Source organism: Homo sapiens, chromosome 13, assembly GCF_000001405.40.
Source record: "Homo sapiens chromosome 13, GRCh38.p14 Primary Assembly".
Lineage (NCBI taxonomy): Eukaryota > Metazoa > Chordata > Mammalia > Primates > Hominidae > Homo > Homo sapiens.
Window position 1 is genome coordinate 42,768,498 of NC_000013.11, and position 251,129 is coordinate 43,019,626.

Here is a 251,129-nt window from a genome sequence, read left to right on the forward strand (position 1 = left end):
TGATGAGAAGAAGGCCAAGGGAATCACAGATACCAGCCCCCAAATCAATGAACCAATACCATCAACCATTTTCCTTCATTTCTTATAAAGTGACAAGAACACATTTTTATTTGTTTAAGCTGCAATTTGTTAGGCACCTGCAGTTGAATGTATTCTCAGTAATACATGTCAATATAGAAACCTAGAACTAACTAAACTCTAAGAATTTTCTGTTTTTATGACATAAGCTAACATATTTGACAATTCCCAGAATTATTTCTGGTTTGTAAGCAGATGTTGTGTGTTATGTTTTTATTTGTGACATCGTTGGCTTATTCAGTCAGCATTGCCTGCTAATTCAGCAGATGCCCAAGTGTTTAGGATGTCCCTCCACAAAACCATATTCCCCATAGCTTCATTTGCTTCAAAGAATCTTCCATTACTTTTAGGTGCACCATCTCCCCATATCACAATATTCCATGTGTAATGGAGGTTTCATCTTGAATCTTTTTAGTCTGACCATCTTCCATGGACTTTCATGGTCCTCTCTGTCTCCTTAATACATCTGGGCCCAAAAAAATCATAAAAGTGATATTCCTACACAAGTGGTAAGAAGAGCTGAAACAAGCACCTTTCCACTGACTCCTCATTTTAGCGCTAAACTCATGCCACAAAGGGCACAGATGCTGCAGCATGGAGCAAGATTGCCGGAGTATAAGTCCCAAATCTCCTCCTTCCCAACTGCTTAGATATGGGCTGTGCCTTAGCTGGGGCTGCTGGAAAAAAATGCCACAGACTGGGTGGCTTAAGAGACATTTATTTTCCACCATTATGAAGGCTGGGAAGTTTAAGACCAAAATGCCAGCAGATTCAGTTCCTGGTGAGGGCTCTCTTCTTGGCTTGCAGATGGCTGCCTCCTCACTGTGTCCTCACATGGTAGAGAGAGAAACGGCTCTGGTCTCTCTCCGTCTTCTTATATGGACACTAATTCTATCATGGGAGCTCCACACTCATAAGCTCCTCTAAACCCAATCACCTCCCAAAGACCCACCACTGAATACCATCATGTGGGGGGCTAGGGCTTCAACATACGAATTTGGGGAACGCAAACATTCAGTCCATAACAGATGGGTTATTTAACCTTCATTTACCTCCATTTGCTCATAGGAAAGAATGGCAATATTAACAGTATATACCTCATAGTATTGTTGAGAGGCTTAAATGAGTGTGTGTGTATATATATGTATATACATATACATATATATATATATATATACATAGCCTAGAATGGTATGTAGTAAGGAACAGTTATATAAGAATTGACCAATTTTCTTATTTTCAGGAAAGGGCAGGATGGCCTGGTGGGGGTGCTGGTGAGATGGGTGAGTGAGTAATATACGGCTTTCAGAATAAAAGGATTATAGAGTCGGTGACCCAGTGTAATGCTTAAACACCCGGTACAGTGTCCTCATCAAGTGAGCCTATTTTTCTTAAGACTTCTGGCAATATGAAGCTCATTCTTTCCTAAGTCTGTTCATTCCATTAGAAATTTGTATCCCTGTAGCTCCTACTTATTGATCCTAAGTTTTATTTTTTAGGAATATATAGAGTAAATCTATTCTCTCTTAAATCTATTCTCCCTTTGAATATTTTTTGTGACATAACAGTCCATCCCTAGCCCCTTCTGCCACAGGTGTTTTCCAGGGTTGATAGGTCTAACATAAATGCCAGCACATCCTATAGCATGGCACCTTTATTTTGTCTATACATCCCACTTTCCCTGTGTCCTTCATGTGGGCACTGCACTGCAGCACAAGGCACATCAGGGCCATCCCAGCCTCTCCCTTGTTTTAGAAACTATATTTCTGTTGATGAAGCCTGTGAATCCCTCTAGCAGCCACATTAAGTCATTCTGCATTCACTTCCTTTGTGCCTGAACAGCCCCTAAAACCTACATTCCCTTTCTGTATTCATCCAACTAGCAATGAAACTCTGATGCAGATTCTTGTTTTTATTGTTATTATATTTCATCCTATTAAATGCAGCCCATCACTTTAACCTGTCAAGGTCTTTTTGTATCCCGATCCTGTCACCCACAGTGTTTTCCATCCAATTTAGATCTCTGTCATCTGAAAATTCAATAGGCTTGCCTACTGTGTTTTCATTCAAGTCCTTGATAAAATGATGGAATAGATCAGGGCATGCCACCAAAAACCTATCCAAATTGTCACTGATCCATTAGTCATTACCCCTTTGTATAAAATTTTAACAAGTTTCAAACTGCACTTATCTGTACATGAGGATTTCACAAGGCAATTTGTCAAATGCTGAAACACCAGATCTACATCTAAAAGTCTCAGAACCCTATCCTTATTAACAACAGTAACAACAAAAGGAAATGACACTGTGTGAAAGCATAGTTTTTAGTATTAATCTTTATTTTTATTATTATTATACTTTAAGTTATGGGATACAAGTGCAGAACGTGTAGGTTTGTTACATAGGTATACATGTGCCATGGTGGTTTGCTGCACCCATCAACCCGTCATCTACATTAAGTATTTCTCCTAATGCTATTCCTCCCCTTGCCCTCTACCCCCTGAAAGGCCCCGGTGTGTGATGTTCCCCTCCCTGTGCCCATATGTTCTCATTGTTCAACTCCCACTTATCAGTGAGAATGTGTGGTGTTTGGTTTCCTGTTCCCGTGTTTGTTGAGAATGATGGTTTCCAGCTTCATCCATGTCCCTGCAAAGGACATGAACTCATTCTTTCTAATGGCTGTGTAGTATTCCATATGTGCCACATTTACTTTATCCAATCTAACATTGATGGGCATTTGAGTTGGTTCCAAGTCTTTGCTATTGTGAATAGTGCTGCAATAAACATACATGAGCATGTGTTTTTATAGTAGAATGATATATAGTCTTTTGGGTATATACCCAGTAATGGGATTGCTGGGTCAAATGGTATTTCTAGTTCTAGATCCTTGAGGAATTGCCACACTGTCTTCCGCAATGGTTGAACTAATTTACACTCCCACCAACAGTATAAAAGCATTCCTGTTTCTCCACATCCTCTCCAGAATCTGTTGTTTCCTGACTTTAATAATTGCCATCTAACTGGTATGAGATGGTATCTCATTGTGGTTTTGATTTGCATTTCTCTAATGACCAGTGATGATGAGCTTTTTTTCATATGTTTGTTGGCCGCATAAATGCCTTCTTTTGAAAAGTGTCTGTTCATATCCTTCACCCACTGTTTGATGGGGTTGTTTGCTTTTTCTTGTAAATTTGTTTAAGTCTCTTGTAGATTCTTGATATTAGCCGTTTGTCAGATGGATACATTGGTTGTTTGCTTTTTCTTGTAAATTTATTTAAGTCCCTTGTAGATTCTTGATATTAGCCATTTGTCAGATGGATACATTGCAAAAATTTTCTCCCATTCTGTAGGTTGCCTGTTCACTCTGATGATAGTTTCTTTTGCTGTGCAAAAGCTCTTTAGTTTACTTAGATCCCATTTGTCAACTTTGGCTTTTGTTGGAATTGCTTTTGGTGTTTTAGTCATGAAGTCTTTGTCAGTGCCTATGTCCTGAATGGTATTTCCTAGGTTTTCTTGTAGGGTTTTTATGGTTTTAGGTCTTATGTTTAAATCTTTAATCCATCTTGAGTTAATTTTTGTAAGGAAGGGGTCCAATTTCAGTTTTCTGCATATGGCTAGCCAGTTTTCCCAACACCATTGATTAAATAGGGAATCCTTTCCCCATTGCTTGTTTTTGTCAGGTTTGTCAAATATCAGGTAGTTGCAGATGTGTGGTGTTATCTGAGGCCATCATTCTGTTCCATTGGTCTGTATATCTGTTTTAGTACCAGTACCATGCTGTTTTGCTTACTGTAGCCTCATAGTATAGTTTGAAGTCACATAGCATGATGCCTACAGCTTTGTTCTTTTTGCTTAGGATTGTCTTGGCTATATGGGTTCTTTTTTGGTTCCATATGAAATTTAAAGTAGTTTTTTCTAATTCTGTGAAGAAAGTCAATGGTGGCTTGATGGGGATAGCACTGAATCTATAAATTATTTTGGACAGTATGGCCATTTTCATGATATTGATTCTTCCTATCCATGAGTATGGAATGTTTTTCCATTTGTTTGTGTCCTCTCTTATTTCCTTGAGCAGTGGTTTGTAGTTCTCCTTGAAGAGGTCCTTCACATCCCTTGTAAGTTGGATTCCCAGGTATTTTATTCTCTTTGTAGCAATTGTGAATGGGAGTTTTCTCATGATTTGGCTCTCTGTTTATCTATTATTGGTGTATAGGAATGCTTGTGATTTTTGCACATTGATTTTGTATCCTGAGACTTTGGCTGAAGTTGCTTATCAGCTTAAGGAGTTTTTGGGCTGAGATGATGGGGTTTTTTAAATATACAATCATATCATCTGCAAACAGAGATAATTTGACTTCCTCTCTTCCTATTTGAATACCTTTATTTCTTTCCCTTGCTTGATTGCCCTGGCTAGAACTTCCAATACTATGTTGGATAGGAGTGATGAGAGAGGGCATCCTGGTCTTGTGCTGGTTTTCAAAGGGAACGCTTCCAGCTTTTGCTTATTCAGTAAGATATTGGCTGGGGGTTTGCCATAAATGGCTTTTATTATTTTGAGATACGTTCCATCGATACCTAGTTTATTGAGAGTTTTTAGCATGAAGGAGTGTTGAATTTTATCAAAGGCCTTTTCTGTATCTATTGAGATAATCATGTGGTTTTTGTCATTGGTTCTGTTTATGTGATGGATTACATTTATTGATTTGCATATGTTGAACCAGCCTTGCTTCCCAGGGATGAAGCCAACTTGATCGTGGTGGATAAGCTTTTTGATGTGCTGCTGGATTTGGTTTGCCAGTATTTTATTGAGGATTTTCGCATCAATGTTCATCAGGGATATAGGCCTGAAATTTTCTTTTTTTGTTGTGTCTCTGCCTGGTTTTGGTATCAAGATGATGCTGGCCTTATAAAATGAGTTAGGGAGGGTTTCCTATTTTTCTATTCTTTGGAATAGTTTCAGAAGGAATCGTACCAGCTCCTCTTTGTACCTCTGGTAGAATTCGGCTGTGAATCTGCCTGGTCCTGGGCTTTTTTTGAACCTTTTTTGAACTTGTTATTGGTGATTCAGGGATTCTACTCCTTCCTGGTTTAGTCTTAGGATGGTGTATGTGACCAGGAATTTATCCATTTCTTCTAGATTTTCTCGTTTATTTGCATAGAAGTGTTTATAGTATTATCTGATGGTAGTTTGTATTTCTGTGGGATCAGTGGTCATATCCCCTTTATCATTTTTTATTGTGTCTATTTGATTCTTCTCTCCTTTCTTCTCTATTAGTCTGGCTAGTGGTCTATCTATTTTGTTAATCTTTTCAAAAAACCACCTCCTGGATTCATTGATTTTTTTGAAGGGTTTTTCGTGTCTCTCTTTCCTTCAGTTCTGCTCTGATCTTAATTATCTTTTGTCTTCTGCTAGCTTTTGAATTTGTTTGCTCTTGCTCCTCTAGTTCTTTTAATTATGATGTTAGGGTGTCCATTTTAGATCTTTTCCACTTTCTCCTGTGGGCATTTAGTGCTATAAATGTCCCTCTAAACACTACTTTAGCTGTGTCCCAGAGATTCTGGTACATTGTGTCTTTGTTCTCATTTTGGTTTCAAATAACTTATTTATTTCTGCCTTAACCCAGTAGTCTTTCAGGAGCAGGTTGTTCAGTTTCCATGTAGTTGTGCGGTTTTGTTCTTAATTCTGAGTTCTAATTTGTTTGCACTGTGGTCTGAGAGATGGTTTCTTATGATTTCCCTTCTTTTGCATTTGCTGAGGAGTGTTTTACTTCCAATTATGTGGTTGATTTTAAAATAAGTGCTATGTGGTGCTGAGAAGAATGTAGATTCTGTTGATTTGGGGTGGAGAGTTCTGTAGATGTCTATTAGATCCACTTGGTGCAGAGCTGAGTTCAAGTCCTGAATATCCGTGTTAATTTTCTGTCTCGTTGATCTGTCTAATATTGACAGTGGGGTGTTAAAATCTCCCACCATTATTGTGTGGGAGTCTAAGTCTATTTGTAGGTCTCTAAGAACTTGCTTTATCAATCTGGGTGCTCCTGTATTGGGTGCATATATATTTAGGATAGTTAGTTCTTCTTGTTCCATTAATCCCTTTACCATTATGTAGTGCCCTTCTTTGTCTTTTTTGATCTTTATTGGTTTAAAGTCTGTTTTATCAGAGACTAGGATTGCAACCCCTGCTTTTTTTTTTTTTTTTTTTTGCTTTCAATTTGCTTGGTAAATCTTCCTCCATCCCTTTATTTTGAGCCAATAAGTGTCTTTGCATGTGAGATGGGTCTCCTGAATACAGCACACTGATGGGTATTGACTCTTTATCCAATTTGCCAGTCTATGCCTTTTAATTGGGTCACTTAGCCCATTTACATTTAAGGTTACTATTGCTATGTGTGAACTTGATCCTGTCATTATGATGCTAGATGGTTATTTTTCCCATTAGTTGATGCAGTTTCTTCATAGTGTCAATGACCTTTACATTTTGGTTTGTTTTTGCAGTGGCTGGTACTGGTTTTTCCTTTCCATATTTGGTGCTTCCTTCAGGAGCTCTTGTAAGGCAGGCCTGGTGATGACAAAAGTCCCTCAGCATTTGCTTGTCTGTAAAGGATTTTATTTCTCCTTCACTTACGAAGCTTAGTTTGGCTGGATATGAAATTCTGGGTTGAAAATTCTTTTATTTAAGAATATTGAATTTTGGCCCCCACTCTCTTCTGGCTTGTAGGATTTCTGCAGAGAGATCCACTGTTTGTCTGATGGGCTTCCCTTTGTGGGTAATCAGACCTTTCTCTCTGAATGCCCTTAACATTTTTTCCTTCATTTCAACCTTGGTGAATCTGATGATTATGTGTCTTGGGGTTGCTCCTCTCAAGGAGTATCTTTGTGATGTTCTCTGTATTTCCTGAATTTGAATGCTGGCTTGTCTTGCTAGGTTGGGGAAGTTCTCCTGGATAATACCCTGAAGTGCATTTTCCACCTTGGTTCTATTCTCCCCATCACTTTCAGGTACACCAATCAAACATAGGTTCGGTCTTTTCACATAGTCCCATATTTCTTGGAGGCTTTGTTCGTTCCTTTTCATTCTTTTTTCTCTAATCTTGTCTTCACCCTTTACTTCATTAAGTTGATCTCCAATCTCTGATATCCTTTCTTCTGCTTGATCTATTCAGCTATTGATACTTGTGTACGCTTCACAAGGTTCTCATGCTGTGTTTTTCAGCTCCATCAGGTCATTTATGTTCTTCTCTAAACTGGTTATTCTAGTTAGCAATTCCTGTAACCTTTTTTCAAGGTTCTTAGCTTCCATGCACTGGGTTAGAACATGCTCCTTTAGTTCGAAGGAGTTTGTTATTACCCCCCCTTCTGAAGCCTACTTTTGTCAATTTGTCACACTCATTCTCCATCCAGTTTTGTTCCCTTGATGGCGAGGAGTTGTGATCCTTTGGAGGAGAAGAGGTATTCTGGTTTTTGGAATTTTCAGCCTTTTTGCGCTAGTTTTTCCTCATCTTCATGGATTTATCTACCTTTGATCTTTGCTGTTGGTGACCTACGGATGGAGTTTTTGCGTGGTCGTCCTTTTTGTTGATGTTGATGCTATTGCTTTCTGATTGTTAGTTTTCCTTCTAACAGTCAGGGCCCTCTCCTGCAGGTCTGCTGGAGTTTGCTGGGGATCCACTCCAGACCCTGTTTACCTAGGTATCACCAGTGAAGCCTGCAGAACAGCAAAGATTGCTGCCTGTTCCTTCCTCTGGAAGCTTCATCCCAGAGGGGCACCCTCCAGATGCCAGCTAGAGCTCTCCTGTATGAGGTGTCTGTTGACCCCTGCTGGGAAGTGTCTTCCGGTCAGGAGGCACAGGGGTCAGGGACCCACTTGAGGATGCAGTCCGTCCCTTAGCAGAGCTGGAGCACTGTGCTGGGAGATCCACTGCTCTCTTCAGAGCCAGCAGGCAGGAACATTTAAGTCTGCTGAAGCTGTGCTCACAGCTGCCCCTTCTCCCAGGTGCTCTGTCCCAGGGAGATGGGAGTTTTATCTATAAGCCTCTGACTGGGGCTGCTGCTTTTCCTTCAGAGATACCCTGCCCAGAGAGGAGGAATCTAGAGAGGCAGTCTGGCTACAGCAGCTTTGTGGCGCTGCAGTTTGCTCTGCGCAGTCCGAACTTCCAGGCAGCTTTGTTTACACTGTGAGTGGAAAACCGCCTACTCAAGCCTCAGTAATGGTGGATGCCCCTCCCCCCACCAAGCTCGAGCTTCCGAGGTCAACTTCAGACTGCTGTGCTGGCAGCAAGAATTTCAAGCCATGGATCTTAGCTTGCTGGCCTCCATGGGGGTGGTAACCACTGAGCAAGACCACTTGGCTCCCTAGCTTTAGCCCCCTTTCCAGGGGAGTAAATGGTTCTGTCTCGCTGGCGTTCCAGGCACCACTGGGATATGAAAAGAAACTCCTGCAGCTAGCTTTGTTTCTGCCCAAATGCCCCCCAGTTTTGTGTTTGAAACCAGGGCCCTAGTGGTGTAAGCACCTGAGGGAATCTCCTGGTCTGAGGGTTGCAAAGACCATGGGAAAAGTGTAGTATCAGAGCTGGATAGCGCAGTCCCTCATGGCACGGTTTCTCATGGCTTCCCTTGGCTAGGGGAAGGAGTTCCCTGACCCCTCACACTTCCTGGGTGAGGTGACGCCCCACCCTTCTTCTGCTCACCGTTTGTGGGCTGCACCCACTGTCTAACCAGTCCCAATGAGATGAACCAGGTACCTCAGTTGGAAATGCAGAAATCACCCCTCTTCTGCATTGGTCTGGCTGGGAGCTGTAGATTGGAGCTGTTCCTATTCAGCCATCTTACCCGGGAATCAGTATTGATCTTTTAAATATTTACAAAGTTGCATTGATAATCCATTGTGGAGTGCTGCATGGTATATATTATCCAATTCACTTTTTAAAAAAATCAGAATACACTTGGAGAATGTTTTTATAGCCAGGGACCTAAAAAGACACTTCGATATTCACTATGAATTTGAATATGACTGGGTATATTCAAGGGATGACTGGACTGGCTCACTGGATGCCTATTTGCATGAAGACTTTCCAGGAGTTTTATTAGAAGGTCCATGACTCGGCATAGTAAGACTAATACCCTGCTCCAGAATTATGACCATACGTCTTTGTGAAACTGAAACCTCCCCTGATTCAGCCAAGCAGTATTCCAGGTGGGAACGGAACATACCCAAGGACAGAAAGAATTGTGATGCATGAATTTCGTCTGTAGGTAATGACTGAATAAAAGGGATAATGTTCTATTATAGCACAGTGTGGGCTGCTTGAATTCCCTTTTCATTCCAGAGATCAAGGGAAGAAATCATAGATTTCAGAAAATCATGGATTTGAGTACTGACTCTCCTACTTAACAGTTGTGCTTATTAGGATCTGTTTTAGAGAACCATTGCTAGTCCCTAATTAAAAATCTTTTTTGGTAAATTATGATCTTTAAAAATAACCTGACCTCGAGTCTAGAATTCTCTGTGAGTTCCCAGTGGACTTACTCTAGTTTCTTTTGATATCTTTTTTTTTTTAATTATACTTTAAGTTTTAGGGTACATGTGCACATTGTGCAGGTTAGTTACATATGTATACATGTGCCATGCTGGTGCGCTGCACCCACTAACTCGTCATCTAGCATTAGGTATATCTCCCAATGCTATCCCTCCCCCCTCCCCCCACCCCACCACATTCCCCAGAGTGTGATATTCCCCTTCCTGTGTCCATGTGATCTCATTGTTCAATTCCCACCTATGAGTGAGAATATAAAGCAATGGCAACAAAAGACAAAATTGACAAATGGGATCTAATTAAACTAAAGAGCTTCTGCACAGCAAAAGAAACTACCATCAGAGTGAACAGGCAACCTACAAAATGGGAGAAAATTTTCGCAACCTACTCATCTGACAAAGGGCTAATATCCAGAATCTACGATGAACTCAAACAAATTTACAAGAAAAAAACAAACAACCCCATCAAAAAGTGGGCGAAGGACATGAACAGACACTTCTCAAAAGAAGACATTTATGCAGCCAAAAAACACATGAAAAAATGCTCATCATCACTGGCCATCAGAGAAATGCAAATCTTTTGATATCTTATCTCTTTCTTCTATAGATTTTATTTGAGATTATAGGGTTGAAACTAAATCTCTGGATATTCCCTTCTCAAGTCCACTTTAGACTTTTTTCCCGAATTGTTTGAAATCTGTTTTTCCAAAGTCTTAGCACGTATCTGACCACATCCAGTTTTTCTTTTGCCGATAATCACTGCTTCTAAGTGTCCCAAGTAGTTTTCACTCACTAAAAGTGGTTCTTATAATCCAAACTAAGACTGACTCTAAATATCCCTATTTTTGTGACCAGTGGCTCCTATAGGTTTGGTGTATATGACAGCTTTTGTTTTGGAATCTCAGAAAAGTAGGGGTTTTCTATGAAGAGGTCAAAGAAAAAACAAGATAATTAGGAATAACTAACTCCTCTTCCCCCACCAAAAAATTTGAGCTCAAGGGACTACATAGCTCAATGGGAAATGAAATTCAACCAAGACTCTAGAAGACTAAGTAGAGTCCAGGGGATAAACAGCAGTAGAGTGGGGAGAGGGACACTGCCTTCTCTTCCTTAAGGAGCATGGAGGTCCTCTGAGGGCTTGGATAGTCAAGCAGCATGTCTGTGCCTGGCAGAGACAACCTCACAGACATCTCTGCAGCTAAGAGGATCCTGGCAAAAGGATGTGAGCAGAGCATTTCCTTCCGGGTTCATAGTTTTTCGGGAAAGTGTGTACCTCCATGATGTACAGTGGCACTCTCCCTCTAGCAGGTGGGTTTCTTTGAATTAGAGTTTAACTTCATCTTGGATTCCAATCAGGAGTCCCTCTTCCTCACTTGGTATCACTCATGAGGTCACATTTACCCTGATATTCCATGAAAACACTTTATCACCCACCTTCTAAACAGCCAATGTCTTAAGCAGTGAGTCTCATTGCTGTACCAATATTTTAACTGTGAAATAGTACAACTTTTCTACTAATAGTTGACATTGTATTCCCTATAGTAATTAGATTATGGGTGTTTCTTTCCCATTTTTTTTGTAATCAGTTTAAATCCTTTTTGAAATGTTAAACTAGTCTTTGGGAAAACATTTTTTGTCCCAAACTTAGGATATGCATTACTCCCTCATTCTTATATTTTAAAATATGTCTACAAATTTAGATCTCATTCTTTGATACCATCTACATAGCTAGTTTTATCTTATTTCCTCTTTTCTTATAAATTGACAACTTTCAGTGATGTTAGGTAAACATTGACTGTATGTCTAAGTCCTTCATCCTCCTGCCTGACTTCATAGGTCCCAAAGGTACCTCTTAGATTTGTGTTTGTGTTAGAGAGTGTCCACCATCTGTCGGCCTCATGTTGATTCTTCTATACCCTTCTGTTTATCAGAGTAGTAGGAAGACTGCAAAATACATTTCCCAAAATCCCTTGCTAGCTGGCATCCAATGGAGGGCAGGACATGAATGAAGGCTGGAGGGAAGAAGCCATTTTTTAAAAATACTTTCTGCTTGCACCTGTGGCAGTGCCAGCAGCAGCAGCCACATGGACAGCAACAGTGGTGACAGCAACAGCAAGATTAGCAGTTTGGGCAAGAACATAGAAGCAAGGGTGCCTGGTGAGCACAGGTTCCTGAGGCGCTGCTCAGGCAGCAGTTCTCCAAAGGAAGCAGCCTCTATGGCACAGTGTCCATGGGCTGTGGGTAAAATCATTTTCCCTATTGTCCTCCAGCTCTATGTGCAATCACAGTTTAGTGCAATTGCCAGTCCTTGGATAACCTAACCCTTCTTGTTTTACTCCTCTAACCCATTTCTATATTTTCATAACAGATTCCTTACATTAAATGCCCTCTGTCAAACACAGATCTGTTACTGTTCTCCTGATTGAGTAGCGTCCAAGGCAAGCTGGTAGGAATTTCAGCATGTGTGTGCAACATCAGCAGATGCAGTGCACCCAGAATGAATTTCATCATATCCTGGAAAAACGTTTGAGGAAGACTCGATTGACAATGTCAACTCTGCACACCACTGTTCTTTATCTCTTGGTAAAGAATCATCAACCTCTCAGATCCAGTGAAAGATTTTATGTTATTTACTGGCATTTAAAGACACTTGTTTGTGCTGTGCTTATTTCCCAGGAGGTCTGCATTCAAATTACTGGGGAAAAAATGCAAGACTTTTGCATCTGTTGAGCCCTTTCTTCTTTAAGGCATATGATTCATCACTCTCATCTCCCTGCTTTTTTCTTCCCCTTAGTCTCCTAAGAATTTTGAATGTATTTTCTTTTGATATTTCTTCTTCCCTTTTCTTTAGGAACTCTTCATCTTTGCAGATAAGCTGGCATTCAGAAGGAGGACACTTGAGAAAGAAAGGAAGCCAGTAGAATAATGCTATCACAGAAGAAAGGATGAGGTCAGTGTGGGCTCTAGTCTTACGCCACAGGTTAATTATCATCATATGTAGCCTCTAATTAAGATAAAATATGGAGAATATCTTATTCCCCCACAAAATGAAAGGGAACTTAGCTTAAACTATGGAATAATTTCATAGGTTACCACAGGCAAATTCATGCCCATACCTCTATATTCAGGAACTCTTCCTTCATCATCCTGAGCAATGAGGAAGGGGACTACTGACTCCAAATTTTGGAAATATTTATGTCATGGCCCATTGCCCTGATGGATTTGTTGACCTTTAATATTTAGAATCTCTGCCTCTATGCATGTTACCCCCGATATCTGCATGTAACACAGATATGGTAGATTTAGAAGATGACACTTGATTAGACACAAAATGTGGAAGAAAAAATATCAAACTGTGTAGCTGAATGTTACCCAGAAGTGAAGAAAGGCATGCAGCCAGATTTCCCCAGCTCTTTGTTTCATCACATGATGTTGCTTGGATATCAGCTTATCAACAGACTTCCACCACCACCACCAGCATATAAACAGAGTCCGCGTAAGAAAACTACACTGAATAGGAATGGCAGCTTTTAAAAGTGGGGGAACTACAGTATAGGGTAAGTTCTTTTTAGGCAAATCTGTCTTTTTGTTTCAGATATATTATTTTGTAGATGTTTCTCTCCCTGAATTCCATGAGTATTTTAATCAAATTTTATCAGGTATAGGCCACTTGAATAGGTAAGATAAATTTATTCAGCAGTAGCCCCAGAAAAGCACACATGAATTGTTGCCATAAGAAAGAGCATCAGTCATTTCTTTATGCTATTTGAGGAGAGAAGAAATCTTTCCAGCTTGAAGCATATTTATTCTCTGTTCTACAGATCTGGAAAATGGGAGGAGGGATATTGAAATGATTTGAGTACAGGATAGAGCGTAGGTGTCAATCACAGAGAATATTACAGGAGTATATCTTGGTTGGTATGGTTTCTGGAGTGCACATTAAAGGAAAGCAGTACTGACTAAAATATTTACAGTTTAATTTAGACATTTATATAGCAGAAACAGTACACACAGAGATGTTGACTAATGTTTTCCTAATAAATTTCTCTTCTGGAAGAATGGAACCTTCGATGTGTGAACTCAAATCAGTCTCCACATGTATTACAATACTCCTTAAGCATGTGTATGTTTATGAACCTATGAGTGTGCATGTGTTTGTGTGCATGAACATGCGTGAAGGTCGGGTAGAGAGAGAAGAAACTGGCATAAAGTGAGAGCATTCTATATTCACGATTTCAGTGAATCAAACACCCAGTGAGGTAGGCATTGTAACTGCTGTCTTAAGGATGAGAGGGCTGAGGCTTACAGAAGGAAAGAAACTCAAGTCTTTCTAGTTCTAAAGGCCATACAGCCTCTATTACAGTTTATTTTCTTCAGTTAATATACGTGCAGGTATTAATAATAATCTACGTTTAGCAGATTGTTACTATGTTTGATTTGCTGTGGTCTTACTTTCTATCATTCAGTAATTCACACTGCTAACAAAGACAAAGGAGTAAGCAGAGGGGAAAATACTCTGGGTTTGCACTTTGTGATTTGGCAACCTATTCCAATATGTCTATTCTTGCTGGATTGTTAAATTCATATTATTATACACACTTCAGACTCTAAACCCTAAATCACCAGGAAAGGAGACTTAATCATAGCAAATGTGACTCTATTATTCTGTATCTTTCTCAGGCAAGTGGAAACATGACAAGTTTAATAGTTTTATAGTACAATGCTATAAAATTGCACATCTAAATTGCAAGAAGTGGAGAATGACGTAAAGGCATACTACACTGCCACTAAAAATCATATTTTTAAGGAATATTTAATGATCTGAGAAAGTGCACAAAATGTATAAATTATGATCTCCCTTTTCTAAAATTACACACAATGTACACAGAAAAAAAAAATAAATAAATAAAAGGAAAGTGAAGCTCAGCATGGTGCCTCATACCTGTAATCCCAGCACTTTGGGAGCCTGAGGTGCAGGATAACTTGAGCCCAGGAGTTTGAGACCAGCCCAGGGAACATAGGGAGATCTTATCTCTACTAACAATTTAAAAAATAATTGGGTGTGGGGTGTGTACCTGTAGTCCCAGCTACTCAGGAGGCTGAGGTGGGAGGATGGCTTGAGCCCAGGAGTTCAAGACTGCGGTGAGCTATAGTCGCACCACTGTGCTCCAGCCTGGATGATAGAGTGAGACTCTGTCTCAAAAAAACATATAAATAAATAAACAAATAAAAGGAAATCAACCAAATGCTAACAATAATTATGGATAGTTAGATGCAAGTTGAGTATGCCTTATCCAAAATGCTTGGGACCAGAAGTGTTTTGAATTCCAGATTTTTTTTTTTTGATTCTGGAAAATTTACATTATCTTTGCCAGTTGAGCCTCCCAAATTCAAAAATCCAAAATCCAATATGCTCCAATGAACATATCCTTTAAGCATCTTGTGGGCACTAAAAAAGTTTTGGATTTGGAGCTTTTCAGATTTTGGGCTTTTAGATTTGGGATGCTCAACTTGTATGAGTAATCTTATTTTCTTCTTCAATTTTTAAATTTTTCCAAATCTTCCAAAACAATATATATTACTTTTAGAATCAGATATGAAAATCAATATTATTTAAAATTATCAAAAAATTACTACTATAAAAATAGTATGCTCTACAACACACCTGTTCCAAACAGTTAGAAAGACAAGGGCTCTGAATTATTCCTTAACTTCACAAATAATTAATAATTATTTTTATATATAAAGGGTGAGAATAGGAAAATGTGTGGAATTAAGTAGTCTGGTGATGTCCAATTACTTGGAAATGTGAGCAAATGTTCTTATCCCTTAGAACAAATTACATTTTTAAAAATTCATTTACTTGCTTACTTATTTACTTAAGTACATCCCCAAAATTGGTTGAGCTAAAAGAAATTTTATGCTATGCTTTGTTGTTTCTTGGAGGTATAGGATAAACGATGGGACAAAACTGGAAAAGACAACAAAAGCTTTGGAATGTTCCACAACTTCCTTTTATTCGAGTTCCTCCCTCCATCTATGACACTTCCTTACTAAAGGTATGGCTTTTTTTTTTTTTTTTTTTTCACAGATAGAGTGACCTGTCTGTCTCTCCTTCAAGGTTTGAGGACTTTTTCTGCTGTCTTTGTTTACCTAGCATTAAGAAGAATATTGGCCGCATAATAAGCCCTTGCTGCATGTTGAAGGCCATTCATGAGTGAACGAATGAGCACTTGGGTAACCTCCTACACTCGTCCCATTTCAGGAGCTCTGGTAGACGGTCACCTCTTCGTGGCTGACCCACTGTCAGTGATGGGAAACTCACTAATTGGCCACACTATGGCTCCCTGTTGGAGAGCTGTTAGTTCCTTTTGGTCAAAGTTAGTTAAAGCCATTCTCATAAATACGCTGTAAAAATTTCAGTTCTCGGCCGGGCGCGGTGGCTCACTCCTGTAATCCCAGCACTTTGGGAGGCCGAGGCGGGTGGATCACGAGGTCAGGAGATCGAGACCATCCTGGCTAACATGGTGAAACCCCGTCTCTACTAAAAATACAAAAAAAAAAAAAAAAAAAAAAATTAGCCGGGCGTCGTGGCGGGTGTCTGTAGTCCTAGCTACTCAGGAGGCTGAGGCAGGAGAATGGCGTGAACTCGGGAGGCAGAGGTTGCAGTGAGCCGAGATCGCGCCACTGCACTCCAGGCTGGGTGACTGAGCAAGACTCCGTCTCAAAAAATAAATAAATAAATAAATTAAAAATAAAAAAAAAATTTTCAGTTCTCTCCCAAACCCTCAAGGAAGGATCAACAACAAGGTAAAAATATTAGTAATGTTACCTGTTACTTCTCATTTAGGAAGTTTAGGGTTTTACTAAGGAAAAGAGGTAGGCATTTTCTGCTTTGTAAAATAAAATCATCACTTTTAAGATTTTTATCTTCTATGGAAACTCCCATTGTACTTTGGAGTCCTGCTCTTGAAATTGGCTTACAATTTTCATATTATCTTGTTCTCAATCATTTTAAAAGGCAAAATTAGTTATTCAGGAGTGGAATTCATTCTCTTCAAATATGTTATCCTTTAAAACATCCACTTCAGAAACTAAAGCTGAAATAATGTCTCAAATTATGAAGTACTTGGCTTTGCTACTTTCACTCTAGATATATTTTCGATACTAAGTTTAAGGCCAAAAAAACCAAAAACAAAACAAAACACTAACTCACAGATTTCAGGCCCACACAAAATGTCTAACAGGTAAAAGTCACCTTACTCTACCTTTACATATAATTATCTTAAGTTTAGTTTTTATTGCATAGTTATCAACCCATTTTGAAAATTCTGTTATCGTTTTGAATTTTTTGGCCTAGGGTGAACTTACTTTATCTTAATTTTTCTAAAATGTTGATGCCACTATTGTTTCCCTATCTGTAAAGTGAACACAATAAATTGCTCATCTCATAGGACTGTTGAAACTTAAGAGATTATGCATACAAAATACATGCAAATGCAAAATGTTGAGCACCGTATATAATGAACACTTAAGATATATTAGGTATGCAATAGTAATTGAAATCCTGACACTTCTTGTTTCTTTCTACCTTTAAGAAAGTAGCCTTCTAAATGGTCTCTCTACCAATGGTCTCTTTCTTCAAGCCCATTCTCCACTGCATGGCCATTTTTTTTTAAATGCAAATCTGGTCAGTTAAGAGTATGGTGTTTCAGGTTGGATCATTTGCTGGAAAGGCGTGGGAAGCTGTCCTGTGCATTACAGGATGCTAAGCACATCCCAGGCCTCTACTCACTGAATGCCAGGAGCACCCCCTCCTCCTCCCACCAATTAGGACAATAAAAAAATTTTGCAGGCATTGCCAAATGTCCCCTGGGGTCAAAATCATCCCTGTTGAGAGCCACTGCCTTAAATAAAGACCTTTGGTGGCTCCTCATAGAATATTTAATCCTTAAACTCAACATAGTTAAAAGGTTTCCATCATCTTCCCCTAACAGTCTTTTCACAATCAGACTCTCTTCCCTTTGAACTAAAAAGAAAAAATGTTAGAATTTCTAGCAGGTTTCCAGATGTTGTGTATGCCGTTTGAGAACCAGTATTCTAGTCCCTTAAGGAAACTCCTCATCTAAGACTCAGATAAGATGATCATCTCATTTAGAAAACCTTCCCTGACTGCTTGTTTACATTGTTTGTTTTCATGGCACCTTTTTACTAATGATATAATGAACCCTTACCACATTACTCATCCATCTATCTCCCTTGCTTACTGAGAACTTACAGTGGAAAATTTTCTACCAGTCCAGAGGCCTGGCATACTTCAGCTCTGTGTAGCTTATTACAACCTACTTTCCTCAATAAGGATCAAAGAAATTATAAGATCCTGGAAATCCTTAGATGTCCCTCAGTTCAAGACAATTACCTAGAATTTTTTACTCACATATTTTCATCATCATACAGATTAGCAGAAGACTGTTTAAGCAAATGAAGAGAGGAAACTCCCCAGTTGTTATTTTCCAATTGTTGCACATTAAAAAAAAAAAACATATGGTTAGCAAGAAAAGCCTCTTATTTCCATAAAAGTTTGCTTTGAGTATCACAATTTGAATGCTGTGGAACTCCACACACTCATCAAAATCACCTGTTCTGTTCCAACAGGCCCTCAACCAAGGGCAACAGCGCTACTTTTACAGCATTATGAGGATTTACAACTCCAGGCCCCAGTGGGAGGCCCTGCAGACCCGCTACATTCACAGCCTTCAGCACCAACAGCTGCTTGGTAAGTTTAACTACGTGATCCAAACTAAGCACCTAAGGAATCAACTCGTGCTGTAGCCAGAAGTCGTTTCCAGATAAATAATTCAAGCACAATGGCATCTACTGGCGTGCTATTTTATCAACATAGCTGGTTAGCCAAGTTTCAAAGTGCTTATTCTTGACAATGGAAAGCAAGGTTTTATGGGTAAATTAATAGGGTTTAAAGAAATTCGAGTATGGATTGTGATAAAATGTTAACTCTCTGAGATTTGTGAGAACTTAATCAAGTAAATCAATGGGTCTGGGCTTAGAAAACCAGGCGAGGCTCAAAGCACAGCTCAGCTCCTTGCTGTGTGCAAACTCAGAGGCTTGGTTTATTCACAACAATAATAGTTACATTTATTGCTCACTGACCACGTTCCAGACATTGTGCTAAGAGCTTTACATACAATATCTCATTTTCTCTCCACTTTATGGCTGTAGAAAATGGAAGCTCAGGCAGGTTATGTAACTTGATTAAGATCACACACAGGTAATAAATGTCTGTTAGGACTTCAAGCCAGAGCTGTCACCTCCAAAGATTATACATTTTCAGCCCCATCCTCTGCTGTCTCTCCTCTTCTTTCAACCTCTTTAGATTTTACAAAGCACAAATGAAATAATGGTTGTGAAAGACCTTCACAAATTATAAGCATCAACTTACCGAAAGGCTAATTGTTGTAAAGTCCCTTTTCTTGCAGGAAATGCTTTCAGTTGCTGGCTGCCCTTCATCATACCGTTCTCCTAACTCCACTAGAGTGCTTTTTAAACAAAAATCTACTCACTTGGCTTTAGCACATCTACTTTATGCTGTTGTTTTTATATTTACACAAAAGGAAGGCATGGTTTTTGCAATTGATTTAATAAAAACAATAACAATAGTTACCTTTTATTGAGGACTTCCTGTGTGTCAGGTGCTCTTCTAAGAACTTTGCAGGTATTGTATTTAACACTCAAACACCTGTATGTGGCAGGTGTCTTTATGACCTACAGTTTACAGAAGAGAAAACTAAAACATGAACAAGTTAAATAGCTTGACCAGGGTCATGCAAGTATTTAATAGTAAACAGAGAAGCCGAGATTCAGTCTGGTCTCCATGATTGTCTGAAGTGTCACTAGAAGCATCATCTAGTAGCTTTGTTTTTAGAGCAAAAATTGCATAGAAGCCAATGAATCCAGAAACAGAAGTATTCAATGCTTAGTGCACATAAAATCCACCAGGTACCTTATTAAAATGCAGATTTCCAAGATTAACCCTCTGAGTTTCTGATTCAGAAGGTCTTTAGAGTCATAAATCTGCATTTTTAATAAGGATTTTGAAAAAGCATGTGGCCTCAGCCCAATGATTCACCAGTTGGTGGTCTGCAGACTACACGTTGAGAAACACTGAGAGAGATCAAATATATCTTTCTGGTTTGAAGAAAGTTTTGATATCGAAGATATCATGGCTCAAGTCCCTTTCCAAATAATCTGACATGTTAATCAACGACCAAGTGTTTATTAACTTATTGAATGAGAAATACAAAAGAAGAAAAATATATTTCCAATCTTCAAAGATCATATAATCTGGGCATGCTTACCACAAGAGTAGAATAAATTTTGTACACATAAGTAAATATTTGCAGTTTTGTTTTCTTATTTGCCTTGTAAAATTGTTGATTTTGAAGTTTCTCTCATTTCTTTCCCCTAGGCTATATTACTCAACGGGAAGCCTTGTCTTATGCTCTTGTACTTAGAGATTCAACCAAGAGAGCCTCAGCCAAGGTAGCTCCTCAAAGAACCATTCCCCGGAAAACTTCAGCCATGACAAGAAGATGTCCATCAGTACTACCTGTATCTGTGGTTCTACCTAGGGCCCAAAGTAAAAGGCGCCAAGTGCTCAGGAACTGAGACTTGGCAGCATTTTCAGAAACAGGAAGTTTGCCCATGTATCCCTGGTATCTAGTGGGTGCTTTGTGCATATTTGTTGAATGACAGTGAATAATTTCTAATATAAACCCCAGACCTAAAAATAATCTCTGATTCATATAAATTTTGCCAGCAAGACCAAGAGGTTTAAGAGCAATGGAGCCGAGAGTAAGCAAGCCTTTCCACATAACATCCGTAGAGTAAAAGGACTTTTAAAGCTTTCAAAGTAAAAGTTTACTTTGGATTAGAACCTCCTAGAGAAGTCCCCAAAACAGTGAAAGGGGACAAGTGACCAGAAAGGGCCAGGTCCTCTGTCACTGGGTGACCATTTCTAGCAAACTATCATGTATACATTTTGAAAATATACAAAACAACACAGGATTAACACTGATCATAGAGGGCTTACAAAATCATATCATCCCAGCAACAATTGGCCTGTGCATTTCCTTCCTCTCCTCTTCCCCATCAGGCAATGGCATTTAATTTAGCCCCAAAGCTCTTCTAGTTCTCACCTGGCTTGATCACTTTGTGTCATCTTGAAACATGCACTTATCAGTCTACCACAGCTGAATTGATTTTATGGAGCTGTAACTGGCCTTGACATGGGTAAGAGAATTCATGCACACATCTTTCCCTGGCAGCTGAAGAAACACTCTTAAAAGAATATGAAATAACCCCGAAGACTTTATTTCATGTCCAACCTTTCTGTGGCCTCAAATGTTTTAAGCAAAGCACATAAAACTATACTAAGCAGTGAGTCAGTTCATCATACAAAGGCATAGTATTGCATTAGTTATATTTAATGGTTATTTTCATCACCAGAGATTTTGTGTGTGTGTGTGTGTGTGTGTGTGTGTGTGTTAAAAATCAGTCACCAGTGCTCATGTAAAGTCAAAACAAAAAAATGCTTCTTCCTCATCATTGTAAAATACGTCACCCCATTCAAATCAGCTGATGCCTATGAAAGGAATTGGTTGAGGTGGAATATAAATTTTATTGACAAGGGATGTGCTAACATTGATCTGAAAGGAATATGCTGCATTATTATCAGAAAAAAAATCATTATCTTCTCTTTGCAATCATGAACATATAAGATATAAAAATTGTCATGAGATTCTGAACACTAGTATTGAGGTCCAGCACTACTTCCAAGCTCCTATCTGACTTTTCTTTGGGAGGAATGGGAAGTGTGGTTGGCCCACTAGTCTGATAAGAAGTCTTGGTGAAGCTAATACTGACCTTGCTGGGGTCATTCACTTAATCATAAAGAAGCTTCTTGACCTCTGCAAATTCTGGCCCTGACATGTATTCTAAATACCTTTACAGTTCTAAGTGAGAAATTGTTACATAGGCTTAGAAGAAGAAAAGACTCCAGTGGGACTGGGATGAGCTGCGTGGTAGCCCTCATAAAGCAGAGAGGTTGGTGGGAGACCTAACTTGGCCTATACTAGCCTTCCCATTGTTTTCACAATGGGCCTTTTATCCCCTCTGAACTGCTTGCCTGCACTTTTATCTTAGACTTTTTTTTTTGATGAGCATAGGTATTTGCTGTGTAAGCCTTATCTAGTGATGCAGAATATCAAGGAGGCCACTTACAATTCTAAGCTGCATCCCTGTATCAAAAATCTCAGAAGCACCTTGCATCTGATAGAGGCTTGTAAGAGCAGATTGACAGGTGAATGTCACAGGTCCATAAGAAGGACAAATAGATCTAAGTTGGGCAAAAGATTCTATTTGTTGGTTCTCCCTTCTAAGATGATAATATGCCCCTGCACTTGAGACCTTACTTGAAACTTAAAGAAATGTGATTGGTTATGGTGCTGGGAGAAAGGGGTGCACCTGGGAGGACACTGAGAAAGATAAACAAAGGGGAAGGAAGAGAGGACAACCTGTAACTTTTAGAAAAGGCTACTACTTTTAACTGTTGGAGAAAATGCTATTGCTTGCACTCACAATGTCAATATACATTATCAGAACTTAAGTCCTGGAGATCAGAGACTGTTTCACCTGAAATTGCTAGCACCTAGAATGGCCCCCGGTTGCGGTAGGCAATCAATAATACTCTTTGAATAATAATGAGGTTTTCAAAGATTCTGCAAGTCAGACTGGCCTCTGGCTTTGTGATATTATTCTAGAGTCCCAGTAACCCACAATTGTTGATGAGGAGTAGCAGTAGAATATCAAGGACAGGTGATGAGACAACAAGTCTATCCCGCAAAGGGCAGGGAATAGAGGGTACACTGGAAAGAATTTGAAAACAATAATAAAGCTGACTACAAGTTGGTCTATTTTTTATTACCACCATGAGCCAGCAATTCTAAATAATATCAGTGATAAAGTATTCATCCCCCAAAATATTTTATTGAACTAGGTTCTAAACAATTTCTGAGGTTACTGTTGAGTTTTAAATAATACATATATGTAAGCTTCAAAGTAGCACATTTGTACTGTTTTTCTTCAATAATCATTTTACTCCACATGGAAACTAATTCAGGGAATATCCTGCTATATAGTTGGCTCTCAGTACATATGGTGTCAGCTCATGTGTCTCCAGCCCCTGTAGTACTATATATTATTGCATTTAAATGATGGATTTGAAATAAACAATGATTATACCATGATTGTAAAGACAAGAAACAGAACCTGAAATACTTCAATTTTTGATTCTATGTGGCAGTTTAGAGTTTTTTAAAACAATTTTTATGTATAATTTATATGCAATAAATGCCCTCAAAGTTCAATGAATTTTTCTTCATTTCAATTACTATATTTTAATTTCAAGAAGATCTATGTAATTTTATTATAAATCTTTTTTGTAATCAGCTTTATAGTCTATTTTTGCTTGTATATGTATTCCCTCTTTTTTAAAAATAATATAGAATCAGGGGGTACAAATGCAGGTGTGTTACATGGGTATATTTCATAATGCTGGGGTTTGGGCTTCTATAGAACCCATCACCCAAATAGTAAACATAGTACCCAATAGGTCATTTTTTGACCCTTGCCCCCATCCCTCTCTCCTCTCTGTTGGAGTCATCAGTGTCTATTATTTCCATTTTTATGTCCAAATGTACCCTTTGTTTACTTTTCACTTATAAGTGAGAATATGTGGTTGTCTGTTTCTGCATTAATTGATTTTGGATAATGGCCTCCGGCTGCATTCATGTTGCTGCAAAGTACATGTTTTATTCCTTTTTATGGCTGCGTAGCATTCCATGGTGTGCGTGTGTGTGTGTGTGTGTGTGTGTGTGTGTGTGTGTAAGTATTACATTTTTAAAATCCAGTCCACTGTTGATGGACACTTAGGTTGATACTGTGACTTTGCTATGATGAATAGTGCTATCATAAACATATGAATGCAGATGTCTTTTTGAGAAAATAATTTCTTTTTCTTTGGGTAGATGCCCAGCAGTAGCATTGCTAGATGAACTAGTAGTTCTATTTTTATTTCTTTGAGAAATCTCCATACTGTTTTCCATAGAGGTTAAAAGTTCAATGAATTTTGACAAATGCATACAGTCACATAACCACCACCACAATCGACATAGACCGTTTTCACTAGCCCAGATGTCCCCCTATCCTTTTGCAGTCAATCTCCTCCCCTAAAGTCTGGCCCATGGAAATCACTGAGCTGCTCTCTATCACTCTAGTTTTGCCTTTTCTAGAATTTCGCATAACTGGAGTCAGAGTATATAGTGTTTTACACCTGGTTTCTCTCACTAGCATGATGCTATCGAGGGTCCTCATGTTGCATTTGTCAGCAATTTGTTCCTTTTCTTTGCCGAGTTGCATTCCATTGTACGAATACACCACAATTTGCTTATCCAGTCACTGGTTGATGAGCATTTGGAGTTTTTCTAACTTTGGACTATTAGGCATAAAACTTCTATAAATTTTAAATGTGGGCGTTTGCATGAACATAAGTTTTTATTTCTCCTGGATAGTTTCCTAGGAGCACAATTACTAAGTCACATGGCAGATTTAGGCTTAATTTCATAAGACACTACCATAGTGCTTTCCAAAGTGGCTGCATCATTTTGTATTCCCACTAGCAATGAATAAGAGCCCTAATTGCACCACATTCTTACAATGTCCAACATTTTAATTTTTGTGTTCTAGTGACTGTGGCTGCTGGGTAGAGGAGAATTTGTATATGTGGAAAATACAAGCATTGTGACTACTAGTTACAGTCACCATCTTACTGGTAACTGTGACAAATTTCAGGAAAGAGGATCATGATAGATATGGGGGTGATGATAGTGATAATCTTGGAGATTTAATAGAAGAAATTTCAAAGTTTAGCAGTGAATGCTGATAACTCTCCGGTTTACTTTTGGGAGGAAAGACAGGGATTAGAGGAAGTGAGGAAAAGGAAAAAGTAACCCCTGCAGGAAGGATCATCCTGGAAAAAACTGTGGCGTGGATTCAGTGTGTACTCATTAACTTCTTACCTTTCCTTGTTTGTATTGTTCTTCAGGTTCAGAAATCAACACCCTATCACCACTACCAAAATCTTTAGGCACTGTATTAGTTATTGATTGCTGCATAATAAATTACTCCAAAATTTCATGTCTTAAAACAACAATATTTACTACCTCAGAGATTCTGTAGTCAGGCATCTAAGCATGGCTTAGCTGAGGCTGCTGGCTCAGGGTCCTATGCAATGCTGAAATCAAAGTGTCTACTGAGGCTGTGATCTCATCTGAAGATTCAACCAGGGAAGGCTCCACTTCCAAGCTCACTCAGGTAACTGTTGGCAGAATTCAGTTCCCTGGGGCCTGGTGGACTCAGGGCCTCAGTTCCTTACTGGCTGTTGGCTGGAGGCTGCTCTCATAGGCCCTGCCACATAGGCCACTCAACAGGGCATCTCACCAGTGCAACTTGCTTCATCAGAATTGGAAAACCACACAGAGAGTGCGTGTAAGGTGGAAGTCACGATCTTTTATAACTTAACCTATCACCTTCACTAAGTTCGATTCAATAGAAACAAGTCACAAGGTCCAGTCCCACACAAAGGTACATGGTCAAAGGTATGAATACAGAAGGTGGGCTCTTTGGGAGCCATTTCAGAAGCATCTACCAAAGCCAGGACTAGGGTGAAGTGAGTGACATGCCAGGGGTGCAAAATTGAAGGTAACACTTTTTCTAGCACAGCCCTGAGAGTGAATCCCATCAGATACCTCATTCACCTTACCCTAGTCCTGACCCTGTTGCCTACCACATGCCCCTAACACACCTATTCTGATTTCTGCCTACCCAATTAGTGCTCCCTGCAGAGACACTAACCTGAGCCTGTCTTCTCAGGCAACTGTTCCATGGTGCTCATTTTCTTTCCTCCATGACCCTCTCCTGAATCTTAGTTGTTTTTTATTCCAATTTTCCAGTATGCTGTTGGGGAAAAATGATATGAAATAAGTCTCAAATATTTAATAATTAATACCTAGGATTATTACATAATCTATATATTTAGAGCAGTATTTATTAGAATACAATCCACATACCCAACTCACTGAGGATACTTAATGAAAATGCAAATTCCATTCCTGTGTCCCATTCTAGACCCAGTGAATCAGGATCAGAGTCTTAGAGATAGTATCCCAGGTGACTTAAGTTTGCTAAAACATAATGGCCTTTTGCATTTATGGAGTGACTTCATTAGTCATATGCCTTAACCCTAAAAAAATAAATTTCTATTTGGAAAATTTGGCAAAAATTTAGGGGCAAGAGCTGTGTGATTAGAGTCTTTTTTTGGGTAGCGGAAATATCTCCTTGATAACCCTCAATATCTCATGTAGATAAACTACTTATTATTCTTACTTAAAAGCTGGTTGAACTGATGATATCTTTTAAAGCAATATCTGAACCTACTAAAATGGTTTCTTTTTCCTTGGTATTACTAAATATGCATTACAGTGTTACCAAATGAATCCTTGGCTTTTCCTAGCAGCCTGTGTTTTGTGATGAAGGCCACAGGAATGTGTTCAAGAGTTCCTGTACCTTTTCAATTAAAATGAGTTGCTAATTGCATCGGTGCTTGTAGAGGAAACCATTATATCAGCCTCATTGACTCTGCTTTCCCCCACTAAATTACAGTCAGTTGCCTGAAATGTAATCAATCCCTGTGTTGAAAATCAATCCTGTGTCTGCCTCTAGAGAATTGTCACTCATTTTTCTCCGTATTAGAGCTATCACACCACACCAGTTACACAATGGATTCAGCCAAGTCAGAAGTAGAAGAAATCCCTGTCGCTATTGAAAACCACAGATTAGGTGCAGGGTCACAGGCAATTACCCAACTGCAATGGAATCAAACACTCAGATGTTATGTGGTGTGAGTTCCTTAGCATCCTCCTGGCTCATAGATCATGGGAGACCTGAGGGCAACCAAGTACCTGATTATAAATGGAGAGTCCTAAAGAAAGAAATTTCCTACTTTAAGAATAACGCAATGGGCTGGGCGAGGTGGCTTACACCTGTAATCCCAAAACTTTGTGAAGCTGAGGTGGGAGGATCACCTGAGGTCAGGAGTTTGAGATCAGCCTGGCCAACATGGTGAAACCCCATCTCTACTAAAAATGCAAAAATTAGCCAGGCGTGGTGACTCACACCTGTAGTCCCAGCAACTTGGGAGGCTGAGGCATGAGAATCGCTTGAACCCGGGAGATGGAGGTTGTACTGAGCTGAGATCATGATTATGCCACTGCACTCCAGACTGGGCAACAGAGTGAGACTCCATCTCAAAATAATAGTAATAATAAATAATAATAATAATGTAATGCAGGATATTTGGATATCTGATTTTCCAGAAGGACAATCAAAATGACTTGACAAGGTATCATTGAAAGTCGGTGATATTTCAGAAGTCTGGCTTTCTTTAAGAAAAAAATCACATTCTTGTAAATATATAACTTATTTAAATTTAGTAAGGTAATATGTGTTGCATTGTGCATTTACGTAAGAAAGTAAAGATCAGAAGGCAAAGCTCTATGTTTCAGGAGGTGTCTTTGAAACACAAAATTTAAGGTCAGGCAGGGAGGGAGGGGCTGGGGCTGGTTGGGGGCTGGGAGGCATGCTGCGGGTTCAGATGGTGTGTAAAAGGTGTAGAGCAGGTGTTGAATGTGGCTTCATTTTCTAACTGAAGGACTAGAGAGCTGAAAATGCAGTCAGAGAATTAAGGTCAAAAGAATATGTGTATAATCCATGCAAGTTAAACAGCTTTTAATTCATGGAAGAGAGAGTCAGGCTTCAAGGTTTAAGCCATCAGATTCTTTTCCACAAAAAGAAGAGAATATGCAGAAAAAGAAAGTCATTTTAGAATTTAGCATAATTCTTCAGAGAATTTACATAATTAAAAGAAGTAAAAATACAAGTTTAATTTTTTTCAAAATTATAAGTTTTTGATTAAGTATCTCGTGGCGAAATGGGGTATATTATGTGGTTCTTATGTGGTTTGGTCATTTTATATGTTCACATATTTGCAAAACCTGAGAGACAGCAGGAATAATGTTCATTAACTATGATGTTTACAAGCAATTAACTTTTGCTGAAGTACAGAGAACACATATACGCAAGTAGTGGGAAACAAGTCTAGGAAGAAATTATGGCTTAGTCATGGAGAAACTGCACTAACTTTAGTTGGAAGAAAATAGGGAGTCACTGGAGTTGTTTTTAGTAGGAGGTTGGCCTGAGAACATGTTATGAGGACTGATTTCCAATACTGGGCAGGATAAGTCAGATTTAAAAAAAAAAGAAATCAGGGAAACATTTCGGGGGTGTACCCCAACATTCCAGGAGCTGAAATGAGGAGGACTGAACTTGGAAATGAAATACAGGGAAAACAAACAAAAGGCCTGGTGCCAGAAGAACCCAACTCGAGTGGGTGGAATATCCTAACATATTCTGAGGCCAAACTCCTACTAAAAGAGACCAAGGGGATCACAGGAGACCAGAGTAAAAAGCACAGGGAAAACGGCCCTCAGAAGAAAAGCTGATGTCGGGGACAGTGAAACATCATCTGGTTTGGGACAAGCTGAGTTGAAGTTCCCTGCATTTCACAGGCACTCACATGGGTGCCACAACACAGGAGAGAGGTCAGCCCTGGAAGCGGTGTTGAGGTGAATGGAGGGGAGCAAACCAGGGAAGGAGAGCAGACAAAAGAGAACAGAACTAGGGAGAGGACCTGGGTACAGGCAGGGTTGCAGCATGGAGCCCAAGAGGAGCCAGAGTGAATATTTAGAAAAGTAGGAGGAGAGTTAGCCTCACAGAGGTCAAGGGAAGAGGAAAATCAAAGAAGAAAGGGTTAATGCTTGCATGCGGAAAGTAGGATAGAGTAAGTTAAGCCATCACGGGTAGGAGCCTGGTTGGTGAGCTTAGGAGAGCAGCTCTATTCAGGTTTGAGGGCAGCCTCTGGACTGCGAAGGGTGAGGATTAAGGGGTAGGAAAGTGCAGGCGCAGCACAATGAATGTCCAAGATGTTTGCTCAGCATCCATTCATGGTTCTGATTCTTTCATTCTACCTAGGCTTCCTAGAAATTCCTCTCTCAAGCCCATTTTCTCCATTCACTCATACAGAGTATTTCCCTTCCACCACAATGGAAGGCATTTTCACAAGCTGATACCAGCTGAATGTGTTAATGGAGTCTCATGATGAAATTCTATCAGGCAGAGCATATTGTTATTGCAATATATTTTATTACTCTATTAGTACATGTTATAAAATATGTACTTATGAACAATTACTGCTACAATTTGATATAGCCAATCCATTGATGTAGGAATTTGGAGCAACAGTCATTTTTAGTAAAGAAATTGAGCTGAGTAAAGGTGAAATTCAAGATTCTATAGCATGTATGAAATGAAATGATCCATTTTAAAGACTGGATATAACTATGCTACCACAGATACACTTTCATTTAAGACAAACCATTTCATTTAGAACAGTTAAGAATACATTAAAGCTAGGGAATTAAACTCAGATAAAAATCTCTTAACAAACTACCAACTGTTTCATCCACAAAGAACAGCAAAGCCTTTTTAAAAAAGAAAAAAACCCACTCCACTTCTTTTTTGATTAATTGTTTAAAACTCATGCTAATTTCAGTAAAAGTAAGGATGATTATAGTCAGCACTTAGAAAATGAGAAAATGAATGATTTAAGATGCAGACTGTATTAAAAAAAAATCTGATCTCTGTAGAAATTATCAGTGCCAACAAAGATCTATGGGGTGAAAAAGACATTTAAAGTTGGTGCAGAACAGATATAGGGAATTTTTATATGAAGAAAAAGATAAATCAATTAAAGCAGGAACCGTGCTGTTTATTGTGATAAATCATATTAATATAACTCTTCTGAACAAGATATTCAACTGAAGAGAGGAGACATACAAATAAATCAGGATTTTAATTCACTGCTTTTGCTTTTGGATGCCAGAAGACAATGCCACACATTTATAGCTATGTCTACACAACCGCAAACAAATGCTTTGCCAGGAAGCACGATGTGCGGCACTGTTTATGAGCACGCCCACAGCAGGTCCCAAAGAATAACACATTTCCAAAGAGGGGGAAAGCGTGGAGATCAGAGCTTTGCTCAGAATGACCTTCTAATGATTCTCAATAACGGCAAAAGGATTCAGTTTCATAAAATCAGTCAAGCCAGTTTTATATTTTTTTTCTTCTAGCTCATTCACCAGACATTTATTGAGTGCTGATGAGCAGGCAGGTCCTACGGAAGGCATTGCAAATTTTGTGTGGAGTGAAATGCCTCTGCTTAGATTGTCATTGCTGTTTACCTTATAACCTTGTGGCCCAGACTACCTACCACGGGCTGACTGATTGCAAGCTGACCTTTTCCACCAATGCTGGGAAGCTGTGGCTGTAGACGATAGGATCTGCTCCTGTGTGAGTATTGATGAAGTGGTTTTCTTGAGACCTTCTACGTTTGCAGGACTCGGTCTGGTGGGAGAGAAAAATGAAGTCCTAACAAGCTGCAGGGGACCCTACCTACAAATCCTTCTTCTGCCCTAACATAGGTCATTGTGGTTGTATCGATGTGAAGGTTGTTTGTTTTGTTTTGTTTTGTTTTTAAATCAGAACTAAGTATCTGGCTGGGTGCAGTGGCTCATGCCTGTAATCCCAGCACTTTAGGAGGCCAAGGCTGGCGGATCATTTGAGCCCAGGAGTTCAATATCAGCCTGGCCAACATAGCGAAACCCCATCTCTACTAAAAATACAAAAATTATCTGGGTGTGATGGTGCACACCTGTAATCCCAGATACTCGGGAGGCGGAGGTGGGAGGATCACTTGAACCTGAGAGGCAGAGGTTGCAGTGGGCTGAGACCGTGCCACTCCACTCCAGCCTGGGCAACAGAGCGAGACCATCTCAAAAACAAAAGAAAAAAGAAAAAAAAAAAAGAAAGAACTAAGTATCATATGATCTTACAAATGTAACCTGATCAGAAGTAAAAGTTCTACCTTTTCTCCTCATGCTTGTTCTTAGTTAGGGTACTTAGTGCAATAGTTAAGAAAATAATATGAAATCTGATTATCTAGGCTGAATTCTAAATGCAGTATTTAATAGCTGTGTGATTGCATGTAAGTGATTCCACTGCTGTGCCTCAGTTTCTCATCTGTAAAATGGGGATAATTATAGTTTCTACTTTGTATAGCTTTGGGAGGATTAGCACCCAATACCTGATATTCTGCACATTCATTAATGCTAGCTAACTAGTTAATCTTAGTTTTAAAAGTGTAAAAATTGTGATAACAGAATAACTAATACTCAGTATGTTCAGTGTTTTACCATTTTGCATGGCACTTTTTTATGTATCACGTATGATCAAAAGGTAAGGCCTGGATAAAGAAAATGAGGTACATATACATCATGGAATACTATACGGCCATTAAAAATAATTAAATCATGTCTTTTGCAGCAACATGAATGCAGCTGGAGGCCATTATCCTAAGCAAATTAACACAGGTACAGAAAACTAAATACTGCATGTTCTCATTTATAAATGGGAGCTAAACATTGGGTACACATGGACATAAAGATGGGAACAACAGACACTGAGGATTCCTAGAGGGGGGATGGATGGAGAGTAGGAGAGGGGACAAGGGTTGAAAAGCTAACTATTGCATACTATACTCACTATTTGGGTGACGGGATCCATTGTACTCTAAACCATCACACAATATGCCCATGTAGCAAACCTGCACATGTACCCCTTGAATCTGAAATAAAAGTTAAAATTATATATTTTTTAAAAGATAAGTGTGGTCAAATGACTTCATAGAAGATAGTTTTCCAGAAAAGGTTTGTAATGGCTGACAGTAAGTAAACCTCCTCATCTCCTCTTTCCAACCCTTTTTTATTGTGGAAATCGCATTACCAAAGAGCAACAAGACTGATTGAAGAAGTGAGGGGCAGGGGAGCTCCACACTGGAAAGCACTCAGATGTCCATACATAATAAAATGAATAAGTAATTGGGATTTATTCAAACAGTGAAATTTAACACAGCAATGAAAATGAATGCATCGTAGCACACAACACCATGGATGAATTCTAAAAACATAAGATTGAATAAAAGAAATCAGACACAAAAGATACATATTCAATGATTCCATTTACAGAAAGTTCAAAAAGTCAATATTTAGGCGTGCATAGTGATGATCATAAAAGTGAGTCGTGATTCCTGTGGCATGGAGGAACTGATGATGGGAAGAGACATGTGGGTGTGGTGGGGGATATTTCTGGAATTCTGCCAAAATCATATTTCTTGGTCTGTATGATAGCTACCTGAGTATTTGCACGTAACAATTTTTAATGCTGTGTATTTACACTTTGATCATTTTCTTTTCATGTATTGTAGGTTACAAAAAGTCTTTAATTCCAGATGTAAGTTTATAATTTTTAAAATGAGAATAAACAGTTTATGAGGAAAGGTATCAGAAACCTAAGCTAAAAGCAAGTGGAGTAAATCTCTTTGTTATATCCATATGCCCCATTTTTCCACATATCTCTCCGTGTGTCTTCACCAACTCAATTCCCAACATCTTCCAATCATAAAAGGTTGAAGGATAATTATAAATAAATGCAGATTACTGCAACAAGCACTAAGGATATTCTCACAGTGCACATGAGGGATCTGATTCTGCTTAGATGGGAACAACAAAACCTGGATAATCAAGATGATGAAACATATTGTTGAGAGATGCTCTTTTTTGAGGAGAAAAGTGATGAACATATGTTCTAATTTAGATAATCTGCTCCTTGTCTATTTCAGACTCTAAGTTTACTCAGCTAACCTTTTTACAGAAATAGGAAAAAGTGCTGGATAATAATGATTCAGTACAAGTCCATTCTCATGTTCCAGTTAATGGCTCATAGCAACAGCTATTCTACTGATCCATTTGTAACATTTTAAACAAGAAAAGTTTTTCTGGCCTAAAACTAGTGACTTTGAAACTATCTGCCCTGTAATGTTGACCTTCTTCAGAGAAACAATTTAAATGTATAAATATAAAGAAATATAGTTAAGTAAAATCCATAAGATGAGAGAAGAAAACCGTCCTCTTTAAGACAACAGTCTGTAAGGCTATATTGTTTTCTTGATATTGCTATGCTGGGAACCAGAAGGTCATATGGATCCCACCTGGTTCTGTTCTCTATCACAACACCCTTGAAGGGTTATTGACCTAGGCATTTTATGAAGAAGATGAATGAATTGAGAATGACTGAACCCATATAAAAGTGGTCTGGTACAACTTTGCTTTAGTTTGACCTTTTTGAGAGCCAAAGATAAAGTCCAATGAAACATTTTATTTTCTATGAGGATATTGTTGGGGTATTTCCTCATCACATCACGTTGGAAAGTCTCAGTACCTAGACCAAGTGGCTTCCCCTAAATAACTGATGTTTGTCCTACAGATACAGTGATTCAAGCGACTGCCTCATTTTTTGCATTGGTTATAAGGAATTGTAGCACAAAATTTGAAGTCTATTATAAACATGGGCAGACTTTGGTTTGATTTTATATCTTATATCCATATTTTGATTTTCCCTGGACTTCTGTATTTGCTCATTTTGATCATGTAAGTTGCATTTTCCAGAATGTAATGGAGTGTAAGTAATTGCATTTCCCCACCCCAAAATGAAGCCTCTTAGTTGATTAGGTCTGTAGTTCTAGTCTCCCAAGCAACTGACAACTGCATGATAGACTCCACCTAGATTTTCCATAAGCATATCAAATACATATGAAATTCCCAAAACCTAGTCCTTCTGTGTCCTCTACTCTGTCTTGATAAGTGCCACCATGCACTTGGTTACTCAAGTCAGTATTCTGGGTGTCATTCTTGATTTTTCTTCTCCCTATACAATTTGCAAGAGTTTATATCACCTTAAACTCCCAAAAATCTCTTGAATCAATTTTTTAAATTTACTTCCTGATAGGGTTTGTCTCTGTGTCCCCACCCAAGTCTCATGTTGAATTGTAATTCTCAATGTTGGGGGAGGGACTTGATGGGAGGTGATTACATCATGGTGGTGGTTTCCCCCTTGCTGTTCTCATGATAGTGAGTGAATTCTCACAAGACTGGGTTGTTTGAAAGTGTGTAGCACTTCCCCCTTCACTCTCTCTCTCCTGCTGCCATGTGAAGACATGTCTGCTTCCCCTTTGCCCTTCCACCATGATTGTGAGTTTCCTAAGGCCTCCCCAGCCATGCCTCCTGTACAGCCTGTAGAACTGTGAGTCAATTAAACATATTTTGTTTATAAAGTTCTTTATAATTTCTTTATAAATTACCCAGTCTCAGGTAGCTTTTTATAGCAGTGTGAGAATGGACTAACGTACCAGCCTGTCGCTGGCCACTAGTTTCAGCCACCTGCCCTCTTTCTCCTAAACACATGCTAACCCTCACTGGCATCCCTGCTCTAGTCTTCCACCCCTTCCATCCATGGCACACACTCCTTCAGGAGGCATCACTCTAACACTCAGATGTGAAACCATTACTGCCTGATTGAATGTTTTCTCAATAATCCTCATTATCTATAAGAAAAAGCAAAATTCTTTAGAATGATCCTAAATGACCTTTATAGTCTGAACTCCTAGGCCTTCTCCTCTGCTCCTTGAACACTTGTGGTGCTAGAAACATGCCAAACTCTTTCATTTTCACACACATGCCATTTCTTCCCCTTAAATTTCTTTCCTCCTTGGAAAGGGCTACTTCCATTTGTCTTCAGGTCCCTGCATACCTTACCTCTGAGAAGCGTTCCCTGACATTCAGGCAAGCTTTGGCATACCTTCCCTCATGTTCCTACAGATTCTGGCCCATATGTCTATTGTAGAAATTACCAGGGTGCTTTGAAATTACTTCCTCGTATATCTCCTTTCTAGACAATACCTCCCTGTTTTCAGGTACTATGTCTCACTTTTGTATCTCAGGGCCTAGCATAGAATGCATCCTCAGTTAAATAAATTGATAAGTAAGTAGTAGATGGCAGGTTTATATTAGATGGGGCCAGATACTAGATTCAGAAGCAATAGACTAAAGCAGGGGGCAGCAAACTAAGGCCCACAGGTCAAACCTGAACCACTGCCTGTTTTCATAAATAACACTTTCTTGGAAAATAACCATGCCTATTTGCTTACATATTGTTAGGGCTGCCTCTGTAATTCAATGGCAGAGTTGAATATATTTGACAGAGATTGCATGGCTCACAAACGCTGAAATATTTATTATTTGTCCCTTCACAGAAAATGTTGGCTCACCCCTGAACTGAAGACATACTTATGAGCTAGAGTCATGAACCCCAGAGTGTGTCCTGCTATATTACAATGTCAATTACACTAAATATACAGATTTACTCTATAAGATTTCCTTTTCTACTGCCTTGCTCCCCTGTAAAACCAACACACACACCTCTGCAATCTGAAACCATATTAGCTTTCAAACTCCCTGCAGCCAACTCAAGCTTATTGAGATTTAGGCTCTTTTGTTTATCTAACTATAAGTGCAGAGACTGCTAATTGTTCCTCTGTTTAGTCTTCCCTGATTTATTTTAGTAATGTACTCCCCTGAGTTTTGCGTGGCACTGAACTGCCCACCTAGAGAATATCCTGCCCTGCCTCTCTTGCAAGTAGGTTTCACCATCTGAGGATGTTCAGGCAAACGGAATGTCAACAGAGTGATGTGTGCAATTCAGAGTTTCTGCCCTTAAAAGAAGACTTGCTCTACTTCCTCTCTCCTCCCTCTTTGGGTTGGAATATGAATGTGGAGGGGATGACCAACCCTGATCATATAGACAAGGACAATGCCTTCAAGAGCAACAAGATAGAGGAAACCTGGGCTCCTTTTTCATCTCACAGAGCACTCTTAACCTCCTGGACTACCCTCAAACCAGACGTTTTTGTAAGAGAAATAAAGCTTTCATCTCTTTTATACTACTATTATTTCAATAATTGTCACAATGGCCAAACCAATATCCTAACTTTTCACTTAACTTCTCTCTCCACGTCCTGTTTTTCCGTTAATACTTAGATGTCCTCTCCCTCTATCTGACCTCAGCAGAGCTCTACTTTTTATCTTAGCCACTCTCAAGTTAGAAAGCTATGCAGAAGTTTCACTTTCAACCACTCTTTCTAAACTCTAAGTCTTTCCCTGAAATCTCACCCTTTCTTAAAGCCCTCATCTTTCCAGTCCCTCCCCTTTTCTTTCTACCTCTATATTCTTCTGTTCCAAAAATAATAAGGAAAGAAAAGGAAATTTCCAGCCCTTCTGATGCAGTCCTTATTCATACTTTTCTGCTTTTCTTTCCTCATTGCCCCCATGAGGAACTGAGCAGGCAAGGACACAATCCTTCTTAGAGGATGTAAGAAGGGGAAAAGCAAAGTCAGAAAAGTCTTACTTCTCTTTAATGGTAAAGTGAAGATGGCTGTAAATACTAACAGCTATAAATTTTTGGAAGTGTGACCATGGCAGACGTTAAGAATTTGAAATGTGATGAACCTAATATAAAAATGCCATTAGATCGCTATGAAGGCCACTGAGTATTAGGTAAGTGGTGTTTTAGGGAAGGTATGCAGAAAGCAGGAGATAGATTGAATTGGATGGTTTTGGCTGGAAGCCAGGAGGCTGTTTAGGAGGTAAGTAAGTCCTGTTCTAGGATGATGCAGTGGAAATAGAAAATAGGAAAACATGCCCACTAGATATTTAAAAGAATCAAAGAGAATGTTGATGGCAGATTGGTGGATAGGGAAGCTCCATAGTTGTCATCCTTTCTAACAAGAATATTTTCCTCAATATTTGGTCATGTAAGTCCTTTGGTACTGTAGAGGGTGTAAGGAACTTAAAGGAGGGAATAAAATAAGTGAATATATTTCCAGAGCACTGCACAGTAAAATATATGCAAATGAAATCACAAGTATGCAAATGAGTAAACCTGGATGAAATGCCACTTCTTACGTAAAACGGTTAACATGCTTTCCAAAGGGCACGTCAGGTACATGCTGGTGAATCTAATTCTGTTCTAGCATTAATAGCTTCAGGTTTGGGACGTCAATGAACAATTTAAGTTTAGCCTGCTTTTAATTTCTCTGCACAATCCCCTCTAAGTTCTGCATGACATCCAGCCTTCAATGATTATTAAATAAATCTAATGAAATTGAACTAACTAGCATTATGCAAATTATCCCTAATCTTTTGCCTCTCTGGAAGCATTGTTCATGATCCTCAGTGGAGTTAAGGTTGGAATCCTCACAATGAAAACCAAAAAAAATTTGTTTTTACTCCACTTCTGGAAAGCAAAAGTTCTGCTTGCAAACAAAAGCAATGTGGTTGGTGGATAGGGTGATAGTTCTACATCCGAAGACCTGGGATCAAGTCTGGTGCTACCCAACTGCCAGCCACATATAATCCAAATATCACCATGTCCATGTGATAGCTAATTTCAGATGTCAATTTGACTGGATTAAGGAATACCAAGAGAACTGGTAAAGCATTATTTTGGGGTGTGTCTATGAGGCTGTTTCCAGAGGCAATTAGTGTGTGAGCCTGAGTGGACTAAGTGGGGAAAGATCTGCCTTCAATGTAGTCAGGCTGAGGGCCCAGAGAGAATTACAAAGGAGAGAAAAGGATTTCCCTTCGCTTTCTCCTGCAACTGGGACATGTACACTCTTCTCTTCCTGACATCAAGACTTCAAGCTCTTTGGCCTTAGGAATCCAGGACTTACACAGTTGTCCACCTCCCCACCTTTGCCTTCTCAGCTTTTCAGGTCTGTGAACTCAGCCTGAGAATTACACCACCAGCCTCCACAGTTCTGAGGATTTTGAACATGGACTGACCATGCTACCAGCATCCCAGAGTCTCCAGCTTGCAGATGGCTTGCCGTGGGACTTCTCAGCCTCCATAATTATGTGAGCCAATTCCCCTAATAAACCCCCTCTCATATCTCTCTATATATATCCTATTGGTTCTGTCTGTTTGTAGAACGCTAACTAATACACCCATGTACCCAGGGCTTCTGAAAAGCCAAAACACTGCAAACATTTCCACTCCTATCTCAATGTTTTAAGAAATTTCAAAGTCTTCATACATTCATAATACAAAATTAAACTTTACAACCCTTTTCAGATATCTCTTTCATGGTTTAGAGTTTGTCAGGGAGGAGTCAAAGTCCCTTCTCTGTCCCACTCACTTCCTCCCACACATTCTTACCTACAGGCAGCTTGCCTTTTCCTCCGCTAGTAACTCTCTCTTGCAGACACAGCCCCTTCATGGCTATTCTGGAATCTGCCCATTACCTCAACTCTGCACACCAGCTGCAGTGAGGAGGGAGTCTCTTAATCTTTCCACATTGATCATCTTTGAATCTCCAATCTTCTCCTGAGTCTTCATTTCAGTATCTATGAATTGGGGATGCTACCTGCCTAGTCTACTCCATAAGATTGTTCTGAAGGCTCCACGTCACATTAGATGTAAAAGTACTTTAAAATATGTTAAATTATTGTAAGTGGCAAGTCATCATTATTTTTAGATCAGGTGTTTTTTTTTTTTTCACTCTCCATGAACTTCTCTCAGGGAGGAAAAAAATGTTGTAAGTTCTCCCATTGTGGAGCGTTTGTGGGTGAAAAGAGAGCTCTGCCTGATCTCTGTGTCTCCCTCAAGCAACATCCCTCCCTTTCTTTCCCTTCTGAGCCAAGCTTTTGGGAAGCATTGTTAGCACTCATTAGCTCTCTTTCCTAACCATCAATTCATGCCCCACTGCTCCACTGCATTTCCGGTGCTTCTGCTAAGGACATCACTATCTAGCAACGAAACCAAACTGTTGTGCCCACCCCCCTTCCTTCCTTTGATTCCATCTCTCAGAGAGGGTCTCCTCTTACCTCTCCATCATATTCTCTTTCCCAGTGTCCTCTTCACTCAGTCCCTTTAAATGTTTGCATGACACTGGGGCATTCCTAATGACTGCACTAGGTACCAGCTCATCTTGAGCACCTACCATGCATCAGACACTTCACCTTTCCCATCTCACCCTCACAACAATCATGTAAGATTTGTATCTCCTCCTCATCTTACAGATGAAGACACAGAGGCTCCAGGAGAACATGAGTGCTGGCCAAGACCACACACCCCATAAACCACGAAGCTAGAATCCACATCCTGGGCCTCACTCTCCAGAGCCCGGCTGCCTCCCTCCTCTCTTCAGGCTTCCTGAGTTTGTAGCTTGGTTTTGTTATTTATTTGCTGAGCTCAAATCCTGGCTTACTTAACCTCTCTAACTGCCCATTTCCTCAACTGGAAAATGGGGCTAATGATAACACAGACCTTTTAAGTTGTTGTGAGGATCATTAGATAATGTTTATAAACTACTCAGCAGAATGGCTAGTGCAGAGTAAGCCTCAATCAATGTTATTACTACTTTTTATTATGTTCGGTACCGTTGTCTTTTCTCTACACACTCGCTCTTTGGTCAGGCTCACCTACACACACAGCTCCCAGCAGCACCTACATGTGAGAAATCCCCACCCTTTATGGCCAGCCCAGACTTCTCTACTGAGTGCTAGGTCCATATGCCCTGTCACTGGCTAGATTTCCTCCCCTTTGATATCCCATGCACACCTCAAATGTGACAAACTCACGGCAGATCTCACCCGCATCCTCCTGTAAATCTACCTCTTCTCTGACTGCCCTACGCTGGTGACTGGCAGGTCCCCCTGAGTCATAAACTTGGGCTTTGTCCTTGACTCCCATGTCTCCCCGGTTTCACTGTTCCAGCAACATTTGATCAGTTACTTAATCCTTCCTCTTAAACATCTCTCTGAGTCATCCAGCCTCTCCTGGATATTGCCTTTGTCACTGCTGAGTCTGTCTTGATTTAAATTTTTGATATTTTAATAATAAAATTTTTTTGATATTTTGTTCATCATGTATTTTGTGCACACATATTTATTTCTAAAAATATTGCATTAAAATATTATTTATTATTAATAACTTGGGGTTTTAGCACTTCCTTAAATTTTACATCAGAGATAAGCACCTCACTTGCCTTACCTTATTCTTGGTCCTGCGGACAATTTTTCTCCCACTGCAGTCTCCTATAGTATCCTGCCAGTATTGTATTTCCAAAACGTAAGTAGCTCAAGACACACCCTTGTTTCAATGCATTCAGTGTCTCCCGAGCTTTGCGATTCCACACCACCTCCACCCCTCCCCCTGGACCCTCTGATCCAGCAATAGGAATCCATGTCTTTTTCTTAAGGTGGCCCCACTTTTACATCTCTGTGCCTTTGGAAACAACAATAGCCTTTGGATAGTGATTTTTTGACTATCCTTTAGTTATCTGGGATGGTTGGAAACTGGTTATCCTTGCAAATAGCTCAATGCTTAGGCTTTTACTGATAAAATCTAAATTTCAACTATACTGTATCAAAATCCATCTAAAACTTATGACACATCTCTGTGGTCTTCCATATATAACACATTCATGACTTTAAATGCTCTTTATGACTCAGCCTCATGCTAAGCCTCAGTTATGGTGCTTTTCTATAATCCCGTGATGCCAACCTCAGGAGCCATTGAGATTTGTAAGCTGGTGCTATAATCTAAATGTTTGTGTCCTTCCCAAAATTCATACGTTGAAATCCTCAACTCCCAAGCGATGGTATTAGGAGGTGGGGCTTTGGGGGAGGTGATAAGATCATGAACCTTCATGAGTGGGATTATTGTCCTAATAAAAGAGGCCCAATGGAGCTCATTCACCCCCTTTCACTATGTGAGGACACAGCTAGAAGGCGCCATCAGTGAACCAGGTCTTCAACAGATGCTGAATGTGCTAGCAGCTTCATCTTAACCTTCCCAGCCCCCAGAACTGTGAGCAATACATTTCTGTTTTAAAAGCTACCCAGTTTTTGGTGTTTTGTTACAGCAGCCTGAACTGGCTAAGACAGTCAGCTTGCCCCTAAACTCAATGTTCACATACAATTCATTCTTTTTCTTGTTTGGTTGTATTCTTCCAGAGTATCTTCTTGTTCCTTCTGATCTCTGCTCCCTGCTGTCACTGGTTCTGCTTTTTATTCTTCATCCCCAATTGCTTGGTCTCATTCCATTTTCTTTTTCCACATAACTCCAGCCTTAACCTTGGTCTTTGTCACTGTCTCCGCTGTCTGTGCCATCCCAGTACTTCTCTTTGTGGGTGCTGACAGGGCTTAATAATAAAGCTAGCCAGGTGCGGTGGCTCATGCCTGTAATCCCAGCACTTTCAGAAGCTGACGCGGGTGGATCACTTGAGGTCAGGAGTTCGAGACCAGCCTGGTCAACATGGTGAAACCCCGTCTCTACTAAAAATTCAAAAATTAGCCAGGCGTGGTTACGCACACCTGTAATCCCAGCTACTCAGGAGGTTGAAACATGAGAATCACTTGAACTCGGGAGGCAGAGGTTGCAGTGAGCAGAGATCATGCCACTGCACTTATGCCTGGGTGACAGAGCAAGACTGTCTTGCTCTGCCTAAAAAATAAAATAAAAAACAAAAAGTATAACCTTAGCCAGCCTATGACTGTGCTGTCTTTTGCTCTGCTAACTGATTCACCCATTTTATTATTCAGTCGCTGTATTCTTGTCTCCTTTCTTCTCCTTTTACTTTTGGATGTGCCATTGTTCTGATTAGTTGAGAGGTGCCGAACAGATAACTAATTATGGCAGTGTGAGCCACAGGATAATTCTCAAGTGATCTCTGCTGTAGCATGTCCCCACATAGGGCATAGTGGGCAAGGTTAAGAAGGAATTCTAACCTTGAATACCTGAGGACCTGACTCCGTTCTCATTCTCTATCCCTGTGCTCATCAGAAAATGCCAATCCTAAGCTATTTGGGTGGGGTTGGTTGGAGAGACATGGAAAAGTACCCTGGGCAGCTGAAGTGCCTGTTAAATCTTACCCACATTTGAACAAATTCACTCTAAGTTGATTTGGTTCTCCTTTAAAATGAGAGAAAGCAAGGACTTAGACTGCCAATTGCCCCCTGAAATTATCTTTGGCTGCATTAAAGAGCTTCACAGAATGACAGTTACTTTTTATTATCAAGAGCTTACTTGTAATTATAAAGTATAGAGAATATACATATATGCCAATGAATGAAGCATGGGAACACTAATAAATTTAAAAATTCAACAGGCTCCTCAAACAACTGGGCCCAAGACAGAAACTGCTCAGAGCAAGATTTTCAAATAGATCTTTTTCTAGTGACTGAGATATTTAAGAAAAATTGGCATAAAGTAGAACCCGGAATCTTCTGTTCACTTATTTTTCTGGCTATTACATCATCCCTGAAAATAAACAAATAAATAAAGCAGGGGTCAGAGAAGGTATAGTACTTTTTGGATGCTGACTATGGATAAGGCTTTTTGCTTGTTTCCACAGCACTTCCTATCCCTGCTTTCTGTATCCTTGGAAAGAAATGTGGAATAATGAAAATAGCAAAAGGCTTGGCAGCCAGGCAGGCCCAGGTGTGATCTCAGTCCCACCATTCATTCTCTGGGTGGCCTTGGGCAGGTCACTCTAACTCTGTGAGCCAAAGGGTCACTAAAGCACCCTTCCTGGAATTCCTTTGAGGAGTCAGTGAGGGAGCACACAGTGAGTGGGGCTTCCCTTCATATCCCCTGCTCTGGGCCAGGGACCAGGACCTGGTGTCAGGGTCTTTACCCAGCACTGTACCAACACTTGCTCTCCAAAATGGGACTAGGGTGAAATTTCTTCACAGTATGAAAATAATGGCCCAGGGAACGAAGCAAATGCCAAGAGCTGAGCCTTAGGGAATGACTAGTAGGCCCAGATTCTTGGGGTGACTTCCTTCGAAGACTTCATTTGTTAACACCTTCCTTCCCTTCTTGTTAGTTTCAGTGGGAAGTAGGATTGGGGTGATTTGGAGAAGCAGTGGGGAATTTAGTTAGGGGAGACTCCTGGGTACCTGTGGGGACATAAAAAGGGATTGGTGTGGGATGGCAGGTAGAGGCCACAAGAGGAGGGCGTGAATGCTACATGAAGGAGTTTGTTGTTGTTTGGTGGAAGAGGAGGAGGTATGCATGTGAGGAGGGGTGGCCATGAGCCTGGAGCTGTCCTGCAGGGCAGCTTCTTTCACTCTGCTGCGTATGTGGTGGAGAGCTCTGACCCACCCTGCTCTTGAGTGTTTCTGAATGCTAGGAGCGGGGACAAACCTGCAAGGCTGATTGGATGTTGAGGAACAAGTATGTAAAGAGAAGTGTATACATAAAAACCAAAAATCCCTGGGGCTTTGAATCCTTCTAGAGCTCCTGGCCACCTTCTTCAGGACAGCAACTGACAGTGTTGTGAAGTGCTTGGCTTTGTCCTTCTCGCAGGCCATCTGGGCTAAGTAGTGAGATCCACGTGGCCAGGAAGGAAGGCATGCATCTCCCCAGGCCTGTGGCTCTCCTTGTATTGACCTTGCTGCTTCCTGGGCTAAGCAGCTGCAGTGAGGGTGTGTTGCCCTGAAGCAGTTACGTCATTCATTAATCCAAATTCTGAAAGACAAATGAGCATATGGTGCTAAAATACTTTTTTTTTAAAAGCCACAGTTTCATTGTCTTAGTCAAAGCAAGATTATTACGTGATTATTTTCAATTCAATATATTTGTTTTGGAGACAGTTTCTTGCTCTGTCACCCAGGCTGGAGTGCAGAGGCACTATCATAGCTCACTGCAGCCTTCAACTCCTAGGCTCAAGTGATCCTCCTGCCTCAGCCTCCTGAGTAGCTGGGACTACAGGCACCTGCCACCATACCCAGCTAACTGTTTTTCCAGTGTTTTTAGAGACAGGGTCTCACTATGTTGTCCAGACTGGTCTCGAACTCCTGGCCTCAAATGATCCTCCCACCTCAGCCCTAAATTCATTTTTTTAAATTAGCAATTTCAAGTATAACAAATTTGGAATAAAGGTTTGTTTTCTATTAATAAAAATGAATAGTGACAAAACCCCCAATATTCTAGATTGTGAGACTTCCCTCTTGTTGTAGTTGGACCACATTTAAGGACTAAATTGGAAGGAAGGAGCAAGAGGAGTCTGTGACAAACCTGTGGTTAAGCTCTCTTTGAAGAAATCGCACAGTATGGCTCCGTGCTCTGAACATGCTCTGTGTCTGCCCTTTTTCAAAGGCGAGACAGCCACCTCGAGGCCAGTCAGACCATGAATAATGGTCTAAGCCCTTGCCACCAGGATGGAGAGGTCTGAGCAGTACAGTGAAGAGGCTTCATCAGCAAGGGCTGATTCAACGGCACCTCTCTCTGGATTCAATGGCATTCTTTCTGGAGGTTAGCCCATTTCTTTAAGTCAGCTCCATCCAAGTTTGATTATCCTTCTTTGAATCTCTTCCAACAATTTGACATCCTTGAGGTTGAATAGCTGAAAACTGCACATAGCGCAGCACTCCACACAAAACACCTTTAGAAATTTCTAGTTGAGAAGAACTTGGGCAAAGTCAAATCTCCCCACTTGATTTTGTTTATGTTCCTCTCTTGGGATTTGTCTTGGGCATGTTACTGTACAAATAACTGCTATCATCATCATCATCAACACCAGTTTTAAGAATTATAATAGCAATAAAATTGACTTACCATTTTTGAGACTGGAGTTTTGTTACCTGATATGGTTTGACCCTGTGTCCCCACCCAAATCACATGTCAAATTGTAATCCCAGTGTTGGAGGAGGGGTCTGGTGGGAGGTGACTGGATCATGGGGGCGGACTTCCCCCTTGCTGTTCTCATGATAGTGAGTGAGTTCTCATGAGATCTGGCTTTTTGAAATGTGTAGCACCTCCTCCTGCTCTCTATTCCTCCTGCTCCTGCCATGTGAGACATGCTGGCTTCCCCTTTGCCTTCCGCCATGATTGTAAATTTCTCGAGGCTTCCCAAGCCATGCCTCCTGTACAGCCTGTGGAACTGTGAGTCAATCAAACCTCTTTTCTTTATAAATTACCCAGTCTTGGGTAGTTCTTTACAGCAGCATGAGAACAGACTAATACATTACCTAAAACAAATTTTGGAAACAAATCAGGTCATTAAAAAGTGCAAGCACGGCCAGCCATACTAAGCCACCTGTTCACTGTGTTGCTGGGGTTTTTTTTTTTTTTTCAATTTATTTTTTTGAGCCAGCATTCTTTTGTGAATATCAATTTCTACTGGGCAATCAGGCCATGTGGTCTCTCCTCTGGACTGGCCCCTACAGCCTTCCACACTCTGTGACACTCAGTGGCCACAGGCCCCTGGAAAATTGGATGTGTGACTGAGTCTTTAAGAGGTGGAGTGACTTACTTTAATTCAGTAAGTCAATATGTTTTAAACTCAGATTGTTTGTTCCACAATAGGAAAAAGCTGTGAAATTTCTTGTCTCAGCTCTGTCTACCACTACTTTGGAGGGGCTACAGGTATCAGTGAGATAAACCAAAGTCAGATATTCAAACTGGGGCATAAAATGTTCTGCATGAGTGTCAAGAATGGTTCTTTGGGTGTGGCGAAGGGTTCACACCTACATTTAATTTTCGAAATGTGTTTCTTAAAAATATGCCAAAAAGATACCTAGAAAAACACATATCACTGATTGAAATATGTAATGCATTTAAATATACATACATATGTATATACACACACACATATATGTTTTCATAATCACACTAATATCTGCCCTGCTACACTGATGGTCAAATATTTTGGGAGAGAACATCTGGCAGCCTACCTCTAGTCATCTTTTCCTCTATAAAACTCTTCCAATACCCTGTTCTAGCTATGCTTAACCTTCCAAGCTTATCAAACAAGTCAGGTTCTCTCTCCACTCCACACATTGCTCAAATTGCTTCCACTGCCTCAGATATCCTGCTCTGCCCCCATTCTTAACCTGGCTACCTACTCTTAGAGTTTCAGTGATCTCTTCCAGGAAGCCTTCAAACATGCACACACAAATACTTGACTAGCATCTCATGCACAGATACTTGCATACTTGACTGGTACCTCATGCTTACTTCTATCAGATGATAGCGTTGGCTACCCCGTATAGGACGATCTGTTTACTTATCTGTCCCCCGCCACACCAGACATAGGCCATCAGGTCCACCAGGACTGGTGTCTTTATTGTTGCATGTTTCCATTCTTCACACAGCACCTGGAAAATAGGTAAATAAATATTAAGTGAGTGAATGAATGAATGAATGAATGGGATGAAGGAATGAATTCTTGCTACTGACTGGTGCATAGTTGCTACGCACATCCACCTCCAATTCAGCTCCCTGCTGGAGTCTGAAATTGAAGGCTGGTGGAGAGAGGATTTGGTCTTCCTAGGCAAAATGCAGTTACCTGACTTAACCATTCACACTCCATGTGGATGGGATAAAAACACCTAAGTGAGTTTTTCTTGTCCTGGTGATTTTTGTAGCAGTTTGTGGCTCATTTTTATCAAGTCTAGATACAATTTTCTTTCATGTGCTATGAAGTCTTGGTTCCTGTAACACAAACCTCTTTAATCATTAGTCTTTCTGGTAGAATTTGATAGGGGCCATATAAAATGCTTCTCTTCATCTGCTAAGAGCCATTTATGGACACTTACTATGAGCAATATACATTGCAAAAGACCAGAAAACTCACCCTCTGCTTATGATTCAGCACTGTAACATGATAGCCTGGAAACTAGTCTGATAGTTTAATCAGTGCTATGTGATCCTTATTTGTGGTTGGCTGCCTCATCAATTTTCATTTGGGAATTGAAATGGACTCTGAGGCAGATATGGCATTAATTATGGGGGAAATTGGTTGCAATATGCCTTGAGGTAAAACCCTTCTGATGGGAATCTAAGATTGAAAGAAAGCCAAATTATAAAAGGATGATTTACTGAAAAAGGCAAATGTATGCATTACCATCACTGCTTAGCAGAGAAAAAGTTGCTGATAAACCAGAAAGATTGTGGCATGACTGAAAAGTGAGGAAAATCTCTAGGTCTAGCTCTCTCAAAAAAAAGATTTATTCTTATGCTGAATGCATTATATTTCCCCAGATACATACAACATTTTCCAAAAGTGTGCTTCAATTAATAGGCAAGCAAGCATTAATACTAGTTGGCAGGGTCCCAATTTTCTTCTAGATTGAAATATATTTACTAAGAACTGAATAGGGAGCATCTAGGGACACCAAAGTTAAAATTCATTTTACCAGTTGTAGTATCTGCTGTTGTATCAATTTTCTTGTTAAAATACCACATTTTTTTTACCTGAAGATTTCAAAAACCTTCTTAGTTAATACCCTATTTTTCCTATCACTGAATCTTGATGAGGTAAAATACAGAGGAAAAGTCATCATAGAAATGTCTATTCCCAATTTAATATGAGAAAACTGAGACATAGGAAGCTTAAGTTAGTGCATTGTTTAAAAGCAACGTATTTTTCTTAATTGGATACAAAACAGAGTGAGTTATCAAGGAAAGTACCAACTGGGAGTTAACACCCCTTCCCACGTCTCACCCAGAAAAAGGTCAGCACTGTATTTTTATAAGTTGCGATGTGTTTACCCATACCCAAGCAGAAAGTAAGGAGCTTTTGTGTTGCAGGAAGAGAGTAGCACAATACAGTGGTTAGCAACTGGGTCTGGAGCCAAGACATCTGCACCCAAATCCTGTCTCTGCTACTTACTAGCTGGGTGACTTTACCCTTGGTCTCTGTGCCTCAGTTTTCTCATCTGTATAACTGAGATAGAATAAAAGTACTGGCTGTGATCTTGAAAAGTAAGACAGATCCCTTCGTAAAGGGAGGAGTTGCAGGGACTGTTCAAAGTAGATAAAGCAGGCGCTCCTGGACCCCAGGGAAAGTTAAGAGTCCTAAGACCAAGAGTAGGGATGGGATTTTGCAGGTTTCCACCAGTAGGAGAGACCAAGTGGTACCCAGATGGGAGACTACAGGGTGCCTGAACCTGGGACTCTGGTTAGGAACCCGGGGGCCTAGAATTCCAGGGGTAGGTTTGTAGTTGATGGAGCTGATGGCCCTGGTGGGTCGTGTCTGAGTTTGTCTGCAGCCCAACCAAAGCCAGAGGAACAAGCCTTGACCACACACTTGGAGCTAAAGGTATTTTCATTGTGTATTCCCATTCTTTATACTGCCCCTGGAAAATTCATAAATAAATGTTGAGTGAGTGCAGCCACTGTGAACCAAATATCTGGCATTTTCTCCATTATTGTGTTTTTAAGCAACCTCCCCCACCCCCAAATCTAGAAATCTTGAGAAGACAGAAAAGCACAGGAATGACAGAGGATGAATGTCCCACCAACCAAATATGTGGACAGTCAGGAAGATTAAATTTGATTGAGAACAAAAAGGGAAATGTGCTTTTATCTCACTCTACTGTTGTGGACTAAAATCAATACCTGCTGAATCAGTTATGAACATATTGGTAACAAAACCCCTACTGGTGACAGAAAATATGGCAGTTTATTCAATCATGACAGAAAAATCTAGAAGTAGACTCTCCAGACTGTCAGTGATACCATCAAGGTCTTCTTTCTGCTCTGCCATCCTTTGCGTGTAGCTTTTGTCTGCTTTGTTACAAGATGGCAGCCGGTCCCCTAAACCATTTGTCCAGGGAGGAAGAAGGAACAGTGGGCAGGGAGGAAGGGGTGGTATTGAAATCAGGAAAGCAATCACTTCCCAGAAGCTGTCACTTTATATTTCACTGGCCAGGACTGTGCCACATGCTCATCTTTCTGATGTGTGATGATGAAGCTATAATTTTCAGCTGGGCACATGGCCATGCTGAACTAAATTAGTTTCTATTAATGAGATTGAGAGGAAATGGACAGACAGAAGGAGAGCAGCTAATAGTGTCTGCCACACACATTTTTCCCAACATCTGAAATCTACCTTTATCTATGTAAGAAAACGTATATCATGTTTAAAGCAAACCACATAGATTTTTTAAAAATGACAATTTGATTTAAAAATAGAGGGGGCAATTCTACTTAAATAAAGAGTTTACAACACAGGCTCCTGTAATCCCAGCTACTCGGGAGGCTGAGGCAGGAGAATTGCTTGAACCCAGGAAATGGAGCTGGCATTAAACCAAGATCGTGCCACTGCATTCCAGACTGGGCGACAAGAGAGAGACTTCATTTCAAAAAAAAAAAAAATCATTTGATTTATATAATGTTTTTAATAATGCAAAACCATCTTTAATCTCAAGGAGGCCTAGAGGTAATCTAAGCCAACTCTTTCATGGCACAGTTGAGAGACTGAGACCTATAGAAATGTCATGTAATTTTCTCAAGTTTCTACAGTTAAGTAGTGGCAGGAAAGAAATTAAAAGTCTTGCAATAATGGATGGCAAATTTTCAAGAATATCTTTACATTTTAGACTTTGAGTCTGAAAAATAGGTAAATAATAGTAGTTTTCATGCTGCTGATAAAGACATACCCAAGACTGGGAAGAAAAAGAGGTTTGATGGATTCATGGATCCACATGGCTGGGCAGGACTCACAATCATGGTGGAAGGCAAGGAAGAGCAAGTCCCATCTTACATGGATGGCAGCAGGCAAAGAGAAGAGAGAGCTTGTGCAGGGGAAACTCCCATTTTTAAAACTGTCAGATCTCATGAGACTTATTCACTATCACAAGAACAGCACGGGAAAGACCCAGTCCCATGATTCAATTACCTCCCACTGGGTCACTCCCACAACATGTGGGAATTCAAGATGAGATTTGGGTGAGGACACAGCCAAACCATATAATTCCACCCCTGTCCCCTCCAAATCTCATGTCCTCACATTTCAAAACCAATCATGCCTTCCCAACAGTCTCCCAAAGTCTTAACTCATGTCAGCATTAACTTAAGAGTCGACAGTCCAATGTCTCACTCAAGACAAGGCAAGTCCCTTCCACCTATGAGCCTGTAGAACCAAAAGCAACTTAGTTACTTCCTAGATACAATGAGGGTACAGGTATTGGTTAAATACAGATATTCCAACTGGGAGAAATTGGCCCAAACAAAGGGGCTACAGGCCCCATGCAAACCTGAAATCCAGCTGGTCACTCAAATCTTAATTCTCCAAAATGATCTCCTTTGAGTCTGTGTCTCATTTCCAGGTCACACTGATGCAAGAGATGGGTTCCCATGGTCTTGGGTAGCTCCGCCCCTGTGGTTTTGCAGGGTACAGCCTCTCTCCCAGCTGCTTTCACAGGCTGGCGTTGATAGTCTGTGGCTTTTCCAGTCACATGGTGCAAGCTGTCAGTGGATCTACCATTCTGGGGTCTGGAAGATAGTGGCCCTCTGCTCACAGTGCCCACTCCACTAGGCAGTGCGCCAGCAGGGACTCTGTGTGGGAGCTCTGACCCCAGATTTCCCTTCTGCACTGCTCTAGCAGAGGGTCTCCATGAGATCCCTGCCCCTGCTGCAAACTTTTGCCTGGACATCCAGGCATTTCCATACATCCTTTGAAATCTAGGCAGAGGTTTCCAAACTCTAATTCCTGACTTCTGTGGACTGGCAGGCTTAATACCATGTGGAAGCTGCCAAGGCTTGCACCCTCTGAAGCCACAACCCACGTTCTACATTCGCCCCTTTCAGCCATGGCTGAAGCAGCTGGGATGCAGGGCACCAAGTCCCTAGGCTGCACACAGCATGGGGACCCTGGACCCAGCCAACAAAACCACTTTTTCCTCCTAGGCCTCTGGGCCTGTGATGGGAGGGGCTGCTGTGAAGAACTCTGACATGCCCTGAGGACATTTTCCCCATTGTCTTGAGGATTAACATTCGACTTCTCATTACTTATGCAAATTTCTGCAACCAGCTTGAATTTCTTCTCAGAAAAATGGGATTTTGTTTTCTATCACATTGTCAGGCTGCAAATTTTCCAAACTTTTATGCTCTGCTTCCCTTATAAACCTGAATGCCTTTAACAGCACCCAAGTCACCTTTTGAATGCTTTACTGCTTAGAAATTTCTTCCACCAGATTCCCTAAATCATCTCTCTCAAGTTCAAAGTTCCACAAGTCTCTAGAGCAGGGGCAAAATGCCACCAGTCTCTTTGCTAAAACATAATGAGAGTCACCTTTGCTCCAGTTTCCAACAAGTTCCTCATTTCCATCTGAAACCACCTCAGTCTGGACTTTATTGTCCATATCACTATCAGCATTTTGAGCAAAGCCATTCAACAAGCCTCTAGGAAGTTCCAAACTTTTCCACATATTCCTGTCTTCTTCTGAACCCTCCAAACTGTTCCAATCTCTGCCTGTTACCCAGTTCCAAAGTTGCTTCCACATTTTCAGGTATCTTTCCAGCAGCACCCCCCTCTACTGGTACCAATTTACTGTATTAGTCCATTTTCATGCTGCTGATAAAGACATACCTGAGACTGGGAAGAAAAAGAGGTTTAATGGACTTACAGTTCCACATGACTGGGGAGGCCTTCCCACAATCATAGTGGAAGGCAAGAAGAAGCAAGTCACGTCTTCCTGGATGGCAGTAGGCAAAGAGAGAGAGCTTGTGCAGGAAAACTCCCATTTTTAAAACTGTCAGATCTCATGAGACTTATTCACTATCACAAGAACAGCACAGGAAAGACCCAGTCCCATGATTCAATTACCTCCCACTGGGTTCCTCCCACAACATGTGAGAACTGTGGGAGTTACAATTCAAGATGAGATTTGGGTGGAGACATGGAGAGTCTTTAAATGATTAGTTAAATATAATACTAAATGTGATTTATTTTTAACAACTTTGTAAGGATTATTTCAAAAATAAGTACATAAATAGATAATTCTTTATCAGAACATTTGTACATGATTTTCATCTGAAAGTATGAGAGTAATAAAAAGGGAAGACTCTTACAATGGTAAAATACTAACACTGCTACTTACTAACTACATAATCCATAGGCAAGTTACTCACTCTCTAAGGCTCAATTTTTTCAATTATAAAGACGGATGAAACTTTGCTATAAGATTTTTGAGGGGGCTAAATTAAGCAGTGTATAGATAGCATACAGCACAGTGCCTGCTATTTAATATGTTTCTAATAAGTGGTTGTAGATGTTGTTGTTATCCTCATGGTGTCATCATCATCATTATCATATTCTTGGGGAAAAACTCAGCCCAGTGTTCTTCATATTTCACTACGAGATAAAAAGCTGGAATTGTAAGAGTAGATTCAGAAAGAAAAAGAAGATTCTGAGAAGGGATTTCAGAACAACTTCCTCTCTGGAGTAAAGAACAGTTAGGAAAGAATAACTGGCAGCCTAAAGGTGCCTCTGTAGCTGAGTATACTCCCAGGAAGTCTAGGCAGAGAACCAACATTAAACTCTGCTCCTCTCGGGGCCTGGTGAGAGCTATGGAATGACCCAGAGAATCCAGAAATTCCTTCTTCTTTATACCAGGGGCTGAGTTTGAGATGTTACGGCTCCCAGAGGTGCCTTAACTGATGGAAGCCTGTGACTCGTCTGGGGGAAGGCCATCATCACCCATTTGCCCATAGATACCCTTCCAATCCCAGTGGAACCAAAAGGAAACTTACAGGTGGGTCACATGGCTCTCAATCTTTATGACTGTGATCAAAAGAGACCTGCAAGTAAAGAGGCTGCATCTCCAAGCTTCAACAGAGAGCTGTTAGTTTTACCCAGTTTGTTTATTCATGGCTCACAAGAGTAGCAACTGCTGTGCCTTCTACTACTTATCTACTAGTAGTAAATAGTTGGATCCCAAGAGGATCCCAAGCCCTCTAAAAAAGAAGCTCACAACCTGGCTTACCTGTTGAGGCAGTAATAATTAAAAACAAATATATATATATACATATATTTAGGCAAAGAAAAAAAAATGCATGTAAGGGACCCAGCAGCCAGATAGAAACAGACAAAGGAGACTAGAAATATTAGCTGGTTGCTAATATTGATGGAGAACTGGTAGAAAATAAAGAAAATATTTTAATTAAAAAGTAATAAGAACTTCTCTTTTTGATAATGGCAGGTGGGCCATTAGAGCCGATCTTCCCACTGAAGCAGGAAACATATAATAAATATACACTTGAAATATTCAGAAAACGAATAAAACAATGAGGAATTAAAGAGCAAGATCTAGAGAAAACAGAAAAGCCTGCTACGTGAGCCACACATTTAGGGCAGCTTTCTCTCTAGGGGTGTCTGCTATCATTTAAATATGCAACTGAGAAGATGAGCAGAGTTCTGAGAACCTTGTGGAATAAACAGACAAATGCTGCAGTTCAAGGATTACCAAAGAAGGAGAAACTTGTATACTTACAAAAGAAATACACCCTAGGAGTAAGGATGACCTATGAGTAAACTGAACCTCACAGGGACTGAAGCCCAGCGTTGAGTCATCTTATTTCCTGAAATTAAATCAAGGTGGTCTGGGATGGCTAAAGCCTCTGGTCTCCTGCCAGAGACCAGAAATTATTTCTATATTTTTATAAGTAAAAACTAGCACTCAATAAAAAAAATCAGGCACACACAAAGACAAGATAATATGAAAAAGGGGGAAATAATGCAGAATAGAAACAGATCACTAGAAAACAATGTAACACAGCTGACAAATATTTCTAGTTACATTTTATAAGTTCAAGGAGATAAAAGATGAGAATTTCAGCAGAGAACTGAAATCTGAAAGAAAGAGAATTCTAGATTTGAAAAAATTAACAAATGAAATTAACTCAATTTATAGGATTAACAGAAGATTAAATGCAAATTAAGAAAGAATTCATGACTTGAAAGATAAGAAAGAATAAAGATTCCAAGTTAATTTTATTCCAAGTTAAATTTACTCTGAATGGTCTTACGTAAGTAAACAGACTTCCTTGGGTTTTGAAAATATGAGGAAACAAGCCACATGAACAAGAGTAAACAAAAATAATAATAAAAAGCTCTATCAGACCACAGTTATTTTATATCACAGAATAATTAAATGAAGAATATAAAATAATGTGTTTAAAATATTTAAGGAAATAAAAAGTAATTAAAACCATGAGCTGGTAATTAACATAGTATCATGGAAGAGAAAGATTTGAAAACTAGTCAAATATAACTCTTCCCCCTATGTACAAAAATCATCATCATTAACATGTAAAAAGCCAATAGAAACCTTAAATTGTAGATAGGACTCAGCTGATTAGAGGTAAGTAGGGTACTTAAGGATAGAACTGAAGAAATTTTGTAGAAGGTACACAGTGAGAAAAAGAGATAAAAGCAGGAAAGAGCAAGGAAGATCAGAGACATGGAGGATAAATTAAAAAATATATATATACACAAAAGACCTAAGTGGAGTTCCAGAAGAAGCAAAAAGAAGTTCAAAGAGGCCATAGTTGAAGAAATAATGGATGAGAAATTTCTAGAATTAATGAAGGATATGAATTCTTGGATTCAGAAAATATAACTAATCCCATACAGGACAGAGAAAAAGAAATCTACAATTAAACTCATCAGAGTAAAACTACAGAATATCAAAGACAAAGGGAACATTTTAAAAAGGAAATAAAGGGAAAAAAAAGACAAATCACCTACACAGGAGCAATAAACTGGCAGCTGATTTCTCAACAGTGAGAATGGAAACCAGAAGAAAATAAATCATTTCTAGATACCCTCAAAAATTAAGACAGAGAGAGAGAAAATTTATCACCAAAAGTCCCTCAGTAAAAGAAATTCTGGAGTTTATGCTTGGTTAGAAAAAAAAATGATCCTAGAGGAAAGGTCTGCCATACAAAAGAAACGTTGGCAAAACATTGGTAAGTGATGACTGAATCTAAATCATTAACTGTGTAAAATAATGAGAAAATGGCTAACATGAGGGATCAAAAATTGAAATTAAAGATTAAACAACAATGGCATGAAGTAGAGAAAAATCAGCTTGTCTATCTCTAATTATTCCTTATCATTATTTCACTGGGATTGCACTAAATGTAGGGGTTTATCTTGGCAAGTATTTAACTTCTTTTCTGTTGTTGTTAATTTTATTTTATTTTAAGTTCTGGGATACATGTGCAGGACATGCAGGTTTGTTACATAGGTAAATGTGTGCCATGGTGGTTTGCTGCACCTATCAACCCATCACCTAGGTATGATTAATTTCTTTGTAATATAGCATCTCTTTCTCTCCCATACCTTTTCCTTTGTTCAAGTCATTATTTTTATGTACTTCAGGGGTCTTATAAAGTTTTATTTTATAGACATTGCACATTTCTTCTTGAGTTTATTCTAGGAAATTTATCTTGTTATTGCTATTATAAATGGGGTCTTCCATAATATCATCCAATTGGTTGTTGACCATATATATAAAAGCTAATTACGTCTTTATATTAATTTGGTAGCAATCATATTTCTGAATTATCTTATTGTTTATAGTAGTTTTTCAACTGATCTTTAGTTTTCCAAGTTTAAAAATTACATCATATGTAAAAAAAAGATAATTTTACCTCCTCTTTTCCAATGTATACTTCTCTTGCCTGTTTGTATCAGCTAGTACCTCGGTCTAAACAATGTTAAATAATAGTGGTGCTAGTGAATATTCTCTTATTTCTGATCATAATGGAAATGTTTTTAGAATTTGTCCACTAAGTATGATGCTATTTTGCAGACTGAGATGGGCATTTTTTTATCACACTAACGAAGGATCTATGTATTTCTATTTAATTGAATTTTAAAATAAAGAGTGGATGTCAAACTTTTTGAAATGCCTTTTTAGTGTCTAGAGAAATGATCATTGTACATTCCCAATGCACATCTACTAATATGATGAAATACGTTATATTGTGTTTCCCTATACCAAACTAGACATGCACCACTCAAATACATTTCACGTGGCCATGTGTCTTATCTTCTAAGGTGCTGCTGAATTTTGTTTAATTTTTTAAATTTGGGATAATTGCTTCACTATTCACAATCAAAATGAAAACTTGTAGCTTTATTTTTGTGCAACCTTTTTCAGTATTTAATGACAACGTTATGTTCACATCATTTAAAAAAATCTTTGGAAGAATTTATTTTTCTAGGGGCTGTAAAAGTTGAAATTTCATGGGAATTATCTACAGTGCCAGATAACACCTTTTTCACTGAAGGAAGAAATTTCCTATTCCTGACTTTTTTTTTTTTTTTTTTTTTTTTTTTTTTGTCCTCCAGGCCAAATCTGGAGGAGGCAGACAGCAAAGTGGGATGGAGTAAAGAGGGTGTAAGAAAAAGATAAAGCAGCAAGTGGAAATACAGATGTTGGTAATGCCTTCTGTCCTCATCTTTGGCTCCTCAGCCTGAAGCAGTTCTGAGCTGGGGGAGGGTAGAACCTTAAACTTTAAGTGAAGTTCAGAATTTGTATTATTAAACTGTCTGCCTCTTCAAATTGCTGAAGACTATCCTTGTGACTTGAAGTGTTCGAAGACTTTTTATAATCTAGAAGTTACTGGAAAATCTATTGGACTTAAACAAGCACATCGAGTAGGTTTGAAAGGACTTCAGGAGGAAACATAAAGTTATTTTATGATTGCACCCTGTTGAGTTCATCTCTTGCTATGTGACAGTTACACCTGCCTAGGACACTATAAGCAATAATGAATAAAACAGCCCAGCTTGTTTAAAGGAGTACAAAATGAAGGGGAAAAGTCTTGACTTCCTTACAATCATCATCGAACAGAGCTCTTTCCTCCATTTCCATTTAAATTGTAAACCCTATCTAGAGGAGACTCGCTTATTTCAGAAAGATTTCCCCAATAGTATATCATCTCTCTCAAAAGAGGGAATCATCCTGTCTCCCAGGAGTCAGATGGCCGATTAAGAGTACGTATTGGTCAAAGTGGTGCCACCACATCAGCCAGGATTGAAGACATCCCTCCAGAGTGGTTAATATAAAAGCAAAATGACTTTACTCCTAGTATTGCTGTCTGATATTTATAATTCAGCTACACCTTCCGAGGAGCTACCAGAACCACAAAGCAATACTTCTCTGACCACTGCAATTACTAAGGAGGAGACATTTGATAATTCGGTATCTACAAATATTAAGGAAAGTCAGCTTTGCAGTCGTATATCCTAAGCTTGTTAAAGAGTATGCTAACCAAATCATCTGCAAGAGTTGGCATGGCCGTTGGGGGAAATTTGTTCATTCTTTCTTTTTTGCAGTTTTTAAAAGGTTTTCAGATTCACTCATTCATTCATTCCCTTTCATGCTTATTCCTCATTCCCATTCCCCTTTTCTCCCTCAATAAGCAACAATTTACTTGGGATGTATTCATTCATTTTTATGTGTTCTAGCAAAGCGTGCGCTATTTTGAGTGGCTATATTTTAAATTTCCTTAAATGATATTGTACTATAGAGTTCATTCCACTAATTTTAAATTTTTGCTTCTTTCACCAAACACTGAATGTGTTGTCATCCAGTCTGTTGCCTTGAATGGCTGGATGGTAATCCATGGTGTGCCTCCATCACTGCCAGTAATAAACAACCAGATTCCCTCCAACTTCTCATCAAAGCCCTGTGATGAAAATCTTCCTATAGCCCTTTATGAGCCTGTGGGATAAGTTCTTTGGGATATACACCAAAAAAGAGGAAATGCTGAGTCGTAAGGTCCATATGCCTAGGTCAAGATCTATGATCTGACTGAGCAGCACCACATTGTGCTCCAGACCAGCTGCACCTGCCACCCTCCCACAGGCAGTCGACTGGCATTGCCACTGTCCATATGCCATGCATGTTATACAGCTCTCCAGCTTTTGTCTGATGTAAAAAGTGATAACTGGTTGTTATTTTAATCTGCACTTTTAAAATTATGAATATGTTTAAGCATCTTTTTATAAACCCAATAGCCTTTTAGGTAAAAAGCCAGTTCAAATCCTTGGCCCATTTTTCTATTAGAGTTAATGCCCTTTTCCTTGTTGGTTTATACAGTTCCTTATAAATTCTGAATATTAATCTCTTATTGCTTTAGACATTGCCAGAACTTTTTTCAAACCCTCATTTGTCTATCTCCTTCACTGAACTGAAAACCTTAATTTTTATGTAACAAATTCATCATTCTTTGTTTGACAATTTTGTTTTTCTTCTTTGGATTAAGAAATCCTTCAGTGCCTCCATATTATAAATATATTTTACAATGTAGTTTTATTTTTTAACTTTAGGATTATAATTCAACTGGAACATATCCTTTGCATGTCGTATTTGGTAGCAATCCAATTTACAAAATCAATATCTTTCCCATATAGAAATAGTAACCAATCAGAAAGTGTAATGAAAAATATTATATACATAATAGCAGAGACACAGTAAAATACTCAGAAATGAAAATATGAACATATAAAACCTATATGAAAAAAGATAAAATTTTGTTAAAGTATATTAAAAAAACTCTTGAATAAATTAAGAGATATACAACGTTCACCAATGAGACAATTCAATATAACAATGATATCTATTCTTCCCATGTTAATTTCTATATTCAATCCAATTCCAACCAAAATGCCAAGATAGTATTACAAATTGAATTTAATATGGTTGCTTGAATGTTTATTTGAGGGAGAAATATGTGAAAAGGTAGCTGAGAAAGTTTTGAAAAGTGTTTGCTACATTAGGTATTAAATATACTATAAAAAGTACAGCAATAAAATAAGTGTCATAGTGACATAATTGACCAACAGGAAAAAAAACCACACACATTTCAGAAACAGACCCATATATATATGTACTAGAATTAATGATTAAGGTGGATCTAAAACTGTATAATTTCTATCTTACTTAAAAGATGAAATTAAGGCAATTGGCTATATATTTATAAAACTTAAAGTTTTATTTTCTTCTTACATATATAAAACTAAATCTCAGATAGACGGATGAGCTACACCAAAAAGAAAACTATTTTTAAAAGTGCTAGAAAGTACATTTTAAAACATAATATTAGGGTGTAGAAGGTCGCCACACCACCCAAATGCCATATAGGAATAAATGGACAGATTTTACTAAATTAAGAAATTATAAACTTCTATCTAGTAAAAGGAACCACAAAGCTAGATATAGGAAGAAAAAGAGCTATAAGATTAAAATATGAAGTAAAAAAATTAAATGTCCAATTTATAAAAGCTTCTTCTCTTTTCTATGTCAATGAAATAAACAACCCAAGGAAAAAAATACACAGGATATGAATTCTCAGAAGAAATAAAGTTGGCCACTAAACATGCAGAAAATTTTCAATCTTTATTATTTAGGGAAATTTAAATTAAAACATTAATAAAATATCATTTTTCTTTAATCGGATTAGGAATACTATTTGTTAATTCCTCAATGTTGTGGGGAAACAAGCATCCCAAAATTTTTTGGTAGGGATATAAATTGATACTTTGTTTTTGTTGTTATTTCCACTGACCATACATCTAACTTTCTGTCTCAGTGTAATCTCCCATGGTGTATAATCAAACTGGTAGGTGCACTTGTCTTCTATAATGAAGTGTAGGGGCCAGATCATAGCCTTAACTAACAGTATTCTCCTCCCTAGATTTCAAATTTTAGGCAAGCATATCTTAGATAAAAGATGTTGTTATGGACTAAATTGTGTCCCCTCCCCACCCCAACCCAGTTTATATGTTGAAGTTCTAAACCCCAATTCTCAGAATGTAACTATATCAGAGATAGGGCCTTTAAAGAAGTAATTAAGTTAAAATGAGATCATGAGGTTGGGCCCTAATCCAATATGACTGTGTCTTCATAAGAAGAGGAGATTAGGCCACAGACATGAAGACACAGGGAGAAGACCACCAAGGAAAGAGGCTCAGAAGAAACCAACCCTGCCACACCTTGATCTTGGACTTCTAGTCTCAAGAACTGTGAGAAAGTTAATTTGTGTTGTTTAAGTCACCCAGCATGTGGTACTATTGCATGGTAGTGCTAACAAACTAATACAAAAATGTTGAACTTCATTTGTTACAGAGGCTGGTAAGTTCTGTTAAGGGCCAGACAGTAAATAGTTTCAGCTTTGGCGGCACAGAATCTCTGTTGCAATAATTCAGCTCTGCCATTGAAGTGTACAAGCAGTCATAAACAACATGTAGATGAATAGGAGAGTCTTGTTCCAATAAAACTTTATTTATGGAAATAGGTGGAGGGCCAGATTTGATCAAGGAACTGTACTTTGCTGTTCCTTGATGTACAGTGGCATCGTGCAATTTCCTTCGGGGAAATTGTACATTTAATGGTACAAGTCAAGGCCACATGCAGCTCCACATCTACTGCCAGTATCAGCAATGGCTACAGTAGTATCATAATCAAACCATCCCTGCCGCCCAGCCTTTACAGCACCGTTGGTTTTTACTGATTTTTGAAGCTTGTCTCCAATCAATACTGACTCCTACATTTTCTTAGTGGGAGAGAATTTTTTGGAAAATTATTTGTTTAATGTAGCCTGGGCTTTTGTTGCTTCCAACTGAGAGTACAGATTGATACAGAGGGCAATTTATGAGCAACTGACAAACTTAAAAAGAAAAAAAAAAGCCCTTTTATCCTTCAATAGAAAAGCAGAAAAGTATCCAAAGAGATTACTTCATGTATGCACAATTAACACGTACAGGAATATTCATTACAGCCATTTTGTAATGTCGGCATAGCCCAGGATTTATTTCTTGGCCCTTATCTTTTCTTTGTCTACATTTATTCTCTAGGTCTTTTTATTTGGGGACAGAGCCTTAAATATCACCTATATGCTAACAATCTCCACATTTACAATCCAGCCTGGACTTCGCCTATGAATTCCAGAATTCTATAGGCAACTCTCCACTCAATAGCTCCCTATGGATTGCTAATAGGTTTTCAAACATAACATGCTCTATTTCTCCAGTAAAGGACAATGAGGTCAGCCTTGATTCCTTTAATCTCACACTCTATATCTGATCTTGTTGGCTCTACTGTTTAAAAGTTTCCAGAATTAGAACACTTCAACTGCTGTCACTGCCATCCAAGCCACAATATTCTCTCATCTGGATTATGGCAACAGCCTCCCAACAGATCTTTCTGTTTCTGCCCTTGTTTCCTCCAGTCTGTACTCAACAGCTTGATGCCATGAGATTGTGTCCCTTCTTTTCTCAAAACCCCTCAATATCCTTCCATCTAACCCAGAGTTAAAGCCAAAATAGGTACCAGAAGACCCAAGAGATCTACATGCTCTGACGCCCTACACCTCTTTAACATTATCTTCTACCACTATCCCCCCTGCTCAGGCCATTCCAACCACATTGGCCTCCTTGCTGCTCCACAAAGCCTTTGCACCTCCCATGCCCTCTGCCTTGAATACTCTTCCTCCAGATATTCACAAGGCTGGTGCTCTTGTTCCTTCAGGTCTTTTATCAAGTGTTACTTCTCAAAAAGGCCTTACCTGAACACTCTGTCTGAAATTCCTACACTCTGCCCACAATAGTTCCTATCTCTCTTCACTGCTATATTTCTTTCCTCATTATCTATATAATACACTTTGCCTATTCATCTTGTCTGCCTTCTCCAGGAGACTGTACAAGGGCAGGAAATTTTATCTAGCTTTTGTTTTTTGTTTTTTTTTTTTTTTGCTGTGAATCCCCTGTACCCAGACCAGTATATAGGAGATAGTGAGCACTCAAAAAGTAGTTTCTCTGTAAATAAATGCATGAATTAAAGAAATGAAAGCATTATAAGAGTCTATTAATGGTGATGACTTAAATAAATTATGGTAGATTCACAGGAGGGCAATATAGAATAAGGACTCTAGAATCAAATTGCCTGGAATAAAATTCTGTCTCTGACACATGCTATCTCTGTGACCCTGGTAAACATATACAACACCGTAATGCCTCAGTTTCCCCTTCTGTAAAATAGATAATGAAAGTACCCATCCCTTAGGATTGGTGTAATATTAATGAGATTATCATATCAAATGCTTAGCACAGTGTCTGACACTCAGCAAATACTTAAATAATGTTGACTATTACCACTATTACTATTACAATGGAATACTATATGTCTGTTAAAAGTATGAGGTTGTTTTAGACATATACACATGAAAAAATCATAGATGTTATCAAAAAATGAATCCAAAACAAATAGGTATAATATGTTCTCACTTCCATGTAAAAAAATCCCTCTGTGTGTATGCATGTGTAGATTAAAATGGACAGAAGAAAACAGACTTCTATCAATGGTTACCTGTAATGAAAATTATGTGGATGGCAACGAAGGGGACTTTAACTTTCTGTGCTCTATATTTCCTCACCATTTGAACTGCTTGATTGATTTATTTTCAGTGAGCCCCAATTCATTCCCTTTTTGCATGTAAAAACTTTTAAAAATGGGGTGAAAGTTTCCTCCTACATCTGCTGCTCAGAGGATGATCTAGACCCATGAGGTATGATTTTTAAAGGTGCTACAGAAGGTCTCTGACTGGACTTACTTATCAAAGTATATTAATCTTTTAAAATCCATTCCCTTACTGATATATATTTAAGGGTCCTTTTGTAATTTATATTTTCCCAAGTATAAAATCTGATTTGAGAGTAAAAAGTTTGCTTTTTCAAACTACACTCCCCTTCTCCCTCCCATTCAAGAGTCTGAAACACTCTCTTAAAAGCTATGCCTCCTTTTTTCTCTTCCTAAAAAGTAACCTAGAAACTTAAATAGATTCTAATGTCTCATTACCAACTTAATGTCAGAAATTCCTGACCAATGAGAGCCAAATAATATCTTCATTCGGTAGCAGTTCTGTTGTGCCTATCCCTTTTCTATTGATAATGAATACTCTTTCCATTTCTAGATTTCACAACTTGAGTCTTTTTTAACTTTTCTCCCCCATCATCTATCACATCCAATTTGTATTTAATAATCAGAAACTCAACAAACATTTACTGAGGACTTATGTACCAGGCACAAAACTAGGGGTTAAGAGACACAGTAAATCAGGTATGGTCTTTGCCTTCTAGGTACTTAGAGTCTAGTGGGGAAATAGACATGCAAGCAAACAACATACTCTAAAGCACCACAAAAACACAGAAGAATAGCCACTTTTCCCAAATAACATCTCTTGCACCTGTTCCTTCTGCTACCTCTCTTGTCTAAACCTCTCACTTACAATCTGTTCTCTCACTCATCTCTCCATGTTTAACAGTTTCCCATCCTAATGTACACTATATGATATGGTTTGGCTGTGTCCCCACCCAAATTTCACTTTGAATTGTAATAATCCCCACATGTCAAGGGCAGGGCCAGGTGGAGATAATTAAATCATGGGGCCAGTTTCCCCCATACTGTTCTCATGGTAGTGAATAAGTCTCACGAGATCTGATGGTCTTATAAATGAGAATTCCCCTGCACAAGCTCTCTTTCCTGCCACCATGTAAGACATGACTTTCCTCCTCTTTTGCCTTCAGCCATGATTGTGAGGCCTCCCTAGCCATGTGTAACTGTGAGTCAATTAAACCTCTTTCCTTTATAAATTACCCAGTCTCAGGTATATCTTTATTAGCAGCGTGAGAACAGACTAATACACTATACAAAGCAGCCATGTGAATCTTCCCTAATCAGGAGTTTCCATAATTTAGTCCAATACAAAAAATATTCTTCATTTTTTATTGCAACATTGCAAAGTACAACTTTCTTTGCCTTAGTGTCAAGGCCAGGACATAGTATACTCTCAATAAATAACTGATGAATAAATGAATCTGAACTGAGCCTCCCTATTCAAACTTATATTTTACAATCGTATGGCTCTAAACATACTACTTTATACACATGGATGTAAGTCCTGTCCCAAGGATGCATCAGCACATTTTTGTCTGTGCCTCTTGCTAGTGCCACATTTCCTGTGTCTCTGGGAAGCCCTCCTAGCCGCCTCCCCACTGCCATCATTCTAAAGCTGAGTCTTGGCCCACCTTTTCAATAGACTCTTCTCCAAACACCACTCTCTTTCAAATGTCTTTAAAACTCCTTGTCTGCACCACTCATTTGCTACCTTAGAATATGCTACTGGAAATTGTTATCTTCTGATAAATGTGGCCTGTCTTTCCAAATAGGATCCCCATAATTTATCAGCGTCTTTGAAACTGGAAACTACAGTTGTTAGCTCTTATATCATAACTACTTAGAGTACTGAAACAAAACATTTGGAGGAAAAAGCAACATTTATTCCCCGTAGGTATGAATGACACATTCCCATGTCTAACCCCACTGCAGGCTGAACAAGGACCTGACAGGAAACCACAAGGCAGCAGCCCTTGCTAAGCATGACAATGAATCAGAAACCTATCGACATCCTCTTTCCCATCAACAGGACAGAATTACAAATCTATTTCCAGGGACAGCTCCATCAAACCCACCATCTGTCAATGGGTATTTCATAATTTATTTGGTTTGATTACTAAAGATTCAGGCATTTTTAAAATTAGGAAGTGGGAGAAAAGGATTAGGAGGTCTTCCTGGACTCTTTGTGCTATATTAAAGTATCCTCCTGATATAACGCCGCGGCCTTCAGGCTTTGGAGAAGAGTCAAGTAGCAAATATCCATGTTTTGATCCCGTTCCACAACATCATCCATTCCACTCCAAAGTTCAAGAGCCAAAGGGGTTATAGAAACAATCTGTTTAACTTATGACTCAAAGCAACCGAGACAGGCCAGATCTACAGGCTAGTTGAGTTTTTTCCAAAGCCACTACCCACAAAGATGAGAAGTCCTTCCTGGACTTCCCAGTGATGGTCCAAGCCCTCCCCACCCCCACTTCATGACGCAACACTCTTGGGGATATTCTGTCACGCCACTTATCACAGTGTATTTAAACTTTGTGTGCCTCTTTACTCCAAATGGAATATAATGTCCTCAAGATTAGGGCTTCTGTATCCTTATAACTTCAGTCCTCAGAAGAGTATCCAGCAAAGAGTATACCTGTAATGTTTATGGTGAACAAAACCTGACAGCTTATTGTGATTTTCAACATTAGATTATCCTAACACCATTTCAGAAAATGTAGGCTGTATGCTCTACTTCGCCATGGATGCATACTGCAGTTACATTCATCTCGACAGATTTTCAAAGATTTTTTCAACAACTATTTGCATAACATATTAACATTAATGAGGCATTTTCACATATGTTATGGAATTAATCCTCACAATACCTGTAAGGAAGGTATTATTATTCCCAACTTACAGGTAAGGTAACTGAGGCTAGGAGAGATCAGATGTGGTAGGCAGAATAATAGCCTTCCAGATATATCAGGTCCTAAGCACTAGAACCTGTAAATGTTACTTTATCAGGAAAAGGGTCTTTGCAGATGTGATTAAGTTACGGATCTTGAGATAAGAGATCATTCTGGATTATCTGTTGGGGCCTAAGTGTATTCTTATAAGAGGAAAGTAGAGGGAGAGTTTATACATACACACACACACACAAAGGCATGGCGGCAAACGTTGGCATGGTGCAGCCACAAACATGATCTCTTCCAGAGCTTCCAGGGGAGCACAGCTCTGCTGACATCTCAATTTTGGCCCAGTGGAATCGATTTTGGGACTTCCAGCCTCCAAAACTGTGGAGGAATAAATTTCTGTTGTTTTAAGCCACAAAGTTTGCAGTAATTTGTTACAACAGCCACAGAAAACTAACACAATAAATATAAATGGTCAGCTAGGAAGTAGATGGCATGGCTAACTCCTTCCTATTTCCTCCTTAACATTGAACGTATGTTTGTGTGACATGCCCAGTCCCAAATGAAGCATTTTATATGAATTACATTTTTCAATACTCACAGGTTTGTTAATTAAGATGTAATTGTAATTGTTATACCCATTAAAAATGAAAAAAAATGAAGGTACAAAAAGGTTAAATTATCCACAATAGCTTATACATGCTTTAGTAAGTTATTTGCACATCTGATAACAAATATGCAAAATAACATTTTTAAAGTTTTAACTGTGTTCAATCTCCCTCCCAAATCAGCTTCCCCTCTCCTTGGATTGTCTTTGTATGTCCTACGAAATATCTCCCCCAACTTCAGTGAGACATTATGAAGCACCCACTGCCTTAGGATATTGGGGCAGAGAGAAGAGAACAATGGAGTGAAATTATTTACTGACATGTGACAAGCTAAAGTGCAGGTACAAGATGGTACAAATTTGGAAAAATAGACTCATCAGTCCATGTCCATCAGTCCAGGAAACAATTTCCTGGCTCAGGAGAAGGGGAGAGAGGGATTCCATGGGCAGGAATGGAGGACCATCAGGAGGCTGTTCAGATTTGCTACCTCAGAAGCTTTGTGGTGGCAGAACCAGCGCTCAGGCCACAGCAGTCTGGGCATCACTCACTGACGGACAAGCAGGAGTGAAGCTCATCTGACTTTTGCTAAGTTCTGTCCAACCCACCTGATAAGGACAATCACCTCCCCTCCCTCTTCAATGACATGGGGCACTTAAGCAACCACAAACAACTAGGAAGGAGGGCAGGGCCTTGACACCCGGAGGGATGGAAGCAATGGCATCCGGAGAGCCCCTAGGACTAACTGAACTGAACCATTTGGTGGTCTACCTTGTGCTTCTCAGGCTCTCCTCCCTCTTACCCTTAACACTGTGGCAATCAGGCAGCAACCCATTAGACCAAGAATGTATCTAATAGTCCCATTGTGCATAGTAAGCTATGGAGGGGCCTGATGCAATTGGGTTTGTCTGTTGGGAATCTGACATAAATAGTGACACTGATTTATTATCAGTGTCTTCTAGATTTCTCCACAATACTCAGAGATTTTTATAATATATTCGGTCTGTTATTTCATCATGCACCATACTGTGGGGGCTTCTTGGGTCATACTGCAGATATTTCTCTTAACTCATTCATCTCTGATAAATGATTCATTAGTAAACCAACGGCAGTCATGGAGCAATGCACACGTTAGGCTTCCTTCCCTTTACCAATGACATAGGTCCCAGTGCCAGGCCTTGTAATGATTTAAGAGCTAGAAAGGGCAAAGCACCAATTACAGTCCATCAGGCTTGGTCCACTGGGTGAGGAGGAACTAGCAAGCTTAACCTTTTACACTTATGCTAACATGTAGGTCACCAGGATCCACTTACTCAAAGACCTTTTCCGAACCACTTCAAAGAATTAACAGCATCTTCCACCATAAGCAAATAGATCTTTTTTTCAATCTACAGAAACAGGCTCAAAGCACATGCACATATATATATATATATTAATATATATAAACATATACATATAATGTTAAAAGTTCTCTTTCATGCGAACATTTGGGGGATTCTTAAAAGAAGGGAAATGGAATAATATTACACAAGATGACAACATTATTAAGGGCGGGCCTCTAAGAGGCTCTCTATTAGGCTAAAATGGTATGGTGTGTCTACGGCCATACCACCCTAAATGCGCCCATTCTTGTCTAAGATGGAATGGTGTTTACAATATATCTTTTATTTAACACCATTCCACAAATACCTTCATCAATTTTATTTCTTTTTTTTTCTTTTCTTTTTTAGAGATAGGGTCTTGCTCTGTCACCCAGGCTAGAGTGCAGTGGTGTGAACGTAGCTCTCTGCAGCCTCAAACTCCTGGGCTCAAGCCATCCTCTTGCCTCAGCCGCCTGAGTAGCTGGGACTACAGGCACATGTTACTATGCCAGGATAATTTTTAATATATATATATATTTTTTTTTAGAGACAGGTTCTCACTACGTTGCCCATTGAGAACTCCTGGTCTCTAGTGATCCTCTTGCCTTGGCTTCCCAAAGTTCTAGAATTGCAGGCATGAGCCACCTCACCAGGCCAGTTTTCTATTGGATATTATATGTTTCGCCCCTGATGAAGCACCAGGGGGAATAAAATTCAATTCGTTTGCCTTACAGAAGTCACTGGTCCCCTACCTGATGCCCACCCAAGGTGAATTTGCCCTGCCATTGTCATGTCTTCTCATTAAATATTCCTCAGGCTGGGCACGGTGGCTCACGTCTGTAAACCTAACACTTTGGGAGGCCAAGGCGGGAAGATCACGTGAGGTCAGGAGTTCAAGACCAGCCTGGCCAACATGGTGAAACCCAGTCTCTACTAAAATACAAAAATTAGCCAGGCGTGATGGCGGGTGCCTGAAATCCCAGCTACTTGGGAGGCTGAGACAGGAGAATCACTTGAACCCGGGAGACAGTGGTTGCAGTGAGCCGAGATCATGCCACTGCACTCCAGCCTGGGCAGCTGAGTTTGACTCCATCTCAAAAAAAAAAAAAAAAAAAAAAAAAAAAAAAAAAAAAATATATATATATATATATATATATATATATATATATCCCTGACACATTAAATCATTCCAAGACACAGACAAGGCCACTAAAATGACCCATCTCTGCCCTTTGGGATCCCACAGCTTACAGCATATGGAATTCATTAAAGTTTGAGTTCATCTACAGGAGCGTCACTGAGCAGAAACCACAAGTAGCACAGAGCAGAGTCAGACTTCACATTAGTACTCTTCCACTCTCACCATGAGAAAACGATGCTCTTTCTCTTTAAAGGCCTCCCAGTTAGCTTGCAAGCCCCTTCTACATTCCTAAGGGTGAATTACCCTTATAATTATTATCAGTATTGAATATTTACTAAGTACCCATACTGGGTGAGATCATGAAGTTGTTTGACACGTATATATGGCAGAAATATTCCAAGTGTATTTAGCCACTGTTAATGTTCTTCCAGAGCTGAAAATAGCAGGGACGAGTGTACTTGACCTGATCTTTTGCATGTTGACTCCTTTAACTAAGTCTAAACAGAGCAGAAACCTTGCCATCGGAGAAGCGTTTGCAAAAGGGAGACCAGGTCAGAGCATGAGCAGCAGATGGGGCTTGAGAGCCAAGAATGAAAATCCCAGGATGTGGCCAAACTCTGTAAATCATTATTGACTGAGCTCCATGCCATCTTAATGGCTTTTACTACCTCTTGGTTCCAATTCAAAGTGCATATTAAAGCAAGCAGCACTGCAAAGACCAGAGGGGCTAGAATAGTAAACTACCCATAGTTTAGTAATCATTATGCATTAATTATTCAGAAGCTGGATCTCCTCTTTGCAAACATTAAAACCAGTGACGGCAAAGAAATATGCCCCTCTTTTGGAGGATGAGAAGGAGTAGTACTATTTGGGGTTGATGCTGGCACGATATTTAGCAGAGCATGACAGCTTTAGTAGATAAAAAAACGTGATATAGTATCATACAAACTGTTAGCAATGTATTGGAAGACTCAAGTATTCCCCGAGGGGCATTTACATCGGATTTGCTATGATTGCAATATCTGCACAGTGATGCATTACGTGTTTTATTCTCTTTATTATATGTTTTCATTACTTTGTGTGTTAGAATGCAATAAAGAAAGCTGAAGCAATAAAGGTTGATTGATAATAATAATTCTGCAAAGATGCAACTTCCTTTCTAAAGCAGTTCTAGAGCTGGAGGAACCAATGGCATCTGATCATCTGTTCTTTTGTAAGATTTTATCTTCCTTTCTGATAAAGAAATAGAAATTGGTTTGGAAGCAGCTTTCAGTGACAGCTGGCACTGCATGGTAAAGGAGGAGAAAGGTAGGGAAGATTGTGTTCTATTTAGAAGGCTGAATCCTGCATGTGGTTCAACTCTGCTTCTCTCTTTTCTTTCATGTTCTACAACTCAAATATCAGATGTTCTCTTTTAAAGGAAAGAAAAAACATTTTTCAGGATCAACACTGCTTGGGCTTTCTAACTGACATCCTATCCTACTCTCTAAAGTGTGTTTAAACCTCTTCTCTAGGATTCTTTTTAAACTGGGATCATTGAAATCAGGAACTTAACACGTGCATGTGTGTTGGGGTCCAGGCTCCCAACCTAAGCTTAAAATGAGCTTCAGACATGGCTGAGCATGTGTGATGCACTGGTAAAATTATGCACTTAGAGTAGATTTTTCACAGTGGTTTTGTTTGGGGCTATTCACATTCATCCAGGGAAGTGATTGGACTGGAAACAGAAGCTAGTGTGTGTCAGGGGTGTTGGCGAGAGGAGGTGCATGCAGAAATTGAATGAAATGGTTTCACAAGAGGCTTTGGAGACCTAGGTAACTAAGAGTACTGATTAGGTGGGGAAAAAAAAAAAGCAACACAGAGTCAGGGCAAGCAGCACCCTCCCCACTTCTATGTCAAGCACAGAAGGGCTCCATCTGGGTCAGGATGCCTGGTGACACACTCCCAGCTTCCCAAGGATTTGTGGCTGTGGAGCACAGAGAGAGAGAACACCTAGTCCTGGTCATGGATATCAGCAACTGTGGAAAGAAGGCCACCAGACTTCCAGACATGGAGCAGCACAGCCTAAATGACTCCAAGAGCAACACACATCAACCCGTTCATTGTGCAACAAAGCAGGGCTAAGAGCACCTTCCAGGCACCTCCCACGACCTCCCAGAAATACTTGGGGAAAATTATGTGGGGAATTGAGATCTTGTATTATGTCAGTATGGGCATGAATCATTGAAATTTGGGTTATATATATTAAGTGGCTTTATTTGTACCCACAAACAGATAAGGTTTTGGGGAAATTGAGGTCATATATGAAATAAAAGAAAAAACTCCATTTGTGATTGTGAAAGACAGTCACTCTCAGTATGTGATTTTCTAAAAGGCTCACGCACTATAAGCAACCATCAGTTAAACACATTAATGGAACAGAGCAATGATCTATTCAGGTCAGGACAGTGAGTCCTCACGTGTGGGAGAGTCATTGCAGAAGATGGCATAAAGCTTAGAGGCAGCTAAAGATTGACATCAAACTGGTAGGGCATTGCTTACCAAAACATTGACCATATGATTTGGGAGGCCAAGGTGGGCAAATTGCCCGAGGTCAGGAGTTCAAGACCAGCCTGGCCAACATGGCGCAACCCAATCTGTACTAAAAACACAAAAATTAGCTGGTTATGGTGGCTCACGCTTGTAATCCCAGCTACTCAGGAGGCTGAGGCACAAGAATAGCTTCAACCCAGGAGGTGGAGGTTGCAGTGAGCCAAGATCATGCCACTGCACTCCAGCCTGGACAACTGAGGGAGACTCCATCTCAAAGAAACAAAAACAAAACAAAACAGACATGGCCACATGATAATCAAGTAGAATGCTTGTTAAAGTGCAGATTACATGGGCTCTGCTTCCCAGGGGTTTTGACTCAGTCAACTTAGATATTTTACAAACACACTCCCTTGAGGCAATCTTGATAGAAGTGGTCTTCAAATCCCTCTTGGGTAAGCACCATCATATTTAGGGTATACCATAAGGGTATGTCAAGGCCATCTGGGTCTGCATTGTCAACCTAGAGGCTAACCCATTGTCAAGGAAGTCATGCACCAAGGCTGTGCCCAGAAGAAAGAGAATGCTGTAGAGGCAGACAGTGAAGTAATGAAGGCAGCACGGGATGCTGTGACCAGCCTCAGGGGCAGAAAACAGGAAGTCAGGAGGAGCAGAGAAATGAACTGGGGGTGGGACAGGAGCACGGACACACAGGGCTATGGAGTCATGGCTTTTACACGGTGCCCTTGCGTTGATGTCAGAGGTTCCATGTTGGGGGGACAGTGATGAATAATGCTCAAGAGATAACTACCTCTGATCATTTATTTCAAGTGATTTTGTAGCCACTATGTATGGTGGGCATTTTTAGAGATGCCAAATTGACTTAAGTATATTTTTCTTAGCTAGTAGAATTATTTGCTATTGAGTTATAGGTGTGTTAGTGTTCAAGTCCAGCTTCTGAAAAGCTCTTTATTTCTTCAAAGATATCATTCCTCAGAGGTTACCTTATACTAGTATGGTAGAGAGAACATGTATTTTGGAGGCAGAAAGACTGAAATTCAAATCCTAACTCTACTCACAAACTGGGTGACATTGGACAAGTTATATGACCTCTTCGGGCGTCAGTTCTCTTTTCTATAAAGTGGAGATAATTATACCTAGCTCACAAGTTTTTGTGTGGATTAAATAAAATGTGTACACAGTACCCCTCACAGTGCTTGAGATTTAATAGGTACTAAATAAATGGCTGCTATTACTATTATTACCAGACTGGTTTATAACTGCGAATGGCTCATCTTTCTAAAATTGTGGTGCTCAGGTTACTATACTTTTCCAAATTTTAGGTAAAAACTGAACTATTTTTCATAATGCCTCAGCATAAACATTTACTTTTATTTGTGTTATATTAAAATAGGATATAAGATTAGTGTGAGTTTTAAAAAATATATCAACACTTGGGGAAGATTTCTGTTTCACACACTTAATTGATTCCTTGTTTTTCTTACACTTAAGCAAAATGTGTCCGGTACACTGACAATTCTTGATTTACATATGCCTGTTTTCTGTGCATCCTCCAGGAACAGATGTTCACCTAAGAACAGCAGGCCCAGATAGACCACTCTGGAGTCACAGAAAAAAGAGCAAGGTGGGAAGTGACAGGAGCAAAGGTAGTAAACAGGAAGAGGAAAGTTCATCCCTGCGGGGCCACTTTTTCTGGGTGTTCGCTATTCCAATGTCTCGTAATGGATTACTAGAACATGATTGGTACATTCTATAAAATGATGAATTTACAAGGTGCTTTAGGAGCACAGAAAAGAGCACAAATAAGAGGCAAGTTCAGGACAGCTTCAAAGAGAAAGTGATATTCGATCTGGGTCTTGAGATTATAAAGGTAGAAGACAGTCAAGAATACTGCAGGCAGTGAGACTAGTACAAGCAGAGAAAAAAAGAGCAAGTAGCATGTTGTTAAAACTGTGTGTGTGTGTGTGTGTGTGTGTGTGTGTGTGTGTGTGTGTTTGGAGGTGGTGATAGAGGACTGGAGATTAAGACCAGGTCAGGACTGGACAGGAAATCATTTTTAATCCAAGCTATAAAGTTAACACTTTATCCATAAGATTCAACTAGCTTTAAAAAAGTGGTTCCAGTGGCAATATCTGTATAAATTGTAAGGAACAAGAATAGAGGTGAGGAGACCAGTCAAAAGACTAAAGCCTACTGCAACATCTTTTACCTGTTAGTACTTCTTACACAGCACCCCCACTTCCCAGACTAACACAAAGTAGAGGTGATCCTACAACAGAAGAAAAGGGACATTGCCCTTAACTTAGATTATCAGTGACTCAAAATGAAATTCAGCCTTTGTTTATGCCCAGCTAAATTTCATTTAAGACCTAGAATTGTAGATTTTGCCAATTTAAAAGACTTTTTTACTTTTAAAATAAGTATGTTCCAGATTTGCAACTTATTCTATCAAAAATATTAGTTACTGGCCAGGCTCAGTCGCTCATGCTTGTAATCCCAGCACTTTGGGAGGCCAAAGCAGATGGATCGCTTGAGCCTAAGAGTTCGAGACTAGTCTGGGCAACATAATGAGACCTCGTTTCTACAAAAAATAAATAAAATTATCCAGGCGTGGTGGTGCATGCCTGTGGTCCCAGCTACTTGGGGCTAAAGTGGGAGGATAGCTTGAGCCCGGGAGGTAGAGGCTGCAGTGAGCTGTGATTGCACAATTGCACTCCAGCCTGGGTGAGAGAATGAGACCCTACCTCAAAAAAAGAAAATATGTGTGTGTGTGTGTGTGTGTGTGTGTGCGCGCGCATGTGTGTTTGTGTGTGACCTAGACCTGCAAAACTCAGATTCTGAAGCTAGATTCAATCTGATTCTCACAATACATTCAAACTACTTAGAGCTCTTCTCAGAAGATCCACACTACCATGAAGGGGCCACAGTTTGGACAAGGAGACATGACACTGGGTCTAGAAATCTGCTGCTGTGACCTAAGGGAGAAGAAATGAGCATCTCAAAATTATGTAGAACCCACAAAAAATCAGACTGTTTGCACTTGATTTTCTTCAATCCCCCAATATAGTTGCAGTTTCCTCCCTTCCCTTAAATCACATGACCTCTATAACTTTGGACAATTACTGATTAAAGTTTTATTTAGCCAATCAATTTAATCAAGTGTCATTTGATTTCCTTCAAATCCTAAACTAATTGCCAAAACTAGACTCAGTGATGCTGCAAAAATTCTGAAGAAATTTTTGCCAAGTGAATTTTTGCCAAGTGAATTACTGAATAAAGCAATACTTACTTAATAAAGCAATTATTCTCTCTTCAAAAGAGAGAAATTCTGTTCTTTGATTTCTTTTGTGATTCATTGAAATGGACTTCTTAGGCCTTAGGTCTTCTATTGTCAGACATGTTCAACAATTTTCTTCACATCTTCCTACTTTTCAAGAAAATGGGCAAAATTACCATTCTTTTCTGTTTCAAATTACAGTTTCATGAGACTTTCATTTCATCATGAGTGAAATACCATGAGCAATTAAAAAAGGCTCCATATTTAAATACCACTTATGTAGCAACATCATCACCTTCTAATGAGTAAATCCATCAGAGAAACAAGAACAAAGCAAAAAGTAGTTCAATTTCAAAACTCCATTCAATGCCCATTTAAAGGCAATAAAAGTTCTGACCTCAGCACATCTTACTGGCTCTTCCTGGAAGCCCCCGTCCTCCTTTGGTGTCTTCTGTCATCTTCAGTTCTACGTAGATGATAGACTCTCTATCTTGAAGACATCATGGAAACATGAAAGAATAATGAACTTGCAGTCCAATTCCAGAAGATATTGGTTCCAATCTAGTCTTTGCCACAGAATAGCTCTGTGACCTAAGGCTAGACAATTAACCATTCTGGCTCAATTTCCTTAGGCATAAAATAAAGGTAAAAATAACCTACTTCCTATGGTGTGTGTGTCTGTGTATGTATATTAAGTGTATATTAAAACACCTTGATAATTTCCAGTTACCCTCAAGGAAAACATTTAAGCTTATTACTGCACAAAAGGAGTCTGCTCACACAAACTCAAAAAAGAGGATGGAAGAAATGGATCCAAATATATCAGTAATAACAATTGATATAAATGAATTCAATCACCCAAAAGACAAAGAATGTTAAACTATGTATATTTATATATTTAATATTTTTTAAAATAGTCCTACCTCGGCTGGGCACTGTGGCTCATGCCTGTAATCGCAGCACTTTGGGAGGCTAGGGCGGGCAGTTCACCTGAGGTCAGGGGCTCAAGACCAGCCTGGCCAACATGGTGAAACTCCATCTCTACTAAAAACTACAAAAATTAGCCAGGCGTGGTGGTGGGCGCCTGTAATCCCAGCTACTTGGGAGGCTGAGGCAGGAGAATCGCTGAACCTGGGGGATGGAGGTTGCAGTAAGCTGAGATGGCACCATTGTACTCCAGCCTGGGTGACAGTGCGAAACTGTCTCAAAAAAAAAAAAAAGTCCCACCTTGAAAGAGAATTTACAGAAAGCATATTTAAAACAGAAATTTACAGAAAGATTAAAAGTATATATTAGGAATTAAAGACCAGGCATGGTGGCTGATGCCTGTAATCCCAGCACCTTGGACGGCCGAGGCGGGTGGATCACCTGAGGTCAGGAGTTCAAGACCAGCCTGGCCAACATGGTGAAACCCCATCTCTCTACTAAAAATACAAAATTAGCCAGGCATGGTGGCGCATACCTGGAATCCCAGCTACTTGGGAGGCTGAGGCAGGAGAATTGCTTGAACCCAGGAGGTGGAGATTGCAGTGAGCCGAGATTGCACCACTGCACTCCAGCCAGGGCAAAAACAGTCTCAAAAAAACGGTCTCAAAAAAAAAAGGAATTTAAAAACCTAGTACAGTTAAATTAATATCAGACAAAATATTGGCTTTAAAGGAAAAAATTATTATATCAATGGAGAGAGCTTCTATATATTAATAAAAAGGAAATTCTCCAGAAGAATACAAAAATTCTAAACATGTATGCATACAATAAAACATCTTTGAAACATATAAAATATAATTATAAAATGGAAAGAAAAAATTGATAAATCCACCATTATAGTGAAAGATTCTAACATCTTTCAATAATTTACAGACCAAGAAAGCAAAGAATCAATAAGTATATGGAATATTTAAGTAACCCCATTATTAACTCCTACTTTAATGTACATTTATAGAACATTCTATTCAAGAATGCATGGAATATCTATTAAAAACTGACTAAATAAGGAAAGCCTCAATAAATTTTAAAGACTCCTATCATAATCTGCATTTGCTGATCTCAATGAGATTCAATTAGAAATCAATGTCACCCATATCCATAAAACAAATTGAGCCAATTTTAAAATTTTTCATAAAGGGAAACCCAAGATCAGACAGTTTTACATGGTTGTTCAAACAAATATTTAATAAACAAGTAATTCCAGAATCAAAATGTACTTCTTTTTGTGTTTTGGTCAAGAAATAATTTTTAACTATAAATGTAAGCTATTTTACATTTTCTTAGAAAAGTTGTGAAGTTTTGCCCATCATATTTAAATTGCTGTTACATTTGAAATTGATGTGAAGTATGGGTCTAATTTTCTAGTTTTTCATATCTTAATATTCTACAGTGCCATTTCTGTTGTGTATCAGATTTTCATATATAGTTTATCTGTTTCTGAGTTTCCTATCTGCTGCGTTGATTACTTACTACCACTATGCCAATATCTACTAAAATAATTACCAGTTTTTAATGCTTGTAAGTAGCCAAGTCTCTTCCACCCTTAACTCCACACCTTGCCACCTTATGCTTCTTTAAGAGCATCTGGACTATTTATAACACTTTGTTCTTTCTTACAAATGTTTAGAATATACTTAGAAAGTTCTGTAAAAATTCTTGTTGAGATTTTGATTGAAATTTCTTTAAAACTGCAAATGAATTTGGTGAGAACTAACATATTTACAACATATTTATAACACTGGTACAAAACATGGTATTTCAACATGTTTTTGCATAGAAAAGTTCAGCATTGTAAAATGTTCATTTCAACATTTAATTAAAATATGTTCAATATTCATTTCTAGTTTCTTTAGGGTCTTTCAATAGAATTGCTATAGTTTGGTTCTTATTGGTCTTTTTGCTTTATTTGTCTTGTTCTTATACACTTTATAATTTTACTGCAGCTAATTAAATACATATACTTTCTATTTAATAGAGTAATGTATATTGAGCTTTATCCAGCAAACTTACTGAGCTCCCTTACTCATTTTAATTTTTGTCCCTACATTCTTATGGGTTTTTCTACAATAATTTCATCTATAAGTAACAAAATTTTTGTTCCTGCTTCTCCAATCTTTATAACTATCATTTCTTTATCTTGTGAGTTTGCTTTCTGAAAATTTTACCAATACATTTCATCTAAGTAATAATAGTGGGTGTCTTTGTCTTGCTGCTGTTTTTAAAAGAAATATAACATTTTGCCTTTGAGTTTCCTGTTGTTTCATGTTTTGTTATTTTAGGTATGCTTTATCAGATTAAGGAAGTTTCTTTCTACTTTTAGTTTTCTGATAGCATTTTATCAAATGCTTTTTACGTATTTATTGAGAAAAACTTTCATCTGTTAATATGGTGTTTAAATAAGCTGTTTTTCTAATGCTGAACTTTGCTTTTCTGGTATGTGCCCAACTTGGTCATACATTATCTTTTTCATGGATTCCTGAATTCACATTGCTAATATTTTAGTTACTACTTTTGCATCTATGCTTATGAGCATAATTAGTCTGCAGAGTTTCTTTCTCATGTTCCCCGTCATGTTTTGATATCAAGACTTTGCTAAAATATAAATGAGATTCAGTAGCAAATAACAAATCATTCTAGCTATTTTAAGCAGAAAGAGGGTTAGATGCTTACAAATTTCTTAGATGAGCTGGTTGTCATAGCAGATTCTAGGATGAAACTCCAGGACAGATTTCTAGAAGAATCCTGCTTAAGTGGCCCATCAAGTTCATCGTTATCTCTGCCACAGTCAGGAAACTAGATGTGACGGTTAATTTTATGTGTCAGTTTGGCTCAGCTATGGTGCCCAGTTGTTTGGTCAAACACTAATCTAGATATTGCTATAAAGGTATTTTGTAGATGGGATTAATATCTACAATCAGTTGACTTTAAAGAACATTACTTTTAAAGATAATGTGGGCACACATTATCTAATCAGTTGAAGGTGTTAAGAGCAAAAATTGGGATTTTCTAGAGAATGGAGAATTCCACCTCACCATTTTATTTATTTTACTTTTTGCCTCAACATTTTAATGTAAATCCTTCCTGAGCTTCCAGCCTGCCAGCCTGTCCTACAGGTTTCACACCCAAGACTATATCACTTCCTATCTCAGTTTCCAGCCAGCTGGCCTGTCCTACAAATTTTGGACTTGCCAGTCCCCAAAATCACTCAAGCCAATTCTTTAACATATATATCTTCTATTTTTTCTGTTTCTTTGGAGATTCTTGACTGATATATGAGGGAATCAGGAAACCACTTCAGGAATACAGTAACTTATCTGCACTCTCTGCAATCTGGGAATTGGAAAGCTGCTAAGAACTATGGGCTTTAATGTGGCTTTGCTTCTGCTAGACTCAAAAGAGTGAATGGTGCCTTCAGCACTGCTGCCACTAAAATTTGTATCCAAAACATATCAAGATCCTTCAAAACAAGGATTCCTGACAAACGCTATATGGAAGAGCAGACGAGAATGAGATAGTACAGATGTCAAACAAGACAATCTACCATGTCTGCCACATCAGCTTTACATAATCAGGGGCAATATTCCTTTTATATTTATTCTTTAAAAAGGTTTGCATAAGCATCATAAGGACTTGAGATTATAAAAAGAAGACATTCTCACATTGTTGAGACAGGCTTGAGCTGTCTTCAATTTAAGTAATAAAAAAAGTGGCTAAATTTTCATTTGTCTATAAACAGATAAAAATGATATATCAACATTGAGAGTTCCAGACAGTTATGTGGCAACAGCTATAGGCTTTCCTAATTGATGAGCCTAAGGGAGACCAGCATTAGACACAGAGTAAAGGGAAGGTATGATGAGTGCCCCAATAGACATGAGTTTGTTTCAGGAAATCTACCCTGGGACAACTATCATACATTCTATTTCACATACACACACATGCGCACACATGTACACAAGCACATACATTTCCCAAAGTTACCATGAATTTAGAATTGAGTATTAGAATGTTTCATCCAATATCCCACCAGGAAAAAAAATCAGAACAGGCAGAACTCCCAGACTGTCCAACTCACCAGGGCACAAGATCTTATTTTTATCACAGAAGAGAAAGTCATATTTCTTATCAAAATGAAGCCATGTGGCAGGAAGAACCAGTCGTATGAACTTGGATAAGCCACTTACCCTCTCTAATCCCCAGTTTCTTCCAATTAAAATGAGGATAAACTAAATCACAAAAAATAATTATGTTCAAGCAAATTATTTTTCTTAGTAGGAACCTAATAAGTGTGAACTGAATTAAACTAAATTAAGCTGGGGCTATTTCCAGCATATAGGGGTTCATAGAGTCATCCTAGCTGTTATGAGTGAGGTCCTTTGAGGCCTTACAGGTACAGGGTCACAAGACAAGGCTCCTTGTATTTCTATGAGACATGCTACACACAGATCACTTCCAGCTGGATTCCTTCTGTACCAAGATCAGCCATGTCAGGTGTCTCACACACCTGCTGAATGTTGAGAAAATCTACTAGGTACAGACTCCCTCAGAACCTGGTCACCCGCCAGCAAAACAGCCCTCCCCAGGGCATAGTGCAAAGCCTTCTTACCACCTCCTTCTAGGACCTAGCTCACATCTGGAACACCTAGATCCAATGAGACACTAGCCTATTGTCCAACATCTCCAAGACAGAGTCTTAGTAACAACATATAAACAACCAACCAAACAAAAACAAAGGAAACAACAGAATCCAAAAGCAAGCCCATAAGAAGTTGGGTTGCACAAAGAAAACAAACAAGCCTTTGGGATTTAGTCACCTTGGCTATGAAGCCTATTTCTTAATTGGGCATTTTCTCCAATGTTGATCAGAGGCAGCTAGCATCTCTTCTATCCCACCTATGACAAGGGTGAGGTCAGCACTCAACAAATAAGAAAGAAAATTTATGGTAAAAACGTGAGGTTAAAAACCCTAGGCAACTTTTGGCCAACTCCTGCTTTTGAAATTCTAAATTGCAAGCTGAACCGTGTGGTTCCACATACCTTCCTGACTAGTGACATCTCTCTTGGGAAATGACTCAAATGTGCATTTGTCTTTCTGGGAATGGCTGAGTTTTCTAAAGGCCCACTGTCCTTACAAGCCTACATACTTTTTGTTGAAGGAAAACCTTGTGAAAAGCAAAATATTCAAGAGTTATTAGTAGGCATACACATAAGCTTTCATACTTACCCACAGCCCTCTGAGCAGGCCTCCCTGTGGTTACTAAATTTTTTCTCTTGCTGAGATTTCCCAGCATGCTCTAGGATTATCAAGTAAAACCAAATATTAAGAGGAAAATCTTGAAAATCCTTCAGTGCCTGGGGTGGAAACAAATCAGACGAGTTCTCCACTCTGGCACCAGCCAGCTGAGTCACAAATACTGACCTATCCCATGCTGAGAAGACTCAATCACGAGTTTCTATCCATCAAATTTCCAGAATACATTGCCGTCTCACAAATGGGGGAAATGAAGTATATAAAACAGTGGGAACGTTTGCAGAAATAACAGTTAATATTTATATCAGGCATTTATCGGTACATGGCAAAGTTGAGAAATTTTTCTCTGAGCATTTCTTTCTGCCTTTAAGGCCTTAGGTTGGATAGATTCTGGATTTCTTAATCATAGAAGCTATGCACCATGTTTCAATTTGCAACTCAACATAGCTTTTGTCAAAATAAGTGCCAAATCCAGAAAACAGTTGCCATTAAAAATGAGAAAAGGCTGAGCTGGAGACAAAAACATGAAAGCCTATATTTCCTGGTCAAATGAATTTTATCACAGCGCATTTTTAGTATCTTTTTAATGTATTCTACTTGGTTGCTCAAATTGTGAAAACTACAAAATAAAAATTAAGTGGCTGTGTAATATCTGACTTGTCAGCTTTTCCACCTGGCATTTCTTTCTCTTGCAGCATTGATTCACTGTCTCAAGGAGGAGATGCATGAAATGTGGAAAACCACCTGTCTCGTTTAGTGGAATGGGAAGTGTAATGGGCTGGAAGGGAACCCACCTCTACAACATTATGCTTTCTGTCCTTAGGCAAAATACCTTGGCCTTACCTGTGTTTAAGCTTTTACAAGAAATGTCATTCTCAGTAAAGAAAACAGAGTCTAAGATGGTTGCCTCTGAAGGAGAATCTCTGAGCATGGAGGGACATGTTTGCCAAATACCCAAGTCTGAATAACCTGAATAGCCCAAGTCTGTTTGTCAAGTAAAACTGGTGTTCATGGGAAAAGCTGCTAGTTTAGCTAGAACTCAATTACACAAGTACTATTTTTTTGTACTTCTGTATGTCACAGAAGTGCTTTATTTGTACTCCCCATAACATCACACACAATATTAAAAAGACTTGTACTGAAGGATAAAGATTTAATAAATCATGTTGCTGCTTCATCAAGGTCATTCTTAAGTCAAATTCTTTTTATGTTTGTTTGTTTTCTGCCAGTCATGAAGACGAAGAATAAGATGTCTACTAGTGCAATTGCTGGTACTGCCATTTGTCCTAAGGTGTCAGCAGTTTTGCCTATCGTTGCTTCTGCACTATCACTGCAAATGTCAACACAGTGAAAAGGGAAAGTATGAGAATAGATTTGGCCTCCCCCTGGAAGAGTCTCAGGGAGCTCAAAGTGTCCATGAACAGTGCTTTGAGAACTGCTGTGTTAGTATATTAGTATAAAGACATCATGGTAACACATCTGGCTTCAGGACAGCAGACATAGAAACAAGGAGAGAATGAAGGGGATCCATTTTTTGAAATACAAAGTTTCATCACAGAACCTAGTAATCAGACATCTGCTTCTGTAGTGCAGATACCTTGTGTTACTCCCTTGATATTACCGACTATAAAATTAGAGTATACTAGCTAATAGAACCATATTGGTATATGTATTTGTTCCCAAGCATTGCTATAACAAATTACCACTTCTGTGGCTTAAAATAACAGAAATGTATTCACTCATAATTCTAGAGGCTAGAAGTCCAAAATTAAGGTGTCAGCAGGGCCAGCTACCCTCTGAAGGCTCTAAGGAAGGATTCTTAATGCCTCTTTCTAGTTCCTTGGTGTTCCTTGGCTTGTAGCTGCATCGCTCCAACCTGTGCCTCCATCTACACATGGTGCTCTTCTCTTTGTGTGTCTCTCTGTGCATCCTCTCATCTTCTTCCATTGACTTCAGTCATTGGATTTGGGGCCCCCACATCTCATAGGCCAAAAAGTCTCTCTTTCCAGATAAGATCACATTCACAGGTACCAGTGTCAGGACTTGAACGTATCTTTTTTGGGCATACAAAATGAAGGACAGAAATTGTTGTTCATTATTATTATATAGTATAGTAGGTTTAATTGTGTCCCTTTAACTCACTACACTAAATAGTCATAATGAACTACCAGCAACTCCTGCTCCTCATTTTCTTTAGATCTTCAAAGAGTTAGAAATATTGAGCAAGAAATTTTATTTTAAAAAACAGCTTCATTGGGGTATAATTGATATGTAATAAACTGTACATACTTACAGTGTACAATTTGATAAACTTTAGCATACATATATCCCCATGAAACCATCACCACAATCAAGGTAGTAAACATATCCATTGGCCTCAAAAGTTTCCATGCGCCCCTCTGCAATCCTTTTTTCCTGCTCCTCTCTACCCACCCCATGTCCACAGGCAATGTTGATCTACTTTCTGTCACTATGTTAAGTTTGCATTACATAGAGTTTTCTGTAACGGAATCATAGAGTATGTACTCTTTTTTCTTTGGCTTCTTTCCCTAAGCATAATTATTTCATAATTCATTTATGTTGTAACACATGTATCAATCAAGTAGTATTCTATTGCATGACTATACCACATTTGTTTATCCCACTCACCTGCTTGCGGAAAATTGCGTTTTTTCTAAATTTGTATTACAAAGGAAGCTAGGCAAGAATTTTTAAATCTTCCAAAAGCTAAAACTTTACTTCAACAATATGTCATATGTTTTATTTGTTTATGAAGCTAACAGAGCACTTGCTGCTGTAAGTCAAACTTAGCTCTTCTGCTTTCCAAGAAGGTGGATTCCTCTGGTATAAATTATGAAAAGCCTTTTGGAGAGAGAGATGCACGATAAATCAGGAGCCAGACAAAATGATAATTTTCTACTCCATAATCCCACTCTTAGGACTTTTGCCTAAAGGATTAATTTAAAAAAAAAAGTAAAGGTAAACTGGTGAAGATATTTTCTGTAGACCTCTCTAGAATAGTAAAACATTGGAAGCAACCTAAATATATATAGAGGAAATATTTTTAAAACATGAGAAAGTGCTTTAGAGAAAACATTTAGCTCAAAAAAGCATAATATGAAATTATATCTAGACCATGATTGTAACCATATAAAATTCAGATATGTGTGTGGATAAGGGAACTAAAAACTATTAGTATGTTACAGTAATGGAATTGTGAATGATATTTCTCTCTTACTTTATTTTTGTCATAAAATATACACAATAATAAACATCAGCAGGAAACAGTTGACTGCCCTAAAATGACTAAACCCATAGGCTTCTTGATGGTGTGCAAACCTGTATGTGTTCATTTGACCCATTCCCTATCACCAATGAAATAAATTAGGATATTGTCAGAGTCCTAGTCTAATTTGCCCTATATATATTGCTACACTTTGGACAGAAATTGGAGGATGGTATTAGAAAGTCTTCTACACTCTGGGAATCTTCTTCAACCTGAAAGTTTCATATATATGAAAATGAGGGAAACTATCAAGTGTTGGGGGAGCGTGTGTGCCATCAAGAGCTTTCACACACTGATGGTGGGAGTTTGGTTTGGTACAACCACTTTGGAACTCTTCGGCATTATCTAATAAAGCAGGGTATATTGCATACACTGTGACCATAAATCCCCCTTCTAGGCGTACACCCAACAGAAATGCAGATGTATGTTCAGCAAGGGTATGTAGTAGAATGTTGATAGCAGCATTATCTATAATAGCTCCAAACTGGAAACTGCCCAAATGCTCATCCACATAGAATAGATAAATTGCAATGGAGACACACAATGGAACACTATATAACAATTGGAATGAACAATCTACAATTACATGTGTTTATATGGTTGAACAGTACAAATATTGAGAGAAATAAGCCAGATGCAAGAAAGTATGTAGTGTATAATTTCACTTATGTTAGTACAAAGACAGGCAAAATAAATCTATGCTTTTAAGGATCAGGATAATGATTGTTCTTAGAGGAAGAAGGGCAGAGACTTACTGAAAGTAGCATAAAAAGGCTTCAGGTGTACTTATAATGGACTATTTATGATCCAAGTTCTGGTTATATAAATGTGTTTGGTTTATGGAAATTCATCAAGCTATATATTTATGTGTAGTTTTCTGTGATGTATATTATACTCCAATAAAAGTTTTTTTTTGTAAAGTCTATAGGCATTATCAAATGCTTTAAGAATGTTACCAAGAAATTTCTTTTTTATGTAGATATGAAAAGAGGGATAGTTGACAGTACAGTGTTGTGAATTTACAATGAACTAGAAAATCAGGATTATATAGCAGGGTGCATCTGGCAAACTTTGTGGCCAGCCAGGAATAGTTATTGCTAGTTACAGAGCTGAAAGCCCCCAATAAATTTTGTTTTCTCCATTGCACACTGCCTGATGATTGGCAAAGAAATAAAATATAGAATCAAGAAGGCCAGAATGCCCTCTGCAAGAACAAAATGTACTGCCAATATGGCACGTAGCTGCACCTCCATCCAAAGTTGTATGGAGCTTATGAAAGGTCCAAGCTGCTGTATGACCTGGAGAGCTACCATGCATCTCATTGCCAGGATCACAGTTAGAAAAAGTAAACAGAAATATGTTTCTACCAAAATCCATAAGAGAAGAAAGGAAAACCGTTCTCCAACCGAAAGAGGAAGAAGGAGAGGGCATCATCTCTCACCTTGTTAAAGATAAGCTCCAGGAAGCAAAGGAGAATTCTCTACCCAGCTGAATAAGGACATATTTCCCAAGAACCACTGGGTTGCCAGAATTTCTATTAAGAATTCCAAGTATTCTCATATTATTTTTCAGTTTTACATTTCTACTAATTGTGTAAGGCCTATAGAAAGCTTCTTGAACTGTGTTTTCCCATCTTCAACATGACTTTGCAATTGAAAGACAGGATATAGCAAAACCAGAGGTTAAGTGAATGCCAGCAAGAGAAAATGGTTAAATATTTCATGGTATGTCATGGAATGCCATAGAAGCATTAAAAAGATAATAAATTAACTTCTAGAATCAAGATTATGTTCTCTAAATGCCCTTTCTCACTAGGGAACCAGTCCACTTTGGAGAAATGACTCAATCTACATCTAGTGTAAAAAGCCTTCTGGGTAAGTCGAGGATATTCTATTTACCAGAAATCAAAGAAGTCATCATCACAAACTACTGGGATCTTGTCAAAAGAAGACCAAAGGAGCAATTCTGCGGAGTGCCCACTGGCCAAGAGTGAGACCATCTGAGCATCAAATGTCATAAAATTCCATAATCTACAACACATTTAATATATACAAATATCTGAGTCCAACAATGTTATTGATCACCATTGGAGGTTGCTAAAGCATCATTTCATTATTCAGAAAATTGACAACCAAAAAAAAAAAAAAACAACCTTTATTCTGCCTCTCCTATACAAACTGTTATTCCAGATTACCAATGATTGATAAGAGAGAGTTCTTCATAGAATTCCAGCCAATCAAGGCAGAAAGATTAATAGATTTAGAAAATTATTATTTTACAACTCTGACTGAAATAATGAATATAGGTAATGTTCATTACTGAATGCTAAAACTGTTAAGTCAGGCTTGATGAGAAAGTTTATATTGGAAAGATAAAGCTGACCACACCTGACCCCAATGGCCAATTTCAGCATCACTTAAAGTGGGCTGGCCAATGTTGTATTCCTCCTATTCCATACCTCTGTGATGCAATAGAAAGTACACAGCACCAACTATTAAGTATTCTAGCCAAATGAATCGAGCCAGAAATCTCGTCAATCCTCTATATTCAACTAAGTATGTAAAGGAAGCACAGGGTAGGTGTTAAGTGACACCACGAGAATGAAATAAGACAAATCTAGAAGGTGGGAAATTCTACAAGGAAAATAACCTGGTTTCTTCAACAAATAGAAGCATTAACAGGGAAGGGGAAGGGAAAATCATTGTAAATTTTAGAGACATATCAGGCAAATGCAATGTTTGGCATTTGAATCCTCATTCAAACAAACCAACTGTAAAAAGATGTTTTTGAGGCAATCAGGGAGATTTGAACATGAACTGGGTATTGGATGATTTTAAAGAACTATTATAAATTTTGTTATAGGTGATATTAGTATAATCGGTTACATTCTTAAAAATCTCTATCCGTTAGTGATGAATACTGAAGTGTTTACTGGATATAGACAACATAAAGTCTGGGATTTGCCTGAAAATATTGAATAATACGAAGTAAAGTATACACAATAGTAGTATGAATCCATTTTTGTAAACAATGACCTGGTTTTGTAAAATACGCACATACATTTATTTTTAGGTAGATGTATAGACATACACATATATAAATGTTTACATATGATTTTATGAGCACTGAGAATTATTTGGAAGAGCCCATGCTACACTGTAAATATAGACTAGCTGGGGGTGGAGGCTGATATGAATAGGGAAAGATTAAGTAAGGGTAAATTTAAAAAAAGATTTCATTTTTAAAAGGTAGGATGATGTATCCCAATATATGGATTTATATGAAACAGTCAAAATATCTGTATTTCTACATACATAAAGAAGATTGTTTTTAATCTTTAAAAAATTGCAAAATCTGTCCACATTTCTGAAACAGAAACAGCGCTGGTTTCCTAGCACGGAAGCCTGGTAACTGCAGTAAATTTCTGCCGGTCTGCCCATAAGCAGAGTGATAACAAACTAGAAGCTCTCAGGCAGCAGCATGTGGCGAGCTGAAGTGAAGCAAATAGAATTGGGTGTGTGGTAGGGTCTTTGGGACGGGGGCTGACTGGAAATCGATACTTCAAAAATGCACTGCAACACTCACCGCTGCGGTGTGTTAGCATGGATAGCAAGGAAACAAAATGAGATGTCAGCTGAGTATACTACAGAGAATGAATCTCCTTCTCAGAGCCCAAGTATCAGGCACAATGCTCACCAGCATGAGGCAGCCATGGGACAAAGGAAAAGCACTAACCCAGGAGTCACAGGAGGTTTAGGTCACACCTCGGCTCAACCACACACCAATTGCATGACCTTGAGAAAGAAACTTGACCTCCTGGCCTCCACACGTAAAATGAGAATAAAAATAACATCTCAACTGTCATGATCATCACATGTACTTTACAAAGAGGTAAACTAAAAAGCGCTATACATGTAAAAGTGTCAGAAAGGTTGCTGCCTGCCCCCATGTGCACGTGTGCACACACACACCCCCACACACATCTCACTATTCATATATACATTAGCACATAGAAATATACACCATTCACAGGTAGAAATGCTGTATATGCATGAGTTTTACAGCAAAACAACCCTCCTCCCAACTTGTAGATGGGAAAATCAAAGCTTAAAGAACTTAACAAGCTAATGGTTACATAGAATTCATTTATAATAATGTTGGAATTTAGCAGAGGTATATGTGTTTAAAATAGTCTCATTCGAGGCCAGGCGTGGTGGCTCATGCCTGTAATCTCAGCACTTTGGGAGGCCAAGATGGGAGGATCACTTGAGGCAAGGAGTTCAAGACCAGCCTGCGGAATATAAAAAGACCTCATCTCTAAGAAAATTTTTAAAAATTAGCCAGGCCTGGTGGCATGAGCCTGCAGTCGTAGCTACTAAAGGGCCTGAAGCAGGAGGATCTCTTGGGTTCAGGAGTTGGAGGTTACAGTGAGTCATGATCGTACCACTGCACTCTATCCTGGGTGACAAAGCAAGACCCTGTCTCAGAATAAAATAAAATAGTCTCATTCATGGCTGCTAAATATGATTTCTGATTTATGGAAAGTTCTGACCTGGAAAAATTACAAAGCCAGATGCTATGGACTGAATCGTATACATGAAATGCATATGCTGAAGCCCTGTTCTTCCAGGTGATGGTATTTGGAGGTGGGGCCTTTGGGAGGTAACCAGGGTTTGATGAGGTCATGAAGCTGGGGCTCTCATGCTGGAATTAGTGCCCTTATTAGAAAAGGCACCAAAGAAGACGGATTTACAGCTGAATCCTACCAGAGGTACAAGGAGGAACTGGTACCATTCCTTCTGAAACTATTCCAAACAATAGAAAAAGAGGGAATCCTCTCTAACTCATTTTATGAGGCCAGCATCATCCTGGTACCAAAGCCGGGCAGAGACACAACCAAAAAAGAGAATTTTAGACCAATATCCTTGATGAACATTGATGCAAAAATCCTCAATAAAATACTGGCAAAACGAATCCAGCAGCACATCAAAAAGCTTATCCACCATGATCAAGTGGGCTTCATCCCTGGGATGCAAGGCTGGTTCAATATACACAAATCAATAAATGTAATCCAGCATATAAACAGAACCAAAGACAAAAACCACATGATTATCTCAATAGATGCAGAAAAGGCCTTTGACAAAATTCAACAACCCTTCATGCTAAAAACTCTCAATAAATTAGGTATTGATGGGACGTATCTCAAAATAATAAGAGCTATCTATGACAAACCCACAGCCAATATCATACTGAATGGGCAAAAACTGGAAGCATTCCCTTTGAAAACTGGCACAAGACACGGATGCCCTCTCTCACCACTCCTATTCAACATAGTGTTGGAAGTTCTGGCCAGGGCAATTGGCGGGAGAAGGAAATAAAGGGTATTCGATTAGGAAAAGAGGAAGTCAAATTGTCCCTGTTTGCAGACGACATGATTGCATATCTAGAAAACCCCATTGTATCAGCCCAAAATCTCCTTAAGCTGATAAGCAACTTCAGCAAAGTCTCAGGATACAAAATCAATGTACAAAAATCACAAGCATTCTTATACACCAATAACAGACAAACAGAGAGCCAAATCATGAGTGAACTGCCATTCACAATTGCTTCAAAGAGAATAAAATACCTAGGAATCCAACTTACAAGGGATGTGAAGGACCTCTTCAAGGAGAACTATAAACCACTGCTCAATGGAATAAAAGAGGATACAAACAAATGGAAGAACATTCCATGCTCATGGGTAGGAAGAATCAATATCGTGAAAATGGCCATACTGCCCAAGGTAATTTATCGATTCAATGCCATCCCCATCAAGCTACCAATGACTTTCTTCACAGAATTGGAAAAACTACTTTAAAGTTCATATGGAACCAAAAAAGAGACCGCATCGCCAAGTCAACCCTAAGCCAAAAGAACAAAGCTGGAGGCATCATGCTACCTGACTTCAAACTATACTACAAGGCTACAGTAACCAAAACGGCATGGTACTGGTACCAAAACAGAGACATAGATCAATGGAACAGAACAGAGCCCTCAGAAATAATGCCGCATATCTACAACTATCTGATCTTTGACAAACCTGAGAAAAACAAGCAATGGGGAAAGGATTCCCTATTTAATAAATGGTGCTGGGAAAACTGGCTAGCCATATGTACAAAGCTGAAACTGGATCCCTTCCTTACACCTTATACAAAAACTAATTCAAGATGGATTAAAGACTTAAACGTTAGACCTAAAACCATAAAAACCCTAGAAGAAAACCTAGGCATTACCATTCAGGACATAGGCATGGGCAAGGACTTCATGTCTAAAACACCAAAAGCAATGGCAACAGAAGCCAAAATTGACAAATGGGATCTAATTAAACTAAAGAGCTTCTGCACAGCAATAGAAACTACCATCAGAGGGAACAGGCAACCTACAAAATGAGAGAAAATTTTCACAACCTACTCATCTGACAAAGGGCTAATATCCAGAATCTACAATGAACTCAAACAAATTTACGAAAAAAAATAAACAACCCCATCAAAAAGTGGGCAAAGGATATGAACAGACACTTCTCAAAAGAAGACATTTATGCAGCCAAAAGACACATGAAAAAATGTTCATCATCACTGGCCATCAGAGAAATGCAAATCAAAACCACAATGAGATACCATCTCACACCAGTTAGAATGGCAATCATTAAAAAGTCAGGAAACAACAGGTACTGGAGAGGATGTGGAGAAATAGGAACACTTTTACACTGTTGGTGGGACTGTAAACTAGTTCAACCATTGTGGAAGTCAGTGTGGCGATTCCTCAGGGATCTAGGACTAGAAATACCATTTGACCCAGCCATCCCATTACTGGGTATATTCCCAAAGGACTATAAATTATGCTGCTATAAAGACACATGCACACGTATGTTTATTGTGGCACTATTCACAATAGCAAAGACTTGGAACCAACCCAAATGTCCAACAACGATAGACTGGATTAAGAAAATGTGGCACATATACACCATGGAATACTATGCAGCCATAAAAAATAATGAGTTCATGTCCTTTGTAGGGACATGGATGAAATTGGAAATCATCATTCTCAGTAAACTATCGCAAGGACAAAAAACCAAACACTGCATGTTCTCACTCACAGATGGGAATTGAACAATGAGAACACATGGACACAGGAAGGGGAACATCACACTCTAGGGACTGTTGTGGGGTGGGGGGAGGGGGGAGGGATAGCATTTGGAGATATACCTAATGCTAAATGATGAGTTAATGGGTGCAGCACACCAGCATGGCACATGTATACATATGTAACTAACCTGCACATTGTGCACATGTACCCTAAAACTTAAAGTATAATAATAATAAAGAAAAAAAAAAGAAGACACCAAAGAGCTCGTTCTCTCTCTCTCTCCTCACTATGTGAGCATCTAACAAAAAGGCAGCTGTGTGCAAGACAGGAAAAGGGTCCTTACCCCAAAGTGAACACTGCTAGACCTTGATCTTGGACTTTCCACCCTTCAGAACTCTGAGAAAATAAAGGTCTGTAGTTTAAGCCTCTCAATCTATAATATTTTGTTACAGCAGACCAAGCTGGCTCAGGTACTGGGTCAAGAGCCTCTACTTCATGTTCTTACAATATCCTGAACTTCCTGTATCATAATATTCATCATTTTACTGTTAGCATTGTTAGTTCTACTTCCAAGCTACATGTCCTGGGGCAAATTGCTTAAAATTTCCCTCTGCCTCTGTTTTCTTTTCCAGACAATGGGGGTAATAATGGAATCTTTCTCCTAGGACCTTCCTGCATCTGTGTAATGATTATCTTATCATAATAATTAGGCGATTGAATACATGACTTCACCTAGAACAGTATCTGGCAAAATAGAAAATACTTAATAGGATGACAAGATGATGTTCCTGCTGTTTTTGCTGTTATCTATTTGGCCAAATTATAAACTTCATAAGGGCCCAGAGACCTCTATTATCTTGCTCACAATTGTTACCCTATGAACAAACTAGCATGGCACATAAATAAATATTTGCTAAATGAACAACTAGGTGATGAGAAAGGAGAAAATGATTCAGTGAGATGGCAAACATTTTCAGGAAGTGCATACTGTACCTATAAATAGAAACAAAAGCTATTTTCTTAGATATTTTAACCGGTAATTTATAAGTTGCAATTTAATTGATTCAACACACAGCCAAGAAGATGAGGAAAGAATGGTATAGTATAATATTCTTTGAACAGTTTTCCTGTGCATAGTAAAATACCTATGGAAGAATTGTCGGGGATGTGCTCCATTCTAAAGCTCATTAAAGCTGCTTGAACAACCATTGCACAGGTTTTGCTTTTTCATTTAATTTTAATAAAATATTTTACTGGAGGAAACTTTGGGGTATAATAGCAATGAAGTGGGTATAGTGCTTTAGGTGACATTTCATTTCATTTGTGGGCACCTGTGGAGATAAATATACTAATCCCAATGCCCCGGAATTTGGGCTGCTGGTTATCCAAAAATGAAATGTCATGTACAGAAAGTTATTTTTTATTGTTTAATTTCCAGCTGTCTGCTCAGCAAATCAGAATGACAAAGACAACAGCTATTTCAAGATAAGGCACCACATGCATTATAGAAAATGCATCTCATTTGGAACTTTAGTCCTGTTCTTGATGACAGACCAGTGAAAACGTGAAATTTAAAATATTCCCCATTGCTTCCCGAGCACGAGTGATAATGAGCCTTTCATTTTGCTTTGACTGAAATCATAAAGCAAAGTCATGGATATATTGTACAGTTGCACCTCACACTCTACATAAACAATCCACATCTCTAGGCAAACCTTTTATAGCTTAAATAAGTCTGGAAGACAATGAGAGCAGCAAGTTAGATTTAAACCTGAGATGGTGATCTGTAGCTGGAGGAAGCCAGAGCAGACGGAGAGCCTGTTCATTCTATTACCAGAACCACAGTTGACTGTTTTTCAACCTTATCATATATCTCAAAATATCAGAGCATAATTCCCACCTTGGACTAAATCATCTGAAGAGATTTGGTAATGTTGCCTTGTTCCTCTGCAGGATAAAGAAGCTTCCCAATTCTATGAGTTTTCTCCCCAAAATGAGAAGGGAAAAAAATTCTTTTCTGGTCTATTCTCAGTAGCCTTCAGGGCTACTTACAAGATAAAGCTTCTCAGAGATTTAGATCATAGCTGTGTTTAATAATAGATAATATTCAGGTGTCATCTGTGTCAGAACCCACCACACCCGCTCCCATGGACAAGCAGGAAAGAACTAATATTTACAAAATCACTCTGTATATTTGTTTGGGCAGGTCAAGTCAGGTTAAAGAGAGAACCAATAAATTTTATTTATATTCTCTCGTGAAAATCCATAGCATCCATCACTAGAGTTTCCAGGCATCAAACCTCTGACCGGCAGAAGCAAGGGTTAAGGTAATTAAGTAAATTTCTGATAATACTGCTTAATTTCTTCATGTAAAGCCCTTCCTTCATTGTACATATATTCATTCAGTGGCATTATCCTGTAGCTCTGACTATGCCACATTGGAGATTGTTTCGCAAGATGTTCAAGATGTATTGCCTTGTCTTTTTTTTTTTTTGAGATGGAGTCTCGCTCTGTCGCCCAGGCTGGAGTGCAGTGGTGTGATCTCGGCTCACTGCAAGCTCCGCCTTCCTGGGTTCACTCCATTCTCCTGCCTCAGCCTCCCAAGTAGCTGGGACTACAGGTACCCACCACCATGCCCAGCTAATTTTTTGTATTTTTAGTAGAGAGGAGGTTTCACCGTGTTAGCCAGGATGGTCTTGATCTCCTGACCTCATGATCCACCCACCTCAGCCTCCCAAAGTGCTGGGATTACAGGCGTGAGCCACCACGCCTGGCCTGCCTTGTCTTTTCTAACAACACTTTTCTCTTCCCCTGGGTGCTACCATCTACTAGTGTGGCTTTAAATATTATCTCTATGCAGATGACACTTAAGCTTGTATATCTCCCTGACTTCTGCTTGAGTTCCAGACTTTCATATCCAACTTCTTACTTGATTTATTCATTAGGATAAAGAACAAAAATATTAAACATAAATATTTTCAAAACAGAACTCTTGATTTCCATCTTACACCTATTTCTCTTACAAGCATCTACTCACTTGCTCAAGCCCCAGATATAGGATTCATCCTTGATTATTTCTTTATTTCCCCATCAGCAGTCCCTGTTAGCCTGGCCTCTGAAATAAACAAGTAAAAACATAAATTAAAAGTATAATTAACATAGTGATATGTTTCATGTAGACTATGAAACAGGGTGTTATGAGAGGGAGGGAGTGATAGGGTGATCAGGAAAACTCTTTTTGGGAAGGTGATATGGTTTGGCTGTGTCCCCACCTGAATCTCATTTTGAATTCCCAGGTGTTGTGGGAGGGACCCAGTGGGAGGTAACTGAATCATGGAGGCAGGTCTTTCCCATGCTGTTCTTATGATAGTGAATAAGTCTCATGAGATCTGATGACTTTATAAGGTGGAGTTTCCCTGCACAAGCTCTCTCTTTGCCTGCTGCCATTCATGTAAGACGTGACTTGCTCCTCCTTGCCTTTCACCATTATTGTGAGGCCTCCTCAGCCATGTGGAAGTGTGAGTTCATTAAACCTTTTTCCTGTATAAATTACCCAGTCTTTATCAGCAGCATGAAAACGGAGTAGCACAGAAGGTGACAATTCTGTGTTCTGGATGTCAGAATGTACATGTCCATGCAAAGATCTAGGGACCATTTCAGGCAGAAGGACAGCTAGAACAATGACTCTAAAGCAAGAAAGAAGGCAGTTTGAATGATGCAAAGAAAAGCTTAAGCCCTGGTTACATGGGGAGATAGGGGTCAACTTCTATAAGACATATAAACCCAAAAGAAGGAGTTTGGAGTTTAAGTGCAATAGCAAGTCAATGAAATGATTTAACCTGCAGAGTGATATGATTTATTTCATTCTTCAAAGATCATTCAAGATCCTTGGGCAACATGAACAAAATTAATTTACATCCTTCCGCCAACATCACCACTACACCCAGATACTACTGATCCTATTGAAAACACATAGGAATGTTGGGTTAAAGTATAGAGCAATAATATAGAATAAAATCCTATACTCAGAAGAAAGAAGGAAATAAAAGGAAAGAGGAAAGGAGGAAATCTTTGAGAAATCAGAATAAAAACATAACTCAAAACAAGACTGGTAATTATCACAACTGATGAGAGAAGAATCTCAGAGGGTGTGAGTAGGATATCAGCTCTGAATGGGATTTACACTGTACGTAAGCAATGTAAGCAAAGGAGACAGGGGTCTGGGGCTCTGAGAGGCAAGAAGCTGGAAATAAGACTCCTGCCTAGAGAGAGGTTCCTCAAAGGACTGCTCTGTTTGGATAAAGAAAACTGTAAAAACTCTACCCACCAGCTGAGGGAAGGGAAAAGGAATCACAGGGAATCTGAATGGAAAACAAAATCGCCTGTGAAATTGAAAGCCCACAGCCAGATACGGTAGCAGAAGTTACAAACCCTAACCAGTTTAATAAACTCAAACCAAGAGATTATAAAAACTGCTCCTACAGTAGTGAAACCCTAAATTTTACTTGCAAAAGTAAATGCAAAATTGAGCCATGGCGGGGGCATGATTTACATAGAAAAACAACCCCAGTTTAGCAGGAGCTAACAGTAAAAACTACAAACAACACAAGAAATGAAACCACCTGAAGGAAAATCAGCAGACACATCAATCAGGAGGCGCAACACTGATTTCCAAAGTAGCTGATAAAACAATCGAAAGAGATTATAAAATAAGTACGGAAACTAAAATGAAAGAGCTGGGCTATGAATAAAGGAGAGGCAAGTCAAAAATAAAAACAAAACACGTGACTGTAGGTAATTAACATTAAAACTTTATTAAAATGTAAAAACTCAATGAGTAGGTTAAGTAGCAAATGAAAACCAGCTCTAGAGAGAATTAGTAAACTACAAGATATATTTGAGGAAGTAACACAAAATGCAGTACAATCCAATACAAAGAAATATGAAATAGGCAAGGGGGATTAAGGAAGGGGAAGAATAGAAGAAAAAATTCGACATGTATTCAACAGAATATAGCAAGAAGTAGAGAATAGTAAAGAAAAAACAAAACAACAACAAAAAAAACTGCAGTATCAGCCGGGCGCGGTGGCTCATGCCTGTAATCCCAGCACTTTGGGAGGCGGAGGCAGGTGGATCACGAGGTCGGGAGACCGAGACCATCCTGGCTAACACGGTGAAACCTGGTCTCTACTAAAAATACAAAAAATTAGCTGGGCGTGGTGGCCGGTGCCTGTAGTCCCAGCTACTCGGGAGGCTGAGGCAGGAGAATGGCGTGAACCCGGGAGGCAGAGCTTGCAGTGAGCCGAGATCGCACCACTGCACTCCAGACTGGGAGAGAGAGCGAGACTCCGTCTCAAAAAAAAAAAAAAAAAAAAAAAACAGTACAGTATTTAGGTCTGCCTAATCACAGTACTCTGCAATCCTGGACATAAGGTTTGGTCCAAGGGTGAACACATATCCAAACAAGTCCATATAAAATCCTCCCACCACCATCTCCCAGGAGAGTTATGTGATGTTGGGAGCGTTAAGATCTTTTCACTTGGCCAGGCTCAGTGGCCTCACACCTGTAATCCCAGCACTTTGGGAAGCCGAGGTGGGACGATCACTTGAGGCTAAGAGTTTAAGACCAACCTGGGCAATATAGTGAGATCCTGTCTCTATTCTTAAAAAAAATTAATAAATAAAATTTTAATAAGGATCTTTTCACTGGGTTGCTGAACTGTGTGGTAAGATATAAAGTCAGGGAAAGGGTCTTGTGCTTTCGGTGGTGGGGCTAGAGAAAGGAACACTGCACCATGGAATGAAAAACTTTTCTAGCTCCTTAGCGTTTTCCCCCTACACACACTCATTGTCTTCATTCCTTATGCAAGCTATGTCCAGGGAGAAAGGAAAACATTTTTTCTTAGCACCCACTCAACCAGACACTTTCCTAGGCGGTGGGAATGATAACCTGAATAAGACCTGATCCATGGAGAACCTGAGTGCCAGAGGCTGGGAAGGGCTGGACCCCAGGTCTCCTGATGTTGAATCCAGGGCTTCTCCTGCTCTCTTCTTCCCTCCTAATTTTACAGCACTGTGTACCAGGTGCGACAGTGATTGAGCGCTAAGTAAAGGTATTTTAACCTTCGAGACACCCTGGTTGGAGTTCACAATGAAATGAAATGCACCAGCCTCCCTCTGGTAGCCAGAGTCTCTGGCCATGCTCTTGTAGCAGAAGCTTCTCATTTGGAACAGCTCAGACTCCCTGGGCTCTTTGAAAGGATTGGTGGAGATGAGTTTCTATGTTTTACAATTGTGACAAAAATCCTCTGCTCATAGCCTAAGGGAGTGTGAAGTGGAGTACAGGGTGAGGGCCAAATAATCATGCACGGGACACGCAGCCAGAGTGTCTGGGATGCCAGGGGGGTGTCTGCTGAGCGATTAGGACAGGGCAGCAGACACAGTGATTAAATGGAGAGGAGGGGCTGCTGAAAATGAAAGAAAACGCTGCAACATGCAAAAGCACTGCCATGCTACACCACAGAAAATAATGGATTAAATAATCGACTTAAATCCTTTTGCATCTGGGTGAAACCCAAGTGAAACCAAGTAAATTAACTCAAAAGGTTTCTGGACCAGCAACTTACCTTCAAGGCTGTTAATGTAAGCTGTTCTTTCTCCCTGAACTTCATTATAGACAGGATAACTTTTTCCTGATTCGCTTAGGACAGTCCCAGCTTACACTTCCTGTCTCAGTATCTTATCTCTTTCAGCATTTGTCTGAGATTTTTAAAGGAAAGTATTATGGTTAATAGTTGCATTACAGTTAGCCAGGATGGGTTCAGCAGACTTCTGGAGCAGATGCTGTGATGTCATCCCAGAGTCTCCTCAAGACTGAAGGGCTACTCCACCAGCTGCAGCGAGGGCTTCTGGCAGAGATCCCCAGCTGTCAGCCCTCATCGGAATTGCTTCAAATGAAGAGTGTCATCTCACCCACCACCATGCCCTCTTCCCAGGGTGCCCACAGCCAAGAACTGGTTTATAAGGAGATATAAAGGTCTGGCCCCCACTTTGTCTAGAGCTGGCCATGTGGTTGCTCTCTGTTGAGGCTGAATCATAGGCTGTGATGGTTAAGATTGAGTGTCAACTTGATTGAATTGAAAGATGCAAGGTATTGTTCCTGGGTGTGTCTGGGAGGGTGTTGTCAAAGGAGATTAACATTTGAGTCAGTGGACTGGGAGAGGCAGACCCACCTGCAGTCTGGGTGGGCACCATCTAATCAGCTGCTAGAATAAAGCAGGCTGAAAAAGGTAGAAAGAGCAGACTTACTGAGTCTTCTGGCCTTCCATCTTTCTCTCTTGCTGAATCCTTCCTGCTCTTGAACATCAGACTCCAAGCTCTTCAGCTTTTGGACTCTTGGACTTAGACCAGTGGTTTGCCAGGGGCTCTCGAGCTTACGGCCACAGACTGAAGGCCACATTGTCGGCTTCCCTACTTTTGAGGTTTTGGAACTCAGACTGGCTTCCTTGCTCCTTAGCTTGCAGACAGCCTATTGTGGGACTTCACCTTGTGATCTTGTGAGTTGATTCTTCCTAATAAACTCCCCTTCATATATACATCTATCCTATTAGTTCTTTCCCTCTAGTGAACCCTGACTAATGCATCAGCCAACTTCTCTTCCTGCCCCATCCTTCTTCCTTTCCCCTTCCAGAGGTGGTGATCCCAAGACCACTCCCTAGCAAACCTCCTGTCCACCACTCTCCATCTCCAAGTCTGCTTCCTGAGTAGGCCACAGCCTCTGACAATTGCCACTTGGTGCCTTCACTTTTTTTTTTTTTTTTTTTTTTGAGACAGGCTCTCAATCTGTTGCCCAGGCTGAAGTGCATTGGTGTGATCATAGCTCACTGCAGCCTCGGCCTCCCGGGTTAAGTGATCCTCCTCCCTCAACCTGCTGAGTAGATGGCACTACAGGTGTGTACCACCACACCTGGCTAATTTTTTAAATTTTTGTAGAGACAGGGTCTTGCTATGTTGCCCAGGCTGGTCTCAAACACCTGGCCTCAAGCGATCCTCCTGCCTCAGTCTCCCTAAACACTAGGAATACAGGCATGAGTCACTGTACCTGGCAGTGCTTTCACTTTCTGCTGTGGACTTGTCTAATGGTATACGAAACAAGAGCAGTCAACTGAGTTCCTACTCTTGTTAAACCAGAGGATGCCCAGGGATAACCCACCTCACTTTTCCCAGCCTTATCTAGACACACTACGTGGTAGACAACGATGTGATGTCCAGCTACCTCTTCAAAGGAGGACTTGAGGAGGCTGAGGCAGGAGGATTGCCTGAGCCTGGGAGGTTGAGGCTGCAGTGAGCTATCATCATGTCACTGCACTGCACATACCCCACTGTGGGTGGTACAGAGACAGCCTCTGGCCAAGACTTTGTCATGCCCATATCACTGCTGGACATCTTTCACTGCCCAATCCTGCTTCTTCTCTCTTCCACAGGTGTTGGTGCCAAATAAACCTCGGGCCCTAAACTTCTAGGCATCTGCCTCCGGAGAATCCAACCTGCAACACAACTTAACTAACACCTTCCTTTCCAGGACAGCTTATGGGGTGCTCCCTTATCAAAGAAAGGGTGCTAGCAGCTACAGGCAGCACACTCTTTTTATCTGGGATAATGGTGAGAGAAGATTTGGTGCTGTGGTCCCTGCTGGCCCCTTGATGTACCAGCCAACTGTAGTGACTTCAATTTGAGATGCCTGAAGATAGCAGGATGCCATTCAGTGCTGTCAGTGGAAAACACCGGACATTTTAGTCTAGGTATATATACAATATTTATGGAAAATAGAGGTCAAGAATTCCTGCCACATAGCATATGAAGAAAGAGTCTAAATGCTCTTGCAACAGCGGTTTTAACATTAATGGTATGCTGTATAAATCGACAACTATTAAATAATATTATTTGGTAACTTTCATGCACGTCCGTGTGAAGAGACCACCAAACAGGCTTTGTGTGAGCAATAAAGCTGTTTATTTCACCTGGGTACAGGTGGGCTGAGTCCGAAAAGAGAGTCAGCGAAGAGAGATAAGGGTGGGGCCGTTTTATAGGATTTGGGTCAGTAAAGGAAAATTACAGTCAAAGGGGGTTTGTTCTCTGGCGGGTAGGAGTGGGGGTCGCAAGGTGCTCAGTGGGGGTGCTTTTTGAGCCAGGATGAGCCAGGAAAAGGACTTTCACAAGGTAATGTCATCAGTTAAGGCAAGGACCGGCCATTTACACTTCTTTTGTGGTGGAATGTCATCAGTTACGGTGGGGCAAGGCATATTCACTTCTTTTGTGATTCTTCAGTTACTTCAGGCCATCTGGGCGTATACGTGCAAGTCACAGGGGATGCGATGGCTTGGCTTGGGCTCAGAGGCCTGATATTCCTGCCTTCTTATATTAATAAGAAGAATAAAACAAAATAGTGTTGAAGTGTTGGGGCGGCGAAAATTTTTTGGGGGGTGGTATGGAGAGAGAATGGGTGATGTTTCTCAGGGCTGCTTCGAGCGGGATTAGGGGCGGCGTGGGAACCTAGAGTGGGAGAGATTAAGCTGAAGGGAGGTCTTGTGGTAAGGGGTGATATTGTGGGGTTGTTAGAAGAAACATTTGTCGTATAGAATGATTGGTGATGGCCTGGATACGGTTTTGTATGAATTGAAAAACTAAATGGAATAACAGAAGGAGAAAAACAGGTATAAAAGGTCTAAGAATTGGGACGACTCAGGATGTCTGATTAGAGAGTGTTTAAGGAGATTTGGCATAGTCCTGCCAGCAAAGATTATTTATTTACTTCAAGAGTTAAGAGTGGCAGTTTGGGGATAGCACCAGGAGATATCAGCTGTGATGGCTTGGAAAAACAGTGTAAACTGGCAGTGTAAACAAGAGCAGGGCATGTATGAGTAGTTGAGAACGGTGAATAGGAGTATGAGTAGACAGAAGATAGTAGGGATGACAAGTTTTTTTGTTTTTTTTGAGGCACAGTCTAAGTTGGTCTGGTGTCTGGAATGAGACTGGGGCGTAATAAAAAGGAGTGTCTATACAGGACCTTAAATGGGCTGTACCCTGTAGCATTACGAGGACAGGCCTGAATTCTGAGAAGGGAAAGTGGTAAAAGTATTGTCCAGTCCTTTTTAAGTTGGTGGCTGAGCTTGGTGAGGTGTGTTTTTAAAAGACCTTTAGTCCATTCTACTTTTCTTGGAGGACCATAAGGGATATAAAGGTTTCACTGAATACTAAGAGCCTGAAAAAATGCTTGGCTGATTTGACTAATAAAGGCTCATCTGTTATCAGACTGTATTAAGGTGGGAAGGCTAAACTGAGGAATTATGTCTGACAGAACGAAAGAAATGACTGCGGTGGCCTTCTCGGACCCTGTAGGAAAGGCCTCTACTTATTTTGAGGGCCTCTAAAAGTATTAAAGCAGCAGCAGCCGCTGCACGCAGACATGAGGGCTAGGCTAAAACAGTAAGGTCAAGTTGTTTGGACAGAAAGGCTACAGGGTGTGGTCCTGGCTCTTGTGTAAAAATTCTGACCGCGCTAACCATGCCTAGGAAGGAAAGGAGTTGTTTTGTAGAAGGTGCTTGGGTTTGAGAGATCAGTCGGACACGATTGGCAGGGAGAGCACGTGTTTTTATGAGAATTATGCCGAGATAGGTAACAGATGAGGAAGAAATTTGGGCTTGATTGAAGTAATGGGGGCTGTCTGAGAAGCTTTGCGGCAGTACAGCCTAGGTAATTTGCTGAGCCTGATGGGTGTCAGGGTCAGTCCAAGTGAAAGCGAAGAAAGGCTGGGATGAAGGGTGCAAAGGAATAGTAAAGAAAGCATGTTTGAGATCTAGAACAGAATAATGGGTTGTAGAGGCAGGTATCGAGGATAGGAGAGTATATGGGTTTGGCACCACGGGGTGGATAGGCAAAACAATTTGGTTGATAAGGCGCAGATCCTGAACTAACTTGTAAGGCTTGCCTGGTTTTAGGACAGGTAAAATGGGGGAATTGTAAGGAGAGTTTATAGGCTTTAAAAGGCCATGCTGTAGCAGGCGAGTGATAACAGGCTTTAATCTTTTTAAAGCGTGCTGCGGGATGGGATATTGGTGTTGAGTGGGGTAAGGGTAATTAGGTTTTAATGAGATGGTAAGGGGTGCATGATCGGTCGCCAAGGAGGGAGTAGAGGTATCTTATACTTGTGGGTTAAGGTGGGGGGATACAAGAGGAGGACGCAAAGGAGGCTTTGGATTGGGAAGAAGGGCTGCAATGAGATACAGCTGTAGTCCAGGAATAGTCAGGGAAGCAGATAATTTAGTTAAAGTGTCTCAGCCTAAAAAGGGAACTGGGCAGGTGGGGATAACTAAAAAGGAGTGCTTAAAAGAGTGTTGTCTAAGTTGGCACCAGAGTTGGGGAGTTTTAAGAGGTTTAGAAGCCTGGCCGTCAATACCCACAACAGTTATGGAGGCAAGGGAAACACGCCTTGAAAAGAGGGTAATGTGGAGTGAGTAGCCTCCGTATTGATTAAGAAGGGGACGGGCTTACCTTCCACTGTTAGAGTTACCCGAAGCTCGGCATCCGTGATGGTCTAGGGGGCTTCCGAGGCGATCGGCCGGTGTCAGTCTTCAGCCGCTAAGCCGAGAAGATCTGGGAAGGAGTCAGTCAGAGAGCCTTGGGCCAGAGTTCCAGGGGCTCTGGGAGTGGCTGCCAGGTGAGTAGAACAGTCCGATTTTCAGTGGGGTCCCACACAGATAGGACACGGCTTAGGAGGAATCCCAGGCTGCGGGCATTCCTTGGCCCAGTGGCCAGATTCCCGGCACATGTAGCAAGCTCCTGTGGGAGGAGGTTCTGGAGGAACGCCTGGCCGCTGCCGTTCAGGCATTTGGAAGTTCTTGTGTGCTGGAGATGTGGCTGGGGTTTGTCTCACAGTGGAGGCAAGGAATTGCAACTTTTTTCTATTATTGTACACCTTGAAGGCGAGGTTAACTAAATCCTGTTGTGGGGTTTGAGGGCCGGAATTTAATTTTTGGAGTTTTAATGTCTGGAGCAGATTGGGTAATAAAATGTATTTTGAGAATAAGACGGCCTTTTGACCTTTTAGGGTCTAGGGCTGTAAAGCGTCTCGGGGTTGCTGCCAAACAAGTCATGAACTGGGCTGGATTTTTATATTTGATGAAAAAGAGCCTAAACGCTTCTGATTTGGGATAAAGAAAAAGGAGCATTAACCTTGACTATGCCTTTAGCTCCAGCCACCTTTTTAAGAGTAAATTGCTGGGCAGGAGGGGGAGGGCTAGTCACGGAACGAAACTGTAAGCCCGACCAGGTGTGAGGAGGGGAGGCGATAAAAAGATTATAGGGTGGAGGAGCAGAGGCTGAGGAAGAATTGGGACCTAGCTCGGCCTGGCGAGGAACAACCTGGGGAGGAAGGGAGAGGTCAGATGGGTCTGCAGAAAAGGAAGATTAGAAAGACTCAGCGACACTTGGGGTTGGTACTGAGGGGACAGGCGGGAGGGAAAGAAGGAAGATTTGGGACGAGTTGCACTGGTCACAGAGACTAGGAAGGGACTGATGTGTAAAAGAATGCCTGGACGTCAGGCACCTCAGACTGTTTGCCTATTTTACGACAAGAATTATTGAATTTTGCAGGATGGAAAAATTCAAAGTGCCATTTTCTGGCTATTTGGAACTACTGTCGAGTTTGTATTGGGGTCAAGCAGCATTGCAGAAGAAAATAAGGCATTTAGGTTTTAGGTCAGATGTGAGTTGAAGAGGTTTTAAGTTTTTGAGAACACAGGCTAAGGGAGAAGAAGGAGGAATGGAAGGTGGAAGCTTACCCATAGTGAAGGAGGCAAGCCCAGAGAAAAGAGTAGAGACAGGGAGAAGGGGCGGAGGGTTCTTGCCCTCCAGGAAAGCAGAGAAGGGGTTGGGGCAGGGAAATAAGGGATTGGGGCACAGAGATAAGAGGTCAGGGTGCAGAAATAAGTGATTGGGGCACAGAGATAAGAGGTTGGGGTGCGGCGGAAATAAGCGATTGGGGGGTTCTTGCCCCCTAGGAAAGCGGGACTTGCCGCTAAGGGTGAAGGAGAAGGGGTTGAGGGGTACTTGCCCCTGCCCCAGGAAAGCAGCACTTGCTGCTAAGGGTGAAGGGGAAGGGGTTGAGGGGTACTTGCCCCTGCCCCAGGAAAGCGGGACTTGCCGCTAAGGGTGAAGGACCAAGGCAGGCGTCCCTGCATGGTCTGACACCCTTGAAACGTGAGTGTATACTCAGAGAGGCGTCCCTGCAATGATCAAACACCAAGGGAAGGCTGCCTTCCCAGTCCGTGACCGGCGCCGGAGTTTTGGGTTCACGGATAAAACATGTCTCTTTTGTCTCTACCAGAAAATGAAAGGAATTGAAATTAAGAGAAGGGAGAGATTGAAGTGTGGCGCCACGATTGAAAGGAGAAAGAGGTTGAGGGATAGTGAGGGAGGTTGGAGAAGAGAGTAAAAAGAGGCCGCTTACCGGATTTGAAATTGGTGAGATGTTTCTTGGGCTGGTCGGTCTGAGGACCTGAGGTCGTAGGTGGATCTTTCTCATGGAGCAAAGAACAGGAGGACAGGGGATTGATCTCCCAAGGGAGGTCCCCCAATCCGAGTCACAGCACCAAATTTCATGCGCGTCCGTGTGAAGAGACCACCAAACAGGCTTTGTGTGAGAGCAGTAAAGCTGTTTATTTCACCTGGGTGCAGGTGGGCTGAGTCCGAAAAGAGAGTCAGCGAAGGGAAATAAGCGTGGGGCCGTTTTATAGGATTTGGGTAGGTAAAGGAAAATTACAGTCAAAGGGGGTTTGTTCTCTGGCGGGTAGGAGTGGGGGTCGCAAGGTGCTCAGTGGGGGTGCTTTTTGAGCCAGGATGAGCCAGGAAAAGGACTTTCACAAGGTAATGTCATCAGTTAAGGCAAGGACCAGCCATTTACACTTCTTTTGTGGTGGAATGTCATCAGTTACGGTGGGGCAAGGCATATTCACTTCTTTTGTGATTCTTCAGTTACTTCAGGCCATCTGGGCGTATACGTGCAAGTCACGGGGGATGCGATGGCTTGGCTTGGGCTCAGAGGCCTGACAGTAACACGTTTTAACTTTGCAAAAAATGTTTTGGCATTAATGGGCTCAAAAAGTGAAAGGAAATGTGTAATGGAAAATCAAATACTTTGTTCATGAGAATGTTAATGACAAACCTATAAATCCCAAAATGTTTATCAACACTTACCATGGGGGCTATATGACATCACTCACCACATGAAAAATAGAAAACACGAATCTGCTAAACTATTAGTATCTACTCTCATTCGAGAGTACATTTGAGATACATACTGTGCATGAACATGAGGACTTGACACGTGCAGACAAGGAAAGTATCCTGTGAAGCATGGCTTTTCATTTGGATCAAATGACTGCCTCTCTAAATCTGCACTCTGTGTCTGTTGTACACATACAAAAAGTGAAGCTGATGGGGTTCAGGGCATGCTGCTCCAAAATATGGTTCCTTGGCGTATTGAATATTTTAAACGGAAGAAATTTGAGGAAAACAGCAGAAGCGGGAAAGTGTCTCTGACTTTCCCCCAGCCTCCTTCCCTGATGCAGTTCATAAAACCTAGGAAAGATTTTCTGACCTTCCCCTGAAAGAGGTCATAGACTCTCATGTAAGATGTGCCCTCTCTATGCCAGGAAGAAAGGAACATCCTTATCCCTGAAAACAAAAGGTCACAGAAGGGAAACTGAACAAACTGGCCTTGCTGAGTTTCCCCAGTTTATAATCATCATGTCATACTTTTCACCCTATTATATTTCTCTATGACTCTCCTCTCTTCATCAAACCCAGCATAAAAATACACAGGTTTAAAAAATACACAGGTTTAACTGTTTCTTCAGGTATTTATTTCCTTATGAAAGCTCCCATTTCATGTAAAATGCATGTTAAATAAACATGTAAGCTTTTCTCTGGTTCATCTGTCTTTTGTTATAGGGGCCTCAGCCATGAACCTAAGATGGAGAGAGGAAAAGCTGGTCTCCTCCCCTACAAAGCGATAGATGGTAAGGTGCTGGATCCAATGGCAGAAAAAAAAGTTTCAAACAATTAAATGATGCCACTTTTATAGAAATGGAGTCAGATGCTTCATATTGGAAAACAGTTATTTTCAACAATGATTCCTTTTATTTTCATCCAATTCATGGTATCAAAGTAAAACATTTGGAATTTTATTTTGCTGACGGTAAAAACATCTGATATTACTAGAGTGAGATGTCATTGTAAATCCAGTTAAATGAATCAGTGCTATCATAAATTGTTTTTAAAAGTTCAAACTAAAGTTATCTTTGTGTCATAATTAAGTACAAATTTTGGCATAGCACAGTGTCATTGTAAAAGCATGTTTTTTCTAAAGAATTATGGAGCAGAAATGTACTGGGAATTAGATGTGCAACATGATTCATACTTGTACTCAAACAAGTAGTGATAATCTACCAATCAAAATAGTAGCAGTCACGAAGAATTTATAAATATGATATATATGTATACACTTAAAATATCTAAACTATAGTTTTTGCAAAAATATGATTTTAAATACAAGGCAGTATCATGTGTTTTTCTCTCTTTGCTGTCTGCCATAAGGAGAATTTTAGAAATATTTGAGCATTGAAGAAATAATTTGTATATCAATCTAAGTATCTTTTTGTTGAATTCTTTTTAAAAATTAGCTCTCTAAATCTGGGCTGAATTTGTCCAAATCAGTTAGAAATCTTTGATCAGCACTTTCAATGAATAGAGTTTCAAAAAACTTTAGCTTTCCACATGTTTAGACAATTGGAATTATTAGTAACAAGTCTTAAAAACAAGAAGACACCAAAGTGTATCCCCACCAAAGCATGAAGAAACTAAACAAATTAAGTACGTTAAAAAGAGTATATTCTCAATCCTGATATGGTCTACAGAGAAGGTTCATTTCAAATTTATTAGTCATTAAATGCAAATTTGAAGAAAATATTGGGACAATTTTATTTAAAATTTTAACATAGCAAGACCATATAAGGAAAAGAAAACATTCTTTAGAAAAATAGAATGACATGGTATTTGAGACAAATGTGTTTTCAAAAAATGACTAAAGGGGTAATTATTCTGATTATATTATTGTAAAATTTCTACTTTTTATATATGTAAAGAAGTTTTAAAAGTTTTCTTTGGTGTACACAGATATATGTTATTCTACTTTCTAGAAAAAATATTTTTGAAATAGTGTTTCAAAATAATTATTTGGCAGATCCATCAAAAAATAAAAATGTATTTGTCAGTTAGTAAATTTTTGAAAAAAGATACCAGGATTTTTAGCACTTCATTTCACTCTTAAAAGTGTCCTGATTTGAAAGATGAATTCTATGGTATCAGCTTAAAAATCACAAATTTAGAAAGGAGACTTTGTTTGCTATAAAGACTCGCAGCCTACAATGTGGCCATTCTGACAGGCTGAGAAGTGTAGCTTCTGTGAGAAGCCTCTGTCAGCGGGTACTTCGAGGGAGGGAAGGATGAGACATACGTTTTGTTGAACAGGTTGGCCAAATATATGTATATATTCAACAGGTTACGGGAGGAGCTATGCAGTCTTTCGTCCAGATATTCATGAAGGGGGAACATGGCATGCATACTGAATAAACATGCATGTTACATGCATCTCATGCTTCCCTTAGGTGGAGACTTAACATTGAAATATATTACAAGTAAGCCCTATATGTCAAAAGGTGAAGCAGGGAAAGGAAGGCACTCAAATGCACAGCATCTGTAACTCGGCTGGAACTAGTCGATCTGTGGGTGGTCTCTTAGCAGGAGAAAAATACTGAAACCAGTCTTTTATTCAATCAAAGCTGTAGTTCTGGCTTGTGGAGCAGGGGGCCTCAGTTAGTCAGCTCTGCTGGTGGATGAGCTGCAATTGTTTAATATTGCTTATCTCAAGGCCAGCGCGTGTTTAGCTGCTAGAGAAAAAGAAAAACCTTGTGGCAGTTGGAACACAGTTTCTTCTTTAACTGTAGGAGTCCATGACTTAACATGGCCTTCGGTCCTGTTTATAATGTGGTATCTCATTGTGAACAAAGAGTCTGTTCTGACAGTCTCGTGATCTCTATTTCAACATTAATGCTGGTCAGATGTTGTGTCTAAACCACAAAAGGGAGGGAAGATAAAGAGGTGCATCTGACCTCTCGTCCTGTGATGGCCAGAAACTCAGTTTTTAAAAGGTTTCTCTGGGGTCCTCTTGGCCAAGAGGCAGCCTGTTCAGTTGACTGGGGAGCTAAGGACTTTAGTTTCAGTTCTCAATAATCATCCTAGTTACACAGTCATCAGACTCACCACACCCCAAAGAAAATGAATGTTCTGTGGTTCCCCTTTCTAGGGTCTCATAGGATCAAAGTTTCCCCAGGTTGAAAGGGCTCTCAAAGAAAAGGTATGTTAATTCTCTTGAAGTTTTCAAATTTCAGTGTACCTAGGGATTTCCTTGAGAGCCTGTTATGCAAATTCCTGGTCCCTGGTAACAAGATTTGTGATGTAAGTCAAGGATGGGGCCCAGGAGTCTGTATTTTTTCCAAGACCTCACCCTCTCCCCAAGGGATTTCTTTAGAGATGTACCTGGTCAATTCTGAAATCAACTTCTAAAAGCTTTTCTTGGCATAGAGTAGAAATCTATATCCCTAAAGTACCACCCACTAGTTCTAACAATCACATAGAAAAAAAAGAATGGATTTCTCTTCCTATGATAGACCTTTAAGTATGGGAGATGCCTGTCATCATTTCCAGAGTTCTATTTTATTCAGCCTAACTACTTCGGTCTCTTCTCCAACTCTTCTTCAATACACAACACACACACACACAAACTCCTACAAGGTTACCGAGAATAAAACGTATGCCAACAAGTACAGATTAGGGTGCTATGACTCAGGAACAATGTGTGTGAAAAAGTTTAAAGATTTTAGCTGATAGTAAACTCAATATGTGTCAACAGTATGAATCATTACAAGAGAGTAGGAGAAAGGAGCAGGAGAAGAGAGAAAAAGGAAGAACAAGAAAAAAAATCTCTGCCTCTGGTTGTTGATGGTATCAAATGAGATGCTGATTATGCAGACTTCCCCTAATGTACTCTGCTGTCATGTATATTTCTTTGATCAAATATCTTCCACTTCCTAGAATACCAGCTCCACTCCTCCCCTAAAGCAATGAGCTATTTTCAAAACCATTCATCTTTCAAGATTCAGCTCAAACATCAAGTCCTCAACTGCCCCAGGATAACTTACCTCTCTCTCCTTTAAACTCCCACTGTTCTTTACACAGCTCATCACACTCGATTGTTTACACATGGCTTACTGCACTTACCACCCCCCCCCCGCCCCGCCTTCTAATGTGCTGCCTGCATGATTTCCTTAGATATTATTCTTACTGTTCAGTGTCTATCTGTCCTAGAATATGAGCTCATGAGGGCAGCTTCTGTCTTATTTAATGCTATATCTCTGGTGCCTGGAAGAGTGCCTGGCACATAGTGAGCACTCCTGGGAAAATATAATTAAAAACGAAATGTCCTCCTAACCCAGAAAAGCTTTCTACAAAGGTAAAAGGAAAACTATTTTATTATTAAATAAGCATTAAACCAGAAAGTGATGCACATTACAGGCAATCTGCTAAAGAAATGGCAAAGACCAGAAAGAACTCTCACTCTTTTATAGCTAAGGGGATACAACCCATTACCATTAGTTAGGCTTTGCAATTTGGAGTCAGACAACAACTGAAGTTACACCCCTCTCCTCTTAGGAAACCGGAAGCTAAAGCCTTAGCTTCCTTGATGATTACATCAAGGAAGAGAGGACGTCCAGGTCCTTGAAGAAACACTCCAGATTGTGAGGTAGCCCAGAGGCTTATTTAGCCACTAAAAAGATTCACATACATAGAAAAGGACAGGGAAAACTTTTTTTTTTTTTTTTTTTGAGACAGTCTCGCTCTGCCGCCCAGGCTGGAGGTGCAGTGGTGCAATCGCCGGCTCACTGTAAGTTCCGCCTCCTGGGTTCACGCCATTCTCCTGCCTCAGCCTCCCCAGTAGCTGGGACTACAGGCGCCCACCACCACTCCCAGCTAATTTTTTTTATTTTTTAGTAGAGATGGGGTTTCACCATGTTAGCCAGGATGGTCTCGATCTCCTGACCTCGTGATCCGCCGGCCTTGGCCTCCCAAAGTGCTGGGATTACAGGCGTGAGCCACCGCGCCCGGCCAGGGAAAACATTCTGAAAGAGAAAAAAGGAGTGGAGAAATTTCTTCCCTTATTTTCGACAGGAAGATTTAAGCTCCTCATCTTACATTTTTACTTGCTCTTTCTGCACTTAATCACCACATGTTGAAAAAGTAAAAACTAAAAGATGGTTTTCCCTGTAATTAACTATAAACACCTAAGGGCAAGAGCTATGTGTTATTTTCCTACACAACACCAATATAGTGTGCACTCAACAAATGTTTGTGGAAAGAGGAAGGAAGGAAGGAAAAGAAAGAGAAACAGGAAAGAGAGAAGGAGAAAGAGAGGAAGGAAGGAAGGAAAAAAAGAAAAGGAGAAAGATGATTTTGACAACTGTAAAACAATCTCCACATTAAGGACTAAGCATTAAGGGAAGAGAATCAAATAACAGACAGATAAGCTGGGCCTATCATAATAGTTATTGACTCTTCATAAACCATCTCTACATGTACATTTAGTTATGCATTGGGTAATGGTTAAAATAGATACCTAGGGTGCTTTCCAAAACTGGATTCTACAGTTCCTAGGTCACGGACTTGGCTTGTCTCCAGTTGGCCTGCTTTTATAACCACCCAGTGGGTTTTTCTTGTCCACTGCCCAGATAGAGCTAATTTATGAAGGCAGGGGAATTGCAATAGAGAAAGAATTTTACACACATAGAGCCAGCTAAACAGGACACAGGAATTTATTATTACTCAAATTGGTCTCCTCAAAAATTCGAAGGCTAGGGTTTTTCAAGGATAAAGAGACGGGGGCACAGCTAGGCAATGGGTGCTTGCTGCTGATTGGTGGGGGTACAATCATAAAAGTGTGGGAAATGGTCCTCATGCACTGAGTCACTTCTGGGTGGGGTCACAGGAGCAACTAGTGGGTCCAGGTGGAGCCATCAGTGTCAGACATACAAAAAACTTGAAAAGACATCTCAAAAGCCAATCTTAGGTTCTAAAATAGTGATGTTGTCTGCAGGAGTAATTGGGAAGTAGCATATCTTGTGACCTCCGGAATAATGGCTGGCCATCGTTTATGCCTACACCTTAGCAGAATTCAGGCTCCTATCCTCCTACTAGTCTGGTGGTTTCTCATTAGCTTTGCAAAGGTGGTTAAGCTTGCGAGGAGGGTATTATCATTTATTTTTATTTCTTTATTTTTTATGTATTTATTTTTTTTGAGACAGTCTCCATCTGTCGCCCAGGCTGGAGTGCAGTGGCGTGATTTTGGCTCACTGCAACCTCTGCCTTCCGGGTTCACGCCATTCTCCTGCCTCAGCCTCCTGAGTAGCTGGGACTACAGGCGCCCAGCACCACGCCCGGCTAATTTTTGGTATTTTTAGTAGAGTCAGCGTTTCACCGTGTTAGCCAGGATGGTCTCCATCTCCTGACCTCGGGATCCGCCCACCTCGTCCTCCCAAAGTGCTGGGATTACAGGCGTGAGCCACCGTGCCCGGCAATTTAACCTATAAACTAAATGTCTCCCAAAGCTAGGTAGACCCAAGCCAAGGGATAATTAAGGGCAGTTTGAAGGCTAAAGGCAAGATGGGGGTTGGTTAAATCAGATCTCTTTCACTGCCATAATTTTCTCACTGTTACAATTTTTGCAAGGGAGGTTTCACTTTTCTCTCCTCCTCCACCTCCAAAGCTCCCTCCTCTTAAGTAGGGAGAATTCATTCGCACGTTTTTCAGAGCTCTGCACTGTAATTCATTCAGATCCAGACATTTCGGCTCATTTACAGCGGATGCATGCTCTCGCATAATCTCTACACCCATCTTGGGCTTCAATTTTCTCTTAACAATGTTCGTTCTACCCTTTTCAGTCCAAAGATCACTCTCCTTGACAGAGAAGACAGGACTAAATGGGAGGAAAGGAGTTCTGTTTTCTTCATGTCATCCATCAACATCACACCACTGGCCTCAGGCAGCGAGCCTCTTCCTTCCTTATTCTTGCTCTAAATTTAAGAGCCCTCCATTATCCTTACTTTCTTTTCTCTAAGCCTCAGCTCACTCTGGTCTTTGGCCCTTCTGATCTGTTACTGGTCCCTGCCTTTCTTCAACACAATCTTTGGCAGCGTGCCTCTTTCCACTTTTTGGCACATCTTTTTAAAATCCGAGTTTCTCAGTGGGAGTGTGCAGCCACCTTGGCTCCGAATGTCTTTTCCTTTTGTCTGCAGCATGAACAACATGTGTGATTGCAAAGATAGAATTATAATTTTGAAAGCTTACCAATTCTTTTGAGTTTCCTCTTGAGAAATAGAATTAAAACAATCTTTTCTTGAATTCATTAAAACCTGCCTTCTCCAATTGTTGAGTACCTGTCTTAGCATTCCAAGCCTCCTCCCTGCTTGGCTAGCACAAACCTTAAAACGACACACGCACTTCCTCAAAAGATTCCTTTATACCATAGAAGTGAAGTGCAGGAGGCAAAAAGATCCAATGGTTTTTTCTGACAATAGTCTCTGTAAAACATCACAAGAAACCAATTAAAGAGGATGGTAGTGAGCCTGAAATAAAAGGGAAAGTTGCTAAAGATATTGTGGTGGTAGAATTGATAATCCCTGCCAATGAATTATGCAGGGATAATTATGAGAAGGAAGGAAGACTGTTGAGGCCTGTAAGTATACATGGCCAGGTGATCTAGAAAATGGTGATAAGGTAGGAAGAAAGAAGGACCAACATTTTTAGTAATAAAGAAAGGAGTTGAGAAAGTATCTTTTCATTTAAAACTAATATAGTATTTCCCTTGCTACTCTCCTACCTTGCATTCCCATTTACCTTTTAAGAGCATTTATCCCATCAGTTTGTCTACAACCTATCCTGTGAGGTAAGGTGGAGATAAGAGATTTGTCCAAGGTTTCAACATTAGTGAATGGCAGAGCTACATTCTCATATCTTCCAGAAATCCCGTGGTTCCCCTTTCTTTTCCAAAATGCTATGGCTCATGGCATTGCTAACCATCTGCAGGGATTAAAGGACAGGCATTGCCTGTAAAGGGGCAAAGCCAGCCCTTTGGTTTGCATCAGCAGCTGCTGTTGGCGGGGTTTAGGTTTATTCATAACTGATTAGCTTAATATGATATCCTTATCCCAAGAATCTTTCTATCCTTGATTATCACACCTGGGGTTGGCCAATTAACTGGGACAAATTCCAAAACATTGAGAGAAGCTCTCTTCCAGGGTGTTTCTCCTCTCCTATATCTTGTCTCCCACTTCCAAGCAACAACCACACTAGTCTCTCTCTCTCTCTCTCTCTCCCTCTCCCTCTCTCTGTGTGTGTGTGTGTGTGTGTGTGTGTGTGTGTGTGTTCCGAGGTGAGCAGGCCTATACAAACCTACTTCCAAAGGCCAGGGAAGGTGAGGAGCTGAAGAAAGAAGCTGACAAGTCCAGATTCTCAGAATGAAATAATAGGGATTTATGAACAGAAGCCATATCTCAAGCAGCTGCGAATGGTGGATCCCTACAGTACACTGTTACCCCACAGACCCAGGGCTTACAAATCATAGGGAATTTGCCTAAGGGGAAGATATATGTGTTTACGATAACATCAAGGTTGTTTTGACCTAAGGGCAGGAATTATTCGTAATTATACACTCTTAACAGTAGATAAAATAGAAATTTTAGAGGCATTTTCGGAACTGGGGTTAATCAGAAGTCAACATGGCCAATTAGTATACAAGATGGAGTTACTCTAGCCTGAACATTCTTCTTCCTCAATGTCCCCCAAACACGTGCTTACCACCATCACTGCACCACTGTGGCTGCTTTAAATGTCCCTGCACTCAATCCTTCACCAGCCACCACCATACTTATTTCTTTCCATCTGTAAAAATTTTCCTCTTTTATCAAATCCATTCATTTACCAAATACTCATTGAATCACTACTATGTGCTAGGCACTGTTCAAGGAACTGGGAATACAGCATTGAACAAAACAATGTCCCCGAGCTCATGGAATTTTATTCTATAGTCTTTGAAACTCTTTATTGACCACATCAAATCTCCCTTCCTCTGAAATACTATAAATTTTGTATATATGGCCACATCACCATCAATGTATTTACACAGGCTAGAAATATGAAACTCATCTTTGATTCATCAGTCTCCATCTATATCTAGTCATTTACAAAGTCCTGACTTTATAAAATACGTCTACATTTACTATAACTACAATGTAATTTTTCTGAAGATACTTTCTGAAAGACAACTGAATCTCCAAATTAAATATGTAGGCTTCTTATCTTGATTTAATATCGTGAGAATTCCACATGCTCATTCTTTTGTCCTCATCCATACTCTCACGGCTCTAGCTCAGGACTCTCATCACGGGTCACCTTGAACTGATGTAATCACCTCCAGCCTCCTAACAGATTGCTCTGCTTCTGGGCTTTCCTCCCTCAAATCTCTTTCTTGGGTTCACTCATGATTTATTTAAAATAAAAAGCTAAATCTAATCAGGTCCATGCCCTGCTTATAACCTTTTAAAAGTTCAAGCTACTTGATATGGCACCAAAAGCCATTCGTGTTAGGTTTTTTATCTCATTGCTTTGCATAGCTTCTATCTCATTTTTCCTACTCTCTCTCTCTCTCTCTCTCTCTCTCTCTGTGTGTGTGTGTGTGTGTGTGTGTGTGTCTAACTCATACTAAAGTTCTTTAGTGGCTGGTTTGTACGATATTGTAGTCTCCATGCCTAGCATAGTGCCTGGCCTATATTAGTTCCTTACTAAAGTTTGAATTGAACTGGGTTTTTGATATTGTTTTGAATTTGTATGTGTCTTTGATCTTAAGCTTTCATATGTCTGTGTCTTCTTCAACTGTAGAATGTGTTCCTTGGGGGGATAATCAGGGTTATTTACAAATGTTCTTGTTCTCTTCCTCCTTTGTACGTTGCAGAAAATTGTAGGATTTTCTTTCCCACACCTTTAAAATTAGGAATAGCCACATGATTTGTTCTGGCTAATAACATGTGAACAGAAGTAGCATGTGTCATTTCCTGGAGAAAGCATTTCCTGGAGATAGCACAGAATACTGCCACTATGTCCTCCTCTTGGTGTATGGAAAGCATAAGAACAGACAGAGCCTTTCTCAGTCCTTGACTAAGGTGAGCAGAGGCTTCTGCTGACCTGTGCATAAAGTGCAGCATGGGCAAGAAACTATTGCTAATCCAAGAAGAGGTGGGGGCTGCTTATTGTGGTCACCATAACTTTGCCTATTCCGACTGCTCCATTGCCTGAGGACAGGACCTGTACCACTTAACTTTGTGTCTCCATTGTGCCACATTTAAAACAGACTATAGACATATATTTAAATGTTGATTTCTGATTTTTCTTAATTCACAATGTCCAATTTCAAATATCCCTCTCCCATCAGTTTCTGTTCTCTCCATACTAAAGCACAATTTCTACTCATTTTAGCTCAACTATGGTTTCTAAAACAGAAATTTCTAATCAGTTCATAATCTGGTGCCAATCACTGGTGTAAGGTTTTGTAGGGAATGAAATGTCACCCCCGATGACTGACGACGATTCCTTCAGCTCAGCTGTGGTCAGTGTCCTCCAGGGACGGTGAGAAGGAATGTTCAGAGCACATGCCCTGCAGCTGAGCAGCAAAGCAAAGGGCTTGTAATAAATCAGCTTCCTAGGGGAGGTGTGTGTTGCAGTACAGCTGTCCCTGTAGCCTCTGTCCCAGCAGATGGCACAACATGGCAATAAATGTCATGAAAATGCTTCTCCCATTTGCCTTTATATAAACCCTTCACTTCTGAGCATGTAATTCTGTGAGCAGAAAAAAAATGATAATCCTCTGTGATGCTTTTTAAACTCTATTGTTAAACAAGGGAATATTTTTAAAGGGAGGGAGGAATTCCAAATCAGAGCCCCTTCCTTGAAGGAATGCCTAACATGTATTTATTCTCTATGCAATCCTCATGGTAACTGGAGAGGCATATTCTTTCTCCACATGTAAATTTTATTATACCTCACTCCGATATTATTTCATGCACATCAGCACGGAGCTAGTTTCTAGATGTGCTAGTCCACTGAGTTATTAATAAAAACAAAGAGCCCACAACCTTCTATTTTCTTCTACTTGCTAATAGTTTCAGAACAATTCCTTTTACTTCCTCTGGCAGCCACACTTCCAAACACATCCTCTCATAACTGGACAAACAAGTCCAGCTAATTACAACCTATCTGCTTAATATCCTGAAATTTAAAATTAAGATTGTAGGCACTGTTTTTATGATTACATGTTTTTAAAAATTAGTTTTTAGCCAGAGTTATCACAAAACTTTGAATTTTAACTTGAAATTTTTGGCTTTATAAATGTCAAGGGTTTTACTTTAAAATATGTCTACATTTACTATAACTACAATGTAATTTTTCTAAATATACTTTCTGAAAGACAACCGAATCTCCAAATTAAATATGTAGGCTTCTTATCTTGATTTTTAAAAAATCGACCTAAAGAAAAAATGCAATGTTTCCTTTGAACATAAAGTATTTAGGGACCACAAGAAATGTCTCTAGTGTGAAAACATACACAAAAAAACATACAAAAAATGTGAGTTCTTAGGCCTATCCTGTGAATGGAATAAGATCTCCTGACCTGTATTATCTACAACTGTTAGCAGCAGTGAATCTGTACTGGTTGCCCCAACCTCAATTCTTGCCTCCTCAGAAGAAATTCAACCAAGGGGCATAAGGCAGAGAGACTGAGACAAGTTTTAGAGCGGGAGTGAGAGTTTATTAAAAAGTATTAGAGGCCTGGCACGGTGGGTCACACCTGTAATCCCAGCACTTTGGGAGGCCAAGGCGGGCGGATCACCTGAGGTCAGAAATTCAAGACCAGCCTGACCAACATGGAGAAACCCCGTCTCTACTAAAAATACAAAATTAGCCGGGCATGGTGGCATATGCCTATAATCCCAGCTACTCGGGAGGCTGAGGCAGGAGAATCACTGGAACCCAGGAGGCAGAGGTTGAGTGAGCCGAGATCGTGCCGTTGCACTCCAGCCTGGGCAACAAGAATGAAACTCTGTGTTAAAAAAAAAAAAAAAATTAGAGCAGGAATGAAAGGAAGTCAAGTACACTTGGAAGAAGGCCAAGTGAGCAACTTGGGAGATTGGGTGCATGGTTTGGCCTTTGACTTGGGGTTTTATATGTTGGCAATCTTCTGGAGTCAATGATTCCCTTGGGGTGGGCTGTCTGCATGCGCAGTGGCCGGCCAGCACTTGGGAGGGGCCGCAAGCCCAGTGTGTTTACTGGAGTTGTGCATATACTTACTTGAGGCGTTCTTCCCTTACCAGTCGAATGTTCCTGTAAGGTCATGTATCAGTTAAACTCTGCCATTTTGCCCCTTAATGTACATGCTTGAGCTTTCTTGCCCAAATCCTGAGATCTTATCAGAAGCTGCTGATCACCAGTTTCAGGTGTTTCTATCTATTGGGAGACTGCCTTTCCCTGGCACTGGCTGCAACCAATTATTACTTTAGAGAGTCAGCTTAACAACTGGCTGGCCGGCTGGGTGCAGTGGCTCATGCCTGTAATCCCAGCACTTTGGGAGGCTGAGGCAGGCGGATCACCTGAGGTCAGGAGTTTGAGACCAGCCTGGCCAACGTGGCAAAACCCCGTCTCTACTAAAAATACAACAATTAGCTGGGCGTGGTGGCGGGTGGGAGACTGTAATCCCAGCTACTTGGGAGTTTGAGGCAGGAGAATCTCTTGAACCCGGGTAGCAGAGGTTGCAGTGAGCCGAGGTCATGCCACTGTACTCCAACCTGGGCAACAGAGTGAGACTCCATCTCAAAAAAAAAGAAAAACAACAAAAATAACTTGGCTGACCATCACCTGATGGTTGCCTGACATTCCTGGTAGTGGGGGCCTCTCTTGGCCTGCTCCTGTCTGCCTGACTATCTACTATAATATAACTAAGCCCAGTAGTAGGGGAAATCCTTTGTTTTGTTAAAATAGGCCACTGGGTAGAGGTTGTTGCTTTGTAGATTTTAGGATCTATCAACATAATACCAAGAAGAAACCACAAAGGAAAAAGTGGTAAATCCAAATACAAAAGTGTTTAGAAGTTTATTAAACATTTTATTACACACCTGTATTGCCTAAAGTTTCTATAACAAACATCTTACATTGGAACGATTTTCTTGTTTTTATTTTCTACAAAAAAAAAAGCGGGGGGACATTAAAATTAAGCATAGAAATGGTGGAACTTTGGGATTTCCTGTCCAGTCACCTGCGAGTCAGGTTTTATTCCAATTGATTCAACGTGGCAGATTAAATGTGAAAAGTAAAATGGTGGGCTCCTTTAGGCAGCAAGTCTTGCTTCTCTCCTGGTTACCTCTGCCTACATAGATATTTGGTTAAGCAAGATGTTTATACCCCCACACATATTCTAGATAGTTCTGGTCATGAAGTAAGTCACAATTTTCCATATCTGCACAATTTTTAAAAAATGGAACTACCCATCTGCACAAAATCTTTGGGAGTGCAGGGTAGGCCAGGCAGTGGAGGAGAAATTGACACCAACTTCCCTGAGAGCTTCCAAAGTAAGAAAGCATCCCTTTTTCCTACGTCAACTCCTGGTTGCATGCTGGAAAATGCAGCAAGTGAGGCACACCAAGCATAGACGCAAAAATCGGAACACAACTGTAAGGTAGCCAGGCTGGCAGGTGTAGGGCCGAAATGGCTGCACACCACCACACTAAAATGTCTGCTACAGCCGCACATTTACAATCAGTTTGGTGATATTTCCAACACAGGCTGGGGGATTGAGTTTCCCCCATATAAGGCAATGACAAGGATTTCAAATGGACCAAACATTTTATATTAGTGTCAACAGCACTAACACAGCTTCAGCTGGCGGAGGAGAGGGAAACCAAGAATATCCACATTATTTACTCCAGAGAAACTTCCTGACACCATCTGTTCTCTGTTACCCCCCACCCACCAATGTGGCCCTTTCCTAGTGCACCCTTGCCTAGCTCTGCGAACCCCTCAGTTATGTCTCTTGGCCCAAGAATTTCAAAACCCCATGTTTTCCTGAATAAAGAGATTCGGAAAGTTCATTTCAACAGAGTGACTGGTAACACAGAAGATCTCTTAATGCTGCAAAGTATTATTAGTTGTCCAGCTGCAAAGATGATTTGTTGTATTTACCTTTATTCTAGGATTGAATGTAATGCTTTTGCTATACAATGTGGTGGCTGGGGGACGGTGAGGCGGAGGGGACAGAGGGATTGAGCTAGATTACACAGCGTAGAAAATCAATGCTCTTACACTCTAGGGTCTGAGAACTGGTTCAGGGTCACAGAAGTGAATAAGAAAGCCAACTGAACTAGCAATAGGAAATAGGTTACACAGAGCAAAGAAAAAACAAGTTTCTGAAACATGTACAAACTACATATGATGTCTATATTTGTGTCTAGCTGATGTGTATACAAACATTGGCCTTTCTGGAGATAAACTGTCCCCCTCTGAAAATCAGGGTAACACTATTAGTAAGTCAAGACCAAAACAAGAGCCAACAGTAATGACAGTACTATATTTGATCTATACGGCCTGGAAAAGGGAATTAAAATGAGACCCTTCAAGAGAGAAAACCCCAATAACTTTTCATTAAAAATAAAAATGACCCATTTATACAGAAGGAGTTCAAAATTTATTTATAAATTTGTGTAAAAGAATATAAGACCTTTTTCTTTTGTACATATTTGTACCATAAAGAAAGTAGGGATTAAAATCTAAAAAGACCCCCAAAGCTTTCAAAACCTGATCTGAGAATTAGATAAGAATATGTCACTTAGAAAGACAAGCCTGTAGCACCCATAGCTCTGATTAACCTGAAAGCATCAAGTGACTCCCTCTTTTTCTACCCTACCAACATCACTCTAATTATACTTCCAATTAGAAAAATAATGTAGCATTTCCCTGGCAGTAGAGATTAAATATGAGTTCAGGAATCAGCTCCTCCAAACATGCATAAATGAGGACAAGGAGAAGCCAGTCACTCCTGACTGCACGGTCAAGTGTGTGGGCAGTTGAAATTAAGGTAAAAACAGTGAGGCTGAACAAAATCACATTAAGAAAAAGCATCTCATGAGGCTTTTCGAGGTCAGTTGATGAAGGCCAGATAGGAGTCAATATTTTCTCATATACCCTGGAAGAAAAAGAAAACAAAAATTACTGCAAGCAGCAAAATAAAATTCAAAGCCTTTGTAGTCAAAAATGAAGTTCCTGCAAAGAACGCTCTTATGCATCAAGCTGAAATGACCATTTTTTAAAATTAACAACTTAAATGACCATTGAAACGATTTGATTTTCAAGTCACATTGCATTTGATTCACAAAATAGTCTTGGTCAATAAGGTAATGGCTTGTCAAGTGATGTCTTATTGGCTGTGTTCTTAGAGATAGACTAACAGAGGTGACAAATATACAGTTCGAAAATGTTGTCACCCACCTACACAGTTACAGCAAGGACAGGATGAACACATGTGGAACAGAGCAATTTAAATGGAAATGTCTCAAGTAGGGTTACGCTGTATTATACAGCAGAAAGGTGACTTCTAAGAGGACCTTGATGTAGGGAGATAGATTGGTGAGTCTCCACTCCTACCATGTGCAAAGGGTCAAGAAACCTCCATCAAGCCTTCTGCAGTGCTGGGCCACGCTACGTATGGAATACACACCATTGCTGTTTCTTCTAACACTTTGAGAAATTAAAATCTCAGGTTGCCTCATTGGTCATAGGAAATGCTTAACTGCCCCTGAAGACATAGGATTTAGAGTTTCCACAGCATCCCAAAGAGCCTCACCTATTGTATCAGAGGAAATATTATTTAAAGGGATGTTTTTAAGTGACCCACCTTAGGTGCCTCGAAAAAACTAATAGAGAACCCTAGAAAAATAAAAAAATATATTTTTTACATATAAAAGCAATTATTGAAGAATAAATGTATATGTTAAGAAATATGAGAAGACTGATTTAAATTAACAATGATTAAAAAATAAAAATCAATCCACCTAACATACACACTTATTGGGGGCCTACTGCTTAAGTGTCTATATGACATTTCAAGAAACCACTGCTTCTTTCCATGGCTTGGTTTTATCATAATTTCTGCCTTCCTCCTTGTTTACTCTGTCTCTGGCTTTTTACTGGTTCCGATATTTCCTCCAAGCCTCTGTGAATTGAGGCATAGCTTTCCTCTTTCATTCTTTGGAGAAGCTCAGTCCTCATCTATCAGTCTTTAAATGGTGACATATCCTTAATTTAATAGTAATTCAAATATATTGATATAATTTAAGTTGCTAATTCTATATATTAATTTTGTCCACTTGTTATTTGCAGAACATGTCCTAAATAAAAGTTTAATTTATGGCCTCTCCTCTTACTTTTGTATGATATTCTTTTATGAACAGATGTTTTAAAATTTAATGTAGATATAGTTATCTTTTTTGTTATTGTTGTTTATACCTTGGGTCTTACAAAATCCTTTCTCAGCTCTATTTTATAAACAGCCTCTTTTATTTTCTAAAATGTAAAAGTCTTCCTTCCTACTTATAAGCTTTAATCCAGTTAGAATTTTTTTATGAATTATGTCGGGACCTAATTTCATGTAAGTACTCAATTGTCCCCACAGCATTTGCCAGAGTCTGTTTCCCCCCAGTGATGTGCTCTGCCCCGTCTGTCATACAAAAAACTAAAAAATTCAGAAATGTTGGGTGTGCTGGGCCAACTGCATACCGCATTAAATACACAATTAAGTCCCCATATATACTTCTTTATCTTTAGGAGTGAATTGGTTACTCTCAGTTCTTTGCTTTGATTCCAATTTATGTGAATCTATAGCTTATTTGAGAGCTCATTCCTATCTATTAACAAGGTATAACTCTCCATTTATTTATTCCACAGCATCTTTCTACAAAATTTAAGAATTTTTTTTCTTTTCTTTTTTTTTTTTTTTTTTTGAGAAAGAGTCTCGCTCTGTCACCCAGGCTGGACTGTGGTGGCGCAATCCCTGCTCACCGCAAGCTCCGCCTCCCAGGTTCACGCCATTCTCCCGCCTCAGCCTCCCAAGTAGCTGGGACTACAGGAGCCCGCCACCACGCCCGGCTAATATTTTTGTGTTTTTAGTAGAGACGGGGTTTCATCTTGTTAGCCAGGATGGTCTCGATCTCCTGACCTCGTGATCCGCCCACCTCGGCCTCCCAATGTGGTGGGATTACAGGCGTGAGCTACCGCTCCCGGCTAATTTTAGAATTTTTTAAAAAGGGTCATTCATATTTTTGGTTGGATCTTTTTATTAGATTTTTTATTTATTCCTAATGTGTAGAAATGTAGTTTTTACATATTGATCTTATATCTACTAACAGTGCCAAGCCTTTTTTTCTTCTAATAATTTGAATGTAAATTCTTTTGGATTTTCTACGTAAATAATTGTATCATCTGTGATTTATAAAGGCTTTTTTTCCCCCTTTTCAATCCTTATATCTTAACGGAAATGTTTTTAATGTATTTTTATTATTATTATACAGTTTTGATCCCTTTATGAGGCAAAGAAATTTCCCTTCTATTCCTAGTTTCCTAGAAGATTTTACCACAAGTGAGTATTGTAATTTAGCAAATGCTTTTTCTGTACTAATTGAGATGATCGTATGGAGTTTCTTTTATAATTTATGAGGTGAATTATCTCAGTAGGTTTTTTGTTTTGTCTGCAATAAGCCAAGCTTGCAATTCTGGAACAAATTCTATCTCATCAGGATATGTTATGCTTTTTCATATTTATTCTGTCAAAATCTTGTGATTGTTTTGAATCTATGTTTATGAGTGATAGTCTATTTTTTTTCTATACGGTCTTTGTCTAATTTTAATTCAAAGTCATGTTTACCTGCTTAATCATTTTGGATAATACTTCCTTCTTTTTAATCAGAAAAACTTTCTAGACATTTGAAATAATCTGTTCCTTGAAAGTTTAATAGAATTTGGCTCTAATATGTATAGGCCTGGTCTTCGTTTAATGGGAAGACAGTAAGACATAGATGTTGATAGTGTTTGTATCATTTTGCATGCCCACCAATAATGTGTAAAGTACCCACTTCCCCACAGCCTTGCCAACAGAGTATATTGTCAATATTTTAGGAGGGTTTTTTTTGCCAAATAATTGATAAGAAATGGCATTTTGGTTTAATTCTTTTTGAAGTCTGCTTGGTTGTCTTTCATTATCTCCTATTTTTTCCTCATTATTTCAAATCCAATTTTTATTTCATCAAACGTTTTATACATCGTGATTTTAAATTCAGTATCTAATCATTTTAGCATGTGAAATCATCTGGCTCTAAGTCTTTCTATTGTGTTTGTGATGTTGAATCACAACCACTTGTTTCCTTGTGTGTGTGGTAAGTTCCAGTTATTGTTTTATGCCTGGGATACACCACTGAACACAACAATCCAATGGCCCCACCCTTGTAGAATGTGGAACATACATCACCACAGGGAGAGGCGAAGAGTAAACAGTCAACAAAACATACAAGGAAATTATGTTTTAAAAGTATGTTAGAAGTTGAAGAGTGCTATAGAAAAAGGGAGGGGAGCCTAGAAAGGGGACTGCAGGAGCCAGGGTGAGAGGACAGGCAGCAGCTTTAACTAGGATGCCAAGGTAATCTCACTGAGACCGTGGAATTCAAGAAAGTAAATGAAGGAGGACAAACCATATGGATATTTTGGAGAATAGTGTAGACAGAGCACCCAGTGCTCTCAGCAAGAAAGCTGGTGTGGCTAGAGAGAAATGAAGAAGGAGAGCAGCAGGAGAGCCAGAGGGCTAAGAAGGAGTCTGGATCATGCAGCACCTGGTAAGCTGCTGGAAGGACTTCGGCTTTTACTCCAAGTGATTTGGGGGTGGCGAAAGCCATTGGAGGGGTATGCAGAGTCAGAATCTGACTTCTGTCAGTCTTGTATCGAGAACAGACTGTAGGTAAGTAATTGTGGGAGTAAGGAAACCATCTAGGAGACTACTGCAAGCATCTGGATGAGCACTGAGAGAGGCTGGAAGCAGGATAATGATGATAAGGGTGGTGAGAAGCTGTTGGATTGGATGTATTGGGAAGGAAGAGTCAAGAGGATTTGTTGATGGCTAGCTGTGTGGGTGTGAGAGAGGGATTGCACCGTTATGGAAACAGGAAAATGTGCAGACAGAGCACTAGGGTAAAGGGGATCAAAGGTTAGGTTTTAGACATGTTAAGGCTGAAATGTCTATTACATATCTTGGATAAGTAGAGATGTGTTGGGTAGGCAACTGGGTACACAAGTCTGGAGTTTGGAGGAAGGGGTCTGGGCTGGAAATAGAAACTTGGGAGTCATGAACATATAGATAGTATCTAATTTCATAAGAATGAATGAGTATCTAATTTCATAAGAAAGAATGTATTAAGTGAACATCAGTTCAGAAAGTGGTCCAAGGTAGATCCCTGAGGCACTTCACTGTTGAAAGGACAGGCAGATGCAAGGAATTCAGCAAAGAGGGATGAAAACGGGTTATCACTGAGGTATATGAAAACCCAGGAGAGAGTACAGTGTCACAGAAGCTAAGTAAAGAAACAGTTTCAAAGAAGAGGGAGTGATTCACCATGACAAAGAATGGCGATCAGTCAAAAGAGGAAGATTGAGAAATAATCGTTGGATTTTGCAATGTGAACATTTTTAGTGACCATGAAAAGAACATTCTTTTTGATGGGTAGATTCTAAAACCTTGTAACAGTGGGTTTAAGAAAAAAATAAAGAAATTAGAGATAGCAAGGAGAGGCACCTTTTGATGTTTTACTCTGAAGGAGGACAGAGAAACAGGGCAGTAGCAAGAAGGAAATGTGCTATCAACAGAATTTATGTTGATTTATGTTTTATGCTGATGGAAGTGTTCTAGTCGAGATGGAACATTCAGCAATTCAGTAGAGAGGAGAGAGTATTATTAGAACAAAGTCCCCCAGGAGGTGGAGAAGAAGATAAATCATAAAGCAAAGCAAGCACAGAAGTGCAGATGTCTGGAGGTCAACAGAGGTGAAGGTGGGAGCCTGAGGAACTTCCCAGGTTTCTCTTGCTGCTTCTTTTAAGTAAGGAAAGCACTGATAACCCATTTGGACTTGGATATGCCCATCCTACTAAAAATTTCACCCAATCAGCCTCACTATTACATCATGAGGAAACAATGCTCCTCTCTTTGATCTGTGAGGAGTCTAAGCAGAGATTTATGGCTCACTAAGGCCTGCCAATAGTCATTGGTGAGCCAGATTGCCACATCCTCACATCCTCAGCAGAAGCCTATGCAATATCCATTTATGCTCTCCCATCATCTTCCCCTCAGTCCCAGATAGGTGCTTTCTAAGTTTTAAGAGCGGTTCCATAGAGAAGAAATGACAACCATACAGTGTGTTTCCAAGCCCTGACCAAAATCTAAATTCCAATTGTGTTTCACAACTAAGTTATACAAGCTTGGATAATGTCTTCAACTCACAATGGCCCATTTTCCACATGACTCCTACTCACATACTGTTACAAGACACTATGTGTACTTTGTATCACACAATGCAAAGATCCTGCGTTTCAATTATTTTCTCTGTTCCATACTGTCCCTATTCTGAATGCCAGAGTGTAACAAATGAGCATATATTACGGATAAATAGACACATCCAGGCAGTGTTCTCTGCAAATTTGCTTCTGTTCAATTATCTTAAATATGTATACATTTATAAAATCCACTCATCAATGTAAACTACTAGATTACTAGATGTCTTTCAAAGGTACATGCTGTAAGATTTCTAACAGATTGACTTCTCAAACATGATCTTTTGTCTGTCAAGTATTTATTAAAGGAAGATCTTCTCTAGATTTTCTAGGTCAGCAAGCACTTGATTATTTTGTTGTATTGTGACCAATTTACAGATTTCTATCTGATGTGTGTATATAAAGGGAGTGAGTGAGAGAGAGAGAAGGTAGTTATACACTTGGGCTTCAATTAAACTGTAAGACCTATGGTCTTTAGTTTTGATTTTGTACACATTGCAAACCTCACAATTATATATGTTCCAAAGCTTTGGTGCTCGTTCAATAATATATCATGCACACAAAATACATTAAACACATATTGCAACACAGTTGCAAGGTTTTCATCACAGAAATAGGTAAGGACATTTCATTTTTTAAAAGTGCCTTTTGCTATAGGGTTTCTAAAAAATCATTTCATAGTGAAAAATTAACTACTGGTTTCTTTGATGTGTTAGTTTGACTGAAAGAATATATTACTAGAGAATGCTTATTATTTTTATAACCATATTTCTGAAAAAAAAAAAAAAAAAACGTTCATTTGTTTTTTTGTAGGTCTGGGCAAGGGATGATAAAAACCCTTAAAGTCCAGGCAATCATGCTGAGAACAAAGGGCAGGTGTCATTTTTTACTGTGATTGGCCAGAGCTGAAATCAGGACTTTCTCCCTCTAGCAGAAGCTATTGTGGAATTTACAGTAATCCCCCTGGCTGACTGCCCATCACACTGCCAAACAGCACAACAACAAAAACGTAATATCTGGGGAGAAGGCCAAAACATATATTAAAAATTCTCATTGTTTTTATTCTTCAACATTGAAAGATGATTTAAGAGAAAAGAAAAAACTCACCCAGCTGTTACCGCTATTCATATTCCAACAGCCTCCAGATTGCTCGAGGCCACCTGGTTGACTTTTGCCTTGGAGTCGGTCCAGAAAAGCATTATTTACCCTTTAAAACAATGAAAAATGTGTGTGAGTAGAAAACTTGCTGCAGGGCTGAGAGATTTCTGAGAATCTAATGTGTTGTATGAACTGACCATGGGGATAGCTTCCTGGCTTCAGCTTAGAAGAAATCCACAGAAACTTCTCTTCACACTAACCATATGACATGCTGTTAACCCCTCTTTACTGGAGCTGGTGCCAATCTTGGCTCAAGCCAAAGGGGATACGAATTCTTAACCTGAGAGTTTCAGGCACTCATCTCCTGCCAGTTCAGCAAGACCCTAGTTCAAGAAAGAAACTACAGCCCTCAGAATCATGCCAGGTATGAACCTCAGAGGCTGGAGAGAGAAAGAAGCCTCAGCATGAACCAAAACATGAAGAAGAACCAAAGATAGCTCTATGGCATTATTGTTGCAAGATAGATGTCCTTCCTATATTCCCTGCACTCCACTGCCAGTCTTGCTAAAGTAAACCCCATACATGAAAAGCAGAAATGGAAGGTGAGCTTATATTATTCTATTTCTGGAGCTTGCTACCTGGTTGTTCACTTTATAATTAATCACTATAAATATCTGTTTTGTGGACCTTTCTGTGTTTCATATTACAGTTTTTAAATTTAAAATAATAAATCACAGGTAACGTCGTGCTCTGAGTTGCCCACGTATGGCTGAGTAGAGTCAGGGACTTGGAAGCTGAAGAAATGGCACTGCAATAGGTACCCTATGACATCAACAGATTATTTAGGAAGTGCAGAAATAAGACTATAAGCTTCTGGGAAGCAGAAACACAATGCCTGGTGCATAGCAGCAAATATACATTTATGGAAGGAAGGGAGGCAGGAACCAGTCACATGAGCCTCTTGTTCAGTCATGAAGATTAGCAGAATGTGGTCATGGTGAGTGGCTACAGGCCAGTGACTGTGGGAGATTAGGGAACTTTGAGGCAAATAAAGGCTGGGTAGCAAAGTGAAAGGCTGGAGGGGGTTTCTGGCTGTCTGCGCTTGCTCAGTGCTAGCTAAGATGCCAGGCGTGTGTGGGCTCAGTTGCTGTCTCTCAACAACTTTAGGTCCCATCGGGCTGCGGTTCCACCTCAGCTATTATAAAGCTTCTTTCCTGTCTTACCATAAAATCTACCCAAGTGCCATATTCTAGTCAGCCTGCTTCACTGCCAAGCTCCATGTTTAAGTCACCTTCTCTGAATCTCTCAGCATGCAGATAGAATAGTATCCTACTTCGCTGGAGACTCAACTATCAAGAAAAGGAAAGTGACCCTGCTCCCCAGTAAACAACACAACCACTGGTATCCTGGACTGCCTGCATGCCTGGAGCTGTTCTTATCCAGTCTTTTTGTCATTAACAAAGATGGGCTTTCACTCAGCATCCTCCACCCCACACCCAAACCGCTACAAGGCTTGTTTGCTCTACCTCCTGAACACAACCTAAATTCACTCATTTCTTTCCATGGATACCATTCTAGTTCAAATTACTATATCTTCACCTTGCTAGTGCTTTCACTCCCACCTTCCGTAATCTAGTCCCCATACAACAACCTTACTAGATTATGAAAGAAATGTCTTCCTTTTGCTTAAAATTCTCCCACAGCTTCCCATTGGTCTTAGAATAAAACTGGCTTATAAAAGGTTGTGTTATCTTGCTCCTGCCTACCTTTCCTCCCCCACTGAGTATCATTCTCTTCTTCACTCACTATAATCCCATCACATGGGGTGAGGTGTGGTGGCTCATGCCTGTAATCCCAGTGCTTTGGAAGGCTGAGGCTGGTGCATCACTTGAGGTCGGGAGACCAGCCTGGCCAACCTGGCAAAACCTCATCTCTACTAAAAACACAAAAATTAGCCCGGCATGGTGGTGGGCACCTATAGTCCCAGCTACTCAGGAGGCTGAGGCAGGAGAATCGCTTGAACCTGGGAGGTGGAGTTTGCAGTGAGTGGAGATGATGTCACTGCACTCCAGCCTGGGCGACAGAGCAAAACTCTGTCTCAAAAAAAAAAAAAAAAAATCCCATCACTTGGGACTCAAACAGTCCAAGCTCATTTGTACTTTAGAGCCTCTGCACTTGCTCTTCCCCTCTTCGTAGGCCATCTAAGTCCATGCATCTGCCCCTAGTCTCTATGTGGCTGGTTCTTCCTTGTCCTTGGATGTCACCTCTGCAGTGAGGCCTTCCTAAGTAACCTATCATCTCCAATTTCTTCTTTAACGTCACCTTGTGATATTGTCCTCACAGTACACATCACCATCTGAAATAACAGTGCCTTTGATTGTTGACTTCCATTTCTCTCCTCCAGATTATAATTTCCACATGGTGAGGCACCCCTTCTGCCGTGTTTTGCCCTATTCCCGGAGCCTAGGACACAGCCTTTATGGAGTGTAGCCTGATAATGTAGTTACTGAATGAAACAAATCTTCCTGGCACACGTTCTTCACCCCTGAAAACAACATGGATGATGAGTGCAGACTGCAAAACAGCTCACTGGCAATTGCTCTCAATTCACTCAAACCCTGCGAAGACTGATGCCTTGTCATGAAGACATAAGGTAATGTGATTCACTTTTGAGCATCAGTTACTAAGAGGACATCAGAGTGGTTGAGCACTCTTTGATACTATAGGAGTGTCCTCAACTTGCCTATGTCCACAGCAGTGTGAGTCAACCAGAGATAATGGGTGGGAAAGAGTTTGTTTCTCTCAATTCCTATCAAGAATCTAAATGGGAGGGAAAAGAACCAATTTCTATTTTTGTTTAATAGTTTTAGAAAGTACATACATGCTACTGCAGTCAAAATTGTGCTCTGGGTTTTCTTCTGAGGGTTAATTTGGATAAAAACTATTATTCAGGGATGGTTCAAGTTTGAATAAATCAATTCAGTTCATCCAGTTTTCACTTCATGGCCCAAATCCTTTCAAGTCCTTGACCCCCATGCTCTGTCGTTTCTCTCTGGAATTTCTACTTGTCTTCTCCTACTCAAATAGTTACAACGGGTTAGGTGCAGGTGCACTCAAGCTCATTACAGGTTCATTGAAAAGCTTGTCAGGAATCTCAGTGCTTTCTATTATAATACTCAGAGTTGAGTTTTCTGCAATGTGAACTTTTAAACTGTAGAAAGCACGTTGTCCTTTTGATGCCAATAAAATTGTGCCTTTGGAGAAAACCTAATTTACATCCCCTACACACACACTATATAGCTTGTGTTGTTGCCTTGAGTAAGAATGGACACGGCTATTTTATTAAGAGTTCATTGAGTATGTATTCTCACATGATAACATGGGAAAGCTCATGGCACACTTTAAAGGCAATACAAACGTAAGCTCTTTTCAAAAATTGATGAAGAGCATAAAATATATATTTAATGACTTGATCAGATACTTCAAAACTAATTACTGAGTTTATTATCTAGAAAAATCTCTTCTTGGATTAAATTTGGAGCTATACATTTATTGGATCTATTTAAGTAGAATCAAAAGAAAGAAAAAATAACGTATAGAAATTAAACAGCCCCACCAATATTTAGGTATTCAGTAGTATGGAAATAAAGAATGAAAGCCAAGATTCCTATAACAAAAAAGTTATCTTTTCCACCTCTAATCAAATAGCTTGGGTGTTTATTAGGTGCCCATCAAAGATAAATATTTCAGCAATGGAGCCTATTAATGTGACACATCACTGTGTTTAAGATGCTTAAAGTCTTACAATTCAATTAATCCTCAGAAATCCAGAGAAATAACTGGCTACTACTAGCAATCAGTTTATAAATACAATATCAAGTGTTTTTTAAACAGGAAGTATTTTAAAGAGAAAATAGGGCAGGTGCGGTGGCTCACTCCTGTAATCCCAGTACTTTGGGAGGCTGAGGCAGGCAGATCACCTGAGGTCAGGAGTTCAAGACCAGCCTGGCCAACACAGTGAAACCCCGTCTCCACTAAAAATACAAAAATTAGCTGGGCATGGTGGCACGTGCCTGTAATCCCAACTACTCAGGAGGCTGAGGCAGGAGAGTCACTTGAACCCGGGAGGCAGAGTTTGCAGTGAGCCGAGATCCTGCCACCGCACTCCCACCTGGGCAAAAGAGTGAGACTCTGTCTCAAAAAAAAAAAAAGAAAAAAGAGAGAAAATAATAAACAGCAATAAAATGGCTAAATTATGGCCTACTTTATAATAAATAAGTAGTTAGCATGCTTCCCCACCACCATCTTACCCAACAATATAGCCTAACCGACATATCAGAGTTTTGATATTTCCTTAAATAAGAGAAAAAACATATAATTCACATTTGTAGTTTCAAAACTATTTTGACTGGACTCTGGGGACAACATAGTTCAGTCAAATAAAAGTGAGCTCCCCGCCCACAGTTAGAGGCACCATCAGAACAGGGAGCTTCCACTGAATGCTTTTTAAAGTCTCTCATTTAGAAAATGAAACCAACATAACTTAAAAATACAGTTTAGTGACAGTGGGAAGGTTAAATACGTTCAAAAAAAGCCATTCACTATCAAAAGAATTTGTCCCTTTAAATTGTGAAAACCCTTACATTCTTCTCCAAGATACTCAAGTACACCCCTAATGAACTCAACTCGTGTCCCCCTAGAAATCTTAGCATAATAATGGCATACAATATGGTGCTTATTAGCACTGTCCCAACAGTAACATGATATTTTACTAGGTATTCTTAAGTCTGATATTAGGATTAAGATGGAGAGTGCTTAGACTATTTGAAAATTACTTAATGGTTCTAAGATTTTTTTTCTCTAATGTGTCAATATTAAATAATGTTAGTGAGTTTTTGTCTGAGCTTTTGCACTCAAGTATGGGTATCTGACCATCTATATTGATCTAAGTGTTATAACTAAGTCTATAAATGGTAGACTATCGTCTCAAACTAGGATGTTTTGTCCTACGGTAGGCAAATTAAATATACCTTAATTGAACACACAAGAACATGAGTCAGTTTTCTAATGTGAGTTTATAATGCCACCTATCCAAGAAAATTGTGCATGCACATATGTACACACGTGTGTACTTATATATGTAGCAGTTGGCATACCTCTACATATATCACGTCCCAATAACAGATTTAAAGGTAACACGCATTCCAAAACCATATTAATAATGTTATCGTAATGCTTTCCTAAAACACTGTACAAACTTTCTAGGTAATTGATTTAACCAAGGATGCTTATTTTATTAGCCAGTTTTACCTCCTGTGTTCAGTCTGGTGGATTTTGGCTCTTTCTTGCTCTTGCTGCTGCCGTTTCAGTTCCAGTAATTCACTCTAGGAACAATAAAAGTTTTAAAATATGGTTTTCAATTAACACAGTTGTACAGAAGATACCCAAATCAATTACATATTTAAACCTCAACTGGTACAATATTTCATTTTTGAAACTTTTACTTAAGTACTATTTGGATGTGAAATTATTTTCTTATATACGTAGGTAGCAAATAACTGTGGCTTAGTCAAACAGAATAGCTCTGTGAGTGTAAAATTGCTAGATTAAAAGCCAGTGTGCATGGTCAAGATACTAGATCAATAGGTACAACACAAACAGAAAAAAATACAATGTAAGTCAAACTCATCTATGTCTTACAGAGAACAACAAATCAAATTAGTTCCTTCAGGAATATCACACAATACTATTTCTTGGTATTTCTCTAGCATTTCTTTCCTGATAAATTCAGAGCAACTTACAAATAAATATTGGACTCAATCTTATAGTGTAATTCTGTTAATAAAACATTCTCCATCCTGGAGAGTAAGCACTCACCTATTATTGATTAGTTACTTCTAATACCAGCAGAACTTTGAGATCTCTGGAGGAGATACTTTGCTTCATATAAATCACATTATTATAACTAAATCTTTAGCTTCCAACAGTCTGCTTATCTTCTTGGAAGAGGCAACTTAACTTCCAGACCTAGTTACTATGTTTACAGTATTATACCGAAGAACCAATCCCAGGATTTCTCTAATTTCCAACTGTCTACCCTAAGGCAGAATAAATTTTAATCCCATTTCAAAGACAAAAAAAATGCAAAGAGAAGAAAATTATTAGGCCCAAGTCATATACCAGTGCCTGAGTCAGAGAGATTTTCTGGTAGAGAAAATACTGTCACGTCTTAACACATACCAATAAAAGGTTGCTATTGTTGTTTTAACCCCAAACTTCCTTGATGAAAAGTATACAAAAAAACTCAAAGTTCAGGCTGACATTTTATTAACTTTGTTCAAAGACCCTCTAATATTCCACAGTCCCCCAAAATAAAAAGACTTATTTCTTATACTGTGATATTCCAAATACATTGCTCATCAATCCCTAAAGCACATTACTTAACCCTAATTCCTATATAACACTAATAAGGGGAAATCATTGAATAATATTTGAGTTTTTGAAATCAATGAATAATATTTGTCCACTCAATAAGCATTTGTTATACACCTTGCTGCCAAGCTTTATGCTCAAGTCTCACTCTTGCACAATAGGATCATTTTTTAGTCTACCAAATATTAGTACTCTTTATTAGTACTACCAAGTATACCAATGTGAAAGAAGCTCCTGTCCTCTCCCTCGTCTCCACAATCATTTTCAATTCCTGCATGTGGTTTCATAAGTAATTATCTTCTTCTTAATAGTATGCATGTTTATTCATTTCTTAATTTTTTTTTATTATTATACTTTAAGTTTTAGGGTACATGTGCACAATGTGCAGGTTAGTTACATATGTATACATGTGCCATGCTGGTGCGCTGCACCCACTAACTCGTCATCTAGCATTAGGTATATCTCCCAATGCTATCCCTCCCCCCTTCCCCCCACCCCACAACAGTCCCCAGAGTGTGATGTTCCCCTTCCTGTGTCCATGTGTTCTCATTGTTCAATTCCCACCTATGAGTGAGAATATGCGGTGTTTGGTTTTTTGTTCTTGCGATAGTTTACTGAGAATGATGATTTCCAATTTCATCCATGTCCCTACAAAGGACATGAACTCATTTCTTAATTTTTAAAAAACTGTATTATCTTTTGACTACCTACAATGGAAAAAAGATTGATGTCTCTATTACTACCTTCACCCCAATCCCAACTTCCTCTCATAGTACAGCCCCATCGTCATTCTCTTACAACTTTTTTTTTTTTAACATTCAATGTGGTAGGAGAGGGATCTAGAAATCCTGTAGCTCCTCATTCAAGTTTCTAATTCATCCTCCTGTTTTCAACTCTAGGCTTCAAAGGTACCAGGTGCCTCTGATTCCTCAACTTAACCAACTTCTCTGTCTTACTGCTTCTTTCAGATGAGTACTGGCTTTCCCTGCTCCACTAAATCAGTTACCACTGACCATCTAGTTCCAGATTTAAAATTTTGGCTTATATCTTTGCTGCAGTCTACTAGTCTGTTCTTTTGCTCTTGTTGGCTTATGGCTTTTTAAAAAAATTCCTGTATTTTTAGTGGTATATGGGGAGAGAGTGATAAAACATAAGCAAATGAAATGCTTTTGATATGCAATGTTTAACCAGAAAACCTTAATATTTTCAAATACAAGTTTTACCAGAATTGTATTATTTGATCCTAACAACAATTGCAAAGGTAGGCAGGCAAACAAAGTATTATGTGATAAATGAATGAGCAATATCATCCTCACCTTACAGATAAGGAAATGGGATCAGAGACACAGTTTTAGTAACTTGTCAAGAGCTAAATAGCTTATTAGTAGCAAAATAAAGACCAGGGCTTACATTTTCTCGTATCTAATAATCTTCTGCAGGATGCATTCAAAATAAATGGTTGGAATTAAGGATATCCTCACGGTGGCTCATCATAAAGTATACACAGTCATGTCCAGAACTACAGGACCCATTCACATTCAAAAGTTTTAGCAGAATATATATAACCTAAGCACAAATCTAAATCCTTCTTGCCAAAGGATGCTGATTATTTTCACTTTCATTAATCCTATTTCTCCAAGGAGCAACTTCTGGTATCTGGCCCATTGTGAGTTTAATACAATGCATTCTGAACAAACTAACTCTCATTAGTTCTGGAGTATGACACAAAGACAAAAAAAGTATAAAATACATACATATATATATATGCATACTATGACATGTTACTTTAAAATTTTTAAGATAATTTTTTCAGACTTGGCAAAATGATCATGCAACTTGTCTGAGAAAAAAAATACAATCACAGCCATACAAAAATACTGGAAAAGAAAACAAAAAATGAGAAAGAACCAGCTTCATCAAACATTGAAAGATATCATATGAGAACACATGGATGGGGACAACACACACTGGGGCCTGTTGGAGTGGAGGATGCAGGGGGAGGGAGAGCTAATGGATGCTGGGCTTATTACCTAGGTACTGGGTTGATCTGTGCAGCAAACCACCATGGCACATGTTTACCTATGTAACAAACCTGCACATCCTGTACATGAATCCCTGAGCTTAAAAGTTGAAGAAAATAAAACTATAGTAATTAAAACAATTTGAGTCTAGGAAGAGACATGATACATATGGAAATGTAGTTTACCATAAGGTTGTGCTAAACCAATGCAGGTGACAGAGTTTCATGAATGATGATGGACTAGCCGACTACTGTAAGAAAGATCAAAACTAGACCCTTAATTTCGATTAAATAAATTTTATAGAAGTCTAAGATTTGAGCCTAGAAGATGGGAATAGAAGTTTTCAAAGGTGGCACAGGTGAATTTATTTATAAACTTGGAGTGAGGAAGTTCCAGAAGTTAGAAAAAGAAAAAGATTAATAAATTTAGCTGCATGAAAATTCAAACTTTTCATTTGGAAAAAATACCATAAAATTAAAAAATTAACTGTTAATGAATGTTTAGGATATGCATAGGCTAATTCAATTTTCATTTATTCATTCATTAAATATCTGAGTGTCTATTATGAGCCAGGCTTGCATCTACATGATAGGCTATAGTAGTGAACAAGATAGATGAGATCTTTGCTCCTTTAGAGTTTATATTCTAGAGAAAGGAAACCCATAAACAAGTGAGAAAAATATCCAACAATAATCCCAGGCAGAGGATTAAAACACACTGATGTGAGATTCAGTGGTTCAGTGACTATTTTAGGCTGAGACTCAGGAAATGTCCCAGAAAGTGGGTAAGGACTTCACATAAACCAATAAGGAAAAAACAACCAAAAAGAAAAAGGGCCAAGGGATAGGAACAGGCAGTTCACAGATAAACTACAGGTTGCCTGTCAGTTCAAAATGGTCATTATCTTCACTCAAAATCAAAGAAATATTAAAACGATGAGATAAAGTGTTTCTATTGTATTGACGAAAATCAGAAAAGTTTGACAGAAAACACTCTGGTATAGCATCTAAATTAGTGAAACCTAATTTAGTTTTTGGAAGTCAATTTAGCAATAAGCATCAAAACGTAAGACGTATACATCTCTTGCAGAAGTGTTCAAAGATGTATGTATATGAATATTCACAGTTATATTATTGAAACTGTAAAAGTTCAGGGAAACATGTTAATGCCCACCAACAAAACACTTGTACCATAAGTGAGACCATCAGCGCAATGGAATACAATGGAACAGTTACAAAGACTAAGATGGATGTTTTGTAAGGTAGAGCAGGGGCCTATGGAGAGATCTCTAAGATACATTAAGTGATAAAAGATAGGTTCAGAGCCGTTTTCTTAGGACGCTTCTATATAAATAGAAAATATATACATACATTCATTTTGACTTTTATATGCTGATGTGTATCCAAAACATTTAATGAAAAACTACACAAGAAAATGTTAACTGTAATTAACACTGGGTAGCGGCGCTTGAAGTGTGAATGGGCAAGAAAAGGATGCTTTACTATCTTACATAGTTTTTGTTTTTTAACTTCTGAACCATGTGTATATATTATTTCCTCATACCATCAGTAGGAATTTATTATCAGTGTGAGAGGCCATTTCTGTTTTCTTATGCTTTCCTTTATTTAAAAATCCCAATAAATATGTAATTTTTAACACAGAGAGATATAAAAGAGCGAAACACCACACATGAAGCTAAGAACTGTTAGGGAGGAAGAAAAGACGGGAAGAGAGCAACATACATCATCCTATTACGGAGGCAAGGAAAGGGGAGAAGAGATAAAGACCAGGAGGGAAACGCGGACGGGAGCTGATGAGGCATCACCATGCAAGAACATTGCTCCAGATGGCCGAAGGGAAGGTGCTGGCATCGCTGCACTCAGGATTATTATCCTATAACTAGCAAAGCATATTTACTAAGGAGAGGCTGGTTTTTCTTCCGTACTAAGAAGGATAATTTCAGCTAATTAATTTGTTCTGCTGAACTGACAGCCACCGAGGATGTGTCTGCATGCCTTATAAGCATATTCTTGGTTCATTTACTGAGATCCCACAGAGAAGTTCAATATCTAGAGTTAAGCAAATAAAAAATAAGTTGTTCTTGTTTCAAGGACCAAGCTCGGGACATGAAAAGCATCAAAGTGCTCTAAGCAGGAGGACAATGACATGCAACATCTGAGGCATTGTTAAGGCCTGGCCTACTCAATGCATATTGTCACACGCCAACCATTTTCCAGATACCTAGGTTCATGCTAAAGGTACAGATATCAGCACAGCTCCACCCTGAAATAAATCACAGTATAATGAGGCAGACACACCCAGAAACAACTCTGACACAGGGCAAAAAGAAATGAGTTGCTAAACACAAAATTAAGCTACATGACATGGGAATACAAGGAAGGAATGCAAACAGGAGAAGGGTGTTCAACACTTTGTGTTTGTGCACATCTTATCACTGTGCTATGCAAATCTCTACATTCATACAGAGCTGCATACAAACGAGGGTAGGTTGGTGATATGATAAACAAAATACCATCCTAGAGATTGAAAGTATGGAACTTCCTACAAACATTGGCCAAGTGGTATGTGGTAAATGAGGACAACACTGCAAATAGCGCCACTGCCTGTGGCCACCCGATGCAGTGCTCACCCAGGAGGGCTGCTCTGCTGGGGAGCTGCAGGATGGCACCAATAGCTCTGCTTCGAGCCCAGGTCAATAATAAGAAGAGGGGTTGCCATTTCCAGCAAGAGGTTGCAAACATCATTTCTCTGGGCTCCAATTGTCTGATGGTGCCCTGTTCTACAGAAGGGTCAACTATACAACAGACAGGTGTGTGTAAAGCTGGATGCTTAAGAAATGTGACAAGGTTAGAGGGAAAACATGCTCCAAAGCAAAGTTTCAGTGTGGTAATTGAAGATGAACATGGGGTCATTTTAAAACCATGTCTGAATCCCAACAGAGCATGTTCCGACATGGTTCAGCTTGACTGCTTTATGTAAACATGAAAATGCCATCGCCTGGCAAAACAAACTTCTCCCAGGAGAGCCTGTTCTCTCAACACAACAAGAGGAAAGGGATAGTGGAAGCAGGAGAGTTGAGACCATGAAGTCATGAAGTTCAAGAATGCCTTCCTTTGAAGGTTTAATACAGAAAAGCTTTCGGGGGAAGGAGGAGAGTTTAAAGAAGTCCTGGTTCTCCGGCATCCACAGTAATACCTTTGCCTTGAAGGAGAAAGATGGCCTTGGCTATCAAGAATGGGGAGAAAAGGCAGAAGCTACCACCCAAAATTTTCAGAGCACCAACCAAATCAAAGGAAATAAATACTAATGGGTGAAGTAGAGTTTAAAAATAACACAAGTAATGTACACTCTCCCCTTACTATTGTTTTTAATTTTTAATTTTTTAATTGACAGTTTGTACATATTTATAGGATACAATTTGATATTTTGATACATATGTATGTTGTAAAATGATCAAATCAGGGCACTTAGTGTGTCCATGATCTCATGCATTTATCATTTATTTGTAGTGAGAATATTCCAAAGCCTCTTATCTAGCTATTTTGTAAGGTACACTATCATCTTACTGTCAACCACAGTCACTCCACTGTATAACAGAACATCAAAACATATTCCTCTTATCTAATTGTAACTTTGTATTTGCTGTTGCTAGTTCTATCATTTTAACAGAGAGAGAAATAAACTTCCAGCTACAACAATCATGGAATCACAGCTCTATGTCTCCCACCTAAAAATATTTCCTACACAAAATGCAAGGTAGACGTAGGTTTCAAAACTTATCTGCACTCTATTTTATGATCTTTGTTTTCATTTTCATATATGTGAGCATATTTCTATTATGTTATTAAAATGTGGTAGTAATTGCTGCATGGTATTTATTCCAAACTCCAAAACCTTCAAATCCTGTATCACTGAACAAACTGTTTCAAATTTCCCATTAATCTTATGTTAAAAATAAACAACCTTGTACAAATATCTTGTCTGTATCTCTCATTATTTCCTCAGAATAAATGTATACCTTTAGATCTAATATTTTTACTTTTAGGAAACTCTTCAGAATTTGATGTTGCCAAAGTGCCTCTCAGTTTATCCTCTCACCAGTAATAGTACTTCAGTGTTTGTGGTATATATTGACGTCTACTAGTGGAAGTTCTCCTTACCCCAACAAATACACAAATTATTATTCATATTTTTCTAAAGTTTAAATTTCATTATTTTTCTCTCAGTTGAAATTTAGAAACAGTATTTTCAAATTACCTCAAATTCCATTGAAATTTATTACTAGAATTTCATTAAACTTACAAGTAAACTTGGATAGAACTATAGTTACTGAAATATTGAGTTTTAGCATTCGGGAACATTAGCCATCTCTGCTTTATTCGAATTGACTTTTATGTATAATAACCAAAACAGCGTGGTACTGGCATACAAACCAATGGAACAGAATAGAGAGTCCAAAAATACATCCACACATGCAGAGCCAACTGATTTTTGGCAAAAGGGCCAAGAACATAGGGGAAAGGACAGTCTCCTCAATAAACAGTAGTGGGAAAACTGAATATCCACATGCAGAAGGATGAAATTAAACCCTTTTCTCTCATCACATACAAAAAACAACTCAATTTGACAGTTTTCACAAAAGGCGTTAAAAAATAATCAACTCAAAATGGATTAAAGACTTTAAATGTAAAACCTGAAACTAGGAAAGTACTAGAAGAGAATATGGGGGAAGCTGGGCACAGTGGTTCATGCCTGTAATCCCCACCCTTTGGGAGGCCGAGGCAGGCAGATCACTGCAGGCTAGGAGTTTGAGACCAGCCTGGCCAATATGGCAAAGCCCCGTCTCTACTGAAAATACAAAAATTAGCCAGGCACGGTGGCACACACCTGTAATCCCAGATACTTGGGAGGCTGAGTCATGAGAATTGTTTGAATCCCAAAGGCAGAGGCCGCAGTGAGCCGAGATGGTGCCACTGCACTCCAGCCTGGGTGACAGAGAGACTCTGTTATGAAAAAAAAAAAAAAAAAAAGGAAAAGAAAATGTAGTGGAAAAGCTCCATGACATTGGTCTGGGCAAGGATTTTTTGGATAAGACTTTAAAAGGACAAGCAACAAAAGCAAAAACAGACAAATGAGATTACATCAAACTAAAAAGCTTCTCCACATCAAAGGAAACAATCAGCAGACTAAAGAGACAATCTACAGAATGGGAGAAAATATCTGTAAACTATACATCTAATAGGGGGTCAGTATCCAAAACACATAAGGTACTCAAACAACTCAATAGCAAGAGAACAAATAACCTAATTTTTAAAATTAGCAAAAAGGGCCAGGCGCAGTGGCTCATGCCTATAATCCCAGCACTTTGGGAGGCCTAGGCAGGTGGATCACCTGAGGTCAGGAGTTCAAGATCAGCCTGATCAACATGGTGAAACCCTGTCTCGACTAAAAATACAAAAAAAAAAAAAAAATAGCTGGGTGTGGTGGTGGGCGCCTGTAATCCCAGCTACTCAGGAGGCTGAGGCAGGAGAATCTCTTGAAAACAAGAGGCAGAGTTTGCAGTGTGCCAAGATCATGCCATTGCACTCCAGCCTGGGCAACAAGAGCGAAACTCCATCTCAAAAATAATAACAATTTAAAAAATAGGCAAAAGGCCTGTGTAGCTATTTCTTGAAAGAAAACATGCAAATGGCCAACAGGTATATGAAAAAATGCTCAACATGACTAACCATCAGGAAAATGCAAACTAAAACCACGATGAGCTATTATCTCACCCCCATTACAAGGCTATCATCAAAAAGGACAAAAGATAACAAGCGATGGCAAGAATATGGAGAAAAGGGAACCCTTACACGCTGCTTGTGGGGGGTGTAAATTAGTACAGCCATTATGAAAAGAGGTGTAAGTTCTCTCAAAAAATTAAAAATAGAAGTACCATATGATCCAGCAATCCCACTACTGGGTGTCTATCCAAAGGAAATAAAACAAGTATGTCAAAGAGATATCTGCACCCCCATGTTTATTGCAGTACTGTTCACAATAGCCAAGATATGGAATCAACCTAAGTGTCCATCAATGGATAAAGAAAATGTGGGATATACACACAATGGAATATTATTCCACCATAAAAAGAAGGAAATCTTGTCATTTGCAACAACATGGATGAACCCAGAGGACATTATGTTAAATGAAATAAGCCAGGCACAGAAAGACAAATACCACATGATATCATTTATATATGGACTTTAAAAAGCTGATCTCATAGAAATAGAGTAGAATCATGGTTACCAGAGGCTGGGGGGGTTAGGAGGAAATGGTGAAGTACAGGGAGATATTGGTCAAAGGATATGTAATTACAGTTAGATATAGGGAATAAATTCAAGAGATCTATTGTACAGCAAGGTTAATGACAGTTGTAATTAATGACAATAAATAATGATCATTTATTATATTCTTGAAAATGCAAAGAATGTTAAGTGCTCTCACCACAAAAATAGTAACTGTGAGGTAATGCATTTGTTAATTAGCTAGACTTAGCCATTTCACAATGTTTATATACTTCAAAATATCATATTGAACATTATAAACACAAATAATGTTTTCTGTCAATTAAAATTGGATTTTGTGGATTCCAGGAAAGTTTTTAATTTTTTTTAGTTGTTGAACAATTATTTATATAGCTGCTTTTTGATTAGATCTTTTTGTCCCATAACGTATTTTCTAATTAAGTTTTGCTTGTATTTGAGAAAGTTGTTGATTCTTGTATATATTTTTTAACCAAATCTTTTTTTTTTTTTTTTTTTTTGGAACAGAGTTTCGCTCTTGTTGCCCAGGGTAGGGTGCAATGGTGCAGTCTTGGCTTACTGCAACCTCCGGCTCCTGGGTTCAAGTGATTTGCATGCCTCAGCCTCCCGAGTAACTAGAATTACAGGCACCTGCCACCACACCTGGCTAAGTTTTAGTAGAGATGGGGTTTCACCATGTTGGCCAGGCTGGTCTCGAACTCCTGACCTCAGGTGATCCTCCTGCCTCGGCCTCCCAAAGTTCTGGGATTACAGAAGTGAGCCACCGCGCCTGGTCCAACTCTCTTATTAAACTCCATTTGTTCTCATTATTTTTCAGTTGATTCTCTTAGTTTGCACAGGCAAATTGCTCCCATGCATAAATAACAACCTACTTCCAATAATTAGAAAAGCTCTTTTATTTTTAGTTTTATCAAGTTGGTTAAAAAATATCCAAACCTTGTTCCATTCAGTAAAAACAGGGAATTTTTTTTTAGTTAAAAAAATAAGTTTTCTATCAAATAACTTTGAGTAGCATGAGGTTGGAATTCCCAGAATAATACTGGGTAACAACCAAGTTTGGTAGGGGTTGCAAACATCCTTATGTTGTTCATAGTTTTAGTATTTCACCACTGAATATAATGTTGGTTATTGGTTTAGAAGACTACAAGTATGTTAAGAAAATATTATTTTTAGTTCACTGAAGTGTTTTTTAATTGATAGTAAAGATTAAAATTTATCAATGTCTTTTTGTGTAACTAAAGAGCCAAATATTCTTGTCACATGACCTATCCTATTGCAGTGATAAGATATAAAAAGTTTTAATATATAGCTACTTATCTTTGCATTCCTGGAATAAACTCTACTTTCCTTTGGTAAATTGCTATTAAGAGAAAAATTTCATCAGCTAGAATTTTCCTTCAGATGTTAATCTCTGTCTTTATAAGATTGGTCTATCTGTGAGAGAGAGAGGGAGGGAGAGAGAGAGAGTGTGTGTGTGTGTGTGTGTGCGCGCGCACGCGCGCACACGTGTGTGAGTGTGCACATGCTTCCTTTATCAGATTGTGACATCATGGGGATAGTGAAATAAACTTCTAAAATGTTTCATCTTTTTTCTTACTCTGAAATAATTTGTAAAGCATAGGGAAAAAAAATCTGTTCCTTGAAAATTTGAAGGAACTTGCTTCTAAAATTATCCAAGTTCAGCCTCCTGGGGGAAGTAATTCTCAGAAAACTTCAGAAATCACTTGCATTTTCATTGGTCTTTATGAGTTTTAATTATGTGAGTCATTAGAGTTATATATTTTCCTAGAAAATCATTCACTTAATCCAAATTTTTAATTCATTAGCATAGCATTGTTTATAGTAACATAATTTTAAACTTTTCCAAATCTATGGTTCTAGTCCCTCATTTCTAATGCCGTGTATTTGCATTTTTACTAATCTCTTCTTGATTAGACTTACCAAAGATGTGTGCATTTGTTGACCTTATCAAAGAACAAGCTGTTAGATTTTTATAACAGCTGTTTCTTAGAGTTTTATTATTAATTTCTGTTCTTATCTTAATTACTTTCTTCAGGATCATTTATTGTTTTTGTTCTAAATTCGTAGATCAGATGCTTAATTCATTTCTTTTTTTAGTATTGAATGGATTAAAATGTTGTAATTTTGAGTACAGCTTTACATGACTTCCCTATAAAAGTCTCTCACTATAATTTTGTATGTGTTCTATAATAATAATTTTCTCTGTCACCCAATAGTTTATTTTCTGACTTTCAGTATTTTACTGATTCTTGTATATATTTTGACTGTAAAATCAATGACTTTCTAAATGACTATAAAACCAATAACCATGCACAATCAATAAATGCAATCAGCTTATCACATATTTTAAGAAGTTTCTGAAAGAGAGAAAGGAGACAGGTTACATTACCAGGGAAAACCAATGTGCAGGATAAATTGGAGCTAAGTCCACCTGCTTCTGAAGGAGCTCCAGGAGGGAATACTGGGACAGTCATTTAGATGATCAGTTAGAAAACTGCACTAAGAGCAGCTTGGTGGTGGGTTCTTTTCCCTCCCACACTTGCACTACATAGTAGGCAGCACTATCATGGCCCATAAGGTAAGAAGTGAATGAGAGAGGCATGGCTGGGCTCAGGGAAACAGGGCAACGTCCCAAGTACCTACTGACTATAAGAGAACACGAGTCTACTCCACACAGAAGACAAGCTCCTACATACCTCATTCAGCAGCATATCCAAATACATATAAGAATAATCAAACATTTGAGAAAGAATTCCATGGGAGATAAAGATTAAAATGGAAAGAAAAAAACAGTTAATATGGTAAATAGAAAACTTATGTTTGTATAGTTACAAATATACAAACATTAAATAAGATGAGATGAGAAAGAATATTGCACTTACAAAGCAGAACACTGCTACTTACCAAATCAGCAATCTTGGTAAATAAACATATTCAATATGTGCCAAATAAGCAGAATGAAAAGTCAAGAAAAAATTTAGTGAGCAGGATGATCTAGCTAAAGCTTTCATCCAGAATCCAATTAAAAAAAAAAGGCCAAAGGGATAAGAAGTACAAGAAAACAATGAAGTTATATACAGAACAGATCTGAAATGTCCAAAGTCCATTTGATAGATGTCCCAGAAATGGAGAGCAAAGACAATAAGGGTAAAGAGACATAAAAGAAAATTAGGAAGAAAAAAGGAAAAGTGAAGAGAGACATGTATTTTCAGATTAAAAGAGACAACCAAAGGCTATGCAAGATTAGAAACAAAAATAGAAACACTGTGAAATTTCTTATAGTACAGGAAGGGGGAGTGGAGAGAAGAAAAAAAACAGTAAATAAATAAAACAGAGAATTCAGTGTCAGTAAAAAAAAAGAAAACTAATAAAAAGTAAATCATGCAGTAAGAATACAAATACATGCAAATATGCTACTAATCATAATAAATGAGAACACATCAAATCTACCCATTAAGAGATTCTGAAACTAGGTAAAAGGAAAACCAGACATTTCTTTCCACTCAAAATCTACTTTAAACAATGACACAGAGATGTTAAAATTAAATGATTAAAGAAATGTCATGTAAATACTAACCAAAAAAAACTGGTAGAGGAATTACTAGAATCAGACAAGATAGTCAAAAAAGAAATCAAGCTAAAAAATCATTAAATACAAAAAGTAGTATACTTCATATTGATAAAATCTATCCTAAAATGTAGGCTTCCCTTAGTCTCATTGGTCAAAACTGTATCACATGTCCACAGAGAAACCAATCACAGTCAAGGAGAATGGAATTCTCATGAAGAGTTAGACCACTTTGGGAATAAATCCCTGGAGCTGGGGTAGCACCTGCCTTTTCTGAAACACAGTTCATGCAAAGTAGGATGGATACTTGAAGAAAAATCAGAGCTGTAGAGAAGCAGGCAATCAAAAATATTTGACACATCACTCTGAAATTATCACAACGCCTAATTTATTTCCTTGCAGCATTAGTATTATGGTTTGGCTCTGTGTCCCCAGCCAAACCTCATGTTGAATTGTAATCCCCAATCTTGGGGAAGGGACATGATGCAAGGTGATTAGATTGTGGAGGCGGATTGCCTCCCTGCTGTTCTCATGACAGTGAGTTCTCAGGAAATATGGTTGTTTAAAAGTATATAGCACATCCCCCTTTGCTCTCTCTCCTGTTGGCCATGTGAAGATGTGCTTGCTTCCCCTTTGGCTTCTACCACGATTCTAAGTTTCCTGAGGCCTCCCCAGCCATGTTTTCTGTATAGCCTGTAGAACTGTGAGCCAATTAAACCTCTTTTCTTTATAAATTACCCAGTCTCAGATAGTTATTTATAGTAATGAGATAACTGACTAATACAATTAGTTACTACAGATTACTACAAGGTGATGAATCACTATAAAATTTAAAAGTATAATGTTGTATTTCTAAGTCTCCTTTTAATTGTTTACTCCTCCCTTAAAATGTAAACTTCTGGAGAGCTGGAACCTTGTCTATCCTGATCTTAATTATAGCTTCATCAACTTGCACAAGGCTCAGTATATAATAGGAACTCAATACATGTTTGCCAATAGAATGAATGAATGAGTGCTGGGAGAGATTACTCTGAGACAGATCAACCAGAATAATACAGTTAAAAAAAAAAATAAAAGCCAGAGAAGGAAAGCTTTAAAGTGGTGTTAGTGTTACAGAGTTCAGGGAGAAGATAGGAATTACAAAAAGACCACCAAACTGTATGTTCAGAAGGGATTTTACATTTAGGAAGCAATTTCAGTGACAGCATTTGTGAATATAAACCAGATCATAAGGAATTAAGGATGAGGTGGGTAATAAAGAAGTGGTTACAGTAAAATTACCTTTGTCTTTTTTTAAATTTGCTAGAAGCAGAAAAGGTAATATCTCTGAGGATAGCAAAATCAAGGAAGGGGTTAGCTGGTTTATTTTAGAATGGTAAGATGAGATGAGAAGTTCACGTGTGCTCTATCATCTTCTTCATGACCTACTGTCACCAACTGTGGCATATTTCTGACAAAAAAAGGAAGCATCCAATGGAGAAGAATGTATTGAAGATATAGAAAAAAGAGGAATTACAAATAAGTTTCTAGAAGAAGGAAGTGAATCACAGGTAAAATATTTAGAGTTTAAACTTGAGGAGGCTCCTTTTGTCCCCAGAGCCAAGAGTAATTAAAAATGTGAAAGTCAGAGAGACACATAGAACAAAACTTATGTGCTGTCACCTAAACTTAACCTAGATTATTTACCTAAGAATTATTCCATAGTAGGTATCCAATAAATATTTGCGGAATGAATGGAATAAACAAACACATAAATGGATGCAATGATTAAAATGTGTTGTGTTTTGTATCTTTTTACAGTAAACATGATCCTCCTGTTTTCTTAAGGTAAATCATTCAAGTGATAAGGAATGAAAGGTTCTACAAATAAAGAAATGCCTTTGGCCAGGTGCGGTGGCTCATGCCTGTAATCCCAGCACTTTGGGAGGCCAAGGCAGGTGGATCATTTGAGGTCAGGAGTTCGAGACCAGCCTGGCCAACATGGTGAAACCCCATCTCTACTAAAAATACAAAAATTAGCTGGGTGATAGTGGCATGCACCTGTAATCCCAGCTACTTGGGGGCTGAGGCAGGAGAATCACTTGAGCCTGGGAGGCGGAGGTTGCAGTGAGCCAAGATCATGCCACTGCACTCCAATATGGGTGACAGAGTGAGACCTGGTCTCAAAAAAAGAGAAATGCCTTCAATGAACGTTTCCCAACAACAACACGTCAGGCAAAAAAAGAGAGAAGCAAAAGTAAGGTAGAATAGATGGATAAGTATCCTTGTGTAGTCTACTGTTACTGAAATCCCTAAGGATGGAATTATTTGTATATTAAAGCTATTAATTTTACTGAAAGCTACAGTAAGTTAAACGAAATAATTTATGTAAAAGGATATATAATAAAAATATGTTCAATCAGTAACCAGAAAATATGTGTATATCAATATTTATCTAAGTCTAGAATAAAAACAAGATTAAGAAATAAAAAGTTTAATTTTCACTGTTTAAAATAACTGCTCAACCTGAAAATTAAATCCCAGATCTAGTATCCTAATTTGTTAAGCATTCTGTTTGTCAAATGTTCTACTTTTAACAGTTTTTATGTTCCAAATATATATGTCAAACTTTTAAAAACACTATTTAAAATCCACTAGAAGTTATTTAAAAATAAATCATATCTACAACTGACTTTGCAACATTCACCTTAGTATGCTAAGTACCTCACAATTTTATGTTAAGTTAAAAGCTCATAGAAGCAAATGAACACTTTTACGTCATTTAGCAGACATCATTAAAAGTACAACATGACTATGTACCAGATTTAGCTTCTACTTGTTAACTACTAGAATCTTACCATAACATTGCCTATTTGATTGTAGATTTCAAGATTAGGATCTTGCCAAGACAAAAAGATATTTATTTAAAAAAAAAAAAAACACTAAGGGATAAAAATGTTTCATGATTCGTCTTTCTTACACAGGAGCTAAATAAGTAAATTTACAACTCGCATGATTTCTTTCAATGATTTAATGACAACCTATGGTGCCCAAAACAGCCTAGGGACACATTTATACCATATGCTGGGCGAAACTATGAATGAGAAAGGGGTTCCACACTGTTGGGAAGAAGATAGCACTCAAAAGGGTCAAATTATAGCAACACTAATGAATACAAATAGTTCATTTTTCAATGGAATTTTTACACACAATTGTTGTAATAAATTACCTTGTTGGGGAAAGACAAAGAAAACATAAATTAAACCAAATCAAGGAAATCAAAATGGGAGTTAGAATTCTAGTTAATTATAGAACTGAATATACAGATTTGAGAAATGTTCTATAAGAAATAGTGACAGGATTTGTCAACCACTAGTATGACAAGAGGAAAAGTTGGAAAATAATAATGATGGGAAAGATAAATCATTTAGTTAGCTGGAGCCCCACCCCACTCCCTTTTCTTCTCGTTTAAAGGATCTGAAATAAAGTGGCACTTTGGAGCTAACCATGGGTCTTTCTCATCATTCTCATTTCATGCTGAGCAGCTTCTGGCCTATTAAAAGCAGGTATGAACATCAAGTATGCCACTGACTATTTTCAGTTACCATACCAGAAATTTCACATTGTAATGAAGATTATTCTTTAAGCACTTTTCTTAGAAGGCTCTGCATTCACTTCACTGATTTCCATTGCTCAAAACATATGGAATGCCTCACATATTTTTATACCCATGTAGTGTAACTTGGTTTTACTGTATGTGTATAACTATTTTTAGTGAACATTTATGCCAGTTTCATAACTTTGCATGCCTACTTTCTTATGCATTATCACATTCTCTGGATACCATCTCTAATTTCATATATCTTCGGTTTAAAAATAGCAGTGATGGTGGTGGTGTTTTGTTTTGCAGATGAGAAGTTCACCAGTGCTCTATCATCTTCTTGGTGACCTACTGGCACCAACTACAGCAGATCCACTGTGCATCCATGAGGCTAGGTACCATGAAAGTTTTGACCAGAAGGAGCCACCACCATACTCTTAAAACACATCCAGAAACTCACCTTTTATTTTCAATGCTTGTATTCTTGTTTTCAGGATTTTCATGTGTCTAAATATTTCTGTTCAGAAATTCTTCAAAATTATCTAGTACCTCAAATAAACAGTTAGCAATAACTAGTAGGGGCTTGTAAGTACCTTTTGATGTTGTTCATCCTTCATCTTTTGCAATTTTCTGTTTTCTTCTGCCTTTAGAGAATCTCTGTAAGCCCAGCTTCTGGCCTGTAAAGGTACAAAGAGAAAAAAAAAAAAAAAAACAACTTGATAGGATAAAGGGTTGTCACAGTACACCAAGCTGCCTACTATAGGCCCGGTGCTAATAACTCAACCTCCGTACTGAGCATATAGTAAGCTCTCCATACACACTTGGTTATTAAGTGATTTATGCATATGTCTGAAAACGTCCCTTGGAACATATAAAAAGAAAACTAGTGTAAGCACAATCATCCTGCACATTTGAAAGGATGATCTAAATGTTTAATTAAGCTTTAAAAATATCCCCTCAGAGATAATCAACATAGTTTATTCCTTCTAGTGGAAAGTTTAGGACATTTTCAAGAATATTCCGACTAGCTGATCAGTCAATATTAAAGACAAGCAATAGTGGCACTGTCTTTAGAAGAACGGGCATGTCTACTGCTCATTAATGATATCTGATTAAGCAGCTTGTCAACTAGTGGTTGATACCATATAATTTCAAGGATGCATATTTTCTAAGCACTTGCATCCCTAATCTGGATGAAGTTTTATTTCTACCTCTGAAAAGGAAAACAAAGCCTATTCAGGAACACATGACAACAAAGCCTTTGGCAAGCCAGCACATGAGGGAGAATGCCCTTCGGTGTCTCTGACCCACCACACCAGAGTTCCACACCCTGGCATAGTGACCATGTGTTCTGACATTTATGGCATTTCAAGTGTTCTGTTTATTTGTCATATGCTTTCTCTCCTTCACATTGATTTGCAGCCCCAGCTTCTGTAAGGCAAAGAGCTAATGCTTAGGAAATTACATGGATCTCATAAAAAACTATCAGCAGCTTCATGGCAGCAGGTTACATATTTCAGACCTAGTTCTCAGGACTAATAATCCATAAAGTTCAGGTAGGCTGGTTCCCCCTTTTTCCAGCCTACGTGAACTTTTATGTAACTTTTCTCAAGCACTTCTTAGTTCATTCTGGCATTTCTGTCACTATAAAAACCCATATCCCATCAAATAATAAGAACCACTTCCCAGAAAAAGAGAGAAGCTTTCAAAATGGTATCATCTATGGCAGTGCCAGTTAGAAAACTGGAGCTTCCTGTGTTCAGAAATCCCTGGTTTATCCAAACCCTGCTGCATTGGGCAGGTAAACATACATCATATGACTTTCTCTTATTTGCATCCTAAACTCAAGGGGACTGTGCTAAGACATAGAAGGGGAAAAGTGATTCTCTGACAAGCCTTTCTTTTTATCTCTGACAACCCCTTCTTTTTATATTAGAGAAGGCTAGCCTTTATCACAAATATTCCATATAAGACCTAGTGAGGAAGGGAAGAAGGGAGGGAGGGAAGGAGGGTGAGAAGAGAGGACAGGAAGGAAGGAAAGGAGAGAAGAAGAAAGGAAAGAAGACAGCTTCTACTCAAGATATTAAAAGGTAGAATAAAATATTTAGTTAAAGCAAAATTACAACTTGAATGAGAGTATCTAAATTCTATTTGAATAGCCTCCCTTTAAACTTGTCATTTTGTTGTTCTTTTATTAGAATACATGTCTTAGTTTTTGACTCAGAAAAAAGTGGTTATTAAATACCTTATTATTAAATAAGGTGCCTTATAAAGGTCCACAGAAACTGGGAAGTCACATGGCATCCAAACTTATGAAAAGTTCAGTTACTTGCAATCCTAATGTTTGCTTACCCAGCTGTGATCCCTAGGCAGGATAGGAAGTTTCTGTTCAAAAATAATAGAAGGGAATAAATTGATCACTATTTTTCTTAGCTCTAAACACCAGAAATTTCTAAGTCACTGTATTCACATAATTTGTCTAACATTGAAATATTCATTTAATACAATACCAATGCTATATTTTATCATTCAACCAAAATACACCTTTATTTATCCTCCCCAAAAGCTATGCTTATAATGTACTCATTCTATTAACAGTGTTTAAGGCTCCTCTGTGCAAGCACTGTGTCAGGACACGATCCCAGGCCTCAAGCATTTACAGCTTAGTGTGAAAGTCAAACGAGAAGACTAATGGTTACAGTACAGCATGATAGGTGATATGATAGAGGAAGCCAAAAAGAAGGATATTTAATTAAACTAGATTGAGGAGACTTTCCAAATCAAGTAAGGCTAAGTTATATTTCAAAGAGTGAGTAGGAATCAGACTATACCGGGAGAAGAGCATCACATGAGCAAATGGAAAATAGCAGTGCATGAGTTTGCTAGGGCTTCCATAACAAAGTATTGTGATACTGGTGGCTTAAAGAACAGAAATTTACTATCTTATAGTTCTGGAGGCTAGAAGTCCAAAATCAAGGTGTCTTCAGGGTTGGTTCCTTCTGAGGGCTATGTGAGAAATATCTTTTCCAGGCTTCTCTTTTTGGCCTGCAGACTCCATCTTCATCATGCATCTCTTCACATCATCTCCCTTGTATGCATGCTTCTGTGTCCCGATTTCCCCTTTTTATAAAGACACTTTTCATAATGAATTTGAACCCACTCTAGGAGCCTCATTTTAACTTATTTCCTCTGTAAAGATGCTATCTCTGAATAAGGTCACATTCTGAGGTGCTAGGGGTCAGGGCTTCCACATAAATTTTGAGAAGTGTGGGTCTCAACCCATGACAAGCATTAAGTTCTCCTTTCAAGATGGTGGAGTAAAGATGTTCCTGTTCCATTCTCCCCAAAATTACCCTAAACAAAGCAGAAAATGAAATACACACAAGCTCTATCTTCCAAAACCAAGAGATCCATATTCACAGAGGGAAATCTATGAAGACCAAGTAGATAAAGAAACAGTAAGTGACTTACAGAGGAAAAGAGCAAACCTGAAGACTTGCTGGAAGGGGCTAGAGGACACCTATGGGGAGCCAGTTCTCTCCACAGAGCAACATGAGGGCCCAAGAAATGGATGCACCAGCTATTGAGGAAGACAGATGGATAATAGGCAGGTAAAAAGGAAGGAATTACTAGATAGTCTCAGTAGAAGCCCTTCACCCCCATATACCTGCTCCTGCTTTGAAAATGCAGGTGCTAATTCACCAAACACCAACAGGAAATGAAAAGTGTATTTTCTGGATAAACTAAACCAGGCATATGTGTAAAGACAGCAGCAGTGGACAAATGCCAGGCTGAGAATGAAATGACTCTATAAAGTCCTGCATACTGACCAGTGAGCCTCTGAGTCCCTCTCTTTGAAGTTTTTTTCTGCTTCCTGTACTGTTTCTTCTGAGAAGTAAGAAGTGATATATATATTTTTAAAGTAACAAAGAAAAAAGGAGGAGTTTGGAGACATTTTTTTAAATCTCCCCTTCTTCCCCCCAAAAAAACCAAATCAGTAAAATATTTAGAAGATAAAGTCAAGAAAATATGCCAAAATATAGAAAAAAGGTAGTCACAGATAACTTACAGGAGAAAATCTCTAAAGTTAGAAGATAAATCCGGGAGGTCTACAATTTGAATAATAGAAATTCCATAAAGAGAAAATGAAAGGATATAAGTCAGAGATAACACAAGAAAATCATCTAGAACTAGAGATGAATTTCCAGACCGAAAATGAATTAAAAAAAGACTTTCACACTAAATCACATCATTACAGAATGCCAGAAAAAGAAAAGATGATATTAAAATATTTTCAGGGGAAACAGAGAAAATCCTTCATATAAAGCCTGAAATTCAAATGGCCTTGGATTTCTCAGGAACCAGTATTCAAAGTTAGAAGAGCAATGCCTCAAAATTCTGGAGGAAAATTATTTCCAGTTTGGAATAGTCATCAATAAAAATGCAAGCAAAGTATGAGAGCTGAATAAAGATAGTTTCAGACATGGAAGGACCTGAACATGTTTACCTTCCATGTGTCTTCTCTTGGGAAGCCACTAAGTAATATGCTCCACCAAAACAAAGAAATAAAGCAAGAAAATAGAAGAAATGAGGCCCAGAAATCAGAGAACCCAACATGGGAAGGCAATAAAAGCAATTCCCAAGATGACTTTAAAACAGGGATTCTCAACCTTGGCTGCACATTAGAATGGCCCGGGGAGCTTTTTTAAACCCTGAAGCCCAGGTCACAATACAGCAGGCTCTCTGGAGGTGCAACCCAGGTATCTGTGATTTTTAAAGCTCCCTAGGTGAATCCAGTGTGCAGAGGAGGCTGAGAACTACTGTGTTAAAGGAAAGTCCCAGAACAACAGCTGTGCGCCAGGCTTACAAACACCCAGGACAGGTTAAAGCAGGAGGAAAGAGGGATCCAGGAGGGAGAGAAAAAAAAAAATCCACAAGTTATCTGACAGGCATAAGTTGGAAAATTGTTTAGAAATTTGCGTCAAGAGGCATTTTGTAGAACAGTCACAAAAGCTGTCAGAAGACAGTCAAATGTTCAAAGGAAACTAAGAAAACGCTAAAATAAAATGTTTAAAGAGTTGTACAGAAGATATAACCAGAGTATACCGACTGGCTTGGCAGTGAGAAAACGTGTATATAGTCATAATAGGGAAAGCTCAAATTACTGAATAATTATAAGAATGAGAGGAAGAAATGAGTTAATAAGGTCTAAAATTGATTAGTCAAGAGATACCAACACATATTAACAGATATTCGGAGCTAACTAAGAAAAGAAACAGGTGGTGGGTTGCATAATGGCCCCCCAAAGACGTCCCAATCCCTGGAATCTGTGAATGTTTCTTTATGTGACAAAAGGGACTTTGCAGAAATTAAGGATCTGGAAGTGGAGAGATTAGCCTGGATAGTCCAGGTGGGCCCATTGTAATCAAAAGGGTCATTATAAGAGGAAGGCAGAAAGGTCAGGGAGGGTGCAGAAGGTTGGGTGAGATGGAAGCTAAACTGGAGCCATGCAGCCGTGTGCCAAGGGTTTGCGGGGACAGGGGACAGATGCCCCCCGGAAGCTTCAAAAGGAACCATTCCTGTTGATACCCTCATTTTAGCATTTTAAAACCCATTTTTATTGCTGACCTCCAGAAGTGTTAAGAGAATAAATTTTTGTTCTATTAGGTCACTACATTCGTGGTAATTTGTTACAGCAGCAAAGGGAAGTGTTCAAATGTTGCGGTGGAAGTGGGATTCAAGCGGCGCAAAGGGACACATGTTAAGTACTTTATTTGACTTCTTAATGAATGAGCATGTGACACGTAGATAAAAATTACAATAATCAACCTGCACTGAGTGCTCACAGTAGTGTGAGAGAGGAGAGCTGGAGAGGCATGAGCTATAGAGCTTGGCCCCTCAGACATTAACGTGCACACACATCTTCCATGGACTGTATTAAATACAAGCTCTGATTCAGGAGGTCTGCAGTGGGGCCTGAGATTGATCTGCATCTAAATCTTTGCTCCTGATTTCAAAAGCTTTGCTTCCCCTTACCTTGCTTGCAAAAGCTTTGCTTCCCCTCACCCCTTTGCAGAAGCAAAGATTTAGACTCGAGGCCAGTCCTCCAGACCCCAGAGGACTAGAAAGGGGCCATTCTAAAGAAAGAGACAGAATCTAGAATTAAAGGAGAGACGGAGGGACAGAGAGAGGAAAGGACTTTGTGCCTAAGCTAAGACATTTTGATTTTATCCTTGAAGATATGGGGGACCACTGAATGATTTGGGGAAGTGAAACACCAGGATAAGATTTTTTCACATCGTTATTCTTCGTTGAGGAAGTAGGGGCATAAGGCCGGGTGCGGTGGCTCACACCTGTAATCCCAGCACTTTGGGAGGCCAAGGTGGGTGGATCATTTCAGCCCAGGAGTTTGAGATCACCCTGCGCAATGTGGCAAAACCCTGTCTCTACAAAAACTACAAAAGTTAGCTGGGCGTGGGGGTGCGTGCCTGTGGTCCCAGCCACTTAGGAGGCTGAGGTGGCAGGATGGCTTGAACCTGGGAGGTGGAGGTTGCAGTGAGCCAAGATCATGCTGCTGCACTCCAGCCTGGGTGACAGAGTGAGACCCTGTCTAAAAATAAATAAATAAATAAAAAATGGGGGCAGCAAACCAGAGACTAGAAACCATTTCATATTTGACTAGAAATATGCAGCGATGGTCGCTGAGGAAGGTCTGATGATGCTGGTACTTCTGCCTACACACACAATACAGAGAACTATATTAATCCACATGTAAAAGTGAACCCTGTAAATATCTCTTGTCTGAAGTCCTAAGCCAAAAGGAATTTTCTTGTAACCACTAAAGGATTTTTCTTGTAATCTTTTACATTGACATAATTTTCTAGTATTTATTAAATCCCCATCTGCCAATGGCAGATCCACTTTTAAAGGAGAAAAGTACAAGAGGAAAAATCTTTTCAGGAAAGTTACATTAGGTAGTAAAATTAAAGTATTAAAAATTATATATAAATTCTTCCAGCTCATCACATCCCATATAGATGGCAATCACATAGTGTTCACATTCTATAAGTTGACCATAGCTAAAGTAAACTGCAGGTGTCCTCTTTTTACAAAGAAATGTTCTTCACAGAAGTGCAATGTACATATTTGATTTTCCTACACCATTAGAAATGATTCTGCAAAGCATTCTCAGAAGAATTCTATGCATATGGATGAGACAGAATGAGAAGAGTATAATATGGGTAAAAAGTCAATTAAATATATTGAACACTGAAACCGTATTAATAGTTTGGGGTCAAAATCGGAGCAGCTATTGCGTGGAGTTTATAAGGAACCGTCCTGGGTCCAATCTCCCTCCATATTTTCTATTAATAGCTCTGAGGATCCTATGACAAATGCACTAATCAATCCACAGAAAATGCAGCTCTGGGAAACATTGCTAATGCTTTGGATGACAATATTAAAATTCAGGACGATCTTGTTAAATTGAAGAAATGAGCCAAAATCAATAGAGCAGCACACGCAGTTCTGCCAGGTGTTCCACATTGCAGGATACAGGGAGCCCTCGAACGGAAAGGAAGACCAGCCTGGTAGGCGAAACTCCAGCTGGTAAAGCTATCCAACTCCTGTTCTCCCTCTCCCTCCCTGACAGCCACAAGGATATCCAGACAGGTGTTTAGGGCTGTCATCTACACATGATTTAACTCCACTGCCTACAGCTTCTCAACTCTTTCCCCCAGAGCCCAGCAGTGAGGGAAGAGAGATGATGAATTTCCTTTAATATAAGTTGTAGGGCCCACACTGATGAATTTAGACTTTAGAACATCACATTAGAAGCAGAAAGAAAAAAATTAGGAAACAACTAAAGATTTCTAAGTAGGAGTATAATGACCTCTTCCTAAGGAGTGTCATAATATCTTCCTGACATTTAAAAACATGGTCTCTATTGAGAAAGGGGTAAGGGGAGATGAAGATGAGGGTTCTTTAACAACTCATTTAGCTACCCAAACTCTGAGAAACCTGAGACTTTAAGAAACTTAAATTCATCTTTTCTTTCAGCTACAACCCTTATCCAGAGTCATCCTTAATTACACTTACTTTCTTGTCCCCAGTTAGCAAGTCAATAAACAAGCCCTGCCGCTTTCACCTTCTAAGCAGTTTTCTGACCTGCACTCTCTTCTCCATCCTCTCCCCCGCTGTCCTAGCTGAAGTCTTCATCATTCTTTACCCAGACTGATACAGAAGCCTTGGGGGGCCTCTCTGCTTCTCTATTCCTTTAGAGCCCTCCTTCACAATGTTGCCAATGTGATCCAGAATGAAAACACAAATCTAACCTTGAGTTTTCCCTGTTTAAACATTTCCAATACCCTCAGTGCTCACAGAATGGGGTTTAGGTTTTCCAAGGTGGCATGCAAATTTCTGTGGTGGTTTTCTACCAGGAGCACCATGAGCACGCAGTATGCGGGGCATTTCTACATGTCTCATTGGTAAGCACTGTGTGGGGGCATTTCTAGATGTCTCAGTGTCTGGGTGGCGCTACTGGCCCTTCATGCCCAGGGCCTAGGGATACTAAGCATCCTGCAGTAATCAAGACAACTCACACAATGAACTGTCCCACCTGAATTTCCAGAGGTAACACCATTGGGAAAGGGTCCTCACCGTTCCTGCTCATTTCTATATCCTTCTAGCTCACTTTTCTGCACTGCAGCTACATAACTCTTCTTCCGCAACACAAGCCATGCTTATTTCTTGCATTTATACCTTAATTCTTGCTCTATGTGTCTTTATTAATTCTGATACCTGGAAAGACTCATCACTTTACTGATTCATAGTTTAAGCTTCTGCTCTGGTGTCATTTCCCAAGAAGCATCTAACGCACATGGTCTGACTTAGATGCTTCTTCCTGATAAGGCAGTAGTGCTTTCTTATTGTGATATGCTCTGTGCTCAGCAGTTTGCTTTAAAACCATTAGTGTTCTCCTTTACTAAGGTTCATTGGGCAGAAACTGTAGGCACTTAGTAGGCCTTATATAGACCTATGAATTTAAAGAATGGAAGGAAGGATGGATGGATGCATGGATGGAAGGAAGGAAGGAAGGAAGGTAGGAAGGATGGAAGGATGGAAGAATGGATGGGTGGATGGGTGGGTGAATGAATGGTTGGGTGAGAGGAAAAACTTCTCTGAGGCTGTTTTAGTCCAGGTGCCCATAAAATAATACAAGCATTATTTTATAGCTCAGGCAACAGTTGAGGTCAAAGTTTCGGATCAGGTCATCTGTCTTTAGTTCCAGCATTCTATGATGTACAAGTCACTCTATATCCCTCATCTTCAGTCACTAAATACCTCTATAAAATGTGCCAGGCAGCACCCTGCAAAGTAATTCACTTACCCATGTTGAGGATTGTGGGCCACAAACAGCACTTTGACAGGCACTTCTGTCTGGCGATTCTGTGTTCAGTTTGCTCAAGAACTCAGCGGTTTTGCTACCAGAAACACAAACAGGTGTTAGTGCCTTCACAAAAATATGAACATAATTCTTTATTTTTCCTTTGGATACTAACCTAGACTTATTTGGGTGATGATTAAAATTATCTTCAGCAGAACAGAAAGTTACGTTGAGAACAAGGTGTAGCAGAAATCAAAACAAAATGCTATTGCAAGATTGCATTCTTCAAGAACAATATTACAAAATTATAAAACTAGCTTTATGAAATGTGAGCTTATGACCTCATTTTTTCCACTTTATATTACTGACATAAATACAAGTCCTCTCCCAGAGCACATTCCACAGCATGCAGCCCTAATTTCCTATCTGAACATTTAATGCTTAACACTCAGACTTCAGGGTGGAGCTGTGGAACATTCACGCCCTACAACATCCTGCTTCACACCAGTTTTACATTAAGCCCTTTACCCTCTCATCTGCCTCATGGCTTTGACCACTGTTAGGACACAGAGACCCTCTAATCCAGTAGCTCTTTTCCATTTATGGATCATGGAGCCCTTTTGGACTCTGAAAGCAAAAGTGAACCCTCTGTTAACAGACACACACACACACACACACACACACACACACACACACAGTCCTTTGCATTTTGTTTCAGAGAGAGGATAAACCCTCCATAGGGTTTATCTATAGAGGTTAAAAAGTGCTGCTGATTCTAGACTGCATTTCTAATATCTCTTTTTAGCTCTGAAAAATTGACCTAGAAATGTCCTCAGTTTAAATAAGAAGTTCTCTGTTTTTACCTTAAAAATCCAAACCACCACCCCAATTTCCCCTCTCACTTATGCCAAGCATAGAACACTGGAATTGTTTCCTAGTCCTTACCTCAGTGCCTGGCCCATTCTGCCTACCCTTGATTAATTTCTACGCCTTTGTCCTTTTCTCATGTAATTTGTGTGATTTTTATCTCTTCATTGCACATTCACAGCCACATACCTCATTGAGCACTGACTTACTTTGCACCAGACTTGCGCAGCCTGTTCCCATCTCCCTCCCTCCTCCTGCTAGCCCTCTGCTTCCCCCTAATATTTTAAGCCCAATGCTAAGATCTGATTCATCAAGTACTTAGGACATGGGCATCAAAGGAAACACAAAGTATCTGGTAGAACAAATGGCATCCAGTGTAGGAGCAAAACAAGGAATTAGAAACTAAACAGGTGCCAGCATCACTTCAAATATTACTTAGGTAGAACATGGCATTTGAAAAAGGTCAGAAGCTTGATCTGGGGAAGGAAGAAATAAAAGTGAAGCAACATACAGAACCCTGAGAAACATTCAGCAGTTGAGACGAGCAGCCTTTCCATTTGTCTTAGATTACTTATCTTGCCCAGAATAGACAAGGAGACTAATGAAGTCACAGAGTGTGGAAGCTGCCCCATTGTCTGGGGCTTTATGAAGTCATCAGTCAAAAGTATAAAAAGAAGAGTGATGCCAGAAGTTTGGATGAGATCTCTGAATATCCTAAGCCAAGTGCAGGCCATAGGAGAAAGCAGTGAAAAAGAAACACTGTGACAAGCAAGGAAGAAACTTCAGACCAAGTTGACAGGCAGCCCTTCAGTTTACTGACTGCCGCTTCTTACCTGCCAACGCCAAGCACAAAGCTGCCTGCAGAGCCAGCCTCTATCTGTGGTCCTTGTGCCAATTATCACTGCCCCACTCATGCCGCAGGATATAAAGCAGAGTGACAGGGTCACAGGACTGCCAGAGGAATACAGGTAGGGGCCTGCAGAGTATGCGGATTACTGCCAAGTGATCAACTATACAAAGGAAGTCCCATGTTACGACACTAACTCATATTTTTCTACTATTAGCATTAGTCCCTGGTATATAAAATTTCCATATATTGGCTGAACTGAAGTGGGATCCCTGTAGGTAACTCTGGTTATATTTAACAAAAATAAGATGTAGAACCTGTTTGAGGGGCAAACGAAGGAAAACATCCTCGTGGGAAGTCCAACTGGACTAAGAACCCTGGACTCTAGCACTGTTTTCACCTTGCCCTTGGGGGTTCTTGGTATTATCACTACCGTGACTCTACTGCCTGTTGGAGAGGGGTGGTCCTCTTCCACTTTGTCACTCTGATCCAAGCATGAAAGATTTCTTCCTCTATTCTCCATAGAACAAAATAAAATTTACTTATGTCCAACTTAGGATCTTTAAGGGTCCTTCCTGCTCATTCTTAGGTTGATTTCTATGGCATATCCTGAAAGGTCCCTTCAGGAAAATCTCGCCTCAACAGAATACAGTTGTAGCAGACTGCTAAATGGTCATGAAAATTTACATTCTCCTCTTCTGGCCACACAACTTGGCTACATTTCCTAGCCTCCCTTGCAGCTAAGGTTGGCTATATGATTGAGTCTTGACCAATGGAATGTGAGAAGTGTTGAATGCCACATCCAGTACTAACTTATTAGAAAATTCCCATGCATGTGCCTCCATACATTGTTCTCCTGGCTGGAACAGAGACAGCCCTCAAGGAAATGCTGGAAGTTGTGCATTGAAGGTGGTGGAGTCTCTATCAGTTTTGGTTCCTAAATACCTGAGTGGAGGAGGCTGCCTTTCAAATTATGACACAATGGTATTTTAAAAAGCAGTCTATGCTTTTTGTGAATTCACTTATATGTAGTAAAATTAGAAACACTTGCCAAGTGAGAAGAGCAGCTCCTGGCATCCAGGAACTGATCTGATGCTCACGTCTAAATCTCAGTGTTATTATAAACTGATTTGATCTGACACTGAAGTTAAGCCTTGTTCCACTGTTGGATGTAAATAGTCACACAGAATATCTACTTCACACAAGGTCATCATGCAATCTACAAAGTACCAAACATCATCTCCTCTAAGTGAATGACCACTACTTCTTCACTAATTACAGCTTCGTAGTCACTCTAGGTCCTTCCTATAGGTAAGATTTATTGAGATACCCAATCATAAAACTGTCCCCACATTCTGATGGCACTCAATCCAGAGCAACTCCCTGCCTCCGTAGACCCTCCCCAAAATTACCCAACCAAAGCACAAATCCTGTAGTAGGGTCTTTCTAACACTTTCTCCCTGAGATAACTCACCATTCCCTATGGTATGCATTTTCCTTTGCTGCAATGAGTAATAAACCCAACTTGTTCAACTACAGGTATATTCCTGGTAGTTTTTGGTTAACGCACATTGACAAATATTACATACCAGGACAGTGGTTACTGCTAGAGAAAGACAGAGAAGGAAGGGATGAGGGTGGAGGGACAGCTAGCTGTCTCTGTAATATTTATCTTTTTTAATTAACCAAATATAAGTAATATCTTAACAATATGAGCTTAGTGGTTGATGCATATTTTCTGTGTGTTTGAAATGTTTCTTAAATAAAAAGGGGATAAAAAACCCCACACAGACTATGGTGGTGTTTACTAGGGAAAGACTTGGCAGATACCATTCCAGATTTCATAGAACAATAGTTTCCAGAATGCCAGTGGGAAGACCAGTGTGGGGCTGGCTATATGAGAATCATCTGTGGTGCTTCCTAGAAATTACTGGACTCAGGCCTCTGACTCTAATTGAGCATGTCTGGAGTGGGATCTGGGAATCTGCGTTTCTTAAAAGCACCCCTGGTGATGTTAAGAACTACTACAGTAGTACAGATGGATATTCAATATGCATAATTATCTTAAGTCTACATGACTCTGACTTATGAATAATTCATGTTATACAACACATTTGGAAATAAAACCTCAGCGTGTCTTAGGAACTGTCTGTATAAGTACAATCTAATAATGCATTCTACATGTATTTTGCAATAGCTTCACAAACCTGAACTTTGCCACCATGAGGTTTAGGTAAGTAATCATTCGTACATGCATGCATGCATTCATGCAGGCAACAAATATTTCCTGAGTCTCTGCCATGTGTTTAGCAATATGGGTTATAGGACAATCTAAAGAAGTATTATTTTGCTTAAGTCAGTTTCACATAACTGGGTATGAGCAAATGACATTCACACACCTATAAGCACTCACAGAGCCTATGTAAGTAAGAGAGTGAGAGATAATCTATTGGGATACACAAAACCCATTTAAGAAATCACAAGAACAAGATTTACAAAACAAAACATGAAAGTGAGTAGTAATGCTGGGAGAACTTTGTGCTTAATCAAAGTAATCAAACTATTGCATACACTTTACAGAATTCTTTCCCTTCATTTATCTGGTCTTTAATGATTTAATTTTTAATTGCAAAAGCAATACATAAATACGAGTCAGAAAATAGAATAGAAATTAGATAAAAATATAAAGAAAAAAAGTGAAGGTCCTACTTAATACCTCTCTCAACCTGACTCCTTTCCCCAAAGGACAACATCATGAATTGTCAGGTATGTATCCTGATTTTCTATTAATTGATAAATATCTATTTAAAATTACATACAAATGAATAGTGGTTTACTTTGGGGGAGGATAATTAGGATAAGGCAGAGAAGGCCAGCTGTTCTCTAAAATGTGTTTCTCTGCTTCCTGCATATATAGCTAGACTACGTTTCCCAGCTCCCACGCAATTAGATGTGACATAGGAGCATACATCTGCATTCTGGCCAATGAAATGTGAGTAAATGTATGGGCCAGGCTGAAGTGATCCACATCAATAACCTCTCACAGCATTCTTAATACTCTTTCCTCCTTCTATCTGATGATGGTATCTTAAGTGAGCCTGCAAGGCATTTGCAAAGGAGAGTAGAGCTACCTTTTGCCTACAGCTTTTTTTTTTTTTTTTTTTTTTTTTGAGACGGAGTCTCGCTCTGTCGCCCAGGCCGGACTGCGGACTGCAGTGGCGCAATCTCGGCTCACTGCAAGCTCCGCTTCCCGGGTTCACGCCATTCTCCTGCCTCAGCCTCCCGAGTAGCTGGGACTACAGGCGCCCGCCACCGCGCCCGGCTAATTTTTTGTATTTTTAGTAGAGACGGGGTTTCACCTTGTTAGCCAGGATGGTCTCGATCTCCTGACCTCATGATCCACCCGCCTCGGCTTCCCAAAGTGCTGGGATTACAGGCGTGAGCCACCGCGCCCGGCCTTGCCTGCAGCTTTTAATGCCAGGGGGCGAAAGCTAACCTGACTCAAACATCAGCCCTGGATCATTCCACAAGAAAGATATAAACTTCTTGTTCTTTAAGTCACTGAAATTTTGGTGTTTATGTTTTTTAACTACAGCTTTTCCTACCCTAAACTAACAGACTTTTTTCTTTAAGTGGGATACTATATTTTGTTCTGAAAATAGATTTTTGTCATCTAACCACATCTTTGAGATTTTTCCATATTTATAAATATATATCTTATTCCTTTTGGCAGCTGAATAGCATTTTATGATATGGATATAATACATTTAACATTCTTATGGATGGATATTTATAGTTTTTTCCAGTGAGCATCCTGGTATATACATCTTGTGCAAATACATAAATATTTTTTCTAAGATATACACCTAGAAGTAGAATTTTATTCTAATATAGGTTCCCATAAATAGATATGCAATTTTTTGTTTTTGTTTCTTGAGACAGGGTCTCACATTGTTGCCCAGGCTGGACAGCAGCCTTGACCTCCTGGGTTCAAGTGATCCTCCTACATCAACCTCCCAAGTAGTTGGGACTACAGGAGCACACCACAATGCTCAGCTAATATTTTTTTAGAGGTGGGGTCTTGCTGTGTTGCCCGGGCTGATCTCAAACTTCTGGCCTCAAGTGATCCTCCCACCTCAGCCTCCCAAAGCATTGGGATTACAGGCACGAGCCACTGTGCTCAGTCTATTCACGATTAAACCATGCTTAATAGTGCCAAGCTGATCTACACAAATTTATATTTTCACCAAAAGTTAACTTTATGAAAGTGGCAATTCAGAACCATGGCTAACCTCCTGTAAGTACTAATTCTATCCTGTCTTACACATTCCTATTTATCTCGGTCACCACCGAGTGTTCCAGTCTCACCTATCACTCAATATGACTCAGTCTCTCAATCCCACACTGCCCCATATATCTACCACTTAAGCCCCCACACCTCCCTCTAGCCTTCCAAACCTTTCCAAGGGGGCAAAAGTCTCTCGATCTTTATCCAAGAGTTAACAACTCAGGATTCTTAACCTCATATCAGAAAGTCTCCCTCAAATACAAAATCACCATTAGGCAAACATCCAGGTAAAAAAAAAAAAAAATGTTGGCAAGATTAATTTACATAGGCTAAAATCACTGGGCAAAAGTTTGCAGATAACAGGATATTAGTATAGTCTTAAAATATCTCCCCCAAAACATTCATCAATTATAAAGAGAAAAACAATAACTTAACAGTGGAGACCACCTTACCAAATGATCCAAGTAAATATCACCAGTGATAAGGATACTGATCATCATGTACCCTCTGATGCGATGCACTGAGAAGGACATGGCATCACTTCTGTAATTTTCTTGTTGGAAATTATAACTTCAAGCTATTCATGAGAAAACATCAAACAAACCCAAACTGGGGGAAGTCTACAAAGTAACTATCCATTACCCACTGAATGTGTTAAGGTCATGAAAGAGAAGGGAAAAAATGAGGTACTGTCACATATTGGAGGAAATTAAGGAATCATAATGACTGGATGTTTTATGTGATCCTGAATTGGATCCTGAAATAGAAAAGGAGCACTGGAGGGAAACTGATGGAATATGAATAAGGTCTGTAGTTTATATTAATAGTATTGTACCAATGTTAATTTTCTGATTTTGATCATTGTACTATGGTTGTATAAGATATTAATGTTAGCTAGATGAAGATTTTATTGGAAACTATTTTTCTACTATTTTTGTATCTTCTCTCTAAGTTGGAAATTATTTCAACATAAAAAGTAAAAAAAAAAAAAAAAAAAAGAGTCTGCCTCATTTTCCCACATTGTCTGAAACCTGACCACCTCTTGAGAACAGTACTTCCCACAACCCCCCGAAATGGAACTATTTTACTTCCATATACATATTCCTTGGTGCCTGAAAATGAAGCAGACATCCTGTTTGCTCCCAATCTACTTCCAGACCATTACTTCCCCCATCATTTGCAAAACATGTTTGCTTCTGTAGTACCCACAACACAGAATACACCATCCTCTTTGCCATTGTCATCCTTCAACCTTCTGGTCAACCATCTCTCATTTGTTTAAGATTTCAGCCTTTGGTGCACCCAGGAGGTGTGGGTATCATGTAATTGGCAGTTGGTCAAAGCTGGTGCCAGACCCAGCCTCCTGAAGGAACCATGTCCTGCAGCTTTGGGTGCCACTCGTCATGTCAGGCACACACTGCTGCCCAAGCGGAGCTGCTCTTTGAATTCTCTGTGAATGCTGGGAGGAGGAACACCAGAGCTGCTGGCTGAAAATTGTCCAAACAAGAGGAATACCCCCCTGCATGGACTTCCTGGTTCTCTTCCTGCTCTACTGGCTTTGGTGCTAGTTGGTTATGTTATGACCTGTTTTTGCTAGAAAACTCATGATTTGAAATGCCTGGTCAGGGCAGGGGCACAGATATTTTCCTGTATAATTCCAGAATGTCTTCAGAAAGCCATGTAAAGATTGCTTCACTACCTCTTCCATACATGAAACCATACCTTCATTATCCTTCACCTGGTCTTGCAAGGAATGGTAAATACTGAATATACCTGGGAAATACTGGGCTACCGTCAAAAGCTAGTTCTCCTGTATTACCTTCTTCTGCCCTGTCTGCTTCTGATTGTAAACCCGTTTATTTCCACCCTAACTTGTGTAACTGATTCTGGCATTATAAGAAAAGCAAATGAATTATTTCTTCAAGTTTATGAATTCAGTGATGTTTCTAAAGAGGTGAGGTGCTCTACTTATGAGTTACGAACACCAGCTCGATCAAAGCACTGACTGCAGTGTGTGCACCGTTTTGACCATCGTTAGGTTTGGGTGAACAACTGCATCTGGGCTTGGAACGCCAGTTATTAATACTTTCTCATCTACCTCTTGATGTTGACGGCTTTGGCTGCTGCCATGGCCATTGTGAGCACTGCGTTTCTGGTCGATTTGGTGGTATTGTTGGATTTGTACTAGACTTACACTGATGACCTTGGACACTTCCAGTTTATAGACTTGATTTTTCTTATTTAGTACCTGTTCCTGACCTTTCTAACAATTGTCTTCATGCTGGGGTTGTGGTTGGGGGGACGTTGTAATGGTCCTGAGCTTTCTCCTGGGTAGCTACCTGTGCTTTGCTCTGTACCTGGTTGCCATCAACCAGACTACTAATGAGTGGTACAGAGGTGACTGGGCCCCATGCCAGCATTGCCCCCTCATGGCCTGGCCCCCATCAGGAAAGCTCCAAATCTACCAGAACATTCACTCCCATGGGCTCTGGAGCAAACTTTGAGAGATCTTTCTACCTGCCATTCCAAATAATGAGAGAAAGAAGAAACAAGAATGGAAGAAGTGTCACTGCCTTTTAAATATAGTATGCATTTATTATTTAAGAAAAAACCTTCAGCCTTCCTCCCTATCTTGACTACTGTCAACATGGATATCCTATGTGCTGCCCCCCCACAGGCTGTGTTTCTTGATTTCTTGGTCTCCAGTAGCTCTTCTTCACTCCACCTCAGCCACACTGCCAGGGCCATACCCTGGACATTGTTGTCATGAATAAATGTCCTCTCTCCAAATTATCTGACAAATTCCATTCCTGAATACAGCTTTCTGTCATTCCATGTTCTTCTTTCAAGTACTATCAATATAACAACATTCCAGTCTCTCTGGGATTTCTAAACCACTGATTCCCCACCTCTTTCTAACCATCAGCTCCCATCTATTTTAATTCTTGCGCAGCTTAGAGCCCATAGTCCATTTTTTAAATCTTTCCCTTACAAATGCCTTTCTTCCTCTTCTCCCTGCTTCCATCATATATGTCTGTAAAAATCTCAAACCTAGATCAAGTCAACCATCTGCTTTCTCTGAGTCTGCACCAGAACAAGTAAATCAAACTTGGGAAAAATAATACATCTGGTGTTTGGGGATGGGAGGTATGAAGGAGGAGGGAGTGGTAAAGTAGACTGGCTTCAAATGAAGTCCATTAACTCTAGCTTCATCCTACCGAATTCTTCTACTCCATTTCACTCATAAATTCTTTTTTTTATTTTTTATTTTTTTGAGGCAGAGTTTTGCTCTTGTTGCCCAGGCTGGAGTGTAACGGCGTGATCTCGGCTCACTGCAAACTCCATCTCCCAGGTTCAAGTGATTCTCTTGCCTTAGCCTCCTGAGTAGCTGGGATTACAGGCACCTGCCATCATATCTGGCTAATTTTTTGTATTTTTAGTAGAGACAGGGTTTCACCATGTTGCCCAGGTTGGTCTCAGACTCCTGACCTCAGTGATCCACCTGCCTCAGCCTCCCAAAGTGCTGGGATTAGAGGTGTGAGCCACCATGCCCGGCCCACTCATGAATTCTTCTCCTGTACCTTTTGTTTGTTCTCAGTTCTCAGCTGACAATCTCCTCATACTTCATTGAGAATAGAGAAATAAGTCTTTCATCTTCTCAACACGAAATCTTTTAAGTCTTCCTATATCTGTACCTATCTTCCTTTAACAAAAATGTAAAGACTGCTTCCTCAATTATAAAAGGAGAAGTACTCTCCTTTTAATCATTGACTAATCATTAAGCATTGGTTATGTATACTCAGGAACTTATTCATATATTCTTTCTCAAGTTTATTTCTTCTGTCATCCCCTTGTGTCTAGTCTTCCCCTCCTCTCCTGGATCATTTCTATCAGCATACAAACATGATCAATTTAAGAAAACTTTTGATTCCGCAGCCTCATCCAGTTACTGCCTCATTTCATTGTTCTCATTTTCAAATTATTCAAGAGTTACTGATAAATGCCAAATCTATTCCCATATCTCCATTTACTCGTAAGTCCAATTCAATCAAGCTCCAGCCCCATCATCATACCCAAATCATTTATGTCAAGATCACAGCCACTGTCACTGGTCCTTCTCTCATTTGAACTTTCAACACTAGTAAGGAATTGACTAATTTCTCCTTTCGGAAATATGTCTGTCCTGTTTTCCATGATACCACACTCTTAATTTGCCCGACTTCTCGGATGTCCTTTCGTATCTACCCGAACTCTACATGATAGAGCTCCTCTGTATTTGGTCCTGGGCCCTCTTCTCAAACCTGCAATTTCATCTTAAGTGACTTTGTCCACTTTTATGGCTTTATATTTACATGCTAATATAATTCCTAAATTTATATTTCCCACATATCTGCTCAGTGAGACCAAATTCGTGTGTACAACTGCCCATTTGATATATCCAAACCATCTCAAACTTAAACTCTTGATATTTTTCTAAATATGTAAACTTAAACTTAACTTAAACTCTTGATATTTTTCTTCCCAAACCTTGGTTTTCACCTAGTAGCCCCCATCTCAGTACATGGCATCACTACACCTCCAGTACTTCAAGTCAGAAACTTGGGAGTCATCCTTGATTCTTCCTCCTTCTTCATCCCCAATATCAATATGTCCTATTGAACTTACATACAATATGTAGTTATAGTCATACGTCAGAGATATTGTGAGTTTGGTTCCAGACCACTGCAAAAAAAGCAAATGAAATATTGCAATAAAGTGAGTCACATAAATTTTTTTGTTTTCCATTCATATAAAAGTTGGGTTTACACTAGATTGTAGTCTCTTAGGTGTGCAATAGCATTATGTCTTGAAAAATGTACACTTTAATTTAAAAATACACGTTGTTGCTAAAAAAAATGCTAACATCTGAGCCTTTGGTGAGTTGTAATCTTTTTGCTGCTGGAGGCTCTTGTTGATAACCTGCTGACTAATCAGGGTGGTAGTTGCTAAAGGCCAGAGTTGCTGTGGCAATTTCTTAAAATAAGACAGTGAAGTTTGCCACATCAATTGACTCTTTCTTTCATGAAAGATTTGTGTGTAGCATGCAATGCCGTTTGACAGCCTTTTACCCATAGTAGAACTTCATTCAGAATGGAAGTCAATCTCTTAAACCCTGCCACCACTTTATCAGCTAGGTTTATACAATATTCTAAATTTCAAGTCATTTAATCAATGTTCACAGCAACTTCAGCAGGAGTAGTTCCCATCTTAAGAAATCCCTTTCTTTGCTCATCCATAAAAAGCAACTCCTCATCCGTTGAAGTTTGATCATAAGATTGCAACAATTCAGTCACATCTTCAGGCTCCACTTCTAATTCTAGTTCTCTTGCTATTTCCACATCTGCAAGACTTCCTCCACTGAAGTCTTGAGTCCATCAATGTCATCCATGAGGGCTGGGATCATCCTCTTCCATATTCCTGTTAATGTTGATATTTTGACCTCCTCCCATGAATCACAAGTGTTCTTGATGGCATCTAGAATGGTAAATCCCTTCTAGAAGGTTTTTAATTTAGTTTGCCCAGATCAATCAGAAGAATCACCATCTATAGCCTTTAAAAATCTATTTCTTAAATAATAAGATGTGAACATCAGATTTATTCCTTGATCCATAGGCTGCAGAATGGAGACTGCGTTAGCAAGCATGAAAACATTAATTTCCTTGTATATCTTCCAGGCATCTCAAAGTTAGCATGTTTGACCTTGAACTTTTGATATTTTTCTTCCCAAACCTTGGTTCTTGGTTTTGATATTTGGTTTAGAAATACTGCCAAATATCCTAATAGGTATTAGAACCAAGGTTTGGGAAGAAAAATATCAAAAGTTTAAGTTGAAATATGCTAACTTTGAGATGCCTGGGAAATATACAAGGAGATTAGTGTTGTTTTCATGGGTGATTAGGTGCATTGTCAATGAGCAGCAATATTTTGAAAGGAATCTTTTCTTCTAAGCAGGTCTTATTAGTGGGCTTAAAATATTCAGTAAACCATGATGTAAACAGAGGTGCTGTCATCTAGGCTTTGTTGTTCCATTCATAGAGCATACACACAATTTAGCATATTTTTTTAAGGGCCCTAGGATTTTCAGAATGGCAAATGAACATTGGCTTCAACTTAAAGTCACCATCTGCATTAGCCCCTAACAAAAGTTAGCCTGTCCTTAGAAGTAGGTATTGACTTCTCCTGTCTAGCTATGAAAGTCCTAGATGGCATTTTCTTCCAATAGAAGGCCGTTTCATCTACATTAAAAATCTGTTGTTAGGCTGGGTGCAGCGGCTCACCCCTGTAATCTCAGCACTTTGGGAGGCTGAGGTGGGCGGATCACCTGAGGTCAGGAGTTCAAGACAAGCCTGGCCAACATGGTGAAACACCATCTCTACTAAAAATACAAGAAATTGGCCAGGCATGGTGGTGGGTGCCTGTAATCCCAGCTACTCAGGAGGCTGAGGCAGGAGAATCACTCGAACCTGGGAGGAGGAGGTTGCAGTGAGCTGAGATTGCGCCACTGCACTCCAGCCTGGGAGACAGAGCAAGACTCTGTCTCAAAAAAAAAAAAAAAAAATCTGTTGTTTAGTATACACACCTTCATCAATGATCTTAACTAGATCTTCTGGATATCTTGCAGTTTCTACATCAGCACTTTCTACTTCACATTGCATGTTTATATTATGGAGCTGGCTTCTTCCCTTAAACCTCATGAACCAACCTCTGCTAGTTTCTAACTTTTCTTCTACAGCTTCCTCATCTCTCTCAGCTTTCATAGAATTAAACAGTGTTAGGGCCTTGCTCTAGCTTAGGCTTTGGCTTAAGGGAATGTTTTGGCTGGTCTGATCTTCTATCCAGACCACTTGAACTTTCTTCATATTAGCAATACAGCTATTTTGCCTTCGTATCATTCACATGTTCACTGGAGTAGCATTTTTAATTTCCTTTGAGAACTTTTCTTTTGCTTCACAACTTGGCTAACTAATGCAAGAGGTCTAGCTTTTGTCCTATCTTGGTTTTCAACATGCCTCCGCACAGAGCTTAGTCATTTTTAGCTTTTGATTTAAAATGAGAGACATGTGATATTTCCTTTTACTTGAATGCTTATGGGCCATTGTAGGGTTATTAATTGGCCTAATTTCAGTATTGTTGTGTCTCAGGTAATAGGAAAATCCAAAGAGGAGAGAGAGATAGACAGGGGAATAGCCAGTCAGGGGAACAGTTAGAACACACACAACATTTATTGATTAAATTCACTGTCATTTGTGGGCAGGGTTTGTGGGTCCCCAAAACAATTACAATAGTAACAACAAAGATCACTGATCATGGATCACCAAATCAGATGTAATTATAACGAAAAGTCTGAAATATTGTACAGATTACCAAAATGTGACACTATGACACAAAGTGGGAAAATGGCACCAATAGGCTTGCTCAACACAGGATTGCCACAAACTGATAATTTATAAAATTTTAAAAAATGAAATATCTGTGAGGTGCAATAAAGCAAAGTGCAATAAAACAAGGCACGCCTGTACTTTTCTCTGCACTGACATCACTTAAGCTGAGCCACCACCAACTCTTATCTGGACTACTGCAGTAACATCTTTAGTAGTTTCTCCATTTATTCTCTTGCCTTCTCAAATCTATTCACAACACAGCAACTAGAGTAGTCATTTCTTTTTGAAAAATAAAAATTTTCTACAGGTTATCCCTGTGGCTTGAAAAACATGCAGACTCTGTGCCATGGCCTGTGTGGTCCACTTGACCTGCCTAGCTCCTGCCTGTCTTGTCAACTTCGTCATCTCTTTTTTTCACTTCAGCCCGAACATACCAGCTTCCTTTCAGGTTGCTGAGTACCCTATATGCCATTGCCTCAGCCTAGAACTTTCTTTCTGGTTCTCAGTATGGCTGGTTCCTTCTCATCCTTTTATCTTCAGTTCAAATGTCATTTTCTTGGAAAGTCGGGTCCTACCTATCATGCTAAGGAGGTGTTGCCTTCCTAGTACCATTATGTTCTCTTACCCTACCTCTAACACTATGTTCCTTCATAGGAATTGTTCGAATCCTACACAGTTATCCTACACAGTTCTTTGTCAGCTTGTCTATTTTCCACATTTGCTCATGGAGCCATATTTGCTTTATTCATAATAGATGCCTAGAACCTAGTATAGTGCTTGACACACATTTATCGGTGCTTATCAGTCTAGAGGATTTTTCTGTTTGGGGTTTTTAAGAGACAGGGTCTCCCCTGTGTCACCCAGCCTGGAGTGCAGTGGTGTGATCATAACTCACTGCAGCCTCTAACTCCTGGCTCAAGTGATCCACCTGCCTCAGCCTCCCAAGTAGCCAGGACTACAGGCACGTGCTACCACACCTGAATCATGCTCATTGTTGAATAAATGAAAGCTCCTTTCCTAATGTGAAGTATTATCAATCCATTGATATTTTTGCCACTGAAATAATAAAATCTATATTTGTGTTTATCTAATCATTAGTGAAACTGAATATTTTGATTCCTATTTCCTCTTTTAACTGCTTGTTCAAGTAATTTGCCAATTTTTGAGTTGTTATTTTCTTATTATCCTATAAACATTCTTTGTGAAATTAAGCCTTTATCCATTATGTTTGAGGCAAATATTTTTTCCTAGATTATTATTTACTTAAAACATTCTTCATTATATCTTCTATCATAGATTTTAAAATTTTTACGTACTTAAAGCTATGGTCTCTCTTTATGGCTTCTGAGATTTGTATATTGCTTAAAAAGGAGTTTCTACCCTCAAAGTATAAAATCATCCTTCACTACATTTTTATTGTGTTGATTCAATACAAATTGTCAAATTGTCTATTCTTTTGACATTGGTTTGAAAGAAATACTTTCATTCATAGTTGAAGTCCTAAATACTGAATTTTTATATAAACATGGGTCTACTTTAGATTCTCTATAGCATTCAATAATTCAATTCATAGATTGATTACAATGCCAATAACAGTTTGTTATTCCAACCAGCTTTAAAGTTTTTAGTCTTTTATCTCAAAGTAATTTCAGTTTTGGTTTTAATTTTTCCCCAATAGTCATTTTTAAAGATAGTTTAAATTTTTTAATTAAAAAATTAGCTGGGCCTAGTGGTGCACACGTGTAGTCCCCCTACGTGGGAGGCTGAGGTGGGATGATTGCTCAAGCCCAGGAGGTCAAGGCTACAGCAAACCATGGTCATGCCACTGTACTCTAGCCTGGGTGACAGAGCAAGACACTGGAAAAAAAAAAAAACAGAAAAAAAATTTTTTAAGTAAACAGACTATAATTTCATATTGCTTAATTTCTAATTTTACTCCATTTTTCTCAAGGACTGTGGCTTTCTAGGATTTGGGGTGTTTTTTTTTTGGAGGTTACCAAGAGTCTTTGAGGCCTTGAACATGGCCAATTTTGTAGTAGATTTTAGTCAGTCTTCTTAAAGTCAGTATTTATAAAGAATATGTGTTTTCATATATTGGGTACATTTTATGTCTATACAATTATGCTTAGCATTGTTATTCAAATCCTCCTTTCTTTACAGAGTTTTTTGGTTCACTTGGTCTGTTAATTTCTATGGAGAATTAGTTAAATAAAAGGAAAATTTGGCAAATCCATAGTCTATATTAGAGACAAATAGTTTTTGTCATATGTATTTCAAACCTATTTTGATAAAGATTTGTGACTTGCATTTTCCTTTGGATTATATATTTTATCTGCATAAATATCTTTTATTGTGTTGAATGTTTTTCACCTTGAATTCAATTTGTCTCATACTAATATTGCTGCTTTTGTTAACATTTACGTGTATAACTTTGTTTTCAACTCGATTTATAGATATTCTTTGTAATCAAATATAGCTAGATTTGTATTTTTCTAGGCAATCCAAGAGCTTTTATTCTAATAAGATAATTTAGCCTGTATACATTTTTTGTGAATGCTGACTTATTGGACTTAATATTTTGCTTGTTACTTTTTATTGAAAAATTCCCCCTTCTTTTCTGCCTTTTATTGTAAAGGCAGAAATTGACGATCAAATTTTTATTTGTTGTATTATACTTATATGTTTTTGTGTTATTTATCCTAATTTGTACATATAATTAGCATATAATTAAACATATAATAAGCACATTTATTTTTCTATCAATCTCTGGAATTGATATCAATATCCAACATTCACTCATACAACAAAGGAAAAAAACTTATTGTAGTTCATATCCCTGTCTCTTCCTTGTGCCTCTTCTAGTGCTAAAATCCTCCATGATTTTAATTAGATCCTGTTGATTCTTTTTTTTTTTTTTTTTTTTTTTTTTTTTTTTTTTTTTTTTGAGACGGAGTCTTGCTCTGTCGCCCAGGCCGGACTGCAGACTGCAGTGGCGCAATCTCGGCTCACTGCAAGCTCCGCTTCCCGGGTTCACGCCATTCTCCTGCCTCAGCCTCCCGAGTAGCTGGGACTACAGGCGCCCGCCACCGCGCCCGGCTAATTTTTTGTATTTTTAGTAGAGACGGGGTTTCACCTTGTTAGCCAGGATGGTCTCGATCTCCTGACCTCATGATCCACCCACCTCGGCCTCCCAAAGTGCTGGGATTACAGGCGTGAGCCACCGCGCCCAGCCCTGATTCTTATTTAAACAGAAAAACAAGCACATATTTGACCAAAAATGTCACTGTCTTCTTTGTTCACAATTGTTCTGGTATCTATGCCTTCCTCTTTCTTGGATTTACTACTTGTTTGACTAGCATTCATTTTCATGTAATTTTTAAAATACGGCTCTTAGAGCTCACATAGAAGTGATGAAGTTGGCTATGCAGATGGCTTGTCTCCAGAATGGGGACCACATATTCCCCCAGGTATAGCATGTTTACCAGAAGCACTTTCTGGGCCCCAGGGCCTTCTTAGTGAATCTTATGCATCAAGAAGAGTTCTCAGGCTCTATTGTTGGGGGTAAAGGCTGGAGTTGGCTGCTCACTTTCCTTCACTTCTTCCTCTGCTGTCCTTGTTGGAGTTACACTGTATTCAGCGTCTCTTTCCAAACACTATCCTGGATCTCTTATGTGGATTGTATCAGTTAATCTTCTTCTGAGTTAGCAGTTATTGTTACCCCCTACCCCAGGCTATATGTGAGGAAACGAGGCCCCAAGAGGTTAAATAATGTCCTATTAATGAGGAAAAATGTTATAATTTAAACTCAGGCAGTCTAACCCCCAGATCCCCTGCCCTCCCAAAAGGAGAACATGGATGGTACTAGGTTCCAGTGATAAGAAAACCAAGTGAAACTATTTTGTAAAAAAGGAACTAGTCAACTTTTATTTTTTTACCAATTATTAATTGCATACAGAGAAAGACAAAAACTGGCCTGGCCAACCTACAGAATGGGAGAAAAATGTTGCAATCTATCCACCTGACAAAGGGCTAATAACCAGAATCTACAAAGAATTTAAACAAATTTACCAGAAAAAAACAACCTCATCAAAAAGTGGGCAAAGCATATGAACAGACACTTCTCAAAAGAAGACATTTATGCAGCCAACAAACATATGAAAAAAAGCTCACTATCACTGGTCATTAGAGAAATGCAAATCAAAATCACAATGAGATACCATCTCATGCCAGTTAGAATGGCGATCATTAAAAAGTCAGGAAAAAACAGTTGCTGGAGAGGATGTGGAGAAATAGGAACACTTTTACACTGTTGGTGGGAGTGTAAATTGGTTCAACCATTGTGGAAGACAGTGTGGCAATTCCTCAAGGATCTAGAAACAGCAATATCATTTGACCCAGCAGTCCCATTATCGGGTATATACCCAAAGGATTATAAATCATTCTACTATAAAGGCACATGCACACGTATATTTATTGCAGCATTGTTCACAATAGCAAAGACTTGGAACCAACCCAAATGCCCATCAATGTTGGGCTGGATAAAGAAAATGTGGCACATATACACCATGGAATACTATGCAGACATAAAAAAGGATGAGTTCATGTCCTTTGCAGAGACATGGATGAAGCTGGAAACCATCGTTCTCAGAAAACTAACACAGGAACAGAAAACCAAACACTGCATGTTCTCATTCATAAGTGGGAGTTGAACAACGAGAACACATGGACACAGGGAGGGGAACATCACACACCAGGGCCTGTAATGGGGTGGGGGGCTAGGGGAGGGATAGCATTAGGAGAAATACCTAATGTAGATGATGAATTGATGGGTGCAGCAAACCACCGTGGCACGTGTATACCTATGTAACAAAGCTGCGCGTTCTTCACATGTATCCCAGAAATTAAAGTATGATAAAAAATAAAAATAAAAAACTGGCCTGGCACTCACAGCTAGGCCTTGGTGTTCTCCTGTTGAAAGTAACCAATGTTACATAATGTCAATATCAGAAGAGGTCACTGTGACTATAATAGCTCATAACAAAAACAAGATCACTCTATAACATGTCTGAACACAGAAAAATACATGGACCTTGTAGAAACTATAATAGTGACCAAAGATCCCAAAATTATGGCTAATATGAGTGACTTCTGCTTCTTTATCAATTACAGCATGAGTCTCACTCTGGTCTTCCTTCCTTCTAGATAGAATTGATTAAGACACCTCATCATAGACCTACCCCTGCTTCCTGATAAGATCCAATTCAGAGCAAAGCTCTGCTTCCTTAAATCTTCCCCTAAATCACCTACGTATTAGTCTGTTCTCACACTGCTAATAAAGACATGCCCAAGACTGGGTAACTTACAAAGAAAAAGAGGTTTAATTGACTCACAGTTCCACATGGCTGGGGAGGCCTCACAATCGTGGCGAAAAGTGAAGGAGGAGCAAAGACACATCTTACACGGCGGCAGGCAAGAAACAGTGGGTGCAGGGGAACCGCCCTTTATAAAATCACCAGATCTCATGAGATGTATTCAGTATCACAAGAACAGCAATGGGAAAGACCCACCCCCATGATTCAATTACCTCCGGCCAGGTCCCTCCCACAACACATGGGAATTATGGGAGCTACAATTCAAGATGAGATTTGGATGGGGACACAGCCAAACCACATCAACCTGACACAGACCCAAATGCTATAAGTCCTTTCTGACATCTAAGATGGCCCATGGTTCCCCACGGTGTGGCTAAGGAGTCTGGAATTCATTTTATAGGCAGTAGGAATAGGAGATAATCAAATCTGTTTGACCAGTAGAGTGACATGACTAAAGCTATGTTTTAGAAAACTAAACTTGACAAAACATGTAAGACAATGAAGAGACTGGTTGCAAAGATAGTAACAAACTCACTGCAGTAGTCCAGGGGGTGACAAGAAATCACAAAAGACACAGGCCATGATTCAAGTGGCATGTGATAATACTGACATCAGGGCAGTGGCAGTGGGAATGAAAATGAGGTAGCATACACCAGGATATCTGCAGGGAGAATTGATAGTGGGTAGAGATTGTGATATGGTTCTAACCATCAACATAATTTTACATTCAATAGGTAGGAATTCCTCTGACCAGATTTTTCATAAGCTGTTCAGTCTTATTCTGAACAAAATAGATATGAGATTTTTGTATCTATAAGTTCACTTTATTAGCATAAGATAGAAAGTTATGAATAGGATGACTTTCTATTCACCTTACCTGGATTATAAAATTCAAGGCTGGATTTAAGCCTACCATATGGGTAAGGGATCAACTGAGCCCTTAAGTGTCTTTCAGAAGCTCCCATGAAGGGCATTAGAAGTTTTGTGAGCATATTGGAAGGCAAACTTGGTGCCTATGTGTGCATATTCAGCTGACTTGCCTGGATTCTCAGCTCTAGGAGACTAAAATAGATGAAGATGTGCCCCATAGGAACTAATCACACTATTATTCAAATGCAAGTAAAGAAGATGCATGGTTTCAATGGCAAAAATGAAGAAAACTTTCCAATATTACAATCGGCAGGCTGAGCTCAAGGTGGTGCAAGGCAATTTAGAAATAGGAAGACCCTATTTTGGAATGCGCTTGGTTCCAAGAGCTTTTCCAACTGAGGTTTTTAGAACTGAGCCCCTTGTCCCCTAGAAACAATGTTGGAAATTGTACGTAGGAATAGAGTGCAGCCAGGAGAGGTCACAAAAGCCCACCTACCCTACAGTAAGTTTAATTACGGTACTAATCCATGTTGGGTCTGGGAAGAGGAGGTCATTCATATATGCTGATCCCAGAGAAAGCAGACACATTTCCTCTCTTTACTTTTGCCTATTCTAGCAAAATCCAGATATTGGTAGGAAGAAATAGAAGTCAACTGCCCAAGTCTTTCTCTCTGAGCTGTCTGTCCCACCCTCTCCAATAGTCCTCTCCACAGGTAGCCTGTGTTTCTACAGTGCTCACCACCCCTATGTATTTTGAAGGTCAGGAATATCTGAGCACCGTCTCCTGTCAGAACAGCAGCGGTATTAGAATCTCATAGGAGAACAAACCCTATTGTGAACTGCACATGTGAAGGATCTGGGTTACATGCTCCTTATGAGAATCCAACTAATGCCTGATGATCTGAGGTGGAACAGTTTCATCCCAAAACCATCCCCCTTGCCCCATTCATGGAAAAATTGCCTTCCACAAAGCCAGTTCCCTGTGCCAAAAAGGTTGGGGACCACTGCTTTATATACACTATAAACACAGATAAGTAAAACACTACTCACAGATGTAAGGGACAATAGTTACTCTTGCCTCACTACAGGCACACGGGCATAGACTCTTTCCACTTCCCCCTCCTCCCTCCTCCCCTGAAACACAATGTTGTATTACTCAAGAGGTGGTTTGGCCAGTCCCCACTAAAAACAACATTTCATATGAATTTCAACAAAAAGATATTCACAAAATGTGTTATTTTACTACCTGTACTTTTAACACATATCAGGCACTTCAGAACATCTAGAAGAAAGCCCAGACATTTCAAAAAAAAAGTACTTAGTATTGCCAACCATGTATACAGTAGTGAGGAATAAAATACACACACAAAGCGATGGTTAAAATATGAAAATGTCTCCTAAATATGATCAGTCTAGCATGGAGCCTTCTTCTCCTCCTTCTCAGGTCTTCCACCCCAAGTCCTCTTATCCACTGAACAATTGTGGACATGTCATCCCTGATGTCACTTCCAGAGGTGGTCTCACAAATCCATTTCAAAAAGTCATCCCAGAAGACATTTTATATGATTTTTTTTAAGAGGTGAGCATTTGCAAGATGTGTGATTTTATGACTCTTTTATCATAATTTGGCAAAACCTATCTACATCTAGAAGGGCTAGATGTAGCAAGTGCTCTTTTAAAACCTTGGGGAGGTCAGTTGAGAGCAGTTTTTCCTATGACGTACACAGATCTTCTACACAGGGCCTGTACATTTTTCCAAAGACCAGTGGGCCTTTCTGTTGCCCAAATGTGGCTTATCTCCTACTGTTTCTCTTCTGATATGAAGGTATGATAGATGGGAGATCAACCCCGCCTGGTGGCTTCTAGCAGTTTCATCCGTCAGGGCTCTGCTCACCTTCTGGACCGTTAAGGCCTTGGTCCATTGTCATCAATAACGAGGCAGGCCTCACCCAACTGGGACAGAGTGGTCACCCCAGGCCCCGGTCCTGCTGGGTTTCAGGCCAACAGAGGTGGCGGAGTTGGGTCCGTCTGCAGACCCACCTTCCAGGCCTCACCCCACAGCGCTCTCCACGGTGTTCCCGCAGCTGCCAGGCTTCCCACCCTGCACACCGGCGCCACCCAAAGCGGCTGCATCCTGAAGGCTTCATCTAGGCCAGGCAGGGTTAGGCCGGGAGGCCCAGCAGCCAGCTGGGTCTGGGCTCAGAGAGGCAGCTGCCTGATGGTCAAAGAGGTGGAGTGGAGAGAGGGGCCCTCCTCTGCATCAAGGCCTGGGCCCTGCCAGTGCACAGCCATGGCAAGGGCTCCAGGTGCCTGCAGAGCAGAGGCTTGCTTGTCCTTGGACCCCAGCTTTCCTGGGAGGGCCATAGGGGAAGTGGCCATGCTTCACTTCTCACCAAGCTCTCTGCAGGAACTCCAGAGTGGCTTGTTGTTTTTTTTTTTTTTTTGCTGTTTGTTTGTTTTTTGTGTTTTTTTTTTTGTTTTTGTTTTTTTCGGTGAGACAAGGTCTCGTTCTGTTGCTCAGGCTAGAGTGCAGTGGCGGCATGACCATAGCTCACTGTAACCTCAAATTCCTGGGCTTAAGAGATCCTCCCACCTCAGCTTCCCAAGGAGCTGGGACTACAGGCATGCACCACCACTCCCAGCAAATTTTTGTATTTTTTGTAGAGATGAGGTCTCCCTATGTTGCCCAAGCTGGTCTTGAACTGCTGACCTCAGGTAATCCACCTACCTTGGCCTCCCAAAGTGCTGGGATTACAGGTGTGAGCCACAGCACCCAGTCTCATAGCAGCTTCTTATTACTTTATTTGATTAAAAGAACAAAGCACTTTGTATTTTAAAACCATATGAATATATAATCTGTTACATTTAATGTGTAAACAGGAGATAAAATCCCAAGCCCCCCAACAGACTTAATGGATTCCCTTGTAGCCAAGTGGATTCCAGAAAGAAAAACTAAATTCCAAATTCTAAATGCCCCCTCCCTTTTGGAGTTTAGGCACAACTAACCAGCACATTAAAATAGACGTCATAGACTGCCCTAACACTAACAGACTCTTTGTGGCAATAAGATAACAAATTCCAACCTGACTCCAGTACAGCATCACACGACAGATAGCAGACCCTGAAGGAAATAAAAATTTTTTACCCCAAAATATATTTCTTTGGCATATTTTGAAATGGCCCTGTAAAGCTGTCTTTTGTGGGGAAAATTTGCATATGTAGAGACACTCTTACCCCTTCCAGGTCTTCCCCAGATCAAGGAGAGATAAGTGAGAATCTGTTATCTTTAAGGGTTGAAAAGAGAGGCTTTGGCCCAGGCACGTGGCTCACGCCTGTAATCCCAGCACTTTGGGAGGCCGAGGCAGGTGGATCACATGAGGTCAGGAGTTCAAGACCAGCCTGGCCAATATGGTGAAACCCCACCTCTACTAAAAGTACAAAACATTAGCTGGGCATGGTGTTGCATGCCTATAGCCCCAGCTACTGGGGAGGCTGAGGCGGGAGAAATCGCCTGAACCCAGGAGGCAGCAGTTGCAGTGAGCTGAGATTGAGCCACTGCACTCCAGCCTGGGCAACAGAACAAGACTCCATGTCAAAAAAAAAAAAAAAAAGAAAAGAAAAGAGAGACTTTTCTTTTTTGGTCATCAAGTGGCTGTTAGACATGAATTTTAAATTGTTAATGTTTAAAATGTAGCCAATTCTTATATCTCGAGAAAATTCTTAAAAGAACACTTTTTCCTAATACCCGCACACAAAATGAATCTGTCCTGCTTCACTCACATTCCTACCCTAGCTGAAATTCAAACCTCTCTTAACACTCATCCAAAAAAACACAATTGGAAAGATGACTACACCCCGCCCCCACCACCAACAAATTACCAATTAAAATTTTAAATGCTGAGATTTATTTTACCCAATGTTTTAAACAACCTAAATCATAAAATCCTATCATTGTTTTTTAAAAAAGGCTTATCAACTGTTACTTCACGTCTTCCATCTAATAGAAAAGTCCACCCAAAGGTATCACACATGAATTTTTATAAGTAGTAAATAATTACAGAGACTAAAAATAACCTTGAAAGTTAGACCAAGGCTAACTGCCGATTTCTACCCTCTGTTTTCAGGCTCAAGAATCCTAAAACGAATTCTAAATTATGAAATTGGAGTCTGTCCCTAGCCAGAGTAGCAGACTTAATGCACCATTAATCTGTTCTGCTCTCAGCCGCTCATTGAAACAGTCACAGTCATTCAATTTTTAGGGAAAAGACAGTACTGCAAAAGTACATTCCAGAGGTCTTTTCATAAAAACCATCCTGTGTGCTCCATCTGCATGTGCAATCTGCTTGTGTATTTTCAGCCAGCTTGCACGGGCAGATTAATGCGTACAATTAGAAAGCAACCTCACAGGCATTCAATAAACTGCCTTCATTATTACACTCAGGAGAGTCCCTTTGGATGTCAATAAAAGCCTAGTTTTCTGCCTGTTAGCTAAATAATTGACAACACTAAAAATAATCAGAAGCAAATGAACGAAGTCAAGAACAAGGTGTTAAGAAAGAGCACATTAAGATTCTCATGGTGGTGCCCCAGGTTGCTATCATGAGCTTTTTCTCCAGCAACTTGGATTTATAGTCCGCTCAAGTCCATGGTTGTCCTCTCTACAGAAAAAAAATACCATTCCTGGTTTGCTGTATGAATCACACATTGCAGCATGGTGAAACTAGCAAAGTATTGACTGGTTTGAAAGAATTTCTTATGTACGTTTCTATTTTATGTTCCTTCATTTAACAGTTTCAGGAGAATCTAATTTGGGAGGTGGGGGTAGGCAGTCTGGTTGGTCTGGCAAAACCTTTGTGCTGTTAAAAATCCAAAGAGGTGGCTGGGTGCAGTGGCTCACACTTGTAATCCCAGAGCTTTGGGAGGTCAAGGCGGGTGGATCACTGGAGGTCAGGAGTTTGAGACTACCCTGGCCAACATGGTGAAACCCTATCTCTACTAAAAATATAAAAATTCATTGGGTGTGGTGGCATTCACCTGTAATCCCAGCTACTTGGGAGGCTGAGGCTGGAGAATCGCTTGAACCCAGGAGGCGGAGGTTACAGTGAGCCAAGACCAAGCCATTGCACTCCAGCCTGAGCAACAGAGCAAGACTCCATTTCCAAAAAAAAGAAAAAAAATCCAAAGCACTTTCCTAGACATTTTTTCCACCATACACTGATTCTAAGGAGGTATGACAAAAACTTGTCATATAGACGATCCATCTTTTATAAGTCTCTTTTATATTTCTAACTACATACTCACTGCTTATTTCATGAGTTATTGGTCTTTTAATTTCAAAAGTAATTCAAAACATAATACTCTTTCAAAGAAGAACCTCACACATATACCTCTTCTTGTGTTTCTCAATAGGCTTTAAAAATCAATTTGAGATACTTCTCAATTTTAGCCAAACTCTGTTTTTCCTGGTTAACTGGGACTTTTACAATAAGCAGAAGAAAGAGCAAGAGTGAAATGTGTGTGTAATTGAATTCAGCTCCACTGATAGCAGGCCAGGTGGCTGAGGGCAAACTTCTTTTTTCTTTATAGAAAAAGGGTGATTGATCTTCTGTATTTAGTAAAACACAAACTCAAGAAGCTGGAACTATAAAAGAAAGGAGGTTGGACGCACAGCTTCTAATGTCTTTTAAAACTTCAAGAATCTCTTACCCTTTACTTTGCCATATTTAGAACTCTCCAGAGAATGAACCCATTCAACTATCCAGTCCTGTGCCCAAGGCCCCTCACTGTTAAGTAGGTCTTCCCTCTTCCAATGTAAAACTAGTATGCCACAAGACAATGACATTTGTTCTCATTTGTGACTCTAGGCTACTAAAGTTGAGAGGTGAAGCCAGCTGGACTTCTGGGCCAGGTGGGGACTTGGAGAACTTTTCTGTCTTACAAGAGGATTGTAAAATGCACCAATCAGCACTCCGTAGCTAGGATTGTAAAACGCACCAATCAGTGCTCTGTGGCTAGCAAGAGGTTTGTAAAATGCACCAATCAGTGCTCTGTAAAAATGCACCAATCAGCGCTCTGTGACTAGCTAGAGGTTTGTAAAATGGACCAATCAGCACTCTGTAAAATGGACCAATCAGCACTCTATAAAATGGACCGATCAACGGGATGTGGGCGCAGACAAATAAGGCAATAAAAGCTGGCCACCCCAGCCAGCAGCGGCAACCTGTTTGGGTCCCCTTCCATGCTGTGAAAGCTTTGTTCTTTCGCTCTCCACAATAAATCTTGCTGCTGCTCACTCTTTGGGTCTGTGCCACCTTTAAGAGCTGTAACACTCACCGCAAAGGTCCATGGCTTCATTCTTGAAGTGAGCGAGTCCAAGAGCCCACCAGAAGGAACCAACTCCAGACACAAAGCCACCAGCCCAGCCCCTAATCTCTCTCAACTCTTCCGGCTGAGCCTCAAAATAAATTCTCATTCATTCTCTACCCATGAAAGGAGAGGCAATGATACATTCACAGTCTTCATCTGGTGCCTCCCTCCCACCATATCTCTCTGCAAGACAGACAGTTTCTCCTGGTACTTAGCTCCTTAGCTTCCCACCAGCTCCTCACTCAAATGCCTTCTTTAGAAGAAGAGTTGGGACAGACAGGCTAAGGATTCTGTGATGAAAATGAGAGTGATGCTCCTTTTAGCTAAGGAGGATGACATCACTTACCAACACTTTCATCCTACCCCATACCATCTCCCATCTATTTTCTGGCCTGGGTAGCAGAAACACAGTACCTAACTTGCTAAGGAGCAAAGCAGAGGGTTGAGAAACGTCTCTTCCATTCCTGCCTCTGAATCTTAAAGCAAGAAGGAGCTGCTTATGATAGAGGCAGGATAATTTTAGTGGCATGAGAAATCAGAAGATACTGTGCTTAGAGGGGGAATATGTTGGAGGCTGTCACAAATATGCTCACCCCAACATCTGAGTGATCTTAAATTCTGCAAACAAGGAACAACAATGGAGTGAGAGAACAGGCGGCAGGCAGTGAATATTTCATATGAAAGTGGAGGGCCCATTACTGGTTCTGGTGGGACCAGAAATTTGTGTACAGCCTCCATAAAATAAAAGTTATATGATCCTATTCAATAAGGATCTCTGTAAGAAGGATCATTTCAAGTGCCTGTAATAGTCAGGCACTTTTATGTCATTTACATATTTTATTTAATTCTTGCAAATGGCCTATAAGATAGATATTATCTGTATTTAAGAAAAAAAAAAAAAAAACACTGACATTCAAAGAGTTTTAGTGAGAGCTAGGACTTTGAACCCAGATCTGCTTGGTTCTATTTCTACCACATTTAGAATTAATGTAGGGCCAGAAAGGACATGAGCTTATCCTTAAAGCCTACATAACAAAGTAGATTACGTTATAAAGCATGTAGTAGTTGCCCTGTATCTGTTAGCTGCTGTTGTTCACAAATCATACTGCAAATTACCTTGGTGTATGACCACCAGTTGAGACTTTTGCCAATAACTACTAAATGATTTCTCAATTCTTGTCTAGAAAAAAACACAAGTGTATAGTGGTCCTCAGTCCATCAGATAAATCCCTGGTCAGTTTAGACGCTGCTTAGGCACTTCAGTGCAAACACCCTATTCCTTATATTGGTATCCTGGACGTCAACATGAGCAGAAGTACCTTGGATCACCAAAGGATCAAGTCTTCCAAGTTATTTATAATGGGGAATTTCTCAAATTTAGTGTTATTGACTACTAAAGGATACTTTGGTGAGTAGACATGTCTCTCCCACCTTACTTACATGGTGAAAGAGTTCAATTACATAATTAATACAACAGCCAATAATCCAATACCAGGTGTTTTGACAAGTTAGCATCACCTGAATTTAAAACCTCTATGAACAATCTGCCTATAAAGGCACGAAGTTCTGAAAACATTAACTTACTATTGCTGATGCTCTCTAAATGCTTCTCTTCTAAGGTTTTCTTGAAGTCTTTTTTTCTCCTCCAGTTTATTGCTCTGAAATTGCAAATATCAAAACATAACTTATTAAAGATGCTTTAAGCAGAGTCATGATGTTAAAGTTACCCAAGGTCCAAAATCCTAAGGTTCAACTGGCCTTGATAGTCTAATACAGTATCCTGCTAGAGGCTCCAAGATGGTACTCCCTGTCAGACCCATGGGCACTGCACTGAAAGCCAGGAGCTCCAAGTTCTTTCCACAGCTCCCCTCTCCCAACTTGATTGGTATAATCACAGAACCAGCATTTTGCGTTTTTATTCTTTAGTTCAAATGATAGCAACATTTATTTTTTAAGCAGTGCTTTCAAAATGTTTTAATGAAAACATGAAATTTCCATACCAAGTATGTTAAATTAAAATTATAATAAATGGTTAAACAGCTCATACAAAATTTATACATACACTCAAATTCTACTAAAGTATTTGAGAAGAGATTTTCAGTAAGACAACCCAACTCCCTTCTGACTTAGTATCAGATACTTAAAGCTGTTGAGGGACTGAATAGCACATGTCATAAAAAAAGCCATCCACTTGAATAGAAAATAGTTCTTTTTTTTAATTAGCTGTTTGGAGAGCCTGGAGATAAAGGCCTTCATATTTGATATTACTGTCACCATGGCTCTGGCATATTTTAATCCAATTTAAATAACCCAGGAATGTTTGCTTTTTGCTCACCATGACACACTGTCATTTTTTAACTTGCTATGACCTATGAAAAACAAGTAAAATTCCTAGACAACAAATTTAATGGAGAGTTGAAACACATTCTACTATCCAGGAGGATCATGAAGTTTTAAATGAATCCAAGAGAGACAGTAAGGAGCTGGGGTTGCTTTAATAAAAATTGGATTTGCCCAGAAGAGGACCAGTGAAAGGAGAATATTGGAAATCATCACTTTCAAGCCCAAACATAAGTCTGGTTCCATCTTTCAAAGAAATGAAGAAACTGCTTGTATTGTTCATTTCCATGAAAGTCTTCATTCACTCAAAACTAATTACTAGTCCCATTTTGAAAGGCAAAATGGATGATGATTTCAGTTTCAGAAAAAAACTAAAGGAAATTTACTACAGTCAAAGAAAATCAATTATAAGGCAAGCAACTGGATTATTAATGAAACACAGAATTCTAGGAGGCAAACTAATGGAAAATTGTAAAACCAAATAAACATGATTCTAGTCTAGGAAAAAATCCTGACTGATGAGCACAAAAGTGTTCAATTGTGATGAGTTCCCTGCCCTCCAGGGTGGGGACTGGGGGGTCGTGGTGGATCTAAAAGGGTGAAAGACAGCAAGCGAGCAGTAAGTGTTGATTAAACCAGTATTCAGAATGCTACTCAGAGAACAGTGAGAAAGCCAAAAACAGCTAGAGACAAAAGGCTGGATCCCTTTAGCAAGGTTAGAAATTGAGACCACTGATTTTAACCTTTTCACTAATAGATTCCAACTCACAAACAGTCATACAGTAGCTAAATTTTATCCAACAAAAGTCTGTTTATGGCAGGACGCGGTGACTCACGCCTGTAATCCCAGATCTTTGGGAGGCCGAGGCGGGCGGATCATCTGAGGTCAGGAGTTCAAGACCAGTCTGGCCAACATGGTGAAATCTCATCTCTACTAAAAATTTAAAAATTAGCCAGTGGTGGTGGCAGGCACCTGTAGTCCAAGCTACTCGGGAGGCTGAGGTAGGAGAATCGCTTGAACTCGGGAGGCAGAGGTTGCAATGAGTCAAGATCGTGCCATTGCACTCCAGCCTGGGCGACAAGAGTGAAACTCCATCTCAGAAGAAAAACAAAAAAAAACAAAAAATGTTTGTTTATGCCTCAGCAGAAGTTGATAGTTGATGAAGAAGTATTTGGGGGGGGGGGGAAGTAGTAGTAGTAGTATTTCTGGAGTAGTTGAAAAATTGTATTCAATCCCTATTCATATCAAATGCCTGTTATATGCTCGGTACCATGTTAGATGCTGGGAATACAGCTACGAACAGAGAAGTGCCCATTCTGGAAAATGTTACAGCCTCGTTGGGGACACAGACAAAAAAGAAATGATGGCAGTATGCTAAACACATTAGGGGACAGCAGTTTGCAAATAACAGTAAGAATGCAGAAAAAGCACTTATATGGATTGTCAGGAAATGCTCTCAAAAGTTCCACAGTAACTCAATGCCTACTTAATGTTAGACTCCATCCTGAGCACGAGAGCCAAGAAGCGGAATAACACTGGGAATGTGGTTTCTAACTTTGGGTAAGCTGCATGTTATGAGGGTGCTTCTTTCTATGGAGAGTGGACTCACAGCTTTCTTCATATTCCCCAAAGAGCTGATGACCAAATAAAAGGATAAATACCATGGCTCTAATGAGAGAGAGAAATTCTATATCCAACCCAATCTTAAGCAAGAGTGTTTCAGGAGGAGGAGAAGGTAGGAACAGGGTTACTACACTCCATTATATGGGTTGTTCAGCCCATGGGGTCCCAGCAGGCAGGAGGGGAGTAGGAAAGGAAAAATAGAGCCAGTGTTCAGCTCACCAAGATTTGTACTGCAGCTTGTGGCTGCTTTAGCGCAGAGGAGGTGTCTTTTTCTGTGTCTCACAAAGGCACTATCTATCACCAGTCTGAGCACCCACAGAATTGACCGCCTGGATGGAGAATTGGTCTCTAATTTGCACAAAGGCAACCATGGGCTGGTAGTAACCCTGGACAGGAAAGGGGCATTCCCAGAACTTAACGTTTTTAATATACAAAGGTACAAGAGAATATGTTAGCTCAAGGAAACCCAAGAAGCTCATGGATAAATTGAACAACGTTTATAGAGAAAGGAGTAGAAGATAAGGATGAGAAAGTAAGAAGGAATAATTATATAGGAATGTATGTGCCAAGTAAAGGAGTTTGGACTTTATGAAACCCAACAGTAAGCCATTATATTAAGCAGGAAAGGAAGTGGCTCACTCTTATAGCAACATGGAGGTTAAACTGCAGCAAGGGCCACAAATACACGAGAACCCCTGGGGTGATTCTCACAGTAATCTAGGCCATAAATTACAAGCCCCAAGTTAAGTCAGCAGGTACAGGGAAGAAAGAAGAAAGGACAGTCTTCAGAAAAACTTAAAGGACAGAAATAATAGGAAGCATGATGATAGGGATATGGGATGAGTAAGAAAAGGAGGAAGAGTCTAAGATTACTATCATTTAAGAGCACCAGAATGAACATATGAGTTCAATTTTGAATTTATTGGATTTGAGGTATACTTGTGGAATATTTAGGGAGAAATATCAAGCATGCAGCAAAATATATGGTTCTGGAATTTAGAAATATGGTCTGGCCTGAAGATATGGACTGCAGAAATCAGTACAAACAATAACTAGATCCTTAAATGTGGAATTTTTCATCTAAGGAGAGGGGGCCTAGGCCCAGCAGTATCAGAGGAGACCACGGGATGGGATCTGGTAAGCATCAATAGTGGAAAAACAAGTACAAGGAAAGGATCCCAGAGACATTCAGGAGGTGGAATTTGAAGGACAGAGTACTTAATAGTTAATTTTAAATTTTAATTTTATTTATGTATTTATTTATTTGAGACAAGGTCTTGCTCTGTCACCCAGGCTGCAGTGCAGTGGTGCCATCTGGGCTCACTGCAACCTCTGCCTCCCAGGTTCAAGTGATCCTCATGCCTCAGCCTCCTGAGTAACTGGGATTACAGGTACGTACCACCACACCTGGCTAATATATGTGTTTTTGTAGAGATGGGGTCTCACCATGTTTCCCAGGCTGCTCTTGAACTCCTGGGATCAAGCAATTGGCCCGCCTTAGCTCCCAAAGTGCTGGGATTGCAGGCATGAGCCACCATACCCAGCCTTAATATTTAATTTTACACAGAGCAAAAATAAGTGAGGAATTTAAGAATCTTTACTGGGATCTTTTCTTTCTTTCTTTTTAAGAGCTGGGGTTTCACCATCTTGCCCAGACTGGTCTCAAAGCCCTGGGCTCAAGCAATCTTTCCTTCTTGGCCTCCCAGTGTCCTGGGATTACAGGCATGAATCACTCCGCCCAGCTGGATTTTTCAGTTAAGAACACCGTTGGTGATCTTAGGTAGATTAGAACCAGAGAAGCATTAGAAACAAAAGCCAAATTCAGCCCACCAACAAATGAGGAATCAGAGAAGGAAAGGAATCAGAGAAGGTAAGTTCTTAAGCTAGCTGATCCACACATCTCCTGGGGAACATTTTTTTTTTTAAATAGAGATTCTTTGGTTCAGGTGATTGTCCACAGACTGACATTTGGGAACCAAATATGGTAGAGGAGTCTTTCAAGAAGTTCGAACCATAATGCTTGGGACAGAGGAGTTGAAAGCAGACCACTATATGGAAAATTTGTTTTTAAGGTGAGAGATTTGAGTAAGATTAAATCCTGAGAAAGAAAAACAAAAACAAAACAAACAACAAAACAAGAAAGTGAGAGGAGAAAGGGAGCTTAACTGATAGAGAAGCAAGGTCCCTGGGGAGACCGGAGGGAAGATGAAATGGTGAACACATATGGAAGAATCCATGGTACCAATGAGGAAAAGGACTTTCTGATTCCTCCTGAGATAGGATGGGGGTAGGTGCAGCAAAGGGAGAGTAAGAAAAGAGAAAAATAAAGATACTTAAGGCTGGCAACCTTTATTTCCTATGAAGTGAGAGACAAGGTCACGTGCTGCAAATGAAAGGAGAGCATAAGAACATAAAGCCAGCAAGGATTTTGGTAATTGGGTTTGGTTCCCAGTTACAATGCAAAGAAAAAAAATGCTGGGCATTGGGCATTGTGAAAGACCCAGCTGAGATCAAATCTCAGAAATGTAGTGTGGCAAAAGAAAAAACAAAAGTCACATATGTTTTTCTCTCCAGCAACTTCATTCATGTGGGTTTAGTAGAAATGAAATAATTGAACCCATCCAATTCATGCATAAAAATAATAATACTCTCTACGCCCCCCTTCCAAGAGGTTGATATAATAGATTCCAACGAGATAGTGTTAAAGCACTTCTTTACATTTATAATTAGGTTAGGGTACTTTACTGAGTGCTTACCAAGTGCTAGGTATTGTACTAAGGGCTGTGTATATATTGCATCCTCTAGTCCTACCAGTCTCACTATTACATTATTATACCCATTTTACAAATAAGGTAAGTGAAGCACAGAAAAGCTATCAGCCTACACTCTTAGTACCACATGTTTATTTTAGAGATACTAACATTACCACATTATGGGGTTAATTAGCGAGATCCTATTACATTTCAATAACCAAAGGCTTAATGCTTCCACCAAGTCATCCACAAAGAAATGCATGATGTAGGAGCCACATTTCTTGGAAACACTGATGTTCCCTGAAAGTTTTCAGAAATGGAAATGTTTCCCAATTTATATAAACAACATTGAAATAACTTCCTCAATGTTGAGTTTACCCCTAAAATTGTTCTTAAACTGTTAGCCCTTGCTACTACTTGCTTCCTAGAAATAAGAAAGCAACAAGTGTGATCCCTTAACATGTACCTGTATGCAGCTCTGCATCTAATATGCATAACTTATTTTCTACCAGTTAGTTCCTACTTCACCGTATAGCATTAAAACTAACTGTGCTTCTCAGTGTCTGCATGAAACACTGTGACTTCCAGTGCTTCAAATGACTTTCACAGCCATGGCTTACTGGAAAGAGCAAGGAAAGGTGTTGGAAGCCACTCAGATCTTTAGCTGGTTTCCTGAATTCTCTGAGGTTATGATACCAAGAGGTTGGGGAATCAAATGAAGTATAGTTGGTCCTCCTTATCTGTGAGTTCCATATCTGCTGACTCAACCAACTTCCGATGGAAAATATTCAGGGGATGAGGAATAGACGGTTGCATCTATACTGAATATGTAAGACTATTTTCTTGTCATTATTCCCTAAACAATATAGTATAACAACTATTTACACAACATTTACATCATATTAGGTATTATAAATAATCTAGAGATGACTTAAAGCATACAAAGGATGTACATATGCTATTGCAAATACTACTCCATTTTATATAGGATTTTGGTATCCATTGTGTTGTGGGGGGAGGGGGAGGCAGCAACCAATCTCCCATATCTAAAGGATGGCTGTATCTGGAAACTATATAATACCGTATATTATCTCAAACATATGTAGATCGAAGGCAGAATAAGATGAACCCAGGAAATTGAGAGAGTCTTTAAAATGGAGTTAGAAGATTTTCATATTTTAGGTTTGTGGGTATTATGAAAGTCTGGGAAAATAAAATTATTATTTATCATGTGATTATGGGGGGAAAATGTGATTTACTCCCATAGCACTAAATTTGGGTGAAATGCTTGCTGTGGGGAGTTAGGAAAACCTGTCTATTTATACTGAAAGAACCAGTGGCAAAACACTTGCATCTGGTAGACTGCTTTTTTACTCTAATGCTCTAATGTCTTAGAGACGTTGTCTCTGCTTTATAGATTTCTTGGAAAAGAAATTAATGCATCATTATAAAACCACATGAGTAGTATTAGTTTCCTATTGCTGGTATAATAAATTACCACAAAGTTAACAGCTTAAAACAATACAAATTTATTATCTTACAGCTCTGGAGGTCAGAAGTACAAAACGGGTATCAATGGGCTAAAATCAAGGTGCCAGAAAGGCTGTGTTCCTTCTGGAGGCTCAAAGGGAAATAATCAGTTTCCTGGTCTTTTCCAGCTTCTAGAGGCTACCCACATTCCTGGGCTAATGGCCCCTTCCTACATCTTCAAAGCCAGCAGTGGTGGGCTGAGTCTTTCTCCTGGTATCATCTCTTCATTCTCTATCTCCCTCTCCCAATTTTAAGGACCTCTGTGATTATATTGGGCACCTGGATATTGCAGGATACGCTCTCTATTTTAAGGTCAGTTGATTAGCAACCCTAATTCCACCTGTGACCTTAATCCCCTTACCCATGTAAGGAAACATGTTCCTAGGTTCCAGGGATAAAACGTGGACATCTTGGGGTGGAGCATTATTCTGCCCACTACATGAATTATAATCTATTTTTAAATCAATAAATATCATACACACAATAGGCCAGCTATTTCCCCAAATCTTTACTCTCCCTAGCCCTCTGAGGTTTGGCTTTAGAATATGGGTGGTAGGGGAGGGTAAGAAAATACCTTTTTCATTTAGTGCTAAGCAGTGGTGTGCTGGTCAACATTTAATCAGGTCTAGCAGGTAGGAGCAGGAGGGGAAATTAATCTGTAGCATTTACTGATTTCCACATCGTAAATATTTTCCACCACAGTCGGTTTCAAACTGACAATGATGAAGCCAAGTAGCTCAAAAAAATCCTGAAAATGTGACAATTCCCACAGTACAAGGCAGTACAAGGAAGCTACAGAACATCACTAGAAGTATATATACTGTGACAGACTCTAGTCTAGGGAATGCAAGTTACATTCCTGAACTGAATACAACTCAAGTATACCAGTGCTGTCTCCAAATTTCCCTTTGTACCCATAGGATTAACTCTTCCTGGGCCCCACTGACATGACTGGATACTAAAGAGCTGGTTGACTTTCACACCTGTCTGTCTATTAAGGATCAAAGAACATGCACAAATGCTGGCAAGGAATCCAGTCTATTCTTCCCTCACTAAATGCTGCACACAGAGATGACGACCAATCAGAATGAGACCCAGTGTCCCCTGACTTCTTTTGGGAGAGAAGGAAATGAAGGGCAGAAGGGGACCAGCAGCCAGTGGGGGAAGACCAGAGACAAGGCTAGAGGCTCTTGGGTGGCAATAGGCTGCTTGGATTCTACTTGGCTCAGAGTTTACTGGGCAGCAGCCATTTGCCTGGGGAGGAGGGCAGCGTGTTTGCAGGCTGATGTCCATGTGTGTGTTTGCTGTGCATTTTAAAATATAAGTGCTCCATAAGCACAGCCATTATCACTTCCCTCGGCCATTTCCACACTGGCAATGTGAAATATGTCATTTCTAGATGGCTAATGTTCATTTTTCTTATCTGACACAAGCTACTAACTAGGCTCACATTTAACATGAAAAGCTACAGATTTATCTACAACAGGGAAGGCTAGGATCATGGTGACAGTGCAGGCCAATCAGCCAGAGAAATCACATCTGTGGAAGAACAAGGATGGGTCACCCCTTCTTTTGCAAGGTCATTTAAATTTATGCTCCTCGAGCTTTTATGTGCACAGGAATTACCTGGGGAGCTTGTTAAAATGCAGATTCTGATTCGGTAGGTCTGAGGTAGGGCTCAAGATTCTGCTCTTCTAACAAACTCCCAGATGATGCCAATGGTGCTTGTTCAAGGGCCATATTTTCAATGGGAAGGGTCTACAGATCAACTCTCTCTCCCCATCTCTCACATCCTGGCAAATTTATGCCAACAGAATTACAGTTATCATATTAGGAAAGGGAAAAACACTACTTTTAGACAATGTTTAAACAGTTTAGGCCAGGCATGGTGGCTCATTCCTGTAATCCCAGCACTTTGGGAGGCCAAGGCAGGTGGATCCCTTGAGCCCAAGAGTTCGAGACCAGCCTTGGCAACATGGTGAAACCCTCCCTGTCTCTACAAAAAATACAAAAAAAAAAAAAAAATAGCTATAGTGGTGTTAACCTGTAGTCCCAGCTACTCAGGAGGCTGAGGTGGGAGGACTGCCTGACCCCAGGAGACTGAGGCTGCAGTGAGCTGTGATCACACCACTGCACTCCAGCCTGTGCAACAGAGTGAGACCCCGTCTCAAAAAAAAAAGAAAGGAAACAGTTTCAACCACAAACATTTATGAATAGCGTACATTATTGACCCATGAAGAAATTAGCTGTAAATGACCCACACGCCAGCCAATGATGGGTATTAAATGACAACGAATAAATGATCTTTAGGACAAGAGGTTGCAATACAATAATTATTAAGGGTCTGCAAGCCTCTTCACCCTGTTCCTGGTGATGACTTAACAATTGTCTTTGTTCTACCTGAAATACAGGCTATGCTCCGTAAAGAGAGTGCCTCCTCTAGAATCACAAGACCTAAGCATGAATCTTCCTTTGAAGGATAAAATGGAAGGAAAAAAACTGGATGAGGAAAAGAAGAGTGGGGAATAGAAAGAGAGAGAGAGAGAAAGATGGATAAATTTTTAAAGTTACTATAATAAAAATCTTCTACAACGAAACTATAATTGTTGATCAGCAAATGTGAACTAATCCTCCTCCTCCTTACCTTCTCTCTCTGAATTGCCTTCATTTTTTGGAGTTCAGCTTCTTCAGCTTCCTTCTTGATTCTTACAGATTCTTCTCTTTTTAGCTAAATTGTATTGAAATTACAGAGAACAAAAACAGTTACCATTTTTCAGTCTGAACTCTGGAACACAAAATTATGATGAAAGGCAAATTACAGTATTGTTTGTGCTATACCTCACCATGATTATAGGTTGTTACTTCAAGCTACTTAGATCACAGAGAATGGCCGGGCTACGTCTTCTGCCCGTGAAATTTCTGTCTTTGTGTTTCTTCCTTGGTCTGTCTCTTTTTCAACGTCTCTGTCTTTGTCTATCTCTGTCTCTCTCTGTGTGTATGTGTGTGTGGTGTGTGTGTGTATTGGGGAGGGAAAAGGGAAAATAATTTTTCCTGATTACAAAACTCAGTGTTCATTGTAAAAATCGCTGGGAATCTTAAATATTTTTTGTACTACTTCCATGACTGCCATGCAGTAAACAAATCCATATTCTTAGAACCAAAACATTCCAAACATAGTAGACTTTAAACTATAGTTAAACATAGTTAACTTAAATGAAAAAAATAATTCCCTTAATCGAGGGTCATGCTGAGTGATAAAGGGCTTAGGTAGGAATTGAAGGTATCCATCTCTTCACTTCTCACTTCCTGAGAGCTTTGATTCTGAAAGCTGCCTTTTGCAACTGGTTGGAAGGTTTTATACTTTTGGTAAAGTTACTGTGTTATTTCACAGTTACTTGTAAGAGCTGGTACTCATATTCCTTACCAAAATTCAACTAAAAGAGATGAATTCTGACCTTTTGCTTGTATTTAGATTGCATCAGCTGGAGTTGTTGTTTCTGTCTGACTTCAGTTTCTGACTGGCTTCCACCTTAGGAAAAAAAAATCCATGAAGGTGAAACATAAATATTAAGCTGAAATGTCAGCCATCGAGGACTAATTAATATATAATAAATCTATAACATGAGTTCCCTTAACATTCTCATGCTCTTGCAAATAAGAACATAACCAGTTTTCCAAGAAGACCTTAAAGAAGGGGAATCACTTAGAAGAAAGAGCTGGATAGAAAGAGGAGACCATATTTTTAAAACAAAAGAGCACTTTTACTAAGGTTTTTCAATCATGTAGGTATTAAAGTTTTCACTTGGATTGAAATCATACCTAAAGGTCTGTGCTAAACAGAAGAAATAGTGCCTGTCTTGGAAACTGTAGAATATTCCTCCTGCTTGAATATGACCATGCCCGAACCTAGTAAAGATGGTGATCAAAGGTGCTTCTATTGCTTTTCTTCTTCTAACTCTATTGCCTTATATTCAAGCAGCAAGGCTCAGGAGGCTCTCAGAGGTCTTGCCACTAGACAAGCATGTAGTCTTTATAACCCAGTTTCTAAAAATACAATGGGAATATTCTAGTTAGTAACTGATCATCAATCCATACTATTTATTGTTCTTTCCTTATATAGTCAAAATAAAAATATGGATGTTAGATTATTTACTTGCTCTCTCTTAAACCTAAAAGAATTTGGGGCCAGAAATCCTGGCAGCTTGACAATCATCTAAGAATTACCATTTAGGGAATTCTCAGTGTTTATGCAAGCTTGGTGTGCGTATTATAAAGATTCCTTTGAAATAATTCTCTGGTGCTTTGGTCACTAAAAGTGTCAGCTCTCTGAAAGATTCACTCTCACAGAAGATGCATTAAAACAATTTGTGTTCACTATAAATCTTATAATTGAACTGAGAAAGATACCATAGGGACTTTTCTTCTGAGATCTGAAAGATATATAAGGCCTGTTTGGTGTTGGCCCTTTGACTGCTATTGTGGGGGATGGGGGATGTTTCTTTCAAAACAGTAAGGAATGTTGACATTTTTCTCTAATGTTACAGCAACTTTTAGTATCTCCTGCAACCATTCCAATATTGTAAGGGGTAGAGAAATAGAGGAGGAGTTGAAAATTAGAAGAAATGGAGAGAGCCAGATGTCTAAGCATTTACAAGTTTTGTTCAAAACTCATCTCAAAGTTTAATACATTCTAGAATTTTCTTTTCTACCCCCAAGTCCCTCCCACACACACATACCTGACTAACCCTAGATAATGCATATAACAGGAAGTCAAAATGAGAATCCTGCTCATTTTCTGCTAAGGCTTCAAGACAACAGATGCCGAGCGCTTCAAATTCCAAAGGGAGGTAATGGCCCCTCAAAGCAGGATCTGCAAGGAGGTAACTGAAACCTACCTTGGGGAACCTTAACTAACTTCAGCCTATAAAAGAGGTTGGTTAGGTCAAAGGGAGGCAGAAATCTGAGGAAAGATGTCATTCTGAATTCTATGTCTTCTGTGTTTTGAGGAAGGAGAAATCTTCACACCAGATGAGCAGGAGAAGTTTAATGAAAATCAGCTGGAGTCCCTGTCCCTCTCCCTCTCCCTCTCCCTCTCCCTCTCCCTCTCCCTCTCCCTCTCCCTCGTCTCCCTCTCCCTCGTCTCCCTCTCCCTCTCCCTCCTCTCCCTCTCCCTCTCCCTCTCCCTCTCCCTCTCCCTCGTCTCCCTCTCCCCACGGTCTCCCTCTCATGCGGAGCCGAAGCTGGACTGTACTGCTGCCATCTCGGCTCACTGCAACCTCCCTGCCTGATTCTCCTGCCTCAGTCTGCCGAATGCCTGCAATTGCAGGCACGCGCCGCCACGCCTGACTGGTTTTGGTGGAGACGGGGTTTCGCTGTGTTGGCCGGGCCGGTCTCCAGCCCCTAACCGCGAGTGATCCGCCAACCTCGGCCTCCCGAGGTGCCGGGATTGCAGACGGAGTCTCGTTCACTCAGTGCTCAATGGTGCCCAGGCTGGAGTGCAGTGGCGTGATCTCGGCTCGCTACAACCTACGCCTCCCAGCCGCCTGCCTTGGCCTCCCAAAGTGCCGAGATTGCAGCCTCTGCCCGGCCGCCACCCCGTCTGGGAAGTGAGGAGTGTCTCTGCCTGGCCGCCCATCGTCTGGGATGTGAGGAGCCCCTCTGCCTGGCTGCCCAGTCTGGAAAGTGAGGAGCATCTCCGCCCGGCCGCCATCCCATCTAGGAAGTGAGGAGCGCCTCTTCCCAGCCGCCATCACATTTAGGAAGTGAGGAGCGTCTCTGCCCGGCCGCCCATCGTCTGAAATGTGGGGAGCGCCTCTGCCCCGCCGCCCCATCTGGGATGTGAGGAGCGCCTCTGCCCGGCCGAGACCCCGTCTGGGAGGTGAGGAGCGTCTCTGCCCGGCCGCCCCGTCTGAGAAGTGAGGAGACCCTCTGCCTGGCAACCGCCCCGTCTGAGAAGTGAGGAGCCCCTCCGCCCGGCAGCTGCCCCGTCTGAGAAGTGAGGAGCCTCTCCGCCCGGCAGCCACCCCATCTGGGAAGTAAGGAGCGTCTCCGCCCGGCAGCCACCCCGGCCGGGAGGGAGGTGGGGGGGTCAGCCCCCCGCCCGGCCAGCCGCCCCGTCCGGGAGGTGAGGGGCGCCTCCGCCCGGCCACCACCCCGTCTGGGAGGTGTGCCCAACAGCTCATTGAGAACGGGCCAGGATGACAATGGCGGCTTTGTGGAATAGAAAGGCGGGAAAGGTGGGGAAAAGATTGAGAAATCGGATGGTTGCCGTGTCTGTGTAGAAAGAAGTAGACATGGGAGACTTTTCATTTTGTTCTGCACTAAGAAAAATTCCTCTGCCTTGGGAATCCTGTTGATCTGTGACCTTACCCCCAACCCTGTGCTCCCTGAAACATGTGCTGTGTCCACTCAGGGTTAAATGGATTAAGGGCGGTGCAAGATGTGCTTTGTTAAACAGATGCTTGAAGGCAGCATGCTCGTTAAGAGTCATCACCAATCCCTAATCTCAAGTAATCAGGGACACAAACACTGCGGAAGGCCGCAGGGTCCTCTGCCTAGGAAAACCAGAGACCTTTGTTCACTTGTTTATCTGCTGACCTTCCCTCCACTATTGTCCCATGACCCTGCCAAATCCCCCTCTGTGAGAAACACCCAAGAATTATCAATAAAAAAATAAATTAAAAAAAAAAAAAAAAAAAAAAGAAAATCAGCTGGAGACCTCAACCTGCATTTTTAAGAGTCTGAGGGTCTTATTGGATTCATGCCTAGAACAGTTAGAGCCTAAAGGTATAAGGCTGTTGTCCATTGGCCACTGAGATGAGTCCTCAAGAAGAGGTAGCTACATTACAAATGGCCCACATTCACAGTTTATGAAAAGAAAGAATGCACAAGTATTTCCTGTACTTTTAATGTGATTCTCATGAAAGAGAATGCCAACCTAAAGCCATCTAAAGGGACTTGCCTATGAGGGCCATGTCAAGAACAATGGAACCCTAAAAGGAGTCTACCAAGAGCCAACAGTGAGGCCAAGCCCTGCCGACAGGAGAGGAAATCGTCTGTATCAGGGAAATCCAGGTGGGAGATGGGTAGCAGAGAGTGGGGGATGCTGAAAAACTCGAAGATTCCCAGGAAGAAGAACGAGCAGTCAGTGTAAACCTAGGCTCAAAGAAACAAGGATCACTGCATTACGAACCCCGAACTCTCTTATCTCCCTCCACTTCCCCCTTCAATCCCAGAAAGGTCAGAATCTGGGAACAGAGCCATGAATAGAGAAAAGTCCAGCCACACCCTGTTCTACTTGCTGGATTCCTACCTGAAACAGGCCTGGGTTAGAGCAGGGGAGAAGCTCTCATCTCCATTAGTAACAGAATTTTGATCAGTACCTAAGACTGAACATTAATTACTGAAATGAGACTGTTTTAGGCCTAGAATTAGCTAGGTCACTCTACTGTTTGAAAGAGACCAAAAAGCTTTAATTTCTTACATCATCCAAAAAGCCTGAGAAAGACTGTTCTCACATAGCCAATCTCAGGGGCCAAGCTAGGAAAGATTAAAGCTGTTTTCTGATTGTACCCTTCGAGTCTGGCTCATTTGCACAAAGGAGGCACTTGAGATTAGCCCTTTTCACGAAATACAGTGGGATGATGATAATATTACTATTACTTCCTCCCATTAAATAATTTCCAAATTAGATTATTTTTACCTATGTTCTTGGTGGGGGGGCAGGGTGTGGGGAGGGAACTTCTCTAAAACTATCACAACCGTAAGTGGCCCCTGACACAAGACATGCTTGTATTAACTAAATCTGTGGACACTGTGTGTCCAACCCTTTAAATTTTCGGCTGCTGATAGAAGAGAAAAAGCAAAGAAAAGATGTGAATGATTCCCATTAGGTGGCATCCCTTCTGAATGATTCAAACACCGGCAAAGGCGGCCCAGACAATTCATCACACTGGCAGCACCTGCTCCAGAGGCCCAGAGGTCTCTATCTGTAGAATAAAAACACAGGTGATGTTTCTCTTATACCCACCACCGGGTTTCCAGCTCACTCTCATCTCCCTCTTGGAACTGACTCTCCACTCCTTTTCTTCAGATTAACATTTAACTGCCATGATTAATATGCTTGTGCCAGCATTTACTCCCATCCTGACTAGTGCTATGACAGGGCATATGCAGCGCCCCAGGTAAGCTTTTTCAGAGTCAATCATCTAAGAGGCTCTAAATTATTTGGCAATTAAGCCATCACTGTGTTCCCATAGAACTCTGGCATTACAGGTTTGCTACTTGCAGAAAATCAGAAAAAAAAAAAAATACACACACACACACACACACACACACACACACAATTAAATGCATTCCACCCAAGCAGCACAATGACCAAACAAACTACAATGGACATTCACAGACAGACATATGCAAGCTGCTTACAGGATCCATAGGTGGCCCCGCCCTCCCTCATTCCGGCAGCGGCTGTGCTTGCTTACCTAGCCGTCTGGGCACCAGGTGAACCGGTTTAGCTCTGTTCTGCTCCTTCCACTTCTCCAGGTTGGCCAGCTCCTGCTCCGCAACTAAGCCAGGCGAGAAATATCAAATCGTCAATTATTAGACTTCTAAAAGAAAACCAGTCCCTTCAAAGCATAAGAAACAACTATTAGAAGGCAATTAACTATATGTGAGCATGAGTGAACAAGGCTTCCAGGTTAGAAACACAATATTCAGCCCTGACCCGTACAGGTCATCCTGGGCCCGGCCCTGTGGCACATTCTCACCAAGAGTCAGCACAGAGGGTTCGAATTTGAAAAACCACCTGGGCTCCTACTAAAAGAAGTATAGATTTTCCTACCATTCTGGCATTTTTAAAACTCTATATCAAGTTAATTTTTAAAGTTACCTATAGAAAATGTGTGCAAAACTAGAATATTTTCACGTCAATAAGAACTTTCCACACATAGGTAAACATATCCCCAGAGAATTCTGATGCCCATACTCGCTTTATCTTCAATGCTCCCAAGCTTACTGCGACTCTAGGGAATGAGGGCTCGGTGCTACAGGTGGAGACCCTTGCTCTGGTTTCAGGCACTCCAGACCACTGTGCAGAGTCGGCTTCCTGGGGAGCAGGGCTCATTTCCTAAATGTTCACTCTGCACGACAGCAGGGGGCGCCAGAGAGAAATTAGTTCTGTCACTCCAGCGCCTCCCCTTATCTCCTCATGAGACCTGTTTCAAATGTCCATTACTAGAAAAACAAATTCTGAAACATTTCGAAATCCAGACCACATTGAGACTTAATCTCCTATTAAGTATTTAAATCAAAAGCTTGTAAGATACCAGAACTGCTGGCAGTTCCCATAGTCCCTGCATGGCTGTGATTGTCATATTCTGCACTGACCCGCTGTCCCACCCGGAGCTACATGTCCGGTGGAGACTCTTTAGAGAGCTTTTTCCCTTTTGTGCCTTTCTGTCCATCATTAGTCATGAAGTTAAATTTCCTACCAATCATGTAATAAAGGAGACCATCGAATTTCAGCATAGCCCCACAGCTGGACTTGAGCAAGCCTACAATTTCTTTGTGAACTAAATGAACTTTAGTTCTCTTCCACCTCTAAAGGATAATGCTATAACTTTAAATGGCAGCATTTATATTTACTGTACATCAATTAAACATGTTATGTACGCATTAAGTACAGAGAGCACAAAAACGAGTAAGATGTGGTCCCTACCCTCAAGGAGGTTTATTGGCAATAAGTGTAAAGTTGTTCAAGCCAACAGAAATCCAGGATCTACCATCATGTCATGAGTTCTGTTACTAACGTAGAGAAACAAACTTAGAAGTGTTAATAGTAGAATATTTTTAAAGGTATAATCAAAACTAAAAAAAACAAAAAACCTTGATGAGATTTGGTGAGTCTATATAAATGAGAAAATAAAAATACTTCACACCAAAACAAACCAATTGTAAAAAGAGAGAAGCATTCTGAATGTTAAATGAATGACTATACATACTTCTTTGTATCTCATTTCTCCGGTTTATATTTGGTGCTATCAAGGTGTATGCACTTGTGCTAAAAGGAAGAGAAAAAAAAATGCTTATTACCATGAGAAACTACCAATGCATATAAGCCACCAGATATTTTTCCTTCTATTATACTGTATTTATGATCATTACCATCAAATAGGCACTATGAAAGATAATCTTCTTAAGACCCTGATCTGTTCTCTGGGACCTCACAATCTTGATGTCAAAGTAAAACAAAGGACATGGCCAAATATGAAAATATAAAGCATTCGATGAGTGACAAGTGACTAGTTGGTGTACTGTCCTTGTAGGGCTCCACCGTTCCTCTAGGTGGTGCTTGTGAGTAAATTCCTTTAAGATGGCTTTAGATTGGCATTCTCTTCTGTGTGACCACACCGGGGTACAGGAAACATTGGTACATTTTCTGTTCCCACAGACTGATCCTAGAGGCCATTTGCAATGCAGCCACCTCCTCTTGATGATCTGAGTAACTAACTGGCTTTTAGGCTTTGACTTTTCTAGGCCTATGTCCACTGGTCTCTTCTTCTCCTAGGGACACAGGTTGAGCATAATCAGGGGCTCGGAGAAGCAAGGAGTCATTTCAACCAGGCGGATCAGGGAAGACTTTTTAAGAAAAATATTCACCTCTGTGACACTAGGAAGCTGTTAAAATATTGTGAGCTTTTGAGGGCAGAGAGTGTGCTTGATTGATGTGTATTCCAAGCCCCTGGCACAGTGTCTGGCACAAAGACATTGGCTGCTTGATAAATGTGGGCTGAATTAAAACAAAATGATGCTACAGACCCAGCCTGTGAGTCTGTGTGGGGGTGGCTCTTTTTTGAGATGATGCACGTGATCCCACAAGAACATGAATACTCCATTAAGCAATAATATAGCACAGCAACAGACTGCAGCATACATGTAGGTACAGTTTTAAGAGAAATGCTGTGGATAAACACAACCAGCTTCTAACTGTAGGATTTAAGAGGGAGGGAAAAAACCCCACCCAGATACTCTTGGAAGTCTCTCTCTTCTACCTGAATACACAATTTCAAAGGGCAAATTAGCAAAGATTGAACTGTAGAGGCCAAAAGCACTGATCAACAGAAGCCATTTCCTTCCTTATCTCATTATTTTTCTAGCAGCTAGCCTTCAGCCAGCTTCAAACTGGGCTTTAATTTTAGACTTGTAAATGTGAGGTGTGCAACAGCCTTTGCATGCAAATGGGGCTGCTGGATGCCCAATTACTTAATGTATATCAGCAGACGTTGCATGTGTAGCCTAGCATGCATACAACGTTATGAATACAAAATTAGGAGACTGCCACTGGCAATTAATCCCTTGTCCATTGCACATTCTTTGTACACCCTAAGAAACATTTTTCACTTCTGAATTGCCAGTACTTTTTAGGAGCTTGGAAGCTACAATCCCGTGGGTAGTCCCTGGAAACTTGAATATGATGCAATGGTGAGCCATGCTACAGAGACTGAAAGCTGAAACATCAGATACGAGACGTAAATGCCAATCATGAAATTGCTACACAATCTTCAATGTCTGCTAACATTGTGGTATAGAGCTTCTCTCTATACCACAAATTTGACTATACTCCAGATCAGTAGTTCTCAGCCTTTATCGTGCATCATAATCACCAGGAGGGCTTGTCCGCGAGCTTGAGAGTTTCTAATTCAGTAGCCTGCGACTGGGTCAAATAACTTACATTTTTAACAAGTTCCAAGATGATGCTGTTCTTGATCTAGGTACCACACTTGGAAAACCACTACTATAGAGCAATCAAGCTATCTTAGAACATTTGGGATAAAAGAAAACTTAGGTATTCATAAATCACTGGTAAAGACACAGAGGTTGAATCTCAGGCCAAAGATCACCAGGTCAATTGAGCAACACTGATGAGACTCCAGTCTAAGACTTTTGACTTAGATCAGTTTTCTGTCTGCAGCTAACTTTTCAACTCAATGTGCAAAGCATAAAATATGACCATCCTTTAACTTTAGTCCCTTGATAGACTTCCAAACAATGCAACCTACTTAACTGGGCACTTATTATGGATTTATTGTATTAGGGGCTTGTAGAGAGTGAGGGGAGATTCCAGAACAGGGATACTAATCACTTTAACAGAACTTACACTTTAGTTAGGAACAAGTCAAGAAACCACAAAAGCACCCCACGAGAATATCCAACCACTCAACATGAGTTCTGGATGGGGAAAAAAACAAAAATAAATAAATAAAAAATAAATTAAAAAAGAATACCCAAACAAGTCTTAAAGTGGGAATGATGTAAGTACTCAGAGATCCAAAACAGTGGAGATTCATAGAGACCTCAGAAGAGTAAAAAACTGAATAGCACGAAATAAGAATAGTAAGTTGAGGCTTAAAGAATAGGATCTGAAATAGCAAAAGTGTTTCTTTGCCAGGACTTTGCCAAAAGCAGCTTCACAGAGAATTTTCCAAGTCCATGAGTCTCTCTTACGGAAATTTTGCAAAAGGTTTGGAGAGAAAAATCAACTCATTTGTAAAAGATTGTATTCTACAATATCTAATCTGGTTAAGTTTTTAAGTCCGACATCATACTAGAATCTTCCATCTTAAGAATAGGACTTCAGTCAATCTATGGCCAATGTGTGTAGCTTACAGGTACCTAATAGAGAAACATAAAATAAAGGGAAAGAATTAGCTCTGAATTTAGAGGGTTTTTACTGAAAGCATTTTAGCATAAACCCAGGCAGTGGTCCCAGTAATAAACGTTTTATGTAAATTTTATGTGAATTGCTCAGCAACCTTCTCAGCAATATTTTATTGACTGAAAATGCCAAATCTGAAACATGTTATAATAGTCCCAAGAAAGCATTGCCAAGTAAATGGTAAGGAACTTAGCTTCTATTTCTATTTCTTAATATAAGAAGAAGAGCTTAAGTCAAAGGATATGCTTTTTATTTTTTAATATCATGTGTCAGAGTGTAATGCCTTAGTAGATACAAATATTCATCCCTTCTTTCTTAGCTTTCTCTTGACATGAAGAGCAAGTATAATTTATTAATGTTTTCAGCCAATTAGTTTGTACCCACAGCAAAGGCCTTTGCTGTTTTAACCTATGTGCTATCTCTTCCAACAGCCTGACTCTCAAAGTTGCTAATCTAGACAAGCCCAACAACCAACATTTCGCATTCTTGTCATTTCCTGATTAAGCAACATTCAAGCCACTGAAATAAATATATATATTTGAAAATGAGTCTCCTTAATTACCTCATTGAAATTTAATGAAAGATCTCAATTTGTAAGATTATTTTCACTTTCCAACAGCGCACATCCGTGAGATATACTGAGGGAGAATATATGAAAGAACAGACAAGATAAAATGTTTTTCTGCACCATAAGAAACATAAAATAAAAAGATATTCAAGAAATGTTTGGCCAAGCGCGGTGGCTCATGCCTGTAATCTCAGCACTTTGGGGGGCTGAGGCGGGTGGATCACTTGAGGTCAGGAGTTCAAGACCAGCCTGGCCAACATGGTAAAACCCTGTCTCTACTAAAAATACAAAAATTAGCCGGGTGTGATAGCACACGCCTGTAATCCCAGCTACTCGGGATGCTGAGGCAGGAGAATCGCTTGATCCCAGGGGGCAGAGGTTGCAGTGAGCTGCGATCATGCCACTGCACTCCAGCCTGGCCGATAACAGTGAAACTCTGTCTCAAAAAAAAAGAAAAAGAAAAAGAAAAGAAATGTTTTCCTGGCCGGGCGCGGTGGCTCACGCCTGTAATCCCAGCACTTTGGGAGGCCAGGGCGGGCGGATCACGAGGTCAGGAGATTGAGACCATCCTGGCTAACACGGTGAAACCCCGTCTCTACTAAAAATACAAAAAAAATTAGCCGGGCGTGGTGGTGGGCGCCTATAGTTCCAGCTACTTGGGAGGCTGAGGCAGGAGAATGGCGTGAACCAGGGAGGCGGAGCTTGCAGTGAGCCGAGATTGCGCCACTGCACTCCCGCCTGGGCGACAGAGCAAGACTCCGTCTCAAAAAAAAAAAAAAAAGTTTTCCTTGCGAGGTCTCTCGAGTTACACAACTGCATCTTGTGTGTACATTCTTGCACAATTTTTATAACTTTTTATCAATAAGTACTCTGAAAAAATGTTATGTTGAAGTTATCAAAAATATCTTGGCTGGCTAAAAGTATTACATAACAATATCCCCTGGTGTGTACAAACTGCACCAGATGTAATTTAAATTTGTAATTAGGAGCAACACTGGTTTGACAGAAAAAGAAATGCAGTTAAGAGCAAAAGTTCGGAAAGAGAAAATTAAGTGAAAAACATAATTTCAAGCAGAATAGTAGACATGTAAAGTCTACAGTCCTGCAAAAAGTTGAAGTTTTCATAGTTCAAGAAAATCTTATCCTTGGGTATATATAAATTGAAAAAAAAAGACTTAGAGATAATCAAAGGCATTTCGATACTTATCTTTCCAGATAAGACATTCCATATTGGTTTTTGTTACATGACCTTCAATGTAAGAATCAGAAACTTACTGTTTTCAGTCAACATTGAGTCAAAACTTTTGAGGCATTTAGGTTTCCAAAAGTTTGTTCATACATAGATCAAATTCCCAAGAATAATAGAAAATGACAAGACCAGGCCGAGCGAATTACCCTTGACCCCTAAGCCTATATTATACCACCCCTGATCAAGTATTCCACATCTCCAGTGTGGAAACATTTATGAATTGTCTTTGGCCTCAGAAACTACAGAGGCTAAGATACTGTCTGCACACCCAAGAAGCTGATGTGTAATTGATTAGTTCTTTCATCAGCACAACTCATTGCCTCTGTTAGACGGCTGAATACAGACACAGTGGGTAAAGACAGATAAATAAGCAGGAAATCATCGGGGCCTTTGTTTATAGGATGCCTTTAAGAAAATGAGAGGCATACACACCCAGGATCCCCATGGCTTACTGAGATATTGTAAATTCATGCAAACTAGAAAAAAAGTGCTGCTTCTTTCAGGTGGAGGTAATCCCACACTAAGATACATGGTTTGGTATGTATCTCAGCCACAAATCACACCTTAGCTGGGCAAGTGTGTGTAGTCACCAATCTGCACAACCATATAGAATCGACCTGAGATGATGTATTTCTTCACTTAAACACACACACACACATAAGTAAAAGCCACACAAAAAAAAGTTAGCAAGAAGGAGTCACACTAAAGATATAAAGAGTGTATATGAAGTACAATATTGTAGAGACTCACCATCTTTAAGAGGCCAAAAACCAATGATGGGACCATCGTTGAGATGGAGACCAACTGGTAGGTATACTTACAAAATGTCTTGTAACTACTTCCTCAGTAAAAATAACTGTCAGAAATTCATATTTTCAGAACATAGAGATGTCAGGTCTGGGATTTGATTGGATTCCACTTACAAGCTAATAAGTTAGCCTGTTACTGTTTCACAGACACTGGCAGAAGACATGAAATTCCTGGATCAGAGTCAAAGACTTTATTACTGATGGCACAGTAGGCAGCATGAGCACCAGCTTATTTACATCTATTCTCTCTGGCCTCCAGTCTTATGATGGGCGCAACAGGATGGATGCTGCACACATGGTGTGTTTGCATTGCAGCTGATAAAATCCTTCGGGAATACACCATTTTTACAGCAGATAGTAAGTGAGCCTGGTCTTTGTCCTGGGAGAACAAACCTTATCTCTCAAGGTTCCCAGCTAAATAAATAACTCTAAGAAATAGGTTAAAGAGTGGTCTTGGCACATCCAACAAAACGTAAGTGTACCTGAGGCCCTAGGGGGACTCTCTTTTCCAGCAAGAGAATATTTAGTATTAACATTCATATTAAGAATGGCTTAATGATAAATAAATTGATATTGGCAGAAAAACCACTTACTTATGAAATGTGCTATATATTTTCTCTTCCCATTATTATTATTAATAGACTTAGAATGGATTATGTTTCTGTCTCAAGCCTTACTCAAGGTTATCTATAACTTAAAGGAAAAAACCAGAAATGCAAGACATAGTGATGTACTCCAAAATCTGTACATAGAACACTTAGAAATGAAATTCATGTTTTCTGATTTTGAAAGAAACATACTTGTAAAAGAAAATTCAGAAAACTATTTTAAAAACATTTAAAAGTCACATATAATCCCACCTCTCAAACACCACAATTACAATTTTATTTGGGTGAATTTACTTTTCATCTATGCTCTATACATATTATTACACAGTTGCAAACATATTTTAAGTACAGCTGTACATCCTGCTTTCATTTATAAGTGGTTTTCCTAATTTGATTATATATGTAACATGCTTAATTCTCAATGGCTATGTAGTATTTCATGATATTGGTGCATCATATAACCACTCAACTATTGCAACTGTTTCAATTATTCACTATTATAAATAATCCTACAGGATGTACAAAGCATAATGCTTTCAGCAGAACATTATCCAGAAGAAAACACTAACAGTCCTCTGAATTCAATACTCTGAACAGGAATGTGGGCTACATTTAAACTTTTCTTCCTTAGATATCCTATTTACATTTCAAAAATCTGAGACAACATAATCATATGATTAATTTCCACTCTTATGTGTGACATCCTTTATTCTTTAACCAAAAGAGATGTAGGCCCTACCCAACATTCACTCTCACTTCCTCCTTGCTAATAGCACTTCTGTATTATTCAGACAGAGAATGTGCCCAATTAAAAGACTACAGCCACCAACCTTCTGTATAGTTAGGTAAAATTATGTGATTAAGTTTGAGAAATTGAGACATAAGTGGAAGTCACGGAGAGAGATTTCTAGAAAGCCTCCTTTAAGTGGTGGTAGACAAATAGAAAAAGCTGTTTTGTTACTTTCCTTCTTCCTGGAAGGTTGATGTGGTAGCTGGTGCTCAAGCAACCATCTTAGTCAATGAGGCAACCTGAATATGGAAGACATGATCAGGAATGGCAGAGCAGAAAGTCAGAAGCAGTCTGGTGCTCTGTGACCATGAAAACACCACATCAGTGGTAATCCGTTGCTGTACTGCCCAACTTCAAACCCTAATTCTGTTATTTCCTATCTGTACAACTTTGAGCAGATTATTCAGTTTTTCTATTTTTTCACCTGTGAAATCGGGATAACTATCCACTTCATAGGATATAAAGTGCTGTGAACCCTGAATATCTGAGGCAGGCCTCAGTTAATTTATAAAGTTTAAAGGCCTGGTGTGGTGGCTCATGCCTGTAATCCCAGCACTTTGGGAGGCCGTGGCAGGCAGATCACGAGGTCAGGAGATCGAGACCATCCTGGCTAACACGGTGAAACCCCATCACTACTAAAAATACAAAAAAAAATTAGCTGGGTGTAGTGGCGGGCGCCTGTAGTCCCAGCTACTTGGGAGGCTGAGGCAGGAGAATGGCGTGAACCCGGGAGGCGGAGCTTGCAGTGAGCCAAGATCACGCCACTGCACTCCAGCCTGGGCCACAGAGCGAGACTCCATCTCAAAAAAAAAAAAGAAAGTTTATTTTGCCAAGGTTGAGGACGCACCCATGACACAGCTTCAAGAGGCCCTGATGACATGTGGTCTAGGTGGTCAGAGTACAGTTTGGTTTTAGACATTTTAGGAAGACATGAGACATCAAACAACATATGTAAGATGAACATTGGTTTAGTCCAGAAAGGCAGGACAACTGGAAGCAAAGGTGGGACAACGCATAGCGGGGAGGGGGCTTCCAGGTCATAATAAATAAGAGACAAACAGTTGCATTCTTTTGAGTTTCTGATTCGCCTTTCCAAAGAAGGCAATCAGATATGCATTTATCTCAGTGAGCAGAGGGCTGACTTTGAATAGAATGCAAGGCAGGTTTGCCCTGAGCAGTTCCCAGCTTGACTTTTCCCTTTAGCTTAGTGATTTGGGGACCCCAGGATTTCTTTTCATTTCACAGTTCTGAGAACAATGCCAGAAAATAACAAATATTCTATTATAGTTTTCCATTATTTGTATTAGATCATCCCTAGACTACCTACCTTCAGACTTATTTTATGGGAGAGAAATAAAGAAAGCCATAGATACTTACTTAAGATAACTAAGGGGACATCTATTGCATTGTATGTAATTATAACAACTATATATAACATATATGACATCTATTTTATATGTAACAACTTAGCCCTGAATCACTAGGACATCTCCTTTCTTCATGCTGTGACTGATTCCCTTTGCTGCATCTTCTTTCATAAATATATATCATTAAGTTTTTTCTAATTATTTCTTTATATCCCTGTTTCTGGCTCTTCCTTTTAACAACTGTATCCTGGTTCCTGATTCTTTCCTTTGAATAATAAGGACCACTGCATGAAACAAAGTAGTATTTATAAATAATACATCTTAAAAATTAGTACATATTTTTTCTCCTGTAAATGGTAGCATGATTCTGAGCCCAGGCTTTTTTCATTAAATTATGTATTAACGTATAACGTAACTACAGAAAACGGCACAAATTTTAAGCATACAGCTTCATAAGAAAAGTTCTTTTACATTCTCCAGGTTCCAAAAGAGAAAAGGAAAAAAATAACAATAGGCACAATGAGCTTTAGAATATCACCTAAAATTGTATTTCCCCCAATGTTTTAAGAAATTTTAAGCCGGTGGGGCACAGTGGCTTATGCCTGTAATCCCAGCACTTTGGGAGACTGAGGCGGGTGGATCACGAGGTCAGGAGATGGAGACCATCCTGGCTAACACGGCGAAGCCCCGTCTCTACTAAAAATACAAAAAAAAAATTAGCCGGGCGTGGTGGCGGGTGCCTGTAGTCCCAGCTACTCAGGAGGCTGAGGCAGGAGAATGGCGTGAACCCGGAAGGCGGCGGAGCTTGCAGTGAGCCGATATCGCGCCGCTGGACTCCAGCCTGGGCGACAGAGGGAGACTCCGTCTCAAAAAAAAAAAAAAAAAAGAAAAGAAAAGAAATTTTAAGCCTAACAAGCAAAGTTATATATTATTAAAATGAATATCCATATACTGTTTACTTATATTTACCAACTGTTAATGTTTTCCCACATTTGCTTTTTCTCTTTTAACCATATGAAAATAAGCTGCAGGGTCATAACACATCATCCCTAAATATTTTAGCATGTATCTCCTAAAAATAAAAACAGTCTCCTACTTAAATATAATACCATTATCACACCAAGAAATTTAACATTAATATTGCCTAATAGTCTATATTCAAATTTCCAAATTGTTTCCATTTTAATATTCTTCCCTACCTTTACCTCATCCTAGATCCAATTATGGATTACACATTTCTATGGTTTGACATGTGTTTGTAGACTCCTATGAGCTCAGACAATTTCCTTGACTTTTTTTTTCTTTCTTTCATGACTGACATATTTGAAGAGTTCAGGTAACTTTTCTTATAGAATGCTTCACAATCTGGATGTAAGGAAAAGATTATTTCCTCATGATTCGATTAGGTTAAACATTTTTAGAAAGAATACTAGATAAGACATGTTATCCAAGATGCCACTGTGAGAACAAAGGTTGTTTCCTTGTGCAACTAAATAATAAGCCAAAGTGAAAAACAAGATCCGTCTATATGATGGAGTGCAATCACAGTTTAAAACAAAGATTAGAAAAAGAGTATCTGTCACATTCTATTGGCAATAGAAATCAAAGGGCATTGTATTAGTCCATTCTCATGCTGCTAATAAAGACATACTTGAGACTGGGTGATTTATAAAGAAAAAGAGGTTTAATGGACTCACAGTTCCACATGGCTGGGGAGGCCTCACAATCATGGTGGAAGGCAAAGGAGGAGCAAAGGCACATCTTACATGGTGGCAGGCAAGAGAGCACGTGCAGAGGAACTGCCCTTTATAAAACCATCAGGTCTCATAAAACTTACTCACTTTCGAGAACAGCACAGGAAAAAACAGCCCCCATAATTCAATTACCTCCCATGGGTCCCTCCCACAATACATGGTGATTATGGGAGCTACAATTCAAGATGAGATTTGGGTGGGGACACAGCCAAACCATATTAGGCATCATGGCCCTAGGTTTTCTACTTGGAATAAAGAGTCAAAGAGTGCAATCTGTACTTTAGAGATTTCTTTACACTAAACTCTTTGAAGTGTTTATTTCTAAGGGTCAGAATTGCAGGGGACTTTCACATTCTGTATTATTTTTGAAATGTTTGAGTTTTTATAACAAGCAGATATGACTTTACTTTTATAATCAGAGAAACATATTCTGAAGATTTTTAATAGAGAAATATTTAATATAAAGATTTCTTATAGCAGGGGCTCAGCTTTTCTTACAAGATTAGGTAGCATAGGTTTCTGCTTTCACTAGTACCATAGTAAAACAAACAATGGGCAATACTAGCCCTTGAGTTTTAATGATGGTAAACATCTTCAGTTTTTCTACAGGACTTTAATGGATTTTCTTTTAAGTCTTCATATTTGCAGGGGGTGGGGGACAGGGAATTACAAACATTACAGAACAAAGGAACCATCATCAGCCGATTCTCTGATATAGAATAGACCCTTCAAATGCAGTCATCTCCCTTTGATTATTTTCTTTCCTCTTAAGCTTTTGTTTCAGATTCAAATACATTCTGAATAGATGCAATTAACCTTAATATGTATAACCTTACAGCACTCTACTGACTTTGAAGTAAGTAACCTTACTGTGTAATTGAACTAAGTTTCTTTCTCATTTCTGCTATGGTTCTACTGATTATTGTTAGTAATATGTTTTCAAGCTTTCATCATCCTGTTGATTTATTGTTTCACCGTTCCAGCTGCCAAAGACTTTTTAGCAATTCCCATTCATTTTTGGTGATATTGTATTTGAACAAAAATGATTGCTCCCCAAGGCTTGGCAGACCACAAATGCGTACCATACTGAGGAATGGAATCCAGTGCAGAAAAGTTGGAAATTCCTTCTAAACAGGACCATAATTTCTACCGTCCTGCACAAACAGGAATGTAAATTTGATCTAATCAAACCAAAATGTTTTTTTCTTTTCATCCACTCTGTCTCTTCTGCCATGCATAGAACTGTGCTTTTCAAACTGTAGGAGGTAACCCTCTAATGGGTTATGAAATCAATTCAGTGGATTTATTTTTAATGAACAAGAATAGAAACTGTCAGAGTACATCACATATAATAAAGGTGAAAATTGTTTTGTGAAATTTTTTCAGTTATATATACCCTAATATATACTCAGTCAGGTACTAGGTCATGATGTCAAATGAATTGCTCACTGCAGGCTATGATCAGAAGTCTGAAAAAAAAATCACTGTAAGTTACTATGTTGTTGAGGTTGCACAGTGAGAGTGAGATAACTGCTCTAATGTCAGAGGTGTTTGAACCAGAGAGATTCCACCTTGAATAGGGGCTGGGTAAAATAAAGCTAAAACCTGCTGGGCTGCATTCCCAGACAGTTAAGGCATTCTAAGTCACAGGATGAGATAGGAGGTTGGCACAAGATACAGGTCCTAAAGACCTTGCTGATAAGACAGTTTTCAGTAAAGAAGCCAGCTAAAACCCACCAAAACCAAGATGGCAACGAGAGTGACCTCTGGTTTTCCTCAAAGCTACACTCCCACCAGCACCATGACAGTTTACAAATGCCATGGCAACATCAGGAAGTTACCCTAGATGGTCTAAAGAGGGGAAGCATGAATAACCCACCCCTTGTTTAGCATAAAATTAAGAAATAACCATAAAAATGGGCAACCAGCAAGCCTTGGGGCTGCTCTGCCTATGGAGTAGTCACTCTTTATTCCTTTACTTTCTTAATAAACTTGCTCTCACTTTGCTCTATAGACTTGCCCTGAATTATTTCTTGTGTAACATCCAAGAACCTTCTCTTGGGGTCCGGATCAGGACCCCTTGCCAGTAACACTAACACAAGGCTACCAAGCTCACCTGTCATTTGTGAAAAGCAGCAGAACAAAGGGAATCCCCAGAGAAACTTTTCTCCTGCAAAGTACTTCTCTATTCAAATCATTTTAAAGCTATGATGGGGTTCACGACATGTTATCCCAAAATATAGCACCTTGGTATTTGAGAAAACAGCAAAAGGAGGAAAGCCTCTCTGACCTTCTCCCATCTTTTTCCCCTGAAGCAAGCCATAAAAAATTTCTCTGACCTTCCTCTAAGGTAGGTCATAATATCCTCATTTCAGAGGGATCCTCCCTCCTCCCTAAACCCATAGGAAAGAAGTGGAGACATAGAGACACAAAGAATTTGAACAAACAGGACTTGCTAAGCTTCCCCAGTTTATGTCATTAGACCATACTCCTTTTTGACCAATCATACTTCTATATACTATCCACTCTTCATCAAACCTAAGCATAAAAAGACACAGTTTTCCCTGGTTCTTTGAATCTTCATTTTTGGATGCTCCTATGTCCTATAAAACTTATGTTAAATGAATGGGTATGCTTTTCTCTTGTTAATCTGTCTTTTTTTATAGGGATATCAGCCATGAACCTAGGGATAGGTAAGGAAAGAAATCTTCCCCTCTCTGCAACTGTAAATGTCACATTACTGCTTCGATATTACCACTCTCTTTAGCCTATAGAACTTCTCTTTTCTTAATGTCAATATAAAACAATGATAGGGCTGGGCGCAGTGGCTCATGCCTGTAATCTCAGCACTTTGGGAGGCCAAGGCAGGTGGATCACGAGGTCAGCAGTTCAAGACCAGCCTGGCCAACATGGTGAAACCACGTCTCTACTAAAAATACAAAAATTAGCCAGGCATGGTGGTGGACACCTGTAATCCCAGCTACTCGAGAGGCTGAGGCAGGGGAATCGCTTGAAGCCAGGAGGCGGAGTTTGCAGTGAGCTGAGACCACGCCATTGTACTCCAGCCTGGGCAACAGAGCGAGACTCCATCTCAAAAAAAAAAAAAAAAAAAAAAAAAACAATGATAAGACCTTAGCTAGCTGTACTATCAATCCTTCTATCTATTCTCCATCTGTACATCATATTCAAGATCCAAAATTTGGTAGATAGACATAGGTTTGAATACTGGTTCTGTCACTCAAAAAGCCATGAGATCTTGGAAAATCATTTTATTTTCAAGACTCAGTTTCCTCATCTTTAAGGTAGCAAATGGCTTATCATGAAAAGAATATTCAATAATGTACCTGACATACTTAACACAAGGTCTAGCACATGGCTAATCATGGAAAACACATGAGCTACTAATTGTTATTTTGGTTTTAGTCTCTCAGGGGTACCCAGTTTAATTTTTCCAGATCATAACTAATTTACTTTATGCTACAACAGGATTCCAATGCTTCATTACATTTCTCATTTCAAAAATAAGTCAAATAGTAGTAGTATTAGTATCTGATAATCATTGAGACATCTACCCAGCTCATTGAGACATGTCATTAGGAAGAGTTAAATACTATCTGTTGCTTTATAAACTTTCTGCATGCTAGAGATTGACTTAAATAATCCCCTAATGAATAACCATCTATATTGAGCCATCAAGATTACTCATTACAATCAATCACAGATACTATCTTCCAATGTACTATTATTTCATAACATTAAAAGGAACTCCAGCATTACCCAATTCTCCATCTCCAGGGAAGAATACTAGACTGATGCATTCAGGCCACTTAGCATCTATAAGCAGAATTTTATTCTCATAATCATATAGAGAAGGAAATTGAACATCTGAACATTGCAGTGAGGAAGAAATAGTGAAAACAGTTCTAATATGCTCTAATAAGTTTGTTAAAACTTGTACTTCATTTCAGAATATTTTATGTGGCTTATTCAGATGCAAATAATGTGAGTCAAAATGACTTAAGTTCTGTCTCAGACATAAGAAACCATACTTCAGGATTGCAGAAAATAGACACTAAATAGTGATATTGATAAAAATTTAACACTATAACTTAGTGACTTTATTATTGTATATCCCACCTTGTATTCCATCTTATAATTACAAAATACTTTACAAAATTTAACAATGCTTTTTAAGGAGAAAAGAGAAAAATCAGGATTGGCCATGATGAACTGCTCTTATCAAACCATCATTTATTCTCCTTTTATCTCCCTTGAGAGTTTGGGGATGAAGAGAAGGATTACAAAGATTATTTCCTTCCCTCAAGCATAACAAACTGGTGGGACGCATTAAGGTTGGATCAAGGAAATTAGGAAATGTTTTTCTGGGCCCTGAAGGAGGAAATGAGAAAAAGAATGGGTTTCCCCAATCTGCATAGACAGCATGCCAACAACAGACATAAATAAGATGTCTAAGTGTTGAGGTTGCAGTAGGGTGTTTTAGAGACTGTATTAGTTTGAGTCCTTCAGAAGCTGACACCAAGATGGGGTTAGACAAGCAAGAGATGGATAAGGGGGAATGCTTGTGAAGGATGAAAGTGGGAGCAGGGGTAGGGAAGGAAAGCTTTGAGAACAAGACTAGGTCTGATTACTATTGCCAAAACCTAAATAAAAGACAGTGAGAGAGGCCCTCCCAAAGAAAATCATATTTATTCTGGATTGAGCATTGCAATGGGAATACAGTGGGTATATTCAAGAAGGCAAAGGAAGACAAAGGTTTTTTAAGGAAAAGTGAGGAAAGGAGGGTGATACAAGTTGTTTGAGACAAATATCCTTGGCTACAAAAATCAACAAGGGTAGAATCAGTCCAAGGCTGGACAGACAGTTGCTAGGCAGATGTCCTTGCAGAAGTACTTTTTGTGTAAGGTTGTAGCTTTTGTGCAAAGTTGTAGTTTTTGCAGAGCCTTTTGTGAGAGTTCTTGTTATGAGGCATATGTGCATGAGAATCTTCCCTTCATGGCCCCAGCTCCACGTGTTTGACACAAGTGACCTCATTTTGAGTCTGACAACTTTCATTCTATGAAAGGACCGAAGGAAAGAGGATTGAGTAGCAAGATCCTCAGTGTTATACAGTTCTGAGAAAATCTTGGACACGAATATGGGGAGTCTTCCAGCAAAAGTTGCCTAATAGAGGAGTTCTGCATGGGCCAGGAATAGGCTAGCACTAAAACCATCCCAAGAAAATTGTATAAAATTGAGCAAGAGAAAAACAAAACAATAAAATCCAACCGGGCTTGCAGCAGCAATCATTAAGCCAGCTTGCCCTTTGGTCCACTTCCTTGTAGCTGGTTGTTGCTCACTAGCCCAGCTTTGAGCTGTCCAATGGACAACCCCAGATTTTCTAGCCCCTCACCCTCCATGAATCCCCTTAAAAACCCTTGCCCAGAACCCATGGAAGAAACAAACTTGAGGCTTGAGAATTCCTCCTGTTTCCTCACTGAGAATGTCGCGATGATTAAACTCTTTCTCTGCTGCAAGTGCCATTGTCAGTGTATGGGTCTGTTGCTGCCCAGAGGGCGTATAAGCCTGGCAGTCCTGCAACAGCACTGGCACCCTGGAATGCTCAGCCATTGGCTGGGATGGGTGCAGCACAAGCCAGCACTCACAGGCAAGGTGTAATGGATCCAAAAGGGTGGCAGCTGGGGCCGTCAGCTGACTATGCTCCCCACTGTAAGTTCTTCTGAAGACAATCTGAATAACAAGTTTCTCTGGCTGTCCAGAGGCCATTTAAACTCCTGTGACATAATAAAAAATAAATATTTAGCCACGGTCCCTGGTTCCTGGGACAGAGCTCCCCAAACCCTTGGGATTCCCAGAGTGCTAAGTGTCTTTTTTATGCTAATGTCTGTTGGTGAGGTCCCTAGACAGCTAGCTTAAGAGACTGGTAGCTAGAAAAACCAGCTATGCGATTGGGGGGTTAAAACTTTCAACCCCTGGCCGGGAGCAGTGGCTCACGCCTGTAATCCCAGTACTTTGAGAGGTCGAGGTGGGTGGATCACAAGGTCAGGAGTTCGAGACCAGCCTGGCCAATATGGTGAAACCTCGTTTCTACTAAAAATACAAAAAAATTAGCCAGGCATGGTGGCACATGCCTGTAATCCCAGCTACTTGGGAGGCTGAGGCAGGAGAATTGCTTGAATCTGGGAGGCAGAGGTGGCAGTGAACTGAGATCACGCCACTGCACTACAGCCTGGGTGACACAGCAAGATTCCATCTCAAAAAAAAAAAAAAAAAAAAAAAAAAACAACTTGCAGCCCCATCTCAGTTTCTGGGGAGAGGCGGGGGCTGGAGATTTAATCACCAATGGCCACTGATTTAATCAATTATGCCTAGGTAATAAAGCCTCAATAAAAGTTCTTGAACTATAAGGTTTGGGGGTCTTCCAGGTTGGCGAACACATCAAAGTATCTACCTAGAGTATGGAAACTCTTCACACCCCACCACCTACCCCTTCATCTCCCAAAAGATGCCTTACGCATCTCTTCCACTTGACTGAGTTGTATCCTTTATGATAAACCTGTAATCATAAATATAGTAATTTCTGCGAGTTTTGTGAGTCACTCTAATGAATTATCAAAACTGGGGAAGGGGAGATGCATGGGAACCCCCAACTTTGTAGTCTGGTGGGTAGACATACAGGTAGCCTGGAGACTCCATTTGCAGCTAGTGTCTGAAGTCTGAAGTGGGGGGCAGTTTTGTGGGACTGAGCCCTTAATTTGTGGGGTCCACACTAACTCTGAGTAGTTAGTGTTAGAATTGAACTGTGGGACACCTAGTTGGGGTCACAGTTAGTTGGTGTTAGAATGACATATTTGATGTCAGGAAAAAAAAAACCACACAACTCCTAATGATCCTGTAGACCAAAGCTCAAACGTCACCTCTAAGGAAAGATCTTCCTGCTCCCAAGACCAGCTGAGACCCCAGCTTTCCTTGCAAGCTTGTCCAGCCCAGGGCCCACAAGGTGCATGTAGCCCAGGTGGCTCAGGATGGCTTTGAATGTGGCCCAACACAAATTCATAAACTTTCTTAAAACATTGAGGTTTTTTTGCGATTTTTTTTTTAAGCTCATCCACTATGATTAGTGTTAGTGTATTTTGTGTGGGGCCAAGACGATTCTTCTTCCCATGTGGCCCCAGGAAGCCAAAAGATTGGATACCCCTGCTTTAAAGTATACATATTTGTTCACATATTAATAAATGTCTGTCCCATCAATTAGACAGTAAGCTTCATAAGGGCTTATTTTGTGTTGAATAGTTATTTGTTCCTAGTTTTTAATTAGTTCTTTTAAGCTAGAGATCCTCTCATTCCATGGTGGTTATGAGGATTGAAAGAGTTAGTATACATAGTGTGCATTTACATACTAGCTACTACGTAAGTGCTATTATTATTATTGCTCATGTTGAAGTCTCTACAATACTAATACGAAGTAGGCCACAAAAATGTTAAGATTAACATAATTTACATACAAATTCAGCTCAAGTTAACTGTAAAATAAAATTCCATATTATAGGTTCATTTTCAAAATATATTTTTATTTTCTTCAAACAGCATCAAGCTAAAGGACCAGGTATGGTTAGACAAGTACATGAATGTGAATTCAACCCTATATTACCAGCACAGGCAAGACCCCATTTCCCAGAATTGGATAAAACTAGGTAAATGCATGTCTTTGTCTTATATTTATCTAGAGGTGATATAAATAATGTAAAATATTTACAAACAAGCAGAATATTAAAAGGAAGGATAAAGGTTTACTTTGGATTAGAAGTTTGTGTAAGCTTTTTTCTCTTTTAATTTGTGTAGACAGCTTTGATATTTAAGGACAAGACAAAAATCACCAAGTAAAAATAATTGGGAAAGCCAGTATGAATTAGTAAATACTTATAATAACTTAAATCCAAATTCCATCAAGAACTCAATCTTGGCCAGGCGCGGTGGCTCACGCCTGTAATCCCAGCACTTTGGGAGGCCGAGGCAGGCAGATCACAAGGTCAGGAGTTTGAGACCGGCCTGGCCAATGTGGCGAAACCCCGTCTCTACTAAAAATACGAAAATTAGCCAGGCATGGTGGCATGTGCCTGTGGTACCAGCTGCTCAGGAGGCTGAGGCAGAGGAGTCGCTTGAACACGGGAGGCAGAGGTTGTGGTGAGCTGAGATTGCGCTGTTGCACTCCAGCCTGAGCGACAGAGCGAGACTCTGTCTCAAAAAAAAAAAAAAAGAACTCAATCTTGTCTGAGAGTCTATCAGAGGTACTCAGAATAATTTAATATATTGATAGCCACAGATTTTTACTAGTATACTTTCTTTCTATGCAAATAGGTGGTTTATTTATTTATTTATTTATTTATTTGAGACAGGGTCTCACTCTGTTGCCCAGGCTGGAGTACAGTGGTACAATCACAGCTCACTGTAGTCTTGGAGCTCCTGAGCTCAAGCTATCCTCCTGCCTCAGCCTCTTGAGTAGCTGGGACAGAGGTATGTGCCACCGTGCCCAGATAATTTAAATTTTTTTTTTTTTTTTTTTTTTTTTGGAGAGACAAGGGACTCCCTATGTTACTCCTGGACTAAAGCAATCCTCCCACATTGGCTTTCCAAAGTGCTGAGGTTACAGGCACAAGCCCCTGCGCCCGACCACAAGTAGGTGTTTTAAACCAGTGTTTTTTTTTAACAAGGCACAAACATTCGACTTAAGGGTGACAGCATAGTACTTTACCAGGAATAAAGTTATGTTTTACACATATACACGTGGAAAAATTAAAACCCTATGAAGTTGGTATTGTCTTATATTAAGTAATGAGGAAACTGAGGCATAAAGTAGCTAAGGATTTTGTTCAAAGAGCAAGTGATGGCATAATCAGAACTTGAACCCAGGTCTACCCAGCATCAGAGCCCATATTCCTAATCCCCACACTGGGGCTGCAGGAGGAAATTAATGGAAGGATTCCCACAAAACAAGACAAATCTTTTACCATATAAATAAATTCACATTATGAGTGGACAAATGAAACTGTACTATTAAAGCACTTTATCCTCTTTTTTCTTTTTTTTTTTTTTTTGCTTTTTGTTTTGTTTTGTTTTGTTTTTGAGACAGAGTCTCACTCTGTCGCCCAGGCTGGAGTGTAGTGGCGCGATCTCGGCTCACTGCAAGCTCTGCCTCCCGGGTTCACGCCATTCTCCTGCCTCAGCCTCCCAAGTAGCTGGGACTACAGGCGCCTGCCACCATGCCCAGCTAATTTTTTGTATTTTTAGTAGAGACGGGGTTTCACTGTGTTAGCCAGGATGGTCTCCATCTCCTGACCTCGTGATCCGCCCTCCTCGGCCTCCCAAAGTGCTGGGATTACAGGCGTGAGACACCATGCCCGGCCTCTTCATTTTTTTAAATCAGAAAGTGTTTCTAATTTTTATCCCCAAAATAAATAAAGCCTTCTTTATTTTGGGGCAGCGGGTAGGCAGCTAATTCTACTGAGATATTTGCCATTCATTTTCCTTGGTTTTCCAACTTCATTAAAGGAAACAAGTGAGAAAGTGAATCTAAGTAACTAATGGAGATGCAACAAAAATTCAAAGTCATCCCAACAGGATCTCAGACATCAAACCCCTAAAAGGGAATATATAATTCTGTACTTACTGCAACTGGTTCACATGAGGAAAAAAAAAAAAAAAAAGGAAGACTCTGTGAGAGATAACTAAACACTTCCTGGTATTTTTTTAATGGTTCATTTGAAAATCTTTTCAGGAATCGCAAAATAGTGTACAGTGAGCTCTTCAGGGTATTAAGGCCTGGATAACCCATCAGAAAGCTGCCTCTTTCTGAGCAATTTGATCTGGCAAGATTCCAGGGTAATTACAACCAAATAAGAAAACAGATGCAACAGTTAATACTTATGCGATGATATGAGCTTAGAAATAAATGGTTGTATCTAAATAAATGCTTTTTAACAGAAAAAAGTCATGCAAATCATGTTCATCGTTAACTATTCATGGACACGAGACCATATGTCTGTGACCTTTGTTACTGTTAAGTACTATAGCTTGTAGATACGTGGGTTACTTGAAAGTAATTGGCTGCTTCTACTGTGGCGAGACACTAATTATTCTGAGGAGGAAAGAAATGCAACAATCTCTAATTGATTTCCAGATTATCCACCCCATCTAAGGGTAAACCTAAGCTAAATAATAATATTAAAGGCCTGGTACTTTCCAAAAGCTAAGGGATGAAAGAAAATCTACTGTTTATCGGCCATAAGGTTATATACTGTTTCTTAGCAACCAGGGTTTGTCTTTCAGAGACTAGAAGTCGATGAAAAAGGAGAGACTAAAAATAAAACCATCTGGACAGTTCCAATTCACAGAGGCAGCACTTCAAAGGCAGTGATGTTGTGATAAACCATACTGTTGAGTTAAAGTTCATTCCATTGGCTAGAAAGAGAGGCTCATGACACTTGCTTAATAAATGTTTCCCGGATACTCACTGCAGTCCCTGAACCAAAGACCAGGAATAAAAGCTACCTATCTGTTCCTGCATAGAGCACATATCAACATCAGGGATGAGAGGTACTATGGTCACTCACCTCCTCACTCTCTCAGCTCCACTCCTCTGGTTGTAAGAGGCTAGTTTATCTGCGAGTCTTGCTGGGACGTAGGCTTGCTCCTACCTAGAGGCAGAATTTGAACCTTCTACCCCATATCACATTTCTTGTTGACCCTTACCTGTTAGTGTCTGATACAGTAATTCCGTTTAGGACACCAAGTTTTGTTTTTCTGTTTTGTTTTGTTTTGAGACAGTCTCGCTCTGTTGCCCAGGCTGGAGTGCAATGGCGCAATTTCCGCTCACTGCAACCTCCGCCTCCCGGGTTCAAGCGATTCTCCTACCTCAGCCTCCCAGGTAGCTGGGACTACAGGCACGTGCCATCACACCCAGCTTATTTTTTATTTTTAGTAAAGACTGGGTTTCACCATGTTGGCCAGGCTGGTTTCGAACTCCTGACCTCAGGTGATCTGCCTGCCTTGGCCTCCCAAAGTGCTGGGATAACAGGCTTGAGCCAACGCGCCTGGCCCAGCACCAAATTTTTAAAAACAGTAAGGGAAAAGTTATTTCCATACTGGTTGGAGTATGAGTTCTGGAGATACCTGGAAAATGACATCTTACTGGATGCCTAGGCAGTTCCGACACACCCATATCTTTCAATCCTGTAGCCAGTCACAAAAATCAGGAAAGTAGTATTCCTGGAAGGAACCGGGCTGGTTATTTACCAAAGGACTGCAAACTAGCCGACTCAATTTATAAGGTGCGGCATGGATACTTTCATTTAAGCAAATGAGCTTTCATTCAGTCAAAATCCCTGTTGTTGGGCCCCTGTGGTTTTAAACTCCAAGGACCAAGGTGCTTGTGAGTGAGTATGTTTGGGGCCCGGGCTCCCGCCCCGAAGCCAGGTTGTTAAAATACTCACCGCCTCTGGCCCGCGTGCACGACGCTCTCCCGCGAAGGGCCCTTAGGGGCTGCCTCCAAACCCTCTCTCTGGTCTTCCACGGGGCTCAGCTCCCCTTGCCGCCCAGAAGGGTCCTGGGGATCCCGGGTCGGGCGGGAGGCAGGGGAGGCGCCGAGCCCGGAGTTCACCACTCTATTGCGGGTGTTCATGGTTCACAGCCCGCGGGTCCCGGGCCGCCGTCGCTGCGGGAGGGATGCGGCTGGGACGCTTAGCGAGTCTCAAGATGGGATTCCAAAGTGCAGAGGCAGCGGTTTTAACAGCTGAGTTTCGGTTTCTCAGAATCAGCAGCAGACTGCGCCCGCCCCAGAGAACTTCCCCACGTATTCTCCACTGAGGCCCCGTCCGACCTTATCGCGGGTTAACAGCCCAGGATGTTGACTTGAGCTGGCTTGGTCGGCTACAGGTGAGACGGTTTAAAGTCTCACAATCACCTTAGAGGTTAATCAGAATAACTGGGATCAGCCACGGACACCTGGTGAGCGATTAGCCCGCAGAGTGACTACAATCCTGAAAGATACTTGAGAAACTGTTTAACAGGCAACTCTAATTTGAGGTTACCGCTGGATATTTGAGACTGTAAAAAATATATTAACCTTAAAATACCAGAGATTAGGTCAATAACTAAAATCATCTCAACAAAATGTCGCCTTTTATCAGTAATGACTGCTGTGTGGCTGTTACCAATGCACATACTTTCAAGTTAGAGGAAATGGAAACTGAAATCAAAAGAAAACAAAAACCTACAAAGCCGGAGAAGTAAGCTAAGGTAGACATGATTCTCCAGGCAGCCTTGCTAAGTAATTGACTAGACATTCGAGAACTATTAAAAATACCTGCTCTGTGCAGAACAGTGTGCAACGGTGATGTGGGGACATTTTAAAATATGGATGTGTAAGGCTCAGTTCCTGTAGGTTCAGGGGTGAGCTCTGGCATTCATATTTTTGAAAAGCTCCCAGATGATTCTGATGTGTGCCAGGGTTGGTCACCAGGGTCACAATGCCGTCTACACAAAGATGAGTGAAGGCTCTTCCCTCATGCTACCTGCATTCTAGGAGTATCCTAGTAGACAGGTAAACAAATGGGAATGCCACTTTGGGATAAATGAAATGACAGGCAGCTGTGGAGGCACAGAGAAACTGGGGATTAGCCCTCTGAGTAATTCAGGAACAGGGACATTTGAGAATGAGCCACCAAAGACATAGGAATTCACCAAGAAGAAGGAGATGCTATGGCAGAGGCTTGTCACTTAAAATGACATGGTGTGTACTTAATTCCAGGGGTTGTCATGTGGCTGGAGCACCCCAGTCCTAGGTCAGCAAGACAGTTAGGAGCTGGACTGTCTTCCTTATATTATTGGTGCTTAGAACAAAAAGACACATACAGGTTTGATAGCTAATGAAAGAATGAAATTGAAGGGTGGGCCAGGGTGGGACAGGAGAGGAGAAAATAATGACAAGGAACATGGTAGGAAAGTCAGTCAGGATTTCTATGCCATCCTAAGACATTAGGGTTTTGTAGAGTAGGCCAGAGTTTCACAAATTTCAGTAAGCATCAGAACCACTTGGAGGAGGGTGCGTTAAAACAGATTTATGGCCAGGCACGGTGGCTCACTCCTGTAATTCCAGTACTTTTGGAGGCCGAGGCAGGAGGATTACCTGGAGATCAGGAGTTGAAGACCAGCCTAGCCAACGTGGCGAAACCCCACCTCCACCTGGGCGACAGAGAGAGACTCCATCTCAAAAATATATATATATAGTTTCTGATTCAGGTCTGGGATGGGGCCCAAGGATTTGCATTTCTAACAAATTTCCAGGTGATACCAATGATGCCAGTCTCAGGATCACCCTTTGGGAACCACTGTTGTAGGCAATGTGGAAGGCACAGGAAGTTTTTCAATAGGGCAGTTACTCAATAATATCTGTTTTACAAAGTTAGCTTCTAACAATGTGAAAACGGAGATTGAAAGATGAAGAGACTGAAATCGGGAAGATAAATTCAGAGCCTAGTTACGTCTAGGTAAGAAATACAGATCTGAGCTAAGGCAACCCAGAAAGTGGGGAGCAAAATCAAGACATTTCACATGGGCCAGGCTCAGTTGCTCATGCCTGTAATCCCAGCACTTTTGGAGGCTGAGGCAGGAGGATCACCTGAGGCCAGGAGTTTAAGGCCAGCCTGGGCAGCATGGTAAGACCTCATCTCTACAAAACAAATAAATAAAACATAAAAGACATTTCACATGAGAGATTAGCATAGATAAAAACTAGATGAAAGAGAGAATTGAGTACTGGAAGGCAGCAGAGAGAAGGGGAGATGGCTTTTATAGTGCTTTGAGACCAGCTTTGCCACATACTGGCCACACAACCAAGGCCAAATCTCTTAATTCCTCAGAGATCCAGTTTCCTCCTCTGCCTCATGTGGGTATTGTGAGGAATAGAGATCATCCACATCAGTGGTTCTCAAATGGAGTTGATTTTTCCTCTAGCAGACATCTGGCAATGCCTGGACATATTTTTGATTGTGAAGCCTCAAAGTGGGTAGGTGCTGCTAGCATCTAGTGTGTAAAGGCCGGGGATGCTCCTAAACATCCTACAATGCACAGAATAGGCCCACATGACAAAGAGTTGTCCTGCCCCACGTGTCAACAGTGTTGAAGTTGAAAAATCCTGATCTTCACAGTATGCCTACCTTATAGCCCCAGTAATTTAATGGTTGCTGTCTTTATGGTGACTTTTAGCTTTGTGACTGGATACGAGGTAGAACCATTAACCTAGAGGAGGGACAAGCTTTGAGGGAAGTTCTAAAAGTCTGTTTAGGTGCTGTTGGGTGTAAGGTACCAGCGGGGTGAGAAACGCAGACCTAGAGATCAACAAAAAAGAGGAACAGCAGGGCCTTTCTGGAGGCCATCTTCCACATTGTTCTTTACTAGGAAAATACCCCTGGAACTCTTGTTTCAAAGGAGAAAATTATTTTGGTGGTTGGATGAAATTTAAAGTTTGAGGAAGGGAAAACCCACACTGGGGGAAAACTGATTCTCCTAAAGGAGCTAGTAATAGGGATGTTGGCCTCAAGAATATACTTAGTTAACCATATTTGTTTCACAACACAACCACATGTCACACCAAAGTTTCAAACCTGAGATTTCTCACTCCATTCACTTCTTGTTTTACCTGAGATTTCTCACTCCATTCACTTCTTGTTTTGCCACATTCTCAAAGTGTTTTAAAAAATGTGAATGTGAGGCTGGATGCGGTGGCTCACACCTGTAATCCCAGCACTTTGGGAGGCCGAGGCAGGCGGATCACGAGGTCAGGAGATCGAGACCATCCTGGCTAATACGGTGAAACCCTGTCTCTACTAAAAATACAAAAAATTAGCCGGGCGTGGTGGTGGGCGCCTGTAGTTCCAGCTATTCCGAAGGCTGAGGCAGGAGAATGGCGTGAACCCGGGAGGCGGAGCTTGCAGTGAGCCGAAATCATGCCACTGCACTCCGGCCTGGGTGACAGAGCGAGACTCCGTCTCAACAACAACAACAAAAAAAAGTGAATGTGATTTATTATGGCAACAGACATCTACAGGCTCCTTTTGGATGCCCGAGAATGGGCTACTTGTGTATCATCCATTCTTTCACCGTAGGTGTGTGCATTTGGGCGAAAATAAGGGCTGGCCTTTTACTGGAGTTGTTCTTGGGTGCGTTTTTCTATAGTAGTGGCTGGTGGAGAGAAGCAGAGGTGAGTGGGGAGGGTCCTGGGCCCCTATCCCTATTTAGCCAAGTACTTTAGCCCCTTATCTCTTCTACTCACTAGGCCACTGCCTAATTTTGTTTGAGGCAAGAATTCAATGGCTTTTAAAAGTTTGAAAAACCACCATACTAGACAATTACCTAGGAATATGTTTTAAGAGACATGAGAAAGAAGTGAAATCTAGTGGGATTGTTACCTTACCTGAAATTTGGCCAATTAGAGATTCATTTAGGAAATGTTTTTCTTTTCAAATGAAACTGCCTCTGGGAAATAATCATGTATTCGTTCCTTTTGGTAAATGAGTTTAATCTGAGCAAAAGACATTTTGGCTGGGGAAGAGGAGAACTGAGTGAAAAGAAAAAGGATTCCAAAAGTTGTGTAAAGAAAAACATAAAATGAGGCATTGTTGGGGAATGGAAATTCAGAAATACAATGAGCAATTTTAGCCAGCCCTATGAGCTTTAAGAGAGAAGATTAAATCAAAAAGAAACTTTACCAATTTATTTTACTGCAAACATGTCTAAGTGTGTCTTCTTTCAAGAAAATAAATGGGAATATATGTCTGATTTTTAAATTAATTGCCTTAGATTACTCCTGCATTAATATGTACAAATATAGAGAGAGATACATAAACTCTAAGACTTTTCTTGTCATAAAATGTGTAAATGAAAAAAATCTTAGTTTTTGAAAATTCTAAAAAGTCACATTTCCTTAAATTTGATTCTTCAGTGGAAAGTTAGATTAATCTAAGAGATTTAGGACAGCAGTTATCTAAAGGTTTTTTTTTTCTCTTCTAACAAAGGAGTTATGTAAAACTCTGAATATTTGGTATCTCCTCATTTTTAGTGTGTGTGTGTATGTATGTGTTTGAGCATACCTGTATTGTGACAACTCCATGTGAAATTCTTCAAATCCTACCATAGAATTGTGAAATGGTACAATTATGAGTCACCATAAGTTCGTACAGGAAATATTTTTTGAATGACAAGCATGTATCATTCTTTGCATCATACCATGGAGCTACAGTGGTAAGCAGACAGAATCTTGTTATTCCACCTTCATATTTAAGAGCATCTAACCACTTTATTCTAAACAAGGAGACAGAGGCTTAGAGAAGCCAAATGACTCACCAGCACTGCGCACAAACTAGTGGCATAGCTGGAACATAAATTTAAGTTGTCCGAGCCCCAAGTGTAGCTTTTCATATTTTGGAAGATGATTGTGACAAAATGTCTCTTTTGACAAAATTCAGAATTCGGCATGTTTTTTACTTATTATAATTATCCCAATGAGCAGCTGTGCATTACTTTCTAAAATCAAAATGACTATGCCAAAGTTTCTGAACCTGTCAGAATCAACATTAATAAAAACCTTAACACTCCAATATTTACCCCTATAATTACACGATCAAATGATCTCTACAATGATGCTGTTTTATACAACTTGTCAACATTTCATGAATTGCAAATATGCTACATTTGGGCTAAAAGGCCTTTTCTTTAACCGTGTTAAAATAGTGAGCCTTATAGTGTAGTGCAAAGAATTCTACTTAAGAATGGAAAGATACACTATTTTTCGGATGACAATGTGTACTGTCACTTGGGGAAATGAGGAATGTAGAAATGTGCTTTAAATGATATTTCCTACCCTCAGATAGGTGGCTGAATTTCCTTGTTTGTAAATTCAAATCTGAGGAGTAGGTAACAGCTGCCATATCTGGGTTCTAACACTGTGTAGTAGCTGTCACAAGATCTCTGCTAGCTGCAGGAATGGAAGGAATTTCCCTTAACTTTGGGGAAACTTCTGTAGACTCAGTGGCGTTGACAGGGAGATTACCCTGAAGGGTTTCTTTAGCTGTGATAAATGAATCAAACAGAAACTCTCTAAAGTCCTCTTCATTTTTTGTGTGTACTTTTTTTTTTTTTTCTCATACAAAGTCTCACTCTGTTGGCCAGGCCAGAATGCAATGGCATGATCTCAACTCACTGCCACGTCTGCCTCCCAGGTTTAAGTGATTCTCCAGCCTCAACCTCCTGAGTAGCTGGGATTACAGGTGTGCACCACCACACCCAGCTAATTTTTGTCTTTTTAGTAGAGACGGGGTTTCACCATGTTGCTCAGTCAGGCTGGTCTCAAACTCCTGACCTCAAGTGATCCGCCTGCCTCAGCCTCCCAAAGTGCTGGGATTACAGGCATGAGCCATCGCAGCCGGCCTTAAAGTACCAGTTATTTTTACTCAATATCTGTTCCTTTTCCAATGATGCCCCTTCTTAGGGAACTCCTAACTGTTCTGATGTTTTAACTCCAAGCCAACACTTTTGTGAGCTTCATGGTCCTTCGTAAATATCACCAGGTATGTAAGAAAACGTGGTAGAGGGGAAAGAGTAATGGCCACAAAGGCAGAAGACCTGAACTTGAGACCTGGCAAAGCCATTTAAAGAGTTTTGTGACCTCAGGCAATCATTGAAACTCTCTGAACTTTAGTTGCTTTATTTGTAAGATGGAAATATTAATCATAATAACCCACCTGTCCTATCTACCTTTTAGAAGCTTGTGAGGGCCATAAATTGCACCTTGATGCAATATAAGTTGATGTTATAATTTTTGAGTTGTCAATGTTAGAGCTTTATATATTTTTTCTAATAATACTTAAATTTGTCCTCAAAGAATTCTTAACTTCAGTTTCAGTGGCTTTTGGTTTTAAATTGCTAAAGCATTACAGAGCTATATCTTTAGTGGGTTTTTTTTGTTTTTTTTTTTTTGTTTTTTTTGAGACGGAGTCTCACTCTGTCGCCCAGGCTGGAGTGCAGTGGCTCAATCTCGGCTTACTGCAAGCTCTGCCTCCCAGGTTCATGTCATTCTCCTGCCTCAGCCTCCCAAGTAGCTGGGATTACAGGCCTGCACCACTACATCCTGCTAATTTTGTATTTTTAGTAGAGACAGGGTTTCTCCATGCTGGTCAGGCTGGTCTTGAACTCCCAACCTCAGGTGATCCGCCCGCCTTGGCCTCTCAAAGTGCTGGGATTACAGGCATGAGCCACTGCGCCCGGCGAGTGTGTTTTATCTTGAAATCCCTTTCAGAATAGAAATAAAGTAGCGTTTATAGTTTTACTTACCAATATAGAAATGCCTGGCACAGAATACAGTTTCCAGTGAAGCTGGAACTCTGTTGTCATAACTAGGAGACACTGGGCATTCCATAGACATTTTGTGACAATGTTCCATCCTGATATCTTCTGGTAGCTAACAAGAGTTTCATTTCCGGGGATAAGGCCTTGGGTTCTCCTGTTTGACTTGACTTAGAAAAGGAGTCATATTAGGAATTTCCATGACCTTTCATGTTTCCAGGACTGGGATATAGGGCTGGGATTCTCCACAGGCACATCACATGGGTTAGAGTTCCAGACTTTTCAGTATAGTCCACAGTAGCCCACCAATTATTAGGTTGGTGCAAAAATAATTGCAGTTTTTATCATTAAAAATAATGGCAAAAACCACATTTACTTTTGCACCTACCTAAATATATGGCTCCTCTCCTTGAATTACCAGTAAGACAGTCCTTGACCAAGAGAGAGTGATGAGAATGGTTAAAGTAATGAGGTTACAGGCAGTCTGAAGAAAGTGAGTAGTCCCTGTGTTATCCATCAATGCAGGACACTTCTCCAGGTGGCCATGGACCAATCCAGTTCTCCCTCATTTCTTGCGCATGGTTGTCAACAGAATGTGCTGGGAATGTTGTATCCTGAGATAGAAAGAAACGGCCTGAAATAACCCAGGCCTTGTTTCTGTCCCTCCTAAGGAATGTAACATCTTGAGTTAGAGAGGGACTGCCTGGGACAGCCCAGGCTTTGTTCCTCTGTCCCCTAGAAGCAGGATGTCCTTCAAAGCTTTGCCCAGTGACATGGCCTCAAGTGCATAACCCAGGGCAGACTGCTTTTCGGGGTCCCTCAGCTGTGCTGCAAGTGGGGCATGCACAGTCAAGACTGCATCCTCCCTGGGCAGCTTTCTTGAGCCTTGGGGACTTGTTCACAATGGATCTGAGACATCTTCTGTTCCTTACCATCTGTAAGTAGTAAACCAGTTTCATGTAACTTGTGTGTGAGTGTGTTCTGTCTCATTAAACTCAGACAAGTACCTAACCAGTATATCGTGGACCTAAATAGTAGCCCAGGATGCAGTGGGCATAAATATATCGACTCCTGTTTCTGATGTATGGCATAGTGAACTTTGCTATTCTCCATGCAGTGGAGGTTCTCACTCAGGGTCAGCGATTAGTGAACTTGCTTCACAATGAAGAGCTTGCTGTTCAAGCTTCTGGTTTTGTCAAATAGTCCTGTGTTTAGATTTTGGCTCTACTACGTACAACTGTGTGACTTTGGGCAAATTACTGAACATCTCAGGGCCTCAGTTTCTTCTCCTGTGAAATAGGAATAATATTTACATGACCTACTGAATAGTGTTGTTGTATACATTAGGTAAGTATGAAATGCTTCATATCATGTATCCAACATAGTATATTCAATAAATGTTGTGATCATTATTATTTAAGCTCTGAAAAAACAAAGTGAGCAGGGCAAAATACTTGAACAAGCACTTTACACGCACACACACAAATATCCAAATGGCTAACAAATATATAAAAAGGAACTTCATTTGTCACAGAGGAAATGCAAACTATAACCATAATGAGATATCTCTATACACTCAACAAAATGGTTAAAATGAAAGAGAAAGACTGTTTTGGGCAAAGAGGTGAAACAACTAAAACAACTCTGCTAGTGGACTTGTAAATCAATACAACCTTTTTAGAAAACAGTTTAGCAGAATCATCTAAGGCTGAACATTTTTATATCCAAGCAATTCCATTCCCAGATGTCCAACACAACTGTGTACATGTATTCACCAAAAGTCTTATATGAAAATGTTCATATCAGCATTATTCATTGAAGTGTAAAACTAGAAACTACTCAAATGCCTATCAATCATAGAGGAATAAATTGCAGTATATTCCTATAATATAATACTACATATGAGGAGTTATATGTTTGTTATTCTGTAAGTACTAGTTGGCCATTATCTTACTTCCTCAGGCCGTCCCCATGTGTCGTTGGACTTCCGTCTAACTCATCTCACTTACATAACTTACATTAGTTAAACTTTAGGCTCAGCTGCAGTTGTAGAGAATGAAAATAACTACAGTTTAAATACATGGAAGTTTGCTCTTAGATGCCAGTCCGGGCATATGCAGGCCAGGGGCTAGGATGAGGACTTAATGGAGTCAAGGATCTAGACTTCCCCATTTGCTCCACTCTGCCTTCTCTACCGTGTTGCTCTTACTTGCATCCAACACATACACAATGTAGCCAGTGAGAAGGGGGAAAAGGATACTGGAGGGCAAGTTCATTCCCTTTAAGGGTACAACTTAAAGATTGCATACAATGCTTTTATTTACGTTTCACTGGCCAAAATTTAGTTGCATGGCCAAACCCAGTCACAAGAGAAACTAAGAAATGTGGTCTTAACTAGATGTAGGCATACTGTAGTAGCTAGCCTCCAAAGTGGCCTCCAATGGCTCTTGCCTTCAGGCATTTATATCCTTATGCTGTTTGTTTCCTCCAACATTGAACAGGACTATCTGGTGTAACCTTCAGCCTCCATTAAGTTGACTACAATTCTAGTTGACATCTTGACTGCAACCTGAGGCAGAAACATGCGGCTAAGCTGCTCCTGAATTTCTGACTCTTAGAAATTATTTGAGAAAATAACTATTTAATGTTGTTTTAAGCCACTATATGTCAGGATAATTTGTTATAAGCAATAGATAACTAAAACAAGAATTGAGGAGAGGAAATTAAAGTGAAAAGAGAACAGGGGTGGGTGTGGTGACTCACACATGTAATCCCAGCACTTTGGGAGACCAAGGTGGGTGGATCATCTGAGGGCAGGAGTTTGAGACCAGCCTGGGCAATATGCTGAGATCTCTTCCCTACAAAAAATACCAAAATCAGCCAGATGTGGTGGCATGTCCTGGTGGTCTCAGCTTGGGACTTGGGAGGCTGAGGCAGGAGGATTGCTTGAGCTCAGGAGGTCGAGGCTTCAGTGAGCAGAGATCATGGCACTGCACTCCAGCCTGGGTGAGAGAGCAAGATCCCATCTCAAAATAAGAAAAGAGAATGGGACGTGGTGTATGAAATTTTAGATAGAGTGGCCAGGGGAAATATTAATGTGGCCTCTGAGTAGGGGTGTAAAGAATGTGTGAGCACAGGAAGAGTATTTTGGGTAAAATCATGTTTATAGTCAAAGTGTTTATCAACCAGTATGCCACGGGCACTGACAAAACAGAATAGGTGCCCAAAAAATAAACACTGAGACAGATCATAAACATTCATCAGGGCCTCAGGTGGAGCCCCAGCTGCATATCAGCTGTGAGCAGAGGGAAAAGAAGTCAAAGACCCTGGGGTGGGAGAGTGGCTGTGTTTGATAAACCACAAAAAGGCCAATGTGAGCAGAGGGAGAGAGCAGGAGGAAATGAGGACAGAAATATAATATAACATAACATGTGGGCCATACAGTATAGTGTCATTTAAGTCATAGTAAAGCCTTTGGCATTTATTCTGCATGAAACGGGAAATGTTTGAAAGATTTTGTGGAAAGGAACAACATGGTGTTATATGTTTTAACGTGATCACTCGGGCTGGTATACTGAAAACAGACTGAAGCAAAATGTTATAGATTGAAGGTTTGTGTCCTCCCTAAATTCATGTGTTGAACCCTAACCCCCATTGCGATGGTATATAGAGGTAGGGCCCTTGTGAGGTAATTAGGTTTAGATGAGGTCATGAGGGTGGGGCCCTCATGATAAGATTAGTGGTCTTATAAGAACAGGAAGAGAGACAGATCTCTCTCTTTCCATGTGAACAGAGGAAAGGCTGTATAAGGATAGTGAGAAGGAGGCCTTCTGCAACCCCAGGGGAGAGTCCTCACCAGACATTGACCCTGCTAACACCTTGATGTTGGACTTAAAGTTTCTAGATATGTCAGAAAATAATTTTTAGTTGTTTAAGCCACTCAATCTATGGTGTTTTGTTATGTCAGCCCAAGTTGACTATGACAAAAGGCAAGGGTGGAAGCAGGGAGACTGGTTGGGAGGCTGTTGCAATAATTCAGATGAAAAATGATGGTGGCTTGGGCCAGCATGGTGCAGCAGAGGTGGTGAGAAGTGGTGAGATTCTGGATATATTTATAAAGTACAATGAACAAGATTTTAAAAGTAAGATGAACAAGAACAGATTGGATGTCAGGTGTAGAGAAAGAGTCAAGGATGATATCAAGGTTTGGAATTTCAATCGCTGGCAGGATGGAGTTTTCATCAGCTAAGTTGGGGAAGGCTGTGAGAGGCATTTCTGATAGCTGTGGTGAGCCAGGGTATAGTCATGAGTTCATGTTTGGACTTGTTGTTTTGAAAGCCTGCTAAATATCCAAGTGGAGTAAGTTATTGAAGTGCAAGTGTGGAATTCAGGGAAAATGCCCGGATTGAAGATAAGAGTTTGGAACTCATTGTCACATAGAGTATATCCAAAGCCAAGTGATTAAATGAGATTACACAGTAGTGAGTTTAGATCAAAAAGAGTTTGGGTGGACTTGTCCACAGCTGTAAATTGTAGGAGCAACTGTAACACTATCAAACGAGAACTAGAATTCTCTCCCTGCTCACTCCACTTTCAGAAGTTTAGTTAATAAGAGTGCATGGTTTCCAGGTTAGTGAGCTGGGCCAGTGTTCCAGTGGTATAGGGTCAACACTAACAGTGTAAGAACAGACAGACATATCTAAACCTCTAAATCTGAAGTCCAATCAAGAATATTGTCATGGACAAGGGGGAAATGCTGTTGACTAGCAGCTGGAAAATCAGTTATTTGTCTTCCAGATCAGTGGTTCTCAATGTTGGCTATACTTTGGAATCAACTGGCAGGCTTTAAGCATCACTGAGGATTGGGTCCCACCCCAGGATTCCGATTTAATTGGTCTGGGGTGCAGCCTAGACTCTGGGAGTTTAAAATGTTCCCAAGGGATTCTGAGGTACAGCCAAGGTTGAAAACCACCACGGTAGCTAAAGAACGCTACAGTTAATAAGTCATCATTATCAGCACCTTTACAACCAGCTCCTAGTTTGCTTTTTGTTCAGAAAGATGTTAGAAGTGACTAAACTATGACAGCATGACTGCTCAGGAGGCTAAAAATAGACAAAATAACTGGGCACAGTGGCTCACACCTGTAATCCCAGCATTTTGGGAGGCCGAGGAGGGTGGATCACCTGAGGTCAGGAGTTCGAGACCAGCCTGCCCAACATGGCAAAACCCCGTCTCTACTAAAAATACAGAAATTTGCCTGGTGTGGTGGAGGGCACCTGTAATCCCAGCTACTTGGGAGGCTGAGGCAGGAGAATCGCTTGAACCTGGGAGGCAGAGGCTGCAGTGAGCCGAGATCACACCACTGCACTCCAGCCTGGGCGACAAGAGTGAAACTCCGTCTCCAAAAAAAAAAAAGTATAGGGAGAAGCATTAAACATATATTTTAAGTTGTTGCTAAGCAGGTATTTCTCAGAACATTAGGCCAAGACCCCAAGGATGTGTGGAAACAGAATAACAATTTGGGCTTTTTTGTTTGGTTTGTACCACAGTAGGTGGTGTGCAGTACAGCAGAAGAATCATCTACTGGTTTGTAAGGGAAGGATCACAAAGCATGGACACAGAGTGTATCCAAACATAGGCAATGTGAGTGAATTTAGCACTTTTCAGAAGAACGTAGAATAGGTAAGCATATACAAATTCTTTATTTTTATTTTTAGTTTTTCTTTTGAGACAGAGTTTCACTCTTGTCACCCAGGCTGGAGTACAATGGCGCGATCCTGGTTCACCTCAACCTCTGCCTCCCGGGTTCAAGGAATTCTCCTGACTCAGCCTCCCGAGTAGCTGGGATTACAGGCACCTGCCGCCACGCCCAGCTAATTTCTGTATTTTTAGTAGAGCTGGGGTTTCACCATGTTGGCCAGGCTGGTCTTGAACTTCTGACGTCAGGTGATCCACCCACCTCGGCCTTCCAAAGTGCTAGGATTAGAGGTGTGAGCCACCATGCCCAGCCACAAATTGTTTATTGATATAAGACATTTTTAACTGTTTGAATAGTGCTTTCAGAGTTCCTTCAAACATATTTCTATGTTTGTTTGCCAGAGTATAGCTCCATCTGAACCCCACTCAGTTGACCCCAAAAAGGTCACGCTGTTCTTGTGGCTACAGTACAGGGACATCATGTTGATGAGACAGGTAGGTTTCGTGGCACAGAATTGTGAAAGATAAAAGTATTTTGAAGAGCAAACCTATATCACCCTAAGTTTCTTTTGCTTTCAATAACTTAACATGACTCAATGTAGAGAGGACAAGCAAAATGCTAGAAAAGTGGTACAGTTTGTACTATGTCAGCATTAGATTTGGTGTTTAATTTAGGTTAAGACAATCCAGCAGACTTTGTCCCAAAACCTCGCATATTCACACAGAATCTGGCCATAAAAACAAAGTTGAGACCCAAATGAAAACAATGTTTTCTATTTCTTAGTTGTTTGATAGCAATGTGTTTTCTGAGGCAAAAGGACTGGGATCATCAGGCTGTTCTTCCTTTTTAGGGTGTATATAATCCAAGAAAAACGTGCTGCTGGGTTATAGAATGCTAAGGTTGAGTTTTAAACTCACTGGGAAAATAAATGTAGCAATCAAAAGTATCCTGTTGTAAATAGTAATAGGTGGATTAGCTCTTGGGTACTATCAACAACCTGTGCTTCAAACCAAATGTTTAATTCTGGCTAGAATCCTAAACTGTGTTCTAAGGAGATGACTGACACTGGTATTTTAGGAATGTTAAACAAGAATGTTCTCTGTATTGTCTTTTCTTCTTAAAAGCTACATGACCTTGAGCAAATTACTCAACTCTTCTTAAATTCATTTTCCTTTTCTGTAAAGCCTCTGCTATTTGCTTTTACATGATCTCAGGGACAAATGTGATTATTCCACATGAAAAATTATAAAGTGCTTTTTATAGTTAGTATCTAACAAGTTAACAATGGCATGCTGGATAATCTGCACTTGCAGATAGTATTGTAGCATGCATTAGTGAGATGGTACCATTTTTAGAGATAATGTGAATGTTCCCAAGAGAGTTTAAAGATCAAAAAGAAATTTTACATTTATTACATTATTTATCCTGATATAACCTGTGAAGAATGTTAGTTTTTCAGTTTTTAAAGATGACACAAGCAGCTCAGAATTATTGTGCAATAATTAATATGCACACACATATTTACATATTGTACAGTAATTAATATGCGCACACATATTTACGTACGTATTTATTGGGCTACTGCTATGTGTCAGCCATTTTTAAGCATTTTCACCTATGTTATGTTAGTTCCAAAAGCAGGCTTCAAATCTAACTCATTAAACTCTCTAATGTTCTCTTTACTAGCTAACTCTCTATTTTATCATATTGGGCATTTTAAAGGAGACACTATCCAGCAAAAAAGTGAGAATTAAAATATATAGTAACATCATACACAAGGCTCCCATAGGTATATGGATGAAAGATACATGCAGAGAAAAATGACAAAATATTCTTTTTTTTTTTGAGACGGAGTCTTGCTCTGTCGCCCAGGCTGGGGTGCTGTGGAGCCATCTCAGCTCACTGCAACCTCCACCTCCAAGGTTCAAGTGATTCTCCCGTCTCAGCCTCCTGAGTAGCTGGGATTACAGGTGTGTGCCACCATGCCCGGCTAATTTTTGTATTTTTAGTAGAGACAGGGTTTCACCATGTTGGTCAGGCTGGTCTCGAATTCCTGACCTCGTGATCCACCCACCTCGGCCTCCCAAAATGCTAGGATTACAGGCGTGAGCCACCGTGCCCGGCCAAAATATTCTTTATACATACACAGTGCTGAGGCTCCGAAGCCCATACTCCAAAATATGGCGCTTTAACATGCTGAACTGAAGAAGCCTCAAGGTCTCTCTGACCTTCCCCACTACCGCATACTGTCTCTCCTAAAGCACAGAATGAAGTTGAAGTTCCTTTATCTGCCTAAGATCCAGACCATCCCAAAAGAACAATTGTTTCTTTTTTTCCCCTCCCTGTAAGACCAAGATACAACCAAACCTGAATAAACCCTTTCACAAAACGATGTAATCTCTGTTCCCTGATCCATTCCTTCTCCCTGGTAATCCCCTCAACAGAATTCCTCTTTTTCCCCCTCCCATAACTTGTTTTGCCAACACGGTGTATGAACTTCTGAATCCCTGTTGGGGGATGAGTAATCACTTTGTGGTTCTCCCTATGTACAGCTTAAAAAATTCCTGTGCCTTTTCTTGAATTACTCTGCCTTTTGTGAGTTGAATTTTTAGTGAACCTTTAGAGGGCAAAGGGGAAGTTTCCCTACAATAGGAATACATTATTATAAATCTCTTTCAGATGACTTTTTAGAATTTTCAAGTTCAGAAAATTGCATACCTAAGAAGCTGATGTTAATGCAAGCAAACAAAGGATTGATATTGTGACCAAATGCAGGTTTAGCCACTGGCTGCTTGCAAAATCCAACAACAAGGACGAAGTGCAGTACAAACAAGGTGACTTCATTGTTTGAAGCTAGCAGTGGGGAAGTGGTTCAGGCTCCTGCCTTAAGAAAACCACTTTAAAATTCTCAGGCAAAATGCTAGGGTTTAAGAAGTGGGGAGGTGGTGAGGCAGTACAGGTCTACATGACCTGTTCCAGTGACTTGTGTTATTGCCCCAACTGGTGAATGGGCTGTCACCATCTCAGGCTTGTCCAGGTTGTCAGTTACCTGCAGCCTTGAGGTAATCTCCTGTGGGGGAGAAGTCCACAGGCACCTGATTGTCTCAAGACCCGGTCTCTGGAACTTCTTCTTCTTTTTTTTTTTTTTAAATTTGAGATGGAGTCTCGCTCCATTGCCCAGGCTGGAGTGCAATGGAGCGATCTCGGCTCACTACAACCTCCGCCTCCCGGGTTCAATCGATTCTCCTGCCTTAGCCTCCTGAGTAGCTGGAATTATAGGCGTGTGCCACCATGCCCAGCTAATTTTTGTGTTTTTAGTAGAGACAGGGTTTCACTGTGTTGGCCAGGATGGTCTTGATCTCCTGACCTCGTGAAGCGATCCGCCTGCCTCAACCTCCCAAAGTGCTGGGATTACAGACGTGAGCCACCACGCCTGGCCGGTCTCTGGAACTTCTAAGCATACGTAACTAGATAAGCTAGCAAGGCAAGCTTATGGTGGAAAGAAGGAGAGTAATTATTATTTTATCACTAAAAAGTTAATACAAAGGGCAGCAGAAGGAAAAGGGGGAAAAATCCTTAAAGCCAGGGTTCTCAGTTATAGTATTAGTTTCTTAGGGCTGCCATAGCCAAGTACTACAAACTGGGTGGCTTAGAACAACAGAAATTTATTCTCTCACAGTTCTGGAGGCTAGAAGTTCAAAATCAAGGTGTTTGCAGGGTTGGTTCCTTCCTTCCAGGAGGATATGAGGGAGAATCTGTTCCATGCTTGTCTTTCCGCTGCGGATGTTTGTCAGAAATATTTTGGCATTCCTTGGCTTGCAGCTGCCTCACAGCCATCTCTGCCTCTACCATCATGTGGCTTTATTCCCCATGTATCTGTGTATCTTCAAATCTCCCTCTCCTTTCAAGGACACAAGTTCACCCTAATCCAGTATGACCCCATCTTAACTTGATTACATCTGCACAGGCCCCATTTCCAAATGACATCACATTCACAGGTACCAGGGGTAGGTTTTCACAGGTTTTCAACATTTCTTTTGGGAAGGCACAATTCAACACACAGAGGGTTTTTAAAACTTTTTTTTGCTGAAACATTTGAGTGTAATTTGTAATCACATTGCCCCATTACTCCTAAATACTTCACTGTGTATTTTCCTTTTTTTTTTTTTTTTTTTTTTTTTGGACAGAATCTCACTGAGTTGTGCAGGCTGGAATGCAGTGGCATGATCTCGGCTCACTGCAACCCCCACCCCATGGGCTCAAGCAATTCTTTTGCCTCAGCCTCCCGCTCAGCTAATTTTTTGTATTTTTAGTAGAGAAAATACAAAAGGAATCTCACTATGTTGCCCAGGCTTGTCTCAAACTCCTGGACTCAAGGGATCCGCCTGCCTCAGCCTCCCAAAGTGCTGGGATTACAGGCGCAAACCATCACACCTGGCCTACTTCAGTGTGTATTTTCTAAAAATCAGGACACTCTCCTACATAACCACAGTATACCCATAAGAATCAAGAAATTAACATGGATGCCTATTACCATCAAAGACACAGATTCCATTCAAATTTTGCCAATCGTTCCAGTAAATTATTCATAACAAAACAAACCAAAAGCAAATTTCTTCCATGTTGCATTCTTTCTTCATGATCTAGGATCCAATCTAAGACCATTTAGTTGTCCTATCTCTTCTCTTTCAAGCTGGAACTGTTCTCAAGTTTTTCCTTGTCTTGAATAATTTTGATATTTTTTGAAGAGTACAGACTCATAACTTTGCAATGTCCTTTAATATGGGTTTGTCTGATGTTTCCTTAAGATTCCAATAAGGCTCTGTATTTGGACAGGACTACCACAGAAGATGCTGTGCTTTTCTCAGTGCATCATGTTGGGAAACATAGTATGTCAGTTTGTCCCATTATTGGTAGTGCTGACTATTATCACTTGGTTATGATGGAACATGCTGGGTTTCTCTACAGTGTGGTTATTGAATAATTAATAAACAGTTGATATGCAATTTTCAAGGAGATACTTTGAGGCTATGCAAATATCCTGGTCCTCATCAAACTTTTACCCACTGGTTTTAGCATCCATTGATGTTTTCTGCCTGAATCATTTATGATTGTGAAATAGTAATTTCTGACTCCATCATTCCTTCTCTACTTATTAGCCTGCATTCAGCTGTAAGGAAGAGCTTTCCCTTTTCCCTTTGGTATTCATTTATACAAATAAGCACTGGTGGATATTTATTTTATGCAATAGGTTATAATTCATTACTATCATTACTTTGATTGTCACATTTGAACAGTGAAAGCCGTTTCATGCTGGCCCCTGTATCCTTTTTTTTTTTTTTTTTTTTTTAATTTTTTAAATATAGAGATGGGGTCTCGCCATTTTGCCCAGGCTGGTCTCAAACTCCTGGGCTCAGACAAATCTTCCCACCCAGTCTCCCAAAGTGCTAAGATTACAGGCGTAAGCCACCGTGCCCAGCCCCCTGCATCCTTTTGACACATCCTTATCATTCTTTGAGTGCTTCTTTTGCTTTCTGGTATAAGATGTTCCAGATTTCTCTTGTACTTTTCCTGCCTCAGCCATGAAAATACCCATTTCAAAAAGGAGACATGTTTCCTTTTAGTGGGGAGTGGTATTTAGAAACCAAGATTTGGGTGCAAAGTATACTGCTTTTTACTAGAGTGTCATTGCTTCTAGGCCCTTTCAGAAGACACATGTAGGAAATATGTGTATGTATACATGTGTACATATGTCTCTATTTCTGTATCTATCCATATAGATATCTATTAACCCACTGACAAAGTATAGATAGTATGGTAGACAGAATTCTAAAAGCGGATTTCCTGAGATTCTTGTCTCCTGGTTATTCAATCAAACATTAAATTAGGTACTGTAGTGAAGGGATTTTTGCAGGTGTGATTACAGTCCCAAATCATTTGACCATAAGATGAGATTATTCAGGTAACCCTGGTCAATTCAGGTGAATCTTTTAAAAGCACAGAGTTTCCGCCAGCTGGGAGCAGAAGGGAAGTCAGTTAGATTTGCAGCGTAAGAAAGTTTGATGTCCTGTTGCTGGCTAGACGATGGGATTAGAGAAATGTGATGAGGAATACAGGTGGTCTCAGAGCTGAAGACAACAAGATAACAGAAACCTCAGTCCTACAAATGCAGGGAACTAAATTCCGCCAACAATGGCTTTGAAGGCAGATTCTTTCCTAGAGACCCCAGACAAAGGCCAGCCTGACTGATACCTTGATTTGGGCCTTGTGATGCCCTGTGCCTAGAACCCAGCTGAGCCCTCTTGGACTTCTGACCTACTGTGAGCTAATAAATGTGTGTTGTTTTAAGCTACCAAGTTTGTGGTAATTTGTTACATCAGCAATAGAAAACCAATACAGATAGATATTGATATAAAACTATAAATTTACACCAATTCTAATCCAATGCCACTGAGCTTTTCTAGTTTTCCCTTTTTCATATCTGTACCTCCAAAAATTAATAACCTGATTCCCACTATCTTCAAGATATTTACTTATTTGCTCAATCTCCTCATATGTAAACAACCTCTTTACCATGTGGATCATCTCCTTGGCCTTGGCCCCACAGCACACAGTGGTTGTACTGGTTAAGTGCCCCTCAATCCCGATCCTATCACATATAGTAAATCTTACTGTTTGAGATGGCTCCCAACCAGACCTTATCACTCACAGGGCCTATGCCAGCTAAGTTGCCCCGGGTCTATGGACCCATGGATGATTTATATTTATGTATATTTTACTTTATTTAGCATCATTTCAGGTATGTACCACTTCCTACTCTAACAACATTATCACTTCCATTAATATGAAAAGGATTTTCTAAGTCCCCATTGTTCTAAGAATTGTATTAGATAGGCCGGGCGCGGTGCCTCATGCCGGTAATCCTAGCACTTTGGGAGGCCGAGGCAGGTGGATCACCTGAGGTCAGGAGTTCAAGACCAGCCTGGCCAATATTGCAAAACCCCATCTCTACTAAAAATACAAAAAATTAGCTGGGCATGGTGGAGGTGCCTGTAATCCCAGCTACTCAGGGAGGCTGAGGCAGGAGAATTGTTTCAACCCAGGGAGGTGGAGGTTGCAGTGAGCCGAGATCGCGCCACTTCACTCCAGCCTGAGTGAAAGAGCGAGATTCCATCTCAACAACAACAAAAATAATAACAAGTATTGGCTGGATATTCTGAAGCAATTCAACATGAGCAATATGACGGCCACTGTCAGGCCACCTTTTTTTTTCTTTTTTTTTTTAGAGAGGGGGTCTTGTTCTGTTGCCCAGGCTAGAGTGCAGTGGCAGGATCATAGCTCACTATAGCCTGGACCCCCTAGGCTCAAGTGATCCTCCCACCTTAGCCTCCTGAGTAGCTGGGACCACAGGTGTGTGCCACCATGCCTGGCTTTAGGTTGTTGTTGTTATTTTTTACAGATGGGGCTCATTATATTACCCAGGCTGGTCTCAGACTCCTGGGCTAAGCAGTCCTCCCAAAGTGCTGGGATTACAGATGAGAGGCACCATGCCCAGGGAGGCCACCAATTTTTTTTTTTTTTTTTTGGTCTGAGATGGAGTCTTGCTCTGTCGCCAAGGCTGGAGTGCAGTGGCACGATCTCAGCTCACTGCAACCACAGCCTCCCAGGTTCAAGTGATTCTCCTGCCTCAGCCTTCCAAGTAGCTGGGATTATAGGCACCCACGACCACACCTGGCTAATTTGTGTATTTTCAGTAAAGACAGGGTTTCACCATGTTGGTCAGGCTGGTCTCGAAATCCTGATCTCATGATCCACCCAACTTGGCCTCCCAAAGTGCTAGGATGACAGGCGTGAGCCACTGAGCCTGGCCCCATTTTTTAATGTGGTTAAGTATAGAAGAATTAGGATCCTGAATGGATAGCTGAACTTTTACTTTGCCTGACACTTTTCTTCAAAATCTGATAGACTGTCTCATCTGGTTTTTTTTTTTGTTTTTTCTTTTAACGCCACTCAATGATCTCTCATGTCATTTTGAGATGTTTTTGTAAACAAACATACTGTGATATAAAAAACATATATTTAGTCTTTGTCTCAGTCCATTTTCTGCTGCTGTAACAGAATGCCACAGAGTAGGTATATTTATGAAGAAAAGTAGTTTATTTGGCTCCTTGTTCTGGAGGCTGGGAAGTCCACGACTATGCATGGTGTCAATATCTGATGAGGACCTTCTTGCATCATAGCATGGTGAAAGATGTCACATGGTGAGGAAGCATGCACACAAGAGAAAGAATTGGGGCTAAATGTATCTATTTATCAGGAGCCCACTCCCATGATAATGGCATTAATCCTCTCATAATCTAATCACCCCTTAAAGGCCTCATTCCCAATACCATTACATTGGCAATTACATTTCAACATGAGATTTGGAGGGGACATGCAAATCATAGCAGTCTTCATCCACAGTTCCTGGCACAGAGCTCCTAAAATCCTTAGAATTCCTGAGTGATAGGAGTGACAGGAGCATCTTTTATTACTCACAAGAAGCTCCTTTCAACCATACCATATTATAAACATAACATAAATCATATCAAACATATGACATAAACCATATCAAACATATAACATAAACTATATCATAAACATACTGAGTTTATGATAATAAGGTGACTCTTAGATAATGGAAACTAATTGTCAGGGAAGCCAACCATGTGTTTAGGGAGTTGGCACTTATAGCCCCACCCCCTAACCTTCAGGGAGGGGAGAAGGGCTGGAAATTGAGTTCAATCACCAATGGCTAATGTTTTAATCAAGCATGCATATGTAATAGAACTTCCTATTACTATTTTGTAATTAAAAAACCCTTACGTTTATTAAAATGTAAACCCTAAACAACAGGATTTGAAAAGTTTCTGGGCTGGTGAACATGTTGAGATGATGAGAGGATGGGGTGCCCGGAGAGGGCATAGAAGCTCTGTGCACCCCTCCTCCTGATACCTTGTCTTGCGCATCTCTCCCATGTGGCTGTTTATAATAGTTATATCCTTTATAATAAACTAGTAGTAATAAATAAAATGTTTCACTGAGTTCTGTGAGCCATTACAGAAAATCCTTGTACCTGAGGAGAGGGTCATGGGAACCTCTGATTTATAGCCAGTCAGTCAGAAGTACAGGTGGAAACCTGGGACTCGCAATTGGCATCTGAAGTGGGGGCAGTGTCATGGGACAAAGCCCGTAACCTGTGGGGTCTGCAGTAATTACAGGGTAGTTAGTGTCAGAACTGAATTGTAGGACACACACTTGGTTTCCAGGAGGGTGAAGAATTGGTTGGTATGAGAAAAAACCCCACACATTTGGTATAAAAAGTGTCGTGTGGGTAGCCAGAAATGGTTTTTCCTTTTACAGCCCATGTGTTTATTAGGAACATACTTTCTACACATTTCTTCTCTTTTTAGGACAGAGAGAGAAGAGGGAAGAGCTGAATTTGAAAAAATGTAAAACATAATAAATTTTAATTATAATAGGTAATACTCAGAACTTGTTTTGCTGTCTAGTAGAAAAAGCCCTCCTCTCTCAACTATAAATATGGCTGAGAGACAAGGACAAAATAATTATATATTCACCTCCATCTTTCAATAAAGGCAGAAAGAGCTTTCCATTTCAAATTTGTTTTGTTTTGTACCACATGTGGGTTAATTAGATAAAACCATGTCATGTGCCAGATTCAATCAGCCTGAAAATAATCAGAAAACCGAGTTTGGCATTGTTTATGCTGTTTTGGCTCAGCTAGACAAAAGCACAAAATGTAAATTGGCTCCAGAAAGCAACATATGTGTACTGGTGCCAGCTTTTCTTTCATGGGATTATCTCTAGCTGGCACCTGAGCAGCAGAGGCTGCTCTGGGTGACCATTAGACAAATCTACATGATGTAGATACCCATTTTCCTCGATTAGACAGTGGACACCATCATGACGGGGACTTATTTTACTGCTTTGACATAGGCCAAAACTAGCTTGCCAACTATTGGCTGTCAGTCAACTGAAAATACAAGTTAAGGTTAAAAAATGAACCCACATTTTTGTTTGGCATATCCCCTTGTGGCTTCCTTTAAGCTCATTTCTTGATTTTTAATTGGTTGTAAGATTAAAAATAAAGGCTGGGCATGATGGCTCATTCCTGGAATCCCAGCACGTTGGGAGGCAGAGGTGAGAGAATCACCTGAAGTTGGGAGCTCAAAACCAGCCTGGCCAACATGGTGAAACCCCATCTCTAGTAAAAATACAAAAACTAGCTGGGCGTCATGGTGAATGCCTGTAATCCCAGCTACTCAGGAGGCTGAGGCACCAGAATTGCTTGAACCCGGGAGGCAGAGGTTGCAGTGAGCCAAGATCGTGCCACTGAACTCCAGCCTGGGCACCACTGCACTCCAGCCTGAGTGACACAGTGAGACTCTGTCTCAAAAAAAAAAAAAAAAAAAAAAAGATTAGAAATGAAGCCCTGAAACCACTCCTCAGCTGTATTTCCTTGTTGTATGCAGTTCAGTGAAATATTATTAAAGAGAAGAAGGCAGCGCATTTCACTGTCTTCCTACCTTAAGGTGGTTTTTTAGTGTTTCAAGGGATAAATATTTTAGCAAGTATTCAAGCAATCACAGAGTGAGAAATAGTCATTTCAAAGACCTAATCATCTGACTGATGATGATAAGCTCTGCATGAGTTGGTTTTCTCTTCTCTTTTTGCTGTATAAACTATTCGACATTACTACACAGAAAAATAGCATTATATGTTGTTCTTTTTATACTTTTTTTAAAAGAATACTTTCTAGAATATTCTAGAATGTGGGATGGGTGGTGATCATTGTCTCTAGTATGAATTAAACTCTTCTTGCTTAGGTCACCAGTGATCACCTAGTTGCAAATCTTATGGGAGCATTTTATCCTTACTTGACTTATCTGTGAGCCCCTGGCATTTCTCACTATTTTTTTTTTTTTTTTTTTTGAGACGGAGTCTCACTCTGTCACCCAGGCTGGAGTGCAGCGGCCAATTTTTGTATTTTTAGTAGAGATGGGGTTTCACCGTGTTGGTCAGGCTGATCTCGAACTCCTGACCTCATGAGCCACCTGCCTCAGCCTCCCAAAGTGCTAGGATTACAGGCGTGAGCCATCATGCCCGGCTCTATTTCGTTTTTTAAAAACTTACTTTGTTTCCATGACCCCACTCTCTCCTGGCTTCTTCTATCTTTTTGGCTTTTTATTTGTGGTTTCTGTCACCTCCTCCCCTCTCCTTCCACTGTCCATTCCTTGAGTCTTGGTGTCCTTAGAGCGTAATCTTCACTTTCTTTTCTTACTCTGTATATTTTTCCTAGCTCAGTAGTTGCCAATGAAAGAAATCTAAGAATCACCTTGGATCCTCCCCTTTCCTTATCTCTCCTATTTGTTCAATCCCAAATCATCTTGACTATCCCTTTATCATCGAGTTCACTCCTTGGATCAGTTAGAATGCTGTGGTTACAAACACAGAAAACCCAACTAAAACTTGGCTTAAAAATAAGGCAATGATTTTCTCAACAAGTTAATATATTTAAAAAGGTGGAGAAAGGGAATTTTTAAAATAAAATAGGACTAATATGACATAATGATTGTCTTCGTCTAGTTTTTGTTGCTATAAAAGAATACTACAGACTGGATAATTTGTAAAGAAGAGAGCTTTATTTCTTACAGTTCTGGAAGTTGGGGAGTTGAAGGGCATATGGTGCTGGTGTCTGGTGAGGGCCTTTGGGCTGCATCATCCCGTTGTGGAAAAGTGGAAGGGCAAGTAAGCACATGCAAAAGACAAAAGCAGGAGGGGCGGAGCTTGCTTTGTAACAACTCACTGTAGCAACAACTAACCCTGTCCCATGATAATGGCATTACCCCACTTACGAGGAAGGAGCCCTCATTACCTAAACACCTCCTATTAGGCCTCAACTCCCAACACTGTTGCATTCAGTATTAAGTTTCAACACGAGTTTTGGAGGGGACATTCAAACTACAGCAACCATCTACCGCTATGTGTGGACTTTGTTTAGATCTGACGTAAACAAAGCAGCTATTTAAAAGTTTTCTGTAACAATGAAATTTGGATATTAGATGACACAAAAGGTGATCACTAATTTTTATTAGATGTCACAATGGTGCAGCTATGTCAGAAGATGTCCATATTTGGGAGGAATGTATACTGAAATGTCCAGAGTGAAATTTCTTGATGCGTTTTAAATACTTAATCAGAAAAAGGAAAATAAATGAAGAATTGTGACAGAATCTTGACAATTGTTGAATCTGGTTTTGGGAGATATGAGGGTTCATTATACTATTCTTTCTACTTCTTCAATGCTTGCAATTTTAAATACAAAATTTAAAAAATTATAATAAAGGAAATTTTTACTCTCATAACTAAAAAGTTTAGAAACGGGGTAGACATCAAGTGAAGATTCATATAGTCAACAATATCATCAAGGACTCAGTTTCTTTTTAATTTCCTCATGACTTTCAATGGTGTTTGCTTCATCCTAAGGCCATCTCTTCTCATGGTATAGGGACCATATATCCTGGTTTGCTAGACAGTCTCAGTTATATCTATTGTCCTAACATAATTATTTATAGCACTATCTTTCTTTCAAATGTGACCTCGTTTTGGATGATAAATTAAATGTTAACCCTAGTTTATGGTTGTCAAATGACTGCCAACTACAATTAGTGCTTCACACTTCTCTGTTCATGTCCAGCTAAAGAGAGAAGCTGCTGTCCCAGAAATAACCAACAAACCTTTTCTATAATCCCAATGTCCCAGAAGGGCAAAGTGTCCATCCATGAAACAGACATCATGGCTAGAGTGATGGGATGCATCAGTTGGCTTAGGTCAATCAGGGGCCACCCTGAGAATAGGGGACAAAGTCAATAGGTGGGTCCATGGTAGGTGGGGCCAAGAGGGATTAAATGTGGAGAAGAATCCAGTTAAAGCCACTATACTCCTCCTTGCCATATCTTCTGCCAGTGCCCTAGTTTAGGGCTCAGCCTCTCTTAGACTATTGCAATAACTTTTTAGCTGATCTCCCTCCTTTTGCTTTGGCCTATCACTACGTTGCTGCCACAATGATCTTCTTAGTATGTAAATCTGATCATGTCACTGCCAGATTCAACATTTTTTGATGTCCTGCTTTTACCTATGAGATAAAGTCTAAATGCCTCTGCTTATTATATAAAGCTGTTCAATACTTGGCCTTTGTCTAGTTATCTGTCCACCCTCATCCATCTTCAGTCGTTTCTTTATACTTTAAACTTCAGCAAAACTGAATGACTTTAGTATTGTTTACATACAAGGCTTTCTCACACATTGTTTCCCCAAGTCTGCCTCATATTTATCAGTTCAGCAAATTTGTTTTCATCCCCCCATTGTCATCTTGATGCTGGCTTCTCCGACTCCTTCCTTGAACATTTCAGGCCCGTTTTTGGTGCCCACTGCACTTTGTCATACAGTAAAGCCAGCCTCTTTTCTGACCAGACCAGGCTAGTGGTTGGTGGGTTAATTGAAAAACCAATTAAAATCTGAGATCACAACAATATACATATTTTAACCTTTTTTTTTTGAGATGGAGTTTCACTCTCATCACCCAGGCTGGTGTGCAATGGCGCGATCTCAGCCCCCTGCAACCTCTGCCTCCCAGGTTCAAGCAATTCTCCTGACTCAGCTTCCTGAGAGCCTGGGATTACAGGCACCTACCACCACGCCCGCAAATTTTTTTTTTTTTTTTTTTTTTTTTTTTTTTTTATGAGAGGGAGTCTTGCTCTGTCGCCCAGGCTGGAGTGCAGTGGTGCGATCTCGGCTCACTGCAACCTCCACCTCCCGGGTTCAAGCAATTCTCTACCTCAGCCTCCCGAGTATCTGGGATTATAGGCGCCCACCACCACATCCGGCTAATTTTTTGTATTTTTAGTAGAGACGGGGTTTCACCGTCTTGGCCAGGCTGGTCTTGAACTCCTGACCTCATGATCCACCTGTCTTGGCCTCCCAAAGTGCTGGAATTACAGGTGTGAGCCACCGTGCCCGGCCAGTAATTTTTGTATTTTTAGTAGAGATGGGGTTTCGTCATGTTGGCCAGGCTGGTCTCAAACCCCTGACCTCAGATGATCCGCCTTCCTCAGCCTCCCAAAGTGCTGAGATTACAGGCGTGAGCCACCGTGCCTGGACACTTTAACCATTTTTTTTTTTACAACATATATAAATTACTGTTTCTCAACCTTTTTTTTCTTCATTATCTCCACCCAAAAGTTTTTTTTTTGACTTTTCTTCTAATACACTCCCTCTACCCACATGAAATTTTAGTGTCACAACAGACACACTGTATGTGTACTCTATGTACATCCGCAGGGCTGCAGGGCCAAGGCCTTTTATTTGGATGTGGGTCCTCTGGTTCAGTTCTGCCTTGGATTTCTTCCACACTGGTAATCCATCCTCTATGATTCCTAATTTGAGTTTGTTTAAAATGAAGGTGGAGCAAGACATTTTAAAAGCAAACAGTACAGAATCATAGTCAGTGTTTGTGATTCTCTTCCCATGCTCACCATTCAACAGCTTTTTAAAAATAACCTGTTTTATCAAATATTTCCAAGGCATTTAATTTCATTTTCATGAAAACAACTATTTCCTCTCCCACAATTATATTTTATCACTATGCGATGTTAGTCAGATTTTGTAATTTCAAAGACAAGACAATTGGTTGGGGATCAACACAACTGCTGGGGGAAGGAGGCAGAGCTAGTGAGAGAAAATACACAAGGAAATAAATCGGTGAAAGAGGTAACATAAAGAAAATAGTAACTAACAATTTTGTAGAAGTTACTAAGTATCAAGCACTGTTCTAGGAGCTTTTCAAAAGTGAACTCATTTAATCCCTACAAGAGAGGTGCTATTATTATCACCTACTTTACTAATGAGGAAACTGAGGCACAGAGAGGTCAATTGTCTTTGTTAAAATTCCTTTCAAACAATAAATTTTTAGAACATTTTC

At 39.9% G+C, this 251,129-nt stretch overlaps 2 protein-coding genes, 6 long non-coding RNA genes and 1 pseudogene across 24 annotated transcripts, besides 9 other annotated features; 5 read left to right on the top strand and 4 right to left on the bottom strand.

The window, feature by feature from the left end:
- Positions 1–13,086: 13,086 nt before the first annotated feature.
- On the top strand, positions 13,087–23,052 carry FAM216B (family with sequence similarity 216 member B). 2 transcript variants are annotated; one of them, NM_001318932.2, is made up of 4 exons: positions 13,087–13,167; positions 15,557–15,669; positions 18,266–18,386; positions 20,094–23,052. In NM_001318932.2, exons 2-4 carry the CDS (start codon positions 15,571–15,573, stop codon positions 20,291–20,293), a joined length of 420 nt encoding a protein of 139 aa, NP_001305861.1. In that variant the 5' UTR covers positions 13,087–13,167; positions 15,557–15,570; the 3' UTR covers positions 20,294–23,052. The 2 variants fall into 2 exon arrangements, with proteins under 2 accessions (NP_001305861.1, NP_872314.1); NM_182508.3 differs by having other exon boundaries at positions 15,563–15,669.
- Positions 23,053–25,542: 2,490 nt separating this feature from the next.
- On the bottom strand, positions 25,543–31,544 carry LOC107984611 (uncharacterized). Its single transcript, XR_001749851.3, has 3 exons — positions 31,463–31,544; positions 30,132–30,265; positions 25,543–25,699 (listed from the first exon to the last, which is right to left on the bottom strand). It is a non-coding gene; the product is annotated as an uncharacterized LOC107984611 (long non-coding RNA).
- Positions 35,822–35,941: an enhancer, noted in NCBI's record as "active region_7655". NCBI's record gives its function as "activates an Ori minimal core promoter by ATAC-STARR-seq in GM12878 lymphoblastoid cells {active_cell/tissue: GM12878}" and the evidence as "EXISTENCE:reporter gene assay evidence [ECO:0000049][PMID:35858748]".
- On the bottom strand, positions 41,869–44,065 carry LINC01050 (long intergenic non-protein coding RNA 1050). Its single transcript, NR_125747.1, has 3 exons — positions 43,895–44,065; positions 43,022–43,345; positions 41,869–42,133 (listed from the first exon to the last, which is right to left on the bottom strand). It is a non-coding gene; the product is annotated as a long intergenic non-protein coding RNA 1050 (long non-coding RNA).
- A 29,849-nt stretch (positions 44,066–73,914) lies between these two features.
- On the bottom strand, positions 73,915–104,247 carry LINC00428 (long intergenic non-protein coding RNA 428). Of its 2 annotated transcripts, NR_126389.1 has the most exons (5): positions 104,061–104,247; positions 102,104–102,205; positions 93,591–93,668; positions 74,302–74,390; positions 73,915–74,054 (listed from the first exon to the last, which is right to left on the bottom strand). It is a non-coding gene; the product is annotated as a long intergenic non-protein coding RNA 428 (long non-coding RNA). The 2 variants fall into 2 exon arrangements; NR_126388.1 differs by lacking the exons at positions 73,915–74,054; positions 74,302–74,390; positions 102,104–102,205 and adding an exon at positions 81,750–82,195.
- Positions 99,558–100,160: an enhancer, noted in NCBI's record as "OCT4-NANOG hESC enhancer chr13:43442191-43442793 (GRCh37/hg19 assembly coordinates)". NCBI's record gives its function as "activates a minimal SCP1, AML or CMV promoter by ChIP-STARR-seq in naive and primed H9 embryonic stem cells {active_cell/tissue: H9 hESC(naive and primed)}" and the evidence as "EXISTENCE:reporter gene assay evidence [ECO:0000049][PMID:30033119]".
- Positions 101,784–102,573: an enhancer, noted in NCBI's record as "H3K27ac hESC enhancer chr13:43444417-43445206 (GRCh37/hg19 assembly coordinates)". NCBI's record gives its function as "activates a minimal SCP1, AML or CMV promoter by ChIP-STARR-seq in naive H9 embryonic stem cells {active_cell/tissue: H9 hESC(naive)}" and the evidence as "EXISTENCE:reporter gene assay evidence [ECO:0000049][PMID:30033119]".
- Positions 104,154–104,942: an enhancer, noted in NCBI's record as "OCT4-NANOG-H3K27ac hESC enhancer chr13:43446787-43447575 (GRCh37/hg19 assembly coordinates)". NCBI's record gives its function as "activates a minimal SCP1, AML or CMV promoter by ChIP-STARR-seq in naive H9 embryonic stem cells {active_cell/tissue: H9 hESC(naive)}" and the evidence as "EXISTENCE:reporter gene assay evidence [ECO:0000049][PMID:30033119]".
- On the bottom strand, positions 117,891–223,744 carry EPSTI1 (epithelial stromal interaction 1). Of its 15 annotated transcripts, none has more exons than XM_047430780.1 (16): positions 223,481–223,744; positions 222,602–222,685; positions 207,396–207,625; positions 204,271–204,785; positions 202,115–202,173; positions 200,597–200,680; positions 195,569–195,642; positions 194,758–194,841; positions 185,451–185,524; positions 157,839–157,932; positions 150,803–150,835; positions 149,044–149,127; positions 131,813–131,886; positions 126,512–126,611; positions 120,714–120,745; positions 117,891–120,005 (listed from the first exon to the last, which is right to left on the bottom strand). In XM_047430780.1, the coding sequence occupies exons 7-16, from the start codon at positions 195,590–195,592 to the stop codon at positions 119,753–119,755; spliced, it is 852 nt and encodes a 283-aa protein (XP_047286736.1). In that variant the 5' UTR covers positions 195,593–195,642; positions 200,597–200,680; positions 202,115–202,173; positions 204,271–204,785; positions 207,396–207,625; positions 222,602–222,685; positions 223,481–223,744; the 3' UTR covers positions 117,891–119,752. The 15 variants fall into 15 exon arrangements, with proteins under 15 accessions (XP_047286736.1, XP_047286735.1, XP_047286734.1 ...); XM_047430779.1 differs by having other exon boundaries at positions 204,271–205,466; XM_047430778.1 differs by having other exon boundaries at positions 205,391–207,625.
- Positions 129,040–148,833, top strand: LOC124903165 (uncharacterized). Its single transcript, XR_007063772.1, has 3 exons — positions 129,040–129,155; positions 148,324–148,415; positions 148,760–148,833. It is a non-coding gene; the product is annotated as an uncharacterized LOC124903165 (long non-coding RNA).
- ZDHHC4P1 (ZDHHC4 pseudogene 1) lies at positions 165,183–166,435 on the top strand (annotated as a pseudogene).
- Positions 189,636–192,308, top strand: LOC105370178 (uncharacterized). The gene is made up of 3 exons (XR_941910.3): positions 189,636–189,700; positions 189,777–189,902; positions 192,242–192,308. It is a non-coding gene; the product is annotated as an uncharacterized LOC105370178 (long non-coding RNA).
- Positions 208,784–208,953: an enhancer, noted in NCBI's record as "active region_7656". NCBI's record gives its function as "activates an Ori minimal core promoter by ATAC-STARR-seq in GM12878 lymphoblastoid cells {active_cell/tissue: GM12878}" and the evidence as "EXISTENCE:reporter gene assay evidence [ECO:0000049][PMID:35858748]".
- Positions 217,108–217,609: an enhancer, noted in NCBI's record as "H3K4me1 hESC enhancer chr13:43559741-43560242 (GRCh37/hg19 assembly coordinates)". NCBI's record gives its function as "activates a minimal SCP1, AML or CMV promoter by ChIP-STARR-seq in primed H9 embryonic stem cells {active_cell/tissue: H9 hESC(primed)}" and the evidence as "EXISTENCE:reporter gene assay evidence [ECO:0000049][PMID:30033119]".
- Positions 223,758–223,877: an enhancer, noted in NCBI's record as "active region_7657". NCBI's record gives its function as "activates an Ori minimal core promoter by ATAC-STARR-seq in GM12878 lymphoblastoid cells {active_cell/tissue: GM12878}" and the evidence as "EXISTENCE:reporter gene assay evidence [ECO:0000049][PMID:35858748]".
- Positions 224,138–224,377: an enhancer, noted in NCBI's record as "active region_7658". NCBI's record gives its function as "activates an Ori minimal core promoter by ATAC-STARR-seq in GM12878 lymphoblastoid cells {active_cell/tissue: GM12878}" and the evidence as "EXISTENCE:reporter gene assay evidence [ECO:0000049][PMID:35858748]".
- Positions 229,076–229,165: an enhancer, noted in NCBI's record as "active region_7659". NCBI's record gives its function as "activates an Ori minimal core promoter by ATAC-STARR-seq in GM12878 lymphoblastoid cells {active_cell/tissue: GM12878}" and the evidence as "EXISTENCE:reporter gene assay evidence [ECO:0000049][PMID:35858748]".
- Positions 234,383–238,841, top strand: LOC105370179 (uncharacterized). Its single transcript, XR_941913.2, has 4 exons — positions 234,383–234,481; positions 235,938–236,031; positions 236,488–236,580; positions 238,766–238,841. It is a non-coding gene; the product is annotated as an uncharacterized LOC105370179 (long non-coding RNA).
- Positions 238,842–251,129: the final 12,288 nt, after the last annotated feature.

Coding starts and splice junctions, on each gene's coding strand:
- FAM216B (NM_001318932.2), top strand. CDS start 15,571: ATGGGACAAAACTGGAAAAGACAACAAAAGCTTTGGAATGTTCCACAA. Junction 15,670..18,265: donor ATGACACTTCCTTACTAAAG/GTATGGCTTTTT, acceptor CTGTTCCAACAG/GCCCTCAACCAAGGGCAACA. Junction 18,387..20,093: donor TCAGCACCAACAGCTGCTTG/GTAAGTTTAACT, acceptor TCTTTCCCCTAG/GCTATATTACTCAACGGGAA.
- EPSTI1 (NM_001002264.4), bottom strand. CDS start 223,668: ATGAACACCCGCAATAGAGTGGTGAACTCCGGGCTCGGCGCCTCCCCT. Junction 195,643..200,596: donor CCTGGTGCCCAGACGGCTAG/GTAAGCAAGCAC, acceptor TTTTTTCCTAAG/GTGGAAGCCAGTCAGAAACT. Junction 120,006..120,713: donor GTTTTTTCGAGGCACCTAAG/GTGGGTCACTTA, acceptor TTTTTCTTCCAG/GGTATATGAGAAAATATTGA.